At 42.0% G+C, this 258,548-nt stretch overlaps 4 protein-coding genes across 6 annotated transcripts; 3 read left to right on the forward strand and 1 right to left on the reverse strand.

Annotated features, from left to right (window-relative positions):
• Positions 1–18,487: 18,487 nt before the first annotated feature.
• On the reverse strand, positions 18,488–104,521 carry LOC132835076 (glutamate dehydrogenase, mitochondrial). The gene is made up of 13 exons (XM_060854359.1): positions 103,938–104,521; positions 81,149–81,229; positions 76,896–76,951; positions 71,214–71,277; positions 67,232–67,326; positions 52,430–52,609; positions 51,354–51,491; positions 50,537–50,674; positions 43,793–43,873; positions 35,467–35,590; positions 31,731–31,822; positions 25,432–25,494; positions 18,488–20,819 (listed from the first exon to the last, which is right to left on the reverse strand). The coding sequence occupies exons 1-13, from the start codon at positions 104,347–104,349 to the stop codon at positions 20,700–20,702; spliced, it is 1,644 nt and encodes a 547-aa protein (XP_060710342.1). The 5' UTR covers positions 104,350–104,521; the 3' UTR covers positions 18,488–20,699.
• A 347-nt stretch (positions 104,522–104,868) lies between these two features.
• shld2 (shieldin complex subunit 2) lies at positions 104,869–202,226 on the forward strand. Of its 2 annotated transcripts, none has more exons than XM_060854292.1 (9): positions 104,869–105,033; positions 161,515–163,169; positions 182,263–182,370; positions 184,875–185,069; positions 186,630–186,764; positions 187,706–187,912; positions 191,875–192,109; positions 196,681–196,796; positions 201,242–202,226. In XM_060854292.1, exons 2-9 carry the CDS (start codon positions 161,573–161,575, stop codon positions 201,442–201,444), a joined length of 2,796 nt encoding a protein of 931 aa, XP_060710275.1. In that variant the 5' UTR covers positions 104,869–105,033; positions 161,515–161,572; the 3' UTR covers positions 201,445–202,226. The 2 variants fall into 2 exon arrangements, with proteins under 2 accessions (XP_060710275.1, XP_060710276.1); XM_060854293.1 differs by lacking the exon at positions 104,869–105,033 and adding an exon at positions 122,860–122,962.
• Positions 202,227–218,245: 16,019 nt separating this feature from the next.
• On the forward strand, positions 218,246–225,962 carry LOC132835047 (GRIN2-like protein). 2 transcript variants are annotated; one of them, XM_060854307.1, is made up of 2 exons: positions 218,246–218,399; positions 222,546–225,962. In XM_060854307.1, the coding sequence occupies exon 2, from the start codon at positions 222,560–222,562 to the stop codon at positions 224,393–224,395; it is 1,836 nt and encodes a 611-aa protein (XP_060710290.1). In that variant the 5' UTR covers positions 218,246–218,399; positions 222,546–222,559; the 3' UTR covers positions 224,396–225,962. The 2 variants fall into 2 exon arrangements, with proteins under 2 accessions (XP_060710290.1, XP_060710291.1); XM_060854308.1 differs by lacking the exon at positions 218,246–218,399 and adding an exon at positions 218,409–218,454.
• Positions 225,963–232,299: 6,337 nt separating this feature from the next.
• On the forward strand, positions 232,300–255,259 carry zgc:112285 (uncharacterized protein LOC561476 homolog). Its single transcript, XM_060854113.1, has 6 exons — positions 232,300–232,441; positions 244,640–244,749; positions 245,933–246,027; positions 251,198–251,478; positions 253,823–253,986; positions 255,072–255,259. Exons 1-6 carry the CDS (start codon positions 232,300–232,302, stop codon positions 255,249–255,251), a joined length of 972 nt encoding a protein of 323 aa, XP_060710096.1. The 3' UTR covers positions 255,252–255,259.
• The last annotated feature ends 3,289 nt before the right edge of the window (positions 255,260–258,548 follow it).

Genomic DNA, 258,548 nt, shown 5'->3' on the forward strand with positions numbered 1-258,548 from the left:
CTCCTCCCTCTCCTTCCTAGACCTTTCCATTTCTATCTCGGGCGACCGACTCAACACAGACATCTATTATAAACCGACTGACTCCCACAGCTACCTGGACTACACCTCCTCCCACCCTGCCCCCTGTAAAAACGCCATCCCATATTCCCAATTCCTTCGTCTCCGCCGCATCTGCTCCCAGGAGGACCAATTCCAACACCGCACAGCCCAGATGGCCTCCTTCTTCAAGGACCGCAGATTCCCCCCAGACGTGATCGACGATGCCCTCCACCGCATCTCCTCCACTTCCCACTCCTCCGCCCTTGAGCCCCGCTCCTCCAACCGCCACCAAGACAGAACCCCACTGGTTCTCACCTACCACCCCACCAACCTCCGCATACAACGTATCATCCGCCGCCATTTCCGCCACCTCCAAACGGACCCCACCACCAAGGATATATTTCCCTCCCCTCCCCTATCAGCGTTCCGCAAGGACCACTCCCTTCGTGACTCCCTCGTCAGATCCACACCCCCCACCAACCCAACCTCCACCCCCGGCACCTTCCCCTGCAACCGCAGGAAATGTAAAACTTGTGCCCACACCTCCACACTCACTTCCCTCCAAGGCCCCAAGGGATCCTTCCATATCCGCCACAAGTTCACCTGTACCTCCACACACATCATCTATTGCATCCGCTGCACCCGATGTGGCCTCCTCTATATTGGTGAGACAGGCCGCTTACTTGCGGAACGCTTCAGAGAACACCTCCGGGCCGCCCGAACCAACCAACCCAATCACCCCGTGGCTCAACACTTTAACTCTCCCTCCCACTCCACCGAGGACATGCAGGTCCTTGGACTCCTCCACCGGCAGAACACAACTACACGACGGCTGGAGGAGGAGCGCCTCATCTTCCGCCTGGGAACCCTCCAACCACAAGGTATGAATTCAGATTTCTCCAGCTTCCTCATTTCCCCTCCCCCCACCTTGTCTCAGTCGGTTCCCTCAACTCAGCACCGCCCTCCTAACCTGCAATCCTCTTCCTGACCTCTCCGCCCCCACCCCACTCCGGCCTATCACCCTCACCTTGACCTCCTTCCACCTGTCCCACCTCCATCGCCCCTCCCCCTAGTCCCTCCTCCCTACCTTTTATCTTAGCCTGCTTGGCTCTCTCTCTCTTATTCCTGATGAAGGGCTTATGCTCGAAACGTCGAATTCTCTATTCCTGAGATGCTGCCTGGCCTGCTGTGCTTTGACCAGCAACACATTTGCAGCTGTGATCTCCAGCATCTGCAGACCTCATTTTTTAATTGGGCATAATCCACACAAGTGCTTCAATCAACACATTCTGTGGTGAACCCCCTATTCTGTACATTAGCTAAGATCAACGTGGTTGTAAAGTCTTTACAGTCCCGGAGGACCGTAGGGCTGCTCTGTCATGAGAGAGAGAGATGATTGGTGGTAGTTTAAACTGAGGGTTACCAAGCCTCAGGTGAGGGGAAAGGTTGAGAAGAAAAGAAATAAGTTAAATAAAAGGGCAGTCCTTCTCGGGAACTTCGGCCCGTGTGGGAATTGAACCCCCTGCTGTCTGTGTCACAAACCAGCTGTCCAGCCAACTGAGCCTGATTGGCTCAATGACTGGGAGCGTAGATTTAAGGAAAGGGGCAGGAGGTTTAGCGGGATGTGAGGAAAACATTCATTCACTCAGAGGGTGGTAGGAATTGGGAACACACCGTCTGTAAAGGTGGTCGAGGCAGATACACGTATAACATTGAAGATATATTTAGATGTAGACTTGCACTGCCAAGGCTATGGGCTAAGAGCTGGTAAATGGGATTAAAATTCCTGCCTCAGGCGACTGACTGTATGGAGTTTGCTCATTCTCCCTGTGTCTGTGTGGGTTTCCTCCGGGTGTTCCGGTTTCCTCCCACAGTCTGATTATGTGCAGGTTAGATGAATTGGCCATGGTAAATTGCCTGTAGTGTTAGGTGAAGGGGTAAATGTAAGGGAATGGGTCTGGGTGGGTTGCTCTTCGGAGGGTCGGTGTGGACTTGTTGAGCCGAAGGGCCTGTTTCCACACTGTAACTAATCTAATCTAAAATAAATAGGTGGGTTGTTTTGACCAGTGCAGACTCAATGGGCCAAAGGGTTTTTTCTATGCTGTAGACCTCTATGGCTCTAATGTGTTGCAGGATTATAGACTCATAGAGATTACAGCACGGAAACAGACCCTTTGGTCCAACTCGTCCATGATGATTATCATCAGTAGATTTTTTTTTCCTGCCTTCCTCCCTCATTGTGAAGGATCACGCCATTAATCTCTTCCCAGATTTGTTTCCATGGCTACCACATCAGTCAGGAAACCTGTCCCTCCTCTCCCTCATTACAACAAGAAAGATATTCATTGTCCCATTCTGGGATTTCACTGGCTCAGTTATTATGTTGTTCCGAGGAGAGTGTTACAAATTCTGGGCCCAGCTGTACAATAATGAGGTGAAGCTCTTTGTATTTACAGAGACTATTTCCACTCAGGTCCCAGAGGATCTTAGCTTCCCAGGGATTGATCTCTGAAAACTCACTAAGTGTAGTAAGCGGCTGTTCCTGTTTAAAGGCACATAGTTTCAGACGGACAGCAATGGAGATTGTGCGCCAACCTGCCCCAAAATCCCCAGGGAAACCCCAGAAAATTCAATCATGAGTGACCAATCAGGTAAGAATATAGTGGAACTGAGAACTTTTGAAAGAAGCTGCTCCCTCAATCCAAAGTTGCTTCTCTCCCGCCCTTGGTGCTGATAGGCTCTCTATGAATAGGCCTATTAGTCAGCCTATCAGCAGCAAGCACAGGAGAGAAACAGTCAAAGATTGGAGTAGTAGCCAGAAGTGAGTAGCAAGGTCAGGGCTAGGAAACATGAGTCTGGGGATAAGAGAGTCTCTGGGAGAGAATGTTTCTGGGGGAGAGAGTGTAGCTGGGGGAGGCTGCAGGGGAGAGAATGTCTCTGGGAGAGAGAGTATAGCTGGGGGAGGCTGCAGGGGAGAGAATGTCTCTGGGAGAGAATGTCCCTGGGGGAGAGGGTGTAGTTAGAGGAGGCAGTAGGGGAGAGAGTGTGGCTTCCGGGAGGATACAAGTGGCTACAAACAGGAAGATGGAAGGAGATTTAGCAACTGGTGTGAATAGTTTAAACTTGTCAATTATAAATATTTAGCTAACTGGTCTGGAGGGAAGGTCTAACAAAGAAAGGCTAAGGGACTTGAGGCTGTTTTTGTTAGAGAGAAGGAAGAGAGGTGACTTAATTGAGACATAAGATAATCAGTGGGTTAGATAGGGTGGACAGTGTGAGCCCTTCTCCTCGGATGGTGATGGCTAGCACAAGGAGACATAGCTTTAAATTGAGGAGTGAGAGATATACGACAGATGTCAGAGGTACTTTCTTTACTCAGAGAGTAGTAGGGGCATGAAATGTCCTGCTTGCCACAATAGTAGACTCGTCAACTTTAAGGGTATTTCAATGGTCATTGGATAAACATATGGATGAGAATGGAATAGTGTAGGCTAGATGGGCTTCAGATTGGTTCCACAGGTCGGTACAACATCGAGGGCAGAAAGGCCTTACTGCGCTGTAATGTTCTATGTTCTAATTGATATCCAGGAAATTTGAAATCAATGGGATAATGAATTCCTTGCAAATTATCTCTTCATTTTTATGAAGCACATATTACTCATTGAAAATCCTTCTGTTATGAACGTACGCTTACTGTTTGTGCCAATTCCCCAATGATTAGGGAAGTCAGGATATCCATGTGTGTTGTGGCTTTTAAAGTTTAACAGAAGATTGATAATCATGAAGGATATCAATTCATTCTTCTAATACTGCTTCAGTGTGAACCTAAATACCCCGTCTGTCAACACAAATTCCATGATGTAACTCCATCTCACCTGGGAAGTTAGTGAAAATTAACAAGTAGCCCTTGGGAATTCTAAAGAATCCTTGGAAAACAAAAATCATTTTGACCCCTGGTTGACACATTTGTGCCCAGACATTGGCTGATACCACAGCCACAACCTGTGTGGAACTGGCTGTTGTTTCATAGTCACTCTGGCTTTGCTTCCTGTTTGTTTCTTCTCCTCCATTCTGTGGAGTCCTGAGAGATGTGAGTGCTGAAGGAAGCCATTGTTTGCAAGTTCACAGACTGTAGTAAATGACTGAGCAGTGCATTTTGAAGGCTTCTCACTTGGTGAAGTTATCATTGTGTTCACAATAAATGGTGCTCATTCCTGGCTGTGTGTTTCTCAGCGACTGCCAACAGCAATAATTGTGGAATCCTGCTCCTTTAAAAATTACAAGGTGTAGCCAATGAAGAAACCTTGGGCTTCTCCTTGGAGAGGCGTGGCTGTCTGTGAAGTGTCTTGTTTTCTTTGTGAAATGTTCTTTTCAGGCACCCCACAGGGGCCAGGTGTTGGAATAAAAAGGCTGTGTAAATGCTGTAAAAACTATTTTACTATTAACTGTATTATTATTATTATGGTTTTGTGATGCTTAGTTTTCTTAGAACCATAATAATACTTTTGGAAGCAGGCCATTTTGCCCATCAAGTCCTACACCAACTCTCCGAAGAGCATCCCACCCAGACCCACCCCACTGCCCTATCCTTATAACCCCATATTTCCCATGGCTAATCCACCTAGCCTGTACATCCCTGGATACTATTGGCAATTTAGCATGGCCAATCAACCTAAATTGCACATGTTTAGACTGTGGGAGGAAACCAGAGTACCCGGAGGAAACCCACACAAACACGGGGAGAATGTGCAAACTCCACACTGATGGTCGCCCAAGGGTGGAATCAAACAGTGGCACAGTGAGGCAGCAGTGCTAACCAATGAGCCATCATGCCATTGTGCTATGAAGGAAGAGGTGACACATTGATATTCATAAAACATATAACGTTCCTGGATCACTCACAAAGCATGTCACCTAGAAGTAAAACAGAAATTTCTGGAAAAGCTCAACAGATCTGGCAGCATCCGTGGAGAGAAATGGAAGTTAACAGTTCAGGTCGAGTGTCTCTTCCTCATGGTCTAAAACTGCTCTTTGATGTTGTAGGAATGGATTCTACATCAAGAGTGTATTTGCACCACCGAAGAATGCTAACGTTTTTGGGAGTTCTATGAATTTGAGGAGAACATGGTTTCTGTTTCCCAAGATTGAAGGCTGGATGATTTGCTAACACAGATCTATTTGATCTGATTACCATCACAGACCTGGAACCGTAGAGTTAGCTGAGGCTGGGCCCTGAATATTAAAAGATATTTGATATTTTCAAGCTAGGAAACAAGGCAAAGATGCTGTTAATTCAAGTTGCCATTTAGTACAATAGTGAGAAATAATATTAGTCCAAAACAGGAAGGCATGGAATCATTTTGGGTAGAGACAAGAAATAGTAAAAGTGAGAAGTCACTTATGAGAGTAGTTTAGGAGTTCCCGAACAGCAGATACACTGGAGGGCAGAGTATACATGGGACATGGAAGAAAGGTACAGCAACCATCATAGTTGACATCTTTTTGCATGTAGATTAGATGATTCAGGTTGGCAAAGTTAGACTAGGATTAGACAGGTTTAATCAATGTGCTTGGGAAGGCAAGGATTGATTAGGTAGAGTCAACGTGTCTTTGTGCATGGGAAATCATGTCTCAAGAACTAGATTGAATTTTTTGAAGGAGTAAGGAAGAGGATTTATGAGGCAGAGTGATAAATGTGATCTATATGGACTTGAGTAATGCGTTCCCCATGGGAAACTGGTTAGCAAGGTTAGATCTCATGGGATACAGGGTGAACTAACCATGTGGATGCAGAACTGATTCGATGGTAGAAGACAGAGGGTGGTGGTGGAGGGTTGTTTTTCAGACTGTAAGCCTGTGATCAGTGGAGTACCACAAGGATCAGTACTGCGTCCATTGCTTTTCATCATTTATATAAATGATTTGGATGTGAACATAGGAGGTATAGTTAGTAAGTTTGCAAATGACACCAAAATTGGAGGTATAGTGGACAGCGAAGAAAGTTACCTTAGAGTACAATGGGATTTTGATCAGATGGGCCAATGGGCTGAGAAGTGGCAAATGGAATTTAATTTAGATAAATGCGAGGTGCTGCATTTTGGAAAGATAAATCTTAGCAGGACTTATACACTAAATGGTAAGGGCCTGGGGAGTGTTGCTGAGCAAAGATACCTCAGAGTGCAGATTCATACTTCCTTGAAAGTGAAGTCACAGGTAGATAGGATAGTGAAGAATGCATTTGGCATGCTTTCATTTATTGGTCAGAGCATTGAGTATAGGAGCTAGGAGGTCATGTTGCGGCTGTACAGGAGATTGGTTCTGGAATATTGCATGCAATTCTGGTCTCCTTCCTATCAGAAGGATGTTGTGAAACTTGAAAGGGTTCAGAAAAGATTTACAAGAACGGTGCTCGGGTTGGAGGGTTTGAGCTAAAGGGAGAGGCTGAACAGGCTGGGGCTGTTTTCCTTGGAGTGTTGGAGGCTGAGGAGGTTTATAAAATTATGAGGGGCATGGTTAGGGTGGATAGATGGGGTCTTTTCCCTGGGGTGGGGGAGTCCAGAATCAGAGGGCATAGGTTTAGGGTGAATGGGGAAAAATTTAAAAGGGACCTAAAAGGCAATGTTTTCACACAGCAGGTGGTGCGCTATTGGAATGAGCTGTGAGAGGAAGTGGTGGAGGCTGGTAAAATTACAACATTTAAAAGGCATCTAGATGAGTATATGAATAGAAAGGGTTTGGAGGGATATGGGCCGGGTGCTAGTAAGTGGGACTAGATTAGCATGGGCAAGTTGGACTGAAGGGTTTGTTTCCATGCTGTCCATCTCTATGACTCTACGACTGTCAATAAGGTGACAGTGATTATAACGTGGTGTAATAGTAATGTCATATAGTCATAGAAATATAGAAATATAGAGCACGGAATCAGATAGTGAAGAACCACATGGGTCACTATCAACCCAAAAATAAGACCCAATTTTTCCTGCTTCCTGTTCCTGTTTGTGGCTCCCCACACCATGCGTCCTTATCTTGTTAACAATAAGATGTTGTTCAGTGTTGGGGCCATTATTTACAATCTATAAGATATCTGACTTGGATGCAGGGGTGAATGTATAGTAGTTACATTTGCTATTGGCACCAAAGTAAGGAGGAAAAAAGTTGGCAAGGGGAGATAAAGACTCTGCAAAGGGATACATATAAGTTGAGTGGGTGAAACTGTGGCAGATGGCGTATATAATGTGGAAAAATGTAAACTTTTTGTAGGAAGGATTGATTAGGGATAGTCAACATGGCTTTGTGCGTGGGAAATCATGTTTCACAAACTTGATTGAGTTTTTTGAAGAAGTAACAAAGAAGATTGATGAGGAGAGAGCAGTAGATGTGATCTACATGGACTTCAGGAAGGCATTTGACAAGGTTCCCCATGGGACACTGATTAGCAAGGTTAGATCTCATGGAATACGGGAGAACTAGCTGTTTGGATATAGAACTGGCTCAAAGGTAGAAAACAGAGGGTGGTGGTGGAGGGTTGTTTTTCAGACTGGAGGCCTGTGACCAGTGGAGTGCCACAAGGATCAGTACTGGGTCCTCTACTTTTTGTCATTTACATTAATGATTTGGATGTGAGCATAAGAGGTACAGTTGGTAAATTTGCAGATGGCACCAAAATTGGAGGTGTAGTGGACAGCGAAGAGGGTAAGGTCCTAGGAAGTGTTGCTGAACAAAGAGACCTTGGAGTGCATGTTCATAGCTCCTTGAAAGTGGAGTTGCAGGTAGATAGGATAGTGAAGAAGGCATTTGGTATGCTTTCCTTTATTGGTCAGAGTATTGAGTACAGGGGTTGGGAGGTCATGTTGCGGCTGTACAGGACATTGGTTAGGCCATTGTTGGAATACTGCGTGTAATTCTGGTCTCCCTTCCTATCGGAAAGATGTTGTGAAACTTGAAAGGGTTCAGAAAAGCTTTACCAGGATTGGAGGATCTGAGCTGCAGGGAGAGGCTGAACAGGCTGGGGCTGTTTTCCCTGGAGTGTCAGAGGCTGAGGGGTGACCTTATAGAGGTTTACAAAATTATGAGGGGCATGGATAGAATAAATAGACAAAGTTTATTCCCTGGGATCGCAGAGTCCAGAACTAGAGGGCATAGGTTTAGGATGAGAGGGGAAAGATATAAAAGAGACCTAAGGGGCAACTTTTTCACACATAGGTTACTTACAGTGTGGAAACAGGCCCTTCGGCCCAACAAGTCTACACCGACCCGCCGAAGCGCAACCCACCCATACCCCTACATATACCCCTTACCTAACACTACGGGCAATTTAGCATGGCCAATTCACCTGACTAACACATCTTTGTGACTGTGGGAGGAAACCGGAGCACCCGGAGGAAACCCATGCAGACACGGGGAGAACGTGCAAACTCCACACAGTCAGTCGCCATGTGGTACATGTATGGAATGAGCTGCCAGAGGATGCGGTGGATGCTGGTACAATTGCAACATTTAAGAGACATTTGAATGGTTATATGAATAGAAAGGGTTTGGAGGGATATGGGCCAGGTGCTGGCAGATTGGGTTGGGATATCTGGTCGGCATGGACGGGTTGGACCGAAGGGTCTGTATCCATGCTGTACATCTCTATGACTCTATACAGTAGTTCTGGGACAAGGGCAAGGAACTGAAAACAGAGTTTGAGAAAATCAAGGCAAATCTTGGATTAGGTGGGTACTTGTTATAAATACTGTAAAGAATTACCATCTCTGTCAAATATGTTTGAGAAGGTGAATAGAGCTTTACAATGATCTCAGCTCATGGGAAAGCAGTGTATTTCACCTCATTAGCAGTGGCAATGCAGAGACAGCAGAATTGCAATACACACATCACTTCATTTATCTTTCAATGAATGATGCTGCCTGTACCGTGCCCCTCAAGCCTACAGTAGTGACTTCTAGCTGAACTCTGTCTTGGAGCTGTTATTAGAATCAATCATTAAGGAGGTTATACCTGGGCACTTGGAAAAACTGCAAGATAATTGGAAGGAGTCAGTGTAGTTTGGTAAAACAGAAATCAAAGTTAACCAACGTATTGGAATTCATTGAATGAAGGCCATGTGATGTGGATAACAGGAAACCTGTGGTTACTGTACTTCCAGAAGGCATCTTCCACATGAAAGAATATTGCACAAATTAACAGGTACAGTGTAGTGAATAATATGCAGCATGGGCTAGTTAGTCAGCAGAAAACAGTATACTGTACATATATCCAGTATTTTTCAGATTGGTAGGATGCAATGAATGAGGTCTTGCAGGAGTATGTGCTGGGCCCTCAACCTTTTCAACAGTTTATATGAATGAATTAGCAGATAGATCAAAGACAGAATGGGGTTGTCCTTCAATGCCCTTAGGGAGGGAATTCCAGGATTTGATTCAACAAAGGATCAGTGGCTTGGAGAACTTGCACGTCGTGGTGTTCCCGTATACCTGATGCCCTTGTCCTTCGAGATGGAAGTGGTCATGGGTGTAGAGGGTGTTACCTAAGGATCGTTGGTAAATTTCTGCAGTGCATCTTCTGTAGATGGTACACACTGCTGAAGTATGACAGTGGAGGGAGTGGATGCTTGTGGATGTGCTGCCAACCAAGCAGTCTGCTTTTGTCCTGGATGGTGTCAAGTTTCTTGAGTGCTGTTGGAGCTGCACCCATTCAGGCAAGTGGGAAGTATTCCATCATGCTCCTAAACTTATGCCTTGCAGATGGATAGACTTGAGTCAGGAAGTGAGTTACTAACCACATTATTCCCAGTCTCTGACTACTCTTGTAGCTGTTATGTTTAGGTGGTGAATCCAGTTGAGTTTCTGGTCAATGATCACCTGCAGGATATTAACTGTGGGGATTCAGTGACAGCAACACCATTGAATGTCAAGGCGCAATGTTTGATTTGGCAGGAAGGATTTTTTAAAGAAGTATCATTTAAAAACAGAACTTCAGTATTCAGAGGTGCAGAGTCATCTACCTGTTTTCATGTATGAGGGACAAAGTGTGCAGGCAAAATAAATGATTAAGGGTAATTAAACACTATGTTCTTAACTTTTGTTTTAAAGGATAATGTTCAAGTCTTCTCAACTAAACCAGGAAATAAAAGCCCAATATTGTGGATGCTGGAAATCTGAAATAAGACATACTGAATAAAATGCTCTGAAACTGACACAGGAGACGCTGGTGAAACCTAACAAGTTTGGCAACATCTGTGGAGACTGAGCGAGCATTAACATGAGTCCAAGGAATCCAAACCCAAAGAAACATCTTTGAACTCAAAACACTACCTCTGTTTCTCTCTTCAAACTAGACCTGCTGAGTTTCTCCAGCATTTCCTGCTTTAATTTCAATTGTAGAATCATAGAATTTACACGTCTCGAAAGAGCTACCTATTCTCCAGCCCCATTTCTGTAAGCCTCTAGGTTAATCACTGTGAAATATATATCCAGTTCTCTTTTGGAACCTGCCTGCTCCAGGTGGTGCATTCCAAATCCTAAGAGGGTAAAGGTGCTTCTCATCTCATTCACAGCACTCTTGTTGACAATCTTGAAATGATGACCTCCTAGTTATTGACATATCAACTAATGGAAACAGAATATCCTGGTTTAGTCTGTCAAAATTGCTCAATTTCAAACACCTCAATAATCTCTTACCCTCTCTGCTTCAAGGAGAATAAGACCAATTTCTCTGATCTTTCCTTGTATCTAAAGTCCCTGGTTCCTGGTATCATTCTAGTATATCACTTTTGAATTCTTTTCAGGACTTTAAACATCATGCCTTGAATAAGGTGCCCAGAACAGAACAAATATGGTAAGATCAATGGTTTGTAGAGGTGTAATATCACTTCCTTGCTTTTATACTCTATGCCTTGGTTTATAGACCCAAGGATCCTATAAGCCTTAACAGATTCAACTTGCTTAGCAACGTCCAGAGAATCATGCATGTGAACCCAGAGGTCCCTGTGCTCCTGCACGCTCACAGTTGTACCACAGAACCTATATTGTCTCTGTTTCCATCAGGAGAAAGTGAGGACTGTGGATGCTGGAGATCAGATCTGAAAAATGTGTTGCTGGAAAAGCGCGGCAGGTCAGGCAGCATCCAAGGAGCAGGAGAGTCGACGTTTCGGGCATAAGCCCTTCTTCAGGAATGAGGAAGGCGTGCCAAGCAGGCTAAGATAAAAGGTAGGGAGGACGGACTTGGGGGAGGGGCGTTGGGAATGCGCTAGATGGAAGGAGGTTATGGTGAGGGTGATAGGCCAGAGAGTGGTTGGGGGCGAAGAGTTCGGGAAGAAGATTGAAGGTCAAGAAGGGGGTGCTGAGGCCAAGGATTGGGACTGAGAAAAGGTGGGGGGAGGGAAAATGAGGAAGCTGGAGAAATCTGCATTCATCCCTTGTGGTTGGAGGGTTCCTCAGCGAAAGATGAGGTGCTCTTCCTCCAGCCGTCGTGTTGCCATGGTCTGGCAATGGAGGAGGCCAAGGACCTGCATGTCCTTGGCGGAGTGGGAGGGGGAGTTAAAGTGTTCAGCCACGGGGCGGTTGGGTTGGTTGGTGTGGGTGTCCCAGAGGTGTTCTCTGAAACATTCCACAAGTAGGCGGCCTATCTCCCCAATGTAGAGGAGGCCACATCGGGTGCAGCAGATGCAGTAAATGATGTGTGTAGAGGTGCAGGTGAATTTGTGACAGACATGGAAGGATCCCTTGGGGCCTTGGAGGGAAGTGAGGGGGGAGGTGTGGACGCAAGTTTTGCATTTCTTGCGGTTGCAGGGGAAGGTGTCAGCAGTGGAGGTTGGGTTGGTGGGGGGTGTGGACCTGATGAGGGAGTCGCGGTGGGAGTGGTCTTTCCAGAATGCTGATAGGGAGGGGAGGGAAATATATCCTTGGTGGTGGGGTCTGGTTGAAGGTGGTGGAAATGATGAAGGATGATATGATGTATCAGGAGGTTGGTGGGGTGAGAGGTGAGGACCAGTAGGGTTCTGTCCTGGTGGCGATTGGAGGGGTGGGGTTCAAGGATGGAGGAATGGGAAGTGGAGGAGATGTGGTGGATAGTATCGTCAACCACATCTGAGGGGAAATTGCAGTCTTTGAAGAAGGAGGCCATCTGGGTTGCTCGGTATTGGAATTGTTCCTCCTGGGAGCAGATGCGGCAGAGGCGAAGGAATTGGGAATATGGGATGGCATTTTAACAGGGGAAGGGTGGGAGGAGGTGTAATCTAGGTAGCTGTGGGAGTCAGTCGGTTTATAATAAACGTCCGTGTTGAGTTGGTCGTTCGAGATAGAAATGGAGAGGTCTAAGAAGGGGAGGGTGGAGTCTGAGACGGTCCAGGTAAACTTGAAGTTGGGGGTGGAAGGTGTTAGTAAAGTGGATGAACTGTTCAACCTCCTCGTTGGAGCACGAGGTAGCGCCGATACAGTCATTGATGTAGCGGAGGAAAAGATGGGGGGTGGTGCCAGTGTAGCTGCGGAAGATGAACTTTTTTTTAGATTAGATTAGATTACTTACAGTGTGGAAACAGGCCCTTCGGCCCAACAAGTCCACACCGACCCGCCGAAGCGCAACCCACCCATACCCCTAACCTAACACTACGGGCAATTTAGCATGGCCAATTCACCTGAATCGCACATCTTTGAAACGTGGGAGGAAACCGGACCACCCGGAGGAAACCCACGCAGACACGGGGAGAACGTGCAAACTCCACACAGTCAGTCACCTGAGTCGGGAATTGAACCCAGGTCGCTGGCGCTGTGAGGCAGCAGTGCTAACCACTGTGCCACCGTGCTGCCCTTAAAGGTGGTTCCACATATCCTACGAAGAGGCAGACATAGCTGGGGCCCATGCAGGTGCCCATGGCTACTCCTTTGGTTTGGAGGAAGTGGGAGGATTGGAAAGAGAAGTTGTTCAGAGTGAGGACCAGTTCAGTCAGTCGAAGGAGGGTGTCAGTGGAAGGGTACTGGTTGGGTCGGCGGGAAAGGAAGAAGCGGAGGGCTTTGAGACCTTTGTGATGGGGGATGGAGGACTGGATGTCCATGGCGAAGATAAGGCTTTGGGGGCCGGGGAAGCGAAAATCATGGAGGTGGAGGGCGTGTGTGGTTTCCTGAACGTAGGTGGGGAGTTCTTGGATTAAGGGGGACAGGACCATGTCAAGGTATGCAGAGATGAGTTCGGTGGGGCAGGAGAGGCTAAGACAATGGGTCGGCTGGGGCAGTCCGGTTTGTGGATTTTAACAGGAGGTAGAAACGGGCAATGCGGGATTGTGGGACTATGAGATTGGAGGCGGCGGATGGGATCTCCCACTTCCTCCAAACCAAAGGAGTAGCCATGGGCACCCGCATGGGCCCCAGCTATGTCTGCCTCTTCGTTGGATATGTGGAACAGTTCATCTTCCGCAGCCACACTGGCACGGACCCCCTTTTCCTCCGCTACATCGATGACTGTATTGGCACTACCTCGTGCTCCCACGAGGTTGAACAGTTCATCCACTTTACTAATACCTTCCACCCTGACCTCAAATTTACCTGGACTGTCTCAGACTCTTCGCTCCCCTCCCTAGACCTCTCCATTTCTATCTCGGATGACCGACTCAACGTGGACGTTTATTATAAACCGACTGACTCCCAAAGCTACCTCGATTACACCTCCTCCCACCCTGCCCCCTGTTAAAATGCCATCCCATATTCCCAATTTCTTCGCCTCTGCTGCATCTGCTCCCAGGAGGACCAATTCCAATACCGAGCAACCCAGATGGTCTCCTTCTTCAAAGACTGCAATTTCCCCTCAGACGTGGTTGACGATGCTATCCACCGCATCAGCTCCACTTCCCGTTCCTCCGCCATTGAATGCACCCCTCTAATCACCACCAGGACAGAACCCCACTGGTCCTCACCTTCCACCCTACCAACCTCCAGATACATCGTATCATCCTTTGTCATTTCCACCACCTCCAAACAAACCCCACCACCAAGGGTATATTTCCCTCCCCTCCCCTAACAGCGTTCCGGAAAGACCACTCCCTCCGCGACTCCCTCGTCAGGTCCATGCCCCCCCACCAACACAACCTCCACTCCCAGCACCTTCCCCTGCAACCACAAGAAATGCAAAACTTGCGCCCACATCTCCCCCCTCACTTCCCTTCCATATCAGTCATAAATTCACCTGCACCTCCACACTCATCATTTACTGTATCCACTGCACCCGATGTGGCCTCCTCTACATTGGGGAGATAGGCCACCTACTTGCGGAACGTTTCAGAGAACGTCTCTGGGACACCCGCACCAACCAACCCAACCCAACCGTCCTGTGGCTGCACACCAACTGCCCCTCTCAGTCCGCCAAGGACATGCAAGTCCTTGGCCTCTTCCATCGCCAGACCATGGTAACACGACGCCTGGAGGAAGAGCACCTCATCTTCTGTTTAGGGACCCTCCAACCACAAAGGATGAATGCAGATTTCTCCAGCTTCCTCATTTCCCCTCCCCCCACTTTGTCTCAGTCCCAACCCTCCGACTTAGCACCCCCTTCTTGAATTCAATCTTCTTCCTGACCTCTCCGCCTCCAACCCCTCTCCGGCCTATCACCCTCACCTTAACCTCCTTCCACCTATCGCATTCCCAACGCCCCTTCCTGTTTAGCCTGCTTGGCACACCCTCCTCATTCCTGAAGAAGGGCTTATGCCCAAAATATTGATTCTTCTGTTTCCATCAGCATACATTATCTCATTTCTATGCTTTGAAATTCATCTGCTGGATATCTGATTGTGTGGCCAACTTGTCAAAGTGCCTCCGAAGTCACACAGTGTCTTCCTCGCAATTTTCTCCCCAGTTTGGTATCATTTGTAAATTGAGAGATTTTATCCTCAAACCCCATCTCCACATAAATATAAAATCAGAAATAGAATACCACTTTCAACTCGACTCCAATCTGAGAAATGCTCATCTAAACCCACCACTGTCTGTTTCATATCTTTTTAGCCAACTTCTAATGCATGCTGCCAAAGACACATCAATCCCAAACATTTGATTTTCTGCCATGATGCACCATATCAAATGCTTACTGGACATTGGCAAGACCAGAGTACTGTGTCACTTGGGTCTCTTAATGATTAGACGCATTGGACACAATTCAAAGGTGGTTAAATTAGGTTGATAACTGGAATGAGTAGATTGCTATACAAAGACAGGTTGGACTGACTGGGTTGGTTTTCAATGCTTAGATTAGATTACTTACAGTGTGGAAACAGGGCCTATGGCCCAAGTCCACACCGACCCACCAAAACGCAACCCACCCAGACCCATTCCCCTACACTTACCCTTTCACCTAACACTACGGGTAATTTAGCATGGCCAATTCACCTAACCTGCACATTTTTGGACTGTGGGAGGAAACCGGAGCACCCAGAGGAAACCCACACAGACACGGGGAGATTGAGCAAACACCACACAGTGTGTGTTTCCTGAGGCGGGAATTGAACCCGGGTCTCTGGTGCTGTGAGGCAGCAGTGCCGCCCACTGTTTAGAGTGAAGGGTGATTTTATTGAAATAAGATCCTGAATGGTCTTGGAGATAATTACTCTTGTGGGAGAGTCTAGAATAATAGAATAAGGGACCACTTAAAATTAGGGATCATCCTTTTAGGACAAATAGGAGGGGATTGAGCGGCAGCTCGGTGGCACAGTGGTTAGCACAGCTGCCTCACAGCGCCAGGGACCTGGGTTCAATTCCCACCTCAGGCGACTGACTGTGTGGAGTTTGCACGTTCTCCCCGTGTCTGCGTGGGTTTCCTCCGGGTGCTCCGGTTTCCTCCCACAGTCCAAAGATGTGCGGGTCAGGTGAATTGGCCATGCTAAATTGCCCATAGTGTTAGGTAAGGGGTATATGTAGGGGTAGGGGTATGGGTGGGTTGCGCTTCGGCGGGTCGGTGTGGACTTGTTGGGCCGAAGGGCCTGTTTCCACACTGTAAGTAATCTAATCTAAATTTGTTTTGAGGGTTGAGAGATTTTGGAACTCTGCCCCAGATGAGGACAGAAACATTGAATAACCTTGCCCCGAAAGTGGAAGTAGACAGATCCTAGTTAGGCAAGGGAATCAAGTTTCAAAATCGAGGAAATATGGAACCCAAGCAGATCAGCAATGATTTTATTGAATAGCAGAGCAAACTTGAAGGAACAAATTGCCTATTTCGGTTCCTAATTTATCAGCTTGTAATTGTGAAACTCTATTTTAACCTTGCTATCCCTAGACTCCCTAACTCTCTTTCCCATCAATCATCGAGCAGGATTATTTTCCTGACTAAAAGCTGGATTGCACCCTCCTCTTTCAATTCTCTATTTTAATTCCACCATACTTTCCACTCTTTTCTTCTTCCATTTCCCGATCCCTTCCTTCACATCTCTCCTTGGCTTATTTTTTGCTCCTGACCAGCCTGTAGCACTGACTCAAAATAATTTTGGATTGAGAATACCATGAAAATATATTTCCAGCACACTGTTCAGGCATTTTTTTCCCCTTTAGCTTATGTATTTTCTACTCATGAGATTTCCTTCAAATGATGTTAGAAAACCAGAAAAAATTTCAAAAGCTTTATTGAGATAAAATTTATATAGAGCTGTTTAAAAAAAAAGAAAAACAGTGCTCTGGTTACACATATACTGACACATTAGTTTTAAGGGGCAAAGAAACTGTGTCAATATTTAATTTTTAAAGTGAAAAACACCATTTTGAAGCTATCCAATTATCCATGTTTTGACGCCACTTTAACAAGTTCATTGCCGAGCCCTTACAACATTTAATATAGGAATCTGATACAAACATACTGTCAAATTGACAATTTATACCAAGATCTTTCTTTCTGCTCCTCGTTATCTATGTAAACGTGCAACTCCAATTTGCTCATCTCTTGCGTGCCAGTAACGAGAAAGGAGTGAAGCATCCAGTCACATCAGCAGCACAATGAGCACACCAACACCCCAGCACCACGTGACTGGATTACAGGTGTAGCAGTACGCAAGTGGGGTTTTTTCCCTCCCTTTTCCCACACTATCACCTAACTACGGCAGTGCTTATTTTTTTTCCCCAGCACCCATGTTGTGTGTGTGTGTGTGTGTGTGTGTGTGTGTGTGTGTGTACGCACGCGCGCAGGTGTGAGATAGAGAGAGACACAAAGTGTACAAATCTCTATTCAAATTTCCACCACCAGGAAGAAAGGAAACACCCAAATGGCCTGTGACAAGCAGTGCCCTAAACAAAAGGCAATGCTGTGTGATCAAACAGTGAAGGGGCGTGCGAGTGGGTTTCAGGGAGTGAGACAATATTGTTTGAAATGACAAATCAGGTGGGCAAAATAATAAAACAAACATGATTCACACTGGCTGACTGCAGTAAGTGATGAGCATGGTGTCCAGACAAAATGAGGAAATTACACTGTCCCATCATGGTATCCATATCATGGAAATAACTTGTAGCACAGTAAGCAATTCCCAAATTCAAACTTTAAAATGTGCAAGTTCACAAACTGCTGCAAGTGACACTAATACTTTCTGGGAGTAGTGTGCAAGCTGATTTTTGCTGAAGTAGTTCAGAGGTCAAACAAATCGAGAAATCCACTGTTGCTCAGACTTGTTTTATTGCCTCTAAAATAATTAAGATTTAGCTCATTTCCAATCCACAGACCTCCTGTATATTCACACACTCCCTTTGATTATTGCACATCTATCGTCTCACATGGACCTCTAATCTTGTTTTCAGGGAAATTTTCTAGTTTTGAGCTACTTTAAGATTCCTATCCCAAGTATTCAATCAAGTGATTTCAAAATCACCTCAGCATTGTTAATAAACCTTCCAGACAGTAACCTTTAACATGTTAAATATTTCATCCTTTAAATCCAGTTTACATGCTTCAGAGATCTTGCTTCTCTAGCTGCATTTTAAAATGTCATTTGGCATCTATAATATTAATTTCTACTTTCCTCTTAGCTTCTTCACCTGCTTTTTTTTTAAAATGAGAGAGATTGGCTTGGTGATCGGTTTTATTTTGCCTTCTAAAGGAGTTGAGTCCACTGATTTTCCCTATTGTTTTATTAATCCATCTCTGGTTTGTCATATAGTTAGTTCTTGGGTCGTGCTCACAGAATAGGATATCTTTGAAAGGTATTCCATTTGTTAAAGTTATAAAGATTAAGCCCCTCTGGCAATTATATGCATGTTCTTCCCATTATGTGACTTCATCCCTTTTAACAAGTTACATACCCGGAGTTTCTGGTCAAGCCTGGCTTGAATTTGAAGATAGACAGACCCAGGAATGCTCAGTAATCGATGACATATAAAGCAGTGAGTCTCAAATGGTGAAACTGTGCTGAAATTAATGCTGCCCAATGTCACCAAAGCAAAAGAGAGGATTAATGTAAGAAAACTTAGTGATTATGCACCGACACTTCTGAAATGTTAAGAATTTAATAATCTGTCAATTTACCTTCATGCAATTACAAAGAATGTAGAAAAGAACAAAATTTAAAAAAAAAGGTTCATCTGGCACTTGATTGCACCCAGAAAGGGGAATGCCAAAAACAGACAAATTTGACATGCTTAATCCTACAGAATTTTGAAACATACTTTCGTCTCCTTTTGTCATACACAATTCCATTCTGAACATTCACCAAGGTCTCAAGAGCTAGACAGGAGGAGGAAACCGGCTACAAAACATCCACAGAAGATGACAACATTAGCAGTATCCTGCAGCTTACGATTTTTAAGTTGTCCATTTTAACAAACGGATCAGGGCAGTTCAAAATCTGGTTAATGCTGTGAAAGTGCATAGTCACAAATCCAACTGGCAAATTTAAAAAGATCAGGTGCTGTTATAGTGTTTTGCCTGAGCAATCTACAAAACTATCTTTGCAACATATGGTACTACACTGGATACACCCATGTCATTCACACAGCCAGAAGATGCCATTCCCCTGACTTGCTTGTGCAGAAGACTTGAAGCCACTCTACAGGGTTTACCAGATAGACACATACTGCTAATAGGGGATTGTAATTTGAAAAAAAAACTTTTACATCTATATAAAGTGTTTGAGACAGGACTGAAGGGAACTTTGATGAAAGACAGCTGCAGTTTTCCAATAAGGCAGACAAAATTCAATGTGCTCACGGTCCTAATTGCTGCACAAAGTTGGGAAGTCATATTTGACCTCCAAAGCACAGGGAAAACTTTCAAATAAGTTTAAAAAAAAACTAAAAAAAATCTTCTGACTTTACAGTTGCAAATGAATATTCTATCTAGAGAAAATGCTTTTATAAAAAGACAGATTTATAGTAAAGTTGCTTCTGTACTTGTATTGGTTTCTGATTATGGGTGTTCTGTCCTATTCATAATGGAGGCTGGATTCCATAGCACTAATTCAAAAAATATATAGCTGCACAAGTTATTTGAAAGCCATGATTGCCAGTGTTCATTTGTTTTCTGAATTTCACTCTCCTAATACCAGAGTAATGTCTATTTTGAGACCACACTAAGTGCTTCCACTAATGGGCTCATTAGTCAGGGCTCCTAAATGCACTGCTCCATTGTTCCTCTGAAACCACAAGAGCAAGGTCACTGTACCATAATGTAAATGCAATTTGAACAACATTGACTTCTTTGCTACATAAGTAAATGGACAAAAGGAAGATAAAAACTGGCTGAGAACAGCTTTTACTCAAAAAAATTGCACTTCTCTGCAAACCCCCTCATCCTTACTTCCACGTACTCTTTTGCCAACTTCACTGAACGGAAGTTAGATCCATTTTATGTAAATAGAACCCTAACCATGGCCACGTGTTACAATACAAGTGTGCTGTCTAATGTGCATGTACCCTCTCCACTTCAAGCTCCTGGAGTTAACGATTCCTACCATTATCCCATCACGGCCAGTGTCACAATACAGCCTGACGTTTAACCCAAAATGCACAAGTAAACTTTGTAGCAAGGTCAACAAACCATAATTAGGAAGGAGAAATAGTGTAATGTTAGCTCTCTGAAACCCAGGAGCACTTTGCTCATTTAAGATATCTTGTTAAAATAAGTCATCAAAATATGAAATTATAGCAAACCAATTTAAAAAAAACATTCTGGCAAAAGCTTAACTATCCCAAACGGATATGGTTCTTTTCCGCTTGATACACAACAGAAGCCGAAAATAATAGAATTTTGATAGAAGTGCTACAGATAACCTTGTGACACCTGGGACAAACAGAGTCAGTGAAAACAAATGACAATCAAATGACCAGACAGCAAACAGGCTTTAGAATCTCCCGTGAGCATATTTGTCAATTTAATAAAATTGCTAAGGGGGTTTGCTAGCTGGAGACCACAAATTGGATGCTATGCATTGAAAAGCTCCTCCCTTAAGTAAAATGTTAACGTGGCTCCCACTTGCCAGCAGTGCGAGATCATAAAGATTTCTATAAGCCTTAATATTGGCTTGTGGGTTATGTTAATTATTTAACCTATTCACTAATTCTGGCAGCTCCTATTGGAGAAGAAGTGTTCCTTACTTTTTAAACCATTGGGAAAGAAAATTTTACTGTGTAAACGTTTGACATGTTAGGCTGAGGAAAAGTCGAGGCAGGTGGGGGCTTCCTAAGGGACGGACGGTGCAAACTCTATGTGAATGTCAGACCAGCCTCATTGTACACCTTGAAGACTTTCTCGATAGCGTTGACGTAGGCAGCTGTTCTCAAATCCAGGCCCAGGTTATATTTCATCCCTGTGCGCATGATTTGCTGTAATAGATGGAAAAAAACAAAATTAGCAGAAAGGCTTGCATCCTTACATTTTTCTTCTTCTCAATCCCAAAAGTGTACTAATTCTACAGCAATGACAGCCTCTGGCACATCACTCTCCTACCCACTCTTAATACTCACCATTTTAAATTAAGCACTTTTTTAAAAAAAATCAACGTGGTCAGGAGATATCACACACTCCTGGAGCAGGGGGGGGGGACTTGACTACCTCCTGGCTTAGAGGTAGGGACACAAATACTGCAACACAATTGCCCTCCATTTTTAATTTAGAAGATAATTTGCAAGTCACAATAGTGACCTAAGTCATACCAGGTGTGTCCAGGTACTATCTACTAAAGACCTTGGCTCACTGTGCAGTCACATGTCCTAGAAAGTGCATTAGCAAGGATATTGTTAAAAGAAAAACTGGAGGGGGAAGAGAAGATCATAATCTGTTTCTCCTAAGAGCAAAGTCTCCACTTTATTGTAATTTTGCATTTTGCTCTCCATTCACGGCAGAAAACTGTTGCAAGAGATTTTTGTGAATGGAAAAATGCTACAACACAGAGCTGCCTTTGTTTAACAGGTTGCTATTCACTTGTATTACAATGCTGGACAGAGGATTCTTTCCAAAAAGCAACACTTAAAATTTGAACATTTCAAAATTAACAAGCATGGGTGTTTTGGAAGAATAATTCTAAGTGTCTAAACAAATCAGAACAAGTCCCCATCATGAAGCACTCCTTAATTTGTCCTTGGCAAGCTTGGTGGGCAGGAGGGTAGGCCAATTTTACAGTTTGCTGGTTGTTTTCAATGGCTTGTCAAGTAACTCAACAGTTTTGCAAATTTAGTGCAAGGAAGCCATCAGAACATATTACTTACGTTTGTGTAATCCCCACTAATAGTGGGCAAACTCATCATGTGATTCTAGATAAACCGTCTCTGTTGTTTCATGTAGGGAGGCATCCATTCCCCACTCCCAGCATTGGGAATGCTAGTCATTCTAAAGGGTTTATAAGATACATGTGCCCAAACCAAAGAAGTAGGTCACATATAATGAAACATGCAATTTTAAGGAATTAACAGAGGAGTACTTTTGTCATGTCCTTTTTCTCAAAATGGAAAGGGATTTACAGAATGTAATTAAAACAGTTACTTCTGAAGCGATTACAAGCCATCTGTTTGGAGCAGAGTGCTCTTAACATCTATTGAGAGGGATTAAATAAAACAATTGTTAGAAGTAAACCGAACAGACTAAGAGAATAGCTGGAGATTCCAAGGCTATAGTCAGTCTACAGGCCTTTAAGATGACACACTTAGCTTAGGAGATCATATGGATGCAGTGCACAGACTGTTTTACACGGAGTCTGTTAGGAGGCAGAATGAGACATGCTAACAGTGAGCCACAGCTTGGATGCTTTCAATTGCTCTGCATTTTTTTCTTCCAAAGTGCATAGAATCCATGTCAATCAAATTTCTTAAACAATGCAGAGTTTATGCAAATAGAACATCTGTCCTCCTTTAGCATTTGACTCAATGAAAACTCTCACTGGAAAAGCGCAGCTAGACAGGCAGCATCTGAGGAGCAGGAAAATAGTGTTTCAGGCATAAGCCCTTCATCAGGAGCACAGGCCAGAAATTGCCAAAATAAATCGCATTCCTGTATTTGAAATCCCCTAGAATGTAGCTTCCGCTTATAAACACATTAGGGAATAACCCTTAAAACTTAAAATGTATTGTGGAAGAAATGTACATGGACGATGTCTGTTTTAAAAGTGAATAGATTCCAGTTGGCTAGAAAGAGAAATTTGGAGAGACATCTGTTCAATCTCAAACTAGTTTACAGCTCTACATAGAAAAATTGCAATTAAAAAGCATCTTCTTTGATCTGAGGATGTTGTAAAGTACTTCACAACTAATTTGTGCACAGGATTCTACTAACAGTAATTAAATAATAAAAACAAATCTGATCTAGTAGACTTATTCAGGGGTAAAGGTTCCCCAAGATCAATTCTCCTTCAAGACAGTCCTCAGGCAGTGAAGGACCCTCTTAGAAATAGTGAAGTTAGATTCAAGAAATGGAAGACAAAGTCCTTCACAGAAGAACAATCCACGATTTAAAATTTACAAGATTATGAAGCAGAAAATAGTGTTTGTGGGGCCAATTATTACGTGCGCAATACCAGGAGAACCAGGCACTTGGACAATTACAAACAAGCTGAAGAGTCGTCATACTGCTAGAGGTAAGGACGTAACACAAAAAGGCGAGAGAATTTCAGACTTTATGCAGTGCCTTAAAGCACCACCCAACCCAACATTTCTCAACTCTTCTTATATAATATAAATTTGTCTACTCACACGAATAGACAGAATATAATGTCACCACACCCAACAAGCGTTATATCATGGCATATACTAATTCTGTGCCTTAAGCAAGGGACTCAAGGTACAGCTGACAGAATGCTAATCACTTCTGCCTCCGAGCTAGAAAATACAGGTAAGCTACAATTCAGAGACTTCAGTGAAGTAATGGAGAGTTGCATTGATGAAGGTGCCAACTCTCAGGCATGTGCTTAGATAAAATGGACACAATTACCTGTAAAAGAGCAAACAGGGAACATGAGCATAAGACAGCATTTCACAGTAATAGAATTTGAAATGTAGGATTCCATAAGGATCAGTGCTGAGATACTTATTATCATGTTACAAGCTCAAAATTAAGGTTATGTTTTGGGAATGTGTCGTTAAGACAAAGTGGAGGAATGAACCCATTCTGAATGCTGCCCAACAAGATGCCTGGGTGACTTTGTTGTTCAAGGTTAAAGATGCTGACATCTGTAGACAACGGTAAGAACAGTTGTACCGACTACAAATAGACTTAATTTCCAAGACTCATGGGGAGATATTACAAATGTCCGATTTTAAAATGAGTTTTTAAAAACTGCTGCAATTCCATAAAGTGAGCAGATTAGAGTGACACCAGTTAGCATTTCTACCTGAATTCAAGGCCCATATGATTCACACTGCTGCCAAGATAAATTTTGGGAAGAGAAAATGTTCATTCACATTCTTAGTAGTGTCAGATTACAAAGTTGCCAAGACATCACTGACAATTCAGTCTGCAGCCATGTGAAAGGCAGACAGCAGGAGATGGAGGCAACTAATCTTACATCTGAAGCAAACAAAATGATAATGCTGTTGTTCACAGAGAACTTGGTTGGGAGTCCACATTCAGGTTGAAGAAACATAGTTCCGAAGGATTTAAAAGTAGGTTGGAAGATTTGTCTAGCTTGGACTAAAGGGAAGGAATCTCTAGTGTAACCCTCAATGTCAGTCAGTCCTGGGAATTAGAAATTACCCAGATGGGGAAGGGAAAAAAAAGTAACATGGATCTTGGGAGCCAAGAATAACTTGGAATGGGTTCCTGAAGATTGAACTGTTCTATTTAAAAAGCAGTGTAATATCTGTGGCATAAGGATTTTTGTCATGTGAAAATTTAAATGGGGGGGGTCTTTTCTGGAGTTCAGATTATAAACAGCATAATAGGATGAATCAATATTGCCTTTAATTCATTTGTTACAAGTTTTAGAATCAACTTGTTACCCTTCCAATCATTGGAAATTCAAGTAGCTTTTTGAAGTTATGACCTCTATATTGATTAGAAGTGTTATTTATATGACTACTTTAGATCTTGGAATTAAACCTATATCATGGGACTAGGTTAGGTGGGATAGCTGGTCGGCATGGACGAGTTGGACCAAAGGGCCTGTTTCCATGCTGTACATCTCTATGACTCTACATAATACTCGGGTGAATGCAAGAAAACATGAGACAATGTTACTTTTCAGAAATAACAAAATGGGCAAAATGTTTTAGAGGGGAGTATTGCATTTAATAAGAAATATAAGGAAGTGATATTACATGGAGCAGAATCTAAACAGAGAGGAAGATCAAAGATTTGAGTACAGAATGAAAAAAGGTGACGCAGGTCAATGAGACCATAAGAAAAGCTAGCCAAGCACAGGAGTTTTTTTCTAGATGGATAAAAATGATATTATATTAAAAACTTGTATTTGAATTTTTGTTAGACCACATTTAGAGTAGTTACCATGTTATAAACCAGATATAGCAACTTTGAAAGAATTAAGGATAATGGAACTGTGGGGGTTATACCCAACAGAAGATACTAAAAAGATACTGAAAAGAGAAAGCTAGCTCAATGAATATCTTGAAAATAATGAAAGATTTTGATATTGTGTAGTCTGTGTGTGTTGTCATTTATGGGGAAGACCACTAGAGGCTATGAATAGGTAACAGTCACCAAAAAAACAAAAAGGAATTCAGAATAAATTTCAAATACTTAAATGTGGAATTTACCACCATAGAGGAGTTTGCAATGTAGAGTAATGCCAACAGCATGGGCTCAATTCGTGTATTGGGCGTGGTTACCATGCAGGACTCTTTTCCAGTTTACCCCTAAGGAGTGGTGATCCTCAGGTTAAACACTACTAGTTGTCTCTGTAATGAGACAGTAACCTTATGATCTGATAAGACTATGGCATCTCCACCCTTTATTATAGCTTCCTTTGCTTAATGTATTTCACGTACATACCTTTGCTGAGCGTTCCATGGTATATGCAAGACCAGAGTGGACAATATCTTTCTCAGAAGCACCCTATGGAGAGACAAAAGAAAAAGGAAGAAAGAGGGACATGTTAACCTAGGAAAACAACAGCAATTCAGAGAGAGAATAATATATATATTTCAGTATCTTACTAGAACAAGCAATCTGGTAGAATGATTAAGATATTGCTGTTCTGGAGAAAACAATTTTCATTTAAAATGGCCAAACCCATCTTTTCACACATAGTCTCAGTATCTAGGCTTTCTTCAGCATCTCTCTAAATGAGGCATCTGAAGGCAGACAGGAATACCTCTTGGGGAATATTCAGCCTCAGATCATTTACTTTCAGCCTCCTCTCTAGAACTCAAAATATTTCCATCACCTTAAATAATGTGATTCAAGTTTTGTTCTGGTCTTCTACTAGATTTTACTCAATTTAATTTGGAGCAATTTGGTTGCAAGTTGCTTTCATTCTTTAATTTTATTTAAGAATTTAAAAATAAGGTTCCAGAGAACATTTTCTTCTTACATCTGAGGGACAAAAATGTGTTGTGGAAAAACAAACTTGAGCTTTAATGGTGTTAGCCTAACATTGATTCTAAGATCAGGATTTGTTACTTCTGGATATTAGCTTTAATTCCATCTTAATTTTGACTTAAATTGGCTTTCCCACAACAAACTCTAAGACGCATTGAAGCCTTGGAGACCTGCCAACCTATGCACCTCTCAGGAACATTGCAAATGGTTGTTAAATAGAATGGCAGCCTAGTCACAGCCTATACAATAGCAGTAAAGCTCAGCTGTCAAAGATTTAGTGTTACAGTCCAGTTGCATTCCATGTTTTCATTCAGCTAAGGTTGCAGATGTGAACAGACCTACAGGAATGTCAATCAAATTTGTAGATTGAATTTCTGTAATAATAACAAGTTATATGTTCATTTAGTAAGGGAATAATTGACCAGCAGTCATTACAAAATAAACCTTTTTTTTCAGTGAGCTGTTTGACTTAGAAATGTTCTCAACAAAAACAGGTGGTGAAGTTTACAGATTCCATCAGAATTCAAGACATCTACAGTCTACCTCTAGTATAAACCTACCAGACTGTCACTTTGAGGCTCATTGCATAGTCAGTCACTGAGCTGAGCACATTGTCAACAGAGTTCACTTCACTGAAGACTATGAGTTTTCCCATAGGAACAGCTCACTCAGTCCCTCAATCCCATTCCAGCGAGAGATAATGGATGTTCTGTATCTCAACTCCAATCAGGGTTCAACTCCATACCTCTCAACACATTTGGCCCCCAAAAATCTATTGATTTATTAACTAAACTAGCTACTGCTTTGAGTTCCATACTTTAATAATACTTTTAACAATATACGATCAAATTCTTGTCTAAATGGCCCACTTATAAAGATCATATCTCCACCTTCTGGAGCTCACACTAGAGAATAGTTTCTTGACCTACTCTTTCAATTCTTTCAAAATTGAAATAACCCCAAATCAATAGAATACCTGAACATATGTTGAATATGTAAGATCTTGTAATTCACCCCTTGATATTGTGATAGCATTCTGTTGAACATGAATTGCACTCCTTCCATGACCAACAGGAGTATTATATCTTATTTGTGAAATGTAATTGCCGACAATCATACAATACGCCCAAAGTGATTAAACCAGAGCTTGTTATGGAGGCAACTTTACAAAAAAGAAAATAAAATGCTGGCTGACCAGTTGCTTTTCCCACCTTTAGTCTGAATTTATTGATTAGAATAGAACAGAGAGCAACTTTGCTTTCTCACGATAGTAACACTGGAGATGGCTTTGAGAGACATACCAAAAGAACAAAGAATCTAAGTAATCATCATCAATAAGAAATCAATTTTTTGCATGTCACACTCCAAGTTTGAAGTTTGTAAACTGTGGATCTCGACCTATATCTGACCCCTCCCCCATACTGCTCACCAACTCTGGATAATTTGTCTTTGAAGGTCTACTTGATTTATTTTGTACAAATCCAAACATAACTCAGTGTTACTGGCTTAAAAAGGAAAATCATTTTGAAACAGCATTTATAAGTGATGCTTTCCCTCAGATTTACTGCAACAAGTTAAAAGCAAAATGTGCAAACATAATTCAGATGCAGATTTTATTACCAGCATTTCTGGAATCTCTACTTTTAAGCAACACACAAAAGATCACTTCAAACTAATTATAAATGCTAATATAAAGACTAGGTGTCTCTGTTGCATGTAATGCAAGGGATTTTAAGAACGCAGCCTCCAACTAACATGACAAACATGATACTTTCTAGGCAAAGGTTAAAGCAAACTTGGAGGTTAAAAAAAAAATCAGAGAAAGAAACGTTCAATCTATACCTTAGCATTTGAGATCGAGTCAGGCAAATGCAAGCCTCCGCATCAAGACACAGTAGACCAGGAGTAACTAGTTTCCCAGTCGCTCCTCTGTAACAAGCTGAAGGGTGTAATTTGGCCTTGACCTTAACATCTCCCTATGAGCACTACTTAGCAACTCACTGAAATAAATTTTTCTTCCAAACTATCACCAAATATAAAGCATGATTTGTGCAGAGGGAACATAAACCTTTGGTGACAGAACTAAAGTATGTTAACAACACTCACAATAAGAAGCAATACACTTTGCCAGTGTCAGCTTCAGCCAGAACTGAACAGAAAGGATTTCTCTCCATAGATGCTGACAGGCTAGAGTCTCTCCAATATTGATTTTATTCAAAAAGTGGAGCAGTCTGTCACATACAATCATTAGAGAAAGAGGTACACTGGCACTTCTATCATGACAGAATCCATTTAAAATCTATTTAACACGTTAGAGTGATATTAATTTCTCAAATTAGGCTAAGGGGCAGTAGTGGAAGTTAGCAAACGAGGAGCAGTTATTTCATTTCCAGAGTCAACAATAAAACACCTGCCAATTTTCCAGCTCTTTTCTTCAATTGAGAACACACCATTGTCGTGCGCTGATGTACAAAATGATTAGAATGGTCTCAAAGGAAAGTCAACATCGAGTAGAGATGCAGTAAACATCCTGAGAGTAGGGCATATATCATTCAAAGACAGACAGGTGGGCTAAACAGGAATTGTCTCTCAACAAGGGCAGCTATATCACTTATACGCTGGTTGCTGGTATCAGATATGAAGCACAATTGCTGATCCTGTCCAATGGTGAATCCACAGTGTTTACATTGTATTAATTCAAAAATCCACTGGATATGAAATGTAAACAAGAAAGAAGAGACCAATTCAACTGCACAGAGTTAGCACTCCAGAGTGATGGCTAAACACAGCAGAGCCTTTGCCAACATGACAATCCTGCAATTCCAAGCAACCAAGTGCTCTGACATTTTTAATGATGTTTAGCAGTTGGTGCATATCTGGATAAGTTGAAACTTGCACAAAACTATTCAAAACCTGTTTTATTACCACAATGGAGATCTGCCAGTCTATCTGGTCTCTAGGCAACCAGTTCTTCCTTTCATCAAGGAAATGCTTTTATTCAAGGTACTGAGCCAAGCGCCTCGTCCAGAATGAACAGTATTACAATTGTGGACCGATATTCAGAACTGTTAGACACTTCTTGGAAGAGAAAATACTGCAGATGCAATAAGCTGCACAAGCAGTTACCACATCCAGTTTATATGGATAGTGCTAGTTGTATAAATGGTGGATTCAGCTGTCCAACTTTAGACAAAACACCTTCATTTTTGAAGGGACTGAGATTTAAAAAGTGTCACCAGCACTTGCCAGCCTTCATTTCAGTATTTTCAGATGGGAATAATTGCATTCCCAAGATTCAAGTGAATTGTCTCCACCCTTTCTTTATTCTATGATATTCAGCCATAAAAGTAAAAACAAAATGGAGGAATAAGTACTAAAACAAATTGCTGGTACAACTATGTACATATCACTCAAAACAAAATGAGGTTCTTGGGATCATGGTGAAGAACCAGATGCAAAATGGATGTCTGAGGCATGGCTACATGTGTGGTTGGATCACCAGATTCCTAATCAATTGACTATCACATTCAGTTAAAAACCACTTCCCTCTTAGTCCATGTTTGGACAACTCAACAATGATCTGTGCCACACTATCGCACATCATTGAGAAGGAATAGAGGACCTTAACTTTCCTTCAACTCACGCAATTTGCTAATGCAGAACTAAATGTTTTCAGCCAGTCAGTGATTGTTCAAACTGTTAGTAGCTAGAAAGAATTAGGTATTTATGCTGAAGCTGAGAGATAATACATTGCCAGAATAGAAGAAAAGCTGAAGGAGAGATATAAGAGCTAGATTATATTCCCTACAGTTTGGAAACCGATCCTTCGACCTAACAAGTCCACACTGACCCCCCAAAGAGTAACCCACCCAGACTCATTCCCTACCTTATATTTACCCCTGACCAATGCACCTAACATTACTGACAATTTAGCATGGCAAATTCACATGACCTGCACAGAGTCATAGTCAGAGATGTACAGCATGGAAACAGACCCTTCGGTCCAACCCGTCCATGCCGACCAGATATCCCAACCCAATCTAGTCCCACCTGCCAGCACTCGGCCCATATCCCTCCAAACCCTTCCTATTCATATACTCATCCAAATGCCTCTTAAATGTTGCAATTGTACCAGCCTCCACCACTTCCTCTGGCAGCTCATTCCAGACACATACCACTCTCCATGAAAAAGTTGCCCCTTAGGTCTCTTTTATATCTTTCCCCTCTCACCCTAAACCTATGCCCTCTAGTTCTGGACTTCCCAACCCCAGAGAAAAGACTTTGCCTATTTATCTTATCCATGCCCCTCAATTTTGTAAACCTCTATAAGGTCACCCTTCAGCCTCCGACGCATCAGGGAAAACAGCCCCAGCCTGTTCAGCCTCTCCCTGTAGCTCAGAGCCTGCATCCCTGGCAACATCCTTATAAATCTTTTCTGAACCCTTTCAAGTTTCACAACATCTTTCTGATAGGAAGGAGACCAGAATTGCATGCAATATTCCAACAGTGGCCTAACCAATGTCCTGTATAGCCGCAACATGACCTCCCAACCCCTGTACTCAATACTCTGACCAATAAAGGAAAGCATACCAAATGCCTTCTTCACTATCCTATCTACCTGTGGCTCTCAAGGAGTTATGAATCTGCACTCCAAGGTCTCTTTGTTCAGCAACACCCTCTAGGACCGTACCATTAAGTGTATAAGTCCTGCTAAGGTTTGCTTTCCCAAAATGCAGCACCTTGCATTTATCTGAATTAAACACCAACTGCCACTTCTCAGCCTATAGTCCTATCTGGTCAAGATCTTGTTGTAATCTGAGGTAACCCTCTTCGCTGTCTACTACACCTCCAATTTTGGTGCACCTGCAAACTTACTAACTGTAACTCTTACGCTCGCATCCAAATCATTTATGTAAATAACAAAGTAGAGGGCCCAGCACCAATCCTTGTGGCACTCCACTGGTCACAGGCCTCCAGTCTGAAAAACAACCCTCCACCCTCGGTCTTCTACCTTTGAGCCAGTTCTGTATCCAAATGGCTAGTTCTCCCTGTATTCCATGAGATCTAACCTTGCTAATCAGTCTCCCATGGGGAGCCTTGTCGAACGCCTTACTCAAGTCCATATAGAACACATCTACTGCTCTGCCCTCATCAATTTTCTTTGTTACTTCATCAAAAAACTCAAACAACATCTTTGAATTGTGGGAGGAAACCCACACAGACACAGGAAGAATATGCAAACTCCACACAGACAGTTGCCAGAGGCAGGAATCAAACCCAGGTCCCTGGCACTGGAAGGCAGCAGTGCTAACCACTGAGCCACCGTGCCATCCTTAGAGTGAGAAAATCAGTTAGCTATGCTGAATGTAACCCATGTAACGTAACAATGGGCCTAAGAGTACGTGGGAATGTGTGACTGTGCTAAAAGCAAACATGACATAACAGGGCCAAATGTAGGTTGGTAAGCAACATTTAAGGTTGCAACCAGGGTCTAGCTAAAGAACTCTGTTGAGTCCTAGAGGTGCAGACTCCCCAAGTGTTAGGACTGCTTTCTTCACTGACCTGCTGAGTTTTTCCAGCAACTGATTTTGTTTCAGATCTCCAGCATCTGCTGTTTTATTTTGTTTTGCAATAACAATTTCAGAATCAGGTTACATTCAGAGCAGCTGCATTTGATTTGAATGACTAGGGGTTTGGGGACAACGATAGGGACATTGGGGGAATTAAAAGGAGTGTTGCAAGAAGCTCACCGCTATTCTGGCTTGGAATTCTGCTGTTGGTACAACTGGTATAGTACCGCCATGCTTGCCAAACTTCCTTTCCAAACTTTCCTGAACAGACACTGAGGAGGAAATGGAACAAGATTATTGATTGGACAAAATCAAAGTTCAGTTAAGTAATTGATGGAAAATTTGCCCCAAGATAGTAATTTCTCCCCAATCCAAAGCCTTTGTAAAGCTTTCAAAGTTTTGGAGGTAGACTCAAATTTTAAGCAATTGGATTTGCAGAAAAAGGCCTAGCCAGTAGTGCCAAGATGCATTGTGCTCTGCCAGATTCTAATTAATTTGTTTGCTGGCTCAATAGAACAAGGCATCTTCTGATTAAGGATTTCAAATGTGAATCTTTCAAGATTTTCAGTCATCTTAAGGGGCTGATTAGATTTAGCATGCATGTGCCTCTTCAACTATACATTGTACATTTATGTAGCACCTTTAATATAGTAAAGGATGCCAAGGCACTTCATATGAGCACAAACAGAAAAGACACTGAACCAAATACTTATTCAAACAAATAGGATTTATACAAAGTTGATAGTTTAGGGAGGTGATACCAGAACTTCAAGCCTGGATATTTACAGTCCCAATTACTGAGAATCAGCTGAAGTAGGGGAAATGTACAAGACGCCAAATTACCAACTTCAAGGATGATTATTCAACTGATTATGGGGGTGAAGCCATATATGGCTTGTTCAGTGATTGCACTACAAGACCATGAGAGAGTAGCAGAAGTAGGCTATTCAGCCCATTGAGTCTGCTATTCAATGAGATCATAGCTGATCTGATCATCCATAACACAATTTTCCTTCCTTTTCCCTATACATAGATTCCCTTACTGATTAAAAATCTCAAGCCTTTAATATATTTAACCAGCCTCAACAGCTGCACTACATTCTCAGAAGCAATTCCTCCTTATGTCTTAAAATGTGAGATCCCTTTTGAGATAACACCCTCTGGTCCTAGACTCTCCCACAAAGAAACCACCTTTCTGCATTTATCCTGTCATGTCCAAAAACTTAAATGTTTCAAGAAGGTTGTCCCCCATTCTAAATGGGAATTGGTACAGATCCAATCTACTCAACCTCTCCTCAGTAATTCTTCAGACGTTTGGAAGGGTCACTGGACCCAAAATGTTTAACTGTACTTTCTATCTCTCCACAGATGCTGCCTGAACTGCTGATTTTGTCCAGCTGTTTCTGTTTATATTTTAGCGATTAGTCAGTACTGTAGCTTTTCTGAATTGCCTCCAAAGTATTAACATCTCTCCTTAAAATATGGCTAATATGCTGTGTACAGTACTCCAGGTGTGGTTTCTCTAGTGCCCTGTATAATTTAAGCATAGCCTCACTACTGTATCCAATTTTCCTTGCAAAAAGTGAAACATCCTGTTAGTTTTCTTACTTACTGAACATGCTTACTGTGATTCATACATGAAGACCTCAGACTTGTGAAATCTCTCAATTTATATAAAGTGTTTTTTTCAATTCTTCCCGCAAAAAATTGGATTTCACATTTTCCCAGATTACATTCCATTTGCCACATCTTTGCCCATTCACTTAATCTATCAATAACTTGGTTGCTACCTTGTGTCCTGTTTACAGCTTACCGTCCTACCTATCTTTGTGTCATAAGCATATTTGGTAATCAGACTTTGCCCCTCTTCAATAAGTCATTTATACAAGTTATAAAGAGTTGAGGTCTAAGCACTGATCCTTGCAGCATGCAACTTTCTTTTGCAAGCCTGAAAAAGGACCATTTTACACCTATCAACCCTCTACATCCTGTAGCCAGCTTACCTTCCACAAAAACCAGTATGTTACCCCCAATACCATGAGCTTTTATTTCCTTCAATAACTTTTGATTTGTCACTTTGTTGCATGCCTTCTGAATATCTAAGTACAGAACGTCCACAAGTTTCCCTTTATCCATAATATGTACCATCTCCTCAAAGAATTCCAACAGGTTGGTCAAACGCGAGTTTCCTTTTACAAAACCATGTTGATTCTCCATGATTACACTGAACATTCCCAAGTGCCCTGCTTTAACCTTTCTAACAATAACTAACATTTTCCTGTAACAAGTGTTCAGTTGTGTTTCCTGCTTTCTGTCCCCTCCTTTTAAAGGAAAGGAATTACATTCACTATCTTTCAAAGTAATGGAGCTGTCCTAGAATCAAAGGTGGTTTGGACAATTAAAGTCATTGCATCAAATATCTCACTGGCTCCTTCTTTTAAGACCCTCACACACTTTTTCTTCTTCCCCTCTGCCTTGCTTGCATTTGTATCAACCTTACTATTTTTGATTGTTCAAAATAGGAAACAATCATAATTTGAAAAAAAAGTGTCTCTCTTCACAGATGCTGTCTGACTTGCTCAATGTTTCCAACATTGTAATTATTCTGGACTTTTTTCAATATCTGCTTATCTCAATTGCCCCCAAGCTAAGGCACACCTGAAAATTCCAATAATTACTTATGCAGCAATCAGACATTACCTTGTGATTCCTCCCCAGCCTACCAAATTACCCGTTACATACTTTACAACCCAGTCATCACAAGCTTTTGAAAGGAAGCTACTGGCTCAGTTCACAATACATGTATGCTCACTGCAACATTTTGTTGTTCAGTTAGTACAGTGTGTGGGATCCTGTGATGTCAAACTCAATAGTAATGAGCAAAGGAAGGAGCAGTTTAAAATGTTGCTGAACTACTGCCTTTCGAATTGTGTTGCTGACTAGTTGACTGGAACCTTTGATAAATTTCAGCCATCATCTGCACCAGATTAAAATGATTTGACACAGGAATTAGTACATAAAATTAATATCCCTCAACTATTAATGAATACCAAATTACCCACTCCAATTACAACGTATTCAAGAACAGCTACTATGGTGAAAGATTCCACCCAAGGAAATCTGTGACAACTCTGGGGAGGAGGGCGACAGTGGGAGATAAAGAGACTATTTAGACAGAAGATTCTTAAGTAAAAGAAAACCTACCTTAACAATGGTATTTTTAAGGACATCGATCAGGTTTAAAAAAAAGTGAGGATTTAAAGGAGTGGAGGTCAGGAATTCTTGAATGGTTTATGCCCAAAACATTGACTCTCCTGCTCCTCAAATCGTGCCTGACTTGCCATGTTTTTTCAGCACCACACGATCAAATCTGAATCTCCAGCATCCGCAGCCCTCACTTTCTCGGAGAATTTAAAGGAGCCAAGCAATTGCTAGCACTCAATTGGAACTCTATGACAGCCATGGAAGCTCATAATCCCAAAATTATGCCCAAAAGTATATTGGGGTAAAGTTCCACATGGGTTTGTACTTTCCAACATCTTAACCAAATGACCATTTGGAGGCAAGGATGGTAAATATTGTTCGGAGGGTCCAAAACAGGTCTTTTCCTAACTCAATGTCCATGCCACATTCTAGCAAGAATCAGTAACCAGCAATCAAGAGAAGAACTGCTGGCTGATTCGCTCCCCACTTCCCACACCAACCCTTTCTTGGCCTACAGACAGATACCAAAATGTAATGGTTCATATTAGTGCCTGAGTGATGGCTCCAGAACCTCCACTGCATCATTTGATTCATTGTACTGTTAATTATAAATCCAATATGAAAAACTACAAGATCACTTGGCAAAGCTCTCCATGGAGTGTTAGCCTTCACGATTGTATTCCTATGTCTACAAGAAAATATCATTACTTACTTAGTAGATGGTAGTTGGAGTCCCGCTCATATTTGAAAGTCAAACGGCCATAGCTAACGTGGTTCAGATTTTTCAGCCACTCAAAATAGGAAACTGTGACACCACCAGCATTCAGATATAGATCCTGCAAACAAGGGTAAAAAAGAGAGTTAGCCTTCTGATTGCCGTGATCCAATTAGTGAAATTCAACAACACATTGATGGAGTGGGATTACTCTGAGATCCCAGTCCGAGCTGCGCCAATGTAGGGAAAGGAGACTAGTTGCTGTGTGCCCCAAAGTTAATAATCATGAAGCTGCACTTTCACATGTCCCTAATGGACTTAACAGGAACAACTGTCAACCTGATCAGCAGTGTCCACTGCTAAGTCTCTTAAGTGCAATTGGTACAACATAGGGTTTGAGAGAGGACTAGAAGCCACAGTGGGTAACCAGGTTTAGATAATTTACAATGGTCACTACAGTGAAGTAATCTAAGTTAGGAACACAAACAGAAATTGCTGGAGACACTTAGCAGGTCTGGCAACATCTGTGGAGAGAAAACAGAATTAATGGTAAGTTCGGTGATCCTTCAAAATTCAGAGTTTTGAAGGGTCACTGGATTTAACAAGTTAATTGTGTTTTTTACTTCCACACATGCTGTCAGACCTGCAGGTTTCAGATCTCTCCCATCCAAAGTTCTTTGTTTTATTCTAATATAGGGTCTTACTACCCTTTTCAATACTGTATTTCTTGTGAGATACACATAGTATATGAGCAGATTCTTTGGTGTTTCAATGTTGCATTCACCATGATATACATTTAAGACAACATACATATTGTGGGATTACTTCCGCTTGGTTGGGGAACCAGCAACAAGCAGTTACAAATACAACAATTCCATGAAGTGTTGGAGGAAGATGGCCATATAAGCAGAGGGCTACAATTCCCTACAGTGTGTTCTGCCATTCAATTAGATAATTATTGATTAATTTTAGATATCATAAACCCTTGATACTATTAAATATCAGTCAAATCAATTGAACTGATGTTAAAAGCTTTTTTTCCTGTTTGGGTCTGGCAGGGACTGTTACACATTTGCACCACCTTGTGCATACTTTTCAGTATGATCCTAAATGATCTGATTACACTGGAACATAGCCTTAAAAATGTAATATTCCTTTCCATCTATTTCTTTAATCATCTTTGACACAAGCAGATCACCCCTTCTACACGTAAGGGAACAGTCTGCAATTTACCTTCCTAGTTTAATCTTTTTCATCTGGTTATCCATCTGGTGAATGACAGGTTAGAAGAAACATCCTTCACGTGGGGGCTGTTTGAGCTCAGATTATTTTGCTACAGGATGCAGTCACGTAACAGTGGATTTTAAAATGGAAACATAAATAAAACAGTTGAAGGGGATAGAACCAGAGAATGAAAATAACATGCGTTTCCTCTGGCAAGGACTGTGACATGGGAAGAATGGCCTCAAGGTTTACACCTTCATGGTTTTATACATCATTATTCTGCAACAAGCTTAACCCCTCCCATTTATGCATAATGTGCAGTATTTTTAAAATTTCATTAATAACATTAAATGGAATTGTTCATTTGACTGGCTTGTCAAGTGTCCAAATGTGTTTCTTACTTCATGTATAGACTTGTGTTTAAACAAATTTTAAAAAAACAGGAGTAACTTATTCAGAGAAATTAGTGCTAATTAATTCCTTCTGGTAAAAATTGCTTCAGTAATGCCTTTGAAGATATTCTCCAGTTTACTAGTTGTACTATTGGCATATTTCTCGCAAGAGAAGTCTATGGACTAAGCACGTAGGTGAGATAAAGGTGAAAACTACAGGACAGCAAACTCTTGATTCGGTTTGGACTACTTTTTTTATTGAATGATCTTTACCAGCTCCTAAAGAGAGAGTATTTGGTAAATATGGTTGTCTGTTAGTTTAAGGGTCATGTGATGTTATGATGACACCAGGCATTTTGGCAGGAAACAGCTTACATCTTGCTGCCTACAGAGTAAACATCTCCTTAATGATGTTTTGCTATTAACACTTCAGCCTGGTACTTCATGGAACATCACACCAACTCATGGGGGCAAGGACTTGTGGAACTCTACATTGGTATTAGCCACAGTTTACTTCATATTTCCAAACCTAAAAGGAGGGTTAATGTCACACAAATGAAGTCTGCAATCCCTTGCATTTAGAATAAAGGCTGATGAAATAAAAAAAAAAGAGAAACTACTTTTCTTGTGGGGAAAGTTCAGAACAAGGAGACATAATCTTTAAAATTCAAGCTAGGTCATTACAAAAATAAACAGAATGGAGATCTTTCTCCCTCAAAGTTACCAAGGGTCAGAAACCAATTGAAATATTCAAAACAGACTTTTTTTTTTAAAAGGCAAAGGCATTAAGAGTTATAGGGTAAAAGAGACAAAAGGAGTTCTGAAGCAGGAATAGAGTGGTGCTGGAAAAACACAGCAGTTTAGGCAGCATCCGAGAAGCAGTAAAATCGACGTTTCGGGCAAAATGTGGTCCCCTTGTTCAAGAAGGGGAGTAGGGATAGCCCTAGTAACTATAGGCCAGTGAGTCTCACTTCTGTTGTGGGCAAAGTCTTAGAGAGAATTGTAAGGGATAGGATTTATGAACATCTGGATAGGAATAATGTGATCAAGGATAGTCAACATGGTTTTGTGAAGGGCAGGTCGTGCCTCACAAACCTTATTGAGTTCTTTGAGAAGGTGACCAAGGAAGTGGACGAGGGTAAAGCAGTAGATGTGGTGTATATGGATTTTAGCAAGGCGTTCGATAAGGTACCCCATGGTAGGCTACTGCAAAAATTACGGAGGTATGGCATTGAGGGTGCATTAGAGGTTTGGATTAGGAATTGGCTGGCTGGAAGAAGACAGAGGGTAGTAGTTGATGGAATAGGTTCATCCTGGAGTGCAGTTACTAGTGGTGTTCCACAAGGATCAGTTTTGGACCATTGCTGTTTGTCATTTTTAAAAGTGACCTGAAGGAAGGGTTTGAAGACTGGGTGTACAAGTTTGCGGATGATACGAAAGGCGGTGGAGTTGTGGACAGCGAAGGAGGATGTGGCAGGTTACAGCGGGATATAGATAAGTTGCAGAGCTGGGCAGAAAGGTGGCAAATGGAGTTCAATGTAGCTAAGTGTGAAGTCATTCACTTTGGTAGGAGTAACAAGAAGATGGATTACTGGGCTAATGGTAGGCTACTTGGTAGTGTGGATGAGCAGAGGGATCTTGGTGTCCATGTACACAGATCTCTGAAAGTTGCCACCCAGGTAAATAGTGCTGTGAAGTAGGCATATGGCGTACTGGGCTTTATTGGTAGAGGAATTGAGTTCCGGAGTCCTGAGGTCATGTTGCAGTTGTATAAGACTCTGGTGCGGCCTCATCTGGAGTACTGTGTGCAGTTTTGGTTGCCATACTATAGGAAGGATGTGGAGGCACTGGAACGGGTGCAGAGGAGGTTTACCAGGATGTTGCCTGGCATGGTAGGAAGATCGTATGAGGAAAGGCCGAGGCACTTGGGGCTGTTCTCATTGGAGAAAAGAAGGTTCGGGGAGATTTGATAGAGGTGTACAAGATGACTAGAGGTTTAGATAGGGTTGACAGTGAGAACCTTTTTCCGCTAATGAAGTCAGCTGTTATTAGGGGACACCGCTTTAAATTAAGGGGAGGTTGGTATAGGACAGATGTTAGGGGTAGATTCTTTACTCAGCGGGTTGAGTGTTCATGGAATGCCCTGCCAGTAGCAGTAGTGGACTCTCCCTCTTTATAGTCATTTAATCGGGCATTGGATAAGCATATGGAGGTTATTGGGCTAGTGTAGGTTAGGTGGGCTTCGGTCGGCCCAACATCGAAGGGCCTGTACTGCGCTGTATTTTTCTATGTTCTATAAAAGCCCTTCATCAGGAATACGGGCAGAGTGCCTGAAGGGTGGAGAGATAAGTGAGGAGGGTGGGGTTGGGGAGAAAGTAGCATAGAGTACAATAGGTGAGTGGGGGTGGAAATGAAGGTGATAGGTCAGGGGGAGGGTGGGGGAAGGTAGCAAAGAGTACAATGTGTGGGATGAAGGTGATAGGTCAGAGAGAAGGGTGGAGTGGATAGGTGGAAAAGAAGATTGGCAGGTAGGACAGGTCATGGGGACAGTGCTGAGCTGGAAGTTTGGAACTAGGGTGAGGTGGAGGAAGGGGAAATGAGGAAACTGGTGAAGTCCACATTGATGCCCTGGGGTTGAAGTGTTCTGATGTAGAAGATGAGGCGTTCTTCCTCCAGGCGTCGGGTGGTGAGGGAGCAGCGGTGAAGGAGACCCAGGATCTTCATGTCCTCGGCTGAGTGGGAGGGGGGAGTTGAAATGTTGGGCCACAGGGCGGTGTGGTTGATTAGTGCGGTTGTCCCAGAGATGTTCCCTAAAATGCTCTGCTAGGAGGCGTCCAGTCTCCCCAATATAGGAGGAGACTGCACCGGGACCAACGGATACAATAAATGATATTGGTGGATGTGCAAGTAAAACTTTGATGGATGCGGAAGGCTCCTTTAGGGCCTTGGATGGAGGTGTGGGCGTAGGTTTTGCAATTCCTGCAGTGGCAGGGGAAGGTACCAAGACGGGAGGGTGGGTTGTTGGGGGGCATGAACCTGACCAGGTAGTCACAGAGGGAACGGTCTTTGCGGAAGGCAGAAAGGGGTTGGGGGGGGGGGGGGGGGGGGGGGGGGGCGGCGGCGGGGGGTGTAGAGAATCCTTGGTGGTGGGGTCCGTTTGGAGGTGGCAGAAATGTCGGCGGATGATTTGGTTTATGTGAAGGTTGGTAGGGTGGAAGGTGAGCACCGGGGGGGTTCTGTCCTTGTTAAGGTTGGAGGGGTGGCGTCTGAGGGCGGAGGTGCTGGATGTGGACGAGATACGTTGGAGGGCATCTTTAACCACGGGGGAAGGGAAATTGCAGTCTCTAGAGAAGGAGGCCATCTGGTGTGTTCTGTGGTGGAACTGGTCGTCCTGGGAGCAGATACGGTGGAGGCGGAGGAATTGGGAATACGGGATGGCATTCTTGCAGGAGGTAGGGTGGGAAGCAGTGTAATCCAGGTTGCTGTGGGAGTCGGTGGATTTGTAAAAAAAAATGTCGCTGTCAAGTCAGTCGTCATTAATGGAGATGGAGAGGTCCAGGAAGGGGAGGGGGGTGTCAGATGGTCCAGGTAAATTTAAAGGTCAGGGTGGAATGTGTTGGTGAAGTTGATGAATTGCTCAATCTCCTCGTGGGAGCATGAGGTGGCGCCAATGCAGCCATCAATGTAGCGGAGGAAGAGGTGGGGAGTGGTGCTGGTGTATTTACAGAAGATCAACTGTTCTACGTAGCCAACAAAGAGAAAGGCATAGCTGGGGCCCTTACAGTTGCCCATGGCTACCCCTTTGGTCTGGAGGAAGTGGGAGGATTCAAAGGAGAAATTGTTAAGGGTGAGGACCAGTTCAGCCAAACGAATGAGAGTGTCAGTGGAAGGGTACTGTTGGGGACGTCGGGAGAGGAAGAACCGGAGGGCTTGGGGGCCCTGGTCATAGCGGATGGAGGAGTAGAGGGATTGGATATCCATGGTGAAGATGAAGCATTGGGGGCCGGGGAAACAGTAGTCTTGGAGGAGGTGGAGGGCATGGGTGTTGTCTCGAACGTATGTGGGGAGTTCCTGGACTAGGGGGAAATAGGACAGTGTTGAGGTAGGTAGAGATGAGTTCAGTGGGGCAGGAGCATGCTGAGACAATGGGTCGGCCAGGGTGGTCAGGCTTGTGGATCTTGGGAAGGAGGTAGAACCAGGCACTGCGGGGTTCCCGGACTATGAGATTGGAAGCTGTGGGTGGAATTTCTCCTGAGGCGATGAGGTTCCGTATGGTCTGGGAGATGATGGTTTAGTGATGGGGGAGTGGGGTAATGGTCGAGGGGGCGGTAGGAGTAGGTGTCCTCGAGTTGGCGTCTGGCTTCAGCGGTGTAGAGGTCAGTGTGCCAGACTACCACTGCACCCCCTTTCTCTGCTGGCTTGATGGTGAGGTCGGGATTGGAGCAGGAGGACCGGTTCCACCACAGAACACACCAGATGGCCTCCTTCTTTACAGACCACAATTTCCCTTCCCACGTGGTTAAAGATGCCCTCCAACGCATCTCATCCACATAGAGTCATAGAGATGTACAGCGTGGAAACAGACCCTTCGGTCCAATCCCTCCATGCCGACCAGATATCCCAACCCAATCTAGTCCCACCTGCTAGCACTTGGCCCATATACCTCCAAACGCTTCCTACTCATATACCCATCCAAACACCTCTTAAATGTTGCAATTGTATCAGGCTTCACCACATCCTCTGGCAGCTCACTCCATACATGTACCACCTCTGCGTGAAAAGATTGCCCCTTAGGTCTCTTTTATATCTTTCCCCGACCCCAGGGAATAATCTTTGTCTATTTACCCTATCCATGCCCCTCAATTTTATAAACCTCTATAAGGTCACCCCTCAGCCTCTGATACTCCAGGGAAAACAGCCCCAGCCTGTTCAGCCTCTCCCTGTAGCTCAGATCCTCCAATCCTGGCAACATCCTTGTAAATCTTTTCTGAACCCTTTCAAGTTTCACAACATCTTTCCGATAGGAAGAAGACCAGAATTTCACACCTAGCCAATGTCCTGTACAGCTGCAACATGACCTCCTAACTCCTGTACTCAATACTCTGACCAATAAGGGAAAGCATACCAAATGCCGCCTTCACTATCCTATCTATCTATCTGCAACTCCACTTTCAAGGAGCTATGAACGTGCACTCCTAGGTCTCTTTGTTCAGCAACACTCCCTAGTGTTATCATTAAGTGTATAAGTCCTGCTAAAATTTGCTTTCCCAAAATGCAGCACCTCGCATTTATCTGAAGTAAACCCCATCTGCCACTTCTCAGCATCCCGCACCTCTGCCCTCAGACCCCACCTCTCCAACCATAACAAGGAGGGAACCCCCCCTGGTGCTCACCTTCTACCCTACCAACCTTAGCATAAACCAAATCATCCGCCACCTCCAAACAGATCCCATATATTTCCCTCCCCCTTTCTGCCTTCCGCAAAGACCATTCCCTCCGTCACTACCTGGTCAGGGACATGCCTCCCATCAACCCACCCTCCCGTCCTGGCACCTTCCCCTGCCACTGCAGGAATTGCAAAACCTGCGCCCACACCCCCATTCAAGGCCCAAAAGGAGCCTTCCATATCCAAAGTTTTACCTGCACCTTCACCAATATCATTTATTGTATCCATTGGTCCTGGTGCAGTCTCCTCTATATCGGGAGACTGGACGCCTCCTAGCAGAGGCTTAGTGAAATCTCTGGGACACCCGCACTAATCAACTACACCGCCCTGTGGCCCAACATTTCAACTCCCCCTCCCACTGAGCCGAGGACATGAGTCCTGGGTCTCCTTCACCGCCACTCCCTCACCACCCGACGCCTGAAGGAAGAATGCCTCATCTTCCGCCTCAGAACACTTCAACCCCAGGGCATCAATGTGGACTTCAGTTTCCTCATTTCCTCTTCATCCCACCCCATCCACCCATTGTACTCTTTGCTACCTTTCCCACCCTCTTCCCTGACCTATCACCTTCATCCCCAACCCCCACTCACCTATTGTACTCTATGCTACTTTCTCCCCACCCCCACCCTCCTCACTTAGCTCTCCACCCTTCAGGCACTCTGCCTGTATTTCTGATGAAGGGCTTTTGCCTGAAATGTCGATTTTACTGCTCCTCGGATGCTGCCTGAACTGCTGTGATTTTCCAGCACTACTCTACTCCAGAATCTGGTTTCCAGCATCTGCAGTCATTGTTTTTACCGAGTTCTGATGCAGATCAGTCATGATCCAATTGAATGGTAGAGCAGGCTCAAGGGATTGAACAATGCATACCTGTAAAACCACACCAAGCATTTAAGGAGGTTTGCATCATGACCATGGTGAATCACGTAGCTGATTTTCTTGAATAAGAGCGATCATAGAATCATAGAGATGTACAGCATGGAAACAGACCCTTCGGACCAACCTGCTCATGCCGACGATATCCCAACTTGAAAAATGCAGGAGACCATTCAGGAAAGATCTCCAGTCAGGACTTAAACACAACGTGGGTGAAAGTGATCTAAACAGTAAACAGTTCTTGATTCTTACATCTCACTGCATCTGGAATGTCAGTTTCCACACTAAGTAATCTAATCTAAATCACTATGATGAGGCCATTATAAAAAGCAACAGCCAGAAGGGCAATATATATTTGAACATGAAATAGGAAACAATAACTCACTGGAATAACCATGATGTTCCTTTCCATGAATATTGTGTCAGCTTCTGGAGTTGTTGGCCCATTAGCACCTTCAGCAATAATCTGTGAAATGCGAGAGAGGTTGGCATTAATGTCATAGTATATTATACACAGGAGTACTTTCTTCAAATCTCAACATGGCTTGGTTCTTGCCACCTCTAAATTTCTCATTAATTACAACCCAGAGAGATTTGTGCTCTTCCAATTCTAGCCCCTTGTGCATCTCCCATTTTCTGCATCTCAGTATGAGTGGTCATATATCTAAAGGCTGTGATAATGCGTTAAGACAGACTCTTTCCTCACCTGTAATCTCTACTGCTGCAAATGCTGGGAAAAATACTGATCTGCACACTGAGAATGATGGCCCCTCTCCCACAGCTAATTCTCTATTCACCACTGTTCACGTTCAAATTGAAATGAAGGCTGCATCAAGTATATTAAGCAATTGAGATTTATTTTGATGTGTGGTGTGGAGCAGAAAGGTATAAAGTAAAACATGACGAAAGGGAAAATGGATGGAGCATCACTATAATATCTCAACTGACAGACAGCTCCTCTAATAATGCGGCATTCACTCAGCACTTCACTGGGACTAAGTGAAACTGAGACTTGATGTCAAAGCCTAATTTTGAATGCAATCTGTTCAGAGGCTGATGGCCAGAAACACATTCATTTACAGCCTCAAATACTTGGGCAGTGGGAAAATACTGACACTTTAAATTGAACCTTTTTGGTTTGTGAAGTTCAAAAAAATCACAGCCAGTGTGCACACATTTCAGAAACCGCAATGACTGACCAGAATGACCTCCATTTTGTTGCATAGTCAAGGGAAGAATGCTGGCAAGTGTAAAAGGACAGTTTACAATTCTTTGAACAGTATTGAGATCCTAGATTGAGGTCTCAGTTTAATGTTTCATTCAACTGAAGACACTACTATCAATACAACATTTTCTACTTGATACTTCAGTATAATAATGAGACACACCCAAATGTCTGGCTTGGAAGTGAATGGTAAAACATTTGAGGAGAAACTACTTCTCCCAAAGGGTTGTGAATCTGGCATTTGCTACCCAAAGTGCAGTGGATGCTGGGACAGTGAGTAAACTTGAGGAGTTCGACAGATTTTTAATTGGTAAATGAGTTGAAGGGTTATGGGGAGAAGGCAGGAAACTGGGGGTGAGGAGCATATCAGCCACAATCGAACAGCAGAGCAGACTCAGATTGGCCAAATGGCCTAATTCTGCTCCAATATCTTATGAACTAAGCAATCAAATGGCTGCTTTGATGTCCTGACTGTAGTTGTCTTCTCCTATGAATCAAACTGTTAAAAGCAGGATTGAAGAAAAGCAGAAGGTTCACCTGTTTAGACTAGCTAGTCTTTGTCCTTAAACTAGCTGGATTATCTGGATATTTACTGCTAATACAAACCTGCAAGTTTACATTTAGGCATGACTATAGCCCAACGCCATTTATGGAGCCCAAATTTTTTTGGAGCCCTTGTTTTTCATAACTCTGACATATTTATCAGATTGGCTGGGAATCAGAGGGCACAAAATAATCAATTGGCAAATTAAGCAGAAGTCTTTCTATTTCACAGAGTTGTGATTTGGGGGCACTACAGAGAGGGTGGTATAGTATTAATGAAAGTGATTCAGAGCCCCAGACTAAAATGGTCTGGGACACAGATTTAAATTCCAACTATTGAAATTTAAATCCAGTTTAATAAATAATTCTGGAATTGAAAAAATCCTTTAAGGAAGAAAATTTTCCATCCTTAACTGGTCTGGTTTGGTCTACATATGACTCCAGACCAACAGCAAATTGGGTGACTCTTGATTCATCTGAAACCGCCTAGCAAGCCACTTTACAAGTGACATAACAGCAATGTATGCTCAAAAATAGTGACAAGTTGCCTTTTTCATACTACTTTAGACATTTCCAGATCTATGTCACAAGACTAGGTGGAGTCTTAGCTTCCCAATGGCGCTAAGCACATCTAGGAAAGTTCTGGTAGTATACCCAGGATAGTGAATAGAGAATTATTTTTCAGATTACTTGAAGTATTGCATCTATTCTGTACAGAGCAGGATTTCATGCTTAGGAAATGATAAGTATGTGATTACAATATTCAGGCTCACTGTGGGGTTTATTTGCAAAACTAATCTATTGATCACCTGCAGAGTTATATCTGTGGACACTCCCATTATGAAATGCAGAATGTTTGGTAGCAATTGGCTTTGTAAACATATTGCAGTGTAAATGTACCCTCTGGTCAGCAGTACACCAGCAAGTGTTTCAATTTTGTGCCTCCTTGGAGCACTATATATAGGAGATCCCATTCTACAACTTGATGTCCCATATGACTGCAGCTGTTACTATTTAACAACGAGCAATGCAGTAGGGTGTCAGCATGTGTAACTCATTTATTTATTTATTGTTTGTGTTAAGACTATGCTACCATGCACAATATATGCTTTACAAGCTCTGCAATATCACATTCAAAATCTTGGCTGTTTACATTTTCCCATTTCACAGTTTCTTGTTCACTTTTACAATGAAAATCACACACTTATGGTACCCAGTCCCACCCAACACCCAGCATTGTCACCTCCATTCTAAACATGGACAGAGGAAATAATATTTTTCGGTTGAAAGACTACATAACACTACTATAGGAAAAGAAATTTGACCGGAACTCCACGGGACTAACGTCCTCATACGGAGATTGTGGAGGTTAGTTTAAACTAGTTCATCAGGGGATGGGACCTTGAGGCAGAGCCCAAATTGGAAAGCAGTTAGCTGGCAACAGGAAATAGAAAAGCTCCAAGGGAGACGAGAAGATAGAGAAATAAAGACAAAACATCTTAAAGGCCTCAAAATGTGAATTACGTTAAAAAGACAAAATTAAGAACATTCTACCCGAATTTTCTCAGCAGACACAAAATGCAAAAATAGTGGTAAGTCGTAGTGACGTAATTGCCATTACAGAAACATGGCTGCATGGTGACTAGGACAGGAATACTCAAGGATATTCAACAAAAAAGGAAAGTTGGTGGAGTTACACTGATAATGAGCTGAGATAAGTGCATTAGTCAGGGAAGAGAATTTCAGATGAGAAGAACAATGTGCAGAATCTGTTAGGGTGGTTCTCAGAAACAGTAAGAGGCAGCAGACACTGGCTGCAGTTATTTATAAGCCACCAAATAGTAGTGGTAGTATAAGGTATGGTAATAAATCAGGAGATGAGTGTATCTTGTGGCATGTGCCACACACTAATCATGGGTGACTCCAATAGACTGAGTAAGCCACAGGAGCACTAAAGCTGTGGAGGACACTCTGGAATGCCTTGGGAATGGTTCTCTAGTGCAGTATGTTTAGTTCATTAGGAACAGGCTACCTTAGATCTACATAATGTAATGAAAAAGGGCTAATTAATAACAGTTTTATAAAAGAACCGCTAAGAATAAAGCAGGTTCAACTGAGACACTGGATGGTTATTTATATAGAAATACAGTGCAAGAGAACAGGAAAAAGCAGGAGATTGGTACTAGGTAACGATAATTATTTGGTGCAAGCAGGTATGCATATAAATGATTTGGACGTGAACAGAAGATATGGTTTGTAAGTTTGTGGATAACAAAATTGGACGTGTAGTGGATAGCAAAGGTTACCTCAGAGTACAACAGGATCTTAATCAGATGGGTCAATGAGGTAAGTAACAGATGGAGTTTAATTTAGATAAATGAGAGATGCTGCATTTTGGAAAGGCAAATCAGAACAGAACTTCTATATTTCATGGTAAGGTCCTAGGGAGTGCTGCTGAACAAAGGGACTTTGGAGTGCAGATTCATAGTTCTTTGAAAGTGGAATGGAAGTTAGATACGATAGTGAAGGAGCCATTCTTCACCTTCTTCAAAGGTATTCCTACCTTTATTGGTCACTGCAATGAGCACAGGAGTTGGGAGGTCATGTTGCAGTTGTACAGGACATTGGTTAGGCCACTTTTGGAATACTGTGCGCATTTCAGGTCTCCCTGCTATAGGAAGGATATTGTGAAACTCGAGAGGTTTCAGAAAAGATTTACAAGGATGTTGCCAGTGTTGCAGGGCTTGAGGTATAGGGAGAGGGTGGGGCTATTTTCCCTGGCGGTTTGAAGGCTGAGGGATGACCTTATAGAGCTTTATAAAATTATGAGGGGCAGATAGGGGAAATAGACAAGGTCTCTCCTCTGGGTTGGGGTGCCCAAGACTGGAGGGCATAGGTTTAAGGTGAGGTGGGGAAAATTTAAAATATACCTTAAGGGGCAATTCTTGCATGCAAAGGGAGGTGCGAGTATAGAATGAGCTGCCAGAGGAAGTGGAGGAGGCTGGTACAATTACAACATTTAAAAGGCATCTGGATGGATATATGAACAAGAAGTGGTTAGAGGGATATAGGCCAAATGCTGGCAAGTGGGACTATATTTAAGATATCTGTTCAACATGGAAGAGTGGGACTGAGGGGTCTGTTTCTGTAATGTGACAGTCTGTGACTGAGTGAGTCTAAATAGCCTCTCCTTTGCACTGCAACAATTCAATAGGACTACACATGATTGAACAGTCGGTTTGTCGATAATGATGGTTGCATTCTTGTGCATTTGTTAATAAAATCACACTTTAGAATCAGCACTTAAAGTGTTGGCAATGTAACCACCTTACAGCCAACACATTTTAAAAGTTTGCGGTTTCGAACAGCATCCCCAATTCAATCGCATTACAGCAAATTCACATTGACAAACACGTTACGGCAGAATATCTGTACCTCACTTTCAAACAATGTAAAATTCTATCTGAAGGGTGTTAAATCTGAATAAGAGAAATAAAAGCATGAGACATCTGTTGGCAGGGTTGGATTGGGAAATATATCAAAAGGTATGACTGTACGTAGTTCTTTAATGACTGCCCATTACTACTACAAGTCTTACTTCAACTCTTAGGGTCTTTTTCGGTGAAGCTAAATATAAAGTATTCATTCAAAGTCTCTATTTCCTATTTTCCCCCATCCTAAATTCTTCTAATCTATGACCTATTAACTTTGCAGAATATTTAAAATTATAATTGTTGTGTCGCCATAGTTTTACCAGACCATAGGGGCCACTCTCATTAGAGAGAAGCAAATGGTAGTGATTTAACCTGAGGGCCACCAGACCTCAGGCGAGGGAAGAGGTTGAGAAGGAGACTCCTTCACGGTAACCTCAAATCGGTGATTTGTACTCATGGTTATTCCTGTTTCTCTCTCTTCAGGAGGCAACAGCAAACTGATTTAATGTCATCTTTGAACTTCCAAACCTTTTAATCTGTCCAAACAATTTAATCTCAAACACAGTTGCTGGGGATTCATGGATTTGAAATATTGTTATCTTAAACTGCGCCAGTCATGAAAACAAATCTCTCAGCATAATCTTGTTTGAACTGTATTGCTTAGGTCCTTCCGTAATGTTTAGAATATACAAACAGTTCTGATATTTGTATAAAGTTGATTTTGAATGCAGTAGACTTTTAAATCTCATTAGAGAGAGCACATTATTAAAACTAAGCACAAAATTGTTTGTAGGAGGAGCTCAAAATTTCTATTACTGAACGAGGTGACTATAGTTCCATTTTCTCAGCGCATTGCAGGAACCCAATTACAAATGGTGCACTCTAAGTCGTGGATGAGAGAGACAGGGTCCTTTAATTGGAGTGGCTAAAGGGCCATTTTGTCTTCACCCATATGAATAGGGACATGGAATTGCTCAAAGTTTGGAAGAAGATTTGCAGTTCGGGTGCTCGTTGTTGTGATTCTGTTCGCCGAGCTAGGAATTTGTGTTGCAAATGTTTCGTCCCGTCTAAGTGACATCCTCAGTGCTTGGGAGCCTCCTGTGAAGCGCTTCTGTGATGTTTCCGCCGGCATTTATAGTGGTTTGTCTCTGCCGCTTCTGGTTGTCAGTCCCAGCTGTCCGCTGCAGTGGCCGGTATATTGGGTCCAGGTCGATGTGTTTGTTGACAGAATCTGTGGATGAGTGCCATGCCTCTAGGAATTCCCTGGCTGTTCTCTGTTTGGCTTGCCCTATAATAGTAGTGTTGTCCCAGTCGAATTCATATTGCTTGTCATCTGCGTGTGTAGCTACTAAGGATAGCTGGTCGTGTCGTTTCGTGACTAGTTGGCATTCATAGATGCGGATCGTTAGCTGTCTTCCTGTTTGTCCTATGTAGTGTTTTGTGCAGTCTTTGCATGGGATTTTTTTTATTTTTGCAAGGACTGCACAAAACACTACATAGGACAACAGGAAGACAGCTAACGATCCGCATCCATGAACGCCAACTAGCCACGAAACGACACGACCAGCTATCCTTAGTAGCCACACACGCAGATGACAAGCAATATGAATTCGACTGGGACACTACTATTATAGGGCAAGCCAAACAGAGAACAGCCAGGGAATTCCTTGAGGCATGGCACTCATCCACAGATTCTGTCAACAAACACATCGACCTGGATCCAACATATCGGCCACTGCAGTGGACAGCTGGAACTGACAACTGGAAGCGGCAGAGACAAACCACTATAAATGCCGGAGGAAACATCACAGACACGCTTCACAGGAGGCTCCCAAGCACTGAGGATGTCACTAGATAGGGGACGAAACGTTTGCAACACAAATTCCCAGCTCGGCGAACAGAACCACAACATGGAATTGCTGCTTACCTTTGCTTTGACTTTTCTTGCATTGCTCTTGGTCAGCTGTTTCTCACCAGCTGCAGGGATTAGAATGTCACACTCTGCCTCCAGGATGTTGCCATCGTATGGCTTTGCTTTAGGGAATCCAACAATTGTTCCATGTGCCTGTATTCAGAAATCAACAATATCATAAGAACTCAAAATTATTCAAACACTGAAGCTTGCATGGGAGTTTGCTAGGCAATTTTGGATGCAGGTTAAAATTCGTAAAGTTTATAAAAAACACTCAAAGGGAACTGAAGATATTTCCAGCTGTAAACAAAATCTTCAGCAGCTCAGCCATCTCAGCCCCAGATTAGAGGATCAGTTATGTTGTAGAATAAGAGGCTGAAAAAAAAACCTATGGTTCTGAATCAGTTTGTTTGCTATTCACTGTAGCAGTGTCATGTCTGTTATATTACACAACGATAGATCTCCAAAAGTTCTCATTTATCTCATGTGCTATATTCAAAATGGCAACTGTTTTAAGCAAAATGAAGCAGTTTTATTCTCCGTTCACTGCAGATTCAAAAACATCTTGTGTATCAAACCACGTCCAATCTGGAGCGGTCTTGAGTATAAGAGAACCAGTAACTTTTTTTATACAAAACAAGAAAAAATCTGATAGGTGATAATACAAAGACCGATTGAGGGAAGCTTGAGACAAAAAAATTTATAAATAGGCACCTGGCAACTGTCAGTGGCGGTAAGAGTGGAAAAAAAACCTTTGGAAATTACTAGACATGGCCAGGATGGAGCAAAAGTTCAATTCAGTACACTAGTGTGAGGTTTAATATTCACATACCAGTTTATAATCCTCTAGCTCCTTGGGATCAATGCCATCATCATTCCAAATTGAACCATCCAATTCACCAACACCAACACACTTGGCCCCATAACGGTGCAGGTACCTCATGGAGTGCATGCCTACATTACCAAATCCCTGGGGGATACAAAAAAAAACCAAAGGTCGTTCATTTATTGCCAGCAATGATCACTTTCTACAATAGTTATTGCACTCATTTTCAGGGCTTCAGGAAATATTTAATCCTCAAAATTCTTCTCCTTTGCAGTTTCCTACCACTGTTGCTGGGGAACACCCCAAGGCCACCAATAGTTCCTCGGGTAACGTTTTAATAAATATGCATCTTATCCATGTCTCAGCAGCAATTTCCAATGAATATCAAGTATCCAATGATACTTAAGGCAAAATGCATACGATAGAAATTTGTGATAACATTTTTGCTAAAGTGAACTTTTTACCCAAGTAAAATGTTTTAAATTCGTCACATGACCTGGAAGCCTTACTTGTTAATGTCTTACTGCCCAACTTGAAAGAGCTAGAATTCACTACCACTAAATCATCTTTAGGTTCAAAAGATAAACTTCCCAAATAATTCAGCATTTCAAGTCTTGACTATATTATTCAACTGATCATTAAAGAGGAGAATTATGTAATCACATTGTAATATAGTGAGCCAATTCAGAATACAAAAGATTGTGTTCTACTTCTGGGTCACATCATTTATCTACTGTGTTGTGAAAGTTCAATCTGGATAAAAAAAGGAAGCAGATTTGGGAACAATTGGTGATAGCACCTGGGTAGAACAATGAATTTGAACTCCCTCAAAATATATAAAATGAATTATGTCAGCTTATCTTTTATATCCTCTTATAAAAATGACATTAAGCAGCGAAGGGCTTATGCCCGAAACGTCAAATTTCCTGTTCCTTGGATGCTGCCTGACCTGCTGCGCTTTAACCAGCAACACATTTTCAGCATTAAGCAGCAAATCCAGCATTCAGGACATTAACAATATTGAACAGAGCAGGACAGAAGAAAATGTAAAGCAAGTTCATTGCTCAGTATCCACCACAAACCTGAATAACAAAAGTTTTATCTCCGAAGCCTGGAGTCATTCCCAAAACACTCATGTAGGACGCTTCATTGATGAAGTTCTCTATCCCATGGAAGACACCACGTCCTGTAGCAGAAATACGGCCGTGGATACCACCTTGGCTGATGGGCTTACCAGTCACACAGGCATGAGCATTTATATCCTACAAAAGTAATAATGAATTTTTAATATCAATATATACATGTTATTTATGATCAAATAACAATTTGGCGAAGTTATTCAGGCAGACAGTCCTCCTACTGCTGCTCACTTTGAAGATTAACACAAAAGTCAGACAGCAATCTGTCAGGAAAATTAGAGGGGCCTAAACATCCTGATAGACCTAAACCAAAACAGAGTTCTACTGAAACAAAATTAGTTGACATATATATGACAGGATTGTGCCAGGTTTTATCCCTGTTGCACGTGATTAGCTGATGCAATTGGCCTCAGCAGTCTTGGTCTTCAAGAAGTGACGGAAACAAAACATGAGTGTGGGATGACTGATTAACCAGAGGGTCATCGTACCTCAGGCGAGGGGAGAGGTTGTGAAGTCCTTCATGTTAACTCAGCTGGTACAGGAAGTGCAAACTAGCTGTCTCATTATCTGAATGAACTGAACCCGCAATTCAAATAAAAACAAAAAATTGTTCATATCTTGTGCACTTCTTTCAGTCAATTATGTAAAAACAACCAACCAACGTAATGAATGTCTAAAGATATTAACTCTTTAAAGATGTTATTTATGTTCAATCTACACTGAGCTGCCCCAGTTCACCACCTCTGGTTACACTATGGCACAAAATCAGTCGTTCCTGCAATTTTCTCCTTGGCCTTTTATATACAATCTGCAAATGCAGTAAAAGCATAAAGTGGGAACCAAATTCACTCAGCAGACAAAAGGCAAGTGGACTGGAGCAAGGAATTAATTTAGATTTAAGTCAGCAAGGTACAGGAGGGAATAAAGTCTCATATCCAATGAATCATATCCAATCCAGTAAGACTACTCCAGCTGTCAAGGGCTACACTCTTGCCTATAGGCCATCCGTTATAACGTATTTCATTAACGTGAATTCACTGTAACACAACTGAGAATCTGGGGACACTGTTTCTAGAGCGCAAACTTTTAAAACGTGTTAGCTGAAATGCAACTACATTGACACTAAGTGTCGTTTCTAAAGAGTGGTTTTTCTATAATGCATAAGAATGCAACCATCATTTTATAGAAGAATTACCAGTATCCTAAGTCTCACCAGCCTAGCTCAATTGCCAGGACACATCTTCCAACTGCTAAGGTATTAACAACAACAGTAGCAAGGGAGTGTGGCTACATTGGGATTTGGTCTACTCTCCATTTCTTACATTTTAGTGCTGGTTGCAAAACCAAAAGTGCTGTTTGCAACAAGTTAGAAAGGCCTCTACAATAAAGCGGATAGTTCATCCCTCCCAGAGAACCAACACCTGCATTCCACTTGGCCACTGCTGACAACTGATAGGATTGCAAATTTTCTGAGATTGCCCTTCACCAATACAGTTTGCAGGTTATTTTATTTGCTTAAAACAATTAGAATTATTTGTAATGCACACTCGTCTGCCATCTCTTGGCAATCTGATGCTATTACAGCTAACAACTTTAAGGCTTCCCAAAAACTTTTCCTAATGATCCAGTTTTGAGGCTCAAAAATTGAAACCCCGCAGGCAAGAATGGAGATGGTGGGCCACAGGGACCAGGATAGTGGAGGGAATCTACAGACTTATACTCCAGAACTTGCCATGCCCCTGATCAAGTTATTCCAGAATAGCTACAACACTGGCATCTACCAGTGAATGGTCAATTCAGTGAAAACTTTTCAATGCAAGGAACCTAACAGGGAAGGCAGATGAACTCAGGGCATGGTTAAGAACATGGGACTGGGATATCATAGCAATTACAGGAACATGGCTCAAGGACAGGCAGGACTGGCAGCTTAAGTGTTCCAGGATACAATGCTACAGGAAGGATAGAAAGGGAGGCAAGAGAGGAGGGAGAGTGGCATTTTTGATAAGGGATAGCATTACAGCTGTGCTGAGGGAGGATATTCCCAGAAATACATCCAGGGAAGTTATTTGGGTGGAACTGAGAAATAAGAAAGGGATGATCACCTTATTGGGATTGTATTATAGACCCCAATAGTCAGAGGGAAATTGAGAAACAAACTTGTAAGGTGATCTCAGCTATCTCTAAGAATAATAGGATAGTTATGGTAGAGGATTTTAACTTTCCAAACATTGACTGGGACTGCCATAGTGTTAAAGGTTTAGATGGAGAGGAATTTCTTAAGTGTGCACAAGACAATTTTCTGATTCAGTATACGGATGTACGTACGAGGAGGTGCAAAACGTGACCTACTCTTGGGAAATAAGGCAGGGCAGGTGACTGAGGTGTCAGTGGGGGAGCACTTTGGGGCCAGCAACCATAATTCTATTCGTTTTAAAAAGTGATGGAAAAGGATAGACCAGATCAAAAAGTTGAAGTTCTAACTTGGAGAAAGGTATTAAGCAAGAACTTTCAAAAGCTGATTGGGGGCAGATGTTCGCAGGTAAAGGAACGGCTGGAAAATGGGAAGCCTTCAGAAATGAGACTACAAGAGTCCAGAGAAAGTATATTCCTGTCAGGGTGAAAGGGAAGGCCAGTAGGTATAGGGAATGCTGGATGACTAAAGAAATTGAGGGTTTGGTTAAGAAAAAGGAGGAAGCATATGTCAGGTAAAGACAGGATTGATCGAGTGAAATCTTAGAAGAGTATGAAAGGAAGTAGGAGTATACTTAAGAGGGAAATCAGGAGGGCAAAACAGGGACATGAGATAGCTTTGGCTAATAGAATGGAGGAGAATCCAAAGGGTTTTTACAAATATATTAAGGACAAAAGGGTAACTAGGGAGAGAATAGGGCCCCTCAAAGATCAGCAAAACGGCCTTTGTGCGGAGCCACAGAAAATGGGGGAGATACTAAATGAATATTTTGCATCAGTATTTACTGTGGAAAAGGATATGGAAGATATAGACTGTAGGGAAATAGATGGTGACATCTTGCAAAATGTCCAGATTACAGAGGAGAAAGTGCTGGATGTCTTGAAATGGTTAAAGATGGATAAGTCCCCAGGACCTGATCAGGTTACCCGAGAACTCTGTGGGAAGCTACAGAAGTGATTGCTGGGCCTCTTGCTGAGATATTTGTATCATCGATAGTCACAGGTGAGGTGCCGGAAGACTGGAGGTTGGCAAACATGGTGCCATTGTTTAAGAAGGGCGGTAAAGACAAGCCAGGGAACTATAGACCGGTGAGCCTGACCTCAATGGTGGGCAAGTTGTTGGAGGGAATCCTGAGGGACAAGATGTACATGTATTTGGAAAGGCAAGGGATAGTCAACATGGCTTTGTGCGTGGGAAATCATGTCTCACAAACTTGTTTGAGTTTTTTGAAGAAGTAACAAAGAAGATTGATGAGGGCATTGGACTTCAGTAAGGCATTCGACAAGGTTCCCCATGGGAGACTGATTAGCAAGGTTAGATCTCATGGAATACAGGGAGAACTAGCCATTTGGATACAGAACTGGCTCAAAGGTAGAAGACAAAGGGTGGTGGTGGAGGGTTGTTTTTCAGACTGGAGGCCTGTGACCAGTGGAGTGCCACAAGGATCAGCGCTGGGTCTTCTACTTTTTGTCATTTACCCAAATGATTTGGATGTGAGCATAAGAGGTACAGTTAGTAAATTTGCGGATGACACCAAAATTGGAGTTGTAGTGGACAGCAAACAGGGTTGCCTCAGATTACAACAAGCTCTGGACCAGATAGGCCAATGGGCTGAGAAGTGGCAGATGGAGTTTAATTCAGATAAATGCGAGGTGCTGCATTGTGGGAAAGCAAATCTTAGCAGGACTTATACACTTAATGGTAAGGTCCTAGGGAGTGTTGCTGAACAAAGAGACCTTGGAGTGCACGTTCATAGCTCCTTAAAAGTAAAGTCACAGGAAGATTGGATAGTGAAGACGGCGTTTGGTATGCTTTCCTTTATTGGTCAGAGTATTGAGTACAGGAGTTGGTAGGTCATGTTGTGGCTGTACAGGACATTGGTTAGGCCACTGTTGGAATATTACATGCAATTCTGGTCTCCTTCCTATCGAAAAGATGTTGTGAAACTTGAAAGGGATCAGAAAAGATTTACAAGGATGTTGCCAGGGATGTGAGCTACAGCGAGAGGCTGAACAGGCTGGGGCAGTTTTCCCTGGAGTGTCGGAGGCTGAGGGGTGACCTTATAGAGGTTTACAAAATTATGAGGGGCATGGTTAGCATAAATAGACAAAGTATTTTCTCTGGAGTTGGGGAGTCCAGAACTAGAGGGCATAGGTTTAGGGTGAGGGGGGAAAAGATATAAAAGAGACCTAAGGGGCAACTTTTTCACGCAGAGGGTGTTATAGGTATGGAATGAGCTGCCAGAGGATGTAGTGAAGGCTAGTATAATTGCGACATTTAAGAGGCATTTGGATAGGTATATGAATAGGAAGGGTTTGGAGGGATATGTGCCAGGTGCGACTAGATTGGGTTGAAATATCTGGTCGGCATGGACTGGTTGGACCGAAGGGTCTGTTTCCATGACTCTACACCCAAGCATATCCTGTACACAAATCCAGCCCAGCCAATTACTGCCCCCATCTACTCTTGGCCACCAGTAAAGTGTTAGAAGGTGCCATCAACTGCACTTGCTGGTCGATTACCTAATCACTGACACCCAGTTTGGGTCCTACCAGGGCCACTCAACCCTTGACCTCATTCCAACCTTGCCCAAACATGGACAAAATCAGAATTCCAGCAGGGAGGTGACAAGGACTGCCCTTTACTTCAAAGCCATATTTAAAGAACGCATCATTAAGGAGCTCTAGCAAATATAAAGAATCAATGGGAATCAGGGAGGAAATGCATTAGAGTTATAACAAGCACATAGAAATGCAGGTGTTCCTCAGGGGAGTGAGAGTTTCCTTGCCCTAATCATCTTCAGTTGCTTCATTAATCACCTTTCCTCAACCATAATGTCAGGAGTGGAGTTGTTCACTGATAGCAGCATGATGTCCCAAACTATTTGCAGGACTTGAATACCGAAGCAGATCATAACCAAATGTAACAGGATCTGGACAATATCCAGGTTTGGGCTGACAAGTGGGAATTAACATTTGCATCAGACAAGAGCCAGGCAATAACCATTTCCAACAGGAGAGAATCTGCTGCTCCTTGACAAAACTGTAGCCATGTAAAACCTTGGTTAGACCACAACTAGAGGGACAGTAAGCAGTTCTGGTCACAGCACTATCAGATGTGATTACACTGGAGGGGCTGCAGAGGAGATTCACCAGGATGTTGCCTGGGATGGAGCAGTTTAGCTATACAGAGGGGCTGGATCAACCCAGGTTGTTTTCTTTAAATCAAAAGGCAGCTGAGAGGGACTTGATTGAGGTGTAGATTGAGGCCGTGACATAGAAAAGAGCTATCCCCTTTGGTTGAAGGGTCAATAACAAGTGGACATGATTTTAATGCGAAAAGATTGGATTGAGGAAAGATTGTTTTCTTCCTCCAGAGGATGAGGGGAATTTGGAGTGCACTGCTGGGGAGAGTAGTTGGTGCAGAAAACCTTACAATCTTTAACAAGTACTTGGTTGAGCATTTGAAATATCATAACATTCAAGGCTATGGACCAAAAATTACTGGAAAGAGGAACTGGCATAAATTTACCGTTTTTCTATGTTCAGATTCAATGAGCTGAAGGGCCTCTTCTGAACTGTATGATTAATGACATTCAACATTATCTCTATGCCTGAATCTCTCCGTATCATCCTGGGGGCTTAGCATTGACCAGAAACTGAACTGGATGAGCCATATAAATACTATAGCTACAAAAACATGCAAAAAGCCAAGAATATTACTGCATGGAATTCCCAAAGCCTGTCCCCACCTACAAGGCACAGATCAGAAGTGTGACAAAATACTCACCAGGCTGCCCAAATGAGTGCACCTGTAACAACACTCAAGAAGCTTGGCATCATCCAGAACAATATTCACAAACATACACACTCTCCAAAGCTCAGCAGCAGTGTGCATCATCTACAAGATGCACCACAGAAACTCAAGGCTCCTTAGACAGCACCTTCCAAACCCACTGCCACTACCACCTAAAACAACAAGGACAGCAAAAACATTGGAACACCATCATCTGCACGTTCCCTTCCAAGACACACAATATCTAGACTTGGAAATACATTTCTTTTCCTTCAGTGTCCCCAGGTCAAAATCCTGGAACTTTTTCTTTAATGGCGTTGTGGTTTACCTATACCACATGGACTGCAACTGTTTAAGGCAGCAGCTTATCACCAGCTTGTCAGGAGAAAGTATCGATTGGGAAATACATGCTGGCCTCACCAGTGACGCCCACATCCCATGAGTGAAGAAGCAAAACAAAAAGGGGTGGGGCGAGAGTGAGGGCGAGAGAGAGAGTGAGAGAGAGAGAGTGAGAGAGAGAGAGAGAGTGAGTAAACAGCTACTCAAAACTCCATCATACCTCCATGGCATCCATTTCTGCCTTGGAACTCATGAATATATTTGAAGTACCAACTCCCCAAATTGGGAAATTTTGACTTAAATATCCATGATAGCATAAGCAACTGCACATAAATCAGAAATAAAACTCACCATCTGGAATTACCATAGCAGTTAATTTAAAAAGGTACAAATTATAACAACTGCTTGAGGCAGTTCAATAAGTACTTGCTTTACAGTTGCCCATTATTAATCTCACACAAAAGTCAGGTTTTCAGGCAGTTTTGATTAGTTGCTTAATTGTACTTTGTAAAAATGTGAAAATGGATTTTATTACATTGATCAGCAAATTCTACAGCAAGTTGTTCATGAAGAAGGGACACTCCTTGTTCGCAAATTGTCAAAGGTTTGACATCACAAGTGGTTTCTGATTTACAAATATCTGATTTATGAACAAGATGCTATATTGATATTTATTTTAAAGACATGCGAATGTTTGATTGTAATTACAAACAGCTGTTTTGTATTACACTATTGTATTCAACTTGCATACAAAGAGTTATGAACGTACTTGGGAATGGAACCCATTTGTAACTTAGACTGCTTGTACTTTTATTCTTTCTCAGGATGTTGCCATTGCTGGCAAGCCCAGAATTTATTACTCAATGTTAATTTTCGTTGCAAAAGGTGGTGGTGAGCCAAGTTCTTGAACTGCTGCAGTCCATGCAATGTCAGTACACCCATAGTGTTGTTACGATGGGACGTGCAGAATTTTGTGCCAATGACAGTGGTGGTGGTGTTCCCACGTATCTGTTGCCTTTGTCCTTCCAGGTGGTAAAGGCCCTGGGTTTAGAAGGTGCTGAATCCTGCAGTGTACCCTATATACCAAAGTGAGTGAACATTTAAAGGCAGTGAATGGAGGTTGATCAAATGGATACTTTCTTCTAGATGGTTGAGCTTCTTGAGTATTATTGAAATTACACTGATCCAGGCAGCAGAAAGTGTTCCATAACACTCCTGGCCTATGCTTTTGGGATGATGATGTGTGCGTTGGGAAGAGAAGTTGACTTACTCACCATGGAATTTTCAGCTTCTGGCCTGCTCTTATAACCACAATTTGAATGACTAGTATGGTTCAGTCTTGGTCAATTGTAACCTCCAAGACTCAAATTGCAGGAAAAGCTGCGCAAGTCTGGCAGCATCTGTGGTAAGAAGTCAAAGTTAACATTTTGAGTCCAGTGACCCTTCCTCAGAACTGAAGGAGTCACTGGTTCCGAAACGTTAACTGATTTCTCTCTACAGATGCTGCCAGACCTGCTGGTTTTTTCAGGAATTTCTGTTTTGTTTCTGATTTACAGCATCTGCAGTTCTTTCAGTTTTTATTTAGAAGCTTCCAAAATATTGACAGGAAGGAACCAGTAATGGTAATGTCAAAATTGATTGATGCCAATCAGGTACTGTACTAACTTTCATAGCACAGCTCAATATTATAATTCACAAAAGTGCTGCATTTGCAACTTCATTCCCAAATAAACTAATTTCAGAAAGTCAGGTTTGGCCCTCAACAGTACATTTCAGATGTCATTCAACATATGTCCTAGAAAAGGATAAATTTAAAATGATTAAGTCTCATTCCCACAGGTTGTTAAAGATTCTAAACTCAGTTTTGTTTTCATAGTTTCTGTTTTGACTCAAGTGCACCATAGTTCATGTGGTTCCCCTCATTCTTAAACTCTCCACAATGCTGGCAATGGGGACTGCAGGGAGGATGAGCCGACTGACCACAGCACCGTGGTGCAGAAAGCCATTCAAATGGGAGGTGTGGGTGGGTGGAGTGAGAGAAGAGAAACAAAGCATTGTGGTAATTGGGGGATAGTATAGTTAGAAACATAGACACTGCTCTGTAACCAGGATAGAGAGAGTACCAAAGTTTGTGTTGCCTGCCTGGTGATCAGGTTTGGCATCTTTCATCTGGGCTACAGAGGAGCTTGAGTGGGAGGGTAAAGATCCAGTAGTCGTGATCCACATAGGTACCAACAACAGATAAAAGTAGGGCTGAGGTTCTAAGGGAGCATGAACAGCACGGAGCTAAATTCAAAATCAGAACCAAAAAGGTAATAATCTCTGGATTACTACCTGACTAACAGAGGGCAACAAAAAAAAGGGAGAAGATTAAATATGCAGGTAAGCTAGCCAAAAATATAATGGAAAACTCTAAGAGTTTCTTTAAATATATTAACGGCAAAAGGACATTAGAGCACTGGAAAGTGACACGGGAGTGATGGTAGTGGGGAACAAGGAAATGACTGAAGAACTGAATAATTACTTTTCGTCAGTGTTCACAGTGAAAGACATGAGTAACACCTCAAAAGAGTGAGGGGCAAGAGCTGAAGATGGTGGCCATCACCAAGATGAAGGTGCTAGAAAAACTGAATGGCCTGAAGGTGAATAAAACGTCTGGACCATGAGAATCCCAGAGTTCTCATGGAGATAGTTGAAGAGATAGTGGAGGCGTTAATGGTGATCTTTCAGAAATCAGTAGTCTGGCAGGGTCCCAGTCGACTGGAAAATCACTAATGTGACATCCTGTTTAAAAAGGCAAAAGACAGAAAATTACAGACCGACCATTCTAACCACAGTCGACTGGAAGATCCTGGAACCTATTGTGAAGGATGAGATTTCCGAACACTTGGAAGTTTATGATTAAAATAGGGCAAAGTCAGCATGATTTCTTCTTGGGTAGGTCACGCCTGCTAGAATTCTTTGAGGAAGTAATGAGCAGGTTAGACCAAAGATGGCCAATAGATGTTATCTCTGAGGAGGCCTTTGACAAAATGCTGCACAGGAGTGTACCTCGTAAAATAAGGGTTAGAGGCAAGGTGCTAGCAAGGATAGAAGCCTGGCTGTCTGGCAGCAAGTACAGGAGTGGGGATAAAAGGGTCTTTCTCGAGACGGCAGCCAGTGACAGGTGATATTCCTAAGGCTCAGTGTTGAGACTACAACGTTTCACTTTATACATTAACTATATTGATGAAGGAACTAAGAGTGTTCTGGCTAAGTTTGCAGATGATACAAAGATAGGTAGTAATGAGGAGGAGGGAAGGTTGCAGAAAGATTTAGGAGAGTGAACAAAGAAGTGGCAGATGGAGCAGTGTTGAAAAGTGTGAAGTTATGCAGTTTGGTAGAAGAAGAGGGGCATGGACTATTTTCTTAAATGGGGAGAAAATTCAGAAGTCTGAAGTGCAAAGGGACTTGAGAGTTCTAGTCCAGGATTCTCTCAAGGTAAACTTGCAGGTTGAGTCAGTAGTTAGGAAGGCAAAATGCAATGATGGCATTTATTTTGAGAGGACTTGATATAAAAGCAGAGATGTACTTCCAAGGTTCTAAAAGGCTCTGGTCAGTTCACATTTGGGAGTACTCTGTGCAGTGTTGGGTCCCAAATCTCAAGAAGGATGCACTAGCCCTGGAGCGGGTTCAGAGGAGGTTCACGAAAATAGTCCCAAGAATAAAAAGTTTAACATACAAGGAATGTTTGAAGACTCTAGATCTATACTTGGAGTTAAGGAGGATGAAGGAGAGATTAATTGAAACTAACAGAATACTGAAGATTAGGACCTAAGGGTCCATCCTTTGAGTAAAGGAAAGACCTTTCAGAATGGAGATAAGGAGAACCTTCTTCAGCGAGATGAATCTATGGAATTCATTTCCACAGAGGTTTGTGGAGTCCAGATCATAGAGTATATGCAAGACTGAGATAGGTAGGTTCTTGATTGTCAAAGGGATCAAGGGCTATAGGGAGAAAAATGGGAGAATGGGATTGAGAAAATTATCAGCCATGGCTGAATGGTAGAGCAGACTTGATGGGCTGAAAGGCCTAATTTCTGCTCCTACATCTTATGGTCTTAGAGACCAGGATGTAGATCAGTTGGAGGCATACGCAGAAAATAGGAGATGGAGTTTAATCTGGATTAATGTGAGGTGATGCATTTTGGAAGGTCAAGTACAGATGGAAATTGTACAGCAAGTGCCAGATCCCTGAGGAATATTGATTTGCAGAGAGATCTGGGTGTTCAGGCCCATAGATCACTGAAGGTGGCAGCACAAGTAGATAAGGTACGAAAAAAGGTTAACGGCTTACTTGCCTTCTTTGGAAGGGGCACTGGAGTATAAGGATAGACAAGTTATGCTGCAGCTTTATAAAATTTTAGTTAGGCCACACTTTGAATATTACATACAGTTCTGGGAGAGAAGTTTAGAAGAGATGCGAGGCACGTTTTTCATACAAAGGGTGGCGAGTGCCTGGAATGTGTTGCCAGAGATGGTGGTGGAAGGAGATATAACAACAGCATTCAAGCACCACCTGGATGAATACATGAATAGGAAGGGAAGAGAGGGGTTCAGATCCCGTGAGTGATGATGGTTTTGGTGTGGAAGGACAAAATATAATCAATGCAGACTTGGTGGGCCAAAAGGCCTGTTCCTGTGCTGTATTGTTCTTAATTCATGGGGGACACAGGCTAGTGATATAAAAACAACATAAGTAGGTGAATTAGTACCCAGTGTGTGGAATGAATTGCCAGAGCAAAGAGTGGATGCAGGTACAGTTACAATGTTTAAAAGAAATTTGAATAAGTTAATGATAGGAAATGTTTGAAGACCAAGGACAGGCAGGTGGAGCTACTTTTACGTTTGTTAACAGTCAATGCAGACTTGTTTAGAAATGATGAAAATAATTAGAGAACAGAAGGAATCGGAAGCCCTTAATAAAACGAACAATGTCATCTGGATAGTGGAGGTTTAGGTTATGAAGCTGGGATTGCTAATGGTCTTTCAGGAGTTTGTCAGTAGCCAGTACAACTAAAAGCTTAAATGTGGTGCAGGCTAATTGGGATAGGTAAAATATTATTAGTTTTAGAAGCATTAGACTGATATAGGAAAGACTGGTTGGACCTAAAGAGGATAGCAACATAAGTGAACCAACTAGATTGGACTATAACACTTTCAATCTGGTAGGGTGGGACAAGTATAGAACTATAATTCAAATGATGTCTAAACTGTGTCCATGCATCCTGTGTCAAAATCCTTGGCTTGCAAAGAAATCTAGCAATCTCATTCAAACTTTTCAACTGAACTAGCAACTTCTGCTTTCTGCAGAGTTTGATGCTGTGCAGAGGTTTTTCCTAACTTATCTCTATCCTAAAGTTATCTCCTTATTAGACTTTCCCAGTATCGTAAATAGATTTTTCACCAACCCTATCAATACCCTTAACAGATCCTAAAAACTTCAATTTAGGAATTGAAATTTGAAACATTAAGTTAAATAGGTAAAGAGCAAAATCTAGCTTGGGCTAATAACAAAGGAAGGACAACGATACTTTTTGCCTTGTACGACAGCTCCTTTGCCATTTATTACTCGTTCCACCCGATTAGATCTTCCGTTTTGTTTCCATCCACTTGGCTTCTGTGCGTGCCTAAGTAGAGTTGAGTCACAGTAATATAGCATAAAAACAGATCCTTTAGCCCAAAATGGTCCTTGGTGTCCACTCAACTAGTTCAATTGCCTGCATTTGGTCCATATTCCTCTAAACCCTTCACATCCATGTACCTATCCAAATTTTTTTTTTATGTTGCTATTGTACCAACCTCCACTACATTCTCCGGCAGCCTATTCCATATGCCCACCACTCTCTGTATGAAGTCACTCCTCAGGTCCTTCTTAAAATCTACCCTACCCCCTCCCCTCCCCCCCCCTTAAATCTATGCCCTCTAGTTTGGAATTCCCCAGGCCTGGAAAAAAAGACTATATGCATTCATCCTATCTATGCCTTTCATAATTTTATGCCCTCTATAAAGGTCACCCCTCATTCTCCAACATTCAAGGAGCAAAGTCCGATCCTGGCAACCTCTCCTTATAACTCAGGCTTACTAGTTCTGGCAACATCCTCGTAAATATTCTACTAACCTTTTCTAATTTTGACAAATCTGACTTGTTAACTCTTTTTCCCCCTCAGATACTGCTCGACTTGTTCAGTAAGACCAGCGTTATCCATTTTGTTTCAAAATTCTAGTACCTGCAGTTTCATGATACAATGAAATAAAGGCACCATGTACAGGTAATAAAAGAATGGACAACCTCCACCTACCAAGCATAAAACCTAATGGAAGTGATGACAAATCCAAATTCTGATCCAAGGTTCCTTGTGTGCACAAGTCATGAACATTAAAAGTGAAAACCTGCATGAAGTTGGCATGGTGGCTCAGCAGTTAGCACTGCTGCCTTACAGCACCAGGACCCGGGTTCGATTCCATCCTTGGGTGACTGTGCAAACTCCACACAAACAAACATTCTCCCAGTCTGAGTGGGTTTCCTCCCACAACCCAAAGACGTGCAGGTTCAGTGAATTGGCCATGTTCAATTGTTCAAGGATGTGTAGCTTAGGTGCATTAGCCAGGGGTAAATGTAAAGTAATAGGGTAGGGGAATGGGTCGGAGTGGGATACTCTTGAGGGTTATTGTGGACTTATTGGACCACACTGTAGAGAGTCTCTGCTTTGTGCAAGAAAGACATACTGCATGATGGAAAAAAATAATTTCAGGGAATAAATGATCAATAATCACAAATCAGTGGTGGTAATAACAATGCAGAAATGTGATTCAAGGTAGACCAACATCATTTATATAAAAGAAAAACAGTGGGCAGTATTGCTGAAAAATAGCTTGGGTGACGAAAAGCAACATATTTATTTTAATACTAGGGCAAGAACAAAATATCTATACAAGTTCTATAGGAAAAAGGGTGCAAAGTGGTACTGTATAAAGAGTTAATAAGGAATCCACTAAATAGCAAAATGAACCTAATATTAAAACATTCTCAACAACACCATATTAGTAACAATCACTTCCTTAAGCAAGGGATAAATGTAGTTAGGTAATAGAGGGGTGATTTTTTTTAAATCCACACTGAAGGCAGTCATTTGGCTCATTGTATAAACTCAAATAGCCCAAGTCCCATTCTCTTTCAATTCCAAATATGAAAGGTTCACTTTAAAGTAGTGGTTAATTCTGCTTCCACTCCTGGTTCTGGTTGGGGATACCAAGTTTAAACAACCCTCTGCATGAGAAAAACTCACTTCTCAATTCATTTTGGTACTAATCCAAAACGAATATTTATTGACTAGTGGACATGAATCTCAACAGAAACCTAAGTTTGAATTTGACTACCTCTCACCTATGTTTTAATGACAAACTCCAATCTGCAATCCCCAAATCCCCTCTCAATGACATGGTATTAATATGTTTCCTAAAATAGATAATAGAAAATTGAATACAATATTTGGCTGTGAGCTAACAAAAGATGGAGTTAAAAAATATCTAAATTCAGGGTTACAGGCTTCATTATTTTGCTAGTCTTCTACAGGAGTGGACAGATCTGGCAGTGTACAGGGTAGGACTAACCCAGTCCTGGGATGTAAAGGGAGGAGCGTGTGGAAGTGACTGGTACTTTCAGCACAGAACCTTCGATTCTCCTCATACTTTCTAGATTCCATGACAGTGGAATCGCCCAATGGAATAACTTTCCCCTCAGGAATACCCCCAGAAGCCATTTCAGGAATTACATGAAGCCGTGATGTGCAGCCCCCATCCATGCTGCAGAAACAACTATTGGAAAACCTGCATCAGCATGCTACAGAGGTTCTGCAAGACTGAAACAAGTACAGTATTAACATTTAAAATGAGGTCCAAAGCTGTCTTTCAATAGCAGGCTCATTTGCCAAACACCAATAAACATCAAACTGCAGAGAGAGGTCTGTTGGTTGCAGTGAAGCTTTGAAGTGTAAATGTCTCATTTAATCTGTGCCATCAGCACAGGCTTAAGTTTCATTTGAACAGTTTTATGTGGAAATTAACTATTTGTGAATTGAAACAGTAATGAGATGTTTCTATCCAACAGTCAACATTTGACTGAGATTTCAGTTCCTTCCTCCACCTTGTTTCCTATATGCTCTATTGCTCACCTTATGCCCTGTAACTTCCTGGTTGGATTTGAATCTCACTTCAGAATCTGGAAGTCAGAATTAATCTGTTGTAAAATCTATATCCACTTTCATTAAATAACCTTTTGTCTTGCACAAATAAAGATTGAGATTTAATCTAATGGAATTGATTCAGAAAGGAAGTATGCATTAAAATTCCTCCCATGCCAGTTTCCTTCAAGCACTCACCTGGTGTCCCATTGTAGTGGCAAAAGTATCGGCAATCCAGGACATCTCTCTCTCACCCGTACTCATGTCAGGGGCCGGCACGTCAATACCAGGTCCTGGGGAGAACAAACAAAAGCGTTCATCTTCCAGTACTTTTGCCGCTTAACATCAGTAAATTGGGAAGCCTTGAAAAATAGAAATCAGAATATAGAATAGTACAGCAATGTACAGGCCCTTCAGCACTCAATGTTGTGCCGACCTTTTATCCTACTCGAAGATCAAACTAACCTACGTATCTTTTGTTTTACTACTGTCCATGTCCCTAATGTATCTGACACTACTACCACTGGACAGTGCATTCCATGCACCCACCACTCTAAAGAGCCTACTTCTAACATCTCCCCTAAACCTCCATCTAATCACCTTAAAATTCTACCCCCTCGTGATAGCCATTTCTGCCATGGAAAAAGTCTCTGCCTATTCACTATCTATGCCTTCCATCATCCTGATTTGGGGAAGCTGGTGTTGGACTGGGGTGTACAAAGTTAAAAATCACAACACCAGTTATAGTCCAACAGGTTTAATTGGAAGCACACTAGCTTTCGGAGCGACGCTCCTTCATCAGGTGATTGTCTAATCACCTGATGAAGGAGCATTGCTCCAAAAGCTAGTGTGCTTCCAATTAAACCTGTTGGACTATAACCTGGTGTTGTGCGATTTTTAACTCCCATCATCCTGTACACCTCTATCAAGTCACCGCTCATTCTTCTTCACTCCAATGAGAAAAGCCTTAGCTCCTTCAATCTTTCTTAAGACATGCCCTTATGTCCAGGCAGCATCCTGGTAAACTTCTCTAAAGCTTCGACTTCCTTCCTATAATGAAACAACTAGAACTGAACACTAATTTTCCAAATGTGGTCTAACCAGGGCTATAATCTCACAGCTCTTGAGCACAATCCCCCACTAATGAAAGCCAACACACCATACACCTCCTTAACAATCCTATCAACTTGGCTGGCAGATTTGAGGGATCTATTCTACATTCAAATTTGACTTTTCAAAATGAATCACTTTAAAATTATCCAGGTTGAACTCTTTAGTTTTAGGTTTAGTATGGGAGGGCAAAATGCGTTGGTGCAGGCTCGGAGGGCTGAAGGGCCTGTTCCTGTGTTGTACTATTCTTCGTTAATACTTTCTTGGTAATAGATTTATTCACAGAATGCAACATTACAGATGTCTGTTTTCTACATCTTGACCTAATATCCCTAACCCAGCCTAAGAGCTCAAAGTAAACAAGGACTTTCATCCACATAGCTTAATAATACAAGTCACATACCATTCACAACCTACAACTCTTACTTCAAGCACCACCTAAACTCTGCTTTGATTAATATTCTGCTAGTTATTCCTTTGTACCTTGCCTATGGATTTCATTCAATTACAAAAAAGGTAGATATAACAGGTTCAACTAGTCTAGGTTGTTTATCTTCCATTGTAGTCCCAATCTCTTCTTTGATTCATTCAAGGGGTGTGGACATCGCAGGCAAGGATACAATTGACTGCCCGGACATCAGTTATGAGTCAACCACATTGCTGGTCTGGGGTCACATACAGGTCAGGCTTGGACAGCAGATTTCCTTCCCTAAAAGACTTCGTTAAGTTGATGGATTTTTACACCAATTGATAATGTTACATGGTGGCCATTAGACTAGCTTTTAAACTCCAAATTTTTTAATGAATTTAAAAGTCTATGCTCACATCTCCTTCATTCCTTATCCTTGAACCACCTTTCACATTAAAGTTTTCGGGATTTGCTCATTCCATCCTTAAGTTGTTGGCAGGTCGTTGAGTTTGGTATAACAGTGACATGGTAAGCAGGCAGTTAAAAAGTTAATCATGTTAGTGTACACACACACACACACACACACACACACACACGAAGAACACCATGTTTCTTCCCCTAAAGTATAAAAGACAAAACATTTGATGATAATATGCCTGTTGCACGTCAGTCCTGCTGAACATTTCCAGAATTTTAACAATGCAGCTTAAATTCAAGGTGAGATTACAATTTGGCTTCTTTGGATCATTAGAATTCTCCAAGTTCATACTGCATTAAGATAAACACTCAGCCACTGTACATATCCACTTATTCTATAATGTTGACTTAGGATAGACTTTTTAGCTTACCTAACTAGTAACGGGTAGGTATGTTGTAGAGCATTAGGAAATCCAGCAGTCTGGATTCCTCCAGCAGCTGTGGCATTTTAACTCCACAGTGCATCAGTAACATCAATAATTGGATTCACAACCTAGAGGCCAGGCTAATTTTGAGCTGGGTGTCCAGTTGGACAAGGAGCCAGTCAGTGAAGGCTACAGCATGAAGTAGACTGATCAGTCAACATTTAGACTTGGAAAGGTGGCGACTTAACACACTGTTTAGGGAATATATATCAGGGGCTGATGTTAGGATAGAAGGCCTGGGGTTATTGACTTGGGTCTAGAAGTTGCCGTAAAGGAGTCGACCACCTGATTCCACCAAGCCTTTGCCTTGATGCAGCTGCAAGGCTTCCCGATACTGGGGAAATCGACCAATAGCTAAAGAGGATAGCAAACGACATCATATTCCAGTTACAGTTAAAACCAGAAGTGAGAAGTTGGTGTCAATTTGGACCTAGAACTAGTTCGGACTTCTCCTCAAACCCAGCTTTAGAGGTAAAATTCAGCCCATTCCTTCTCTCCAATCACTTGTCCCAGTAATGCATCCCATAGTCTCTCAACTTCCTATACAAATCAGAGGTCCTCCAGCTCACTACCCATGTCAATTTAATTGTTCTCAAAAAAAAAATGGATAGCCAATGTTTTGTCACACTTTTTCCATTCATTCATATTCGTAAATACTTTTACTAAGTCAGAAACTAGTTGTTTTTATTGAAAAAGTGAAGCAGCTTCCTGGGGTGGCAGGATGGATATATGAAGAGAGACTGGATTGAAGAGGGATTCACTGGACTTTAGAAGAATGAGGGTGGGATTTCAGAGAAACCTATAAAATTCTAACAAGCTTATACAAGATAAACGCAGGAAGATTGTTTCCAAAGACCAGGGAATCCAGGACCAAGGGTCACTGTGTACTGGATAGGCCATTAGGACAGATTCGGAGAAATTTCTTCAACCAGATAGTAGAGTGCTTTTAGAATTCTCTGCCAGAGAGCAACTGAGGCCATTGATATTTTCAAGAGGAATTAGATATAAAGTTTTTAGGGGTAGAGGGATCAAAAGGATATGGGGAGAAAGCAGGAACAGTATACTTAGTTGGGTGATCAGCATTATCACATTGAATGGCGAAGCAGGTTTGAAAGGCCAAATGGCCTACTCCTGTTCTCATTTTCTATGTTGACTCAATCAACATATTTTGCACATTTGTGTTTGAACTTCAGACTTTGAGTATCTAACAATTTGCATTTGTTAATTATTTTTGTGTTTTGCTTCCCAAATATGGTGCTCAGCTTGTTGTATGGGCCATTAGTCAAACCTTATTATTGAGTGGTCAAAAACAATTATAAGGCATGATATGCACAAAATATAATTACTTGTGGGTTTAGTGCTGTTGTATGCAAGCAATAAAATAATAGGGCCATTTCCTGTGAATAAATAACATTATGAATAGAACACAAAAAGGGTTATGATCTTTCTTTCTTAATTGACTCTCAGGATGTGGATATCATTGGCTGGTCGGCATTGTATTGCCTGTCCCAAGTTGCCTTTTCAAGTTGCAGCCTTCAATGGCTGCAGTCCACATGTTGTAAGTTGACTCACAATGCCCTAAGAGAGGGAATTTCAACTTCCAACCATCCAGTTTTTAAGTACATATTGTTAGGTTTCTGGGGTTACACAAAAGACCACATTGTGACTGAAATTGGTTATTGTATCTTTTACAAGTGACCACAGAGGCCAGAGATTATAGCTTTACTTCATGTAGGTAAGGTATTCTGTACTAACTTACCAATAAATCCTTTCTTTGCAAGCTCAATGGTAAATCTTCTTGTAATTTTTTCTAATTCAGAATCCTGCAAATGTAGAGAAAGTTACTCATTGTTTAGAAGTAGGATCTTTTCTGGAGTTCATGCTTGAAACAGAATAACCCATTTCTTGACATATAATGCTAAACAAAAGTATTTTACTTTTTTTAAAATCACAATTTTAATTCAATAAAAGTATGCAAGTGATTGTAAAAATGATACACATGTCCAAAAAACAAATCTAAGTACACTACTTCAAAATAATTAAATCAAACAGAACTAGAAAGTATCAGAACAATGCAGTGTGCTGAAAAAAATTGCTTAAAAATAATTAAATGAATGTGTGGGAAACAAAGTATGTCATTTGTAAAATACGCAGGAAAAAATTAGAAAAAGAGATAAGTGTGAAATTTTATTTCTCACCAGAAGATAGAATTTTCAATCAAGGTAGTGCTCTAGGATATCTCAGTGCTTTAGGGTGAAAAGAAACTTGCTATAATGCAACCAGTTGAAAACGGAGATGTAGCAGCTAATTTACAGACAGCATGTTCTCACAAATCGCAATGAGATACTGACAAAAGAAATCTTTACTTGAGGCCAGGACAGGTGTCAAAAGCTTTATAGCCACTTTAGAAGGCAGACAAGACTTTGATGTAATGTCTTTTCTATTTTTCTGCATTGAAATATTTGACTAGCTTTTGCGTTCAAGCTTCAATGGGACTTAAATCCACAATCTTCTGATTCTGAAGCAAAGGAGCGTGACCTTGACTCACCTTGTGTCTGGAACACCTAGTCAGTGTCAAAGCTGGACTATTTCAACTTCAGGTTATGCGGCAAACATTCAGAAGTATTGTGGGTCATTGGATGGTGCAACTTAAGTATTGTTCTCATGACATCCATAAATCAACTACGGATAGTGCGACCCAGGCATGTAACATTAGGACCACGCTGTGATTCAAACTGAAAGTTGCATATTTCACAATTGCACACAGAGGTCAGATGAATGCTTTATTTTAGTGTATACAGTTCAACTTATCTTCACTTAACAGTAAATCACCAATGTATTACACTTCTCCACAAGGAGAAGTTTTTCTCATCTTGTACAAGCCATTTGTGTCCTATCCCATTTCTGATTAATGCTGCACTTCACCTTTCTGTTGAAGCCCTGTGCTTTTCTTCCCCCATTTTATCTTCCCAGTGGAAAAGACCAATAGCTCATGCCAAACACCTAGGCGCAGAGACGTCTCAGCAGAATGCACTTTCAACAATGACCAAAAAATACTAGTCTTCTGAGAATTAACTTTGATGCTCAGCACATTAAAATTTTAGTCATTTGATTTCTTTCCCTAAAACACCTGAAATGCAACAAGTGCTGCAAATTGAAGAGGCAAGGTTGCACAGCTAACACAGAAATAGTCAAGCTACTTAAGTTCTTTACTTCTATACTCCATTGCAGAAGATAATTTATCCCTTATTTTACAATTAATTCAATTTTACATATGGTATCTTTTGGGGGGGGGGGGGGGAGAGAAAGAGAGAGACACACACTGCTACAGTCCTTTCACAGTGAATGGAAAACATCCATCAACTGTAGGAGAACACTTTCAAATTTGCAGTAGAAAAGCATCAAAATCTTCCTTTGATAGTGCCAGAGTGAGCATGGACTTTACTGCTTATCTATTCACAGTATGATCGAGCCCAGTAATTCTGCATAACCAGCATATAGGTATTAGCGCAGATGTTAAGAAACAAACCCACAATTTTTACAAAGCAGGACACGTGGTGGCTCATTGGTTAGCACTGCTGTCTCACAGCGCCAGGAGCCATGTTCGATTCCAGCCTCAGGCGACTGACTGTGTGGAGTTTGCACATTCTCCCTGTGTCTGTATGGGTTTCCTTAGTGCTCCAGTTTCCTCCCACAGTCCAAAGATGTGCAGATTAGGTGGACTGGCAATGCTAAATTGCCTGTAGTGTCTAGGCTAAGTGGATTAGACATGGAAAATATAGGGATACAGTAGGGAGATGTGTTGCTTTCAAAAGGTCAGTGAATGTGGCCTGCTTCCACATCGTAGAGATTGTATGAATGCAAAAACTAAATCCTTCAACTCTTATTTATGCTATGAACACACCATATCCAAGAACTTAAATCTTGCAAGCCCAATCTTGCACTCAGGATAAGAACAAAGCACTAAAATGTAGTTGGATAGGTCATACCAAAGCACAAGAATTAAAATTGCACAGGCAACAGATGAATGGGAGTTGTTGATGGACATCTTGAAGAGGCATTTTTAAATAGTAGAAAAGAACAAAGGGTTTATTGCATTAATCTAACTTTTGTGGTGGGATAACAACTGCATGATTCTGAACAAAGTTTCATTACAATAACTAAAGGACCAGGAGAAAAAAAAAAGGTGTCTATGTATCACTAGACATGTCATCACAGAGATGACATGGATCACTAAGATCAGGTTCCACTCTGAAAGCAGTCAGTGATTGTGGATGCCTCAATGACGCGCAAATCATCATATCATTCCTAATTAGTCATTTGATCCATGTGAATGTTAACCAACTCCAAGCATAACAGGAATACCCATATCCCTTCTTACATACTCAAATAATTGAATCTGCATTTCAAATGTGTATTTCTTTTCTGACTTACTCTTAAATGTTAGACTTCCTGCAATTTTTAAAATTACTTCTTTCAACAGCATAGGCTTCAAGTATTTAAGGAAGGGCAGCTTGTATCTGTACAGTTACCCAATTTTCACTCTTGTATAATTTACAAAATGGCAGTGTATCTACTAGTAATTGATACATTGCCATCAAAGTTTGGGAGAAGTTTTGTAGCTCGGGTGCTCGTTGTGGTGGTTCTATTCGCCGAGCTGGGAGTTTGTGTTGCAAACGTTTCGTCCCTCGTCTAGTTGACATCCTCAGTGCTTGGGAGCCTCCTGTGAAGCGCTGTGATGTTTTCTCCGGCATTTATAGTGGCTTGTCTCCGCAGCTTCCGGTTGTCAGTTCCAGCTGTCCGCTGCAGTGGCCGGTATATTGGGTCCAGGTCGATGTGTTTGTTGACACAATCTGTGGATGAGTGCCATGCCTCAAGGAATTCCCTGGCTGTTCTCTGGTTGGCTTGCTCTATAATAGTAGTGTTGTCCCAGTCGAATTCATGTTGCTTGTCAGCTGCGTGTGGCTACTAAGGATAGCTGGTCGTTTCGTTTCCTGGCTAGTTGGTGTTCATGGATGCGGATCGTTAACTGTCTTCCTGTTTATCCTATGTAGTGTTTTGTGCAGTCCTTGCATGGGATTTTGTACACTGCATTGGTTTTGCTCATGCTGGGTATCTGGTCCTTCGTTCTGGTGAGTTGTTGTCTGAGAGTGGCTGTTGGTTTGTGTGCTGTTATGAGTCCTAGTGGTTGCAGCAGTCTGGCTGTCAGTTCGGAAATGCTCCTGATGTATGGTAGTGTGGCTAGTCCTTTGGGTTGCGGCATGTCCTCGTTCTGTTGTTCTTTTCCTTAGGCATCTGTTGATGAAATTGTGCGGGTATTCGTTTTTGGTGAATACCTTGTATAGGTGTTCTTCTTCCTCTTTTTGCAGTTTTAGTGTGCTGCAGTGTGTTGTGGCCCTTTTGAATAGTGTCCTGATGCAACTTCGTTTGTGTGTGTTGGGGTGGTTGCTTTCGTAGTTCAGGACTTGGTCTGTGTGTGTGGCTTTCCTGTATACCTTTGTGCTGAATTCTCCGTTCGGTGTTCTCTGTACCATCACATCTAGAAATGGGAGCTGGTTGTGCTTTTCTTCCTCTCTCGTGAATCAGATTCCTGTGAGTGTGGCATTGATGATCCGGTGTGTTTTCTCTATTTCTGTGTTTTGAATGATTGCAAAGGTGTCGTCCACATATCTGACCCAGAGTTTGGGTTTTATTTGCGGTAAGACTGTTCGTTCTAACCTTTGCATTATCGCTTCTGCTATGAGTCTAGAGATCGGTGAGCCCATGCAAGGATTGCACAAAACACTACATAGGACAAACAGGAAGACAGCTAACAATCCGCATCCATGAACACCAACTAGCCACGAAATGACACGACCAGCTATCCTCAGTAGCCACACACGCAGATGACAAGCAACATGAATTCGACTGGGACAACACTACTATTATAGGGCAAGCCAAACAGAGAACAGCCAAGGAATTCCTAGAGGCATGGCACTCATCCACAGATCGTCAACAAACACATCGACCTGGACCCAATATACTGGCCACTGCAGCGGACAGCTGGAACTGACAACCGGAAGCGGCAGAGACAAGCCACTATAAATGCCAAAGAAAACATCACAGAAGCGCTTCACAGGAGGCTCCCAAGCACTGAGGATGTCACCTAGACAGGGAATGAAACGTTTGCAACACAAACTCCCAGCTTGGCGAACAGAACCACAACAACATTGCCATCAGCTTAAAAAGTGTGAAGTTTTAATTTCTAACTTTATCTTGAAGGAAATAAACTATTTTTTTTCCAAAGAGAGACTAAATGGCTATTTTATCCAATAGCTATTTCTCACACTTTCAGTCTTTGTGCTCAGACTTGACGTGCTTCTATTCTAGAGCAGAGTTACTCTACAAGTTTGAACACTTCGGTAGTGAACAGGGCACTGCAATATTTCAGAGGCTGTAGTTGAGCAAATTTATCCTAATCGAGCTGAATATATATTTTCAGTTCAACATTGTAAACACTGGTGCTATAAAAATTCCATACTTTTATATCTGGCGTCATGCTGAGCTTTAACCACATTGAGTGTGGGCTGAATCTTTGTCAAGTATACTGAATACACCGGAACCAAATAACAAAAAGGACCAATGCTCCAATTGATAGCACTAGAGAGTATCTCTCATTATGCAGAGATGCAAAAAAAAAACTTAACTGCTCCCACGTGCAATTAGGAACCCTAGCAAGCTCCAATCTTATTTGTGGACATCTTTGTTCCTTTAAGAGACTGAGGGACTAGGTTTTGCAGTTTTATGAATGTTTTGCTGTCTCATTACTAATATAATTATCCAGCTTTCCATTGCAGCTACTTGTTTGTATTTGCAGCTGCACTTGATTACTGAAATTGATTAAGGTCAAAACACAAAGAAAGTGTTATGTTGAGATAGCTGTTTGCCCCCACCCCCTCTCCACATTAATATTTGCCTAACCATCCACAAAGAGATTTGTGATAATTGTTGATCAGGTTCTCCACGTCTCCAATGTATAATAAAAAGAGACATCATGCCAACACGACATGTAAATTTTATTCAATTTGCTCTTGGCTTAATGTCCAATCTATTCAAATGTCCCAAGCTTATCAGCAGAAACAAAAAGCACATTAGTATTAATTCTTAAGCAGCTAGAGTGATCACAAAATTAAAGTTACTTCACCACCATGCAGACAGGGATAGAAAGGAAGTAGATTTTGTCACTAAATGTTAACTCATCTCGATTGTTAAAAGGACCAGCAAGCAAGCCAAATGTGGCAACTAGGAGAAAGAAAAGGCTAATCCTCGCTTTTAGGATTGTTAAATAGTCAGTACAGAAAGCTTAGAAAGTAATTACACTCTCCTTACGTGAACCATATTTAGCTGGCTACCAAAGAACAAGTTAAATCTAAAAGCAAAAGGCTTGCAGGCTAATACTTACTGTGTAATTCTTTGGGTTAATTTTCACTCCAGCTTTGGCACCTCCAAATGGCACATCTACAACACAAGGACGAAATGAGAGATTGGAGAAATCAGGTTACTTTTAATAACAACATTTCTGGCTCCAATGCATGACTAAGGACAGGGTTTTAGTCTTATTGCCTCCTCCTTTCTTCCTCTTCACAATCCTCTCCACCAGCTCCAGAAACCTTCCTAAAAATGGATGTTGAAGCCTGCATTCCATTCATAACAAAGTCATTCATTACTAATGTAATTTGGTGACCAAAGTTGTACTTAGAGTCATAGAATCCTACGGCATAGTAACAGACCCTTCAGTCCAACCCGAATGCACAGACCAGACATCCCAATCTGACCTAGTTCCATTTGCCAGCATTTGGCTCACGTCCCTCTAAACCCTTCCTATTCATATACCCATCCAGATGTCTTTTAAATATTGCAATTGTACCAGCCTCCACCACTTCCTCTGGCAGCTCATTCCAGACATGCACCCACTGTCTGAGTGAAAATGTTGCCCCTTAGGTTTCTTTTATATCTTTCCCCTCTTACCCTAAACTTATGCCCTCTAGTTCTGGACTCCCGACCCCAGGGAAAAGACATTGTCTATTCATCCTATCCATGCCCCTCAATTTTGTGAGCCTCTATAAGGTCACCCCTCATCCTCTAACGCTGCAGGGAAAACAGCCCCAGCCTATTCAGCCTCTCCCTATAGCTCAAATCCTCCAAACCTGGCACATCCTTGTAAATCTTTTCTGAACCCTTTCAAGTTTCACAACATTTTTCAGATAGGAAGGAGACCAGAATTGCACACAATATTCCAACAGTGGCCTAACCAATGTCCTGTACAGCCGCAACACAACCTCCAAACTCCTGTACTCAATTCTTTGACCAATAAAGGAAAGCATACCAAATGCCTTCTTCACTAGCCTATCTACCACTTTCAAGGAGCATGAACCTGCACTCCAAGGTCTCTTTGTTCAGCAACATTCCCTAAGACCTTACCATTAAGTGTATACGTCCTAAGATTTGCTTTCCCAAAGTGCAGCACCTTGCATTTTATCTAAATTAAACTCCATCTACCACTTCTGAACCCATTGGCCCATCTGATAAAAATCCCATTGTAATTTGAGGCAACGTTCTTTGTTGTCCACTACACCTCCAATTTTGGTGTCATCTACAAACTTACTAACTATACCTCTTATGCTCACATCCAAATCATTTATACAAATAACAAAAAGTAGTGGACTCAGCACTGATCCTTGTGGCACTCCACTGATCACAGGCCTACAGTCTGAAAAACAACCCTCCACCACCACCCTCTGTCTTCTACCTTTGAGTCAGTTCTGTATCCAAATGCCTAGTTCTCCTTGTATTCCACAAGATCTAACCTTGCTAAATGAGTCTCCTATGGGGAACCTTGTCAAACACCTTACTGAAGTCTATTGCTCTGTCCTCAATCCTCTTTGTTACTTCTTCAAAAACCTCAATCAAGTTTGAGAGACATTATTTCCCATGCACAAAGCCATGTTCACTATCCCTAATCAATCCTTGCCTTTCTAAATACATGCACATTCTATCCTTCAGGATTCCCTCCAACAACTTGCCCACTACTGACATCAGGCTCACTAGTCTATAGTTCCCTGGCTTGTCCTTACCACCCTTAAATAGTGGCACCACATCAGCCATCTGCCAGACTTCCGGCACCTCACCTGTGACCATGGATGATACAAATATCTCAGCAAGGGGCCCAGAAAATACATCCCTAGCTTCCCACAGTTCTAGGGTACACCTGATCAAGAGATCGAAGAGGAAAGGCAGATGAAAGGGCATGGTTAGAAACGTGGGACTGGGATATCATAGCAATTACAGAAACTTGGCTCAGATGGACAGGACGGAATACCAATTATCCAAAAGAGATCAAAGTCCCAATGGAAACATTACATCAAAGTGTTTCCAACAGTGATCGCGTCATTTGTTTACAGTGATTAACCAGGCACCGTCTCCAAATGACGGACTGCCTGCCCTCACCCTCTCCGCACACTTTCTCGAGTTCTAAACAGGCGTGTATCCCAAACCCCCCTTCCCTACATAATCTCTCCAACATTGCCCTGTACAGAGCAAGAGGTGGAGCCTGTCAAATAGTTGCAGTAAAAATTGTGCACGCACACTATTTGGAGACTTACCCACAAAGACAACAGCAGCAGTCTTGTTAGTGTCCAGTCCAGCTGCCCCAGAGTGGGGGCAGGTGTGTATGGGGTTGGGGGGTGTGGGCAGTGTTGGACGTTTTTGGGGGGGGGGGGGGGGCAGGGGATGTGTTGTATGGGTTTGGGGGTTGAGGTCTCGCATGGTATGCTGCTACAGTCTCCTGAACGAGGAGCTGATTTCAAAAACTCAGAGCCCCAGAGGGGCATTTAATCGTTTATCCGAACAAAAGAGTGCCCGCCCATCACGTTCGGATAATCGAGGTTCCCCTGTATTCCTGTTAGGGTGAAAGAAAGGCTGGTAGGTGTAGGGAATACTGGATGACAAGAGAAATTGAGGGTTTGGTTAAGAAAAAGAAGGAAGCATATGACAGGAATAGACAGGATAGATCGAGTGAATCCTTAGAAGTGTATGAAGACAGTAGGAGTATACTTAAGAGGGAAATTAGGAGGGCAAAAAGGGGGACATAGTTTTGGCAAATAGAGTTCTGATCAAAGTCCTGTTGTACTCTGAAATAATAATTTGTACTGTCCACTACACCACCTATTTTGGTGTCACCCGCAAACTTATTAACCATTCCTCCTATATTCACATCCAAATTGTTTATATGAATGACAAAAAGCAGTGAATCCAGCACAGATTCTTGTGACACACCGCTGGTCACAGGCCTACAGTTTGAAAAACAACTCTCCGTCATCACCCTCTGTTTCCTACCTTTAAGCCAATTTTGTATCCAATTAACTAGCTCCCTGGATTCCATGTGATCTAACCTTGCTAGCGAGTCGACCGTGCAGAACCTTGATGAACACGTTGCTGAAATCCATGTAGATGTCTACTTATTTTGCCTCCAATCATTGGGCGGCATGGTGGCACAGTGGTTAGCACTGCTGCATCACAGCACCAGAGACCTGGGTTCAATTCCCGCCTCAGGCGACTGACTGTGTGGAGTTTGCACGTTTCCTCTGTGGGTTTCCTCCGGTTTCCTTCCACAGGCCAAAGACCTGCAGGTCAGGGGAATTGGCCATGCTAAATTACCCGTAGTGTGAGGTGAAGGGGTAAATGTAGGGGTATGGGTGGGTTAGTGTGGACTTGTTGGGCCATAGGGCCTGTTTCCTCACTGTAAGCAATCTAATCTTTGTCACCTCTTCAAAAAAATACTCAAGTTAATGAGTCATGATTTCTAACCCCAATCAATCCTTTTCTTTCCAAATATTTGTGAATCCTGTTCCTCAGAATCCCCTCCAACAATTTACTGACATTGGGCTCATTGGTTTAGTTCCTTGGCTTTTCCTTACCTGCTTTCTTAAATAATGGCATATTAGCCAACCTCCAGTCTTCCACCACCTCAACCCTGGCTGTCAATGATACAAATCTCTTCCCCTAGCCTCCTACAAAGTTCTGGGAAACACATCAGGTCCCAGGGTTATATCTACTTTTACATGTGTTACAGCCTCCAGCACCACCTCTTCTGTAATATTAAGACATTATTTATTTTCCTCAAGTTCCCCAGCTTTCACAACTCTTCAAAGTAAATATTGATGCGAAATATGCACTTATCTCTCACCAGTCTCCTGTGGTTCCACAAGACTGACTTGAGGTAGCCATAATCTTTTTGAATGACAATAGCCCATTGTAATATTTTTAAACTTTTCCTTGTACGATCTATTATATTAATCTACCAAGGGAATTAGACAAAGGAAAAAAATAATATCTTAGTTAAATAAACAGGGAAGAATCTTGGAACTCAGGCAATGGAAAAAAAAAGGTCTATGCAATGCACAATTAGTGGATGGATCATATCAAGCCCACATTTTCAACCGTCTTAATCTGTATTCACTAAATATTATTTAGAACATAATTTCAAGTTTCTGCATCATTCCTTTTCTGGAACACAAGATGAGAGATAGTGTTCAGGACAGTGTTCTTCAAAGATACTGTGAATGCACTATTGGAATTCTCCAGGACACAAATGGAACTATTCAATATACTCAAGTTACAATATAGAAAGATCAGTAAATTGATCTCAGTACTTACCAACCACTGCACATTTGTAAGTCATCAGAGAGGCCAGGGCTTTCACTTCATCCACACAAACATCCATGCTGTAACGGATTCCTGAAATCAGACAGATTTTTATATTATAGGAGTATGATTAAAAATTGCACACAAAACTAGAATGAAACACCAAACTTTATATTGAATACTTTTGAAAAGCCAGTCATGTCACCTTTTCGAAATTGAAGATTGCCTTCAACAAAATCTTCATTAGTTGCTAGAAAAGGCAACTAATTATTTGAAATAATCTCGCTTTCTAACACCCTTAGTTTCCACCTACCTTATTCAGTGGGGAAGGATGTTGAACAATTCTTAACATTTGGGTTGAACTGACTTAATAAGTCAACACAACAACTGAAGGGGCCAATTATTTAACTGCCTAAAAATTTTCTTCTACCCCTACAAAAATAGATAATTCCCACATTAAAAAAAACTAGAGCACTTCAGGCCAAATGAAATGAATAATTTGAGTCTTATTGCTTAAGAGATCAATTCTTCTCATTCCCAATTTCCATAGAGTCAAATCAGTGTTGGAGATTTATGAGACTGGTTTTCTGTAGTCAAACCATGGAGGCAATCTAATTATCTTGGATGGGAACGACTGCTGGTACATGGATGTGTGAATGAATGCAAGGCTTCAGAAGGATTGAGTAGAAAAGAGGAATTCATGTGATGAATTATATCTGCCAAAGCTATTAGTTAACTATCTCTGGTTATGCACGTCATAAAACTGAGATAACTGCTTCTATTGATATTTTGTCAGTACTTCCTTTCCTTAATGATAGATAAAGTACTCAAGATCCTTGTGCACTTTAATATGCACAATATATTGTAATTTTCATGCCAAATATTAAGCACATTTTCCAATAGTCCTCACTACACTTGTCATTTACATTATATACAGCTCTACTTAACAGCCATTCTATTCTCAGATAGTCTGCTCACTTCCTCTTACTGTTGGACTTGGACTGTTTCTCACTAAGCCTTAAAAGTATTTAAGCCTATCACAATCATGCTCATTATTACTAGCAGTTTACAAAGTTACATTATCCGATAGACAGGTTAAAGCACAATCATGAGCCATATTTAGTATCCAACACTGACTGCAACGATAGGTTGTAGTGATCAAGGAGGGAAATGGATAGAAACAAGAATAAGCAACTGCATTTGAGAAACTCCAGCACGTTACCTCAAACACAACCAATGGTTTTACAGACTGCAGTCCCAGGATTGGTTTTGTTTGAAGAATATGTAATACTTCAGAACAGATACTAGATTACACATACAAATGCCAAATTGTGTTAAATATTTGATATTCAATGCAGAAACAAACATAAAAGCTTCAGAGATTGTTGCAGTATTTCAGCAAAAATTCCTCAATCATTATTAAAGTTGAAATTCTACATCAGAATACACAAAATTAGCAGTAAAAGTAACACTGCTCAAATCTCCAACAAACTCATTCAGGCATACTTTGGTTAAATCTGGAGTTCTTGTTGAAGTTAAGTTAGCTCTTGTACCACAAATATATTTTATTTTGCTGAATTAGCATACGGCACTAACTCAGATCAAAGGCATTCGTGCAAAGGGATATTCCCAAGTTGTGGAGTAATGCAGCCAGGGGCTGCCAGATGGCCTGTTCCCACACTGTAGGGATTCTTAAAAAAAAGCAGCACTGGAGAAACCACACCTAGAATACTGCAGTATATGTAAAGAGAGAGGTATATTCGTTCTGGAGGCAGTTCAGTTCACTCACAATTCTAGGATAAGAGGTTGATTAAAAACCTCCAGGGGGCTGCATCAGTCACCAGTCTTCAAAAATTGAAGACGTTCCACTTGGAGGAGTGTTAGTTCAATTCCAGTTATTCTGAATACGTCACTGCTAATTGTCTACAGAAGCACAATTGCAAGAAAGAGTACAGAGCAGCACTTGTTTCCAATATGCTGCAAGTGTTCTTGCCTAAAAACAGCCTTAAAATAAAATTGAATACTGTACAAGCAGGATAATCCAAAGCAAAGCATGTAGGTTAAGAAAATATACAAAGGACATTTCTTTTTCTTGTGAAACACAGAGGCCACTTGCTCCATCCTGTCTGCAGCCGTTGAGAAATAAACCATCCAACCTAACCTCACTTCCAAGCAATTGGTCCATAACACCACAGGTTGCAGCACTGGAGGTGCATAACTAGACAATTTGTAAATGAGCTCAAGGTTTCTGTCTCTACTACCCTTTCAAGTAGAGTGTTCCAAACCCCATCACTGCCCGGATGCCTGATTTCCCCCCATTCTACGCTTCCAACACCCCTTCAGAAAAATACTTTCCGTGTGAATTGCAGTGTTCCTTTATTTCCCCAAGTATTACTTAACTTTGTTCAATCCCAAAGATTGGATAAAACACCCTTCACACGTTTTTAATTATGCCATGAGCCCAACTTCACTTGCTTTAGAAACCTTGAAATACACATTTCATGAGATAAATTAAACAGTAAGTGGACACAATAGATTCAAACAGCAAATATACAACTTAAACTTTCACTAATGTTTGTTTTCTCAAGACAGATACCAAAAGTTATGTCTACTGCAATGTTCCTGAATATTAGTTTATTTACTACATTGCATGGCTGATTTTTTGATCTAGATTACTCCATGAGGATAAGTCAAGCTTTAAGACACTTGTAAAGCACAACAGGGTCACCAACAATTTAATTAGGCACATGTGAAACCTTAATTCTCGGAAAATACGTACCTGTCAAGCAATATGGGTCAAAAGCAAATACGTGAAATTGAGATTAGATCAATGATCTAAACAAATGATAGAACAGACAATAGGAGCTTACACTTGGCTACCAATCACACACATCAAGAGTACAGGGCAGCATGATGGCTCAGTGGTTAGCACTGCTGCTTCACAGTGCCAGGGACCCAGGTTCAATTCCAGCCTTAGGCGACCATCTGTATGGAGTCTGCACATTCTCCCCATGTCAGTATGGGTTTTCTCCAAGTGCTCTGGTTTCCTCCCACAACCTAAAGATGTGCAAGTTAGGTGAATTGGCCATGCTAAATTGCCCAATAGTGTACAAGGATGTGTAGGTTAGAGGATCCGTGTTGATTTGCTGGGCCAGATGGCTTGTTTCCACTGTAACGATTCTAAACAAAAAAGCACTGGAGAAACCACACCTAGAATACTTCAGTTCATGTAATTTTGGTCTCGGTTTAAAAAAAAAGAGATATATTCGTGCTGGAGGCAACTCAGTTCATTCGATGACTCCTGGGATAAGAAATTGATTAAAAACCTCCACCTACAATATGCCTGAAGCAGTGGCTAAAGGCATGGTGTCCAAAATGGGTTCCATGAAAGCAGTAACCAATAAGCATGCCAAAGGCGAGAAGTAGTTCAATGAAAATCCAGATGAGTTCCAGCATCTACATCTACAAGGTCCACCCGGACACCCACACCACCACCTCTGGTCATCAACAATACCTTCGAATGAATCATCTTTAAGACCTTCCACTACAGCGGGCAGCAGACCACCTCCTCCCAGGAGATCCAGTACACAATCTGTCTGTTGGTGCCTTGGGAGCTCACCAAAAATGCCATCTCAGAGGGCACCAAGGTGATTACCAAGTATGAGGGCGGCACGGTGGCACAGTGGTTAGCACTGATGCCTCACAGCGCCAGAGACCTGGGTTCAATTCCCACCTCAGGCGACTGACTGTGTGGAGTTTGCACATTCTCCCCGTGTCTGCGTGGGTTTCCTCCAGGTGCTCTGGTTTCCTCCCACAGTCCAAAGATGTGCAGGTTAGGTGAATTGGCCATGCTAAATTGCCCGTAGTGTTAGGTGAAGGGGTAAGTGTAGGGGTATGGGTGGGTTGCGCTTCAGCGGGTCGGTGTGGACTTGTTGGGCCGAAGGGCCTGTTTCCACACTGTAGGTAATCTAATCTACACCAGCTGAAAATGCAGCATCTCGCCAGACAATATTGAGAGGATAAAACGACAAGAGTGTCTTTTAATTAGGAGGTCGGATGTAGACTCATTAGAGTTAAAAGAATGAACGAAAGTGATCTGATTCAAATTAAGATTCTCGGGGGTTTGACAGGACAGTTACTGAAAGGATGTTTCCTCTCCTGAGTGCATAGTTTCAGAATAATAAATGTTCTAAGACCAAGAAGGAATTTCCCCCTCAGTGGTGAATTGGTGGACTTTTCTACCCCACTAATGAAACTGGTTCAGTCTATATATTCAAGGTGGAGATGGTCAGATTCCTGAACTGCAGGGAAGTTGAGGGTTATGGGAAGTAGGCAAGAAAGTGCTGTTAACTCAGCCATGACCATACTGAATGGCACAGCAGGCTCAAAAAAGATCCACTCCCATTGTATTTCTTTTGCTCTCATATCTGATATTCAGAGCTACTGCATATCAAAACAATTCGAATCATATTGTTGCATGCATCTTCTGTAATGACAGACCATCTACAGATCACCCATATGCCTAGTTTAAAAGGGAGACTGAAGCATGAAACCAGGTTAACTGAAAACTGTTCCACTTTGCAAGACCAACTTGATGTTGAAACTGTTATCTTCACCCTACGCAGTTAATCTAATGAAGCATTACCTTTCTGTTGCGTACTAAACAATTTGGGTATACTGTGCATGTTTGCATCTCATTTCGTTTACCCTTCATGATACCCCAGTACTTCAAATTCAATTCTTTTACAACATCATTCCACATTTTAAAAAACCACTTGAAAACTTAAATCTTCAACCAGTTTTCAGGGACATTCCCAATTCTTCCCCTACAACGTACACAGCCTCTTAATTCCCCTAACCTCCACCCCCCCGCAAAAACAAAAATCAAGCAACAGCTAAGCCTGTGCCTACAAAAACTTTCCAATGACTGGCTAGAATTCAATTGTACAAATTTTTTTCTTCAACAGCTACAATTTTAAATAAATATGTATGCCTTCACCGCATTGTAAGGTGAGTATAGTAAAGCGTGACTAATCAAAGACCTCAATGTGGCTCCACCTCTTCTGTTGGCTGGTCAGATTTTCCAATTTGGAAGAGCCAATTGATGGGCAGCTGGATTCAGATCATTTGTGTGTACATTAAATAATTGAACATTTCCAAAAGCATAATACTGAAGGTAGCACAAATCCAAAACAACAAATGTTGAAAATACACAGGTCAGTATAATCAATTCCAGAAGGGCTCATGCCCAAAATGTCGATTCTCCTGATCCTTGGATGCTGCCTGACCTGCTGCGCTTTTCCAGCAACACATTTTCAGCTCTGATCTCCAGCATCTGCAGTCCTCACTTTCTCTCAGTATAATCTTCAGCAATTTATGTGACTATTGACTATCCTCTGAAATGGCATAGCAAGCCAATTATATTCAAAAATGGGAACTCACCAGCATTATAAAGGGCAATTAGGAATGAACAATAAATGGCCTAATGATAAGCCACACTTTGAATGCATAAAAGGGATAATGCAGCCCACCTGACTAGCAGTCCACAATATTCTACATTCACACTGTCCAAGACTGCTGCACAGTACACATTGCTGCCACTATCAACAGGTACATGGGAACACTAGCACCTTCAAAATTGTTCTCAAATCTCAAAAATCCTGCTTGACAACTTATTGCCATTCATGGATCACAATCCTGGAACTCTATGTGGATGTAGCTCCACCACACAGACTGCAGTATACTCCTCCTCAAAAATAAAAGCTGGACTTGTGGGAATAAGCATATCCATGAACTAAAGTTAAAAAAAAGAGCTGAAAGGGATGAGAAAAAGAACGCTGGCAAACTCTGTGGGGTGGAAAGCTGGAAATAAAAATAAATGAAAGAAACGACTTCGCGAGTTAAATCATGATGCTAGATAGTTCAAATAAAAAAAAGGAGTGCAAGAAAATGCAAAGTGCAATAGCAGCATCATGATCAATAGCTGAGCAAAGTGAGAGCACTGGTTATAACCAAGAGATGTTTGCAGTGTTCTGCACTCAACACTGAGCAGTATACTCCATCAACAAGTGAAGTGCTATTGCTTGTACTTCATTAGATCAGTAGGAGGCAGTTTTAAAAAATGGTGAGACACCAGAAGCTCAAAGTCCCATTTGTGGATTGAATCATGTTTAGTGATTATGAAATCAATGTTTAGTGTCTGTGCAAGAAAACTGTATTGTGAGCAAGCGCAGTATACTAACTTGGAAGTGCAAATGAACAGTTTTGTCACCTGGAAGGAGTGTTTAGGTCCTGGATGGAGTGTTTAGGTCCTGGATGGACAGGAGGGAGAAGATTAAAAAATGGTCACGTTTAAGGTTGAAGGTAGTTTTGGAAAGGATGATTGAAGAGTGGCTCAGGGTTTTGTGGGAAATTGTCCAGGTGGTCTTCTAATAGCAATAAAAAGGTTAATTCAGTTTCACAACAGAAGCAGAGAGATGTTTTAATAAAGTTGCATCCCTGACATTCTGTCTGAGCTACTTTCATTAACGCCATTCAAACAAAAAGTTGTCTGGGACCATTAAAGCTCTCACTGTCATAGTCAAGAACACAATTTTTGATAAAAGTAGGTTTGCAAGTTTCCAATAAAAGTGAATGGAATTTTTCCCAACTTGAAAGCTCTACTGGTGAATGTCTACAGAATGTCTCCAGCAAACTTCACTTTCGTGTGTTAAAAATAGGTGCTTGTGGACTAAAAAACCAAAAACGAAACTGTACATTTTTTTAATAAACAGAAGTCTCTAAGTCTTTGGAGATTCTTGGCCGACTTCCAGCACAATCAGATGAACAATTCAAGGGGAAAAAACCACTATACACGCCCAGGGTAAAAAAAGTTTGAATCCTCTGTCTGCTCAGTCCTTTGCCAGAAGCAGCTTTTCTGGATTGCATTCAATTACTCAATATTCACGTAAACAAGCTTCAATTTTTCCTCCCCCAATTCACATTCTTCTGACATTACTCAGTTCTTCACATCTGGTAGCAAATACTGTTTTTCTTTATCCTCCAGTACCCATAGTAACACAACCAACCCCTCTCTTTCAACACTAACTTTGTAGAGCAGAAGTGTATTTGTTCTGGCAATCAGAAAAACGGGCATGTCATTTAAGTTGGGCACCCAATCCACGTGCCCTGACTGGTAAGGGAGTTTGCACCTCTCCATAACCTGACGACATAACAGTGGTAACATCTTAATCTCAAATTTAAAAAAGCATGCTCACTCCTTTTAATTCTGTATTTTGCAATCCATGAAAGAGATGTCCTTTATAAAAGAGCATTACAATGCCGCCAATAAAACATAAGGATCTTATGCCAACAGACTCAAATCTTTGTTGTTTTAGATACTTTTGTAAATAGGAATATGATTCAAGTAGCATGACTTACAGGATGGCAAATAGAACAAAGACTGGAAGTGCTGTGCAATGTAGTCTAGTTGGCCATGTTACTAAAATAATCACCTCCAAATAATCCAACTCACATTTCAACAGGCTGATGAAAACCTCATGGCATGGATAGGTATGTGGGACTGGGATATTATAGCCATTACAGAAACATGGCTAAGGGTGGGACAGGACTGGCATCTTAATGTACCAGGAACACATGCTTTAGGCAGGACAGAGGAAGTGGGAGGGGGAGAGAGAGTTGCATTTGTGATTAAGATGAGTATCGCAGCAGTAAATAACTGAAGGATCATCCACTGAGGTTTTGTGAATGAAGCTAAAAAATAGCTGGATAGTAGTAACAGGACAGGTCAGAGTTAGCATGGATTTATGAAGGGGAAATCATGCTTGACTAATCTTCTGGAATTATTTGAGGATGTAACTCTGAAGATGGACGAGGGAGATCCAGTAGATGTAATGTACCTGGACTTTCAGAAAGCTTTTGATAAAGTTCCACATAGGAGGTCAGTGAGCAAAATTAGGGTGCATGGTATTGGAGGCAAAGTACTAACTTGGATCGAAAGTTGGTTGGCTGATAGGAAACAAAGTAGTGATAAACGGCTCCATTTCAGAATGGCAGGCAATGACCAGTGGGGTACTGCAGGGATCAGTGCTGGGACCGCAGCTTTTTACAATATATTAATGATATAGAAGATGGTATTAGTAATAACATTAGCAAATTTGCTGATGATACGAAGCTGTGTGGCAGGGTGAAATGTGAGGAAGATGTTAAGAGATTACAGGGTGACTTGGACAGGTTAGGTAAGTGGTCAAATGCATGGCAGATGCAGTTTAATGTGGATAAATGTATGGTTATCCACTTTGGTGGTAAGAACAGGAAGGCAGCTTACTACCTAAATGGAATCAATTTAGGTAAAGCGGCAGTACAAAGAGATCTGGGTGTTCTTGTACACCAGTCAATAAAGATAAGCATGCAGGTACAGCAGGTAGTGAAGAAGGCTAATAGCATGCTGGCCTTTATAATAAGAGGGATTGAGTATAGAAGCAAAAAGGCAGCATCCAGCTCCTTGGATGCTGCCTGAACTGCTGTGCTCTTCCAGCACCACTAATCCAGAATCTGGTTTCCAGTATCTGCAGACATTTTTGCTTCTAGGTAAAAACAAGGTTCTTCTGCAGCTGTACAGGGCCCTGGTGAGACCATACCTGGAGTATTGTGGGCAGTTCTGGTCTCCAAATTTGAGGAAAGACATTCTGGCTATTGAGGGAGTGCAGCGTAGGTTCACGAGGTCAATTCCTGGAATGGTGGGACTACCTTACGCTGAAAGATTGGAGCGACTGGGCTTGTATATCCTCGAGTTTAGAAGACTGAGAGGGGATTTGATTGAGACATAAGATTATTAAAGGATTGGACGCTCTGGAGGCAGGAAACATGTTTCCGCTGATGGGTGAGTGCCGAACCAGAGGACACAGCTTAAAAATACAGGGTAGACCATTTAGGACAGAGATGAGGAGAAACTTCTTTACCCAGAGAGTGGTGGCTGTGTAGAATGCTCTGCCCCAGAGGGCAGTGGAGGCCCAGTCTCTGGATTCAGTTATGAAAGAGTTGGATAGAGCTCTCAAGGATAATGGAATCAAGGGTTATGGAGATAAGGCAGGAACAGGATACTGATCAGCCTTGATCATATAGAATGGTGGTGCAGGCTCGAAGGGCAGAATGGCCTACTCTGCACCTATTGTCTATAAGGAGGGGATAGTAAGGTTTTTGGGGTTGTACTATAGACCACCAAACAGTCAACAGCAATTAGAGGAAAAAACATGTAGGGAGACTGGGGAAACCTGCAGGAGTAATAGGGTTGTCAGAGTAGAGGATTTTAATTTCCCTAACGTAGGCTGGGACTGCCAGAGCATTGAAGGCTTAGTTGGGAAGAAATTTGTTAAGTGCGTTCAGGAAAGTTTCCTCAAGCAGTATATACAAGGTCCTACTCAAAGGGGAAAAAACTCAACCTACTCTTGAGAAATAGGGCAGAACAGAGGAGACAGTAGGGAGCACTTTGTGACTAGTGACCATAGTTCTATTAATTTTAAAATAGTCATGGAGAGGAATAAAATTGATTGACAGGTTCTAGTGCTAAATTGGGGCAAGGCAAATTTTGATGGAATTAGACAGGAGCTTGCAGAGTTGCTTGGAGTAGTTTGTTTGCAGGTAAAGGGACATCTGGCAAGTGGGAGGCCTTTAAAAAAGTGAGATAGCTAGAGTTCAACGTCTATACATTCTTGTGAGGGTGAAGGGCAAGGATGACAGGAATAGAAACCCTGGATGACAAGAGATATTGAGGCTTTGACCTGAAAAAAAGTAGTATGTCTCAGGTACAGGCAGCTGGAATCAAGAGAATCCCTAGAAGTACGCAGGAATACAGGAGTTAACTAAAGGAAATCAGGAGGGCCAAAAGGAGACACAAGATAACATTTGGCTGAGAAGATTAGGGTGAATCCAAAGAGGTTCTTTAAGAAAAAGAATAACTAGAGAGAATATACAAACCCTCAAGGATCAGAATGGACATGCATGCGTGGAAATGCAGGAGACTGGTGAGGTCCTAATGAATATTGCTCCTATGTTTACCACAAAGAAAGATCAGACGACTTGGGGAAGTTAGTGTGATATCTTGCGGACACATCCATATCACAGTGGTGGTGGCGGCGTTGGATGTATTAGAAACTATGAAGGTGGAAAAATCTCAGTTCTGACCAGATATTTCTAAGAACACTACAAGAGGCTAAAGAAATTGTGGGGTCCTGGCTGATATATTTGCACCATTGCTAGCAACACGTGAGATTCTGGAAGACTGGAGGGTAGCGAATGTTGTGCTATTATTTAAGAGCTGCAAAGTGCTTGGGAACTACAGACCAGTAAACTTAACATCTGTGGTGGGTAAGTTACTTATGAAGATCCTGAGGAATAAAATGTATATGCATTTGGAACAGCAAGGTTTGATTATGAGCAATCAGTATGGCTTTGAGTGGGAGATCATGCCTTGCATATTTGTTAGAGTTCTTTGAACATAAGGTTCCACATTGTAAGATGATCTGGAAGGTTGGGTTGCATGGAATCCAGGGGGAGCTGGCAAATTGGATGCAAAATTGGCTTGATGGTCGGAAGCAGAGTGGAAGGATGCTTCTTGGACGAGAGGTCTGTGACTAATGGAATGCCTCAGGGGTCAATACTGGGTCCATTGCTGTTTGTTATCTACAGCAATAATTTGGATGAAAACATACAAGGCATTATTACTAAGTTTGCTGAAGACACTAGAATAGGCTGTATGGTGGACAGTGAGGAAGGTTGCCAGAAATTGCAGCAGGACCATGATCAGCTGGGGAAGTGGGCTGAGACATTGCAAATGGAGTTTAATATAGATAAATGTGAAATTTTGCATTTTGGAAAGTCAAATCAAGGTCAGAGTTTCATGGACAAAGTTAGACCCCCTCAAGACATCCAAGAAAGTGGCCCAGATCATAACTTTGCTAGTTGTTTTAAGATGTGATGCAGATATTCCAGGAGTGATGCAGCTGGCCAACTCACTTAGTTTTAAACAAAACAGAAATTTACAAGATTGAGTGAAACAAACAAAAAGAGAACCAAATATAGAACTTATCCGAAAACCCAGATCATCCCAATGTAATGCTGTTCCAAATACTTGCAACAATCCCCATATAAATGGTCACAAACATGGAGACGGCGAGGGACAATATCAGTCTGCTTCTTTGTGGACTAGCAGCTTTTTCAAACCAGAGAAAAGCTGAGCTGGGAGAACTGGTCACTCCCCTTTCATTGACCAAATATTTTTTTTCAAAACTTGAAAGACACTGCCTCAGGCAGAAGGCTATTAGCTAAAATCAAGTTGGCCCTGAAACCCTTCAACCCCAACTTTTCAGTCTGTTCCCGTTATGAGCTCATTGGGGAAAAAAGGCAAGGACACCATAACCTTGTTAAAAGGAGCAGCATTGTCACAATAGTGAATGGTAGGGCATTAAGGACTTTAGTGGAAGAGGGACCTTGGAGTCCAGGTGCACAGTTCTCAGAGTGGAATCACAAATACACAGTGCATTGAAGGAGGCTTTTAGCACACTGACCTTCAGTCAGGGCATTGAGTGTAAAAGCTGGAATTTACTTTGCAGTTGTACAGGACATTGGTAAGGCTGCACTTGGAATATTATGTTCAGTTTTGGTCACCTTCTTATAGGAAGCATGTTATTATACTGGGAAGAGTGAAGAAAATTACAAGGATGTTGCCTGGACTTAAGTGTCGGAGTTACGGAGTTATAGAAGGAAGTTGGACAAGCCAGGCTTTTTTCTTTACAGCGTAGGAGACTTGGGGGGGGGGGGGGGGGGGGGGGGGGAACCTTTTTGAGGTATACAAGATCATGAGGCATGGATAGGGTGGATGCGCTCAGACTTTTTCCCAGGGTTGGGGAGTCAAATACTAGAAGGCATCAGTTTAAGGTTAGAGCAGACAGAATAAAAGAGAACCTGAAGGGCAACTTTTTAAAAAAAAAACGCAGAGTGTGGTGTGCTTATGGAATGAGCTGCCAAAGTGATTGAGGTGGGTACATTATCAACATTTAAAAAGGCATTTGGACAAACACATGGATAGGAAAGGATGCAGGGAAACGGGGTCAAATGCAGGGAAATGGGGTTAACGTGGACAGACATTTGGTCAGCATGATCCAGTTTCGGCCAAAGGGCCTGTCTCCATACTGTAGGACTCGGAATTTGAATTCCCTGACTGCCATTGAGTCAGCTAGTTACAAAAATAATACCATAACAAATAGGAGTAGGTTGTTTGGCCCTTTGAGCTTGCTATGAATCTCCTTATTTTCTTGCAATTGCTTCATGGCCCTCCATTCCTCCACTGATCAAGAACCTCTCTCAGCCTTAAATATACCCAAGGATTGTGTCAGAAATGCGATGGAATGCTCACCAGTGGCATGAATTAATGCAACAACCTTATAGCAGCTTAATAGAATCCAGGAGGATTTTTGACTGACATCTATTCATGACCTTAGAAACGTACACAGCATTCCTGGCTCACAGCATGTATATGGGTAACATGTTCTACAGCAATATGCCAAAGCTTCTTTGACAGCATCTCCTAATCTTGTAATTGCAACAAGGATGAGGACATCAGGTACAGGGTAAAACCATTTGCAAGTTTTCTTCATATAATTCATACTCATTATTATATAATAAGTCTGGATTATGTATTGGTACTCCTTCACTATCACAATCAAATCCTGGAAATCCCTGCCTAATGCTGCAGCTGAAGCAATACTTTCACCACATAGGCAATTAGGAATCGTCGATAAATAGCAGGGCATTGCTAGTGGCAGCCAAATTAAGCGATGAATGTTGTGAGACAACAGACTTTTAGAAAATTACTGAGGTAAGCAATGTTGCACGTGAACATGTTCCTAAAACAGGAAATAAATTTCAATAGTAAGTATTTAAAAATAATTCTGGGATGGTCCAAGGACATTGAAAATATTACTGAAATATGGGTCCCTCATTTAATACAAGGACAGACTAAACTGCAAGAATCACAATAACAGCCATATATTCCATGTAAGGATGTCATGAAACTATTCCAACAGAAATAAAAAGACAATTAAGAATGTAATATTGTATAAATGAAAGCTGCTTCTAAGCTCATGTGACTGTCCTTAACCTTAGCTCATCAAAAAAAATGAAGGACAAGCAATTCTGTCACATCAATGACAGGTCAGAGTTTAAAAATGGCTAATCATTAACCAAAATGTCATATTCTAGCAAACACACAGTATGGAGCAATAACCCATCTGAACAGATTAGTAAAGACGATCTTGATCTTGCTGGGACAAATTAACTTCGAAGTAGCATTATAACTTCACAAACACCACTTAAATTTCCTACTTAGGGCAATAAATTTTAATTGTTCCCAATAAGACAATCCTCAGTAAAAGAATGGAAAAGATGGAGAAGGGAAAGTATTTTTGAACGCACTGGTTCCATTCACATAACTGCAATATTTCTGTAATGAATTTGCATTTCTGAACCAATCCATGTTTCATACAAAAATCTCATTTAATGGAGGACAACTCCACAAACAATAATGGTCTAATCCATTGACTAGTTGGACAGTACAGGATGCTCAAGACTAATGAAGAACCAGAATGACACTTGGGCAAGAAAGGGCATCTTCACACTGACAGCAGGTGTATTGGTGTGAGTTTGCTGATAAAAAAAATTGGAAATCTTACTCTTAAAATTACCTTGATACTGTTTTTTTTTAAAGAAAGGGTGGATAGGGGTGTAGAGATGGCTTTGTTTAATAAAGGGCTATAGAAAGTGTGAACAGCATCTTCAGGGTCTTTTGGAGCTGATGAAAATTAAATGAAGTAACTGTTTAAGTAATATCTGTGTATCTAACATTGTTGTAATTCTTATCTTATATCACACAAGTAGTAATTTGGGCTACTGCCATGCTGGAGTAATATTAGGAAGCTTGTGAAGATCGACTGTTAAGTGGAAAAGATTTGTTCTCTCTATCTAGTCAGGAGATATTAGATGGAATCCTGGAGAAAGTATCAGAAAGATGCTTAAACCTGAAATTAAAAAGAACATTCTGATGCATGAAGTAGATCAAAGAAATATATGCACTAAAGTAAGCCATTCAATCCTTCAAGTTAAAAATCAAACCAAAGTTGCTCATGCATTGATCAATTTCAACTGTGGATGCACTGAACTTGTGTAATATACTGAAACCTCAAATTAAGCTTTCTAGATTCACTAAGAGCATTGCATATACTATAATTTTATGTTTTCCTGTGAGCTGACTAAATAAAACACTGAAATGGTGCATGTAATATTCCAGCTAGATTAATAAAACACAAGCATGGATAGGCTGCTAACAACACTACGCCCAAGTGTGCCCAGACTTTGGTTTATGCTTCTGGCCTTCCCTACATCTTACCTCTGACCAAGCTCTCAATTACTTCTAAACTCTGAATCGATGTTAACTTTTTCAACTTATTGCTCACCTGTGAAGTATATTGAAGCAATAACTATTCAAATTGCAGAATGGTCAACTTTCTGCAAATTCATGGATGATGCCACCTAATGACAAAAGACATAACGTAAACCACACCCTAAGGGAAAAAATAGTAAGCTACCATAGATGCTGGAAAACTGAAATAAAAACAAAGTGCTGGAGAAAACCAACAGCTAATGTTTTGAGTCCAGTCTGACACTTGTTCAGAACCAGCAGGAAAGCTTGTACAGAAAGTTTGCTGATTCAATAAGTAATGAACTTTTGCATTGTTGAGGTTGGCACGACTTCTCAGGAACAGTAAGCAATGCAACAATCTCTAGTTAAATGCTTTGAAGGCAGCTCTGCTTTTGTTCCTTTTGAAGGAAAATGTCCAAAGGAACATTGTTTGCTGCACCCAATTCGAAGAGAGAGTCGGCATACTGCAGGGACTTACTTACTTTATACAGCTGCCACCCTTATTCGCTGAATTGATCTCCAAACGTTTAAAAAAAACTTCAAGTTGAAATGCCATATTACTGCACAATGTACTAAATAAAAAATAAAAAGTGGACCACGATTACATGTAGTATTCCATGATCAGCTGACACCACTTATATTTAATGCAAACCTTATGAAATGCTCCAAGATCTGAGAGATTACAACAAGAAATAAGGATACAGATAATGCTACAATCAACCATTAGGCAGTCAAGTGATTTGAACTTGTGATGGTGTGGTTGGAAAAATACTAGCACTGTTACTGACATATGATAAGAAATCTCATTCCTACTTTTAGCACTGCAGAACAATGTCTTCCTTTGAATATTCAGGAAATACCAAACTGATAGAATTTTTAATGTGTATTCTTCAATAACTTAATAGGACGTGGTGGGCAGAAGATGATTCCAAATTAATTCAAATTCAATGTCATTTTGGCAAACAGTTCTATCACAGCAAAAATGTTTCAAAAATAACACTTTAGAAAGTCAACTGAGCTGCAGCAATTTCCAATGAGGAAAGTTAGCTGCCTCCTAATATGCACCTAAGGGCACCAAAAATACATACATTAAAAATCCAGAAGTGTTCTTATTAAATATGATTAAATTACTTCTATCAGCGGACAAAGATTTAAAGTAGAAAAACCAGAGATGAAGTGAGAATTATTTTTAATGCAATGAGTTAGGGCATAGAACACACTGCCTTGGTTTGACAGAAGATTCAGGAGCAGTTCTTGAAAAAGGGCTGATTAAATACTCAAAGGGAAGAAACATGGCTATTAGGACACAGCAACGGAGTTATTTTTAGTTTAAGACTTTAGAAGAAGCAAAGCATCAGGAAATTTCTTCTCTTGTAGAATCAAAAAAGTCGCAATACAAAACTACCAATGGGTGCAGTGCTTCTATGCAGACTTTTTGAAAGAGTACCAGTGGCATGGGTCAAATAGCCTCTTCCTGTGTTTTTCACTCTGATTTTACAGCGAGGAAAAAATCCTGCGACCCTGCATATGCTGGAATCATAGAATGAAGATCAATATTATAATCTCATCTGAAGTAAAATGTCAGATGCACGAGGTCAATAAATTGTTTCAGATGCTCGACATTTCATGCAGCAATTGTTCTGCGGTCTTGAGAATCCAGCAATGGCAAAAATGCAATCTAATATGAAATTGTACTTGTATAAATTTTACAGGTAAAAATTTGCCTATTTGTTATTCTCTATTTTTGATTGTGAACTGAATTGGGAAAAGACTGTTTTACAGTAATGTTTGTAAGTGATTCAGCTGTGTAGAAAGCAAGATTCGGCCAGCAAGAACTTACTGATTGGTTTCGGAATTGGTTGCGACTAGTTGCAGATGCCAAAACGGTCATCCATTTGACAGCAACTCTGACTCCTGGGTATTCAGACTGCTAAACAGGGTATGTGTTGTATCTTTCTCTTGTAAAATACCTAAAGTCTGAAGAAAGCCAGATTATTTTCCCCTACTTGTTGCTTTAAATGAATAAACAAGAGACTTTGTAATTCATGTTCTAGTCACTCTATGCCTCCTGTGAAGTACTGCGAGAACCTGATGGAAACAGCAAGAGAATGGAAGGACTTAGGAAACAAAAGGAGCAACCCATCAAATCTGGATCACTGGTGTTATTGAACTTCTACCTTGGTAGTTTTCTTCCCTCCACTTATATTTACCACTTTTTTTGGCATGTGTATGGAGGGAGTTTTATAAGGGCATCAGATTTCTGATGTTAAATACTGACAGTTCAGTTGTTTACTTATATAGTCTAAATTTATTTATTTGTAATAAAATTATACAGCATGGAAATAGGCCCTTTGGCCCAATTCATCCATGCTGACCAGGTTTCCTAAACTGAATTACTCCTATTTGCCTGCATTTGGGCCATAATCCTCTAAACCTTTCCTATCCTTGTACCTGTCCAAATGTCTCTTAAATATTGTAATTTTACCATCTACCATTTCCTCTGGCAGCTCTGATCATAAACGCACCACCCTCTGTGTGGTGAAGTTGCCCCTTGGATCCCTTTTAAATCTTTCCCCGCTCATCTTAAACCTATGCCCTCTAATTTTAGACTCCCTACCCTGTGGAAAAGACCCTGGCCATTCATCTTACCTGGACCCCAGTGATTTTATAAATCTCCAAGGTCACCCCTCAGCCTATGTTCCAAGGAAAACAAGTCCCAGCCTATCCAAGTGCCTTGTAAATGTGGACAAGCTGTGGTGAGTAAGGAGGTCAGTTACTCATCAGTGTTCCTAGCTTCTGACCTGCTCTAGTAGCTACTGTGTTTATGTGATGAATCCAGTTGAGTTTCTGGTCAATGGTAACGCCAATGATGTTGACATTGTTGAAAGAGGAATGCAGTGATGTTAACACTGTTGAATGTCAAAGGACAATGTCTCTTATGTTTCCTGTGCAAGGATATGAGTTTAAGAGTCTGAATGGACATAACGTTAGAAAAGACTAAGAATATATGTCATCTTTTGCTAAACTAGTATGATAGTGAGAATTGATGTAGGTCATTGTTGTTAATTACTGAACACAGGTCCATTTTTTCTGTTAATCTCATTCCAGAGTTAAATTGAGGATTTGTGTACTCTGATAAAATTTTTAACTTTTCTGATGATTCAAGGAATAGCTGAGAAACAGAAAACTTGTGCTGTCTTCTAACAAACCTCCTGCAGAGACTTGAACAGAGTAATTTTTTGCAAAAACGTTTAAGTTTAATATGCTGCCTCAAAATTAGGAATACCAAGATCAACTGAAAGCCAAACCCTATCACAATAACATGCACTAAACTGGAACATGTGGAAAACAAACTGCATTTATGTGGTAGCCTCATTGTTAACCATCTGGAGGTGCTCCATTCAGACTTTAGCCAACAACATTTAATAGAATGGCATAGAGATATTAAGAGAAAGTGAGGACTGCAGATGCTGGAGATCAAAGCTGAAAAATGTGTTGCTGGAAAAGCGCAGTAGGTCAGGCAGCAACCAAGGAGCAGGAGAATCGACGTTTTGGGCATAAGCCCTTCATCAGGAAAGGAGCAGGAGAATCGCCTCAACCTGTCCACCCTTCTTACCCACTCCAACCTCTCACCCTCGCAACGTGCAGCCCTCCACTCCCTCCGCTCCAACCCAAACCTCACTATCAAACCGACAGACAAGGGAGGCGCAGTGCAAGTTTGGCGCACCGATCTTTACATTGCTGAGGCTAAACGCCAGCTCGTGGACACCTCCTGCCGCCCCCTTGACCATGACCCCACCTCCCACCAACAAACCATCATCTCCCAGACCATCCATAACCTCATCACCTCAGGGGATCTCCCATCCACCGGCTCCAACCTCAGTCCCACAACCCCGCACCGCCCGTTTGTACCTCCTGCCCAAAATCCACAAACCTGACTTCCCCGGCCGACCCATTGTCTCAGCCTGCTCCTGCCCCACCAAACTCATCTCCGCATACTTCGACATGGTCCTGTTCCCCTTAGTCCAAGAACTTCCCACCTACGTTCGGGACACCACCCATGCCCTCCACCTCCTCCATGATTTTCACTTCCCCAGCCCCCAACGCCCTATCTTCACCATGGACATCCAGTCCTATACACCTCCATCCCCATCACGAAGGCCTCAAAGCCCTCCGCTTCTTCCTTTCCTGCCAACCCAACCGACTCCCACAGCTACCTAGATTACACCTCCTCCCACCCTGCCCCCTGTAAAAACGCTATCCCATATTCCCAATTCCTTCGCCTACACCGCATCTGCTCCCAGGAGGACCAATTCCAATACCAGACAACCCAGATGGCCTCCGTCTTCAAAGGCCGCAATTTCCCCTCAGACGTGGTCGACGATGCTCTCCACTGCATCTCCTCCACTTCCTGCTCCTCTGCCTTGAACCCTGCCCCACCAATCGCCACCAGGACAAAACCCACTAGTCCTCACCTACCACCCCACCAACCTCCATATACATTATATCATCCATTGTCATTTCCGCCACCTCCAAACGGACCGCACCACCAGAGATATATTTCCCTCCGCTCCCCTATCAGCTTTCCGAAAAGACCACTCCCTCCGTGACTCCCTCGATAGGTCCACACCCCCCACCAACCTAACCTCCACTCCTGGCATCTTCCCCTGCAACCACAAGAAATGCAAAACTTGCGCCCACACCTCCCCCCTCACTTCCCTCCAAGGCCCCAAGGGATCCTTCCATATCCGTCACAAGTTCACCTGCACCTCTACACACATCATTTACTGCATCTGCTGCACACGATGTGGCCTCCTCTACATTGGGGAGACAGGCCGCCTACTTGCGGAACATTTCAGAGAACACCTCTGGAACACTTGCACCAACCAACCCAACCGCCCTGTGGCTGAACACTAACTCCCCCTCCCATTCCGCCAAGGACATGCAGGTCCTTGGCCACCTCCGTCGCCAGACCACGGTAACATGACGCCTGGAGGAAGAGAGCCTCATCTTCCGCCTAGGAACCCTCCAACCACAAGGGATGAATGCAGATTTCTCCAGCTTTCTCATTTCCCCTCTCCCACCTTATCTCAGTCCCAACTCTGACTCAGCACCGCCTTCTTGACCTGCAATCTTCTTCCCGACATCTCCACCCCCATCCCCTCTTCAGCCTATCAGCCTCACCTTAACCTCCTTCCACCTATCGCATTCCCAACGCCCCTCCCAAGTCCTTCCTCCCTACCTTTTATCTTAGCCTGGTTGGCACATCTTCCTCATTCCTGAAAAAGGACTTATGCCTGAAACGTCGGTTCTCCTGCTCCTTGGATGCTGCCTGACCTGCTGCGCTTTTCCAGCAATACATTTTTCAGCATAGAGATATTAAGACTGAATGAACTTAGCAATACAGGCTGCCTTAAGGACATTTTAAATGGATGAGAAGTTAAGAGAGGAGAAAGGTTTCAAAGACTTTGCAGCTTTGACAATTGAAAACAGCCAATGATGCAGCAATGGAGATCACAACATGCAAATGCCAGGATTGGAGAAATGCACAGTGTAAGGATTGTAAAGCTTGAGAATGCTATAGAGGATCAAGGTTTAAAAGAGATTTAAAACAAGGGTTAGTATTCAAGCATTCTTTACATGTAGCATTCCATTTCAGAGTGCATTACACTATGGGCAAAAGGTACACAGATACCATGAAAAGCAGAAGGAGGAACTAAACTGAAAACAAGATCTTTGAGTGGGAAACTAAAAGGACAGTCATAGAAGATTTTGAAGAACTTTTTTTAAATAAGGGAAACAGGAGAAAAACAGCTACAGGGTTATAGAAAGAGCAGCTGACAGTGGAGCGAGAGAGGCAGGCATGAAGTAGAAATCAATGCAAATTTCCACACTATCATGCTTGCAAAAAGGGACAAGATGGTTAATGGAATTAGGGTAATCAGGTGGAAGTAACTTCTCAATATGTTGAAAGAGAATTGGTAAAGAACTGGAGTATTCAAACTATGAAAGTGAATGAAGCATTGACTTTGATTTCAGTGGTAGAGGGAAGGATAGGGAAATAGGTCAGTGATGTTGTGGAGATGGAAGAAAGTTTTTTGGTAACAGAATAAAAGTTAAAGCCTATGAGGATGGGAGAACCCTGCACTTCTAATCCAATCAAGGGAAAGATATTACCAGGAAAAAGTTGTCAACATTCAGTTGGTGGGTGTTTGGCCACATCTAGGTCTATATCCAACTATATTTCCATTTGCTGACCTGGATCAAGGGAGGTAGAAGGCAGAGTTTGGATCTTAAGCACTCCAGTGGAAAGCCAAATCCAATGATTTTGGACAAAAACAAAATTGCTGGAGAAGCTCTGCAGGTCTGTCAGCATCCGTGGAGAGAAAGCAGAGTGAACAATTCGGGTCCAGTGACCCTTGGGAGTTTTGTAAAGTAAGGTCAATGGCTGAAGTCAAATTGAAAGAAAATGTTCCTGGTGTAGCAAACAAGATCAATTTTTGGGGGGAGAAAGATGGGAAGGGGAGATGAGGAAGGTAGGAAAATTATTTTGTTTCTCCTCAAAAAAATTGCAGTTAGTGATTTTGGCAATAAACTGGTAGGCAAAAAGAGAATAATTATACAAATTAACATTATCCGAAAGCAGGTATTGAGGCCCAATAAAGGGCACTCAAGCAGGGCCTACAAATATAAAGCTGTTGTTCAGACAAGCAGCAACACTATGGGATTGCAATGGTACTAGAACGAAGATAGAAACAGGGTATTCATGAAAAAAACTTTCTACATGACAAAACCCAAGGTGTAAAATTCAGTTAGAAAACAGCAGGGACAGGTTTGACGAAAACATTTCAAGAATCTCTACAAGGGGATTTAAATTGACATGTAAAAAAGGCAGAATAAAAAGGAAACATTTGTGCTAAACATCAAGGGTGTGGCTATGACTGCACTTTAGGAAGCTGATGTTCACCACCCAGTCTTACTGCTCACAAAACAAAATTCTGCCACGGAAGGGATAGGAGGAGTCAAGGGAAAATTAAAATCACTAAGGATCATTTTTGCTTAGTGAAAGGTGGAGTTAGAAAATAAGAATTTTGGGTGGGGGACAAAGAAAGTTCAAAATATGCCCCAACTGTCTGTATGTGGCCTTACAAGTCAGCAGTTTAACGACTTTGAAAATGGAAATCAATTCCAAATGACTTGAGCAGCATACTTTTATGGCTATAGAAGGAACAATACCCAAATTATTTTAATAGCTGAAAAACAGTCAATTCCAAATAAGGCTGAATGCATCAGAACAGAGTAATGGAAACAACTTTAAAGCTCCAAAAGTTAATTGGTCAAAAATTTGCCAAAAACAAACAGTGCAATAGGAAATCTAGAAGCCTAAACAAACAGTCAAACTTTCTAATTTTAAGCCTACCCTTGCGATACATCCAGTTTTCCCTACATACACTATACTAAAAATACAACTATGCTCTTCTGCAAATACAGTGCCCAGACTCTATACCCTTGCATTCAGTAGCAAGGACAATTCCTCCAGTGAAAAAAATTTTGAATAAATAAGTTAAACTAAAGATTCCAATTGCAGCAGTGCTTGCAGTGGATTTGATAGAGGGGCAGGAGCATAAGTAGCTGACTCCACAGAGTGACAGGGTAGTAAGGGCAAGGGCATCTTCAGCTGTCCATAGAGGGTCAGGGTAATAAGGCAGGGATATCTATACCTGTCCCCACAGAGATAGAGCTTTAAGGGGCAGGGATCCTGCAGCTGTGCTCAGAATGGCAGTGCAGTATGGGCACAAGAGGCCACAGCTGTGATCAGAGGGGCAGTTTGGCCAGGTAAAGGATGCATGCAACAGTTCCACAGAGGGACAGGTTGTAGCAGCAACCACAACTGTCTCCACAGGATCAGTATGGCAAGTCTCCACAGTTGTCCCATGGCAGGGATGGGCCACAACTGTCCCAAGGGCAGCAGAGCAGAAGTGGCTACACTTGGACAGAAGAGACAATTGGGGGGGATGGGAAGGAGATTGAGGGGGAGGGAGGGGAAAGGCGAATGGGGGGGGGGGGTGGGGGAAGACGAGGTAGGGGACAGAGAAATATGCAGGGTGAGGAGAGGGATTTTTGCAGAAACACCCAGGGAGACAGGGCGACAAGGACTAGAGAAACAGGATGACAGTGGAGTTTACAGAAGTCCCCAGAGACTAGCAAATATAGAAATGTTTGCTGAGGGGGACAGGGTAACAGGAGTAAGGGTGCCTGCAGTTACCCTCAGAGGAACAGGGCGGCAGGGTAGCCAAGGGCCAGACGAATGTCATTGCTTTGCCTTACCTCCTTTGCAGGGCGTCCGGTGCTGACTGTGCTGAGCTCGGTAGCCCTCGATAACCTCCCACTCGCCATTGTCCCTCTTGATGGGGAAGGAGATGGACAGGACGTGGTTGCAGGGCTTGATGATCTTCAGGATGCCCCGCACCCGGTTGTGCTTCTGCTCGTCCGACTCGCGGGTCCGCAAGTCCTCCACCAGCTTGTCCTCCACGATCTTCGCCCCGCGGTCGAAAAACCCCTCCACCATGGTGAAGAAGTTCGGGTCGTCCTGCTGCTGGGCGGCCGAGGGCTCGGTGGAGTATCGCCGGCAGTGGAGCAGCGCAGCCGGGCCGCAGATGCGCTGCAAACCGCCCTCGCCGGCAGACGGCGAGGAAGCGGCCGCCCCGCGAGCCAGGAGCTCCCCTAGATACCGGTACATGGCGGCCGACAGAGACAGGAAGAAAACGTGGGGAGGGTTTGGACGGAAACCGTGCTGAAGCGAGACGCCAGGAACACCGAAGCACGGAGGACTTTCCCTCCCCACGGTCCGGCAAACAGCTGCCGCTGCTTCACTTAATGCCCGAGACCAGACTTAATGACAGCCACAAAACCCGCCGTTACGCATGCGCCGCCCTGTCAAGCAACGCCACGACCACGCTTGCGCCCAGGGGCGAGGAGGCAGTGTCGGGAAGGGGGCGGGGCGCTATCCCAAAGCGCTCGCCGGCCCGCTGGAAGGAAGGGGGGTGGGCCGAGGATGTGGAAGGAGCATGCGTACAAAGCACGCTCCGCCCCTCCCTCTCCCTGACCCCGGAGACTGACGGGGGCACCTGTGTGACGTAATGCGCATGCGCGGATCATGCAGCTTTTTCCTCCGTCCCCGCCCTAAAAGGTCAAACTGGCCAATAGGGATCGGCGGAGCTCGTGAGGTCTCGAGAATCTTCGTTAGTTTCCGTAGAATGGGCGCCTTTCCCATTTGAAATGCAACTTTGGGAGAAATTTGTCGGCAATTCGTTTGTAGATTGCGCAACACGCGTTGAGGGAGGAAATGGTTTCGGAAAGAAAGCTTAGTTTGCAGAATGCCTTATCGTCAATTTCTGCCACCCTGACGCTGTCACTGCCAGAGGTAGGGAGGCTACAACTTTGTACGACTGTCCGTATGAGGCCGATGTCATTTACCTCACCAGATAAACATTTAACCGTTTGTTCGTGTTACTTCCAAGATCAAAAGCTGCCTATGATTTCAAGTAATCACGAACAATCTGGGTCATCTAATAATCCGATCCCAGCCATTCAAATACAAGTTGAGTTCACATCCCAAATTTTAGGCAGTTAATATTTTGTGCTCAACCCATGTGGGTGAGGAAGCTATCTCATGATCCATTATTTTTTAAATGCACAATAACTCAAACATTTTCAGCAGTTAAAGAGCTAAAATATGTATGCTGGGAATTTATCTCGTATGGATGTAGGTTTTTCGCTGAACTGGAATGTTCAATTTCAGATGTTTCATCACCATACTGGGTAACATCATCAGTGAGCCTCCTAAAGCACTGGTGGTATGGCCAGCTTTTTAATTTGTGGAGACAGTGCTGGAGATCAGAGTTGAGAGTGTGTTGCTGGAAAAGCACAGCAGGTCAGGCAGCATCCGAGGAGTAGGGAAATCAACATTTCGGGCCAGAGCCCTTCATGAGGAATGTGGCTGGGAGCTTCTGGATGGGGAGATAAATGTGACAGGGGGTGAAGCTGGGGAGAAGTTAGCCGAGCGTTCAGTAATGAATGGAGGTGAAGGTAAAGGTGATAGGTCGGAGAGGAGGGTGGTGCAGATAGGTGGGACGGAAGATGGACAGATAGGATAGGTCATGAGGACAGTGATGAGCTGGAAGGTTGGAACTGGGTAAGGTGGGGCGAGGGGAAATGGATAAACTGGTGAAATCCACATAGATGCCCTGGGGTTGAAGTGTCCCGAGGCAGAAGATGAGGCATTCTTCCTCCAGGCGTCGGGTGGTGATGGAGGAGGCCCGGGACCTGCATGTCCTCAGCAGACTATAAGACATAGGAGTGGAAGTAAGGGCATTCGGCCCATTGAGTCCAATCCGCCATTTAATCATGGCTGATGGGCCTTTCAACTTCACTTACCCGCATTCTCCCCGTAGCTCTTAATTCCTTGTGACATCAAGAGTGGGAGGGGCAGTTGAAATGTTCAGCCATGGGGTAGTGGAGTTAATTGGTGTGGGTTTCCCAGAGATGTTCTCTAAAGCGCTCTGTGAGAAGGTGTCCAATCTTCCCAATTTAGAGGAGACTGCATTTGGTGATAAAATGTCTGAAAACAAATCTTCCAGCTCAGCGAGAAAACCTACATCCAGAACCTCAACCTGAGTTACAAATCTTCCCAAAATTCGTTAATGTATCTCATATTTCTAATGGGATAGTAAAATCATTCTCTGTATTGGTAATGATAGAGTAGAATAGAATCCCTACAGTGTGGAAACAGGCCCTTTGGCCCAATAAGTCCAGACTGACCTTTGAAGAGCCATTCCTCTACCTTAATATCATATATTTACTGCTGTCTAATACAGCTAACCTACACGTCCTTGAACACTGAGCAATTTAACATGGCCAATTCACCTAACCTGCACATCTTTGGATTGTGGGAGGAAACTGGGGCACAGGGAGAATATGCAAACTCCACACAGACAGTCGCCCAAGGCTGGAATTGAACCAGGTTTCCTGGCACTCTGAGGCAGCAGTGCTAAACACTGAACCACTCTTCTGTCCCAGTGTTTCCCAGTGATTCTCTTCCCAATTTCTTTCTGTTTTGAGGACAACTGTTTGCACAGTTGCTGTCATATTTGACCTTTGTGTGTTGCTGTCAGGCTGTAAACAGACCTACAGTATGCCAACATAAAGTATCACTAAACAGTGAGGTTCTACCTGTCCCAGTAGTACGAAGGATGGGCCTGTCTTTGTTACCACAGAACACTCCAAGACTATCACACCTCTCCTTCTGGAATATGCCTATGCAAAGAAGGTGTGTAAACAGACGCAATGTTTTTTGTCAAGGTTTGTCCTAAGCAATCCTGTGACACAGGACTGTGCTCTACAGTCCGTTCCCCAGGATACACACAAGACAAACATCAACTGTGCTTGGCAGTCAATAAGCTCGGTGAAAGACTCTTTGATCCGCCCAAAGCTTGTTGGTCTTCCACTACAAAGGTTTGATCACGACCGAGTGTTGACCTAGTACATTACAAGGTTCAGGACTATGTGTTGAGGGATGCACTAAAACCCGGGGCAGCTGGTGCCAAGGCACAGGGGGGGAAAGACCAACATCTGAGTTCTTTCTGCCAAAGTACAATGGGGCTGTATTCAGTTGTCAGACCCTCTTGTTGCCTAAAGTTTATGTAAGTAGTGTTCCTGCAGAGAACGTCAGATTCATGGTTTGTTTTTCCTGATATGCAAAGACTGTACAGAACTGCTCAAGTACCTGTGTATGTACATAAAGACTTTTTTGAATAAAGTATAATTTGCAATTAAAAAATAATTGATTCTGAGCTAAGCTTCCAATAACATGTCAGTGCTATCACAAAGACTGTCCATTTCTACCTCTCAACATTATGTGAATCCTTTCTGACCTCAGCTCATCTAACAACAAATTGTACTCATAAATTGTCTTTCATGTAATGAACAGTCCCAAAGAGCTTCACGAACACATTATGGAGCAAAGTTGTTCATAATGACATAATGGAGAAAAATCAAAAACATAGGTGATAAGAAGTATTTGAACAGATGATCAAATGCATGGTCAAATTGAGAGAGTTGTTGAAGAATAGGCAAGGCCAAGCAGTTTAGAAAGGGAATTTCTGAAATGGGATTCAAAAGGTATGGAGTAATGATGAAACCAGGAATGTTCAAAAGGCTAAACGTAAATGAATGTAGACACCTCAGAAAGGTAATGACGCTGATGGTGATTCCATTGATAGAGGATATAGCTGTTGATTGACTTAAAAAAAGAGTTGAACATTTTTAAATCCAGCTGATACTTGACAGGGCCTCAATGTGATTCAGCGATCACAACTTTGATGGATGAGCCAGATATCACACTAGTGCTTATGATAAACTTAAATTTGAAAACACATTATTTTCAATGTGTGATGTCACTGCCTCAGTAGTGTGCTGCAAATGGAACCCCATAATTCCCAGAATTGTCACAAATGTGGAAAATCTGATTAAAACAATTGAGTTGAGCAAGGTTGCCTAACTAATGAATTCCAGCTCAAAGAATATGCATACCCTATATTTTCATTAACAAGAAAATCCTTTGTTGTAATCAAGTTTTTTTTAACCAATGGCAAGAAAGAAACATGAACTGCTAACATATAACTCAAACATTATCCCTTTTTAAAATTAACATGCACTAACAAAGAAACAAGACACAAGTATTTTAAAATAAGAAACAGAAATTGCTGGGAGAAACTCGGAAGGCCTGGTAGCACCTGTGGAGAGAAAGCAGAGATAACTTTTCAATGTTTGATGCAAGTATGATGGGTGGATCAGGAAAAAATCAGAAGCGCAGTCTGGTATCAATCCGGATCACATACATTGACAAGTTGTTTTCTTTCAGTTTTCTGATTTTTTTAAATTTCAAAAATATACTTTATTCACAAAATAATTTGATGGACTGTGCAGTTGGACATGCCATAAATATGCAAACATTCCATTTCTTTGCATACCGAAACAGAGTAATCATCCCTATTTACAGGTCTGTACGATTACATATTTAGCTGAGGCATCAGCAGAGCCCAAATGACTGCGTGGGCCCCCTGTTCTTCTTTAGGTAGGCAAACGTTACACAGTGGTCTTTCCCCACCGCGCCTTGGCGGCAGCTGCCCCAAGCTTCAGCAAGTCCCTCAACACGTAATCCTGGACCTTGGAATGTGCCAGTCTGCAACACTCAGTTGGGGTCAACTCCTTCGGTGGAAGATCAACAGGTTTCGGACCGCCCAGAGAGCGTCCTTCACCGAGCTGATGATCCTTCAGGCACAGTTGATGTTCGCCTCGGTGTGCATACTGGGGAACAGGCTGTGGAGCACGGAGTCCCGCACCACGGCACTGCTCGGCACGAACCTCAACAAACACCACTGTATTCCTCTCCAGACATCTTCTATGTAGGCACATTCCAGAAGGAGGTGTGTGGCAGTCTCATCCCCCCCCGCAGCTGCTTCGAGGGCAGCGTGTGGTGCGGCTGAGAGTCCGGGTGTGCATAAAGGATCTCACAGGCAGAGCCCTTCTCACCAGCAGCCAAGCCATGCCTTGGTGCTTGTTGGAAAGTTCTGGCGATGAGGCATTCTGACAAATGGCTTTGACAGTCTGCTTAAGGAACCGCTCAATAGGATCCTCCCTCTCCTTTTCCCGAAGGGTCTCGAGGACACTACGTGCTGACCACTTCCGGATAGACTTGTGGTCAAAGGTGTTTTTTCTTCATAAACTTTTCCACGAAGGACAGGTGATACGGAACGGTCCAACTACTCGGAGTGTTCTGCGGCAGCGAGGCCAGGCCCATCCTTCACAACACCGGGGACAGGTAGAACCTCAGTACATAGTGACACTTGGTGTTTGCATACCAGGGATCCACCCATTTCTTTTGATTTCTTCTAATTCTTAACCAATGACGAGATGCTATGGTAATACTATTCCCAGTCTTTCTTTCACTAGTTGAGTCTTTAGCCCTTTAATGCATTTGATTTTTTAAAATTTTTATTCAGGAATTTTCTGAGACAGAACAGTTTACAGGGAAATGATTAGTGAGAATATCTGCCAGGAATTTAACTGTTACTTCTCCACACACGAGGGAGAAAAAGAGATTTAGATGCTTTCTCTTTGCAGGCTAGAAGCTTCTGCTTAATGTTGACATGTACAGGCTGTGGTAACCTGCCCAGGAACCAATCAAATGGCTGTCACTATGCTGATCCCTCCTGTGTCCACAACAGCTAGTCTCAGTTGAAAAAAACAATCAAAAGATTGTCTCTGGCCCCTCCCAACTCCGTTTTGATTTAATCCACTTCCCCTCTCCCTACCTTTTCCTCACCTTTGATGGCTTGCATTGTCTTTAACAGGCCTTGTACTTAAATTATTCAATTTGAAAAATGGGTGATTTACTAGTCATGGTTAATGCATAAAAAGAGTGCACTGGTGATTCGGTGATGGATTTTAAAAAGTTTCAGTTCCATGTAGAGAGCATTTCTGCATATTTAAAATAAGACTATCTCTGGGCAAAATTGACTTGAACACATCCAAGCAGAGCCCAGACGATCTAGAATTCTCACTCAATGCTTGATAATGGTAACATTGTGGATTCCAGACATGCATTTTTAAAACTGCAAATATCTTCCTTTCCTTGATTTTAAGCATCATCTTTTCCTGTTTTATAGACCACTGTCCAAAAGGAAATGACCTCTACAATGCATTATTTTTCTTACTTAAAGGCAGTCCAGCAATTTGGCTGCTCCAGTTGGCTTCAACAGATAGGAAGAAGGATATGCCAAATTCCTGTTCCTTATCTATCTGATACCTCCTGTTGGAAAATATGAACATTATCTGAGAACAGAATAATGTTCATCTGTAACGTCCTCTCGAACTGAATAGAACTCCAACTCTGACCCTTCAGAATTATGGAGTCATGGAGGTCTGCAGCACAGAAAAAGGCCCTTTGACCCATCAAGTCTGTACTTGTCAAAAACAAGCACTTAACTATTCTAACTCCATTTTCCAGCCTGTAGCCTTGCATGTCTGATCGTTGTGAGTGCATTTCAAAGTACTTTTTAGGTGTTATGAGGGTTTCTACTTCTGCCACCCTTTCAAGCAGTGAGTTCTAGGTTCCCATCACACTCTCTGGATGAAAAAGAAGTCCTCTCATCTCCTCTAAAACTCCTGCCCCATACTTTGAATCTATGCCCCCTAATCATTGATCTGTCAGGGAGAAATGATAGTGAGAATGGAGCTAGATCAGCATGGTTCTGAAGTTAAAGAGAGCAAAGCAGGCAAAAGCAACTCTTAAGAATTAAACTGCATTTATTCCAATGCAAAAGGTCTGATAGGTAAGGCAGATGAATTCAGGGCATGTCTGGGAACATGGGACTGGGGACATCATAGCTATTACAGAAACATGGCTGCCAGAGGGACAGGGCTACCAACTCAATGTTCTAGGGTTTGGATGCTATAGGAAGGATAGAAAGGAAGGTAAAAGATGAGAGTGGCATTTTTGATTAGGGAAATCATTACTGCTGTATTTAGGGTATTTCTGTGGGATCGTCCAGTGAAGCTATGTGGATGGAACTCAGAAATAAGAAGAGGATGATCACCTTGATGGGACTGTACTATAGAATTTCTAATAATCAGTGGGAAATTGAGAAGTGAATATGTAGAGAGATCTCAGATTAGTGTAACAATAATAGGATGGTACTAGTAGGGGATTTTAACTTTTCAACATAGACCAGGACTGCCATAATGTTAAGGACTTGGACTTTAGTAAAGCCTTTGACAAGGTTCCGCATGGTAAACTGGGTTAGTAAAGTTAGATCACAGGGATTCAAAGAGAACTTGCCAACTGGATACAAACTTGGCTTGATGCCAAGAGATTGAGGATGGTGGGAGAAGATTGTTTTTTTGAACTGGAGGCCTGTGACCAGCAATGTTCCACAGGGATTGATGCTGGGTCCACTATTGTTTGTCATTTATATAAATGATTTAGGTGACAAATTAGGAGGCATGATTAATAAGTTTGCAGACGACACCAAAATCTGTGGTTTGCTAGACCGCTAATAAGGTTATTTAGGATTACAAAGGGATCTTGATCAATTGGCTCAGTCGGCTGAGGAGTGGCAAATGGAGTTTAGTTTGGATAAACGTAAGTATTGCATTTTGGTAATACAAACAAGGGCAAGACATATACAGTTAATGGTGGTGACCCTGGGTAGTGTTGTCAAACAGAGAGACTTAAGGGTTCAGATACATAATTCTTTGAAAGTTGCATCACAGGTAGAGAGGGGTTCAGAAGGTATTTAGCATGCTTGCCTTCATTGCACAGACCATTGAGAATAGGAATTAGGATGTCACGTTGATGTTCTGCTTGTTGAGGAAGTTGGTGAGGCCACTTTGGAGTACTGTGTACAGTCCTGTGTATACCATGCTATAGGAAGGATAGTATTAAATTGGAGAGGGTTCAGAAAAGATTTGCAAGGATGTTGGTGGGACTGGAGGGTTTGGGTTGTAAGGAGAGGCAGATAGACTGGGACTTTTTTCACTGGAGTGTAGGAGGTTGAGGTTGTAGAGGTTTGTAAAATCATGAGGGGCAGAAATAAGGTGTATAGCATCAGACTTTTTCCTAGGGTAAGGGGGTTCAAAGCTGGAAGGTTTATTTTTAAGGTTAGAGGGGAAAGTTCAAAAATGACCTTGGGGCAACAGTTTCACACAGAGAGTGGTTCGTATGCGGAATGGACTGCCAGAGGAAGTGGTAGATGGAGGTACAATTACAACATTTAAAGACATTTGTACAGATACATGAATAGGAAAGGTTTAGAGGAATATGAGCCAAATGCAGGTAAGTGGGACTAGTTTAGTTTGGGAAATTTGAGCTTGCCAGAGGAGGTGGTGGAGGCAGATACGATTACAGCATTTAAAAGGCATCTGGATAGATATGTGAAAGCAAGGGTTTAGAGGGATATGGACCAAATGCTGGCAAATGGAACTAGATTTATTTAGGATATCTTGTCAGCATGGACAAATTGGACAGAAGGGTCTGTTTTCCCTGGAGGGTTGGAGAGTGAGGAGTGACCTTATAAAATCATGAGGGGCATGGATAGGGTAATTAGACAAGGTCTTTTACCTAGGTTGATGGAGTTCAGAACAAGAGGGCATGGGGCAACTTTTTCATGAAGAGCGTAGTACGTGTATGGAATGAGTTGCCAGAGGAAGTGATGGAGTTTGGAACAATTACAACAATTCAAAGGCATCAGGATGGGTGTATGTATAGGAAGTGCTGGCAAATGGGACTAGATTAATTGAGGATAACTGGTTGGCATGGACGAGCTGGACCGAAGAGTCTGCTTCTGTGCTGTACACCTCTATGACTCTATGGTATATACCATGGATGAGTTGGACTGAAGGTAATGTTTCTGTGCCTTATGACTCCATGACTCTTCAGTCTTTCCTTATACTGGAATTCTGCCTTTTACATTTTTTTTTGGTTTTTCTGCCTTTTTAATTCATGCCAAAAGAACCTGGTTCTGAACTTGGAGATCTGTAACAAACTGCTGTTGGACTAATTCAACGACTGATGTTAGGTCATTTCTCATTAATTCAAAAACCTCTTACGCTGCTCTGACTCAATAATGTATCATTCTCACTGCTCCAACAGCAATACTGTCTTGTCCTGCTAAAAATGTACACAACTTGATTTTTCCAAGTTCTAAACCTCTCCTGGCATTTCAGCTATGTTGCAATCCAACTTCCATTCCAACTTATAGTCAAAAAAAGAAGTGCATGTTGCCCCTTATAATGCTTCCTTTTGCGATTTCATCTTTCTTGTAATTCTTCTCAGCTCATTGGCCCATCTGATCAAGATCCCTTTGTAATCTGAGGTAACCTTCTTCGTTGTCCGCTATACCTCCAATTTTGGCAAACTTACTAACTATACCTCTTATGCTCACATCTAAATCATTTACAAAAAGTAGAGGACCCAGCATCAATCCTTGTGGAACTCCACTGGTCACAGGCCTCCAGTCTGAAAATAACCCTCCACCACCACCCTCTGTCTTTTACCTTTGAGCCAGTTCTGTAATCAAATGGCTAGTTCTCCCTGTATTCCGTGAGATGTAACCTTGCTAACCAGTCTCCCACGGGAAACCTTGCCGAATGCCTTACTGAAGTCTGTACACGTCACATCTACCGCTCTGCCCTCATCAGTCCCCTTTGTCACTTTAATCAAATTTGTGAGACATGATTTCCTGCTCACAAAGCCATGTTGACAATCCCTAATCAGCCCTTGCCTTTAAATACATGTACATCCTCAGGATTCCCTAAAACAACTTGCCCACCACTGACATCAGGCTCACTGGTCTATAGTTCCCTGGCTTGTCCTTACCACCTTTCTTAAACAGCAGCACCACGTCAGCCAACCTCCAGTCTTCCGGTACCTCACCTGTGACTATCAATGATACAAATATTTCAGTAAGAGGCCCAGCGATCACTGTCCTAGCTTCCCACAGAGTTCTCAAGTACACCTGATCAGGTCCTGGGGATTTATCCACTTTTATGTGTTTCAAGACATCCAGCACTTCCTTCTCTGTGATATGGACATTTTGCAAGGTATCACCATCTATTTTCCGACATTGTATGTCTTCCATATCCTTTTCGACAGTAAATACTGATGCAAAATGCTCGTTTAGTATCTCCCTCATCTCCTGCGGCTCCACACACAGGCTGCCTTGCTGATCTTTGAGGGTCCCTATTCTCTCCTGAGTTACCCTTTTGTCCTTAGTGTATTTGTAAAAGCCCTTTGGATTCTCCTTAACTCTATTTGCCAAAGCTATCTCATGTACACTTTTTGCCTTCCTAATTTCTCTCTTAAGTATACTCCTACTGCCTTTATATTCTTCTAAGGATTCACTCGATCTATCCTGTCTGTACCTGACATATGCTTCCTTCTTTTGCTTAACCAAAACCTCAATTTCTTTAGTCATCCAGCATTCCCTCTTCCTACCAGCCTTTCCTTTCACCCAACAGGAATATACTTTATCAGGACTCTTGTTATCTCATTTCTGAAGGTTTCCCATTTTCCAGCCGTCCCTTTACCAGTGAACATCTGCCCCCAATCAGCTTTTGAAAGTTCTTGCCTAATACCGTCAAATTTGGCCTTTCTCCAATTTAGAACATCAACTTTTAGATCTGGTCTATCCTTTCCCGTCACTATTTTAAATCTAATAGAATTATGGTCGCTGGTCCCAAAGTGCTCCCCCACTGATACCTCAGTCACCTTCCCTGCCTTAATTGCCAAGAGTAGGTCAGGTTTTCCACCTTCTCTAGGAGGTACATCCACATACTGAATCAGAAAATTTTCTTGGACACACTTAACAAATTCCTCTCTATCTAAACCCTTAACACTATGGCAGTCCCAGTCTATGTTTGGAAAGTTAAAATCCCCTAACATAACCACCCTAACATTTTTACAAATATCTGAGATCTCCTTACAAATTTGTTTCTCAATTTCCCTCTGACTATTAGAGGGTCTATAATACAATTCCAATAAGGTGATCATCCCTTTCACAATTCCACCCAAATAACTTCCGTTAATGCTGCCTCCCTTTCTATCCTTTCTGTAGCATTTGTGTCCTGAAACATTAAGCTGCCAGTCCTGTTCATCCCTGAGCCACGTTTCTATAATTACTATGATATCCCAGTCCCATGTTCCTAACCGTGCCTTGAGTTCATCTGCCTTCCCTGTTAGGCCCCTTGCATTGAAATAAATGCAGTTTAATTTATCAGTTCAGCCTCGTGCTCTGCTTTCTCCCTGTCTGTTTGACTTGCTTCTATTCTCAACTTTACCAGTCTCAGATTGATCACTTTTGTCACTATCTCCCTGGATCCCCCCCACCTCCCCCACCTTACGAGTTTAAATCCTCCTGAGCAGCTCCGGCAAATTTCCCTGCCAGTATATTAGTCCCCTTCCAATTTAGGTGCAATCCGTCCTTCTTGTACGGATCACTTCTACCCTAATAGAGGTTCCAATGATCCAAAAATGTGAATTCTTCTCCCATACACCAGCCCCTCAGCCGTGCATTCATCTACTCTATCCTCCTATTCTTGCCTCACTAGCTCGTGGCACTGGGTGTAATCAAATATTACTACTCTTGAGGACGCCCTTTTTAAATTCCCGCTTAACTCTCTGTAATTTCCCTTTAGAATCTCAACCTTTTCCCTTCCTATGTCGTTGGTTCCAATGTGTACAATGTCCTCCTGCTGACCCCTCTCCCCGTTGAGAACATTCTGCACCCACTCTGAGACATCGTTGATCCTGGCACCAGGGAAGCAAATCACCATTCTGATTTTTTTGCTGCTGGCCACAGAAACGTCTGTCTGTACCTCTGACAAGACAGTCCCCTAACACAATTGATCTCTTGGAACCTGACCTATCCTCATTGCATTAGAGCCAGTCTCAATACCAGAAACTCGGCTGTTTGTGCTACATTCCCCTGAGAATCCATCACCCCCTACATTTTCCAAAACAGCATACTTGTTTGAAATGGGGATAACCACAGAAGACTCCTGCACTAACTGCCTACCTCTCTTATCTTTCCTGGAGTTAACCCATCTATGTGACTGTATCTGCGACATTTCCCCCTTCCTATAACTGCCATCCATCACATCCCCTTGCTCTTGTAAATTCCTCATTGCCTCTAACTGTCTCTCCAACAGATCCATTCAATTTAATAAGATTCACAACCAATGGCATTTATTGCAGATATAATTCTCAGTAACCTGTAAATTCTTCCTCAACTCTCACATCTGACAAGAAGGGCATATCACTCTACTAAAGGCCATTTTTGCTTCTTCACAATCTACACACCCAGAAAATAGCACTGTCTTATTTCTCTACAAAACACTGCTCCTGGTTAAAGTAATATTTATGCCTTATATTTTAAGTTTAATCAAGAGACATATCTCATAAAACATTTAATCAAGAAAGAACCCACTCTACTCACTACTGCAGACTTACTGTAAGGCCACGCTTAAATATTCACTTCTGTTTCTGTGCTGTGACCTTTCCCAAACAGGTTCCTCCAAGGTTAGTTGTGAATTTCACTGTTTGTTTGTTAATTTTCCCAGATGCTCTCGGATGTCCAGCGATACATGAATTCAAACAGCAAAGGCAGTAACTGTGCAGGTTTGCTGCTTTGTCAGTTTCTTTCTCTCTCTCTCTCCTGCATTAACCTTACCATGTGCTTCCTTTGTCTGTTCCTCTCCCTTTTAAAACTGAGGTTGTTTCGACTTTTTTTTTCTCCAAAGTTCCAAACATTGCAACAGCATATAAAACAGTAATTGCTGCTCCTGGAATTCAAGGAAATCACCTCCAACACCATATGGGCCAAATACAGTCAAATAGGACGAGTTCAGTTTAGGATGTCTGTTCAGCATGGATGAGTTGCGGTGAAGGGCTTGTTTCTGCCTGTATACCACTATGACTCTACGTCGCTATGACCAAGACATTGGTAAAGAAGTAGAGAATAGAATATGAGTATAAAATAAAGCTCCTATAGATATGTAAAAAGGAAAAGATTAGTAAAGACAAATGTAGATCCATTACAGGCAGAGACAGGATATTTCATAATAGGAAATAGAGAAACGGCAGAGATGCTGAGTAAGTGATTTTTGTCTCTCTTCACAGAGGAAGTCAAACAAAGTCTTCGTGAGAAAATTAAGATCCCAGGGACTAGTGGGAATACGAAACTGAAAGAAATTAATATTAGTAAAAAGATTAGAGAAATAAATGAAATTGAAAATTGACAATTCTCCAAAACCTGATGATCTTCACGCTAGAATGTTGAAAGAGTGGCTACAGGGATGGGAGATGCGTTCGTGATCATCTTTCAAAATTTTATTATTATTGCAGTAATGCCTCCAGATTGGAAGATTGCAAGTGTGACCCCACAATTTTTCAGAAGGAGGATGCGAGAAAACGGGAAACTAGGAAGAAAATACTAGAATCTAGATATTATTTAATTGACCTGTACCAGAGATGGTATTATGAACCTCCAGAGGTAGGGGACCCACAAGATGATACTAGAATGATTATAGAATCTACTATAAAGGATGTGATTGCTAGATTTTTAGAAATTAAATGTCTGATTGGGATAGAGTCAACTTGAACTTATGAAGTGAGAATCATGTTTGACAAACCAGACTGCATTTTTGAGGATATTACTAGCAGAGTCATTGAAGGGAGTGTCAGTAAATGTAGTATATTTGCTATTTCTAAAGATTTTTCTTAAAGTGCCATAGGGGAGATTAGTAAACAAATGAAAGTGCACAGACATGGTGGTAATACACTGGCATGGGTTGAGAATTTGTTAATAGGCAGAAATTTGAGAGTAGGAATAAATGGGTCATTCCAAATTTGTGCAAGGGTCAGTCCCTGGACCCCAGCTGTTCACATTGTATCAATGATTTGGGTCTGGGGATAATTGTATTTTGAAGCTTTGAGGTGATACAAAACTTGGTGGGAATGTGAGTTGTGAGAGGCTCAGTAAGTGAGCAAAAGCATGGCAGTATATAATGTAGATAAGTTTGAGATTGTTCACTTTGGTATTCTTAAATTCTCAAATGGAATGCTATTCAAAAGTGTTGATGACTAAAGGGGCCTAGATGTCATTGTTCATATGTCACTAAAAGCTAACATGTAGCTGCAGCAAGAAATTTAGAAGGCAAAAGGTATGTTCACCCTCATTGCAAAAGAATTTACGTGTTGGAGTAAGTAAGTCTAGTGACACTACACCTGAGTGTTGTGAGCAATCTGGTTTCTTTGCCTATGGACAAATATATTTATATCCAAATCCTGTAAAGAGAATGCAGCAGAGGTTAACCAGCCTGATTCTTAGAAAGGTGAGACTGGTTTATGAGGAGACTGGGCCTATATTCTCAAGAGTTTAGAAGAATGGGCAATCTCATGGAAATGAACACACTTTTTTTAACGGGGTAGACAGGGTAGATGTCAGTCTAGTTAATGCCTTGTGGCCCCTCCACACATTTACTTCCTTCTTTAAATAAGGAGACTAAAATTGTACAATTATTTGAAATGTGTTCTCATCTGTATAACTGAAGCAGGGCAATCCTTACTTTTATGCTAAATTTCCTCTTGTAATAAAGGACAATATTTCCATTAACCTTTTAACTACTTATTGTGACTCGTGCTTGAACATCTGTATCCTTCTAAACTTCAGAATTCTGTAGTTGTTCACAGTTTAAGTAGTACTTTATTTTTTAAAATTCTTCCTGCCAGAGTGAACAATTTCACATTTTTCCCCACATTATATTCCATCTGCCACATTTTTGCTTGTTCACCCAATCTATCTATATTCTGTCTACAACTCCCATATGTCCCCTTTACAGCATGTGTTCCTGTCCATCCTGGTGTCATCTGCATATCGAGGTACTATGCCTTTTGCTGGTCATCTAAGGTATTGATGTAAATTGTAACACATTGAAACCTCAGCAGAAACCCTGTGAGACCCCACTGGTACAATCACACAAAGACCTGTTTCTGCATACTCTGTTTTCTGCACCCAGCCGATCCTCTATCTATGCTGGTGTGCTGCCCCCTGTGCCATGAGCGCCTGCATTGCACAAAACCTTTTATGTGGTACCTTGCGAAATGCCTTTTGGAAATCCAAGTACAGTATGTCACCAGGCTTCTTTTTATCCACTGCAAATGTCACTCCTTCAAGTAACTCAAATAAATTGTTTAAACATGATTTCCTTTCCACAGAACCATGCTCACTCTGCTTGTGATTATCTTAAGTATTGCTAAATGCACAGCTATAATTACTTCCCTCATTATAATGCTTCCTTCATTACAGACATTAAGCTAACTGGTCTGTTGTTTTATGTTACCTGCCTCCCTTCTCTTTTGAATAGAAGGATTATAATTGCTGCTTTCCAGTCTGATGGAAAGTTTCCAGAATCTAGAGAATTTTGGAAAGTTAATACTAATGTATCCACTACCTTGTAAACCACCTCCAGAATTTTCTGCTCTAACAAATTATCTTGAAAACTTCTCATCTAAACTACTATTGCCAATTTTTCCATGTTATGTGTCGATTAAAGTGTCCCAATTGCTGAGTCTTAATCACAAGCAATCGATATTTATTCTTGCTTACTTTGTCTCCCATTGTGGTTACCATAAGAGGGCCTATAGAAACTCCCACTAGGCTGCAGCTTCGGCGTTGGAGGAGTCTGGAGCCAGGAGCCAGGGCTCCAGTGACCAATATCTGGTGGCATTGTTTGGAGGAGTGGTAAATGGGGAACAAGGTGTACGAGACCAGGACCATGGCTCCAGTTCAGATGTGGCAGTTGTGGTAGTGGTGGTAATGGCAGAGGAGGGTCCATAATCGAAACCCTAGAGCCCAGTACAGAGACCCTGCCCAATGTCAAGCAGCATCTGGGGGAGCAGTGGAGGAGGAACAAAAAGAAAAGAGAAAGATGAACTTTATTGCAGTAAAAGCTTGCGTTATATTCATGTTTCAGTGTGGCAATACATTGTGTTAACACATGAGAAACAATTTTCACTGTAATTTTCTATAAATGTGACAATAAATCTAAATCTTTCACCCACTATTCCTCATCTTCAACCAAGCTGATGTACATCTTGAGTCTCTTGAACTAAGGTCATCCCTAGCCATTGCAGCTAAGCCATTTTGAAGGTTGACAAAAATAGAGCGCCCCTTACCAAAATCACTGACTACTCCACTGCATTTTGTACCACTGCAACTAACCTATTGTTTATAATTCTGAGATTGAAATAAATCTACAATCTGGAAATTACAGAACCGGTTTAGGCCAGTTTGTTAATCAGCTAAACCCCACCAATCTTCTGCACTTTGCCCCTGCTCCAGCTTTCTTTGTGATCTTGCCAAGACAGATTCAGTAGAGAGAAACTACAGCACTTACGTGTAAAGGGTAGTATGTAGTTTGTAACTTCAGTGGCTGATCTGTGATTACTTAATCATCTGAAAAGAAGTCCTTCAATAACAAAAATAAGAAACACTGTTGGGGAAGAATCTGTTATACAGCTGGAAAGGTAAAACCAAATAAAATGCGAAAAAATGTATATTACAGTAGTACATATTGGAGGAAATAATGAATACCACAGATGCACGAGGAGGGAAATATAACTAAGATGCAAAAATTTCACATGGATTAATGACCAAGAGTAAATAGTTGAATTTATGGATGCATAATCAAAAAGTTATAATGTGTTATTATAGAGCGGTTATCAGACCTCATTCAGTACTTGTCAACATTTTATGTTGATTTGCTGTGGTTGATCATTAACCTACTCACTCAAATTAATAGATTTTGATTGAGTTTAGAAATTAAATTACAGGACATTGCATTTTTGATTTTAAAAATGTGTTTGAATAATGCAATATTTTGTCCAGAAAGACCAGGTTTGTTTGTTTTTTTCGTTCTTCCATTTGCTATTGGCATGACTACAAAAATCAGCATATGTTGCCCATCGTAATTACCCAGGAGAGCAATTAAAAGCCAACTAGGTAGCTTTGAGTCTGGAGTCACGTGTGTCAGAGCAGGGAAAGGACAGCAGATTTCTATGGAATATCAGTGAACCAGGTGGGTTTGTAATGACAATTGATAATAGTTTCATAATAATCATCACTGAAATTAGCTTTCATTTCCAGTTTTGTTGATTCTAAATTCCACCAGTTGTCATTGTAGGATTTAACTGGTGCCTCTGCATAGTCCAGTGACATTCCCAGTATGCCACTGTCTCCTCTTCCAGTAATTTTGGAGATTACTGCAAAAAAAGTAGGATGCCTGCAGGAAACATGCTGAAATTATATTGTGTCCACCTTGTTCTTAGGGTGTTATAGAAACAAGGAGTAACTTCCAACCAAAGGCAAGAAAAGACCTTACATCTACACCCAGGAGAGCTTTGTTTGTCAGTTGTTTTTTATTGATATCTCCATATCAATTGGTTTGCAGTGGAAGGGGGGAAATCAAATGCACAACTCTTTCCTGACAGCGAAGGCAAGCAGAAAGGAAAAAGGGCAGGTATGGAGAGTCAGTAAAATTTGAATAAAGAATTAATGGTTTTGGTCCTGGAGTGAGAACCTTAAAATGTGGGAGATCGTGTAGTGTGGAAATAAATGCTAAAAAGAAATAAGTTAGCCATGAAAGGGACCAGACATAGTCTATTAATTTCTTTCTTATTTTTTGAGGAAAGTAGTCACACAGTTGGACTTGCTTTGACTAACTTTGTCAGTTTATTTCTCTGTGAAGTAAGGCAGCTTTTAATTTATAACTGGCCTAACTACAAAGTGTTCCGATCTACCTTTGGAAACATTGAAGAAATACATCGGAAGCACAGACAAACATGATATCCTTTTCAGATCACGAAGCAATCATTTTTAATCCCAGGATATACAATTTCACAGAATCACAATGAACAGCAATAGGCTTTTGAATATTTTCTTTTGCTGTTCAGTTAGATAGTGGCTAATCTGTGCCTTGACTTTGTTATTCTCCCCATTTTGCTCCATACTGCTTGACATTTTAGCCTAATAAAAATCTAACAATGCCAGTCTTGAAAGCTATAATTGCCCTAGAATCACAGCCTTTTGTAAGAGAGCCCCAGATTTAGCTCTCAGGAAGACTGGACCGACTTGGATTATTTTTGCAAGGGCAGCAGAAGCTGAGGGATGACCTGATAGAAATATGTGAAATTGAGAGGCGTGGATAGGGTGGATAGTGTTTTTCAAATACTAGGGGGCATATGTATGAAATGAGGGGTGGGGGTGTGAGGGGGGCGGGGTTTGAAAGAGCTGTACGAGGCAAGTTTTTTTAAAAATGGGGTTGGTAGGTGCCTGGAACATTCTTTCGGGACAGGTGATAGAAGCAGATACAATAGCAACATTTAAGACTAATTTGTACAATCACATGAACTGGCAGGGAATAGAGGGTATGGACCTTGTGCAGGAAGATAGGATGAGATTAGAATGGCATCATGGTTGGCACAGACGGGTCGGCTGAATGGCCTATTCCAGTGCTGTACTGTTCTATGTTATAATGTTCTGTTGCCCAAAATGAGAAAACAGTGCTTTCAGAGTTTGCTCCTCAATGGTCTTTTTCTAATTTTAAGATTGTGTCCCTTTGTTCCAGATTCTATCACAAAGGAAGTAGCTTTCTTGTGCGATGTCCTCTGGCATAACAACATGAAAAGCTTATCAGCTGTCCTTGAATTTCTTTGCATCCATCCGAGCAGGGAGGTGAGGTTCTAGTCGAGTATCCCTTCTAAAACATGGACTTTCAGCTTAACAACATTCACTTAGTCCCTTGAGCGCCATGTTAGATTGTTGCATTGAAGCCCTGGTTTTGGGGTTGAATAATTGAATCTAGCACCTTATAGCTGAGAAGCAAGATGCAAGGGAGCAACAGCTGCTCCCCTGAGGAAATAATTTCTCTGTCTATCCTAACAAATCCATTTAATGTTTTAAATATCATGAGCAGATCATCCAGTAATTATCTATATTCTAGTGCATATTATATGTCTCTAATGCATTATTTCCTCATAATTAAGTTCCTATCTGTAATAATCATACTGATGAAGCCAATGGATACCTCCATAAATTGAAGACAAATTAGTATATCCTGAAAATGAAGTCATTTCTTTGGAAGGGGTATGGCCAGAACTCTTATTAAGTCCAAAGTGGATACCCTGTCACTTGTTAATGTATAACTATGTTTAGCTTAGTTCAGCCCACATATAATCTATCTTCTTTTACAACATCCTACTCCCAATTATCCTATTAATGTCTCTCTTAATTAAGTATCATTGTGAAGGTTATTGAAAAAAGAAACATACTCTTGAAACTTTCATCTTGCTCTGCCTACTACCAAGCAAATGTTAGTTATAGAGTCATAGAGTCCTACTGCAGGGGGACCGGCCCTTTGGCCCAAACTAGTCCATGCCAACCAAAATGTCCATCCACGCTAACCCCATTTCCCTGCACTTAGCCCATATTCTTATAGAGTCATAGAGATGTACAGCATGGAAACAGACTCTTCAGTCCAACCCGTCCATACCAACCAGTTATCCCAACCCAATCTAGTCCCATCTGCCAACACACGGCCATATCCCTCCAAACCCTTCCTATTCATATACCCATCCAAATGTCTTTTAAATGTTGCAACTATACCAGCCTCCACCACTTCCTGTGGCAGCTCATTCCACATGTACCACCCTCTGTGTTGCCCCTTAGGTCGCTTTTATATCTTTCCCCTCTCACCCTAAACCTATACCCTCTAGTTCTGGACTTCTGACTCCAGGGAAAAGACTTTATCTATTTATCCTATTCACGCCTCTCATAATTTTGTAAAGCTCTATAAGGTCACCCCTCAACCTCCGACGCTCCAGGGAAAACAGCCCCAGCCTGTTCAACCTCTCCCTGTAGCTCAAATCCTCCAACCCTGGCAACATCTTTGTAAATCTTTTCTGAATCTTTTCAAGTTTCACAACATCTTTCCGATAGGAAGGAGACCAGAATTGCTTGCAATACTCCAATAGTGGCAAAACCAATGTCCTGTACAGCTGCAACATGACCTCCCAACCCCTGTACTCAATGCTCTGACCAATAAAACAAAGCATATTAAATGCTTTTTTCACTATCCTATCCACCTGCGACTCCACTTTCAAGGAGCTATGAACGTGCACTCCAAGATCTCTTTGTTCAGTAGCACTCCCTAGGACTTTACCATTAAGTGTATAAGTCCTGCTAAGATTTGCTTTCCCAAAATGCAGCACGTCGCATTTATCTGAATTAAACTCCATCTACCACTTCTCAACCCATTGATCCATCTGATAACCTTCTTCGCTGTCCACTACACCTCCAATTTTGGTGTCATCTATTAACTGACTAACTTATACTCTCATCTAAATCATTTGTTTGGATTTATCCATGTATTTGACCAAATGCCTTTTAAATGTTGGTAATGGGCCTACCTCAACCACTTCCGCTAGCAGCTCATTCCAAATGTATGCCACCCTCTGTGTAAAAAACGTTGCCCCCAGGTTCCCTTTTCTTCTTTCCCCTCTCACCTTAAACTGATGACCTTTAGTCCTCAATTCCCCAGCACTGGGAAAAAGAGAGTGCATTCACCTTATTTATGTTTCTCATAATCTTACCTTTGTATAAGATCATCCCCTTAGTCTTTTATGCTTTAAAGAAAGAGTCTCTATAACTTAGACCGTTGAGTCTTGGCAACATACTTGTAAATTTCATTCCTGTTTTATAACATCTTTCCAAAGCATGGTGACCAAATCTGAACACAGTATTCCAACTGCAGCCTCACCAACATCCTGTATAAATGCAACATAACTTCCCAACTTCTATGAAGGCCACTGTACCAAAAGCCTTCTTCACTACCCTGTCTACCTGTGACTCCACTTTCAGAGAACCTTGCACCTGAACTCCAAGGTCCTTCTGTTCCACTACACTCCTTAAAGCCCTACCATTCACCAATGAAACTACTACCTTAATTTGACTTGCCAAAATTGCAAGACCTTGCACTTATCCATACTAAACTCCATTTGCCATTTCTCAGCCCACTTCCCCAACTGCTGTAATTTCTGATAACCTTTCTCACTGTCCAGATACCGCCTATTTTAGTGTCATCTGCAAACTTACTAATCACGCCTTGTACATTCTTGTTCAAATCTATAACATTCATATAGATGACAAACAGCAATGGGCCCAGCACCAACCCCTGAGGCACTCCATGAGTCACAGGTCTCCAGTCCGACAAGATTCTTTCACTATTACCCTCTGCTTCTTACCATCAAGCCATTAGTGTGGTTGCATATTTGGATATGCAACTCTCGATTCCTTCATACAAGTAAACAATAAATATAGTGAAATGTTTAAGCCTGAAAGCAATCCTAGGAAACATCCCTTGAAGCCTGGTGCCAACCTGACTTTTTAACTCTATCTTTTAACTCGCAGCTATTTTCCAAACCAAATCAATAGGTTATTTCCAATTTTGTGTGCTCCTATCTTTGCAAATAACCTATTGCTCTGGCCATTTTATAATGCTTTCTGTATGGCTATTTAGATAACACAATAGGCACTCATGATCTTAAAACATTCAGGTGGGTTAGTCTGACATGATTTACCCTTAAAGCCATGCTAACTTTCTAATCAGTTCATACAGGTTGCACTCGCAATCCAGAAACCTTTGGGTTCTAGAATATCCTGCCTGTTCAACTCTGCGGTGCATTCACTTTTCTGAACAATACTTCCTATTTTCTGGAATTGTATTGTCAGATGAAGAGATCATTAAGTCTCTTTTACTTCTCATTTAACGTTGCACAATGTTTTTAAAACATGTTTACCATTCCTGTGCTGACTGTGATAGGTGACTTCCTGTGGTCCAGCAAATGCTATGGTCTGACAAAGGTCCTGTCCTAAGGCTGCCAGAGTACTGAGTTACTACATATATTGGTTCAAGTGCTCCATTACGCTCTTAGGATTGGCAAATCTAATAGCTTCCCAAAACTAATGTATAATTGGATACTGGGAAGCAGTATGTGTTGCCATGAGGCTGAAAGTGTGCTGGAGGCAGATTCAGTTCAGGCATTTCAGATGGCATTAGGTGATTATTTATTAGAAATAACATGTAAGGAGATGGGGAAAAGGCAGGAGAATAGCACTAAGTCATCAGGATACTTTGGACAGCCGGTGTGGGCAAGGCAAGTCTGAAGCCTTCCTTATGTACCATAATGTTTTGACGATTCTGTGAACGTTAATAAGTTGAATTAAAATATTTATCTTGTATTTCATGATACCTTCATTAAAAAGAGCATTCCCACCTCTAAATGACAAAGTGAAAGGTTTGACTTCTACTTCAAACAGATGTAACGGAAGTAACAAAAGGACAAAATTAAAGACTCTGTGTTTGCACAGATTGTGATAGCCATTATGAAGATGACAAGGTGTGTGTCTGTGTGTTCTGGAGTACTAATTCAGTTACATTATGTGTATGCCACTGTCTCCCCTAATGTAGAGATCTCACATCAGGATAGAATGATTACTGTCTTTATGGTGGTATAGTAGGTAAGACAAAAAATTCATGTGGAGACAGTTTTGATTACTAGTCTGGGCACCCACATTAATTTAATGTCTTTCTCCAATAATATTTCAGCCTCTAACAGTAGGGTGCTTTCTGCATCCCCATCACTCACAGACAATGCTATATGAAGCCTCTGGGGCACAGTGCAGGCACCCACTATTTTCATGTTAATTGTGAACTCAGTATGACAGACCCCTGATAGCCTAGTCCCAGCCCTTAAACCAGAATATGTACCATTCAGCCCCTTTTGAATTTTCTTTTAGTTAGGGAGTAACCTCTACATTTGGAATCATTTAATTAATTCCTATCAGTGCCCACATATATTTGAAATCCAATAAGGGGAAACCATTAAAATAGTTGTTGAGTGTTCATTGCCAGCTACAAGATCCCTGTCGCCAGAGCAAAACAGATAAGTAGGTTTACTATTATTCACATCCATATTGTAAGCATATGTATGTATCAGTTAAACATTTCTCTCTAAACACGCACTGTTTAAAAAATAATGAATTTCGGGTTTGGCTGAGAGAAACTTTTGAGTTAGATTCTGAGAAAGCTTTCTGTAAAGTTCTGTAAAGTCTGATAACATGTTTACAGAAATAGAGCTGCTCTGATGTCTGTATTCATGGTGCTTTTCCGTCTGTCTAGTTTAGACCCTGTCACTGATTGCGTTAGGAAAGACATCACTGATAATCTTAGTGCAACGTTAAACTTTAGTTCTTCCCTTTGTTTGTGCATTCCTGAACTGGTCGTATTTATTCAATGATTGAAGGCACTCAAGTTAAACATTGGGTAATGAGGCTGAAGGCTGATCTAAATGCTGACTTTGCTCCTCACCGGTGATAAGTGTAGCCTACCACTGCAGCTGTCTCATTGTCAAAGAATGAAAGTTGACCTGTACTCAGAGGTCCTCAAGTCAGGTTGGCAGAAAATAAGGCTGCCCCTCACCTTGAAACTAGCCAATAATTTTAAATGTCATTGAATCCGAGAAATGATATTACTTTTATGGTTTGCTTGAAATTACAATTTTTATTTCCATTCACATGACTAATGGCATTACATAGGAATGTCAAGATTTACATGTACTTCAATAACTAATGAAGTAGTTCATGTGATGTGTTGAACATATGTTTATCAGGTTTGGGGGTGAAATTCCTTAGTGCACAAACTGTGTTGTATGGGACAAAAAAAAACTACATATGATGATAAGCTTTCAAAGAAAAAATTCAGGAAATGGTGGAAATACTCAGCACACTCAGCAAATGTTAATTTTTCAGGCACAAGCTTTCATAACTGAAAAGTACAGGTGAGCAATATGGAGTTTACACATGCTTTGTGGGCTGGAGGAAAATATGTAACAGAGTTCCCCAGGAATCATGGCTGAGAACATGCATTTCCTCATAAATATTAATGTCCAAATTCTTAATGTAAAGAGCTTCATTTGCAAACTTTGAAGATGGTATAAAGCATTGAAGCATTGTGAGGACAGATTAGATCTTCAAAAAGTCATAGACAAGTTGGTGGAATGGCAGATACGTGGCAGAAAATGTTTAATGCAGAGAAGTGTGATGTGATTCATTTTAGTAGAAAAAAATATGAAGAGACAATATAAGGTAAAGGGCACAACTCTGAAGGCAGTGAAGGTGGCAAGACTGTTTGAGAAAGTGGTTAATAAAGCTTTTGGTGCACAGAAGGGTACAGAGTACAAGGGAAATGGCAGGTTTTCATAGATACTGGTTCAGTTTTAACCAGAGTATTGCATAAAAGGAGTTGAGAGACCTCAGGAAAAAAAATCATATGAATGATTTTAGAGATGAGGAAATTCAATTATGAAGTTGGATAGGAAAGTTTAGGACTGTTCTCCTTGGCGAAAAGAAGACTGAGAGGAGATTTGATGAAGATATTCAAAATCAGGAGGGGTCTGGACAGACTTGGTAGGGAGAAACTTTTCACACTTATGAAGGAATCAAGAATGAGGAGCCACTGTTTAATTCCGTAATAAAAGCAAAATTGGATTCAGTGGAAATCAAGGAAAGACTCCCTACTCATTGAAACCATGCTGAGCACAAAGGGTTGTGGTTGTTGTAGGCCAGTCATCTCCAGCACAGGGCATTGCTGTCAGAGTTGAGAGTATGGGGCTGGAAAAGCACAGCAGGTCAGACAACATCTGAGGAGCAGGAGAGTCGATGTTTCGGGCAAAAGCCCTTCATCAGGAATGAGGCTGTGAGCCAAGGGAGTGGTAAGATAAATGGGAGGGAGGTAGGTCTGGGGGTAGGTAACTGGGAGTGCAATAGGTAGATGGAGGTGGGTAATGGTGATAGGTCAGGGGGAGGTGGAGTGGGTAGGTGGGAAGGAAGATGGACAGGTCATGAGGGTGGTGCCGAGTTAGAAGGATGGGTCTGGGATAAGGTGGCACAGGAAAAATGAAGAAACTGGTGAAATCCACATTGATGCCATGGGATTGGAGGGTCCCAAGGCGGAAGATGAGGCGTTCTTCCTCCAGGCATCGGGTGGTTAGCGAGTGGCGTTACAGGAGGCCCAGGACCTGCATGTCCTTGGCGGAGTGGAAGGGGGAGTTGAAGTGTTCAGAGAGCCATTTCTGGAGGTTTTGAATTTGTAGAATTGTCCTTGTCCTGTTCAGATCCAATTGTGTTGTCTGAATGTAGTCAAGAAGGGTGATGATTAGCCGTAGGGTACTACTCTGAGGAATTCCTATAGATGTACAAAAATAAATTGAAGAAACAAAAGTGACATGAGAAAGCCTTTTACATGCAGTGAGTGGGAAAGTCCTGGAATGCATTGCTTGAGAGTGTGCTGAAAGCATATCCATTTGAAACATTCAAAAGATTGCTGAAAAAGGAAGAATATTCATGATTATGGGGAGAAGGCAGGAAATTGGGACCTTTGAATTGCTCATTTGTAAAGCCAGCACAGGCACAAGGGGCTGAATGGTCTCCTCCTGTGTTGTAATAATTGTGTGATTAAAAGAAGAAAATGGAGAAAGAAAAAAGACACTCTTGTTCACATTTGATGAACTCTGCAGATCATTGTTGAAGTAGGACATGGTCCAAGGTTTACAAGCTGTTTAGGATAGTAATGTGCGATACTATAAAAGTAATAGACAGTTACGACAGCTGCAATATTTGCACTGTGGGTGTTGTCCGTCCCTGTCCTATCACTGCCAAGGTTAGGCTGATTCTAAGTGGTGTGTCATGAACAGCCTGTAGGAAGGATGGGTGTGTTTCTTTGAAACTGCAAACTGATGAATGTGCGTAACTGGTTTGTAAACAGCTGCAGGGGAATGATAGCTACAGATTTAAAGGTTACTGTCAGTTAACCACCATTTATTTCAAAACCTAATGCTCACTAAGTACTCTGTAGAGGCTGAATAGGCTGGGGCTGTTTTCCCTGGAGTGTCGGAGGCTGAGGGGTGACCTTATAGAGATTTATAAAATCATGAGACGCTAAATAGACAAGTTCTTTTATCCTGGGGTGGGGGAGTCCAGAACTAGACGGCATATATTTAGGGTGAGATGGGAAAAATTTATAAGGGATCTAAGGGACAACTTTCTCACGCAGAGGGTGGTGCATGTATGGAAGGAGCGGCTAGGGGAAGTAGTGGAGGCTGGTACAATTCCAACATTTAAATGGGTACATGAATAGGAAAGATTTAGAGGGATATGGGCCAAGTATTGGCAAATGGGACGAGATTAGTTTAGGATATCTGGTGCACATGGACTAGTTGGACCAAAGGGTCTGTTTCTGTGCTGTGACTCTGATTACACTCTTGAGCTACACAAAATGCTGACTTATAATCATAAATGCAACTGAGGAGTAAACATGAACTAGACAGCTTGACTTGAGACAGTGAGGCTGTAATGAGGTCAAAAGCCGAGTGGACCTTGCTGTTGATGCCACCTTCTGTCACTTTATTGATGATTGACAGTAGACTGATGGGGTAATAATCGGTTGGAGTGGATTTGTCCTGTTTTGTGTATAGGATATATCAGAGCAAATTTCCACATTGTTAGATAGATGTCAGTGTTGTAACTGTACTGAAAGAGCTTGGCTTGGGGAGTGACAAGTTCTGGAACACACGACTTCAGTATTATTGCCAGAATATTGCCAGGACCCATTGCATTGTGCAGTATCCAGTGACTCCAACTATTTTTTGGTATCACATTGAATTGCCTGAAGATTGGGATTTGTAATGCTGGTGACCACTGGAGGAGGTTGAGATGGATCATTAACTCAACACTTCTGGCTAAAGATTGCTTTGAATGCTTCAGCCTCCTCCTTTGCACTGAAGAGATTGAGAATGATGATATTTGTGGAGCCTCATTCTCTATTAAGTTGTTTAGTTGTCCATCACAATTCATGACAGGTCATGGCCAGACTGTAGAGCCTCAAGCTGATCTGTTGGTTGTGGGATCACTTTGCTCTGTCTGTCATTTGCTACTTCCAGTGTTTGACAAACAAGTAATCCTGGGTTGAAAATATGTTGCTGGAAAAGCGCAGCAGGTCAGGCAGCATCCAAAGAGCAGGAGAATTGACGTTTCGGGCATGAGCCCTTCTTCAGGAATGAGGAGAGTGTGTCAAGCAGGCTAAGATAAAAGGTAGGGAGGAGGGATTTGGGGGAGGGGCGTTGGAAATGTGATAGGTGGAAGGAGGTTAAGGTGAGAGTGATAGGCCAGACTGGGGGTGAGGGCGGAGAGTTCAGGAAGAAGATTGCAGGTTAGGAAGGTGGTACTGAGTTCGAGGGTTGGGACTGAGACAAGGTGGAGGGAGGGGAAATGAGGAAACTGGAGAAATCTGCATTCATCCCTTGTGGATGGAGGGTTCCTAGGCAGAAGATGAGGTGCTCTTCCTCCAGCCGTCGTGTTTGGTAGCTTTGCCAGATTGTCACCTCATATTTAGGCATTCCTGGTGCTACTCCTAGGATGCCCTCCTGCACTTTCCACTTTCCAGGGTTTATCCCCTGGCTTGATGGTGGTCGTTGAGTAGGGGATATGCCAGGCCATGAGGTTGTAGATTATGCTGGTGTATTGTACAATTCTGCTGCTGTTGATGGCCCACCTCATGGATGCCCAGGCTTGATCTAGGACTTGTTCAAAGTCTATCCCATTTAGCAAAGTGATTGTGCCACACAATATGTTGGAGGAAATTCTCAATGTGAAAAGGGTACTTTACCTCCACAAGGACCATGTAGTGGTCACTTGTACTGACACTGTCATGGACAGATGCATCCTGTCTCACAGTTTTGTTCTTTAGGACTGAACCAGCTTGATCAGCAATACTGCTGCTGAGCCACTATTGGTGGTGAACATTGAAGTCCCCCACCCAGGTATATTTTGCATCCTTGCCATCCTTAATGCTTCCTCCAAGTGATGTCCAAAATGGAGAAGTATTAATTCAGTTGGGATTCTGTTTGTACCGGAGGCTTTGTTGTTTCTGAACTATCAGATGACTTTTTCAACCTCACAGCAGGTGTTACATGGAACGTAGAATAGTTCTTGTTTGAGGAGATCCTTGAAACGCGAACTTACTGCCTTGTGGTCTGCACTGCTCGAGTAAGTCTTTCTTCTCAGGGTTTTTGAGGCCAGCAATGCTGAGTCTCCTGTGGCAGAATAGAGTCTGCCTCTATTGATTTGGGGCCAGGTTGATGGAGATGGGAGAGCACATTAGTCAGTGGCCAGTCGAGCAGTTGTTGGCTCTGGTCGTGGTACAGATGATGCGGATGTCTTTTGTCATCCCTTGCTCAACTGATAATGTAGTTTATTCAGTGCCAATTTTTGGAGCTGCAGTGTTGCTTTGGTCTTGTGCTTGTCCCTCTGGGAGAAGAGGGTTCTTATTAAGACAAGGTCATGTTCAAGGCACTTTTTCAGGACAACTTTATTGGTGTTTGGTTTCTCTACATTTGCATCTCTCCCAACTCTAGCATTGAAATTCACCAAAAGGAATCAATTTGTCTTCTTTGGCAATGTGAAACAGCAATTGGTTGAGACTGGTATAGAACGTCTCTTTCGTCTCATCCATTGTGTCTGGAGTAAGGGTGTAGGCACTGACATCTGAGATGTACAGCTTTCTGGACCAGGGTGAACTATTGTTCATAAGGTTCCAAATGTCCCAGGTACCAAAATTCATTTGGTTCTCTGGGGCTGTCCTTTTGGCTAAGATCAAGGGTGTCAAGTTGCAAGTCATCAGAGCTATTGAGATTATCGCTGGATTGTGGTTGGATGTTGGAGGATGGTTGGTTGAGCTAACCCGGATCTTTATGCTGGTTCTGGCCTAATGCCAAATCAGGGAAAAAAACAACCTGGAGCTATGGCCTTAGTAACCACCCGCGGTGTAGGCCAGGGAGTCCAAAACACAGTCAGGATAATTGTGAAGAAGATGAAAGAAAGCACACTGGTCAAGCTGACCTTTTTCTTGAAGAGAATCTTACTGAATTGCTTGAGTTCCAACACTGATACTTCTGGCTCCACCCACTCTGCAAGGAAGACTCGAACTACATTTCCCAGGCTCACCTCTGGGTCCTACTGCTGATCCACAGCTAGCCAGCACACCAGCTCTCCCTCCTCACCCATCTAGCCCTACAATGCACCCCACCCTCCCCCTCTTCACAGCCTCCCAGAAATCCTTCCCAGACCTCCAGCCCACCCCTTTCCCAAACTCCTTTCTCGACCACACCCATCCCCCACCACATGCCATCACTCCCCCCCCCCCAATTAGCCACCTCGTGACATCCTCAAAACCCCATCTCCAAGCCTTGCCACATATTCACTATCCTTCCCGACCTTGAACTCTCTGAGGCCGCATGGTCTGTCCCCAGGAAAGTGCTCACGTTTGTACCCCTCAGCCCCCACCTCAGCGAATTCCAGATCCAACGTGACGTGGAATTCTTCTTCCCCCCGCCTCATCCTTCTTTGACAAAAGCTCCAAACCTCCCTCTGACAACCCTTTCTCTCACCTTCAACCTTCATCCTCCACTTGGTCACCACCTGACGGCCTTGTACCCGCTTAGACCTCTTCATTGTAGACTGCCGATGTGACATCAGCTGCCACAATTTCTCCACCCCACGTCACCCACTCCAACATTACCCCCTCTGAACTTTCAGCACTCCGCTTACTCTGCAACAACCCCCAGTTCACCATCAAACCTGTGGTGGTAGCCTAGAGAAAAGGACTTCTGTGTTGCAGAGGCTGAACACCAAATCTCTGACACCTTCCCCATGCCCATGACCCCACTGCGATCAATCAGGCCAAAATCACCCACACTGTCCGTGCCCTCATTGCCTGCAGTGATCTCTCTCCATTGCCTTCAAACTCATAGTCCCCTAGCCCTGAACTGCCCAGTTCTACTTGCTCGAGTAAAAAGTGAGGTCTGCAGATGCTGGAGATCAGAGCTGAAAATGTTTAACCAGCAACACATTTTCAGTTCTACTTGCTCCCCAAGATCCACAAGCCCAACCATCCTTGGCATCATCTTGGCATGCTCTTGCCCAACCAAACTCAATTCATCTTAACTCGACACCATCCTCTCCCCCATTAGTTCAAGCACTTCTCACCTACATCCATGATACCAACCACGCCCTCCATCTTTTCAGTAACATCCAGTTCCCTGGCCCCCAGCGTTTATCCTCACTTTGGACATGCAGTCCTTACACACATCCATACCCCGTAAGGATGGCCTCCAGACTCTCAGCTTCTTCCTCTCCAACAGACCCATCCAGTTCCTTCCACCAAAAACCTCCTCCACCTCGCCAAACTGGTCCTCACACTCAAATAACTTTTCATTTAATTCCTTGCATTTCCTCCAAGTCCAGGGATGGTCATGGGCCCCAGCCACGCCTGCCTCTTTGTTGGCTATATCAAACAGTCCCTCTTCAGTACCTACACAGGCACTGTACCACAACTCTTCCGCCGTTACATCGAAGACTGCGTCAGTGCAGCATCCTGCACCCAGACTGAACTGGAGCAGTTCTTCAAGTTTGGCCACAACTTCCACCCCACCCTTAAATTCACTTGATCCATTTCGGACACCTTTCTTGACCTCACCATTTCCATCTCCGGCGACAGTCTCCAGACAAAACGTTTACTACAAACCTACAGACTTCCATAAATGCCTGGACTACACTTCCTCCTACCCAATATCCTGCAAGAACTCCATCCCATGCTCCCAATTCCTCCACCTCCTCCACATTCCACTCATGAGCATCCCTGATATCCACCTATTTTGAACGACGTGCTTTTCCTCCCTCTGTCATCCAGACAGCCCTCTGCCACACCATCTCCATTCCCTGTTCCATTGCTCTAAAACCTCCTCCCACCAAATGCAATAAAGACAGAGACCCCCTTGTCCTCAGTTACCATCCCACCAGTCTCCACATCCAATGTATCATCCTCAAGCTCTTCGGCCAACTCCAACTAGACCCCACCACCAAGAACATCTTCCCCTTTCCACCCCATCCCTGCCTTCTGCAGGGACCATTCCCTTCGACAGTCCGTGGTTTGCGCCACCCCCGCCACCTGAACCCCCAGGTACCTTCCCTTGCAACTAGAAAAGATGAAAGACCTGCTGGTACACCGTCCCCCTTGCCTCCATCCAGGGCCCCAAACAGTCCTTCTAGGTGAGACAGAGGTTCACCTGCCTCTCCTCCAACCTAGTTTACTGCATCAGGCACTCCTCGTGCAGTCTTCTATACATCAGGAAGACCAAATGTAAACTTAGGGAACGGTTCGACCTTCCAGTCGCCGCCCATTTCAATTCTTCCAACCTCTCCATTTCTCACATTTCTGCCTCCTCCATTGCCACAATGGACCACACTGCAAATTGGAAGAACAACACCTCATCATCTACCTCAGCAGCCTGGAGGACTCAACATTGAGTTCTCCAATTTCAAATAACCTCCCTTCCCAGCCCCTCCCCATCCCTTCCACTGCTCCCTGCCACCAACTGGATTCATTCTTCCCATTGGCCAATAGGTTGTACCCTCTGCCTCTCTTCATCTATCCCCACTTCACCACCCTGCCCCCACCACCCCCCTTTATCTGCAGCTCCCCTACATCTGTCCCCAGTCCTAAAGAAGAACCTGAAACGTTGCCTTCTCGACCTCCATCAGATGCCTGGCTTGCTGTGTTCTTCTAGCCTCCTCCCTGTCTATTATGGGTTCCAAGCAGCAAACATCTACTGCCTGCAGGATTTCCCGAGTGGTGGATATTTTGATGTGACCTTCAGGAATGTGAAGCAATGTGAGTGTCTCCTGAAGGTATTTGAGGAGAAAGGAGGTGAGGCTCTCTCTCCATCCTGTTTGCGGCGCCATTGTGCGTTCTCCCTGCATAGGCGAGCTAGGTTGTTACAATTCATGTGTACAATCTCTATGTCCCAGTGGCAGATGTCCTGACATTCCTGGGAAGGCATGTGCTGCTTGAAGGAGAAAGCACTGATGTCATAGACCCCTTGCAAATTGACACCAGTAAGCAGCAGGTCAAGGTGACACGGAAGGTAGATGCCAGTGGGAACATCCTCCACCCACCCTCTAGCTTTGCAATTGGAGGGAACAGAGCCTACCTGACATATGCAGCTGGAGTGTACCAAGCCTGCAGGAGGGCAGGGCAGCCTGGCAGCAGACTGTAAAGCGACCATCTTTAGGAACTGCAAACAGGAGGGTTAACTGACCAAAGACTACAAAGAGTCCAAAAGCTGCAACCTGTGCAGGGAAGCAGGCCACAAGTACAAGGCCTGCCCAAGACAGGGGGGCTGCCACATTTGCTGAATGGCCGGAGGTGGAAGTGTGAGCCATGGACCCTGCAAGGTGCAGTAAGGGAATTGAGACAAGAGGCACCCAGAAAGAAGGACAGGCTGGAGTGGAACAGTCAGTAGCTAGCGTGGAGGCGCAGCAACCAACCCAACCTCCACCTGAACAGACAAAGTCAATGGAGGAAGAGGGAACCAAGGAGACAGGGCAGTGGATACAGGAGAAATACAACAAGAAAGGGAAAACACATCAGGCCCCAAAAATTTCACAGCAAAACAGAAAGAGACAGCTCAATGAGACGACACCAGCCGCTCATCTGATGACGAAGGTGGGCAGAAGGATTGGTGGGCTTGTCTTTTGAAGAGAAGTTGAGTGAGCTTGGGCTTTTCACCCTGGAGACAAGAAGGAAGAGAAGTGACTTGATAGAGTTGTACAAGGTAATGAGAGGCATAGATAGATTAGATAGCCAGTGACTGTTTCCCAGGGCAGAACTGGCTGTCATGAGGAGGCATAATTTTAAGGTGATTGGAGGAAGGTAAAGGGGAGATGTCAGAGGTAGGTCCTTTACACAGAGAGTGGTGGGTGCATGGAATGCGTTGCCAGCGGTGGTAGTAGAGTCAGAGACATTTAAGCGACTGCTGGACAAATACATGGACGGCAGTAATTTGAGGGGTAGGTTAGGTTAGGTTGATCTTAGATTAAGATAAGTGCTTGACACAACATAGTGAATCGAAGGGCCTGTACTGCGCTGTACTGTTCTATGTTCTAAGGATGGTCATCATCAGAAGAGGAGGCAGAGCGCCACTGGGGTAAAGGAGAGGAGCACCTCCCAAGAGGACTGGTAAAGCTCAGCCCCCACCTGGCGAGAACCAGATGGTACCCACTACACGTCAGCTCCAGGCAACTAGGAGCCATGACAGTGCTTCTGTCAGACTCAGAACTAGACTCTGCTGACCCTGTTCTCATCCCAAAAATACCAGGCTTAGGATACGGCCCCAGGGAAGAACTGGACAGCTACCTCAACCCGGCGAGGTCCAACGGTTCGCCCATACCATGGGGATGTGGACAGTCCCCCCAGTGACAGGACCACTGGTGAATGGACATTAGTAACTCTATAAACTTTAAAATGGATGTTAAAATTGCCAGCATTAAGAGGCGTAGCATTAAATATGCTGCAGTCCAGGACTACATGCTGAGGGACATGCTAAACCTTGTGGCAGCTGCCACCACAACGCAGTGGAGAAAGACCACTGTGTAAGATCCTTCTGTGTAAGAATAACGGGGGTCCATTCAGAAATTGGGCCTAACCGGTGCCTCAGCTAAATGTCAATAGGTTGACTGTAAATATAGAGAATGGTGAATATCACGGCATAATTTATTCTCTAAGAGGGTTTAGATCTGAATGGCTTCATTAACTATATATGTACCTAAAGATTTCCTTTAATGAATAAAGTATATTTTTGAAATTTAAAAAAGTTTGCGGTGGAAGATGCATGTTCATAGATTATTTTAATGGGGAATGTGCATTGCACATCAACCACCACATACTCAGAGCAGAGTGAGGTCTTGGTCAATGGCAGGGAAAATCTGAGATGGCTACAGACTTGGCAGTGCTGTAGGAAGGGGGAGGGCTAACCGACATTAATCTTCCACTGATAATTACCAATCAGTACCATGGTGGTGTTAACACAGTCTTGAACACTTAATCATTTACCCCACAATGTGTTGGTCTCGTACCTAACTCAACGACTCTACATATAGTAAATTGTTTGTTGCAATGAATTTAATTCATGATTTATTTGTGTCCAATCTACCTTTGAACAAAAAAAATCTCAAAACAAACAGAAAGTTTTGATTCGCTTCATTATTTCAAAATCTCTCATCAGTCCATCTGGTCTTTTTTCTCGTGAGAAATTTAACATTCTTAGTATAATTCTGTAACTATGAATTCAACCTTTACAAATCCTCCCTTCCGGATGTTCTCTAATCAACCTGTTCTGAAATGCTATCACACATTTCTGTTGTAAGTTGGACTTGAACCCGAACCTCCTGGCTGAAATAGGAATGTTATCACTCTATCCTTAACTGTGTACTCTAGACTCTATTATTCATTCTCAACATGAATGCCAACTGATTAGTTGTTGATTTTAAAACTGAGATTGATTTAGATTTTTGTTAACTTAAGGTATTAAGAGATATGTGGGTATGAAGTTAGCACAGATCAAGTCTGATCTGGATGAATGTTGGAGCAGGCTTGAGAAGCAAAATAGCCAACTCTAATTCTATTATTACTTGTATCAATGAAATCGTGAACTTTTTGCCAAAACTGTAACCACTGTTATGGAATTGTAAATATGCCCTAGTGGTGCAACCTGGGGGTGGGGGGAAGGAGAGAGAGAGAGAGAGAGGAGACACCACAGACAAATAAAGTAAATATGACAAATGCAGTAAAAGTGGTTGGCCCAAATTAGGTACCATGAAACGATTACATACAGGGATTTTTTTTAATATAATAATTTCAGTTTTTAACAAACTATTGAAAATTATGTTTAGTTCTGAATAAGCTAAAGTAATCATTGTTCTTTTCCTTTAATCACCACAACAAAATGGATTTTCTCTGTTTTCTTGCCGATCTTTGCTTTTCTTCTTTCAGTACTGACTGTTCATAAGGACCCTCACCACTGTCTACAGATGCACCATTGAAAGCATTCTGTTTGAGTGCATAATACCTTGGTATAGCAACTGCTCTGCCCAGGACCGTGAGAAACTACAGGAAATTGTGTGCACACTCCAAACCATCACAGTAGCCAACCTACATCCATTAATTTCATTTACAGTTCTTGTTGTTGCAGAAAGGCTGCCAAAAGCATCAAAGACCCCTCCCACACCAGTAATACTCTCTTCTTATCTCTTATCAGACGAACGTGCAGAAGCATGAACACACATACCAACAGATTCAGGAACAGCAGGTCCCCTGCTGTTACTAGACTGCTGAATGGACCTCTCTAATTTCAAATCTAATGTTGATCTTGCTTTGTGCACCTCCTCTGCAGCTGTAACCTTGCATACCTTGCTCTGTCTAAGCACCCTCTGATCTCTATGGCCTTGTTGTGATCTGTCTGTACTGCTTGCAAACAAAACTTTTCACTGTACTTAGATACGTCTAACAACAATAAATCAAATCAAAAGACTGTTTGCAAGAGGATATGATTCTAGACATTTGTCATCACTTGGATATCTCTCACAAAAGAAATTATTTATTTGTGAGCCTTGAAATTTAGGTTTTTCAGACTATTTAGCCTCAGAGCATCAAATGCTGTGCAAGTTATGACTTAACTGATGTCTTCAGTGCCAAAACTCCAGCAGAGGTTGGTGAATAATGATTAGGAGTGGCAGTCCTAAAATATCTTCCCTGCTCTTAGCTCAAAGTCCAGAATGTATTTTAAGGGTTCTTCCTGAACCTTAGTGAAGATTGTCCCACTTATATGACAGACCAAACATTTGTGCTTGAGATTTTGTTGTACACCACAGCTGCTTCCTAATTAACTGACTACAAGTGGGAAAGCTGTGAGAAGTATCATTTAAACAATAGGAATCAGTGTTGATGTTTCCGACTGTTTCGAGTAAATTGCAAGCTTTGTGTGCAGATGGTGGAAGATAATCATTTGCAACTGTATTTCTAAGTCAAATGGAAAAAGAACCTCAAAGGGAGAAGAACCCTCTCATGTAGAAAAAAACAATTGTCACAGTTTATTTCCCATAACTTCACTTTAATAATTTTCATGTCCTAATGATTTGAGGCCAGTTTGATAATATGCCAATACACATGCAATTTTTTGTAACAGTTTATAGCCAAGGTCTAACAGGACTGAGGTTTGCAGGTTTTAAGGGTTTTATGATTGAAAGCATAAAGTCAGAAACTTCAGCAAATTCATTACACTGGTTACTCATTAAAAGTACAGACACTGTATTTTTATTGGCATTTGATTCCAAATTTTGTTTCCTATTCTACCTTTGGCAGCTGAGGTGAATTATGATGCCTAACATTTGCCAAGTTAAAAATCACACAACCCAAGGTTATAGTTCAACAGGTTTAATTGGGAGCACACTAGCTTTCGGAGCGCCGCTTCTTCATCAGATGATAGTGGAGGACACAATTCCGACTATTTTTGAGTAAATTGCAAGCTTTGTGTGCAGATGTTGGAAGATAATCATTTGCAACTGCATTTCTAAGTCAAATGGAAAAAGAACTCAAAAGGTAGAAGAATCCTCTCATGTAGATAAAACTACATGTCACAGTTTATTTCCTATAATTTCACTTTAATAAGTTTCATGTCCTAATGATTTGAGGCCAGTTTGCTGATGAAGGAGCGGCACTCCGAAAGGTAGTGTGCTTCCAAATAAACCTGTTAGACTATAACCTGGCATTGTGTGATTTTTAACTTTCTACACCCCAGTCCAATGCCGGCATCTCCAAATCATAACATTTGCTGGGTTGAGTTTAATAGTGGCTACAAATCAAATCTGGAATCCTCTGATATGAATAGCTCAGTTTGCTCTACCTAAATTGAGAGTCTTCTTTACAGAGAAAGCTGTCTCCAGACATTTAGAATTAATTTCTGAGCTGCGCATTCATCACCGTAAGTTAAAAAACATCCATCAAACATGCTGTGCACAATGCATTGATTTCTTATCACTAAAACATTTATTGAATATGAATAACACTGATTTTATTTCAAACATTACAAGTTGGAATGAGTTGCAAATAAACTTGTGTTTCAGGTGTGCTGAACAAATATGAATCAGATTTATCACTGATTAACAGTAAGGTAACACAATGGGTATATACAATTAACGATTCAGATGCAAATGATGGAGGTGGCTCAGTGGTTAGCACTGCTGCCTCACAGTGCCAGGCACCCGAGTTCAATTCCAGCTTTGGGATGACTGTCTGTGTGCAGTGTGTACATTTTCCCCTCACTGTACTGAGAGCTCTGCTTTCCTCCCATAGTCCAAAGATGCGCAGGTTAGGTGAGTTGGCCAGTCAAAAAATTGCCCAAAGTTTTTAGGGGTGTGTAGGTTAGCTGCATTAGTCAGGGGAAATGTAGAGTAATAAGGTAGGGGAATGGGTCTGAGTGGGATACTCTTTGGAGGATTGGTTTTTTTTGTATTCATTTCTGGGACTTGGGCATCACTGGCTGAGAAAGTGGTAATGCGCTGCTTTCTTGAATCAGTGCAGTCCACTTGCTGTGGGTTGACCAACAATGCCAGTAGGGAGTGAATTCCAGGATTTTGGCCCAAAGACTGTGAAGGAACAGCAGTATATTTCCAAGTCAGGGTGGTGAGTGGCTCGGAGGGGAACTTGCAGGTGGTGGTATTTCCAAGTACCTGCTGCCCTTGTCCTTCTAGGTAGAAGTGGTCATGGGTTTGGAAGGTGCTGTCGAAGGATCCTTGGTGAACTTCTGGTGGAGGGATTGAATGTTTGTAGATGTGCCAATCAAGCAGGTCATTTTGTCCTGGATGGTGTCGAGCTTCTTGAGTATTATTGGAGCTGCATCCATCCAGACAAGTGGGGAGTATTCCATCGCAGTCCTGACTTGTGCCTTATAGATGGTGGATTGACTTGGGTGTCAGGAGGTAAGTTACTCGCCACATTTTCCCAGTCTCTGACCTGCTCTTGTAGCTACTGTGTTTATGTGGTGAGTCCAGTTGAGTTTCTGGTCAATGGTAACCCCAGGGATGTTGACAGTGGGGGATTCAGTGATGGTAATACTGTTGAATATCAAGGGGTGGTTTCTCTTATTTGTGTTGGCAATGTCTGGCATTTATGTGACATGAGTGTTACTTGCACTTGTCAGTCCAAACCTGGATATTGTCCAGATCTTGTTGGATTTGAGCACGGACTGCTTTAGTATCTGAGGAATCGTGAATGGTGCTGAATACTGTGCAATCATCGGCGAACAGCCCCACTTCTGACCTTATGAAAGAGGGAAGGTCATTGATGAAGCAGCTGAAGATTGTTGGGCCTAGGACACTCCCCCGAGGGACTCCTGCAGAGATGTCCTGGAGCTGAGATGTCTGACCCTCCACAACTAAAACCATCTTCCTTTGTGCCAGGTATGATTCTAACCAGCAGAGTATTTGCACCGATAGCCATTGATTCCAGTTTTGCCAGGGCTCCTTGATGCATACACAGTCAAATGCGGGCTTGATGTCAAGGGCTGTCACTCTCACCTCACCTCTGGAATTCAGCTCTTTTATCCATGTTTGAATCAAGGCTGTAATGAGGTCAGGAGCTGAGTGACCCTGGCAAAACCCAAACTGCGTATCGCTGAGCAGGTTGTTTGCTGAGCAGGTGCTGCTTGATAGCGCTGTTGATGACCCCTTCCATTGCTTTACTGATGATGTAGAGTGGACTGATTGGGAGGTGATGGCTGGTTTGGATTTGTCCTGCTTTTTATGTGCAGGATGTAGCTGGGCAATTTTCCACATTGTCAGGTAGATGTCAGTGTTGTAACTGTTATGGAAGAGCTTGACGAGGGGAGCAGCAAGTTCTGGAGCACACGTCTTCAGTACTATTGCCGGAATGTTATCAGGGCCCATTACCTTTGCAGTATCCAGTGCCTCCAGCCATTTCTTGATATCACATGGAGTGAATCGAATTGGCTGGAGACTGGTACCTGTGATGCTGGGGACCACTGGAGGAGCCCAAGATGGATCATCCACTCGCCACTTCTGACTTAAGATTGTTGCGAATTCATCGGCCTTATCTTTTGCACTGATGTGCTGGGCTCCTCCATCATTGAGGATGGGGATATTTGTGGAGCCTCCTCTTCCAGTTAGATGTTTAATTTTCCACCACCATTCATGACTGGATGTGGAAAGATGGAGGAGCTTAGATTTGATCCATTGGTTTTGGGATCGCTTAGCTCTGTCTGTCACTTGCTGTTTATTTTGTTTGGCATGCAAGCAATCCTCTTTGGTAAATTCATCAGGTTGACACTTCATTTTTAGGAATGCCTGGTGCTGCTCTTGGCATGCCCTCCTGTGCTCTCCATTGGACCATGGTTGATCCCCTGGCTTGATGGTAATGGTTGAGCGGGGGATATGCCAGGCTATGAGGTCACAGATTGTGCTGGAGTACAGTTCTGCTGCTGTTGATGGCGGAGAACGCCTTCATGGATGCCTAGTGACCTGCTAGATCGTTTTGAAAGTCTGTCCAATTTAGCACGGTGATAGTGGCACACAACATGATAAAGGTTTGTCTCAATGTGAAGGTCTCACATTGTCTCCACAAGGACAGTGTGGTGGTCACTTTTACCCAAACTGTCATGGAGATATGCTTCTGCAGCCAGAAGATTAGGATGAGGTCAAGTATGTTTTTTCCTCTTGTTGGTTCCTTCATCACCTGGCGCAGACCCAGTCTTGCAGTTATATCCTTTAGGAACCAACCAGCTCCATCAGTAATGCTGCTGCCGAGCCACTGTTGGTGGTGGACATTGAAATCCCCCACCCAGAGTACATTTTGCACCCTTGCTGGACTTGTTGGGCCGAATGGTCTGTTTCTGCACTACAGTGATTTTATATTTTTTAAAAATTGTGTGTGCATATGATTTTGTGTTCTGTCTATTAGTGAAGCTCAGTTTAGAAGGCTTCCAAATTGGCTTAGCTGGCTAAAACATACAGACCAAGGAAATTTGTAACGAGTAAACTGAACTTCATCCTGCAATCAGTAGGAATTGATTAGATTAGATTAGATTAGATTCCCTACAGTGTGGAAACTGGCCCTTCGGCCCAACAAGTCCACACCGACCCTCCGAAGAGCAACCCACCCAGACCCACTCCCTCTATAAGTTGTTTCTACACTTCATCTGGGTTTGGGAGTGGGGAACAACTGTTACACAATGTAGTTCCCATTCCTAATTGTTATTGAGTGTGACCAGCTGAAAAAGTTTGGCACAGAAAAAGAAATTGGTGGAATAGATCTGTGTCAGCATCTGTGCTGAGGTGTGTGTGTGTGTGTGTGTGTGTGTGTGTACGTGTGTGTGGTGTGTGTGTGTACGTGTGTGTGGTGTTGTGTATGTGTAAAAACAGACGAAAGAGTGGATAACAATTTGGTATCTATTACTAGGGACTGTTTAGTGGCTAACAATGAGAAACTTTCTTCTTTTGTGGACATTGGATAAGGCCAGATAGGCTTGCTGAGATTATTCTGTGTTTAACAACCATAGTATTGGTTCATCAATGAAAAATAATAGTTTAGGTTAGGACAGTCTGAGTTGCTAGAACCAAGGCCTAGAGGTATTGGCCAAATGTTTGCGATGGGACTAAGGATGAAAGTATTAGCATTCATATTTTTATTGAACCAAGTGGACAGTAGTATCTATCTGTCTTTAATTTGAAAATCCTGAAGTTGTCTGACTTACACTGCTTTTCTACAAGATTCGCTGCATCAGTACCTCACTGAGAGAATCAGCATGTAAAAGTATGAAATTAGTCTATTTATTTACTTAGCATAGCAAACAAAGTTCAGACTAATGGTATGATAAGTTTATCTATTCTTGCATGGAATGTAGACATTGCTGGCAAGATTAACATTTGTTGCCCATCCTAATTGCTCTTGAACAGAACAACTTAGTAGCCAAATCAAAGGGTATTTAAGAGTCGACCACATTCATGTAGCTCTGGAGTCAAATGTAGGCCAGACCTGATAAGGACTGTAGGTTACCTTCCTGAAAGGACATTAGAGAGCCAGATTGGTTTCAACAACAATTGACAATGGTTATATGGTTGCCATTAGATTAACCTTTCATTCTAGATTGTTTTGATTTCAAATTTCACCATCTGCCGTGGTGGGTTTTGAACTCATATCCAGAATATTGGCTTGGTGTTCTGAGTTACTAGCCTAGTGACATTACCACTAAACTGCCATCTCCCTCCAATATAATAATAATTATTTATTTTCCCACAATCTCTCTGTTCCAGATATTTAATTTTACAATTGTTGTGCCTTATACCTTCAGAATTTAGTTACTGGAGATTTTATAAGCATCAAAGTCAAGTGTAACATTTTTAGTTTCTCTGTAACCTATAATTCCATTGTATTTTTCCAATTTTCATGCAGTTGCTCCAATGTTTCCTTTTCTACTTGTCTATAAATCATTTGTCTGGATGTTGAAATTTCATGGCAGCTAAATGGAAATGACAATTCATATGATACATTTATCTACAAAACACAAAATCATAGTCTAGACTGAAGTTGTGTTTTTCACTTTGAATTAAAATGACTGGAGGAAAAAGAACTGTTCTGCAAGAATAACAATAAAATTCTCTCTAGTGAACTTCAACATGAAATTACTAATTTTATAGTTCAATTCAATCCTTTAAGTAGAATAGTTTTTTAAAATTTCTTATGTGATTATTTTATAGTCATCAGCGTTAAATATTACAGTCATGGCTTAGGCCACTTTGAGAAAGTAAACCGACTGATGAAATTGATTTAACTCTTCTATTTCAAAAGGATAGAATCCATCTAAATAAATTTAATTTATATAGTTTAGATCCTTATTTAAGCATTCAAAAAAGCATTCGTTTTTTTCTACAGACACGAGTGTAACATGTTTTTAAATATTTAGAATTTTGTGGTAGACTTGGCAATGAACCATTATGCTCTGTTTGTTCTTTAAAAGCAGCATTAGATAGTTGCGTATTGTTGATTTTACTACTTTCAATCAAATAATAAATCCTTTTCCTTAAGGTTTGAAAGAGTAATTCCCTGCAGTGTTGTAAACTAAAGTGCTTGATTTTGCTGCTGCTCTGGCCAGCTGTTGTGTTGGTGTGACTAACATTAAAGCTGCTGATAGACCTGGAAATCTAGCAGCCTGACCTCCAGTCTCAGTACTGAATATAATATCCGGGCAAATTACTTTCTTCATCTTTTCATCACAAATGTGGAAAAAGAATCAACTGGGATTTATTTATACTAAGAGGATTTAAATAGAAGTGATCTGTACAGTGCTATCAGAAGGAAACTTCATTTAACAGAGGGATTGACTTCGAAAGTCTTTGAGGCTCAGAAGTAAAAGTTAACATGGTATTGACTCATCTAGAGCAGAGATTCCTTTCAGTGTGAGTTAACAGATGTCAGTCCAGACTGTTTAAGGAGCAGTTGGCATCAGTATCTCCGAGAGAAAGCAGAATAATCAGCTGGCCTTGCTCCTTGGGATGTAGTGAAATTGTGAAGGAAAAGTGCATGCATGGATGTCAGGCAAGGATAGGTGGTGATGCCTTTTCATGACAAAATAGCTTGGAAACACACTCTTGTCCTGACTTTTGCATGATATTTCCCAACTTGGATGGCCTGTCAGAAGCTTTCTGATGGTTGTGGAGCCACATGTCTCACAAATTGTCTTCAGAAGCTTTGAAGATAACTTGAACTAAAACATCCGTTAGTTATGACAAATACGGAGTCATGACAATGTACAAAAGTAGATTTTTCCCACATGTTTTTCTGGTATTTGTGGTGGAGTCATTGAGACACAAGTCTCACAGACAAAGCTATTCCCTGAATAACCCAGACAGCATAATGTTGCTTATGGATTTACAGTCACGGACCTGCACAGTATATACACCAATATGAGCGGCATGGTGGCACAGTGGTTAGCACTGCTGCCTCACACTGCCAGAGACCCGGGTTCAATTCCTGCCTCAGGCAACTGTCTGTGTGGAGTTTGTACATTCTCCCTGTGTCTGCATGGGTTTCCTCTGGGTGCTCCGGTTTCCTCCCACAGTCCAAAAATGCGCAGGTTAGGTGAATTGGCCCGTAGTGTTAGGTGAAGGGGTAAATGTAGGGGAATGGGTCTGGGTGCGTTGCTCTTCGGAAGGGCGGTGTGGACTTTTTGGGCCGAAGAGTCTGCTTCCACGCTGTAAGTAATCTAATCTAATCAGTATACTCTTATTTATCTCCAAATCAATTAATAAAGTAATAACCAGTGAGGTCTGGTCATAAAGTTAACCTTATCTTGAATGATTTGGCAACTTATCTAGTGGCTAATGATACAATTATTTCATTTGCAGTTTGGGATTTGTTTTTGAATATCTAGTATGTTATGAGTTGATTGATTCCAGCTTGGATAGAAATTAGCCCACTAATTGGTATAGTGCCTGAGAGAGAAAACAGATGGATGAGATTTCTGTTCCTTGATCATGCCCTATAATGTTTTTCCAACTGAAAATGTGCATTTATGGTTGTCGAGTAAGGATGAAATAGGGCTCAGCAGTGATGCATCTTTTCTCTCCTCTGTGGTTAAATAAAATACCAACCTTGTTCTTAGTGTGGCTCAGTTCCACATTAGACAAATATTTAGACCCTGCTAGGAGGAATATGCTGATAATAAAGCCCTACTACTCTACAAATCCTTACACTGGTATGAATGTAAATTCAATCACCAAAATGGTCAGTTATTTCTCTTTGGTACTGTTGTCAAGAATAAACAGACTTTTACTCAGGCTTCTTGAATAAACTCAGAATAATCTATTTATTATAATAAAGCTTATTCTTAAAACAAGTGGCAAAAAACTGGTTAATATCCAAACTATATAACCCAGATAAGAGGATAGTGACTGCCCTTCACATTGAGGCTTCATTTGACCAAGTGTAGCCTTGATGAGCCCTACCAAAACTAGATTCACTGTGAATCTGTCTAGTGTTTAAAGTCGTACCTGGCACAAAAGAAGATGGTTGTAGTTGTTAGAGGTCAGGGTAAAAATAAGAACTGCAGTTGCTGGAAATCAGAGTCTAGATTAGAATGGTGCTGAAAAAGCACAGCAGGTCAGGCAGCATCCGAGGAGCAGGAAAATCGATGTTTCGGGCAAAAGCCCTTCATCAGGAATAGAGGCCAAGTTGTTAGAGGTCAGTCATATCAGACCCAAAACTTCTCTTCAGGTTTCCTCAGCATGGTATCCTATGCCCAACTATCTTCAGCTGCTCCATCAATGATCTTTCCTCCCTCATAAGATCAGAAGTGAAGACATTCGCTGATGATTGCAAAATATTCAGCACTAATCACAACTCCTCAGGTACTGAAGCCGTTTATGTCCAAATGCAGCAAAATTTGAACAATATTCGGAAAAGGGTTGAAAAGTGGCTAGTAATATTCACCCCACAGAAAGTCTGGGCAGTGATCACCTCCAACAAGAGAAAATCTAGCCATCATTCAATGATGTCATCATCACTGAAACATCCCTACTATCAAAAAATTCTAGGGGTTACCATTGAGCAGAAACTGAACTGGATTAGCCATATAAATACAGCGGCTACCAAGAGCAAATCAGACTAGGAATGCTACACTGAGTAACTCACCTCCCAAGCCTGTCCGTTATCCAAAAGGCACAAGTCAGGAAGTGATGGAATACTTTTCACTTGCCTGGATGAGTGCAGCTCCGACAACAGTCAAGAAGCTTGGCATCATTCAGAATAAAGCAGCGTGCTTGATTGGTACCACATATACTCCTTCCCCCACCAGCACTAACTAGCAATCAGTATGGTTTCATGAAGGGGAAATTTATTCCTGACAAATTTATTAGAATTCTTTGAGGAGATAACAAGCAGAGTATATAAACGAGGATGAGTGGATGTGATATATTTGGATTTTCAAAAGGTGTTTGAAAATGTACCAGATGTAAGGATATTTAAGAAGATAAGAGACCTTGAGGATCATAAATGAGCGAGGAGAGGGAGTTGCTCTTTTAATAAGGGAAGACGTAACAGTGCTGAGAGAGGATATTCTTAAGAGGTCATCAAATGAGGCCATATGGTTATAACTTAGAAACAAGAAGGGGATGGTCAGATGGTATTATCGACCCCCAAATAACCAGCACATACTACAGGAGAAGATGTGTGGAGAGATTGCAGATACCTGTTGAAATAATAGAGTAGTATTGGTTGGAGATTTTAACTTCCCCTCTGTTGACTGGGCCACCCAGAGTGTAAAAGCCCTGGATGGGGTGGAATTTGTGAAATGCATCCAATAAAATTTCCTTAATTAATATGTAGAGGGTCCTACTCAGGAGGATGCAACACTGGATTCCCTCTTAGGAAACAAGGTAGGACAAGTGACTGAAGTGTCAGTCAGATAGGACTTTGAGTCTACTAACCAACATAGTTTTAACATAGTTATAAATGAAGATAGGACAGATCCACAGGTTAAGATGCTAAACTGGAGTAGGACCAATTTTGGAGTCATTAGACAGGATCTAGCAGAGATAGGTTGAGTGCACCTGTGTGAAGGAAAAGGAATGACCGGCAAATAGGAGGTTTTTAAAAGTGTGATATCAAGAGGCCAGTATATCCCTGTTGGATGAAGGGAAAGTTGTTGGTTGGTTAACCAAGCTGGTTGATTTTCTTGCAAATGTTTCATCTCCCTCCTGAGTGACACCTTCAGTGCTGTGTAGCCTCCAGGTGAAGTGCTGTTATACTTTGGGTTTTATACTGTAGTGGTCTGAAGATGGCGTTCCGCAAGGACCACTCCCTTCGTGACTCCCTCGTCAGATCCACACCCCCCACCAACCCAACCTCCATCCCCGGCACCTTCCCCTGCAACCACAGGAAATGTAAAACTTGCGCCCACACCTCCACACTCACTTCCCTCCAAGGCCCCAAGGGATCCTTCCATATCCGCCACAAGTTCACCTGTACCTCCACACACATCATCTATTGCATCCGCTGCACCCGATGTGGCCTCCTCTATATTAGTGAGACAGGCCGCTTACTTGCGGAACGCTTCAGAGAACACCTCAGGGCCGCCCGAACCAACCAACCCAATCACCCCGTGGCTCAACACTTTAACTCTCCCTCCCACTCCACCGAGGACATGCAGGTCCTTGGACTCCTCCACCGGCAGAACACAACTACACGACGGCTGGAGGAGGAGCGCCTCATCTTCCGCCTGGGAACCCTCCAACCACAAGGTATGAATTCAGATTTCTCCAGCTTCCTCATTTCCCCTCCCCCCACCTTGTCTCAGTCGGTTCCCTCAACTCAGCACCGCCCTCCTAACCTGCAATCCTCTTCCTGACCTCTCCGCCCCCACCCCACTCCGGCCTATCACCCTCACCTTGACCTCCTTCCACCTATCCCACCTCCATCGCCCCTCCCCCGAGTCCCTCCTCCCTACCTTTTATCTTAGCCTGCTTGGCTCTCTCTCTCTTATTCCTGATGAAGGGCTTATGCTCGAAACGTCGAATTCTCTATTCCTGAGATGCTGCCTGGCCTGCTGTGCTTTGACCAGCAACACATTTGCAGCTGTGATCTCCAGCATCTGCAGACCTCATTTTTTACTTGAAGATGGAGTCTATTCAACATGTTTGTTTAGGGAACCAGTGATTGAATATCGGGCCTCCAGAAATTCCCAAGCTTGCCTTTGTTTAATCTCTCCGCCCTTCAGGCTTTCTGCCTGTATTCCTGATGAGGGGCTTTTGCCCGAAACGTCGATTTTACTGCTCCTCAGATGCTGCCTGAACTGTTGTGCTTTTCCAGCACCATTCTCATGTAGACTCTGGATTCCAGCATCTGCAGTCATTGTTTTTACCTTTGTTTAGTCTGTCCCAGTACTGGAACGTTGTCCCAGTTGAAATGCTATTTTCATTGTCAATGTGTATTGATATGAGGGAAGACTGGTCTAGCCATTTTGTTGCAAGCTGATGCTTGTGTATTCTGGTAGCGAGTTTCCTGCCCATTTGTCTGATGTAATATTTCTCGCAATTACTGCATGTTGTTTTATGTATCACATTCATCCTGCCTTTTGTGGGTATGGGATATTTTGTCCTTGGTGAAGTGTGGCTATGGGTTTGTGTGCTGTCACTATTCTCAGAGGATGTAGACATTTTGTTGTTTGTTCTGAGACGTTTCTAATGTAGGGTAGTCCGTGGTTGGGGGGGTGGGATGGGCACAGTGTCTTCTTGGTGTTTGCATGCCAGGCATCAGCAGATGAAGCTGATACGATATCCATTATCCAAGACTTTGTATAGGTATACCTCTTTTTGCGGAGTTCTGGGGTGTTGCAGTGTGTTATGGCTCTTTTAAACAGGCTCTTGACACAGCTCTGTTTGTGAACACTGGGGTAGTTACTATTGTAACTGAGGATCGGGCCTATATGTGTAGCCTTCCTGTGCATTCTGATAAGGAATTCACCGTTGTTTGTTCGTTCAACCAGTAAATCTAAGAATAGGAGTTGGTGCTTGTTCTCGTCTTCTCTGGTGAATATCCTATTGATGAGGTGATGTGTACTTTCTGGCTTGGACCGTTTAATGATAACAAAGGTGTCGTCCACGTATCTGATCCATAGTTTGCGCTGGATCTGGGGGAGGGCTGTGCTTTCTAGTCTTTGCATTATTGCTTCAACGATGAGCCCACAGATGGATGAGCCCATCGGTGGAGGGAAAAGCTGATAGGTTTCAGGATCCCTGACTGACCAGGCATATTGAGGCTTTGGTCAGGAAAGAAAAGAAGGCATACGTTGGGTTTAAGCTTTTGGGCTCAAGTGAATCCCTTGATGACTATAAAATGTGTAGGAGCACACCTAAGAGGGAAATCAGAAGAGCAAAAAGAGGGAATGAGATGGATCTAGCAGATAAGGTTAAAGATAATCCCAAGAGGTTCTCCAGCCACTTTAAGAGTAAAAGGGTGGCTAAGGAGAGAATAGTTCCCCTTAAAGATCAGCATAGTCTATGTGTGGAGCTGCAGGAGATGGAGGAGATTTTGAGGAGAGAACCATGGATGCTCAGGAAATAAGGGAAGCAAGTGGGGATGTTTTGGACCGCATACATGTTACCGGAGAGGAGGTGTTTGCAGCGTTAAAGCACACTAAGGTGGATAAATCCCGTGGACCTGATTAGGTACATCTTCGGATATTAGGGGAGGCAAGGGAAGAAATTGCAGAGGCCCTTGCAGAGATCTTTGCTTTATCTTTAGCCACTTGTGACGTTCTGTAAGACAGAAGGGTGGGCAATGTTTTTCCATTGTTTAAGACAGATAGCAAAGACAAGCCAAGGAATTACAGGCCAGTGAGCCTGACATCAGTGGTTGACAAGTTTTGGAGAGGATACCAAGGGACAGGATCAACCGACATTTGGATAGTCAAAGTCTGATTAGGATAATCATAGACTTGTGTTTGGGAAGTCACGTCTAACAAATCTTTTAGAGCTTTTCGAAGAGGTAACCAAGAGGATGCATGAAGTTAGAGCAATGGATGTTGTCTATATGGACTTTAATAAGGCCTTTGGCAAGGTCCCGCATGAAAGGTTGTCATGAAGATTAGGTCATATGGGATCCAGGTGTCATCCCATTTCCCCCCTCAGTCAAAGCAAAATACCCAGAAACACAGTGTAGTTTTACCTCCTTCAGCTTTATTCTGAGCCCTGGAGGGAGAGAGAATGATGTGCACAGAGACATGAATTCTCAGGCTTCTCTGGAATAGCAATTTCTCAATAAATTATACAGTCATTTTACAGGGAGGAACATCCAAATAAGGCAACATACATATTGATTGGGTGACCATTACCATCAGCGAGTGTCAGTAATAAAGATTAAGCTATCTGCTGTTACACAATGAATGTTTTTAACCTTAACTGGCTTCACATAATGAATACTTTTCACCTTGTTAAACTGACCTTACATACAGAATGCTTCCAATATTGTTAAATGGCTTTACAGAATGAATGCTTTTCCACCTTGTTAACCCATTACCCTTGCCTCCAGCACACCATTGTTAACTGCAAGTTCTTATCTGATCTGAGTCATGCTCAGCTGAACTTCTTTCTTTTTTTTACAAAACTCAGAACTTAACTCTTTCCCTACTACTTATACCTTATACACATTCTCATTTCCTCCTTTAATCATTTCATGATAACCACTGAGAAGGCACTACCAGCTTTCTTAAGACTCTGACAGCCAGTATTTAAGCAAGTTATTGACAAACAGCATACAATGATTATAACAACAAAAATTACTAGTCCATTATAGTAAATAGAACTCAAAGAATCCTTCCATGTGGGGGAACAAAAATCACCAGTAATGTTCTTAAATTCACAATCCTTAGTGACCACTCTATCCCCTCTTAGACGAGTGGAAATAAGTCGAGTTCTCCAGTCTCCTTTAATAAAATCCAACCTGAAAGCAAAATTCAGTCTGTCCTTCTGCATCACTGCATGGAGAAATCTGAGTTTTTTGGGTAAGGACAGTTAAATAATTAACAAAGCTGATGATATTTCCATCCTTGCAGAGGTGTTTCAGATGGAGGATACCAGCACATTTGAGTGTGCAGTGCAGCAGCTGCAGTAGCAGGCAAGGTGAATGCAGTATTCTTTGCTGCATCTGCTCCTGCTCTGCTGTTAAGTATAACAAAGCGATGTTAGTTTGATCAGTGAGCCTTCATATCCCTTAAATGATCGAAAGTCATGGTAAAGCTCATGTGTTTTTTTTTCTCCCTAGGAAGGCCTCTGACAAAAAGCATACCAACCTCCTCTTCACTGTTGTTAGTTTTTTTCACTTTTCCTGCTCATGACTGGGGAGCTGATTGAATCCATTGGATCAGGTTGTGGAGGGCAGGCAGTGGTCCGAAGACATGCTTTACCTGTGAATGGAGAAACTCTAGAGAAGATGTTAGCTGCTGAAGATATCTTTGCATTTCCTCTCTCATTCCTTCCTTACTAAGGTGGTTATCTGTATGAAGACAGTCACATATTTAACTGCACTAAATTGTGTCAGTCTCTTTCAACATTCTTTGAATTCTTGAAGTCTGTTATTCTGTTCACTATCAAGTTTTGTACAATCCATAAACTTCTAAATTGTACTGCCTGAACAATTTAGTCAATTATAAACAACAGTCAGTGGTCCTAAAATCAAACTCTCAGGGGACCCTGTTCAGGTTATTCAAAAATTATTTTCCTTTAACAAATTGGCTAATGTGATAGCTGTCAGGATAAGTATTTCGAAAGTCTGGAACAGCAAGAAAACAACAAAATGTTTCCTGTACTTTAGCACTTGAAGAGGCAGTTTCGGTTCAGATTTAAATCTCAAATATTCGTGGGAAACAAATGCTGAATATTTTAAAATATGTCCTCCAAATGAAACTTCCCAAATAAAACAGTCGGAATTACAGTGGCAACTTTGGTGGCGATCAACATTCTTTGAATTTGCAATATGAAGGGGACCAATGAAGTCTTAACAGTAATTAACAGAATTTAAACACCTCACCCTCAAGTTCTGATATTTTCAAGAAAATCTTAACAAAACATCAACCTAAAAATGCACTCTTCTTTTTGTGAACACTCTGCATTAAAAATGCAGCAGCAAAGATATTTTAATACAATACTCTCATCTGGCTAAAGCATGACCACTGACCCAACTGCTTTTTTTTAAAACAGGCATGTAGAATTTGAAACAAAGCAGGGACTCAAGTTTGTTTTAACATTACAAGTTTGATACTTTTAAAAAGGACATAATGTTGCACAATTTCAATGTAAAAACAAAACCTGTCCCATTGCATTGCCCACAACACATTGAATTGAGATTCTGATTCAAAAGGATTTTCTGAACCAGTATTTTAACAAACCAAAATTTTTAAACATCAAACTTTCCAATCATGGCACAATTTACATTTTAAAATTTCCTTTATTAACCCAAGTATTAGTACAACTTTAATTTCAGCGTTTCTCATTTTTTTTGCATCCTCTCACTGAAATTACACTTATTAAAAGAGAAAGCCCTCTCAGCGGACCACATGGTGCCACAGTTCAAGCCACTCTCTTTCCCCAGAACAAAGACTCGCAGAGCCTCAAGTTTTGCCATTTGGGGACTTTAACCCCTTTCTCACTTTACTCCTCATGAGGGCTCGAACCCCAAACACAGAAAACTTGAATCCCACTTAAGCACAGAAAACCCAAACTCTAATTAAGCACAGAAAAAACTTGAACCTCGCTCAAGTACAAAGAGCTCAAACCTCACTTAAATACAGAGAGCTCGAACCTCAGCACAGCACGGAGGAGTCAAACCTCAATTATCCCCCCAAGGGCCTCGAACCCCAGTACCATGCAGAGGACGCAAACCTCAATTACACACCCAGGGGACCCAAACCCTAGTACCATGCAGAGGACTCAAACCTCAATTACACACCCGGGGACACTAAATCCAGTACCACGCAGAGGACTGGAACCTCTGTTTGTCAGCACGCTTGTGAAAAATGCGTCTCTTGACTAATGTAATTACTGTTTGTGGAATCCATAGAATAGAAAGTGATTGAGCAAGGGGACCATCCTGGCACACAGGAATATTGAGAGGGACCAGAGTTGAAGATCATACTTTATGGGCCCCTCTGTCTCGAGATACCAATGTTCCGGGCGACCGCTGACACTGTCCTATCGTAACTGTTTGCTTGGATCCTGCAGACTACGCCAGTATTCTTATCCTGTTCCCCTCCCCTCCCCCCCCCCCCCACTTAAAGCAAAACACAATATAGTTTTACCTCCTCCATCTTTATTCCGGGCCCTGGAGGGAGAGAGACAATCGCCCATGTGCACAGAGACATGAGTTCTCAGTCTTCTCTGGAGTAGCAGCTTCTTGATGAATTATATAGTCATTTTACAGGGAGGAGCATCTAGATAAGACAGCATACATATTAATTGGGTGACTGTTATAATCAACAAGCATCAACAGTAACCAGCTTGTTAACCCATTACTCATGCCCCAGCAAATTATTAACTGTAAGTTCTTATCTGATCTGAGTCATGCTCAGCTGAACCTCTTGTTTCATAAAACTCAGAACTTAACTCTTTCCCTACCCCTTATACCCTGTGCACATTCTCACAGGGACAGTTAGCTAATTGGATTCAAAATTGACTCAATAGGCACCAGAGGGTCATAGTTGAAGGTTGATTCTCGGACTGCAGGCAGGTGATGAGTGGTGTGCCATTGGATTGATGCTGGGACTTTTTTTTAATTTGTTTCTTATATAAATGATCTGGATGTGAATATACAAGGCATAATTAGGAAGTTTACAGATGATACAAAATCAGGAGGTATTGTTGATAGTGAGGAAGGTTATCAAAAATTGCCGAGGGATCTTGATCAGATGGGGAAGTGGGCTGAGGATTGGCAAATGCAGTTCAATACAGATAAGTGCTTTGTGTTGCATTTTGGAAAGTCAAACCAAGGTAAGATTTATACAGTAAATGGTAAGGTCTTGAGGAGTGTTGTGGAACTGGGGAACCTAGGAGTACAAGTACATAGTTCTTTGAAAGTGACGTCACAAGTAGATAGGGTGGTGAAAAAGGCATTTAGCATTCTGGCCTTTGCATCAGTTGAGGCATTGAGTTTAGGAGTCGGGACACTATGTTATGGTTGTATAAGTTGTCGGTGAGGTCACATTTGGAGTATTGTGTACAGTTTGGTCACTTTGTTCTAGGAAGGACATTATTGAAATGGAGAGAGTGCAGAGAAGATTTATGAGGATGTTGCCAGGATGCATAGGCCTGAGTTAAAGGGAGAGGTTGGCCAGGATAGGAGTTTATTCCTTGGAACTTAGGAGAATGAGGGGTGACCTTATTGAGGCATATAATGTCATGAGGGGCATAGATAGGATGAAAGCATATAGCCTTTTCCCCAGAGATGAGAAATTGAAAACTAGAGAGCATAGATTTAACGTGAGAGGGGAAAGATTTCAGAAGGATATTAAGGGCATTTTCTTCACACAGACAGTGGTGCATATATGGAATGGGTTGCCAGAGAAATTGGTTGAGGCAGGTATATTTCTCAACATCCATAAACAGAGCAGTGTCAGGACACTATTCAAAAGAGCAGTGACACACTGAAACAACCAGAACTGTGCAAGGATGCGAAAGAACACTTATACAAAGTCTTTGCTAACAACAAATACCCCACCAGCTTTGTCTGATAATGCCCGTCCAACAGACAACGTCAAGAAGGCATGTTATCTACCAACACACTTGGCTATCTTACCATGTGTGAAGACATATCAGAATTAAGTACCAGGTTGTTAGGACCACTGGGTACTATGGTAGCACACCAACCAACAGCCACACTATGTCAACTACTTACCTGGACAATGAACCCCATACCCACAACATGTAGGACCAACATGGTGTACAATATCTTTTGCAACTGCCACAAGCACTACATCGGACAAACAGGAAGAAAACTAGCCATTCGACTTCAAGAACACCGCTTGGCAATGAAACAACATGATCCACTCTCCCTTATCTCTGTACATACAGACCAAGGTGACCATCAATTTAACTATGACAAAGTAACCATTCTAGGACACGCCAACCAGATACACACAAGAGAGTTCTTGGAAGCCTGGTTTTCTACCAAAAAGGCCATCAGCGATCACGTAGACCCCATGTACATACCGCTGCAGAGAAGACCCGGAAGTGACACTCACCCCAACAGACTGGACAACAGCGCTTCACGGAAATTGCACTGATGATGTTACCCAGCATGGTAACGAAACATCTGCACGATAACACAGCAGCTTAGCAAGTTAACTGACTACTGCACATACAAAGCAATATTTTAAAAACATTTGGATAGATATGTGGATGGGAAGAGTTCAGAGGGATATGGACCAAATGCGGGCAATTGGAACTAGCTGAGTGGGCACCATGGCAGCATGGGCCATTTTGGGCCGAAGGGCCTTTTTCCATGATGCATTACTCTATGACTCTTTACATTAGCATGGATAGAGGACTGGCTAACTTAGTAAAAGATAGGAGATTAGGATAAAGGGTAAAGAAACCTGTAACTAGTGGAATAGTGCCATAGGAATCGGTGTTGGGGTCACAATTATATGCAACATATATCCATGATTTGGATGAGGAAAGTGACTGTACTGTCATCAAGTTTGTGAACGACACAAAAATAGGTGGGAAGGTAGATGGTAAGGATAACCCAAACAGTACTTCAAGGGGGAGAGAAAAGTTCAGTGAGTGGACAAAAACTTGGCACGTGAAATGGAATGAGGGAAACTATAAGACAATACACTTTGGCACGAAGAGGAGCTGAATGTTATTTAAACGAAGAAAGAATGCAAAAGCTGCAACATAGAACAGTTATGCATGAATCACATAAAGCTAGCATTCAAGCTATCTCGATAATAGGGAAAGCAAATGAAATATTTACCTTTTATTTCAAAGGAAATGCAGTATAAAAAGAAGCAAGTTTTACTAAAACTAAACCGAGGCATTAGTCAAACCATACTTACTGGTGTTGGAGGCAGTCCAGAGAAGGTTCACTATGTTGATCATCAATATGAAGGGATTTTCTTAAAGGAGGTTTTGAGTGGTTTGGCTCTATATTCATTAGAGTTTATAAAAATGAAAGCAAAACATATAAGGTTCTTAGGGGCTCAATTTTGGTAAATGCAGAGAGGTTGATTTGCCTTGTGGGAGAGACTAAGACTAGAGGTCACAATCCTAAAGTAAGGGATTGCCTATCTAAGACGGATGAGAAGAAATTTCTTCTCTCAAAGGGTAGTGAATTTTTTACCGCAAGTAACTGTTGACACTGAATCGTTAAGAATATGGTAAGTCTGAGGTTGGTATATTTTTAATCATCCAAAGGAATCAAAGATAATATAAAAAAGGAAGTAGAGTTGAGGATTGTTAGTTCAGTCATGATCTCATCGATGGGCTGAATAGCCTACTTCTGCTCTGACATTTAATGGCTAATATATCGCAAATGTCCAACCATCTTTATAAATACTAAGAAATTACATTCCATTAAAACAAGATCAAGCCTCTCTGACTTCCTGTACCTACTTAAGATGCTACTTAAAACCAATATTTTTGACCAAGATTTTGATCCCTTTCCAAATATCTTCTATTTGGCTGTGTCAAATTTTGTTTGATAATCCTCCTGTAAAGTACTTAGGACATCTTACTACACTAAGTACACTGTATAAATTGTTGTTGAATGCCAAATTCATCAGCAGTGATCCTCATGTGTTCACTTTAATATAAGATTGTTTGACGAAGGACAACAGCAATGACTGTTTCTAGGAGACCAAGATTACCTCTTCAACCCACTCCATGTCCTTCAAACAGCCGCAAGGCAGAGAAGAGATGAAAATCAATTATGTAGTCACACAGATCAAATATCCACATCTGGGAACGGATCAGTAACTTGTACAATTTAGGTTCAATGTTGCTAATACACAATGTTCAGAAAATTGAATATTTTCAGCCTGATTGATTCCTGAAGAAGGGCTTATGCGTCGAATTTCCTGTTCCTTGGATGCTACCTGACCTGCTGCGCTTTTCCAGCAACACATTTTTAGCTCTGATCTCCAGCATCTGCAGACCTCACTTTCTCCTTTCTTGAAAAAAAGACTTGCAGTAGGCGTACAGGAGGATGGACCAACATGGTCATTTAAAGGCATATCATTTTGATGCCTTTCATCTGAAAACCTCAAGTATAAAAGCACAATCAATGTTATCTCCACAGTTTCTAAACAAGGTTATTCTATGGCATGTAGTTAAACCTGGAGTCTTATCTTGGGAATTACAAAGTAAACGATACAGGAGATTCTCTGTATACTAATGTAAACAGGGCTATCACAGGCTTATGGAAAGTTTTTTGTCAATTGTTTTTCTCTATGCTGCATAGGAGCTTGATGCCCTCTGGTGGGATAGCAGTCTGTTGATATTGATTCAATATTCCATCCTAAAATTTTTCACAGAGGGATGGGAAGAACCTGGGAGCATTGGGGAAGGTACAGAGATTATTGGGGGCTTAGAAAGTCGTAATAAAACTTGATGAAAGTCTTTGGAATTGTAAGGTTTCTGGATGAAGTGGACAGGGAGAAACTATCCCCACTTGTGAGAACATTGTGAATGAGAGGCCACTGGTAAGAGAAGCAAAACAAAAGAAGCTTGCAGAATAATTGTTTGGGTTTAGGTATGCACTGACTGGGAGTAAAGAAGAGGCGAGTTCAATCAAAGCATTTATTGTCTTGTAAAATGGAAGAATATGCAGGGCATTAAAGAGAAGGTGGGAGCTGGTGCTCAGTAAACTGTTCATTCAGAGAGCCAGTGCCATCGTGATGGACTGAATGGTCTCCTGCACAGTTGCCATTCTATAATTTTACAACATATTGCACTCAATACACACAAGTTCCCTGAAGAAGTCATCTATTTCATCCTATTCCCCTTGCTTGTTCCATAGCCTATTGAATCTGAATGTAATTGTGTTGTGTTTGCTGGGCTGGTAACCTGCATTTGCATGTCTACAATGTCATTGCCTGAAGCTTTAGTGTCATTCTGCATTTATTCTGATGCTCAGTTGCATAAGGCAGCTCCACTTTCCAGTGCATAATAAAATACATTATTTCAGCCAGGAAAAAATTCAGTTGTGAACTTTGGACTCCTGTTCAAAGATTTTGATCTGTATGATATGTGTGATATTCAAGGAAAGCTGCGAGTTGCCAGTTTCTTTGCTCATCTATATGCTTAGGAACAATAATATTAACTCCTCCTCACCTCCCTGTGAGATAGGTAATATAGTCTTAGGCTAAACACTGTGTCACTAAGGATGTCCATGTAGCCAAACTGAAACAACTTCCTTCTGGACCCAGTTGGAAGCATCATGCTAGGATTTGGAGATGGCGGTGTTGGGCTGGGGTGTACAAAGTTAAAGATCACACAACACCAGGTTATAGTCCAACAGGTTTAGTTGGAAACACACTAGCTTTCGGAGCAACACTCCTTCATCAGGTGATTGATGAAGGAGCGTCGCTCCGAAAGCTAGTGTGCTTCCAATTAAACCTGTTGGACTATAACCTGGTGTTGTGAGATTTTTAACTTTAAAGTTATGTAGTTTTTGGCTGTGTGACTGCTCTCTCAATGACTTGTTGTTTCCATTCCAGGTTAAACTAGTGAAAGCAATGAGATTCCGCAGGTGAGGTCACCACCTATCATTCTAACATGAACAGTGAAAAGAAAGTTCACATTTTCCTTGGAGCACCAGCCAATTTGACTCAGCAGAGAACATCAACAAAAGAAGCGGTAGCTGATGGCAGCTCCACGAAGTGGCTTCAATGCCAGTTCTTGTATGATAACGGATCTCTCAAAGCTATTCCTAGGAAGTGCAGCAGCAAGGAGACACAGAAACATTTCAATTGCCAGAAAGCAACATTACAGCTGGAAAATCAATCTGGACAGACTTCTACTTCAAAAATTGAAGAAGGAATTATAGTTTTCAGTCAAGAATGCACTTTTAAGAATCTTGATGCTTCCTTGTTAGAGCAGAGAACCAGCAAATATGATGTTCCATGTTATAAAGACTTCAATGCCAGAAAAATATCAAAACAGCACAGGAAAGAATTGAGCAATAGTAAATTGTTGAATTCAGAAGAGGGTCTGAAAATAACTGAAGAACGTGATTGTGGTTTCGTCAGTCCTGACTGCTCAGGCGAAAATGTCAGGACATCTTTGAAACCTGACAATAGGAGCAGACAGAGTAAGAAAAATGGGGCTGACAGTCAGGACCCACCTGGTAGAATAACAGAGCAGAATGCACTTTTGGAAGAAGATTGTCCAAAGTTTCTCTGTGACTCTTTCTTGGAATATCTTCAGAATACCTTTCCAGCTGAAGGGCAGGATTCTTGTTTCAGATGCATATCTGTAAAAGAAAATTTATCAACTGATGCCGAGTTCCTCAGTGTGTTAACTGCCAGTAAAACTGCTATTCTTTCACAGGTGTTTTCAGAGAGTCAGTTTAACACACAGGATTTGTATGAAAATGTAAAAGGTAAACTGAAAACAAAAACAAATGTCAATGAGCTGTCCTGTCGGTCACTTACATCTACTCATAATTTTATTAGACAATTTGGACAAAGTGCCAGTGAGACAATGTATAAGCAAGTTAACAGTTCTGAAAATACCCCAGAACTTTTCAATTTATTTAGTGATCAGCAACTGTCCACCAATGAGTCTGTAAATGGAAGGACATTAAAAGGCTCAGTACAGTCTTTCATTCCTTCCACTAAATGGTCAAATGATGATGTTGAGATTAATATTGAACCATACAGTGGAGGTCTCCTGTGTACTCAGGTTTCAGACAATGCTGACTGGTCTTTAAAAAGATCAATGGAGGTTGCTAAGGAGCCTGAGGAGGTAAAGCAGGTGACACAAACATCAAGATCTCCAGTTTGTTTAGGTAGCAATCCACCATCAACTAAGAAAATAAAGACAATGGATTCTGAGAAAATATCTGACCTTGGGCAGTATCGGAAGGTATGGAGAGATCAATGGCTAACACCTTGTATTGGCTTTATTGAAACAGAACGGCTTAAGAACTGCACTGAAAGAAATAGGAAGTACAATGTTTTGGTCACTGTACAGTTCCGCTGTCTCCTGAAGGAAATACAGATCAAATCGGGAACATTCGCTGGCTGTAGAGTCCCCATAACAACTATTTTGGTTACAGACCAATCAGGAGTGGTCAAAAAAATTACACTGTGGCGAGCTGCTGCTTTCTGGACACTTAGTGTCTTCCCTGGAGATGTCTTACTAATAACAGGTAAAAGAACTTCTATTCCTTGATATTTGTCGACTCTTTCAGAAATTTAGGGGAGACATCTTTACAGCCAAGGAATTGCAATTTCTTTTCATGTGAGGGAAGTTACATCCCCAGAAATTGATACTGGGTCAGAATCTCAATATCATCATGTTCTCGAACACAAACAGAAATTGCTGAAAAATCTCAGCAGACCTGGCAGCATCTGTGGAGAGAAATTAGACTTCACGTTCCAGGTCCAATGACCCTTCTTCAGAACAGTTCTTCAGTTTTGATTTCTCTTCACAGATGATGCCAGACCTGCTGAGCTTTTCCAACATTTTCTGTTTTTGCTTCAGATTTCCAGCAGCTACAGTTCTTTCAGTTTTTTTCATTATTCTGCCCTCTGCTGGGCTTCTATGAGATGGAACTGAAGGCAAGTGGGGAACCGTCTTGAAATGATTTTGAATCAAAATTGAGATTGGCAAATTTATTCAAGTCATTTAAAATTGTAATGAGCAGGGTGACTGATGTATTAAGAGTTACTAAAGGCATTCAATAAGATGCAACACTGTGTTAGATGAGAACTGGTGGTGTTAAAGATAACATATTGGCATGGTTAGAATTGTCTAATTAACAGAACACAGAATAAATGGATTGTTTTCCTGTTGGTAAACTAACAAGGTGCCACGTGGATCGGCGTTGAAGCCTCACATATTTACTATTGTTAAATTTTGCAGAGGGACCTCTTGTGAAGCAGGAGGAGTGTCCCTACCCCTGGTCCAGGAAGCCCCAATTCAATTCCCACTTGCTCCAGAGGTATGTAATTACATCTGAGCAGGTTGGTTAGAAAAACTGGTTAAATATTTTAAAAAACTTAAATTTGGCAGAATATCAAAGAAAGTTCCTATTTTCCTCACTGCTAGCCTGGTCCCTGCATTTTCCCTACCTCCCTGTAAATATTAAAATCCAATCTTTCATGCATGGATTGCTTGGTAAATAAAATCATGCCCCTAAGCTTCACAAAATACAAATCAGAACATCCCCTGAAGTTTCAAATCCCACTCAAGGACTTCAGCACAAAATCTTGTTAGGCATTACAGTGTCAGAAAGTCATAGAGATGTACAACATGGAAATAGACCCTTCAGTCCAACTCATCCATTCCAACCAGACATTCTAACCTAATCTAGTCTCATTTGCCAGCATTGGGCCCATATCCCTCTAAACTCTTCCTATTCATGTATCCATCCAGATGCTTTTAAATGTTAGAATTGTACCTGCCTCCACTTCTTCTGGCAGCTCGTTCCATACATGCACCACCCTCTGTGTGTAAAAAGTTGTCCCTTACGTCTCTTTTAAATCTTTCCTCTCTCAACTTAAACCTATGCCCTCTAGTATTGGACTCCCTATCCTGAGGAAAAAAACTTTGGCTCTTCACCCTGTCCATACCCATGATTTTATAAATTTCTATAAGGTCACCCATCAGCCTCTGGCACTCCAGGGGAAAAAAAAAGCCCCAGCCTGTATAGCCCTTCCTTATAGCTCAAATCTCCAACCCTGACAGCATTCTTGTAAATCTTGTCTGAACCCTGTCAGATTTCACAATATCTTTCCTTCAGTTGGGAGACCAGAATTGAATGCAGTATTCCAAAGTGTCCTGGACAACCGCAACATGATCTCCCAACTCTTATGCTCAATGCATTGACCAAGAAAGGAAAGCATTCCAAACATTTTCTTTACTGTTTACCTGTAAGTCCACTTTCAAGGAACTAGGAACCTGTACTTCAAGGTCTCTTTGTTCAGCAATATACCACAGGATCTCACCATGAAGTGTATATGCCCTCCTTTGATTTGCCTTACTAAGATACAGTATATCACATCTATCTAAACTAAACTACAGCTCCTCAGCCAATCGGCCCATCAGATCAAGGTCCAATTGTACTGAGATAACCTTCTTGGGTGTCCACTACACCACCAATTTTGGAGTAATCTGCAAACTTACTAACCATACCTCCTATATTCACATCCAAACTATTGATATAAATGACAAAAAGCATGGACCCGCACCAATCCTTGCTAGTGGCTAGTTCTGTCTATACTCCATATGATCCAACCTTGTTAACTAGTCTACCACACGGAACCTTGTTAAAGACCTTACTGAAGTCCATTGCTCTGCCGTCATCAATCCACTTAGTCACTTCCTCAAAAAACTCAATCAAGTTAGTGAGATACAATTTCCCACACACAAAGCTATGTTGATTATCCCTGGGCGGCACGGTGGCACAGTGGTTAGCACTGCTGCCTCACAGCGCCTGAGACCCGGGTTCAATTCCCGACTCAGGCGATTGACTGTGTGGAGTTTGCACATTCTCTCCATGTCTGCGTGGGTTTCCTCCGGGTTCTCCGGTTTCCTCCCACAGTCCAAAGATGTGCGGGTCAGGTGAATTGGCCATGCTAAATTGCCCGTAGTGTTAGTTAAGGGGTAAATGTAGGGGTATGGGTGGGTTGCGCTTCGGCGGGTCGGTGTGGACTTGTTGGGCCGAAGGGCCTGTTTCCACACTGTAAGTAATCTAATCTAATCTAATCAGTCCTTACTTTCCAAATGCATGTAAATCCTGTTCCTTAGAATCCCCTCAAACACCTTGCCCACCACTGATGTTAGCCTCACTGGTCTGTAGTTCCTTGGCTTTTCCTTACTACCTTTCTTAACCAACCTCCTTCTGGTACCTCACCAGTGACTATCAATCTTACAAGTAATGATGGCATGTTATACAATCAGAGATGCAACCTTTCCAATAAAGTATAATTCTGTCTATGCACCACCCACCCCTTCCCCCACCCACTCCCACTGGAAAATCCCATCTAGTACGTGGATGTCCTTTGGGGAAAGAAATCTGCCATCCTCACCAGGTCTGGCAACATGTAACAATGTGGTTGAATCTCGACTGCCCTCTACCAAGCCACTCAGTTATATCAATCACAACAAAATCTCAATAAGAAATGAAACCACCTCGCTTCAACCTAAGTAACTGAAAAGACAACATCAAAAACAGCCTTGTCAGTGCCATGAGATCTTTCTGACTAACATCTGGGACTAGTCCCACATTTGGGAGAGCTGTCTTACAGAATAATCAAGCAGCACTATGTCAGAGACATATTCACAGAATCATATCTCACAGACAATGTACCAAACACCATCATCACTATCTCTGGATACACTATGTCCCCATAGGCGTGACAGCACAGTGGTATAAACCGGTAGGGAGTTGCCGTCAAGTCTTCAACATTGACTGCTGGTTATCATGTACCACCCTTCCTTCACTGAGGAATCCGTAGTCGTCCACATTAAACAACACTTGGAGGAAGCATTGAGGGTGGCAAGGGCACAAAATGCCCACTGTCCAGAGTGACTTGGTAGCAACATTGCTTCACAACTACCCTCTGTCCTCTGTGACCAAACAAATTTTGTATATTGCTTATCAACTCACTGTGAATCCCTTGTGACATAATCTTATGGACCAGATTGTCATGAGCACCTTGTCAAATGCTTTAGTAAAATGCATAAGCAACATCTGCTGCCCTACCCTTATCAATTATTTTTGTCACTTCCTCAAAAAAACTCAAATTTGAGAGACAAGACCTCATCCACTCAAAATCACGCTGACTATTCATAATAAGTCCATTCTTTCAGAAATGTGAGTAAATCCTGTTGCTAAGAATCTTCTCCAGTAATTTCCCTACCACTGATGTAAAATTCACTGGTTTTTAATTTCTTGGATTATCCCTATTGCTCTTCTTGAACAAAGGAACAACATTGACTATTCTTTAATCTTCTAAGACCTCTCCTATGGTGAAGAGGGCACAAAAAGGTCTCTGTCAAGGCCCAGCAAACTACTCCCTTGCTTTCCTCAGTATCCTGGGATAGATCCCATCAGGTCCCAGGGACTTACCTACCTTAACTCTTCTCAAAGCACTCAACATCACCTCCTTCTTAATATTGACATACCTAAAATTTCAATATATCCCTCCCTAAACTTGATCGTATTCTTCTCCTTGGTGAATACTGATGTTAAGTACTCATTAAGCACCTCAACCCACTTTCTCTGTGAAATAACGCGCCAAGTCATCTTTTATTTACATGTGCACAGTACATGGGCTCTGACCAGCCAACTCAAAGTCAGTCCCTAGACTGAGGAGATCTTCTGAATCTCTTGTTTATATCTGTCAGCCAGGGCTCCTTGATTGGGTTGTTAACCTGGGCCAATCAATGATCTCATAATCAATGAGATCTGCCTGGCTCTGGTTCCAATCACCACTCTCTGGCTTCATGTAAAATTTCCTCCTGTGTCCTTGAGGGGACCTACCCTTTCCCTTGCTATCCTCTTACTCCTATTGTATGTATTGAATGCCTTAGGATTCTCCTTAATCGTACTTGCCAATGACATTTCACGGCCCCCTTTGGCCTTCCTAATTCCTAGTTTAAGTTCTTTTCCGCTTTCTTTATATTTCTAAAGGGATTGATTTCATTTTCCTAAACCTTACGATGCTTTTTATTTCTTTTTGACTAAACCTTCAATATCTCTTGACATCCAGGGTTCCCAAATCTTGCCAACCCTATCTTGCATCCTCGTAGGAACATGCTGGTTCTGAACTCTGATCAACTTGCCTTTAAAAAACTCCCACAAGACAGATGTGGATTTATCCTCAAACACATATCCCTAATCTAATTTCTCCACTTCTTGCCTGCAAATTTCTTGTGCTCTCTTTCCAGTTTAATAACATCCTTCTTATAGCAAGGTGACCAAACATGAAGACAATACTCCAAATGTGGCCTCACTAACATCCTGTACAACTGCAACATAACTTCCCAATTTCTATCCTCAGTGCTCTGACTGATGAGGGCCATTGTGCTAAAAGCCTTCTCCCCTGTCCTGTCTACCTGTGACTCTACTTTCAGAGAACCGTGCACCTGAACTCCAAGGTCTCTGTTTCACTACACTCCTCAAGGCCCTGCCGTTCACCATGAAATTCCTACCTTGACTTTCCAAAATGCAAGATCTCACGCTTATTTATATTAAACTTCATTTGCCATTTCTCAGCCCACTTCCCCAGCTGATCAAGGTCCTGTTGCAATTTCTGATAACCATCCTGTCAATGATATCCCCTATTTCAGTGTAATCTGCAAACTTACTGATCATGCCTTGTATATTCTCATCCAAACATTGATATAGATAACAAACAGCAATAGGCCCAGCACCGACCCCTGAGGCACTCCATTAGTCACAGGGCTCCTGTCCAACAAGCATCCTTCCACTATTACCCTCTGCTTCCTACCATTAAGCCAATTGTGTATCCAATTTGTCAGCTCCCCCTGGATTCCATGCGATCTAATCTTCCAGAGCAGCCTACCACATGGAACTTTATCAAAGGCCTTACTGAAATCCATATAGACTACGTTACCACCCTGCCCTTATCAACTTTCCTGGTCACTCCGCCAAGAACTCTAACAAATGTATGAGGCATGATCTCCCACGCACAAAGCCGTGCTGACTATTCCAAATCAAACCGGGTCTTTCCAAAAGCATATATATATTATCTCTCAGAATCTTTTCAAGTAACTTACCCATCACAGATGTTGGGCATACTAGTCTATAGTTTCCAGGTTTTTCTTTGCAACCCTTCCTGAATAAGGGCACAAAATTCGCTATTCTCTAGTCTTCTGGTTCCTCACTCTTAGCTAACGATGACACACAAATATCAGCTAGGACCCCTTTAATTTCTTCTCTATCCCTCTGCAGTGTTTTTGGATATATCTGGTTAGGACCAGCAGATTTTCCACCTTAATGCATTTTAATTTGTCCAACACCACCTAAGAAGAGCCAGGAGGGGATATGAGAAGGCCTGGCGGATAGGATCAAGGAAAACCCTAAGGCTTTCTAAAGCTATATCAGGAATAAAAGAATGACTAGAATAAGCTTACGGCCAATCAAGCATAGTAGTGGGAAGTTGTATGTGGGTTCAGAGGAGATAGGTGAAGCGCTAAATGAATACTTTTCATCAGTATTCACACTGGAAAAAGACAATGTTGTTGAGGAGAATACTGACATATAGGCTACTAGACTAGACGGGATTGAGATTCACAAGGAGGAGGTGTTAGTAATTCTGGAAAGTGTAAAAATAGATAAGTCCCCAGGGCCAGATGGGATTTATACTAGGATTTCCTGGGAAGCCAGGAAGAAGATTGCCGAGCCTTTGGCTTTGATCTTTATGTTGTCATTGTCTACAGAGTTAAAAATCACACAACACCAGGTTATAGTCCAACAGGTTTATTTGGAAGCACTAGTTTTCGGAGCACTGCTCCTTCATCTGGTGATTGTGGAGAATAAGATTGTAAGACACAGAGTTTATTTGCTATAAGTTCTGTGTCTTCCAATCACCTGATGAAGGAGCAGCATTCTGAAAGCTAGTGCTTCCAAATAAACCCATTGAACTATAACCTGGTGTTGTTTTTAATTTTGTACACCCGAGTCCAACACCGGCGTCTCCAAATCATTGTCTACAGGAATAATGCTAGAAAACTGGACGATAACAAATGTTGTTCCCTTGTTCAAGAAGGGGAATAGAGCCAACCCTGGAAATTATCGATCTGTGAGCCTTACTTCGGTTGTGGGTAAACTGTTGGAAAGGGTTATAAGAGATAAGATTTATAATCATCTCAAGAGGAATAATTTGTTTAGGGGTAGTCAACACGATTTTGTGAAGGATAGGTCGTGCCTCACAAACCTTATTGAGTTTTTTGAGAAGGTGACCAAACAGATGGTTGAGGGTAAAGCAGTTGATGTGGTGTATATGGATTTCAGTAAGACATTTGATAAGGTTCCCTAAGGTAGGCTATTGCACAAAATACAGAGGCATGGTGATTTAACAGTTTAGGATCAGAAGTTGGCTAGCTGAAAGAAAACAGAGGATAGTGGTTGGTAGGAAATATTGATCCAGGAGTTCAGTTACTAATGGGGTACTGCAAGGATCTGTTTTTGGTCCACTGTTGTTTGTTATTTATATAAATGTCCTGGATGAGGACATAGAAGAATCAGTTAGTAAATTTGTGGATGACACTAAAGTCGTTAGAGTTGTGGATAGTGACAAAGGATGTTGTCGGTTACAGAGAGACAGATAAGCTGCAGAGCTGGGCTGAGAGGTGGCAAATGGAGTTTAATGTGGAAAAGTGTGAGGTGATTCACTTTGGAAGGATTAGTAGGAACACAGAATATTGGGCTATTGGTAAGATTCTTGGTAGTGTAGATGAGCAGACAGATCTTGCTGTCCATGTGCATAGATCCCTGAAAGTTGCCAACCAGGTTGATACGGTTGTTAAAAGGCATAGGTGTGTTAGCTTTTATTGGTAGAGGGATTGAGGTTTGGAACCATGAAGTCATGTTGCAGCTGTACAAAACTCTGGTGTGGCCACATTTGGAGTATTGTGTACAGTTCTGGTCACTGCATTATAGGAAGGATGTGGAAGTTTTGGAAAGGGTCCAGAGGCGATTTACTAGAATGTTGCCTGGTATGGAGGGAAGGTCTTGTGAGGAATGGCTGAGGAACTTAAGACTGCTTTCGTTACAGAGAAGAAGGTTGAGAAGTGACTTAATTGAGACTTATGAGATAATCAGAGGGTTAGATAGGTTTGACAGTGAGAGCCTTTTTCCTCAGATGGTGATGGCTAGCATGGAGGGACATATCTATCATCCCTCAATTTAAAACTATAGGACAGATGTCAGAGGTGGTTTCTTTACTCAAGTAGTAGGGGCATGGAACGCACTGTCTGCAACAGTAGTAGACTCAACTTTAAGGGCTTTTAAATGGTCATTGGATAGGCATGTGAACGAGAATGGAATGGTGTAGGTTAGATGGGTTTCAGATTGGTTCTACAGATCAGCGCAACACCAAGGACCGAAGGGCCTGTACTGCACTGTAATGTTCTATGTTCTACCACCTCTACTGTGATTTGAACTGTCTCCAAGATATCACCACTAACTTCCCCAAGTCTTCATGTCTTTCTCCATGGCAAACACACAGGAGAAGTATTCATTGAGGACCTCGCCCATCTCCTACGGTTCTACACATACATGTCCACTTTAGTCTTTGAGGGGTCCTATTCTCTCTATAGTTATTCTTTTTCCTTTAATATATTTAAAGAACCTGTTTGGATTCACCCAAATCTTCTTCGCCAAGGCTATCTCGTGCCCCCTTTTCACCCTTCTGATTTCCTTCTTCAGTAAACTCCTTTAATCCCTATTTACCTCTTGTGATTCTGTTGATCCCACCTGCCTGTACCTGAGTCAAAGCTCTTTTTTTTCTGGTCAAATCCTCAATATCTGTTGTCATCCGGGGTTCCCTACTCCTGTCAACCGTGTCTTTCACCCTCCTTAAATTTATTCAGTGTTCCAACATCCATCGCAGATTCACAACTCTTTGAGAGAAGTAATTCTTCCTCATCTCTATTTTTAATCTGCCATCCCTTTATCCTAAAAATATGTCCTCTCATTCTCAATTGCCCCACAAGGTAAAATATCCTTTCTATATCTTATTTTTCAATCCCCTTTAATATCCTATACACTACAATTAGATCTTCTCTCATTCTTCTAAATGCTTGAGAGCATGGGCCTAAATTGCTCAGTCTCTCTTCATAACACGAAACCCTTATGTCTAAAGTTAATCTAGTGAACCTCCTCTGAACTGTCTGCAATGCAGCTACATCCCTCCTTGAAGTAAAAAGAAACTGTACATAATATTGCAGGTATGGTCTCATTAAAATCTTGTACAGTTGTAGCAACTCTTCTCTGTTTTTATATTCTATTTCTTTAGCAATAATTGCCAAAGTTCCATTTGGCTTCTTTATTATCTGCTGTACTTGCACACTCTGATTCCTGCACAAGGATACCCAGATCTCTCAGAACCGAAGCACTCTGAAGTCTCTCTCCATTAAGATAACGTGTTACCTTTCTATTTTGATCAAAAGGGATTACCTCACACTTAAATTTCATGGGCCAAATGTTGGTTTATTCACCTAACCTATCGATATCCACTTGTAATTTTTAAAAAACTTTTTCATTGCCACTTACTCACTCAACTTTTTGTTGTTATTTGCAAATGTGGCAGTATTACTTTCTATCCCTGGATCCAAGTCTTTAATGTAGTTTGTAAATTGTTGCGGCCCAAGGACCAAACCCTTGGTACCTCACTAGTTACAAGGTGTAAGTGAGGACTGCAGATGCTGGAGATCAGAGTCAAGGTTAGAGTGATGCTGGAAAAGCACAGTAGGTCAGGCAGCATCCAAGGAGCAGGAAAATCGATGTTTTGGGCAAAAGCCCTTCATCAGGAATGGGGGCTTTTCTGATGAAGGGCTTTTGCCCAAAACATTGATTTTCCTGCTCCTCTGATGCTGCCTGACCTGCTCTGCTTTTCCAGCACCGCTCTCATCTAGGATCCCATGGGTTGCACCTTGCCAAACAGAAAAAGACTTGTTTATCTCGAGTCTCGGCCTCATGTTGGTTAGCTAATCCTCTATACAAGCTAATACATCACCCCTAACCCCATGTGAGGTTACCTTGTATATTAATCTTTTGTGCGACACCTTAGCAAATGCGTCCAGAAGTACATATACAATACATCAGCTAGTTATATCTTCGAATAACTTTAGCTGATTAATTGAACACAATTTACTCTTCATAAAACCATGCTGACTCTGATAGATTATGTTTTAACTTTTCAAATGTCCTGCTATTGTTAATAATGAACTCTAACAATTTCTCAATAACAAATGTTGAATTAGTTGTCTGCAGTGTCCTACTGACTGCCTCCTTCCCTTTTTGAATAAGGGCATAATATTAGCATTTTTCCAATCCACTGGAACCTTTCCAATGTCCAGGGAATTTTGGATTTTATAACCACTATCCCTGCTACCAATTCTTTTAAGAACCAGTATGTCGGCCATCAGGCCCTAGGGAATTGTCTGCCTTCAGTCCCAATAGTTGCCTCTGTACTTTTTCCCTATTGACGATGACATTATTATAACATCTTTGCTTTCTATAACAGGCATAGCCTTTTACTAGTGGGATGGTACAATAGTCCTTCAATGAAAAATTGAGGTAGTGAATTGATTTAGTTTTTCTGCCATTTTTGTCTTCTCCACTACTATCTCCTCATCCTCCAAGGGACCAACTTTAGCTACTCTCTTCCCTTTTATGTGCTTAAAGAACCTAAAGAAGATGCCTGTGATAGACTCCAACAGCACTGAGTTGCTCACTAGAAGAGTAGCCAGAGAAGCATTAGCAATATCTTGCATATGATAACAAGGAAAGAAGTTCTCTTGGCTGCCGCAATGCAAGCACAATTAGCTGTCTATACTTCCCTCAAGGTGAATAGGTCTCCTGATTTTATGGTTCAGCTCTGTAATTGAACGTCATAAACATGAGCAATCAATATCCATACAGTAATGTGTCACATATATTTGTTTTACACGAGAAGCGTTTTGTTTTTCTCACTGCATTGACATACCCCATCTACATCAAGGATGTTTTGCTTTACCTGTACCACACAGATGGATTGCTGAAACGCCACCAGAGAAGTGTTGGGGTTGCAGTTTATGGCATGCAGCAACCCATTGTAAGGACAGTTAATTTTGTTCTCCAAATAGTTTGCTGATTCAAGCTGATTTTTTAAAATTAACCTATGTTTTATTTTTGACCTAAAAGGGAAGACTTTTTAAAAATTCATTCATGGGATGAGGGTGTTGCTGGCTAGGCAGTATTTATTGTCCATTCCTAATTGCCCAGAGGACAGTTAAAAATGAACCACATTGCTGTAGGTCTGGAGTCGCATGTAGGCCAGACCAGGTAAGGATGGTAGCTTCCTTCCCTGAAGTGATCCAGGTAGGTTTTCCCAATAATTGACAGTGGATTTATGGTCACTCTTGCTTCCAGGTTTTTAGTGAATTCATATTCCACAGTCTGCCATGGCAGGATTTGAACCCAGGTCCCCAAAACATTATCTGGGTGTCTGGGTTAACAGTCTGGAGAAATGTCACGAAGCCATTGCCTCCCACAGTTCTTTTTCTCAACAAAATATTAAACTGGAAAATCAGTAGATTTTATAAAGGCAGACTGTGCAAAAAGACAAACTATTCTTTGTAATTTTTCTGATTTAGCATTGTTTTCTTATGATAAATTTTAAGTTGTTTACGAATTTTAGTTCTGTTTCCCCAACCCTGTATATTTTCCTCCGAACTAAGATCCAGTTCAGGATGTTCATTTTTCATGACTGGGTTCCCAAATCATTTTGTCTCCAATCCCCAGATAACTAATATACTGCCTATGGATTCAGCCCAAATTAGCATTCAGCACAAATATCACAAAATGACCATGATATCACCATAGATTTATAATGTCACAGAATCCCTACAGCATGAAAACAGGCCATTTGGCCCTACAAGTCCACACTGACCCTCCGAAGAATAATCCACCTAGACCCCTTCCCCTACCCTGTCAATCTACATTTACCCCTGACTAATGCATCTAACCTACACATCCCTGGACATTCTGGACAATTTAGCATGGCCAATTCACCTAGCCTGCACATCTTTGGTTTGTGGGAAGAAACAAGAGCACCTGAAAGAAACCTACACAGACATGAGGAGAATGTGCAAACATGGCACAGACAGTCGCTGATGCTGGAATCAAATCCAAGTGCCTGGCGCTGTGAGGCAGCAGTGGTAACCACTGAGCCACCGTGCTGCCCTAATGATGCTGTCAATATGATGACTCTTAATTTGTGGTTTATTGAGCAATGATCCAACCATTCCCTAACCATCCACCCTTGTTTCTAAACAAACATTGTGCATGCATGCAGGTTTAGAATGGTTATGGGAAAAGACACTCGATCAAGTAGAGAAATAAAAAGGGGGGCAAATTTCAATCTAGGTAGATTGATTCAAAATTTGTAGGCAAAGCAATAATTGAACAATGATGGTCTTCATAGAGATGATGTTTAAATTACTGAGTAGAGGCTTTCCCATCTGGAGAAAAGAAGGGCATCCTAAGATAGAATTCTCTGGATGACTAAAGACTTATAGGTTAAATTGAGACAGAAAAAGAAAAGAGGCTTATGGCAATTGTAATGCTCTTAGTACAGTAGGGAACCAGGCTGAATAAGAAGTGATCTAAAAAAAGGGAATAGATGGAACAAAGCCAAAGTATGAAATTGGATGAGCGGCTAACATAAACGGGAACCCAAAAGATTTGTGTATCTTTCATATTTCATATATAAATATTTCTATGCAAAAAGTAGTCAAAGAAATGTGGGACCAATTGGGGATTAAAAAGAAGAGGTACCAAATCTTTCTTTTGTATCTGACTTCGCTATCAAAGACCGTGCTGCCAGATAGGTGGAAAAGTGAAGGCACTTAAAGACATTGGATAGAGTTATAGAGTCATGCAGATGTACGAACAGAAAGAGACTCTTTAAACCAATCATCCATGCTGACCAGGTATCCTAAACTATGCCAGCAGTTGGGCCCATATCCCTTTAAACCCTTCTGATTCATATACCCGTCCTGATGCCTTTTAAATGTTGTAATTGTACCAGACTCCACCACTTCCTCTGGCAGCTCATACCACCCTCTGTGTGAAAGCATTGCCCCTTCAGTCCCTTTAAAGTTTTTCCCTTCTCACCCTAAACCTATGTCCTCTAATTCTGGACTCACCCACCCCAGGGAAAAGGCCTTGTCTGATTACCCTATACATGCCCTTCATGATTTTATAAACCACTGTAAGATCATTCCTCAGCCTCCAACGCTCCAGGGAAGATAGTCCCAGCATATTCAGCCTCTCCCTATAGCTCAAACCCTCCAATCCTAGTAACATCCTTGTAAATCTTTTCTGAACCATTCCAAGTTTCACAGCATTTTTCCGATAGGAGGGAGACTAGAATTGCACACAATATTCCAAAAGTGGCCTAACCAATGTCCTGTAGAGTCATAACATGACCTCCCAACTCTTATACTTCCTAAAATTTGCAAGTCAATAAGTTTCATCCCTTGCCTTCAACCACCAGAGGGTGGTGTTGTGATGTATAAATGAACAAGTATCAGCTGTCCTGGAAATTGGAAAGTGTATAAATCAGTTCTGCTTTATTTAATTTCAGATTAACCATTTTATTCTCCTCAATTGCAGCCTCAACAGTTGTTTTTACTTGATTGTACAGGATCTTATATGGCTATTGTGGAGTAGGGGGTTACTTAGAAACAAAAATATAAATTGTTGGGAAAGCTCAGTGTCTGACTGTGTATTCTGGATTAGTGGTGCTGGAAGAGCACAGCAGTTCAGGCAGCATCCGAGGAGCAGTAAAATCGACGTTTCGGGCAAAAGCCCTTCATCAGGAATAATATGTAGAGAAAAAAGCAGAGTTAACATTTCAGGTCCAGTGATCCTTCTTCAGAATAGTTAATAAAACTTTCACTCTCAGAATAACCACTGAGCATGGACATCAGGAGTTATGTCATAGTAATGTCAGGTCATATAGATCATGTAGCCTTTACCTGTAAGGTTTCAGAAGATGGAAAAAGCACAGCAGCTCAGGCAGCATCTGAGGAGCAAGAGAGTCAATGTTGCCCCTTTCAGTCCCTTCATAATGAAGGTTTAAGCCTGATATGTCAACTCTCTTACTCCTCAGATGCTTCCTGACCTGCTGTGCTTTCTCTAGCACTACACTTAATTGACTCTGACTTCTTCAGCATCTGCAGTCTTCACAATCTCCTAGATTTCAGAAGGTGTTCTGTCTTTATTTCCCTTGTACATGTTATGTTTAATAAAATATGTCAGTGTATGACTCATTTTACTATGTAGTGTAAAACCGTGACAAGACCCACAGAATGAGAGGTAAGCACCAAGGAGTGCCTGAAGAGTAGAGATACCACAATGCTGTGGATGAAGGATGAGGCCTGCCCGGTTATCCAAACCCAGAAATGGGGGAACCACCAGGAAGAAGTTTAGTGGTGCCAGGAAGCAGTGAGTGACAGACTTGAAGGCCCACTTAGGTATCAAACTGCAGAGAGGGAAATATTAAACACAGCAACAGAAAGTCCAAACCAAGGAATATGACAAGTAACGAGCAAATCAATCAGAACAGTGCATAATAAATTTCAATAGATCAGAAATCTTTGCAGATAGGGATAACTGCACAAGAGATCAACCCAATGCTTAAAAGATATAGGAGCAGAATTAGGCCATTCAGCCAATTGAGTCGGCTCCGCTATTCATTATGCCTGATATACTCCTCACCCTCATTTTCCTGCCTTCTCCCCATAACCCTTCAACCCATTACCAAATAAAAATCTGTCTTACTCTTTCTTAAATTTACTCACTGTCCCAGCATCCACCACACCTTGGGGTAGCGAATTCCACAGATTCACACCTCCTTGGGAGAGGTAGTTTCTCCTAAACTCTGTTTTAAATTTGCTACCCCTTATCCCAACACTAGGACCTCTTGTCCTAGGATGCCTCACAAGAGGAAGCATCCACTCCATGTCTATTTTGTCCATACCTTATACCATCTTGAATATCTCAATTTGATTTCCCCTCATTCTGCTGAAAAGAGCAAGAACGAAAAATAAGCATCTTGACCACCATTGCCCGCAAAGTAAACCCACCAAAGCCTTACCTTTACTAGATGCTCGAGAATATTTCGATGGTGCTAACCAGACTGCGTATTGGATAAACTGGCACCAACATTGCATACCGGTTCAGGCCTCAATAAAATTCCAACAAAGGCCCTGTATTAGAGTCTTGGAGTCATACAACATGGAAACAGACTCTTCAGTCAAACTTATCCATGCTGAACAGGTTTCCGAAACTGAACTAGTCCCATTTGCTTGCATTTGGGCCATTTCCCTCTAAACTCTTCTTGTCCACATGCCTGCTCAAATGTCTTCTGATTGTGCTCATCTCTACCACTTTCTCTGGCCATGATTTGTCCGTGTTGGACTGGCATGGACAAAATTAAAATTCACACAACACCAGGTTATAGTCCAACAGATTTATTTGGAAGTACAGGCTTTCAAGGCGCTTCAAAAGCTAGTGCTTCCAACTAAACCTGTTGGACTATAACCTGGTGGATGATTTTTAACTTCTGCAAATGTGTTGCTGGTCAAAGCACAGCAGGTTAGGCAGCATCTCAGGAATAGAGAATTCGACGTTTCGAGCATAAGCCCTTCATCAGGAATAAGAGAGAGAGAGCCAAGCAGGCTGAGATAAAAGGTAGGGAGGAGGGACTAGGGGGAGGGGCGATGGAGGTGGGATAGGTGGAAGGAGGTCAAGGTGAGGGTGATAGGCCGGAGTGGGGTGGGGGCGGAGAGGTCAGGAAGAGGATTGCAGGTTAGGAGGGCGGTGCTGAGTTGAGGGAACCGACTGAGACAAGGTGGGGGGAGGGGAAATGAGGAAGCTGGAGAAATCTGAATTCATACCTTGTGGTTGGAGGGTTCCCAGGCGGAAGATGAGGCGATTTTTAACTTCCTCTGGCCATATACACACCACCCTCTGCATGAAAAAGTAGCCTCTCAGGTCGCTTTTAAATCTTTTTCCTCTCACCTAATACCTACACACTCTAGTTTTGGACTCAGCTACCCTGGGGAAAAGACCTTGGCTAGTCACCTTATCTATACCCCTCGTGACTTTATCAACCTCTATAAGGTCAGCCCTTAGCCTCCTGTGCTCCAGGAAAAAAATGTTGCAATCTATCCAGCACCTCATTATAATTCAAACCCTCCAGTTTCGGTAACATCATTGTAAATCTCTTTTGCACTCTGTCCCATCTAATAACGTCATTCTCAAAACAAATTGACCAGGCCTGTATGCAGTACCCTAAATGTGGTCATACAGTATCCTGTACAGCGGTACCATGACATGTACATGTACTCAGTGCTCTGACTGATGAAGGCAAGTTTGTCAAATACCATCTTCACCACCCTGTGACACCACTTTCAAGGAACTATGTACCTAAATCCCTAGATCTTTCCGTTCAATGGCACTACCCAGGGCCCTACCATTAACTGTAAAAGTTCTGGTTGTAAATTTGCTCGCTAAGCTGGAAGATTTATTTTCAGACATTTCGTCACCATGCTAAGTAACATCTTCAGTGAGTCTCAGAGGTTGGTAAATGGGGCACAAATTGATGTTTATTGATGGTGTTCCGGTTTGAATGCTAGGCCTCTAGGAATTCCCGTGCGAGTCTCTGTTTATGTCCTAGGATGGATGTGTTATCCAAGTCGAAGTGGTGTTCTTCTTTGTCTGTATGTAAGGATATTAGTGATAGTGAGTCATGTCTTTTGATGGCTAGTTGGTGTTCATGTATCCTGGTAGCTATTTTTTGCCAGTTTGTCCAATGTAGTGTTTGTTGCAGTCCTTGCATGGTATTTTGTAAAATTTGGTTGTTTGTAAAGGGTCCTTCACGTTCGTCAGCCGCTGTTTAAGTGTGTTGGTAGGTTTGTGGGCAACCATGATGCCAGGGGGTCTGAGTAAACTGGCAGTCATTTCAGAGATGTATGGTAATTTGGCTAGAGTTTCTGGGCGCGTTGTGTCTGCTTGTTTGGGTTTGTTGTTTAGGAATCAGCAAACTGTGTTTATTGGGTACTCGTTCTTCTTGAATATGCTGCATAGGTATTTTTCTTCTGCTGCTCGTAGTTCCTGGGTGCTGCAGTGTGTTGTGACCCATTTAAATAATGTCCTGATGCAGCTCCATTTGTGGGTGTTGGGATGATTGCTTCTGTAGTTAAGTTTTTGGTCTGTGTGTGTTGCTTTCCTGTAGACGCTGGTCTGAAGTTCTCCATTGTTCCACTGTGACATCTAGAAAAGGGAGTCTATTGTTATTCTCCTTCTCTTTTGTGAATTTTATGCTGGTGAGGGTATTGTTGATGACGTTGTAGGTTTTCTCTAATTTGTTCTGTTTTGTGATGACGAAGGTGTCATCCACGTAGCGGACTCAAAGTTTGGGTGAATTGTGGGAAGGGCTGTTTGTTCAAGTCTCTGCATTACTGCTTCTGCTAAGAAACCTGATATTGGTGATCCCATAGGTGTTCCGTTGATTTGTTTGTAGGTCTTGTCATTGAAGGTGAATTGGATGGTGAGGCATACGTCTACTAGTTTGAGGATGTTGTCGTTGCTGATAAAGTTGGTGCTGTCTGGTGTTTGTGTACTTGCTTCCTCTACTAGTGTGGCCAGTGTTCCTTTGTCAGGCTGATGTTAATTGATGTGAATAGGGCTGTTACCTCAAAGGAGACCATTATTTTGTCCTCTTCTATTTTGGTGTCTTGGATGTTATTCAGGAATTCTTGGGTGGAGTGAATGGAGTGGCATGAGTCTTCTACTAGTCTTCTTCTATTTCAGTTTTCAGTGGAATTCCTTAGTTAGCCTATATGTCAGTGTTCCAGGTGATGTGACTATGGGTTTGAGGGGGGCCTCTGGTTTGTGTACTTTAGGTAGTCCATAGAAGCGGGGTGAGTTGGATCCATCCAGTTTCATTTTTGGGTGATCTGTCTTGTTAATTTACCCTGATTTATGACGTTTCTTCAAAGAGGCCGTGATACAGTTTTCTAGCTGTGGAGTCAGGTCTATTACCATCTGTTAGTAAGGTCAATGTATTGTACATGTTTGGTAGTAGTACAAACACTTTTCTCAACAGACAAGGCATAATGAGTCTAAGTGTATGACAATATTATTAAAACTTTCAGCTCCTATTTCAGTGTAATATAGAACTCTGTTACGTACCAGGCAAAGTTTAATTAACACGAGCAGGAGCTGGGGTGACTACTAATTAATTTATAAATCTTTTATACCACCCTGGAGTTTAGGGTCTAAATAGCTGAATACAAAGGTAAAAGAAAATGGGTACATTAAGATATCCAAATTGAAGGAATGCAGAGACTTTGAAGGATATTACAACTGGATGAGCTACTGAAGTAGGGATGCATTTGATAATAAGGATGCAAATTTTAAATTCAGAACATTGTTTGGTCTTATCTTGATTCAACATTTCTCAGAGTTTGAAGTCCTGTATGAGCTTTGGCTGAGAGGAGTACAGGGCCTTGACCATGTTCATGATGCTTTCAGACCAATGCCAATTTCTCTGGATCTATTGGCTAATGAGAACAGCTAAAATTTATTCTGAGTTAGTTGATTTAGATTATCTACAATAAATTAGGAAATTGTTTCCATTGCTAATTGAGAATTTCTCGATTACTGACTCACAAAAACCATAATGAAAGAATTTTTGAGAATTTAACCTTTTTTGAGTAGCACAGTTACACCACAAAAAGATTCAACTCCAATAGCCCAGGTCAAGGTTGTATGAAGTGCAAACTTATATTCCATGCTCAAGTCAAAAACTACAACGTCTTTACTTGGGACTAAAATGCTACCCGCTGGGCCAGGTTGTGAAATGGAGGTAATTTGTGTTAGAAATTAGAATATGAATTTTATTCCCTAAACCATCTCTTCTGAAAATAATAATTTACACAAATCACCTTGGACTTTTGAGGAATAAATTTAATGGTTTCTAATTTAGCACTGAAGATACAGAACAATATATACAAAATATGTTGGAAATCTGAAACGAAGACAGAGAATGTGGAAGAACTCAGCAAGCCTGCCAGCATCAGTGGAATGAAATAGAGCTAATGTTTCAAGTCCAGTACAACTCTTCTTCAGTTGTTACAGACCAATATGTGTTGGAAGAGGAGATTGAGAAAAATAAACAAATAGCACCGAGGTCCAATATATTGTACTAATGCATGAGCACGTATGCAATACAATTAATATAAAAGCGCACCAGCAAAATCATCTCAACTCTGCTGAACCCAGTGATTTCTTCCAGTTGTCTGCATATCTACAAATTTTAAAAAAAGGTAGAACAGCATCTCATTTTTACTGGAGACAACTGTTGAACCATTAAAATATTAAGTTTAAAATGTTCTGCTAAATATCAATCCCTCGAATATTCTGGAAAGTAAGGTGGACTCAAGGTTCCTTTGTTCTGATTAGTGATTTATTTGTGTTTCTGCCCATTCAGATGTTGTTGTACATTGCGACCAATGGCAGGGAGAGGAGTTGTTGCAGTCCACCCCAAGGAGCAAAATGATCAAGATGGGACCTTGCTTACAGATTCAAATAGCTCAATGTAAGTGATGTGTTCTTAGTAATGAGAAAAAAAGGGATATTAATAGCAGTGTTTCTGATATAACGCAAATTCGCTGTAACCTGATTGATGAATTGGGGACACTGTTTCTAAAGCGCAAACTTTTAAAACATGTGTTGACTGTAATGTGCTTACAGGGCCAACACTTCAAGCGCTGTTTCTGAAGCGTGATTTTTCTACAATGCTGGGTTGCACAAGAACGCCACCATTGCATTGTAGAAGAACTACCTGTACTTCAGGGTTGACAAATGCAGTAGAATGTGCAGTATGTTACCAAAAAACTGCAGCATTTGTTTCCAAAGACCATGATACTGAGGTAGAAAAGCTTGAATGACTTATAATTGCCATCTGAACCCAGAGTATCTTCTGCCACCACACTGGTGAAGGATGTTGGCACAGTTAGCACCATTGATAGTTACCTGGAACTGGAAGCCAGTTTATTTGGATGCTTGGTGCCATTGACAACCAAGGAAACCTCACTACTCTCAATCCATTTGAAGTTCTGCTCATTGACACTCTGCCACTTCACTCAGCATCCTCAGCTCTCTGCTTGCCCATTCATTCTTCTCCTTCACTCAGCATCCTTCACTCTACGCTTGCCCATTGACTATTCTGCTCTCCTTCACACAGAATCTTCAGCTCTGTGCTCACCCAGTCACTTGTCTACTCCCCTTCACTCAGCATCTTCAGCTCCCTGCTTACCCATTCAATCCTCCACTCTCCTGCTTCACTCAGCATCCTCAGCTTCCTGCTCTCCTTCCCACTGTATTTGACTTCCCCACTCACAGCTTCATTCCCCCACTCACCACTTCACTCAATGTCTCAATTGTCCGTTCAGTACCTCTCTGCAACCTCACCTAAGTCCCTGATTGACCCACTCCCATCCCTCACTGAGTCTCTGTACCGCCTCACTCTCTCACTGCTTAACCATGAACTGCAGGGCAGTAGTGAGTGGAGGATTGGGAACATGGGCATCACATGTTAGAAATGGGGCAGTAAGCAAATTGCAATGCCAGGATTTGAATTCGTTTAAAATATTTGAAAAGAACAGTCATTTTATTACTCCTATTGCAGGCACCTTGCTATAGCACCCCTGGCAATTACATCACACGCAATGTGACTATGTGGGTGTTGGCTGTGCACCCTGCAGTTGCAACAGCAGCAGTGCAGCCTAAATAGAAAGGGCAATTGCACCACGTTTGATGAAGTCTCCCAGAGTCTGTTTAATTGTCAGTGTGACTCAGGCTGTTATAATATGTCTTGAAAAAGTCTACCATTAAAGACTGTGTTTCCATCTCACAGGAGATCAAAGATTTTAAGTAACAGGTGGTACAGTGGAGTTGAAGTCCAAAGGTCACCTGTTATCATACTAATAGTGGAGTGAGGTAGAAAAGCTTATGGTCTACCCCGTTTCTATTTCTTGTGTAATCTAATATTAATAGTGGAACCTTACAGTTTTACCCATAACCTGGATGTCAATCCAATAACTTTTGATTTACTCTGTTGAATTTCTGGTGGATTAATCCTTCTTACGGGTAATGTATTGGCAAGGGTAAGAAAAGGTGAAAATTAAGGATCAATAAATATGATTGTTATTCAGAGCTAGAAGTCAGGGTAAGTAGTACAAGCTGCTAGCCAAGTTAAGATTCAGGGTGAGTTTGAACGTTGACACTGAGGTTACAATAAGACCAGATGTTGAGATTGGAAATCAGAGAGAGTCCAGGTGTCAAGATTAGAGTTTAGAACACATCTTGGTATTAAGACTGGGGTGGAGGATAAAACTGGGTGTTGAGACTGGGGTTCATTACCTATCTGGATGTTAATACTGAGGTTTAGAGCACTCCTGGATATTGAGACAGAAACTTAGGATGCGTCCAGGTATTGAAGGTGGGTTTTCAGCAACTTTCTGGCTGTTGTGACTTGGGTTCAGGAAATCTCAGAATTATAGTTAGTATTCAGGTGCACAGATGTAATTGTTTATTGAGTTTCTGAGTCAAATTAGAATTTGTTCAAGTTATCCTTATATTTTGCTGTTGTAGGCATTAGGTTGAGTGATATCCAAATTACAAGCACTGGATTGAGTTACACAATCGAGAAGTTGTTTGAAAGCTCCCAATGTCTGTAAGGAAAATTGGGCTTATAATGTTGAACAGCAGCCCTCTTCTACTGCAACAGCCATAGACTCGCCAACTTTAAGGGCATTGGATAAACATATGGATAAAAATATAGGATAGACAGGCTTCAGATTGGTTCCACAGGTTTGCGCAACATCAAGGGCTGAAGGGCCTGTACTGTGCTGTAATGTTCTGTGTTCTGTCACTTTCTTTTAAGCCCTAATCCTTTTAATATGATCAAAATGTCTCCCATCAATTCTAATACCAATAGTTCAAGATTGGTGTCAGTTTAATTGTGAAACTTTATCACGTTAATTTTGTCTATTGGATATTTATCTGTGAGCTAACTTTTCCTAATGTTTTATTTTTAAGGGTCCCAGACTGTGAACACAATGATATTGAAGGAGCTAATAGCATACATTTCAGCTCAGCACTCCTATCTTTTGATTGTGGAGCCCACAAACTCTCAGCGCCTAGAGTCCATGCAATATGTGAACATTAATGAACTGCAACCAGGCATGGTAGTACACGCGCGACTCAAAGTTGTCCTCATTACTGTGATGTCAGGTCTGTGCCCTCTGATTTTTCCCACTTCTTTTCCTGGTGTTAGTTTCCTTTCTCTTCTGAATGATCAACAAGTCCACAATCCACAGGCACTTCTGCCTCCTACCCTAGAATCTAACTTAAAGTAATTATGAACACTAGGTAGTTTGGCTAGGATAGGATAGGATTATACAATTGTCTTCTCCAAACAACACTAAGGAGCGCAAATTCTGGTATTTCATCCTTCTCAAGCTAATTCTCATCTGAGTGGCAGCAAATTCAGCATAGACTGGAAATCAGTCGTTGCTGATTTGTCCAACCTTTTGGACATTAGACCTCTGTCCAAGGTTTTGATAATCTAATACCTCTTTATGTGCCTTGCTGTCAAGATTTTTTTAACATGTCACTGCTGAGTTACTTGGAACATTTTGCGACATTAAAAGTATAAAATAAAGACAAATTATTGTTGTTGATTTCTTTACCAAATGAAAGGCCGGTTGTTCCATGATATGCCTACCCTATCAATGGTTGGCAATCATGTGATATTCAGAGCAAAGGTTTTTTTAAAATGCTTATCATGGCGAAGACCATCTGCTGGAGAATAGAACACTGGTAAAGAATGACAATTTGCATTTGTATAGCTGTTTTACTTCATGTATTTTCCTGAGAAGCTGCACAAGAGTGTTTTGGAGAAAATATAACACTTAAGTGGTCAAGCAGTTAGCCAAAGATATGGACATTAAGGAATGACTTAAAGAAAAAAAACAAGAGATTTGCAGAGATTTAACAGAATTCCAACAGGCTAAAGTCATTGTTTCTAATGGAATAGTTTAAGGGAATAAGAAATGCACGAGAGACTATTCCCTGATTCTATAGTTTTCTCTTAATCAACATCATTTTATGATTCTATGATCATTAAAACAGACTGCCTGGTCATTGTCATTTTGCTGCTAGTGGGTTGCAGTTTTGGTTCCCTCCAATACAACTGTGATTACACGTCTAAAGTAGTTCATTGGCTGTAAAACAGTTGTGGTCGCAAAAAGCACTACAAAAACATAAGTGTTTTTCCTTCAAGTTTGAACTTTGACCTGGAGGTAAAAGACTGGTATTCCCACTAGTTCTCAGAAAAATTTTTGATGACAAACATTTTAATTCAACAGTTCAAAATTTATTCTGATGCTTATTCTACTCAAGCAAGGCTTCCTTACATTAGCGACATTTTAAGTTAAGCCTTGTATAGTTTTCAGTGTTAGGTATTATGTAATTTACATAAAAGAATAAAAGATCAGAGTGTGGAAAGCTCATGGAGAGCTGGTGCCAGGAAAGTTAAGGGACATGCAAGTAATCTGAATCATCCAGAGTTACCATGTCTGAATGCTACCCAGTGACCCAGACACAAATTGCATGTTTTTGTTGGGTGAGGACCAGCTCAAAATAAAGTTCAATATCATTTGATATCTGAACACTGGTCATTAACAAACAGATTCAAACACTTCCATTATTTGGTGTTTCTGATCAATAAAGTAGTTGCGCGTTACTGCAGCTAGTGGTGCACTGTATAATGTAACATTACCTTACATACAGAGAGCACCTACACATACCGTGGAAAGAAACAACAGAAGATAGTGCTGAGTGTGGAGCAAGTCAAAGGTCACCCAAGCACCTTGACACTTTGGGGAAGTAAGATTGCCTGGCACTCTCGGATTCAAAAGAAATTGGGTAAGAAAAGCACAGCATCTAAATTAGGGAATGGCAAAGGAATTATGATGGACATGTATGGAAGATTTAGATGGATAGTGTGCAAGAAATTACCAAGTTTAAATGATTTAAAGTGTGTGTAAGGAGTGACTGAAGAAAAATGATAGACTGTGTTTAAGAAAATTGGTGGAGTGTATATGTTTGGAGTGACAGAGGGAAATTGATTAAGGCTTTCTTAGGTGTGATTAAGGATAGATCTGTAAATGCACTGTTTAGGTAAGGAGTGATGAATAGTTAATAAGGATTGTTGTGTAATGATCATTGAATAGTAGGGAGCCTATTTTTCTATCCCAGTTTTCTTCCAATAATTCTGAAGCTGCTGTTTCTTGTTTGCTAAATCAAGATACTGAGAGTTATCAGACCATTTAACTAAGAGGCGAGTGGTGAATGTGGAGACTTGCTGAATCTTGTCCTCATAAAGTGTGACTGCAGAAACCAATGGCATTTGACCAGCAGCAGTATTCATGGCTGAGTTTTGCAATCAATAAGCTGCACTAACTAACCCTGACACAGATCAGTTAATTCAATGAAAACTGGACATTGCCCCTGTGATTTCCAGTTCTGGTTGGACAATGCTACATTTCTACTGTCTGTAACCAATTAATCTGATAGCTCTGCTTCTATTTACCATTGTTTAAGGTGTAGGTTTGCTCGCTGAGCTGTAGGTTTGATATCCAGACATTTCATTGCCTGGCTAGGTAACATCATCAGTGGCAACCTCCTCATGATGTCGCCACTGATGATGTTACCTAGCCAAGTAATGAAACATCTGGATATCAAACATACAGCTCAGCAAGCAAACCTACTCTAAACCTCAACCTTCACAAATCTTGCAAAAATTTACCATTGTATTTATTGTTAATATCTATGACCTATTATTGTTGCATCTCCTGGTATTTTAGGTCATGTTTGGGACTTCCGAGATCTGCTTGTCTTTCAAAATTCTATCACTGGAGACCTAGAACTGCACTCCACACCTTGGTCATCCTGCGAGTGCCTGTTTGATGATGATGAAAGAGCCATTGCATTCAGGAACAAGTACCAATCCAGTGACGCAGTATCTGTTAAAGTAATGGATCTTTCCACTCTGCTACATACCAGGTATTCAGGTGTGTACATAGCCATTTAATGGGCGACAGCATCATAATCAAGGGTCACTGAATGACAAGTTTTAGTTAAGAGTGAGGTTAGACATTTTAATATGAGAATTATCACTCCAATTTTTTTCTCCTTACCTTGTTTCATGCATCTTATCTAACATAGCTCATTTTTGTGTGTAAGTGCATAACAGTAAAACTTCTCAATCCTTATCCTGGGTTTCTGAGAAAAGAAAATTGAATTTCTGTAGCACCTTTGACAATACCACAATGTCCCAAAGTGAATGTCTGGTATTAAGAGCTAGTCTAGTAGCCATACAACACAGAAATGGACCTGGCAGTCCAACTCGTCCATGCTGACCAAGTTTCCCCAAACTAAACTAGTCCACTTGCCTGCATTTCACCCATATACCTCGAAACCTTTCCTATTCATGTACCACCTTCTGTGTGAAAATATTGCCCCTCAGGTCCTTTTTAAATCTCTGTCCTCTCACCTTAAAAGAATGTTCCCCCAGTTTTGAATTCTTTCTTCCTAGGCAGCAAACATTTGCTATTCACCTGATATATGTCCCTCATGATTTTATAAAACTCTCTAAGGTCACCCCTAAACTTCTAACGCCCCAGTAAAAAAAGGTTCCAGCCTATCCAGCCTCTGCTCATAACTCCAAGCCTCCAGTCCCAGCAACATCTTGGTAAATCTTTTCAGAACCCCCTCCTATTTAATAATATCCTTCCTAATGTTGACCATTTAACTATTTTGATTGTTGTAAATACCCATATGGTTTACTAATGTCCTTAAGGAAAGGGAATATGCAATCCTTACCATGTTTGGTATGCATATGACTCCAGACCCACTGAAATGTAAGTTGACTTCTAGCCACCCTCTGAAATGGCCAAGCAAGCCACTCAGTTCCAGGGCAATTGAGAATGGGCAGTAAATGCTCACCCAGTCAGCAATGCCCCCATCCCATGAACAAATTAAGAAGAAAAAGTTGATGGTAAGCAGAACTCTATAGACAAATTAGCCTAACATTGTAATAGGGGAAATGTTAGCATCCATTATTAAGTAAATAGTTAGTATGACACTTAGGAAATCATAATACAATCAGGCAGAGTCAGCATGGTTTCGTGAAAAGGAAACCATGTTTGACAAATTTATTGAGGTCCTCTGAGAATACAATAAGCTGGCTGGCTAAAGAGGAGACAGTAGATATCGCACATTTGGAATTCTAAAAGCCGCTACGTGGAAAGTTACGGTACAAGATAAGAGTTCGTGATCTGCATGCGATATGGTACTCCGGATACTGGATTGGCTTATTGACAGGAAGCAGAGAGTTCGGCTAAATGCTCCTTGGCTTCATACTGGCTGCATGTGTTCATAACATGAATCTGATGCCCTCACTTTGTCAGTTTTTTTTTCCATCTTCCTTGAATGGATGAATTAGGAACAGGAGTTGCCATTCAGCCTGCTCTTCCACTCAGTAAGGTCATGGTTGATCTGCTCTTGTGTTAAATTTCACTCCTGACAACCTTTTGATTCCATTGCACAACAAAACTTGCCTTAAGATTTCTAAATGACCCCCCCACATCTACCACCTTCTGAAATGGAATTCCAAATTGCTTAATTTTTGAGAGAAAGGTTTTTCCTCATTTTTGTCCTTAAAAGGCAAATTCTAACTTTAAAACAGCGTCCCCAAGCCTACACTCACACACAAGAAGAAGTATCATTGTTGTTGGTAGTTGCACACATCCAGACAATTAGGAAATATCCTATCACACTCCTGACCTGTGATTGGTAGATGGTAGATAGGCTTTGGGGAGTCAGGTGATGAGTTATTTGCTGAAGTATTCCCAGCCTCTGATGTGCTTATTGTAGCCACTGTATTTACTTGGTTAGTCCAGTTCAGTTTCTGGATTTGGTTGGAGAGAGCAAAGACGTGGTAGGTAAATTTTCAGATGATACTAAACTAGATACAAGGCATGTTGTGAAGAAGAGATAAGATGGTTCCAAATGGATATAGATAGGTTGATTGAGTGGTCATCCTTTTAGAACAGAGGTGAATTTTTTTTCTCGCTTTGGAACTGTACCTCAGGAGAGCGTGGAGGCTGGATCATTCAATATTTTTAAGACTGAGGTAGAGAAATTTTTGTGAGGCAAGAGTCTTAAAAGTTATTGGAAGCTGATAGAAATGTGGAATTCAGAACACAAATAGATCAGTCATGATCTTATTTTATGGTCGTGCAGGTTCAAGGTTCCAAATGGTCTGCTACTAGCTTGTATGTTCATATGTAATTTTGACACATTTTGTAATATTATCAGTGATATAGAATATTCCAAATATTCACAAACATTTACATGAAAAAATGTCTTATCTCTATTCCAAATTATTTTCCCCTTATCCTGAGACAGTGCTCCCTTATTCTAGATTCTAGAGGAAACAATATCTTAGTATCTACTCTGTCAACTGCCATCATAATTTGGAATATTCGAGTAAGATTACCACTCATTCTTCAGAATACCAGAAAATATAGACCCAATTTACTCAACTCCTTAGCACAGGACAACCCATTCTTTCCAGAGACTAATCTAATAAACCTTTGTTGTATTGGTTCTACTGCAAATATATCCTTCCTGAAATACAAATACCTAAACTGCTATCGATATTCCAGATGTAATCTCAAAAAAGCCCCTAACAATTGTTGCAGATTTCTTTCATCTTGTGCATCATACCCTTTGTAGTAGAGGCCAACATTCCATTTGCTTTCCCAATTCTTTGCTGTACCTGTATGTTAACGCTTTGTGTTTCTACAGTGATAACATCAAAGTTTCTCTGACAATTAACACACACAAGTTGTACACTTTATAAAAAGTTATTGATTTTTTTTATTCATATGGCTAAAGTGGCCCTTCTCACATTATGCTCCATCAACAAATGGACTTTATTGCTCATTTGTTTAACCTGTCTATCCTTTTGCAATTTCTTTGTGGCCTCTTTGCAGCTTGTATTTCCACCTAGATTCGTACAGTTAACAAGAATTACTCTCCAGTCATAAATTTGGTTTGTAACTAGTTGAGACCTAGCATTGATCTTTCTAAAATTACACAAATCACATGAAAATTCCCCATTTTCCTTACTTTTTGTTTCCTATCTTGGAATTAATTCTGTCTCCATGATGATCTTATCACTCCCCAATCCAGGAACCTTTCAATATCAATCTTTTGTATGGTACCCAACTGAATGATTTTGAAAATCCTTGCATATTACAATAACTGGTTCTCCTTTATCTCCCCTACTAGAGTCATAGAGATGTACAGCACAGAAACAGTCCAACCTGTCCATGCTGACCAGATAACCCAACCCAATCTAGTCCCACCTGCCAACACTTGGCCCATATTCCCTCCAAACCCTTTCTGTTCATATACCCATCCAGATGTATTTTTAATGTTGCAATTGTACCAGCCTCCGCCACTTCTTCTGGCAGCTCATTCCATATACGTACCACCTTCTGCGTGAAAAAGTTGCCCCTTAGGTCTCTTTTATATCTTTCCCCTCTCACCCTAAACCTATGCCCTCTAGTTCTGGACTCTCTCACCCCAGGGAAAAGACTTTGTCTATTTATCCTATCCATGCCCCTCCTGATTTTGTAAACCTCTATAAGGTCACCCTTCAACCTCCGACGATCCAGGGAAAACAGCCATAGCCTATTCAACCTCTCCCTATAGCTCAAATCCTCCAACCCTGGCAACATCCTTGTAAATCTTTTCTCAACCCTTTCAAGTTTCACAATATTCTTCTGATAGGAAGGACTTATCAAACAGGATTTCCCTTTTGTAAAACCACATTGATTTGTTCTAACCATGCTATACTTTTCTAATTATGTTGTTAAGTATTTTTTAATTATCGATTCCAACATTTTCCTAGTGATTGATTAGGATTCCAAGCTAGTTAACTTCACTATTTCTCTCTTTACAGGAACTGTTCAATTAAAGACCCACATAGCAGCAATGCAGTGGCATATCCATTCCACCCATATCCCCTTGTTCAAAATTGACGCCTTTACTCCAGTGGAGTCAGCCTTTGGCTCACTGATCCATCTTACATACTCCGGCTGTGGAAGCTGTGGCTCTGAATTGGGAGTTGATGAAAATGGTATCTACCAGCAGTGCATTCCATGCCTACCAAAGAGCACTGTGCAAATCTTTTACAGGTAAGAATTCTGACAAAAGTTCATTCCAAAGGTTCCCATCACATGAGGACATAGTACCCATGGTAAAAGATAGTGTGTTGCAAGTCACTACATTGATGATGCAATAAGTTCAAAACTTATAAGAAGAAGCATAGAGTCATAGAGATATTCAGCATGGAAACAGACCGTTTGGTCCAACTTGTCCATGCCGACCAGATATCTTAAATAAATCCAGTCCCATTTGCCAGCATTTGATCCATATCCCTCTAAACACTTCCTATTCATATACCCATCCAGATGCTTTTTAAAAGTTGTAATTGTACCAGCCTCCACTATCTCCTATGGTAGTTCATTCCATGTGTGAAAAGGTTGCCCCTTCAATCCTTTTAAAGTCTTTCCCTTCTCACCCTAAACCTATGCCCTCTAGTTTTGGACTCCCCCATCCCAGGGAAAAGACGTTATCTATTTACCCTATCTGTGTCCTACATGATTTTACAGACCATCTATAAGACCTCTATAAGACCATCCCTCAGCCTCCGACGGTCCGGGAAAATAGCCCCAGCCTATTCAGCCTTTCCCTGTAGCTCAAATACTCCAACCCTGGCAACATCCTTTTCTGAATCCTTTCAAGTTTCACAACATTTTAAATCTTTTCTGAATCCTTTCATGTTTCACAACATTTTTCCTTTAGCAGGGAGAACAGAATTGCACACAGTATTCCAAAAGTGGCCAAACCAATTTCCTGTACAGCCACAACATGACCTGCCAACTCCTATAATCAATGCTCTGACTAATAAAGGCAAGTATACCAAATGCCTTCTTCACTATGCTATCTACCTGCAACTCTACTTTGAAGAAACTATAAACCTGCACTCCAAGGTCCCTTTGTTCAGCAACACTCCCCAGGACCTTACTATTAAGTGTATAAGTCCTGCTCTGATTTGCCTTTCCAAAATGCAGCACCTCACAATTATCTAAATTAAACTCCATCTGCCACTCCTCAGCCCAATGGTCCATCTGTTCAAGATCCCGTTGTACTCTGAGGTCCACTACACCTCCAATTTTGTTGTCATCTGCAAATTTACTAACCATATCTCCTATGTTTCCAAATCATTTGTAAAATTATAAAAAGCAGTGGACCCAGCACTGATCCTTGTGGTATACCACTGCTCACAGATCTCCAGTCTGAAAAGCAACCTTCCACTACCCCCTGTCTCCCACCTACAAGCCCGTTCTGTATCCATACAGCTATTTCTCCCTCTATTCCGAGTGACCTAACTTTGCTAAGCAGTACAGATAATTGTGAATAATATGTATTAGGCAATCTAAAGCTAGAGACCATGAGGATAAACTAGTAATACACCCAGGAGGGATTTATTTCCTCAGTATTGGGAATAGGTAGCCCTTAAAAATACCAACATGAAGAAATCTGTAAGAAATCGGACAATTTCTGGGATTTCTTGAAGTATTCTAAAAAAGCGTAGTGTGTTACAGTTTACTGACAGTTTACGAAACATTAGCTGACATTATAGAGAGAAGGTAAGGAAGCTTTTAACAGAGATAAGAGGTGGTTATTTTGCTAGGCAAACTGGTTTATGGGAGGCTTTTGTTCTGAAAATTACCTATGGGAATTGAGGTTAGTGGTTTTGCAGTGTTAAGGAATCTGATATAGTCAAAGAGGATTTCTAACTGACTTTTATGTGGACTCAAATCTGACTTGAAAATCTCATCAGTTCTTCTGCTATAAGCTTTCCAATGCCATTGACAAGAAATGGATGTTCTGTGAGAAATGTTCCCATTCTTTTAAGAGTGGACTCTTGGTCCACCATGTTTTTCCTTTTCATTTTTCATAAAACCTATATCATTTCAGCAGAGCTGAATCATCTTGCCGTTTGTGTGAATGTTGTATTTAGGATTCATAGAATCAGACAGCACTAAAGATCTATTGAATCTGTAGTGCCAAAGCTACAAAGTCAGAAGTCACAAGACACCAGGTTATAGTCCAACAGGTTTATTTGAAATCACAAGCTTTCAGAGCATTGTTCATTTGTCAAGTGAAGGCACAGTTCACCTGATGACGGAGCAGCGCTCTGAAAGCTTTTGATTTAAAATAAACCTGTTGGACTATAACCTGGTGTCATGTGACTTCTGACTTTGTCCACGCCAGTTCAACACTGGCACCTCCGGATCATTGCCAAAGCTACACTAAAGGGTTGAAGGGGTTTTAGCTTCATTCTGCATAGAAGCTCAGTTGTTACCAGTTTTGTCATTTACTATAAGCTTGCTTCCATAAATGAGTTTCTTTTGAATTAACTATAGAGGCCTTGTGGACATTTCTTTTATTCTGAATATAATACAAAAAAGAGAAACAAGAAACATTTCGAAGACTGAATAAATATTTACGCTTTTGATACAATATGGTAATCAGAGCACTTAGGCTTGTTTAGCAGAGCACTCGTTTCATTACAGTTGTGGGAATGTGAAATTTCCTACTGTGTAGAGCAGGATGAATAAGAGAGAGAGTCTGAAAAGCAAGATAAATATTTGAAGAAAAACATCTCATGCAGGAGTCTTGTGTGGACTTGCATAAACACTGGCAAAGATCTCTGAGGCTAAATGGCCTGCGTATTTATTGTAATTTTTTTGTAGTTCTATTTAACATGTCAACCAAAGTTCTTCATATTTCATCGTTCTGTTTAAAATTGCTGTTTGCAGATGTGGTGAGATAACTGGACCAAAACTGAGTCTTTTGAAATTGTCCTGCCATAAATCCAGCAAATTTGTGGTGAATTTTCTGGAAATCCAGCCAATTACATCAGAATTCTACAGGGCCTTATGAGAACCAAAACATCCACTGTCCTTCAATAGATCAGTGGTATTTGAGGAGATGGGCATTTATAATGCCACAGGTTGCAATACTCTAGGCATGGCCAGATTGATTTACGATTGCTGACCAGGATGCCGAGTGAAAGCCTGCCTGCTAGTCTGAAGGAACTGTTTGGGAATCTAGACCACTGAAACTTTGGCATATTCCACTGTAGTCATTCCCAGCCTCTTGATTCACATCCTCAAGAGGCCCTGTTTTGTTACGATCCAGTAGGGTGATAACTTTCAAAAAAAGAATGAATTCCCAATGACTGATTTAAAGGAATCACACAAGAAGATTTCGATTTTAAGATATTCAAGCAAAAAGTAATATCAACTAATCTTTACTCACAAGGCAATAAGAATATGATCTTCAGAAAGATTATCCTCATTAATGTCTGTAAATGACCAGTAGCCTCGTGTGTATGTATGAAGGGCTCCTGCCCGAAATGTCAATTTTCCTGCTTCTTGGATGCTACCTGACCTGTTGTGCTTTTCCAGCAAAAGTCATGGAGGAGGAGGAGGGCATGGGTGATGTTCTGGACATAAATGGAGAGTTCCTGGATCAAGGGGACAGGATGGAGTTGAAATATGAGAAGATGAGTTCAGTGGGGCAAGAGCAGGTCAACCGGGGCAGTCAGATTTGTGGATTTTGGGTAAGAGGTAGAATCAGGCGGTGCAGGTTTGTGAAACTATGAGGTTGGAGGCTGTGGATAGGAGATTGCCTGAGGTTTGGGAGATGATGGTTTGATGATGAGAGGTGGTGTCATAGCTGACGGGGTGGTAGAAGGAAGTGTCATTGAGTTGGCAGCTGGCTTCAGTGAGGTCAGTGCACCATACTACCACTGTGCCCCCCCCCCTTTGTCTTGTCTGTGGATTGATGGTGAGGTTGAGGTTGGAGTGAGGAGAGTGGAGGGCTGCATGTTGTGAGAGTCAGAGATTGGAGTGGGTGAGAGGGGTAGACAAGTTGAGGCGGCCAATGTCATAACGGCAGTTGGAGATATAGGGGTCAAGGGAGGGTAAGTGCCAGCATAGGGTGTCCAAAAAGATGGAGAGATGGAGTATGTTGGAGGTGGGCAAAAGGGTCTTCAGAGGGTGGGGGAGAGTTGTGATTGAAAAAGTAACCACGGAGACAGAAACAGCAGGAGAAAAGTTGAATGTTGCAACATGTGCAGAATTTGTTGACCCGGGCATGTAGTGGGATGAAGGTGAGACCTTTACTGAGGACTGATCATTCATCCTGATTGAGGGGGAGGTCTGGGAGAAATGGTGAATACCCGGCAGGGCTTGGGCCTGGGGCTGTTTCCTTTCTCTCTGTACCTCTGTGCAACATCTCTAAAACAGATTTCATCACCTGTTATTCTCTTTCTCTCTGTTTCTCTCTGTATCTCTGTGCAAAGAAAGTGCTTCTGCTTTTGTTTTCAGATATTAAAATCTAATATATGTATTTTGGTAGCATTGACCTGGGTACCCAATTCCAGTGCCAACAAAACCGTATAATCATCCTGTCGGGCAAAACACATAGCATGCCTCTTCATTACACTACTTTCCCTCCAGTTAAAGATACACAGTCATCTTGTAAAACCACAAATTCATAACCATCAGTACAGTGCACTTAGCCAGAAGAGATATCAGAAAATCCATGCACATTGCCAGTCAGTAAGAAGGAATGTATGAGATTGCTTGAACTGTCAACTTGACATGATGTTTTCTTTATGTTCTTCCAGGCCCACAGTCCTTGTACTAACAGACCAAGATTCCCAGATTGATGTTCTTATCTCATCCAAACTCATGGAAAAGATATTTCTCAATATTCCTCCTGCTTCGCTGAGCAAACCCATAGGTAACCCAACTTGTATCTTAGGTAAAGTGTATTATAAGGATGGTCAGATAGTAGGAGGGAAGTGAAGAAGATAGACAGTTTTATTTCAGGAGGGAATTTGTGACCTTAAAACCTTGGTAGCTGAAGGCATGCCCAATCAGAAGCATTTAAAATCATAAATATTCAAGAGGCCAGAATTGGACAGGGTCAGATGTCTAGGAATGTTGAATAGCTAGCATATGTTGGACAGTTAGGGAGAAGTGAAGCTATGAAGGAACCTGGCAGGAAAAAGATAGCGAATTTTAAAATTGAGACATTACTTAGCAGGGAACCATGATAGGTTTAAGGAGAAGTGACGGATCAGTATTATTATTGCTTGACAATTAAGCCAGAGAGGTCATGTTTTGGAATATGGTGTGCAATTTTGGTCTCCCTCCTATAGGAAGGATGTTGTGAAATTTGAAAGGGTTCAGAAAAGATTTACAGGGTTGGAGTGTTTGAGCTGTAATAGCCTGGGGCTGTTTTCTCTGGAGGGTTGGAGGCTGAGGGGTGGCCTTATAGAGGTTTATAAAATCATGAGGGGCATGGATAGGGTAAATAGACAAGATCTTTTCCCTGGGGTGGGGTAGTCCAGAACTAGAGGGCTGGTGGAGGCTGGTACAAATACAACATTTAAAAAGCATCCGGAATAGTATATGAATCAGAAGGGTTTAGAGGGATATGGGCCGGGTGTTGGCTGGTGGGACTACATTAGGTTAGAATATCTGGTCGGCATGGATGAGTATGGAAGGGTCTGTTTCCATACTGTGCATCTCAATGAGTATGTTCTGGGACCCAAGTTGGAATAATGCCACAACAGATGGCGGAATTTGAATTCAATAAAAAAAAATTTGGAGTTAAGAATCTATTAATGCCCATGAAACTACTGTCGATTGTCAGAAAAACCTATCAGGCTCTCCAGTGCACTTCAGAAAAGGAAGTCTGCCATTGTCACCCAGTGTGGTCTACGTGTGAATCCAGACAATGTGGTTGACTCTCAACTACCCTCTGAAATGGCCTAGAAAGCAGCTCAGTTGTACCAATCATAACAAAGTCTCCTACAAAGAGGTGAAACCGGATAGATAACCTGGCATCGAAGCAGCCACTGGAAAAGACAATGGCAGAAACAACCCTGACCACCCTGCAAAGTCCTTACTAATGTCTGGGGCTAGTGCCAGAATTGGGAGCGCTGTCTTGTAATAGCTTGACATATTCAAACTCATGGAATCATAGCTTGCAGACAATGTCCCATACACCATCATCAGTGGTATGTAACCGGGAGAGAATTGTCCTGTGGGAGTCCTCAACATTGACTCTGGACCTCATGGAGTCTCATGCCTTCAGGTTAAACCTGCGCAAGGAAACCTCCTGCTGATTCCATGTTACCAACCTCCCTTGGCTTATGAAACAATACTCCTCCCTGTTAAACAACACTTGAGGGAAGCACGGATGCAAAATGTACTCTGGGTGGGGGATTCCAATGTCCATGATCAAATGTGGTTCGACAGCAGCACTACTGATCTGACTCAGGTTCTCACAGACATAGTGCTAGAATGGGTTTGCAGCAGACAGTGAGGGAGCCAACAAGAGGGAAAACATACTTGATCTAATCCTTATCAATCTGCATCTGTCCATGATAGCATTAGTTAGAGTGACCAACACACAGTCCTTGTAGAGACTTATGTATGTAGTTGGGGTGATGCCCCTTTAAGAGACTCTCAAGTGAGCTGGGACCTCAGTCTAGACCCTGCTGTGAAGATGTAAGAATCTAAAAATAAAGTGTTCCTGTTCACAGTTTTACCTGGCCTACCTGGTTTGGAATTCCTGCTTAAAGAGAAAGCAACCAATAACAAAGTCCCATTTTCACATTGGGAATACCCTCCAGCCTGTTGTGTGGCACTTCACCGTGCTAAATGGGAAAGACTTCAAATAGATCTAGCAATTCAAGTCTGAGCATCCAAAATTGTGCTCCAATTTAATATAATCTGCAACCTCATGTCCCAGCATATTCCCCACTCAACCACTAAATCAAGCCAGGGATTAACCCTGGTTCAATGGAGAGTTCAGGAGTGCATACCAGGAGCAGCACCAGGCATACATGAAAGTAAGATGTCAACCTGGTGAAACTATTATATAGGACTACTTCTGTGCCAAACAGCATAAGCAAAAAGTAATAGACAGAGCTAAGCAATCCCAAAACCAACAGGCCAGCAATCTTGCCACATTCAGTCATGAATGGTAGAGAACAATTTTATCAACTCCCTGGAGGAGGAGGCTCAACCTCAATGATGGAAGAGCTTAGCACATCGGTGCAACGGGTAAGGCTGAAGCATTCACGGCAGTCTTCAGTTAGAAGTGCTAACTGGATGACCCATGTTGGCCTCTTCCACTGGTCCCCAGCCATATGGATGCCAGTCTTCAGCCAATTCACTTCACTCCACAATTGGAGGCACTGGATACTGCAAAGACTATGGGCCCTTACAATATTCTGGCAATAATACTGAAGACTTGTGCTCTAGAACTTGCCGCTCCCCTAGCCAAACTGTTCCAGTACAGTTACAACACTGGTATCCACTTGAGAACATAGAAAATTGCCCAGGTATCTTTGTACACAAAAAAACATATCAGTTAAATGATGGAAGGTGTCATCAACAGTACTGTCAAGGAGCACCTGCTCAGCAAAAACCTGCTCCATCACTGTTTAGACAGTTCGGGTCACTCAACTCCTGACGTCATTACAGCCTTGGCTCAAATATAAACAAAAGAGCTAATTCCAAAGATGAGGTGACAGTGACAGCCCTTGACAGTGCCACGTTTGACTGATTGTGGCATCAAAGAGCCCTAGCGAAACTGGAATCAATGGGAATCAAGGGGCGAACTCCCCACTGGTTGGAATCATACAAGGTGCACAGGCCAATGGCTATGATTGTGGAGGTTAGTCATCTCAGCTCCAGGACATCTCTGCAGGAGTTCCTTGGGGTAGTGTTCTAGGTGCTTAAATGAGGAAACTGAAGCAGAGAGTTTTTGAGAGAGAATTGTAGAACTTGAGGTCCAGACAACTGAAGACGAGGCCATTAACACTGGGATGATTAAAATTGGGGATGCTTAAGAATTAGCAGTCATAGAGTCATACAGGATTGAAACAGACCCTTTAGTCCAACTCATCTACGCCAACCATATTCCCAAACTAAACTAGTCACATTTGCCTGCGTTTGGCCCATATCCCTCCAAACTTGCCATATTCATGTACTGTACTTATCTAAATATCTTTTAAACGTGGTAATTGAACTTACATCCACCACTTCCTCTGGCAGTTCCATACAGGAACATTTGTTTTGTGGAAAAGGTTGCCTCTCATATAAAAATATGCCCCCTAGTTTTGAACTCCCCCACTCTGGGGAAAATACTTTTTCTTTGCCTTTCATGATTTTATAAACCTCTGTAACCCCACCCCTCAACATCCTACTTTCCAGTGAAAAAATTCCCAGCATATCCAGCCTTTGTATATAACTCAAACCCTCCATTCCTGGCAACATCCTAGTAAATCTTATCTGTAAGTGGATAGCTCAGAGAGTTTTGGGACTAGGAGATTGTAGAGACAGGGATAGAGGAGAGCATGAGGGGTTTGAAAAGGATAAGAATTTTAAATCTTGAGTTGTACAAGTGGGATCCAGCATAGCTATTTGAATACAGGGGTATTGTGAGAGTAAGCATACAGTCTGCAGAATTTTGAATGACATTAAGTTTGCAGAGTGGAATGTAGGGCCCAACATGAAATGTCTCATCTCATCAAATCTAAATGAGGGTTTCCTCAACAAATGAACTGCAATAGAGCAGATTCTATTAACGTTGTGGTGTTGGAAGTAGGCAATATTATTGATAACACATATATAAAATTGAAAGCTGAAATTGTGTCTGAGACCAGTGTTACTTGGAAATAGGAAATCAACAGTGTCCAGTGACATTCTAATTCAAACAAAATTCATTACTCTAAATTTTCTAATATCATCGATCCGATTTTTAAAGTTCAAAGACTTCAATTGGATCCATCACCCAGTGGTCTAAAACCTAAACAGATTCAAGTCAAGCCAGGATAAGCAAGCTCCATCACTGAGACCTCTGGATAATTAACTTCTTACGAACATGCATCTCTTCTCCAGATTTAGTAACAGACTAATCATTTTAAACATAGCAAACGAGGAGACAGTTGCTTGGCATCATGGATTTGCATTCACTCAGTAAATAAAATGTGAGCAGTATTCATCAGTAATGTTATAAGTAAGATTATTTGTTGTTCCAGAGTTAGGTCAGCAGAGCTGCTGCATTTAAGTTCTTGTTCTGTTCCACAATAGAAAACAATATAAAAATTAGCAGTGTCTAGATGACTCTGAGATTAATCACAAAAATGATGTATTTGTGTGTTGCAGGTCCATCTGATAATGTGACATATGGGATGGTGGTAGCAGATTTGTGCTGTTCATTGTTTGCAGACCCTACTGACTGTTACACACTGACTTTGCAAAGCCAGTTTCATCTGGATGAAAACAGCATCACCATGAATCAGGAATTCTATTTGTTGGATTTCTGCCCTGACCATTACCCTCTAAGCTTGTTGGAAACTGAAAGGTGAATTTATCAATCCCAAGACTCCCAGGTGTGGTTGGGCTGCTATGTAACAGGTGATGTTGATATAGGGGAATGCTATTTATTACTTTTCATTTTCAGGGCATGGACATCATTGGCAAAGGCAGCATTTATTTCTCATCCATAGTTTCTCTTGCACAGGTGTTGGTGGCCTTCAAACTCTACAATTCGAGATGAAGGTACTCCTACAGTGCAAATTGGGATCTTTGTAACTTGAAGGGAAACTTGGAAGTGATGGTTTTTCCATGCATATTCTGTAATTTTCCATATAGGTTGTGGAGCTCACAGGTTCTGGAATTGGCAGCTTACCCTCTGCATCCTATAGATTGTGCATGCAAGTGGATCCTGATAACAAAGAGAGTAAATGCTACAACTCCACGGGTTTGAGAAAGGTTCCAAGCTTGACGCTGAATCTACCCTTAATGCTTGAGATCTCAGAACATAAAAGGGCATCTCGTTTCTCCCAGATTTCTATAATTGCGGAGATGCCACCATGTGGGAGTGCTGATGACACTGTGGACAGCTAACTTGCTGCATTTTCTCATGGTAAGAGCAGACACGCTCCTGACATTATTGCTTTGTCAGCCAGCCCAAAATTTTCTGTCCGTGCCAAGATGTTGCAGTCTGAAGCTGGGTCATCATGTTCAGAGCTCTCAATGGCAGGCAAGGGCACCTTGTAATTGTCACAAAGCGAATGCATAAAGGTGTATCGTTCATTTTTGATTGTACAGCTGGATATATTCTTTGATAAAGATTTTATATAAAGGATTTTGCTGTTGGTTTTTATTATTGGATTGTGGCTAAGGAAACCTATGATTGGACTTCTGAATGGAAATGCAGCATTTGAAAATCCAAAACAATCAGGAGAAGTTGTCTCAGTGCCTCTACGCTTCCCATTGCCATTGTGACAGAGGATGATGGCCCTCCTCTGCGTTACTGTGTCCATCAAAACCTTCAGTTCCCTGTTAACAAAGCAAGATGACATTTTCCCCTTCTCTGCCATTTGCAGAAAAAAATGTCAGTCACCATGCAGGGCAGCTCCAAACCCACAGTGCTTCTCCAGGGGCGCTTGATGGCTCATGCATCAGGGATAATGGTCATTTCTGGGATATTCTGGATTTCCAGAAAATGTTCTTCTGGTGTGACAACTGGTACAATTAGGCTAGCATTCCACTAGAGGGGTGTCATAGGGGTGAGGGAGATAGTTAATGAGATGAGTTCAGAATAATATGGCAAGGAATCTCCTTTAATCGTCGCAGTGAGAAATCCTTCAATGAAACTTAACAAAACTGACCCAGCCAAAGTAGGAGAAGATTCAGCCCGTGGAAATGACAGCTCTCTAGCATGGAAATTCAAAATAGGAAAGATGGTATAACTATTTTCAGAAAGAAACTTATCAGGCATTACTATGTTTTCAATGAGTTTGTTCGCTCAGATGCTGCTATTAAATATATATTATCCCATTGCATTTTATTCCATCAAAGTTGAATTCATTAAAAAACTGATGTGGAGGAGCCAGTGTTGGACTAGGGTGGACAAAGTTAAAAATCAGACAACAGGTTATAGACCAACAGCTTTAGTTAGGAGAAAGTGAGGACTGCAGATGCTGGAGACCAGAGTTGAAAAATGTGGTGCTGGAAAAACACAGCAGACCAGGCAGCATCCGAGGAGCAGGAGAATCGACGTTTCGGGCATAAGCTGGGCATATGATTCCTGAAGAAGGGCTTATGCCCAAAACGTTGATTCTCCTGCTCCTCGGATGCTGCCTGGTCTGCTGTGTTTTTCCAGCACCACATTTTGCAACAGGTTTAGTTGGCAGCACTAGCTTTTGGAGCGCTGCTCTCAGGTAGCTGTGGGACAGATCATAAGACACAGAATTCATAGCAACTCAAATGATACATTGAACAAACCTTCCAAAGATACAGAAAGCTAACACACCAGGACATCCCATCATATCAGGCAATGGGACCCTGTGTGAGAACCTCTCTGGCTATGTCGAGGGCATTTTGGAATCCATTGTACAGGGGACCCCAGCTTCTGTCACAAAACTACAGATTTCTTTCAAAAACTCAGCACCTAAGGACTAGTCAAACCGGGAAAATTCCTCATCATAATGGGTGTTTCTGCACTCGGCACCAGCATCACCCACAATGACAGCATCACTACAACAGCCTCAATACTCAATACCAACAACTGCCAATCTCCAAGCACCATCCTATAACTCACCCGCTTCATTCTCGACCACAACGTTTTCACCTTTGACAACCAGTTCTTCATCCAGACACACACAACAGCCATGGGGAGCAAAGTTGCACCCCAATATGCCAACATTTTCATGCACAAGTTCAAACAAGACTTCTTTGCTGCACAGGACCTCCAACACTACACACCAGATATATTGACAAACTTTTTCTTCCTCTGGACCCATGGTGAAGAGTCACTGAAACAACTACACAGTGATATCAACAAGTTCCATTCCACCATCAGACTTACCATGGACTACTGTTGAGTATCTGTCTCATTCGTGGACACACGCATCTTCATCAAGAACGGGCACCTCAGTTCCTCACTCTACCACAAACCCATGGAGAACCTCATGATGCTACACTTCTCTAGCTTCCACCCTAAAAATATTAAAACAGCCATACCCTATGGACAAGCCCTACACATACACAGGATCTGTTCAGATGTGGAGGAACACGACAGACAGAAGGTGCTCAAGAATGCCCTCATAAGAACAAGTTACAATGCTCAACTCATCGATCACCACATAAGTTCTGATGTGCCACGGCTAGAAACTATAATGCCCTCCTCAGGAGACAGACACAGGATGCAACCGATAGGGTACCCTTCACTGTGCAGTACTTCCCCAGGAGCAGAGAATGTTCTTCGCAGCCTGCAACATATTTCGATGAGGGTGAGCACCTTGCCAAAACCTTCCCTACGCTTCCACTTTTCACTTTTAAACAGCCACCAAACCTTAAGCAGACCATTGTTCGCAGCAAACTGCCCAGCCTTCAGGACAACATTGACCACAACACCATACAATCCTGTCATGGCAACCACAACGACATATCAGAGCGTTGGCATGGATACCATCATTACATGTGAGGACACCACATACCATGTATGCAGCAGGTACTCATGTGACTCGGCCAACGTTGTCAATTTCATAGCCTGCAGGCAACAATGCCACGAGGCATGGTACATTGGCGAGACCAAGCAGACGCTACAACAACGGATTAATGGACACCGCACAACAATCACCAGACAGGGGTGTTTCCTCCCAGTCGGAGAACACTCCAGCAGTCAGAGTCACTCGACCTTGGAGTGACCATCCTCCAAGGTGGACTCCGGGACAGGTAACAGCACAGAGTGGCCGAGCAGAGGTACCCATGAGGATGGCCTACACCGGGACCTTGGGTTCATGTCACACTACAGGTGACCCCACTGCGCCATACACTCTCTCACACACACACAGACACACACTTACATACTCATGCAGACCCTCTGTCATGCACATGCTGTCTCATACATGCACACAAACATCCCCCATACTTACACCCATGCACACACCCTCTCACAGGCTTATACTCCATCACACTCACCCATGCACTTTACCAAGCATGCACACATGCAAGCACATGCTCTCTCATGCACACTCACACTTATGTGCTCTCTCTGTCTGTCATACATACATACACGTACATATAAGTCCACAGGGTAATTTGTATTTGCAGAATTAAATTTGCAGATATATTTCTATTTACTCAAAAAGTGCACAATCTGCAGGCAGTCAATGCATGTAATATTTTATGAATTCCTATTTTGGAAATGGAACCAGTCTGACTCAAGATTTGGAGACAGACAGCTTTAATGCATTGTCTGAGCTGAGATGTCACATATTTTTATAAAACATTAAGTTATGTCGAGAATGTGATTTAAAAGAGGTTCTGAGATTTGCATATTAATGAACTGAAACATGCAACCATTCTAAAAGGTGAAAGACTTAACAGTAACTTAGGTTTATTCAATATGTCATTTCAGTTGCATGACACTGTAACCTTTTGACATAAATTCTGTGTCTTAATATCCTGTCCCACAGCTACCTGATAAAGAAGCAGTGTCCCGAAAGCTAGTGCTTCCAAATAAACTTGTTGGACGATAGCCTGATGTTGTGTGATTTTGAACTTCCTAAGAAATTGACCTCATATCTACCACATGCCATGATGATTTGGAGATGCCAGTGTTGGACTGGGCTGCACAAAGTTAAAAATCACACAACACCAGGTTACAGTCCAACAGGTTTAATTGGAAGCACACGAGAAAGCTAGTGTGCCTCCAATTAAACCTGTTGGACTATAACCTGTTGTGTGATTTTAAACATGTCATGATGACAGTGTTCCCAGCCAGATGTAATTGCATAATTCTCCAGTCAATCAAACCTGGAGGTGCCAGTGGTTATTGGGATTGATTTTACTTACATAATTTGTACATACTTAGATGGCACTAAACACATGCTATGGGACAAATAACCTAATGCTGCAATTAAGTAAATAGTTAGTCAGGAAAAGTTAAGCTAATAAATAGCTGGTCTGACTCGTGATTTGCTATGAAAGTGATCCCTAAGTAACCTCACCCCACAACTACATCTCCCTAACACAACACCCCCTCCATTGCCCCGAAACCCAAACCCCTCTCCCCCCTTTGCTGAGCAAGATCGTTTCCCCCACTCAAACCCAAAGCATCTCCTTAGGGGCATCAAACCCGAAACCCTTTCTCCCATTCTGGAGCTGAGGAACTCCTTCCCTGTTCCAAACGTAACCTTCACTTCTCAGTTGGTAGACCTGATAGCACCCACCCCAACTCCAATTCCTCCAGGTCCTGATATCAAATAACCCTGTCTTGCTGGACCTAGTAGCTCCCATTCATTTGATTCACCCTCATTACTCTATCACTTACTGGCTGTGTTGCCACCTTGTGCCCTGGCACACTTCCCACCTGGCTCCTCCCCAAAACCCTACTGTCTACCCACTTCACATGCTACAAATTTGGCATCTTCGGCCCCAATCACCCAGAAAGCTATTTGCTTGTCATCCTACCCTGTTACCACTGGCTCCCTACACTTGCAGCACGCTAACTTCGCTCTCATACACATAGCTTTTCAGAACAGCTGTCAAAGTGGCTGTTTGTGATTCTGGACCTTCACATTCAGAATCCAGCAGCTGAGGTGTGGCTTGTCTCTTCTAACAATCTCGACTACAAAAGACTTGTCAGAATGAAAATACAGCTCTGCATTTCTGAGAAAGCCCTGATCAGATTAGACTGTCAAAAATGTAGAGTTCTTTTGTGGCATAAAAATGGAGCAGAATCAATCCTTGGAGAGTCTGACCCAATTTCATATGTAACTAACAATTACAGTTTCAGTCTGTTCTGTTTGCTATCCTTCATAGATACTCTTTATAAATAGATTCTGTAGACAGTTTAATGTGGTGTATAATTTAAATACTGCAAATGTGTTGCTGGTCAAAGCACAGCAGGTTAGGCAGCATCTCAGGAATAGAGAATTCGACGTTTCGAGCATAAGCCCTTCATCAGGAATAAGAGAGAGAGAGCCAAGCAGGCTGAGATAAAAGGTAGGGAGGAGGGACTAGGGGGAGGGGCGATGGAGGTGGGATAGGTGGAAGGAGGTCAAGGTGAGGGTGATAGGCCGGAGTGGGGTGGGGGCGGAGAGGTCAGGAAGAGGATTGCAGGTTAGGAGGGCGGTGCTGAGTTGAGGGAACCGACTGAGACAAGGTGGGGGGAGGGGAAATGAGGAAGCTGGAGAAATCTGAATTCATACCTTGTGGTTGGAGGGTTCCCAGGCGGAAGATGAGGCGCTCCTCCTCCAGCCGTCGTGTAGTTGTGTTCTGCCGGTGGAGGCAAGGGTGGAGCGGAGGATCCGGAGGGAGGTCTGTTGCTGGAGGCTTCGGATTTGTTGTAGGTACAGGTTGTCCTGGTTGGGTCCAAATTTTGTTGGTTGGAATGTAGTTCGGAGTCCGTGTGGGATCAGTCGGTTCCGTAGGCAGGTGCTGAGGAAGGAGATGTGGCTGTGGTAACGGGTCTGTTTGAGAACGTGGCTGAAGAGCTTCTGTGCAGAGGAGATGACCTGGGGGGTGCAGTGAGAGAGGGACATTCTGAAATCCTTGTAGAGGGAGGAAGAGAGCTTCTTCAAGGAAGGCATCCTTGTAAGAGGATTCGCAGTAGGTTTCCAGCAACAGACCTCCCTCCGGATCCTCCGCTCCACCCTTGCCTCCACCGGCAGAACACAACTACACGACGGCTGGAGGAGGAGCGCCTCATCTTCCGCCTGGGAACCCTCCAACCACAAGGTATGAATTCAGATTTCTCCAGCTTCCTCATTTCCCCTCCCCCCACCTTGTCTCAGTCGGTTCCCTCAACTCAGCACCGCCCTCCTAACCTGCAATCCTCTTCCTGACCTCTCCGCCCCCACCCCACTCCGGCCTATCACCCTCACCTTGACCTCCTTCCACCTATCCCACCTCCATCGCCCCTCCCCCTAGTCCCTCCTCCCTACCTTTTATCTCAGCCTGCTTGGCTCTCTCTCTCTTATTCCTGATGAAGGGCTTATGCTCGAAACGTCGAATTCTCTATTCCTGAGATGCTGCCTAACCTGCTGTGCTTTGACCAGCAACACATTTGCAGCTGTGATCTCCAGCATCTGCAGACCTCATTTTTTACTATAATTTAAATAGACTGATGCTGAGTAAATAGACCTTGCTTGCTGAAAAGTACACTATTCACTGTGAGTTCTACAATAAGTCACAGCCATCTCCATCTGTTTGGCTAACACAATAGTGTCAGTGGACCTTCTGAATATGGTTTAGAAGACAGAGTTATCAGTTACAGTTTCTTTGCTGTTTCCCATGAGAACACCACAGTCTCTTCTCACTACTTTGCCTCCTCAGTCAAAGCTGAAACAACACATCCATGTGACTGAGGAGTATACATTCTGGTAGATAACCTCTGCTCAGTCATAATTTCCACATCTCACACCTGACATGGAAATCTGTAGGACATATATTTCAAGAATGCCACAATATTCAATGTGGAAGAAATATTCTTAATTTTTCCATCTGTAATTCATTAATTCTTTCATTAATTATTCAGTTATTGATTGTCAGCCAACTATTTTTCTCTACTCTTACTTCTGCTGCTGTTTCACTGGGTTATAGTGCCATAGTTAGCATTTAGCATCAATATCTGACCCAGGGGTGGGGAACCTGCGGCTTTATGGCCACGTGCAGCCTTCTAGGCCATTGTGTGTGGCCTTTTGAATGAATCCAAACTTTGCAGAACAAGCTTTTATTTTTTATTAAGATTTTTTTTTCTTTATTGTTTTTATTTTAATCTTAAAATGAATGTATTTTAATTACCAGAGAGTAAAAGAAAATTCAATGAAATAATCCTCACAGACTGACCGCCGCAATTAAAAAATTGGTAAGTCATAAGGGCTATTTCGACACCTGCAGGGACAGGTGTTAGCACAAATTTTATCTTTGTTAGAACAGATAAGTAAATTTTATGAAGAAGAGTCAGCAATGCAAATTAGTGAAAAAAGATTTCTACAGAAATGCTGCATTTCTGCGTGATATCATGTCAAAGCAAAATGACTTCCATATTTCTTTGCAAGGTAAAACTAGGTCAATATACAACATGTGGCAAAACATCCGAGCAGTTCGAAAAAGCTATCTTTTTTCAAAACTCTTCTTCTTCAAAAGGAAATTTCGGATGAACGTTTTCCCCAGTTAGCAAAGGTCATTGATGAACAAGAGGATTTTTGCGAATCATTTGAAGAATGTGCAGCTGTTATAGACTTATTAATTGGAGAATACAATGAAAGGTTCTCTGACTTTGAGAATCATGACATCACACTCAAATTAGCATTTCAACCTCACCTAGTTGATGTCTCCAAGGCTCCTAAAGAATTACAGATGGAATTAATTGAGCTCTCAGAAGGTGACATTTTAAAGTCCTTATTTGACGATAAGAAAGATCCGATTGAAGTATGGAAAAATGCAATAGAATACAAAAATGCAATAGAACACGAAAAGGTTCCCCATTTTTGACCCAAGTAATTAGATTCATGTGAGTCTTGACAGTGGCAGTTGGAAAAACATTGGCCACAAGAGGGCACAGTGTTGTTCATCTCACTCTCAACATTAGTGTTCGACAGATATGAACACGGTGGCACAGTGGTTAGCACTGTTGCCTCACAGCGCTAGAGACCCAGGTTCAATTCGCGACTCTCTGTGTACATTCTCCCTGTGTCTGCATGGGTTTGCTCTGGTTTCCTCCCACAATCCAAAAATGTGCAGGTTAGGTAAATTGGCCATGCTAAATTGCCTATAGTGTTCGGTGAAGGGGTAAATGTAGGGGAATGGGTCTGGGGGGGTTGCGCTTCAGCGGGTCGGTGTGGACTTGTTAGGCCGAAGGGCCTGTTTCCACGCTGTAAGTAATCTAATCTAAACTTTATCTTAAACAGAGAAAAGACCTGCTTAAAAAATGTTTCCCTTTGGTGTCATTGTGTGTTTTGCATTATAAACTTGCACTTCCTGTCACTGGAAGGATTAGATGAGGCAGGATGCTGGTTGTCATTGAGTTGGAGTCAGTGCAAAGTCTTTCTCTGTGTTATGAGAAAACCTCTATTTGATTCCTCTTAAATATTGTAAGGAGACAGAAAATTGGATAATTTCTGAAGTTTTTTTTTTAAGAGGCTTCAATACAGACTCCATCTACTACCAGCTTATTGTGGTGTCAGTGTAGATCATGTCTGTCAAGTCACCAAGGCTTCATCAACAGCACTTCACAAATCTGGGACTCACTGCTTCAAGGGCAGCAGGTGCATTGGAATACCATCAACTTCAAGCTCCCCTCAGAATCACTCACCGTCTCGCCTTGAATCTAAATATCACCATTCCATGATCAACACTGGACTTAAATGTTTGGAACTATCCATTTACTTTGTTCAACACACAAACTGTCCCAGTTCAAAAATAATTGGCCAGCACAATACCTTTCTCAAGAATTGGGCAATAACTGCTGAATTTCCAGAGCCTTTCACAACTTCAACATCACTATCGCACTCAGAGCTATGAATTACTTTCAAATGACGGTCAAACTTGTAATGCAGGAATCTTAGCACAGCCAGCTCATACGATCTGCCGTGTGATCATGTTTTATGTCATGGAATCTGTTATATCCACTTGAGAGGTCAGAGACGTTTCAATACCTTGTCTAACTACATATCTTACACTCGCAAGTGAAAACTGCGCTTTAAAGCCGTGACTACGTATTCAGGTATCTAGCATGGACCTTGAACCAATAATTTGATAAAAATCCAGCCTGTGCTTATCTGCTGCTGAACCTTTCATTCATGCTTTTCTTACCTTCGGACTCAGCACTGAAATAGTTATCACATATTCCACCCACCATGTGCGCTGATTCAGAACTCTGCTGCCCATATTCTAACTTGCTCCAGTCTCATTTACCCTGTGCTCACTGGCTTGAATAGGTTCCAAGTCCAGAATTTTGACTTAAAAATACTCTTTTATTCCATTCTGCTGGTAGTCCCTTGATATGAGCTGACACTGCTACAATGCTCACAGCAAGAACCTGTGTATGGAGGAGACTTCTTGTTGTGACTATCATACCATTCTGGCTGAGAAGGATTGCTCCCAGTCCTACCTCCTGTCATATGCATATCAGAAGGATTTACAGGTTTACAACCTGTTTGACCATGTTATGAACACATCCTATGTGACCATCACGTCCTGGAGTTGAGCCCAAAGCTTCTGAATCAGTCAAGGACACAAGCTGATGCACCACAAGACCTCCCATACATAAACTATAATCCCAACCTGACTTCACCTCCGCCTCTGTAATTCTTTCCAGCCCTACAACAATCTGCCCTCTTTCAATTCTGGACACTTGCACATGTCTGATTTTATTACTTTCTGGCCTTGAGTTGCCTAGCCCATTAAACTTTGGGATTCTTTCACTAAACCACTATGTGTCTTTCTGGACTTTTAAGAAGCTACTTAATATTTACCTCTTTGATGAACTATCCTCATATCTTATTATATTAAAGGAAGAATGTAAATGAAAGTTGAGAGCTACTAACTGATTAAAACTGGACTTTTAAGAAGCTACTTAATATTTACCTCTTTGATGAACTATCCTCATATCTTATTATATTAAAGGAAGAATGTAAATGAAAGTTGAGAGCTACTAACTGATTAAAAGATAACATCTAAATAGCAAACTATTATTTTTTTTACTTTTAATATACCTTTTATATATCACACACAATTGGGCACCTTCTCATCAAAATCGCTGTGACTTTTTAAAAAAATTTTTTTGACAGAGATGTTATTACACACCCCTTGAGCAGGTGGACTTGAACTCAGGCCTTCTGGTCCTGGGTAGGGACACTACCTCTGTACCACAAGAAGTCCTAAGAATTGCTGCTTTTTAAATATAGTGCATGATCTGTTTATTTCTCTTTCTTTTCCTCAAATCACTCAGGGTAACATTTATTTGTACAGAAAAACTGAAAAAGAAGACACATTTGTAGTCAGAGTTTATTATTTTTATTTCTTTTTTTCTCCACCAAGAAAACACCCATGTGGCCAGTTGAATATTTACAAGCATATCCTGTTACAGGAAAAGATGTGGGGTTTGGTGGGGGGGAGGGTTGGAAGACAGGGAGGGGACTAGATGAAAATGGAATGAAGAGGGAAACTCTTGTTTATATTTGTCAGCAAGGGCTCCCTAATTGGACCAGGTTAACAGCCCCAATCAGGGAACTCATACTCTATGAGGTCCACCTGGCTGACCTTATTACAATTACTACAACCCTCCCCCTCTAAGGTGATGTAGGCTTAATCTTTGTCTTGAAGCTCGCTGGAGCTTGTTCACACCAGTCCAGTTCCTTTCTCAGATACGGGAAAGGGGGGTGTACTGGACTGTAGCGTGCCTCTTGCCCCTGGACCGTCTTGGAAGAAATTGATCCTCTTCTTCAAGTGGTAAAGACATTGAGACTAAGACATCCATTGTGTCCATCTCAGACTCTGAGGTTTCTTTGACCCTAGACAGTGGGTGTGAACTCATATGTTCCAACAGCCTTTCCGGCTGTTCTATGAGGCAGAGTACATTTTGCTCTTGCCCCGTTTGCGAGTTTGCAGCTTTTATGTGGTCCACATGCTTGTTGAGGACCTCCTCACCTACCTTGTTGAGGACCTCCTCACCTACCTGAACTGACCTAACCTCATGTCAACCATGCCTCTTAGCCATGCAGGGGCATTTCCTGGTTTCGGCACCAAACTTCATCCACTTAAGTTAACTGATTTTCCTGCATGGAGGAGTCCTGAAGAAGAGTTACACCCAAAATGTTGTCTTCTCCACCTCCTGATGCTGCCTGGCTTGCTGTGTTCTTCCAGCCTACCTTGGGTTCCAGCATCTGCAGTTTTTTGTCTCTAATTGGAGGGGCCATATGTCTAACATTGGCATTCCTGGTGCCATTTCAACCCCAGCCCCTACTCAGGTCCAGGAAGATCAGATATAACCTGGTGCAGAGTCCTCTTCCCATTAGCAACTCTGCTGGGGCTTTCCCTGAAGGGTAAATGAGGGGTGGCCTAATAAGTAGGAGCCGGGACAGTTTGGTATCAAGTGAAGCTGTAGATTGTTTCTTTAGGCCTGCCTTCAAAGTTTGAACTGCTCTTTCCACCAGATCATTGGACGATGGCAGGTATGAAGTTGCCCTTTCATGCCAAGTGCCATTTGGCTTTTGGAAATACTCATACTCCTTGCTGGTAAATGATGGCCCATTGTCTGTGCCCAACATTCTGAAGTATATTGCAAAAGGTCACAATTTTTCTATTGTTGCCTCCATGTTTGACGAATGAACTCTATGTACATCCAACCAATTGAGTGGGTGTCCACAATGACTAAGAACATTGAGCTCACGAAAGGGTTGGCATAGTTGATGTGTAGCCGAATCCAAGTTCACCATTCTTCTAAACTCCCCACAAAAGTGAACCAACCCTCTGGATTTCACAGTCAGTAGGACCAGTGCTCCCCATCCCACAAACTGAACTGGTTTGATGATTCCTTTTCTTTCCAGCCTCCTGATTTCAGCCTTTACTTTTGCCCCTAAGGCAAATGGAATTGAGCGAGCCTTGCAGAATTGCAGAATGGCCTTGGCTACTTTGATAGTTCTTAGACCTTCCTGAAAAACGTTTGGGTATTTAATTAGGACTTCGGATCGAAAATTGTTCAGGCATTCAAGGTGAATCTTTCTCAACCAATTTCGTCCCATCAGGCTAGGGCCCAAGACTTTTACTACAATCATGGTAATTGAACCAGCTGCTTCTCAAACGAGATTGGAACCAGAGTTGTACCTTTAATCTGTAAAGGTTCCCCAATATAAGTTCTCTATCTAGTTGAGGTCTTATGAAAACTTAAGGGTTGGAGCCAAATTTTGTTAAAGAATGGTTCTGCAATCATTGATACAACTACACCAGTGTCAACCTTCATTACAACCTCCATTAAACTATTTAACCAAACAGTTATCTTGACTGGTTCTGATTTGGATGTTGCTAAGCAGTTTAATTGTTCCAAACCAGGTGTTGGTGGGCTTTCCGATGTTTGCACTCTGCGGGATACCATCCTATTAGTTCTCTTACTGAATTCAAGCCGAGTGGGACTCTTTTGCTGTCTCAGGTCTGCACACCGGCAGCAGCTACAATGGCTTGTCAGCCTGAACCCGAAGAGAATTTTAACAATTTGGCTGATGCTTGTCTTTGTTTTGGAGCGCCTTGTGGGCTGATCTAGAGTCCCTCTGGATTAGTGGTGCTAGAAGAGCACAGCAGTTCAGGCAGCATCCGAGGAGCAGTAAACTCTCTGCCTGTATTCCTGATGAAGGGCTTTTGCCCGAAACGTTGATTTTACTGCTCCTTGGATGCTGCCTGAACTGCTGTGCTCTTCCAGCACCACTAATCCAGAATCTGGTTTCCAGCATCTGCAGTCATTGTTTTTACCTAGAATCCCTCTGTTCAGGATATGTGTTGAGTGAGGCTGTGCATTGCTTTCACTCAAGTGTTCCCCCAAGCTCAGTTGGCCTGGTAAGGGTGTCCACTTCCATTGGCATACGTTGCAATTCAAATACAGAGGAACCTTGATTATCCAAACGAGGTGGGCAGGCACTATTTCGTTCTGATGGTTGATTATTTGGTAGAGGCTCGTAGATTTCTGGTAAGTCTGCTCCCCGTTCAGGAGACTAGACAGCAGCAAATCACGCGTGAGCCCCTGCCCCCCCCCCCCCCCACCCACCCACCCCCAACCCCGTCTGCCCCCACGCCTGCCCCAACCCCACCCCCTGCCTGCCCCCAACCATGTCCGGTTCCCCGGCCACCCCCAACCCTGTCTGCTTCCACCCCACTCCCCCAACCCTGCACTTCTGTCCACCCCCATCCACCGTCCGCTACCCGTCCACGCGCCTTCCCCCTGGGGCAGCTGGACTGGGCACCAACAGTAAGACGGCTGCTGCCTTTGTGGGGTAAGTCTCCAAATAGCGTACACACACACACACACACATAACATTTGAGACGTTCCACCTTTGCCCTGTACAGGACAATGTTGGAGACCGCATCAGGGGAAGGGGGAGTTTAGGATTCACCCCTTTGTAGAACTCCAGGGAAAGTGTGGGGAGAGAGAGAAGGGCGTGCAGGTCAGTCATTTGGAGACGGTGCCTGGATTGTCTAGGACTGTTCTCAACAGCATTTCAGTGAGCCGAGTTCGTTTTCAATCATTGTACCTGTAAGCAAAAGATGCGATCAGGGTTGAAACAGCTCATTGACCTAATGTTTCTATCGGGACCTTGAGATCTCCTTCGGATAATCCAGTATTCAGATAATTGATATTCAGATAATCGAGGTTCCTTGGTACTCGACTTGCCACATTTTCTAATTACAAAGCCAGATGGAGTGCCTGTTTGAAGTCTAGTTGGGCTTCAGCTAGTAGGCACTTTTGCATGGTTATATTCATTAATCGCACATACTAAACAGTCTCTGTGTCTCATTAAGGGTTAAACCAAAGTCACATACCTCTGCCAGTTGTCTTAACCTTGTTAAAAATGCCGACAGAATCTCCTGGTTCTCAAATTGCTAAGTAACGCCGGTATCATATCAGAATTAGAGAATGCTTGGGGTGATGCTATTCCTTAGTGAAATCCATCAGCTCTTGAAAGGTTTTGATACCTGGTGCCTGAGGAAATGGTAGGTGTCTAATTTACAAAAAAAGCTGTGGGTTCACAAATTGTCAGGAGGATTATTGTTTGCTTGTCATTTGCCTGGAAAAAATAACGCATTCTTTCCACATATTGGGGCCAGTCTTCAATGGCAGGATCAAACAAGTCAAGCTGTCCAAATAATGGCATGATGCCAGAAATGCTTATATTAACTCAAACACAACTCTTCCGAGCAAATTTCTTCAAGAGCATTTTTTTTCTCTGTGGAGCTAACTCCACAGAAGCCGACATCCTGTCACCAGGTTATTCATTATTTAGACCATAAGACATAGTAGTGGAAGTAAGGCCATTCGGCCCATCGAGTCCACTCCTCCATTCAATCATGGCTGATGGGCATTTCAACTCCACTTACCCGCATTCTCCCGTAGCCCTTAGTTCCTTGTGACATCAAGAATCTATCAATCTCTGCCTTGAAGACATTTAGCATCCCGGCCTCCACTGCACTCTGCGGCAATGAATACCACAGGCCTACCACTCTGGCTGAAGAAATGTCTCCGCATATCTGTTCTAAATTTACCCTCTCTAATTCTAAGGCTGTGTCCACAGGTCCTAGTCTCCTCGCCTAACGGAAACAATTTCCTAGCGTCCACCCTTTCCAAGCCATGTATTATCTTGTAAGTTTCTATTAGATCTCCCCTTAATCTTCTAAACTCCAATGAATACAATCCCAGGATCCTCAGCCGTCCCTCATATGTCAGACCTACCATTCCAGGGATCACACGCTCCAGTGCCAGTATGTCCTTCCTGAGGTGTGGGGACCAAAACTGGACACAGTACTCCAAATGGGGCCTAACCAGAGCTTTATAAAGTCTCAGTAGCACAACGGTGCTTTTATATTCCAACCCTCTTGAGATAAATGACAACATTGCATTCGCTTTCTTAATCACGGACTCATTTACACATGTATAATACTTGACACTGGCCCCTCTTCCTCAGAGCCATGTCCCAGAGTAAACAGGATGTCTGACACTCTTGTTTTTTTTTCTTTTTTTTCTCCTGTTTATTTTCTCTTTTTTTGTGTGCGTGTGCAGTTGTGAGACGCAGTGAGAGACACAAAGTGTACAAATCTTTATTCAATTTCCACCACCAGGAATAATAGGAAAACACCCGAGTGGCCAGTGACAAGCAGTGCCCTTCACATCAAAGGGCAATGCTGTGTGATCAAACAGTGAAGGGGAGGGCAGGGATTTAATCAAAATAGAGTTGGAGGGGGAAATGATGCACTCCACTCCCTGCGGCGCCCACCTCTCCCTGAACAACTCCAGGGTGTTGGTGGACACCGCGTGCTCCTTCTCCATAGACACCCGGGCCCTAACGTAACCGCGGGACACTCTTGTTTATATCTAACAGCCAGGAGTCCTTGATTCGGTTATGTTAACAACCCCAAGCAGGGAACTCATATTCTATGAGGTCCACCTGGCTGACCTCCTTGCAATCACTTCAGACTGAACCACCTGGCTTCAATTCTGAACAATAACAGTTTCTCTCTCCACAGATTTGCTGAGTTTCTTTGGAACCTTCTGTTTTTATTTCAGATCTCCAGCAAATGTGGTATTTTGCTTTACCTGGAAAGAGAGGACTGAATGGTGACCTAATAGAGATTTCGAAAATTCTGACAGAATTTGATAGGGGAGAGGTAGAGAAGTACTCTACATGTGGAAATGACAGACAATAATAAATCTAATAATGAATTCATAAGAGTCCCTATAGAACGCTTAGAAAGTAAAAACTTGCTGCTACAAGGTGCATTTTAGGCTGATTGCATTTAAATAAAAGGTAGATAAGTAAGTAAGGAGGAATTGAAGATAGGTCTATAGTGTAGAAAGAAAATCCTGAACAGTCTCTTTCTGGGTTGTAACTCCGTAACCATCTCAAATTGATTCCCCTCACTTTCCACTTTGGATGGTGACCTTTTACTGCCTAGGCTGTTCATCCTTGTAATCTCACATAATAAACGCGCACAAACTAGTTTAGAATGGCCAGTAAAGTAGGATTTTTTAAAAAAATGATCACAACAAAATAATACCGCAGCAGTCACACGCCGAGAATTCCCAATTATCTCTTCCCAAAGTCGCAGCAACATCTCCAGCAGCCATTTCACGGCAGACGTTACAAGCAGCGAATGGAACATAGTTACACGGGGACATAGCAGTTCAGAAGGCAGAGAGAGGCCGATCCAAAGGGGCAGACACACGCGAGACAGTGGGAGTTGGACTGCAAAGAATGGCAAGGGGAGAAATTGGGGGACCGATTGGCTACAATCACTTCTGAGTGAAAATGAAATGAAATCAAGAGCCAGTGCACCTGATTGCAGGAAGCTGCTGCCAGACGGCGAAGGCACTACCTTAATCGGATGAGAAGGAGATTTATTTATTCTCTCTCTGTCTCCCTCTCTCTTCATTTCGCCTGCATGCAACGTGTGGAGGGATTCGAGAAGCTGCTGTCATTTCAGAAACTTCTCATTTCTAGAATACTGTGTAGGCGGGGAGGGGATCACACAAACAATAATCATTGCAAGGCTTCTGAAAACTTGTAGATATTCCGGATCGCCCTCCCACCCGGCTCCAGAAACGGTGAGTTGACGACTGGCAAAAAGCTCCTGAAGAGATTTCTTCAGCAACGTACTAGGTGGCTGGCGGTCTGCTGTTTCTTTGACTATTTTTTATTCTCATTATTGTTATTATTTATTCTGAGAGGCAGTCAATGGCGTTAGGAACCGCCGAAAGGCAAAATATTTTTTAAATACTCCACAGGAACGGTTACCTCCCCCAGTTCTTCGCCCTGTAACAATATAAATAATCACAATAATTAATGTTTGTTTTGATCTGAGCAGCAGCTTGTTGAGAGGCGAGGTGTGTGTATGTGTGTGTGTATGTTGTGAGCGGGAATGTTATCAGCAGGTATGCGGCCTGTTGCTCTCTCAAATCGATCGTCTCGATGATAATGTTCAGCTTTTCTTGTATTGTTTAAAGACAAAACCCCCTCGGACTAGGTTCTCGGTTTGTTGGGTCGGCAACGCCTCTTTCAATGGCTGTGCACAGACGGAATCAAGAGCTCATCTTGCTTTTTCACAAGGACCGGGCGGATTAGATCAGAGGCTGCTTTTGTAAAAAGCGACATCCCCGACCGTCAGGCAATGTAATCTCTGAATGAATCTGTTGCTGCCTATCCCTGATCCCTTCCCCCTTCCCTGAGCCTGGGCGTGTGACTCAGGAGCCTCAGCTCCGAATATCTCTGTTCAGCTTCAATACTGGCCTCATATTATTGCCTCTTCCTCATTGTGACCCCCTCACTCTCTCGGAGGTAGCTTCATGTCACAGCTTGTCGTTGTGATTTGTTCCATGTCTCAGCCCTACTGACTGTTCTATTTTCTATCCCAATTTCTTTTTGTATTTCACAGACACTGACTCACTCCTCATTTAATCCTCTTTCCTCGTCCACCGTGCTCTGGGTCCAGAACAGACATTACTTGTTTTGATGCACATTCCATTTTTTAAAAAAAAACCTTACCAAGAATGCCACCAGAGTGACACACACACACCCCATACCACTAGTGATGTGTACCACTATATAACGCATGCCTTTCCAACAAATCACATTGTACTGATACATAACTGATGATCACACAAGTACACCATACTGGCATACACCATACTAATACATATATTATGCAGGTATGCACCAACATGGAGTGGCAGGGTGACACAGTGCTGCCTCACAATACCAGGGACCTGGGCTCGATTCCAGCCTGAGGTGATTGTCTCTGTGGAGCTTGCACATTCTCCCCATGTTTGTGTGGGTTTGCTGCAGGTGCTTCAGTTTCCTCCCACAATCCAAAGATGTGCAGGCTAGGTGGATTGGCCATGCTAAATTGTCCATTGTGTCCAAGGATAGTGCAGGCCAGATGAATTACAACTAAGAAAATTACAGCTCAGGAACATGCCCTTCGGCCCTCCAGATCTGCACCAATCCAGATCCTCTATCTAAACCTGTCACCTATTTCCTAAGGATCTGTATCCCTCTGCTCCCTGCCCATTCATGTATCTGTCCAGATACATTTTAATGATGCTATCATGCCCACCTCTACCACCTCCACTGGCAATGGGTTCCAGCCACCCACCACCCTCTGCGTAAAGAACTTCCCACACATATCTCCCTTAAATTTTTCCCCTCTCACCTTGGACTCATGACCCCTCGTAACTGAGTCCCCCGCTCTGGGAAAAAGCTTCGTGCTATCCACCCTGTCTATACCTCTCATGATTTTGTAGATCTCAATCAGGTCCCTCTTCCACCCCCCCCCCCCCCCCCCAACTTCCATCTTTCATTAGTTAATCCTAATTTACTCAACCTCTCTTTATAGCTAGCGCCCTCCATACCAGGCAACATTCTGGTGAACCTTCTCTGCACCCTTTCCAAAGCATCCACATACTTTTGGTAATGTGGCGTCAAGAACTATATGCAGTACTCCAAATGTGGCCGAACCAAAGTCCTATACAACTGTAACATGACCTGCCAGCTCTTGTACTCAATAGGAGAAAGTGAGGACTGCAGATGTTGGGGATCAGAGTTGAGAGCGTGGTGCTGGAAAAACACAACAGGTCAGGCAGCATCCGAGGAGCGGGAGAGTCAACTTTTCAGGGCAAAAGCCCTTCATCAGAAAGTGGCTGTGAGCCGAGGGGGTGGTGAGATAAATGGGAGGGGGGTGGGGTGGGGGGGGAAAGGTAGCTGAGAGTGCGATAGGTACATGAATGTTGGGGAAATGGTGATAGGTCTGGGGGAGGGTGAGGCGGATAGGGTAGAAGAAAGATGGACAGGGAGGACAGGTCATGAGGGTGGTGCTGAGTTGGAAGGTTGGAACTGGGTTAAGGTGGGGGAGGTGGAATGAGAAAACTGGTGAAATCCACATTGATGCCATGGGATTGGAGGGTCCCGAGGCAGAATATGAGGCGTTCTTCCTCCAGATGTCAGGTGGTTAGGAAGTAGTGATGGAGGAGGCCCAGGACCTGCATGTCCTTGATGGAGTGGAAGTGGGAGGGGGAGTTGAAGTGTTTGTCCACGGGGCAATGGGGTTGGTTAGTGCAGATGTCTCAGAGATGTTCTCTGAAGCACTTTGCAAGTAGACATCCTGTCTCCCCAATGTAGAGGAGACTGTACATGTAGAGGATATAGTAAAAGAAATGTGGAAGTGCAGGTTAAACTTTGGTGGATGTGGAAAGCTCCTTTGGGGCCATGGACAGAGGTGAGGTGGGGGGGGAGGTGTGGACACAGGTTTTGCCATTGCTGCTGTGGCAGGGGAAGGTGCTGGGACGAGAGAGTGGGATCATCGGGGGCATGGACCTGACGAGGGAGTCGCGGAGGGAATGGTCTTTGTGGAAAGTGGGGAGGGAAATATATCTCTGGTGGTGGGGTCCATTTGTAGGTGGCGGAAATGGCAGAGGATGATGCAATATACACGGAGGTTGGTGGGGTGGAAGGTGAGGACCGGGGGGGGGGGGCGGAGTTTCTGTCCTTGACTCAGTGAAGGAAAGCATGCTGTATGCCTTGACCACTCTCTCAACCTGCATCGCCACCTTCAGGGTACAGTGGGCCCGAACACCTACTCATGGGTAAATGTAGGGGAGTGGGTCTGGGTGGGTTACTCATCGGAGGGTCGGTGTGGACTTGGTGGGCCAAATGGCCTGTTTCCATACTGTAGGTAATTTGATCTAAACATTTGCCTAGAAGAATAAAAGTAGTTAGGTTCTGGGCTACCTTTTTTAATGTTTTGAGGGCGTCTGACCTGGTCCATAATAACGTGTTAAAGCAGATAAGGATAATCTTCGGACAAAGGCCTTTCATATTTATGAGATGGGTGTCCAGGTAATTCAATATAAATCAAAACATTTGAGCTATTTAAGAAGCAGGAGGAGACTGTGCAGAGATTGTAGGGTTCTCTGTTTGACAGCACTGTCTTTCCTCATCTTAAATATTTCATAACTGTAAATCCTACAATTATCACCCTAAATTCATGACTTTGACAACGAAATGAAACACTGAAATTCAAGCATTTGAATATCATGACCTCAGGTTAAGTTTTGGGTCTGTGTTAGATTTGTTTGAGCTGAAATGGGAGTAGGGTACAGTGCAATTGGCTACATTAGCCCTTGGTTATTGAAGGGAAGAAAGAAAGGACAAGAGTGATTGTAACTGCTTATGCAGAGTTCAACCAAAAATGCTGTGAAGACACTGAAGCATGAAGCTGGAGTCAGAATTAGAGACCAAATTGAAGTGTATAAAATAATGAGGAGTCAAGAGAGGGTAGAGGGGAAAGCCATATTCACCTTTTGAGAGGGCTATCACATGGGGTCTCAATTTGGTGTATGAAGTAGAAGGTTTAAAAAGAATTTGAAGGTAAACATTTTCACCCAGAAGATGGTAGGATTCTGGAACTCGCTGCCTAAAAGGGTGACAGAGTCAGAAGCCCTTTGAACATTTAAAAAGTATCTGGATATGCAACTGAATTGGCATAATCTGCAGCAGGTGGACAGTGGGATTATTCTGTTGGCCAGTGCAAAATGATAGTCCACGTGTATGCTGTGATATTTGATTGTAAAGGTGTACTCCGGCGTGACTTTTGCTTCTGGATAGGTTGGAGGCTGGGGTGGGGGGAGGTGGTGATGATTGATATATATATCCTCGACTTATTGTTCCTTTTTTAATATTGGTTCTCATTCCCACAGAGTCTCAGTTTAGAATGGCTACCTACAGTCGAAGGCTATCTGAATATTCCTTCCAGGAAACCCAAGACACAACATGTCATAACTCTCTGGAACCAGATTGTTTCCCCCTTTCAAAAAGTTCGTCTGCCACCCTATTCCCCAGAAGGGACAGCATAGAAGAAAGGCCAACAATTAAACAGGAGCTAAGGAAGACCCTCAGTGGCTTTGTCTCTCCATTGAGCTCAGATGAAACCGATATGTGGTGCCCTTATCACCCGAATTGTTTCACACCACAAAATAATTTCACTGTGATCCCCTTATGTCGCTGCTTCCAAATGGGAACCATCCCTGACGCTGATCGTGCTGCTGACCTCCCAATACTCCAGGAAAATTTGAAAATTCACAGCAACAGCCACAGAAACACGAACTTCTCCATGAGAAGGGAAGCAGACGCAATGTTAGGTGCAGACTCAAACCTGGGAAAATTGCAAGCCAAGGTGATGCACAGAAGTTGCTCAGACATCATTTGTGATTACAGGGAGAGCTGTTATCCAGCTGATACTGCGCATAGTAAGACTGCTGGTGCATATCAGGCTCCTGTGTCCGGCAGAGATTATGGTATACCTTCTCCAGGTGAAATGACATCTAAAGAATGTAACCAGAAGATTGTGATCAATATATCAGAGAGTGAGGTTGACATTAGGCATCAAGAAAATGACAGGGAAAATACAACTGTTGCAGACTTCCAAGCCAATAGTATAGTGAATGACATATGCAGTCCCATGCATCAGGGCCATTTCATGTTTTCACAGAACTCTCCCAATTGTCCAAGTGTCAAGGTTGACCAGGATTCTGGTAAACATTATCAAGGCAATAATGTGACAGAAAATGAGACAATTTCCTCGGGTCAGAGTAACATTACATATCGGGAAGGAGTTGCCACACATCAAAATAGTTTAATGGGTAATCAAACATGCACAGGACACCAAAGCCACTTGATGTCTGGTTTGACGATTCAAGACACTACTCCTGCTTATTGTCATTCACTGCCAATCCCTGCTATTCATCTCTTTCCGAGACTAGTCAGTTCCGTCAGTGAATCTGGAAGAGGAACTGTCGTTGATGCATGTTGTCATCCGCTGCCAGTTTCGGGGATTCTGGCATTCCCAAGGTTGGTGTCTTCAGTGAGTGAATCAGGGTTGGATGCAAGACATCTTCTGAAATGCCACGGAACACTGGAAAATGAAGCTGTCCATGCTGCAACTGACAGGAATTCTCACAACACTTTCGATAGGAATAAAGTGGAACTTGAAAAGTGTACTCCCCCTTTATTGCCAAGCAGTCCAAATAATGATGCGCATGTGAGAACACAAGACATGTGGACTATGACAACTGACCTGACCCTTCAATATCATCATCAACTGGAACATAAAGATGCAGGAGTACAGACCTCCTTGGCAGTTGACTGCAGGTCAGTAGGCACTAGCCCCCTGTCTCCAACTGACAGTTGCCTAGTTCATATGTTCCCAGAGGTTAACCTTGAAGAGAATCAGCTAATCCAGGAATCTCCAGTCAGGGAAGTGAAATGGGATGACAAAGGAATGACGTGGGAAGTCTATGGAGCCTCTGTTGATCCTGAGGTCCTTGGGCTGGCAATCCAGAAACATCTGGAAATTCAGATAGAACAACATGAAAGGGACAAGATGTCGACAGCTGAAAAGACGGTGAAGCAGTTGGATGTTAATGATGATGGAACACGTGTGGTGGAACACCGAGTGAAAGAGAAAAGACACTTGCCAGGTTTTAGGAATATGATGTCTACTTTAAGACATCCAACATGCTGTGTGCGTTCCAGTGCTGCAATAGACTGAATAGCTTTACCCACTGGAAAAGTATAATAATTGTTGGATGTTTCAGCGGTATTCCCAAGACATAAAAACAGTTCTGGTTTTTCCCTTAATTTAATGTTGACCCATAAATGTCAAAACTCATTATTTAGTAAATGTTTATTTATAATACACTAACTATTCTTTCAAAATATTTAACAGGGTAGCTAAATAAGAAGCTGTAGAGAGGGTAGGGACATCAGAAAATGTAAGACAATTTTTCCAGTAGATTATAAGCTACTAATAAAAAGGTGAGGTTTCAGTACATGTATGGGTGCAAACACTGGGTGCTCAGGTAGGGGAGGATAAAGACAATGGTAAAATGATTGTAACAGTATCAGTGATGGGGACAAAAGGACATGTTTTGCATTATGCTTTTAACCGTCTTGTTTTTGCTGCATTGAAGAATATTAACCTTTGACAAATTTGTGATCCTTGTCAAATATGTGGTGAGGTGAACCAGTTAATTAATTGAAAGTGTAACAGTGAACCAAAAGTAATGATGAAAACTGAGGCAAGACAGCTAGATGATTGATATTAGTTTCCCAGGTTGGGCTGGTCATCTTGTATATGGTACCCCTATAGACTCAGAAATATAATGAAACCAAAGAGGGAGATTCAGCCCAATGTGCCTGTACTGGCTCTTTAGTAGAGCTATTTAATTTGTTTCACTAGATTGCAATTTCCCCATGGCCTTGTAATTCTTTCCTCTTTAAGTATATTTCTTTTTCATGTCACTACTGGATCTGCATCCCAATACATTCAGGCAATGTATTTAAGATCACAGCAATTTACTATCTAACAAATGGTTCAGTCATATCCTCTCTGGTTCTTTTGTCAATCATCTTAGACCCTGTACCCCTAGTTACTGACCCTTCTGTCATTGGAAACTGTTTCTCCATTTGTACCCCATCATAACCATTCATGAAATTGAACACCTCGATCCAATGTCCTTTTCAGCTTAGATAAAATCAAGAATGGCAGATACTGGAGATCTGAAGCAACAAATAGAAGGTTGTGGAGAAACTTAACAGATCTGGCAACATCTGTGAAAGAATAAACACGAGTTAATGTTTCAAGTCTAGTGACCCTTCATCAGAACTGGCAAGAGGTCCCTGGATTCGTAATGTTAACTCTGTTTCTCTCTCCATATTCATCTATCTATGTCCTCAAGTCTATAACTATCCTCCTCATTGTTTACTCCATTCTCAAGTTTCATGTCATCTGCAAATGTTGAATTCATGCCTTGTTTAACCAAGTCCAGGCCACTAATGTATATCATCAAAAAGACTACTGGATTCTAATATTAACCACTGAGCCTTCTCCCTCCAGCATCAGATACAATCATACACTACCACTGTGCTTACGCTTCCTTAGACAATTTTATTTCCATATTGTCACTGTCTTATTAATCCCTTGCATTTTAATTTTGCTAAAGGTCTACTTGTCAAATACCGTCTGAAAGTTCACATGCACAGCATCAAATAATGGAAAACTATGACATAAAATTAAAACAAAATTCTTATATTACAGAAAGAATGATAAAATAAATTGAAGCAAAAAAAACTTGCAGGGTCAACGGAATGATAAAACTGATCTTTAAGATTGTAGAGAATGATGTAGGTTGCAAAATGATCATAGAATGGGTTGATAGACAGATACAAAATACGAAAATGGTGTTAGAAATTGGCAAAATGACCCTTATATGGGTGAGTAATTTGTATGCAATGTGAAAGTGAAGAACACTAATGATGTAATAGAAAAAAATAGAACTCAGTTATATAAGGGACAGGGAGAAAAAAAAAACAGGGTAATTAAGAGGCAGTTAGCAAAAAAATGAAAGACTGGAAGAAAAGAAATGAAAGAACTGCAGATGCTGGAAATAAGAAACAAAAACAGCAAGCACTGGATAAACTCAGCAGATTTGGCTGCATCTGTGGAGAAAAATCAGAACTAAGGAGGGTCACTGGACCTGAAATATTATCTCTGATTTCTCTCCTAGATGCTGCCAAATCTGCTAAGTTTTTCCAGAAATTTCTGTTTGAAGACTTAAAGAAAGTCTAACAGAGTTTACAGTTTGTAACACATAAACTACTAAGTCAGAAAATCCTGTAAGAGAGAAAATTATGGAGCAAAATAGGAAGATAAATTCAGAACACATTGAGCGTAAAGGGGATTTGCAAGAGGCAGTGCATTAACCTATACATGCTTTTGACCACAAACAGCGTAGCATAAATATTTATGAGTTAAAGAACAAATTGGGCTACTAAGGGGCATTGGTGAACACAGTCATGACCAGGGATCTGTGAAAATGGACAAGTAACAGATCTAAGGTCAAACAGAAAAACTGAAGTATGGCAAACAGTGGAAGAGGATAGAAAAAAATAAGAATGTTTGTTATTTTAGAAATAATGGGGTTTCTAAAACAAAAATCCATTGAATTGCTACTTTTTATTATCAGATGTAATTATGTGATATTACAATGGAGGAGGAGAGGCTATTCATTTTTCGGAGATTGGTCCTGGTCTAAAGAGTCGCAAGCTAAATAACCAATCAGAGAAGCTGATGGTGTAGTCGATGTATCCCTTTAGACTAGCAGTACCAATGTAATTCACAAGGAATTAAACAAGCTAAACTAGGAAAGGTGATAGGGATAGTATGACAACATATGATTAAGACTTACGTAGATGGCAAGTATTCATGCTGCTGGCACTGTCTTGCAGGATATGATAGCATGCATACCTTGGCTATAGATCATATTAATGCCATGTGGACAAACTATGCAAGAACTACAAGAATAACAATGGGTTTTTGCAAACATACACAGGCTTATATACCAGGAACCCCCAACTAGGGGACCCGGAAGTCTTCAAAAGGATTTTTTTTAGTCACATCCACTAATCAACTTGGTTTAGGTACTGACAAGATGATTCTATGGATTAATATCTTGAGACCTACAATTCAATATGGGTGAATCCTAAATAGCCACATGCCTAAGTTTTACAAATAAAAAGTATTGATTGCAAAAGGGCCAGTTGGTTGAGAAAAACATGGAAAACAATAAGACAGCAATTAATGTTACTATAGTAATATTTTAAAAAGCCATTACTCCACGTATTATACAACCTTTTCATGCAAAGGGTGGTGTGTATATGGAATGAGCTACCAGAGGAAATGGTGGAGGCTGATATCATTACAACATTTAAAAAGAGATCTGGCTGGGTATATGAATAGGAAAGTTTAGAGGGATACGGGCCCAGCGCTGGCAAATGGCACTAGATTAGTTTAGGATATCCGGTTGGCATGAATGAGTTGGACCAAGCTGTACATTTCTATGACTCTAAGTTGCCAAAGTAATGTAATATTTAGTAGCAATGAGGGAAATTGGACCTTGACTGTCCAATAAGCATGTGGCGTTGAACAAAAATAAGATGAATTAATAGGCTTTCCAACTACCAATGGTTGACCAGACCGATGATGGCAGTTGAGTCGAGAGTGTGGTGCTGGAAAAGCACAGCAAGTCAGGCAGCATCTGAAGAGCAAGAAAATCGAGGTTTTGGGCAAAAGCCCCTCATCAGGAATATGATGATGGGAGTCACCCACTTGCATAGACTAGAAGTGGGGAGACTAATGACGGGTAGAGAGCATTTGGTTGAGTTCCTCAGACAGGGGAACCAATCTGTTTAACCTCTATTTGCTGGACAATCAGTGAGACAGTGAGAAGGAATTGCTCTGACTGTCATTAACCACGGAACTATTTGAATGAGGTAGAATAGTGAAATATCAACATTACATTTTTTTTTATTCATTCAAGTAATGTGAATGTCACTGATAGGGCCCATATTTGTTGCCTAGGGTCACATGTACACCAGACCAGGTGCAGAGAACAGATTTCCTTCCTTTCAAGGGATAGTGGACCATTTGTGTACCAGATGCTGTTTAGGACAATGGTCACACAGCTGTCATTATACCCAGTTTTAACTGCAGATTTCAGTTGAATATGGAATTTACCATCTGCTAAAGTGGGATTTGAACCTGTATCCACAGAATATTTGATTCTCTGGATTCATTGTCTAGTGACGTTACTGCTACCGTACCCCAAATGAAGTTGAATGAGATTATGGTTTTGTTTGTGGAAATGCTTGCATTTGTGGAGGTGGTGGTGTAGCGGTCATGTCACTGGACTAGTAATCCAGAACTCCCAGATTAGTGTTTTGAGGACAGAGTTCAAATGCCAACAATGGTGGAATTTGCATTCAGTAAAATCTAAAATGAAAAGCTAGCCTAATAGTGACCATGCAGTCATTTTTGTTTAAAAAAACCATCTGTTTTGCTAATGTCCTCAGGGAAAGAAAAGGACCCTTATCTGGTCTGGCTTACATGTGACTCCAGACCCACAGCAATGTGGTTGACTCTTAACTGGGGTGGGCCTCAGTAGTGATACCCACATCCTGTGAATGATTTCTTAAAAATAGGAATCTATGTTGGCCAATGAACCACCCTCCTCTGCCTGACTAGCAATGAACCTATATTGATTATATGAAAATGCAGCTACCGTTCCACTGAGACTATCTAGATACGGAGGTAGTATCCGCGAGCAGAGTATGTGTGACCCTTGCCCTCCTCCAACCTTCCCCAAGTTCAAGCCAGAGCTGTTTTGGATCCTCCTGATAACTAATCAATCATAACAGACTGCAGATCCATGAGGACTTGATGAGGAAGCATTACAGGCTGTAATTCAACTCAGGTACATCACTCCTGTTTTACTGTCCAGTTTTACAAGCACCTTTGTTCGAAGTGAAACCTCTCAGAAGCACCTTGTAAAGGTAGGCACTGGTTATCACATTGTTGACAGACTTGTACGTATTGGGTCTACTGGTGAGTTTCTAAGTTAGAATCAAACATGTGTCATGCCGAAGCACATGCAATTGAGTAAATGGAGAAGGAGGTCAAAGTTATGGTCTACTGTCCGTCAGTGTGGGAAATCTGTAAAAATATTGGGTTTGGTGAAAAATTGACTTTTTACTTTGCCAGTCTTGGAAGTCAAGCTTTTTTTTTGCTAAAAGTTACTAACATCATCAAACACAAGTGGAGATCAGACAGCTAATTCTTAGAGGCAGTCAAGTTATCTCAAACTAATCATAGAAGCAGAATTATGTTGAGACAGCTAGGTATTATAGAATCATAGATTGGTTACAGCACTAGTGTTAATTCTGTGGAGAGGAATCAACATGGGATTTTATGAAATTGTTATATCAGAAATATCTATGGATCTGTATAACCATCAGGAGAATGGAATGATTAACAACCCAATATATGAGGATCTGGTCAGCAGGCTGTAATAAACAAACTCTCCTCAACTCAGTACTGAGAAACTTGCAAAGACCCAAATAGTTAGAGGTTTGTCTAACTGTCAGAGAACAATCAAATAGTCAGAAAACCTGAGATGGCCTGGGTACCACCTTAATCATACACTCTGTCTAGGGACCACTGGATAAAATGCTTTTTCATCTCAGTATCCTTATTAGTGTTAATATTGTGTGTCAGCAAATATTTGGTGTGATTTTCAATAAATGAACTACTGATTACCAGCTTTGGTATTGAATTTGAATCCATTACACTGTATAATGTACGCATTTGCATTTCATACTAAAGCCTGGGGGTAACACATCCTTTACCTGGGGCCGCCAACAGACTCCACCACACCAAGTGACCGCGAGACCCAACTGGATCTGCCAGCTGTGGATGTCACCGAGAATTCAGCATTGCTAAAGTGATGATTTCATGAATGAATTCAGTTTTGGTTTTGAGAGGGTAAAACAAGACATTGAGTTTAGGCAAGGCTGGCTTTAAAAGGACAAGTCAGAAATTGTTCACAGTAGGAGGAAAAATGATAGATGAACAGTGAAAGGAGCTCAAAAATGTATTTAAGACGGAGCAACATCCTGTGCATAATCCCGAAGAGCAAAATTACTATTAGGCAACATCTTCAGTGGAGGGAAAAAAACCGAAGGAGCAAACAAATTAAAGTCATAGAGATGTGCAGCACAGAAACAGACCCTTCAGTCGAACTTGTTCATACTGGCCAGATATCCTAAATTAATCTAGTCCAATTTGCCAGCACTTGGCCCATATCCCTCTAAACCCTTCCTATTCTATATCTATCCAAATGCCTTCTAAATGTTGTAATTGTATGAGGAACACTACTTCCCCCTCGGCAGTTCATTCCACACACACACCACCCTCTGTGTGAAAATGTTGCCCCTTAGGTTCCTTTTAAATCTTACCCCTTTCACCTTAAACCTATGCCCTCTAGGTTTGGACTCCTCCTACCCTGAAGAAAATACCTTATCTATTTACTCTATCCACACCTCTCATGATTTTATAAACCTCAATAAGGTCACCCCTCAATCTCTGACACTCCAGGGAAAACAGCCCCAACCTATTCAGCCTCTCAGTGTAGCTCAAACCCTCCAACCCTGGCAACATCCTTGTAAATCTTTTCTGAACCCTTTCAAGTTTCACAACATCCGACAGCAAGGAGACCAGAATATGACGCAGTATTCCAAAAATGGCCTAACCAAATTAAAAGAATAGCAGAGGTCTGATGGAACTGGGAAAGATATAAACAACATCAGAGGGACAAAAGAAAAAGTGAGATCATGAGAAAAAATTATGAAGAATATCAAGCATAAGACAAAAAATTAAATCTATTTGTATTTATGTAGACCCTTTAACAGAATAAAGTATCCCAGGATCTTCACAGGAATGGTATCAAATCACAGATAATGAATCACAGATATTCAAATGTATTAAGAGAAAGAGGACACATTTGAAATTTGAACTGAAAATGAAGAAATGGCAGACTGGTAAAATTACTATCTTGAAGAGATTTATGAGAAAATAAAAATAAGCAAAGAGGAAGAACTTTGTAAAACGAGGCTTTGGGTGAGGAAAATATAGTTGATTCAATCATTGTCTTCCAAAATTATTTTAATTTTGGAATTCTGCAGATGGATTGTAAAATTACAAATGTAAATTGTACAAATGTAAACACCTTGCCATAGAGAGCTATGGGGACAAAGTCCTTGTGTGTATTTAAGGCTGAGATAGATTCTTGAGCAGTCAGGAATCAAGGATCATGGGAAAGTCGTAGGAAAGTGGGTGTGAGGAAGGTCCAATGAGCCATGATCATATTGAATGATGAAGCAGGCATCGGGGCTGAATGGCCCACTCCTGTCCCTATTTCTTATGGTCTTAAGGCCTACTCCATTATTTAAGCAGCATAGGCATTAGAAATCACGGAGATACTAATCTAAAGCTTGTTGTAGGGAGGTTAATAGAATCTTATTGAGAAAGATTGACTGACAAATATGACTACTCCTCAGGATACAATAGAAGACACTTTTCTCAAGAAAATTCTTGTTTTTCATATTCTTCAAATGATTCATGCAAACACATTCATAAGAGTGGTGTAATTCTACCTAAGGCATCATTTTTAAAAGGAGCTGATAAACCCAAACCCAAAAATAGCATGATCATAGCTCAAATCAGTTTGCTGGCAGAAGCTACACTTTGTTACGGGGTCTTGTTTTTCTCAGTCATACTAGTTTTCCCAGAACAGTACTTTCTAGAACATAATGCTTAGTCACCTGATGTTGTTGTTTGTGTATGGGCAGTCAACCTATTACTGAAACAACTGATTTGACTGACCATAGGATTGGCTGACACATAGATACACACAGAGGAACAGACCACCCAGAAGCATCTGTTTCCCTCTGTTTAGCTTGGCCTTTATTATTGTACACAGAGCAGGTTAATCCTGGGACAGTAGTGACACGGAGTCACATGAAGATCTCTGCACGCCTGTCATTTATATAAATAAGAGAATGAAGAAGGGATGTTTGGAATCACACGATGGAACTCTGCTGAAGATGTTGGAACAGATTGCGACCCTTGTTGTCCTCGTACTCTCTCTAACACAAGCCTTGCACATTAGCAATGGCCCTCAAAGCAAAATTACACACTTAGGTAAGTGCATTGAAATTGCCTTCTGAATGAGAAAAACAGTCAATAATCATTTACTGGCAGACTAAATAATTTTCGTTGAGATCAGTGATCATACAACTGTTTGAGTGGAGTAGGAACAATCAAGATACAAAACATAAATTTTTATTCTTTCATATGGACGATGCCGACGGGAATTTCTCATGCTGTCTTTGTGTGTGATGGTGACGGTGTTACTAGTTATTTTTCAAATTCATTCTCCTGATGTGGTCAACACCCACATTTTTTGTCCATTCTTATTTGCCCCAACAAGACAGTGGTCGACCTTTTATTCATTTGTGGGATGTAGGCATTGCCAACTGGGCAATGATAGCATTTATTGCCTATCCTTAGTTACCCTTGAGAAGGTGGTGGTGAGCTGCTTTCATGAACTGCAGCAATCCTTGCAGTGAATATACACCCACCCTCTTCTTGAACCGTTGGCAGCAGTTTTTTGCTAACAACTGTGCAGCCAACATTTACAGGAATGTTTTCAGGCATAAGAACCTTCAGTTCTGAAGATAGGCGGGATACATTGGGATTATCGTCCTCGGAGGTGAGAAGCTAATAGGAGATTTATAAAAGTTTACAAGACTATAAGGAGTGCAGACAGAATAGATAGGAATGAACTATGCCACTTTGTAAAAGGATCAAGAACAAAAGGAGAATAGTTTAATGTATTTTTTTTAAAAAGCAAATATAATTGAGATGGATCTTTATTTTTATGCTGTGAGTAGTGAGGATCTGGAATGCACTGCCTGGAAGTGTGATGGAGACAGGATCACTTGATCACAGCACAGCATTGGGTAATTATTTGAATAGAAACATTATTATTCATCGTTTTTACTTAGTAAATCTGCACTGCACTCCCTCCAAGGTTAATATATCCCTGCTGAGGATTTGAAGAACTGTGTTTCCGAAGGAGGTGGGCATCTATTGTAAATTTACTCACCATAGATTTTCCATCTTTCACCAAAGTAAGGCAGATTATTTGAGAGATAACACAATTAAATTTCAAAAAGGCAATTTTAATCAAACAAAAGCCTTATGCATAAAAAGGCAAAGATTGGATGTCTTTAAATTCAATGGAAGGAAAGATCAAGCAAAGTGTAAAATTAATATTGTCTGATGGGCCCAGTGGATAACGTTATTATTGTGTTCTCTTTATTCAGCTTGTTCTATAGAACTCTGCAAACAATTAATCAAATTCCTGGTAATCAGTGCAAAAACACACTGGAATTATCCAAAAATACATAAATATACTGCCCAAAAGCCCATCAACAGAATAACATCTAGTGACCCACTTTTTGTGTTAATGTTCTCTTATAAGATGATTGATTAGTTTCCCTACCTCTCACACTCTTCTGTTCTAAGACCAGGGAGTGAATTCAGTCAGGGTGTATCTGATTGATCTTTCTGCATTTTAGAACATAGAAAAATACAGTGCAGTACAGGCCCTTTGGCCCTTGATATTGCGCCGACCCAAGCCCACCTAACTTACACTAGCCCACTATCCTCCATATGTCTATCCAATGCCCGTTTAAATGCCCATAAAGAGGGAGAGTCCACCACTGCTATTGGCAGGGCATTCCATGAACTCATGACTCGCTGAGTAAAGAATCTACCCCTAACATCTGTCCTATACCTACCTCCCACATTTTCAATGTGTCAAGAGAGCTGTTTAATTCTGAAAAACAGCATCAAGTTACTGTCAGTAGAAGGCTTGCTGATAATCCAGCAAATTAAGCCCCATCCTTCCTCATCTCAACTTTGCGAACTGTGGAACTCAATATTATTCAAAATGTGAAAGTGCAACAGGAGTTAGATCAGGAAGGCAGTCAGATGAACTTTTATGGATCTGTGCTTTCCTGTAACTGAAAAACAGTAGCTGGCTTTCTCATGCCAAGGTTGAAGGAGAAGACCCATCATCATCTTTTTGGGACAATACAGAATGGGCAATAAATGCCATCATTGCTAGTGACATTAATATACAGAGAGCAAGTGAAGAGGAAAGTGAGGTGAAGTGAAGCAAAGAGATTGTAGGGTCATGATAATATCTTTGGACGAGTAATCCAGAGGGACAGATGGGACAGAGGAACTCCTATACAGCCATTTGTTCAAATCCCACTCAGTCGGCTGCTGAATTTGAAATTCAATCAGTGAATTAAAATCAATGCAATAAATATTATTCTCAGTAATAGCGACCATGAAACTATCATTGAATCCAATAAAAACCAATCTGGTTCACTATTGCCCCTTAGGGAAGGAATCTACCAGCTTTACCTGTTCTGGTCAAAATGTGATGTGGAGGTGCTATTGTTGCACTGGGGTGGACAAAGTTAGAAGCCAGATGACATCAGGTTTATTTGAAATCACAATCTTTCAGAGCGCTGGTCCTTCATCAGGTGAAGTCTGACTCCTGACTTGGTCTAAATATGATTTCAGCTCCACATTAATGTGGTTGACTCTTAACTGAACTCTGGGCAACTAGGGATAGGCAATAAATGTTGCCATTACCACATCACATGAAAGAATAAATTTTTAAAAGTTGAGCGCCTCATGAGCTATTGTTATTATATTCAAAACAGTGTTTATATTTTGCTGGGTTACCCCATTCCGCGCAGAACTAAATGAGAACTAAATTCTGTCATATACTGCACCCAAGAGTATACCTTATGTTAAGTATGTTAGTATTTCAATTGAAACACTCTTATCACACTTCTCAGGAAGATCTCCATTGATCTCATCTACATTTTGGTGGGCAGTCATTCAAAATGTAAAAAACATTTTGCTTACATACAGTACTATGATTAGTTTTTTTTTTGGTGGTGTCATTTAAAGAAAAATGTTAGCCATGGAACTTGAATCTGAGCATAAAACATAAGCGATAGCAGCAGGGATAGACCACTGTTCAATATAGCTGCTTCACTACTCAATACAGTCATAGTCAATCTCCAGCTTCAACTCCACTTTGCTGGTTGCTCCTAACCTCCCTTGTTTCCCTAACAGTCAATCTCAGCCTTAAACATACTCAGAGATGAAACATCGGTAATCCTCTGGAGTAGGGAATTCCATCGATTCTGAGTGAAGAACTTTCTCATCACAGTCTGAAATGATCTGTTCTGAGACTGTGCCTTTGTGTTTACCCTTGAAACCTTCTTCAAATTCTTGTATGTTTCTCGTTCGTCCAAACACCAGGAGTGAGAGGCCTGTTTGACTGCTTCAACATGGAACAGTCCTCTCACTCCAGGAATCCATCAGTTACTGCTTCCAATGCTAGTATTTCATTCCTTGTGTATGAAGATCAAAGTAATGCACCCCAGATATGATTTCACAAAAGACTCAGGCAATTGTCACAAGACTTCTTTGTTTATGTACTCCATTCCCTCATCAGTAAGGACCAGCATAAGACTTGCATTGCTCTGAAGAGTCATCTAAAATTGAAACGGTAGCTTTCTCTCTCTCCACGGGATGCTGCCTGACCCTCATGATACTTGTATTCTTAATAGCTTGCTGTATCTGTGTGCTATCTTTGATGTGACTTACGAGAACAGCCGTGTGTTCAGCGTCATTCCTAATGAAGGGCTTTTGCCCAAAACATCGATTTTCCTGCTCCTTAGATGCTGCCTGACCTGCTGTGCTTTTCCAGCTCAACACTCTTGACTCTAACCTCCAGCATCTGCAGCCCTCACTTTTGCCTGTGTGTCTAAGTGTGTCTACTTCCAGAGGTCCTAAGTTCCCACTCAGACTTTCATGTCGAGAATGTTTGACTTCTATTTTCCTTGCAGTGGGTGGTAGGAAATGAAGTTGTGTATTAATAAGGTCAGATCAGCAGTTAATGAAGCTGACAACAAACTATAATCCATGTTAATAGGCTTCTCAATTTGGTATCAACACCCAGTATCTGTTGGAAAATGCAACCTTTTGCTCCTGATGTTGAAAAAGACCTGTTGTACTTCTCACCCAATTCTCCTAGATTCCTCACCGTAGCCCATACTGTTTACGTTACTATAAAATTCCCCCCTAAATGTTCCTCCCTCTGCAATGAAGGATGTCAGTCCTATATATAGATATTATTTTTGGAAATTGGATTTTAAAGTAGAATTAGAATGATTTAGTCAGTTCTGTGAAAATGTTATTTAAAAAGGTTATAAAATCAGTGACCTAAATATATAATTTCTAAGAATCTGACTTAATTCAGTTGCCTTGTGCATTTCTGTGGTGTTAATGGATAAAATGTTTATACTGCTGAGTTTTGGGACAGGCAAAGTAAACAGAACAAAGCCATTTGTTTTGCTTTGATTTCAGGGCAGACTTTCAGTTCAGTTCAGAAGGAAATAAACAAATTCAGTTCAGTGGAGCCAGTCACTTCAGCAGTGTTTCCTAGTCCGTGGCATTTTTAAACCAAGAGAGTTTGTACAGAAATCTTCAAATTGTTAGAATTGAGAAAGTTTAGGTCCTCAGAATTGTCACCACAGACACATGGAAAGGAAACTGGAAAGAGTCAGCTCAGTAGAAACTGAAAAAAATGAAATTAAAGGATAGTTTCTCTCGACTGGAGACTGATATAGATAAAGGGAAATGGGTTGAAACTTTATTTTGCTGTTTATGTTAAGGTCTTTCTAAACTGTGTTTTACATTGCTTGTTTTTTTCTCCTTTCTGCAATAAACTTGCACTCTGTTGTTAAAGAATACCTGCAGCCTCATGAATATGTTTAATTATGTGACATTAGCTAACTAAAATAAATTTGACATGGGATCGATCAAGCCAGGCTTCATTCTGGGACCTGACTTGTTCAGGACCACTATCAGCTGGGATCATAACAATCACTCTGTAATCAAAATTTGCTTTAATACATGGAGCCGCAGTATTCAGTTTGAGCATATTCAGGTGCCCTTTTAATCTCAGCGTACAGTGTTATAATTCCATTTCTTCACTCCGAAGCAGCATTTTCTTCGAGCTGCCAAATTATTTGACAAACTGGAAATAAACCAAAATGTAAGTTGTTTTTATCAGAGATGTACCTTACCAGTTTATTTACAATTAGTTAGCATCAACTATGTGTTTTTATGTGATCACTCCAGTTCTGTCGAGCTCTTAAGCACAAAACAATATACAAAATTTTAGAAATTGTAAAGTGTCAGTATTTCAAAGTTGAGGCAAAACGGGATTAAGCAAATCATTGAAGTTGACTCCTATTTTATCAATTTATCTTAAAATACGTATGAACAGTTGTATTTGCTGAGCCAAGGTAGTGGGTTAGGGAATGGGGTAGTCACACGTGTGGGTAGCGGCTGGAAGTGGAGTAATGGGGGGTTAGGGATGGGGCAAGGTAGAAGTGGAGGGTTGAGGTTTGGAGGGATTTGGTGGCAGAAGTTATGAAAAGCGATTTCTGATGGTACTCTGTGAGTTCAATGTGGTGTTGCTTCCAGTTACCATTTTTCTTCAAAGTAAGACAAATTATGATGGAAAGTGTTGCATTTATATAGCGATTCTCACCATCTGAAGATGTCCTTGAATGTTTTTAAAATCCTTTAGCATTAACTAAAGTAAGAGATGCTGCCAGTGCAGCAGAAAAGGGAGAGACTGTAGTGATTCATGGATAAACAGAGATAAAGATAGCCCTAGCTGTGAACAAAGTTAAAAATCACACAACACCAGGTTATAGTCCAACAGGTTTATTTCAAAGCACTGCTTCTTCATCAGGTAGTTGTGAAGCAGGGTCATAAGACACAAAATTTATAGTAAATGATTACAGTGTCATGGAGCTGTAATGAAATATTAAACCCGTTGGACTATAACCTGGTGTTGTGTGGTTTTTAACTTTGTCCACCCCAGTCTAACACTGGCACCTCCAAATAAATCCTAGCTGGAAAGAAATACTGAGAAGAAGCAACACAAACTAACTGGTACAATTACAAATGGCTGCAGGTAATTAGGAAGTTGAGAATTTACATTCACAACTATTTGAAGGTTGCAGGACAGATTGAGAAGGCTGTTTTAAAAATACACACACAGAGTACTTTCACTTTATAGAGACATAGTGTACAAAAGCAAAGAGATTTACTTAGGTACTTTGTGCAATTCTCCCTGCTTCAGAAAGGATGTTGTAAAACTTGAATGGGTTCAGAAAAGATGCAGCCAGGGTCAGAGGGTTTGAGCTATAGAGAAAGGCTGAGTAAGCTCGGGCGGTTTTCCCTGGAACGTCAGAGACTAAGGGGTGACCTTATAGAGGTTTATAAAATCATGCGGGGCATGGATAGGATAAATAGACAAGGTATTTTCCCCACGATGGGCGAGTCCAAAACTAGAGGGCATAGGTTTAAGGTGAGAGGGGAAAGATTTAAAAGATTTAAGGGGGCAACTTCTTTCACACAGAGGGTGGTGCATGTATGGAATTAACTGCCAGAGGAAGTGGTGGAGGCTAGTACAATTACAGCTTTTAAAAGGCAGCTGGGTGGGTATATGAATAGGAAGGGTTTAGAGGGATATGAGCCAAATGCTGACAAATGGGACTAGATTTATTTAGGATATCTAGTCGGCATGGATGGGTTTGACTGAGGGGCCTGTTTCCATGCTGTACATCTCTATGACTCCATGATAGTACCAGAATTGAGAGACTTCAGTTACATGGAGAGACTTGAGATGCTAGGATTGATTTCTTTTCAAGCAGAGAGGGTGGTGATGTGTAAACAATGATGAAGAGTTTTAGTCTAATAGATAAACCGAAGAATTAGAAACAGGAGTAGGCTCCATGGAGCTCCTGCCCAAAACGTCGATTTACCTGCTCCTCTGATGCTGCCTGACCTGCTGTGCTTTTCCAGCACCACTCTAATCTTGACTCTGATCTCCAGCATCTGCAGTCCTCACTTTCACTGAGAAATAGAGTAGACCATTCGGCCCCTTGGGCTGATCTGACATCCCTCATATCTACTTTCCTTTATATTGCCTGTAACACTTGATTCCGCGAATCATCAAGAATTTATCTATCTCAAACTGAAATATATACAAGGACTCTGTCCTGACAGCTCTCTGTAGCAAGGAGTTCCAAAAGACTCACAGCCCCTGAGAGAAGAGGGAGGAATTGGGAGAGATAGGGAGATACTGTTGCCACTGACAACAGGGATGATAAACCTTAGGATACAGATTTAAGGTAATTGGCAAAAACACCCGAGAAAAAATATTAAGAAAGATCTTTTCATGTCATTGTAATTTGAAGAGCTGCTTCAAGCTGATTCAATAGGAGCTTTCAAACAAGAATTAAACAAACACTTTAAGAGGAAATGTATATAGGGCAAGGAAATGAAATGAATTAGATAGATCTTTCAAAGAGCCAGTGCAGGCTTGATGGGCCGAATGGCTTCCTGATGTGCTGTACAATTCAATGATCTATTATCGATAAGTTATTGCAGTTTCTGCCAATGGACAAATGGAGGGGATTGTGGAACACCACTCTACAATTGTCCATGATAACAATAGCATAATAGACTCTTGTGACTGAATTAATTTTAAAAAAAGGTTTGTTCACTGTAGTTACTTGGACGCAAAAGAAGAAATATTGAGTAGAATTTGTAGCACAATCCTAGTGTGAGACAGTCCTCACTATCTAGTCTGCTACAACCAGCTCAATGAAAAGCTCCGAAACAGCAGGCGAGCCCCAGGTGGACAGAGGAAGTGCTTCAATGATACCCTCAAGGCCTCACTGGGGAAGTGTGGCATTCGCACAGACACCCGGGAATCTCTGGCCCAGGATCATCCAAAGTGGAGGAAGAGCATGCGGGAAGTGGAAACCAGGTGAAAACAGTGAAAGGAGCACGATACCACACCAACACCTCACCCACCCCTTCTCATGACCACCACCTGCCCCAAGTGTAACAAAGCCTGAGGTAGCCACATTGGTCATTACAGCCGCCAATGAAGTCAACCTGAGAATGGAAGAGAGTCATCCTTGTCTGCGAGGGAGCACCGATGATGATGACAATGAAATGTATCTTGATAGCAAACTACTCTTTTCAATAAGTAGCAATGTAGAATTATGCACAATAGCCAGTGCACTGGCCATTTCCTCACAATTTTCAAAGCTTTTGAGTTCATTCTGCTTTCTGAATATCGAAGAATTACCATAATTATCTGCACCTGCTGGTCTGGGAGGACTATTATCACGGGACTTGACATGGGATTATTCTAATAAGCTGAAAAGATGCTTTACCCCACTGTCCTTTTAATGATGGATTGGATGCCAGAGGTAATGATTTGAATAAAATCAACAGTTTTGAACTTGCAATGTTGCTTTCACAAACAGAAACAGTAGAGTCTTTAAATAAAAGGAACAGATTGAGGTCACCCTCACCACCTATGCGGCAGAAGAACATTTATGTTGACCCTCAGTTATTTTGTTTTCTATTCAGATTATTTTCTTCAAGGATGGAGAGGATCTATTTGCCATTTTGAACCCTGCCTAATAAGTGTTCCCCTTACTCTACAGAAAACCCCCCTTCAATCCCTTTGCAATGGCTGCACCACCAGTATCTCTCACATGAAGATGTCTGCTCAATTTACCAATGAATGCCTGTAACAGCCGAACTGTTACAGCCCAGGATTTAACTCCAGTCATCTACTGGGCTCAGATTAAACCCTCATCAAAAAGCAACGCCCTTCCTGATATCACTCTCAGCCCTGCACCCTAAAGTCCTTGTGCACACACTCAGCCAGGTGATTGAAAATCTCTTACTCCAGTGATAGAGCTGCAAAGTGGGACTAGCTGGATAGCTCTTTTGGTAGCCAGTACAGAGATAATGGGCCGATTGGTCTCCTTCTATCCTGTAAAATTCTTTGGTTCTATGATTCCATATCCAACCATTCCTCCCTCTTCTTCACCACGGATTCTATTTGAAGGAACTTCAAATAGATTTGAAATCTTCAGATTTCTTTTCCATAAACAGAAGGATTACAAAGGAAGTAATCAATTAACGGGACAGAGGATGTTGTTTTTGTATATAAGTACATAAGATATAGACTGATTGTTGAACAGAGAGACCTTGGAGTGCAGGTTCATAGTTCCTTGAAAGTGGAGTTTCAGGTAGACAGGATAGTGAAGAAGGTGTTTGTTATGGGAGTAGATTTATTTAGGATATCTGTTCAGCATGGACAAATTGGACTGAAGGGTCTGTTTCTGTGCTGTACACCTCTATGACTCTAGTCCTATTCTCTGCTGCCTGTACATTAACTAATCATCCCTCTATGGCCGTTATCTTGTGTCTTAATCTTTTGAATAACATAGTATCAAATGAACGTAAGAAATAGGAGCTTTTTTAGAGAAGTTGTCCATCAGGTCAGGGGAAGTTGTTAGATTTTCATCTTCTCTCCAATAATTTTTCCTTTGCTGATATTAATCAACTGTTTCCTCATTCTTATTAGTCCCTGGATTATCTATTGTGTTCACTATGTGAAGAACAAATACAAATCATTTGTTTCATCTCTGCCATATTCCTATTCCTCATGATTTCTATCTCTGCTTCCAAGGAACTGCATTAGCTACTCCCCTCCTTTTTTATGCACTTGTAATGGCTCATACAATCTCTTTTTGTAATCTTGGCTAGTTTATTCTCATATTCTCCAATTTCCCCTCATTGTCAATTTATTGTGGCAAGTTACATCAATACAATTTGACACAGACACAAACCAATGACATTCCAAAAAGGGTACAAAGGATGAAAGATTTCAAATACGTGGAGAAACTGGAGAAGACGGGTCATAGGGTCATAGAGTCATAGAGATATACAGCATGTAAAGAGACACCTTAGTCAACCTCTTCCATGCCAACCATATATCCTAACCTAATATAGTCCCATTTACCAGCACTTGGTTCATATCCCTCTAAACCCTTCCTATTCATATACCCATCCAAATGGATTTTAAATGTTGCAATTGTACCAGCCTCCACCACTTCCTCTGGCAGCTCATTCCATCCACGCACCACCCTCTGTGTGAAAAAGTTGCCCTGTAGATCCCTTTTAATAACATGCAGAGTAGTGTCTTTTTTTAATATTACTGCAGTAACATCAAGGGTTGGTCCATATGTTGACCCAGCTGCCTCATGTAAAAAGTGAGGTCTGCAGATGCTGGAGATCAGAGCTGAAAATGTGTTGCTGGTTAAAGCACAGCAGGTCAGGCAGCATCCAAGGAACAAGAAATTCGACGTTTCGGGCCAGAGACCTTCATCAGGAATGATGAAGGGCTCTGGCCCGAAACGTCGAATTTCCTGTTCCTTGGATGCTGCCTGACCTGCTGTGCTTTAACCAGCAACACATTTTCAGCACCAGCTGCCTCATGGTCATTCCTATTATTTTCTCTCAGGTTTGCCTTATTAGCAGACCAACTGTCAAGGTAGGGAAAGTCAGGAACAATTGGTCATGCCAGTTACCAGTTTTCTGCGTGAGCAACAAGGGGAGTGACTCTTCATCCTTCCTCCATGAGGATAACCTGCTTTCACAAAACTGCATTAGTTACCAAGCTATTGGAGTATTTACCATGCAATCCCTCTCTCTCATCCCACAAATACCAATAGTAATATTCAAGAGAGAATTCGACAAATACTTAAAGAGAAAAAAGTAACAGGTTATGGGCAAGAGCAGGGTTTTGGGATAATTGGATAGCTTATCAAAGGCATGGTGAACCAAATGCTGTATCATTCTATGGTTCAATGGTCAGAGTCAACTTGCAAATGCTTGCTTATGAGTGCAGCCCATAAAACCGTCTTCTCATCAACAGTGACTCTCAACTACATTCTACCAATTGCAAAAGGATGAGGTGTGCCTCAAGATATTGGCCTCACTGATCTTCCTGAGAAAGTTTTAATAGTTACTTCACAACATAATGTTTAACTCAAACACATTACCCAGGCTATGGTGACACAGGAGGATATTCTATCACTGGAATGGTTCATAAGTAGGAAGAGATGTTGGTACATAAAGCTGACAAAGCTGCAAGACCAGATGAAATGCTTCCAAGGATATTGAAGGGAGTGATATTGGAAATTGGACTCAGCGAGGTGCAAGAAGACTGGAGAATTGCAAGCCTTATGGCCTTGTTCAATAAAGGTTGTAAAGATAAGCACAGCAATTAAAGGCTATGAGAACCCAAGAAATAAAAGCAGGAGTGGCCATTTTTAAGTCTGCCTGCACCGCTCAACAAGATCATGGCTTTTCTGCCGCAGATATCAACTCCTCTTTTGTCTACTTAGCCAGGCCCTCAACTCCCTGATATTTCAAACAGTTAGTTGCCTCCTTTTTAAAGACTTTCAGTGATCTAGCCTCACTGGGGGTACAGAATCTCAGACTCTCTGCAGAGATGACATTCCTTCACATCTCAGTTTTAAATGAGTCTCCCCTCATTGTGTAACTATGTCCCCTAGTTCCAGATTCCCTCACTAGTGGAAACATCTTCTCAACCTGTCAAGCCCCCTCAGGATGTTGTATGCTTCAATAAGGTCACCCACATTCTTTGACCAGTCAATGGTGAGGAAACAATTACCCAGGATAGGATTAGTAGTGGCAAGAAAAAAACAGTTGATTAGGAAGAGTCAGCCTGCTCTACTAAAGGAGAAATTATGCTTGACTAATTTGTTTAAGTTTTTGAAGAGGTTACAGAAAGATAATACTATTGATGGAGTCTACATGGATTTTCAGAAAGCAAGTGCTACACAGTAAGAGGGGGAGAGTTTCTAGTCAGCCATCCTGCAAAAGGCAATGACAACCCAGTGTGGTACATTCCCTATGTGGCCTTCTCCCCATGCACATTCTCCCCGTGTCTGCTTGGGTTTCCATCTGGTGTTCTGGTTTCCTCCTGCTGTCCATAGATGTGCATGTTAGGTGGATTGGCCTGCCTAAGTTATCCATGATGTCCAGGGATGTGTAGGCTAGATGGGTTAGTGATGGGAAATGCTGGAATAGGGTAGGGGGTTGGGTCTGGATGGGATGCTCTTTGGAAAAGTAGTATGGACATGATGGGCAGAATGGCTTGCTTACACCTGTAGTGATTCTCAGTTATGGACTAAGCCAATGGACCCTCAGAAATGAGAATGGAAGAAAAGATGGCTAGACTAACAGGTACATAGAGTGTGATACAAACTGTGATATTTCGAGAGCAGTCCATGTTGATATTTGTATTTATTGGGTTTTCAGACTGGCCAAAGGACTGTGGTGTACCTCAGTTCACGCCGAATATAGTCGGGAGGATCGTATCGGGGAATGAGGCACGTCCACATTCCTGGCCGTGGCAGGTCTCTTTACAGGTAAACAGTGAATGGGGAGCACTGATACACTACGATGTATTGGTCTGGTATCTGCTGTGAGAGCGTATTCTGAAATTAGCCAGCACCATGGTCAGATCATCAGTCCTATGTCAGCTCTCTGAGGAAATGTCTCGGGCTTTGAGAAAGTCAGAGTAGAGAAAGAGCACAAGGGATAGGGCGGAGGGCAGGACAGAAGGTTTCACAGTAAAGAGACAGAAAGTGTATCTCAGGTGAGGTATGAATGGCTGGGTTAGCCTCCATGTAAAGGTAAAATGAAGGAATAGGAAAGAATCAAGGAAAGCCCGAATCAGTGATAACGAGAAATGGAAAGAAATGAGGGCAGGGTCTAAAATTGGTGAACTCAGGTTTGAGCCCAGAAGGTTTCTCTAGAAGGCTAAGTTGTTCCATAAGTTTGCATTCAGCTTCATTGGAACTCAATAGCAGACCAAGGACAGGAAGGTCAGAGTGAGAGCAAAGTGGAGAATTAAAGTGACGAGTGACTGGAGGCTCAGAATATTAAAATTACAGAGCTGCAGATGCTGCAGATCTGAAATAAAGAAACCCCAGAAGATGCTGGAGATACTCTGCCCAACTGGAAGCATCTGTGGGAAGAAAAGGAGAGTAAACTTTTCGAGTCCAATAGGACTCCTGTTCAGAGCGAGGAAGAAGTTATAATGGATTCAAAACATTAACTCTGTTTGTCTTTGCACCGCAGCTGCTCAGTTTCTCCAGCATTTCCAGTTATAAGTTAAGCTCAGAGTAATGAGTGCAGAGTGACTGGAGTGGGGTCGCTGAGTCCCATATCCAAATCTTCGAGGATCCTAAGGGGAGACGATAGCCTAGTGGTCTTATTGCTGGGTTATTAATCCAGGTTAATGTTCTGGGGTCTGGGGTTTGAATCCTCCCACAGCAGATGGTAGAATTTGAACTCAGCAAGAATCTGGAATCTAATAATGACCATGATGATTGCTGGGGAAAATCCATCTGCTTCACTAATGTCCTTCAGGGAAGGCAACTGCCATCCTTACTTGGTCTGGACTACATGTGACTCCAATGTGGTTGCCTCTTAACTACCCTCTGGGATGAGCAAATAAATGCTGGCCTAGCCAGTGATGCCTTCATCCTGTGAATAAAAAATGTTATTTGCAAGACTTTAGATTAACTAGTCTTCTCTTGTTGCTAGGTGCGCTCCAGGGGGAGTAGGTCCTACAAACATGTTTGTGGTGGAACTCTCATTCACAAACACTGGGTTCTGACGGCAGCACATTGCTTTCAAAAGTAAGTGAGCCAAGGCGTGAGGCACGATGGGCTGAATCTTATGGCTTTTTTGGTTAAGTGCGGGTTGTGTTGAGTCTCTTCAAGGGATCGTTAATGCGAGGCACAGAAAGCTTTCTCACCAAATTTACTAAACTCACTTCATTAACTACCCCCTCTGCCCCATGGCATCTCTCAGGTCTGATTTAGGCCCCACCTTACCAATTGCCCTGCCCCAGAACAACTCACTACTACTCCTCAGATATCTAGCAAAAGACCAGCATCCCTTCAGCCTGCACCATCTTTAATAGGCCATTGTGTACCCAGACAAACATTGGCAATTCAGTATAGCCCCCACTCACCGCCAACGTAACAGCACAGAAACTGCAAACCTAGAATGCCCAAGGCACATAACCGGCATGGCTGGTACTCTCTTACACATGCAACCACATTCTCTCACCATTATCACTGTTTAACCACTCGGCCACACAGGTTACCTGTCCTTAGCTACATCCTATCTAAACACCTTCTCTGGGTCACCACTGTTCGCAATGCCCATTGAAGACCCACAGGTTGTCCCTGTCCAGGAGGGGAACATCACAGATGATCACATAACCAGACAAATACCAGCACAAACATCAGCTTTGAGACTTGTATCCATTGAAGTGACACTGACACTACCTATCCTACATTCGCTTTCACACTTCATTTGGATTAGTGCCTGTGTTAATGTTCCAGTAAACCTATAGACAATGGTTGACACAATTGAAAGCACTAGCTTTCAGGGTGCCACTCCTTCATCGGCTGGTTGACCACACCAACTGATGAAGGAGTGGCGCTCTGAAAGCTAGTGCTTCCAATTAAACCTGTTGGACTATAACCTGCTGTTGTGTGATTTGTAACTCTGTACACCCCAGTCCAACACCGGCATCTCCAAATCATGACACAATTGGTAATGGCAAAGTGGCTGGATCACTTTAATGTTGGTTGTGTCTAACCATTAGCATACAATCACGTGGCGGGGCCTAATAGGGGCCTGTGTGCTGCACTCTATGGCAAGATTTGTCATCAAGTCAGACAAGAAGACCAATGAAGCCCGTCACAATGTCAGGGGCATCTAGTTACCAATTAAATGGCTTATTGCTTGTGAAATGCCTTGTTGGTGGCCCAACTAATCTCATTAACATTCGGTTTTCTACCTTACCAAGCTCACCAAGTAAGCTAGAAGTCAAGACAGCTCAAAACGAGAGCAGGTACGTGGCAGATTCAGCTTGCCACTTGCTCTGAAGGACCTCCGTGTTGCTTTTCACTAAACTGCATCCCTAAAGCAAGATCCAGTGGCACCAGTTGTATGTACCTCTTGTCCACATTCATAAAATCATAGTCATAGAGACATACAGCATAGAAACAGACCCTTCAGTCCAACTCGTCCATGCCAAATAGATATCCCAAATTAATTTAGTCCCATTTGGCAGCATTTGGCCCAAATCCTTCTAAACACTTCCTATTCACATACTCATCCAGATAAGTTTTAAATGTGAAACTATACCAGCCTCTAGCACTTTGTCTGAGAGTTCATTCAATATACTCACCACCCTCTGTGTGAAAAAATTGCCCCTTAGGTCCCTTTTAAATTATTCCCCTCTCACCTTAAACATACGGCGTCTAGTGTTGGACTCCCCTACCCTGGGGAAAAGATCCTTGTCATTCATCTTATCTCTGGTGTTAATAAACCTCAATAATGTCACCCCTCAGCCTCCAATGTTCTAGGGATTATAGCCCTAGTCATTGCCATGTGGCATTTGCCCACCCTGGGGATGAAGGAGGCGCACTGCTAATGCAGGCTCCATATGTTCTGAGACACTGTGATAGAACGCTGCTGGATGCAGGAGTGGGACCTGAGGGTTGCAGAAATGGGACCTATCTTCTCCCAGTGACTGCGGATGACTGCTACTTTGAAAGTCGATATGTGACTCTTTAGGGAGCGAAGGGTGACCTATGTGCCACCTGAGTCATTCCCACAGTATTATTACTGTGACTGATGCCACTGGTGAGGTCAGTGCTGCAGCCTGGGCAGTCGGATTCAGGAACATAGTTGGCTTTGCTAAGATGCAGGGTTCCAGCGACTGTACACACATTGCACTGAGAGGGCCTCAGTACAATGCTGCAGACTTCAGCAATAGGAAGGGGGTTCCATTCTATTAAGATTCAGGTGATCTGCGATCATCATCACCATGTCCTGAAAGTGTATGCCCAATAACCTGGCAGCCACCAGGTTTCTACAGCTTGGAGCGCTCTCGCGTACTTGCTGCATTTGAAGGCCTATGAGCCTTACAAGGCGGTTTACTGGAGACAAGGGCTACCAATTGTGACCATGGCTCAAGATTCCATTCCAGAAGAGCACAGATTTAGTGCCACTCATGCTTCAACCAGGGTTGCTGAAGACAAAGTCCCACCTGATTGGACAAGTCCGAGGGCAGGCTGGATGGTGAGTGACTTCGAGAGAACCTGCAGATGGTGGTCTCCCAATGTATTTACTGCTGTTGTCCTTCTAGATGGTAGAGGTCATGGGTTTGGAAGATTATCTTAAGGGGACTTGGTGAATTTCTTCAGTCCTTTTTGTGGATTGTACACACGGCTGCTATTGAACACCAGTGATGGAGGGAGTAGTGCCAATCAAGCAAGCTGCTTTGTCCTGGATGGTGTTAAACTTCTTCAGTGTTGTTGGAGCTGAACTTATCCAGGCTTTTCATCTTACACTCATCCAGACAAAGGGAAGGTGGAGGCCTAATGTCATATCACTGGACCAGTAATCCAGTCCTAGGTTGCTATTCTAGGGAAATGGGTTCAAATCTCACCACAGCAAAATCTGGAATTACACGGAGGAAAATAATCTAAATTTAACCAACAATTGTCATCAAATCCCATCTGGCTCACTATTGTCCTTTATGGAAATAAATCTATTGTCCTTCTCTCTGTGGCCTACGTGTGACTTCAGACCCACAGCGACATGATTGATTCTTAACTGCGCAAGCCACTCAGATGTGACAGACCACTTAGTGTTGACCTGGGCATAGGAAATGACAATGTTTAACCTAGCCCGATCAACTCTGCAAAGCCCAGACAAATTTGCAGGCTAGTGCCAAAATTGGGAGAGCTGTCCCACAGTCTAGTCAGGCAGGAGCCTGAACATAGTCATACTCAAAGAATCATAACTCAAAGACAATATCCCAGATATTACCATCACCATCGCTGGGAGTGTCCTGACCAACCAGCAGGTGGCAGTTCACTGGTATGCAGCTCACCATCGCCATCTCCAGGGCAATTGGAATTGGACAATAAATGCTGGCCTAGTTTGTGATAATCATGCCAGGAATTATTTTTTAAAAATGCAACAATGCCAAATTTCAAATGATCACAATAATTTCTGTGATAGGAGCAATGGGTGCTGACTGGTTGACAAGTTAACCCCAGGAGTCAGGAACCAAAGACTCCCCGTACTTCTGGTCAATTATACAAGACTCGAACATATTCCTTTTGTTTTCAGAGAGACAGTCCCTCAGTGTGAATATGTGTCACGTTCTGCAAGCAGCTTACAAAAGAACTTAAAAACTACGTGCAGGAGTTGGCAATTGAGTCCCTCAAGCCTGCTCCATCATTTGATATAATCGTAACTCACCTCATCTTGGCCTCAACTCCACTTTCCTACACACTTTCCATCAACCTTCAACCCATTATTCATTAAAAATGTCTATCTCCTCCTTAAAGTTACTCAGTATTGCTACATTCTGGGTGACCCCTTATCCCAGAAGGGAAAGCATCCTGTCCACGTCTCCTTTGTCGATCCCCTTGAGCATCTTATGTACCTCACAAAGATCTGCTCTTATTCTTCTAGACTCCAAAAAGTTGTGAGCTTAAACTGCTGAATTTCTCTTCACAAGACAAATCCCTCATGTCTGGAATCTAGTTAACCGCCTCTGATCTGCCTCCAATACAACCACACTCCTTCTCAAGTAAAGAGACTAAAATTACATACAATAATCCAGGTGCAGTCTCACTAAAGCCTTGTACAGGTTATGAGTTTGTTAGTGCAGCTTTTAATGCAGTTGGGGTTGTTCAGCAAGTGCTGCCCATTTGCAGAATCACATCTAGCAGTAGCTGGTTTGTTTAGGAATTTACAAGTGCAGAGCTGGTTGAATACAGTCAGTACTTTGCTTACTACAAATAGCCAAGGACCACCACCACTATCATCCTCAGAGCTGACAATACCTCCAACTTCGGTGTCATTGGTAAATTTTAAAATTGGGCTCCATGCCCCTGAGTCTAGGTCATTAATAAAGATTAAGAAAAGCAGTGACCCTAATACTGATCCCCGTTCATCACTGGTCGTTACTTCCTATCACTTTTGTGTTTATGCTGCTACACTGCCTTTCATTCCATGTGATCTAACTTTGTTGTCATACCTGTCATGTGGCACTTTCTCAAATGGCTTTAAAAACCCATGTGCACCATATCAACCACATTACCTTCATCAATTCTTTGTAACTTCGCTAAAAATCATAAACACAGTGTACCCTTAATAAACTATGCTGATATTTCTTAATTAATCCATATTTGTCCACTGGCCTTTAATTTTGTCCCAAATTGCTCTATTGTTCTAATGTCTCCACACCATTGGCCACTTTGAAAAGGGGAGAAGATGCAGTGATGACAACAGGCATTCATTCCTCTCCCATTTGAGGACATGTGAAGAGTTTCCATCCCTGGTGAAGCTGGAAGATGCCTCAATTGCTTCAGAATGTATGCCCCATTGGGATTTACCTGGATATTTACACCCACAGGTTCAGTGCCATAGTGCATGAGGCTTGTGTGGTCCTTTCAATTTCAGTGCCTCACACCTTATATTGTGAGTGTAGAGGCTGGTAGCAGTAAGTCTGGGAATGTTGGGTAGGACTGCACATCTGTCTTTTGCCTTAAAAGATCAATGTTGAAAAATATCCTTTGGTACTCCAGCATCTGCAGTCCCCACTTTCTCCTCCTTAAAAGATCAATGCTGAAGTGTAGCAGACAAAGCATCAAATGGTGACGGACTGATCAATGCTCAAATTCCTCCATTCATGTTTATGATTACACTATAATTCAGCGAGGCTGACATTAAACCACTTTTCTAATCTTAACCCATGAAACTTTCTAGAGGCAAAGCAGAGGATGCTGGGAATTGGCGTATTGTACTCGGTAAGCACAACCTGAACTGGACTGAACGGACAGAGAAGATCTACCATGTGAAAAGAATCTACAAACATGAACACTATCGCTACCCACGCCTCAACGAAATTGATGATGATATTGCTATGGTCAGATCAGCAGTAGACATTCCACAGACCAACTATGTCCGATATGCCTGCATACCTGAGACTGCCAGGCAACTGCGTCCCGGGCATTTGTGCTGGACCACAGGCTGGGGTGCCACCAGAGGTAAGGGAGCAACCTAAGGAAGCAGGATTGAATGGAAGTTAGTGTTCTGACCCCCATTATTACCCTTAAACATGGGTTCAAACCCAATCCTGGAGGGGTTCTGGTTTTCAAAAGGAAGCTGGATCATTACAGATGTTTAAGTAAGTACATGAATAAGAAATGTTCTGAGGGATATGGGCCAAATGGAGAAAGGTGGGACTAGTTTAGTTTGGCATTATGGTCGGCATGGACTGGTTGGACCAAAAGGACTGTTTCCATGCTGTATGACTCTGTGACTCTATTATCAGCAAAGAGAAAACAATGCAGGGTTAGGGGAAAGAGCAGGGCAATGGAACTCTTTGATTTGCTTTTACAGGGTGCTAGGACAGGCACAATGGCACAAATTGCTTCCTTCCATGCTGTAACTAATCTATGATTTCATTCTGTTCTTTGTGGTCCAGTTACCCTATGGTCTCCAGGAACTGGGCTGGTAGTCTTTGAGGGGAATTTCATTGAACTTGTCTTCCATGAATGGATCTAAGCTGTCATTTTTCTGTAGCTTGTCTGACTGTCTCAGGGGATAAGGTGACCAGTTGGAGTTGGGAGACAGGAGTGCCAACATTGTAACATGACAGGTCTGGCCAGGCTTGTTTGGATCACTTGTTTGTCTTTTCTGGTCCTTTTCTTTCATTTGGATGAAGATCCCTCTGAAAGGGAAAATACTCTGCCAAAGGCTAAACATTCAGCTGCTATCTTGAGGTCCTCCAAAGCTAATATAAATATTTGCCGCACGTTATCTTTGACAGCTATTGTTTCCTTTAACATTTGCTTCCCAATGCAAAGTGGCACTTCTCGCATTGTTTTGCAAATAAACAAAATGATAGGGCAACTTCCACAGGGCAAGGCTCATTCACCCAATCGATGGGCTGAGAAACCAAACCACGATGCATGAGGTTTGGACTGCATTAGACTCCAGGGGAACTATGGTCACAGCATCACAGGAGGAGGACTGACCATGTAGCTGACCATTCTCGCCCACTCTATGAAGGTTCCACTATCACTGCACCACGAGAGCCCTACTCCTTTATTTATTGTAATTGAAGACAATTAATTCCCACAAGCTGTTTCTTGTAATCTTAACCATGATAATAATGTCAATCTGATTAATACCCTCAAATTCAGACCTTATATACAGGTGCTCAGTGTGTGGTGACAATGCTGTAGTAGTAGTGTCAATGGATCAATAAGCCAGAGCCCACATTAATGTTCTGGGAACATAGGATCAAATCATCTGGTAGAAAATATACAGGGTTCTGTGGAACAGTGGTAATATCTCTACTTTTCAGCAACTCTGCCTGGTTTCAAATTCCACCCGCCACCAGATACGTGTCAAAACATCACTGAACAGGTTGATTCAAAATTCAAGATGTCTGTTTAGTACATCACTTGCTGAACATCTGGCATGTCAGTGGCCCACTATTTCCTGCTTTCCCAGTGCCAGTGTCTGGAAAACTGACTGGAAACTGCTGAATCCTCAGCAAGTTAAGCAGCATCGAGGAGAGAGGAAGAAAGGGTTGACTGTTCAGATTGATATCCCTTGGGCAGAACAAGACTGATGTCTCAAATGAACAAGGTCTGGCAAAGCTGAGTGAGAAAAAGAAAAAGAGAGACACGTGATAATTTAGAGAACTAGATAAGATTAACCGACAGAGTGATGAAGAAAACAGCAAAACCTTCTTGTGTTACATGTCCTGCTGTTTTAAACCCTATTGTTATTTGCAAAGAAAGTTAAGATACTTGCTCTTTTTAAAGCTGCTTTCAAGAAGTCCAATGTGCCAGTCAATTAGAAGTATTTTTAAGAAAAACCAAAAGAACTGCAGATGCTGTAATTGAGAAGCAAAAATAGAAATATACAAGTATTTTTGAAGTATGTTCAGTGATGTAATAATGTAAGACAGACCACAACCAATGTGTACAGAGCAACTTCCCATAAACAATAGTTTATTTTACGATGCTGATTGAAGAGCAAATATTGGCCATCACTGTGGGGAAACCTCTCCTGTTTTTCAAATTAGTGCCATTGGAGCTTTTATGTGAATGTGAGGGAGCAGCTGGGACCTTACGTTAACGTCTTGCCTAAAAGAAGGCATCTATGTTCAAGCCTGCAACGGAATATTAGGCTATAATTAGCACTGAGGTTTCTGGAGCAGGAACTCATAATTTTCTGACTCAAAATCTCCAACTAGGCCACAGTTAGATATATATATTCATACCACAGCAGGCCTAGCCACTTCAGACGTTAGCAGGAGCAAGGGATTGGACCAACTAAATAACATGGAACTCTGTCTTTTTCCTTTTACAACAGGACAAAAGGAAAACATCATATTATCTGAAGTTCTGAATCAAGCCAGGCTGCCAATCATTGATCACCAAACTTGCAAAATGAAAAAATTCTGGGGGGACCGAGTGAGGAACACGATGATCTGTGCCGGTTACAAGGATACAGAGGTACCACCAGCTGCTTGCCAGGTAACTGGAAGGAAATAGGTTGGATTTTAGCACTCACCGCCCTGCTCTCTCATTTCACATCTCTAAACTGTCGGACAACTTGAGGATTAGTTTTGTAGTTTCACACGACAGGTTACATTCCAGATTCCATCTCATCGCTGAGTAAATATCTCACCTGAAATTGCTGAGTCCAGGAAGACTCTCTTGAATCTGCTGATTGACTAGTTTTGGAGAAAGTGTGGGTAGATTCAGCACTTCAAGGAATTGAAAATCATTCAATATGTTTATTCACGATGGTGTGTCGCTGGATCACTGTTTAATGATGTGTCACTGGCACTTACAGTTTAATAGTGAGTCACTGCGAATCACTGTTTAATGGTGTCACTGGGATTCCCTGTTTAATGACATGTCACTGGGATTCAATGTGTTTAATGGTATGTCACTGGGACTCCCTGTTTAATGGTGTCTCGCTGGGACTCACTGTGCTTAATGGTGTCTCACTGGGATTCACTGTGTTTAATGATGTCTCACTGGGAGTCACTGTGTTAATAGTGTGTCATTGGGACTCACCGTTTAATGGTGTGTCACTGGGACTCACTGTGTTTAATGGTGTCTCACTGGGAGTCACTGTGTTAATAGTGTGTCATTGGGACTCACCGTTTAATGGTGTCTCACTGGGACTCACTGTGTTTAATGGTGTCTCACTGGGACTCACTGTGTTTAATGGTGTCTCACTGGGAGTCACTGTGTTAATAGTGTGTCATTGGGACTCACTGTTTAATGGTGTCTCACTGGGACTCACTGTGTTTAATGGTGTCTCACTGGGAGTCACTGTGTTAATAGTGTGTCATTGGGACTCACTGTTTAATGGTGTGTCACTGGGACTCACTGTGTTTAATGGTGTCTCACTGGGAGTCACTGTGTTAATAGTGTGTCATTGGGACTCACTGTTTAATGGTGTCTCACTGGGACTCACTTTGTGTCACTGGGTCTCACTGTTTAATGGTGTCTCACTGGAACTCACTATGTTTAATGCAGTGTCACTGGGAACTACTGTATCTAATGGTGTATTAGTGAGATTCAGTGCATGTTATCCTGTGTTTCAGGGGGATTCTGGTGGTCCTCTTCTCTGTCAGCTTGACTCGCACAAGTGGGAAGTTCATGGGGTGGTCAGTTTCGGACCTATTGGTTGCACAGTTGAGAACAAGCCGAGCGTATTTACCAGAACGACTGCCTATCTCCCTTGGATTGAGAAAACAAGGATTCGGGACTATTTCTTTGACTAAAGCCAAGGCTGCCTGTACCATTGGTTCAGTTTAGGCAAACAAGGAGTTGTGTAATGTATTAATTCCTATAGAAATTAAAGTTTTGAAAGAAAGATGTGTTGTTTGTGTTGATTCAAACTGCTGCAGCACCAATTTCTATGTATTTATTTGAATGTTCAATGGAAGTGACTATCATATTTTTTTTCAAAAAGAGAAAGACAAGAGATTTAGCAGGAGAGAGGAATAACTTCTAGCACTTTTTCTATCCTCAAGAATCCTCAAAGTGTCGACAGCCAATGAACTATTTCTAACGTATCAAGTCTGTGGGAAAGGAGGTAACATTTTTAAGTAAACTGAAAAAATTAACAAATAAAAAAGGTGCTTAGCAAAACAAAGGGAATCAATGGAAAATTCTCCAAGGTTCAGCAATAGCGTTCAGAGGTAGAGGGCACAACATCAAGAGGTCGCATACAGAGAGAAGGAACAATGTTCAGAGAGTGTGTGGAGAAAATTGTGTAATGTCTAAAGACATTATCCAGAGCACAAGGTACAATGTCTAGACACAGCATCTGAGAGAGATGTACAAAGTTTACAGGCAGTGTCCAGACTGAGAGGGAACAATATCCTGGGGCCATGCCCAGACATGTGGCATAGTGGTAATATCACAGGTTTAGTAATTGAGAAAGCCAGTCTAATGTCATGAGAATGTGGGTTCAAGCCTCACTGTAGCAGATAGTGAAATTTGAATTCAGTAATTTGAAAAAATCTGGCCTAACCATTGTTGTTTAGAAAAAATCATTGTTACCTGGTTTGACCCTATGGGCAATAAATGCTGGCCTATGAACAAATCTTTTAAAAAAATTGAGTCATTGTGTAACTTTACAAAACACTCGCTATGCCTTAACAGGAAATCGGGTCCATTCTGAGCACTGCACTTCAGGTTTTAGAGGGGGGAATATTGCCTCCAGAAACCAGTGACTTCCATGCCAGGGATTGCTTAGCAAAGATGGAGCAGTTCTCTCTTGAGAAGGTCAAAAGAAGATTTGATAGAACCTCTAGTGGTTTGACAAATAGTTAGGCAGAACCTGCTCCCATTGATGGAACAGTCAAGATCCAGAGATCGGTGATGTAAGGCGACTGGCAAATGACAGAAAGGAGGAGATACGTTTATGCAGGGACTGGTCTTTTATCTGGAATGTGCTGCCTCAGATGGAGATGGAGGCCAATTCAACTGTGGCATTCAGAAAGTTTTATTTTTTAAATTCACTCATGGATGTGATATGAGCTGAGCCATTTATTGTCCATTCCTAATTGCCGTAGGGAGAGTGGTAGTGAGCTGTCTTCTTGACTCACCGTAATCCATTTTGTCAAAGCACACTCACAAAGCCAATAAGGAGTCAGTTCCTGGACTGTGACTTTGAAGGAATGGCGATATATGTCCAAGTCAGAATGGGGTGTGGTTTGGAGGGGGACTTGCAGGTGGTGATAGCTTCTGTCCTTGTCATTCTAGATGGTAATGGTTAAGAAGGCATTTTGCACGCTTGCTTTCATTGCTCAGACCTTTTAGTATGGGAGTTGGACGCATGTTGAGGTTGTACATATTGTTGATGAGGCCTCTTCTGGAGTATCATGTGTGATTCTGGTCGTCCCATTACAGGAAGGATATTATTAAACTGGACAGGGTTCAAAAGGATTTACCAGGATTTTGCTGGGGTTGCAAATGTGTTGCTGGTCAAAGCACAGCAGGTTAGGCAGCATCTCAGGAATAGAGAATTCGACGTTTCGAGCACAAGCCCTTCATCAGGATGAAGGGCTTGTGCTCGAAACGTCAATTCCTGATGAAGGGCTTGTGCTCGAAACGTCGAATTCTCTATTCCTGAGATGCTGCCTAACCTGCTGTGCTTTGACCAGCAACACATTTGCAGCTGTGATCTCCAGCATCTGCAGACCTCATTTTTTGCTGGGGTTGGAAAGTTTCAGATAGACTGTAACGACTGGGACTTTATTCACTGGAGGTTAGGAGGTTGAGGGGTGACCTCATTGAGGTTTATAAAATCATGAGGGGTATTGATAAGGTGAATGTCAAGGGTCTTTTCTCTAGGGTGGGGGAATTCAAAACTAGGGGACATATCTTTAAGGTAAGAGGAAAAGACTTAAAAAGGACATGAGGGCTGACTTTTTATACTATATGTTGTTCATATGTGGAATGTACTGCCAAAGAAAGTAGTAGATGCAGGTACAGTTACAATATATGGGCCAAGTGCAGGCAGGTGGGACCAGTTTAGTTTGGGATCATGGTTGGTGTGGATTGGTTGGACCAAAGGGTATGTTTCCATGCTGTATGAATCCAGTGGTTGAGGAATTTGGATAATTGCATAATCATCTGAAGAGAAAGAAATGCAAAGGTTATGGGGAAAAGACAAGGGAGTGGAAGTTGATGAATTGTTCTTACAGAGATGGGCCAAATAGCCTCATTCAAATGGCTATAATCATTCTGCGATTCTAAAGCACTTTCTCTGGTGTTTGTAATGAATTTGGACATTCTCAACACAATTCCAAAGAGGGGTTGAGCACACAATGTGAAAGCTGCATTATCCTCCTCTTCAGCTCCATTTGGGATGGTGTGATAGACTATTCGCAACATTTAAAACCTCAAATTGAAAGATGAACAAATAAGTTGTGATAAATTACTTGTTTACAATGGGCATTAATGCTGCTTGTTATCATAGAACAGAGAACGGTACAGCAAAGGAACGGGCTCTTCAACCCACGATGTTGTACTGAAAATGACGCTGAATTAACTAGTCCCTTCTGCCTGCCCTGGTCCATATCCCTCCATTCCTTGCATATTCATGTGCTTATCAAAATATCTCTTAAGCCCCCAGTCATGTCTACCTCCACCTCCATCCTGGCAGTACGTTCCAGACTCCTACTACTCACTGTGTAAAGAAATTGCCCCTCACATCTCCTTTGAACTTTCCCCCTCTCAGCTTATATGCATGACCCCTAGACATTTTAATTGTAGGAAAAAGATTCTGACCATCAACTCTAACTATGTATCTCATACTTTTATAGACTTCTATCAAGTCTCCCCTCAGTCCCCACTGCTCCAGAGAAAACACACTGAGTTTTTCCGGGAGGAGCAATTGATGCAGATGCTGGAAGCTGTACTAAAAATAAAAAATGCTGGGAATGACAGCAGGTCAGGCAGCATCCATGGACAGAGAGCAAACTAATGTTTTGAGTCTAGATGATGCTTCATCAGAGCCAAGTTTTTCTAGCCTCACCTTCGAGCTCATACCCTCTAATCCAGGCAGC

The sequence above is a fragment of the Hemiscyllium ocellatum genome, chromosome 43 (assembly GCF_020745735.1).
Source record: "Hemiscyllium ocellatum isolate sHemOce1 chromosome 43, sHemOce1.pat.X.cur, whole genome shotgun sequence".
In the NCBI taxonomy this organism is placed as follows: Eukaryota; Metazoa; Chordata; class Chondrichthyes; order Orectolobiformes; family Hemiscylliidae; genus Hemiscyllium; species Hemiscyllium ocellatum.

Excerpts from the sequence above, each read along its gene's own strand:
- LOC132835076 (XM_060854359.1), bottom strand. The coding sequence starts at position 104,349 with ATGTACCGGTATCTAGGGGAGCTCCTGGCTCGCGGGGCGGCCGCTTCC. Across the intron at positions 50,675-51,353 it reads AGCTAGAGGATTATAAACTG|GCACATGGAACAATTGTTGG; the intron begins GTATGTGAATAT and ends TTCTGAATACAG. Across the intron at positions 31,823-35,466 it reads CTCCAACTACCATCTACTAA|TGTCTGTTCAGGAAAGTTTG; the intron begins GTAAGTAATGAT and ends TTTCCTCCTCAG.
- shld2 (XM_060854292.1), top strand. The coding sequence starts at position 161,573 with ATGAACAGTGAAAAGAAAGTTCACATTTTCCTTGGAGCACCAGCCAAT. Across the intron at positions 163,170-182,262 it reads AGATGTCTTACTAATAACAG|ATGTTGTTGTACATTGCGAC; the intron begins GTAAAAGAACTT and ends CTGCCCATTCAG. Across the intron at positions 187,913-191,874 it reads GCTACATACCAGGTATTCAG|GAACTGTTCAATTAAAGACC; the intron begins GTGTGTACATAG and ends CTCTCTTTACAG.
- LOC132835047 (XM_060854307.1), top strand. The coding sequence starts at position 222,560 with ATGGCTACCTACAGTCGAAGGCTATCTGAATATTCCTTCCAGGAAACC.
- zgc:112285 (XM_060854113.1), top strand. The coding sequence starts at position 232,300 with ATGAAGAAGGGATGTTTGGAATCACACGATGGAACTCTGCTGAAGATG. Across the intron at positions 232,442-244,639 it reads AAGCAAAATTACACACTTAG|ACTGGCCAAAGGACTGTGGT; the intron begins GTAAGTGCATTG and ends TTGGGTTTTCAG. Across the intron at positions 246,028-251,197 it reads GCAGCACATTGCTTTCAAAA|AGGCAAAGCAGAGGATGCTG; the intron begins GTAAGTGAGCCA and ends GAAACTTTCTAG.